Genomic DNA, 288,358 nt, shown 5'->3' on the forward strand with positions numbered 1-288,358 from the left:
GGAAGAAATCCACATTCTCCCCACCCCCCCCCAAAAAAACCTATCAACTTTATCAGAGCACAGTACTGTGCACCTCGTCTCAGAGCTCTGTGGTCACCCAAATCCCCTCCCTCTCCAAAAAATGGAGACAAACACAAATCTTATGATGATAATGTTGATATTGTTGGTGTTGTTGAGTCTGTCCAACTCTTTGTGACCCTAGGGGCCATACTGTCCATGGGGTTTTCTTGGCAAAGATACTGGAGTGATTTGCCATTTTCTCCTCCAGTGGATTGAGGTAAACAAAGGTTAAGTAACTTGCTTAAGGTCACACAGCTAGTGTCTGAGGCTGTATTTGAATTCAGGTCTCCCTGACTCTAGTCCAGTGCTCTATCCATCTATAAAATGAGCTAGAGAAGGAAATGGCAAACCATTCTAGTATGTTTGCCAAGAAAACCTCAAGTAGGGTCATGAAGAGATGGCCAGGACTGAAACAACAAACAACAACGGGAGAGCTGTTTGGAGGTGATAAGAGAGAAGATGACTTGCCAGAGTCACACAGCCAATTTGTGTGTCAGAGCCAGGATTAGAATTCAGTTCTTCCTGATTCTGTCTAGTGCACCATGCCTCATCTTACAGATCATAACTCAATAAAAAAAGATAAGTAATGCAATGTTCAAGCAAAAGAAATAGATTTAAATGAACGCTGAGTAAGTCATTGAACAAATTATAGAAACAACCATTAACTACATAAAAGAATAATAACAGAGATGATAGGGGCCACTAGGTGGCCCAGTGGATGACAGTCAAGATCTTCATTTAAATCTACTTCAGACACTCACTAGGCCCTTGGGCAAGTTGTGTAACCTCCCAGCCTCAATTTCCTCAGTTATATTAAACTTAAAAAAAAAAAGGCTAGGGAGAGGAATGACAACAGCATTTACCTCTCAGGGTTGTTGTGATGATCAAGTGAGATAACATATAAGCAGCTTTTCAAACCTTAAATATTATATTAATGCTGGAGATTATTATGAATTTTGGGCACGCGGCCAAAGTTGTCCTCACAAAAAAAAAGTTGTATCCCTGAAAGTATATCATTAAGAAAATAGAAAAAGTGAGATTTAATGAACCAACCATGCAATTAAAAAAAAACTCAAAATCTAAATTTAAAACAGCACCTATTTAAAAATTAGAAGAGAGAGATGAAATGGAGAGGTTTTAAAAATGACAAAATGAAGAACTGGTTTTTTAAAAGAATTATCTTAAATCATTAAAATCATTAAACCTTCAGTTTACTGAGGGTGGAAGAGGAAAATCAAACCTCCAAAATAAAAAATGAGCAATATAAATTTACAATGAACCACAAAAGTAAAAGAAGAATCAGAAACTACTTTCTTTAAAATGATCAGTTTTTCAAATGATAAAGCACTTATTTTTTCTTTCCCATCTTCCTCCTCTGCCCTCCTCCAAAAGTCCCTATATTACCAAGCACACTCAAGCAAAACATGTTCCCCTATTGTTCACATCCAAAAATGCATTTTTCATTTTACATGTTAGTCTATGATCTCTTTGTCATGAATTGGGCAGCATTCTTCTTTATCAGTTCTTTGAAATTATGACTGATCATTTAGTTGAGGAGAGCCTTAAAGTCTTTCAAAATTGTTCATTTTTGTAATACCATTAGTACAGTCTAAATTGTTCTTGTGATTCTGCTCACTTCACTCTCCACTAGTTTATAGAAGTTTTTCCATGTCTCTTTGAAATATTTTTTTCCATTTATTTCTTGTAGCACAATAGTATTCCATTCCATTCACATGCCACAAGTTGTTCAGACATTCCGCAGTTGGTTAGTTGATTATCTTCTTAGTTTTCAGTTTTCTACCACCACAAAAGAGTTGCTATAAATATTTTTGTACATGTAAGACCTTTTCCTCTTCCTTTGGAGTTGAGGCCTAGCTGGGTCAAAGGGTATGCTCAGCTTATAACTTTTTACACACTAATTTCAAATTGTTATCCAGAATGGCTGAACATCAACAGTTATCGTTGTGCCTGTTTTCTCAAAGTCCCTCCAATATTTGTTGTTTTCTTCATTTTTCTTTTTATCATTTTTGCCAAAATGATGCGCGTGAGATGGAACACCAGAATTGCTTTAATTTGCATTTCTCTAATTATTTGTAATTTGGAGCATTTTTTTTCATATGATTATAGCCTGGGCTTTAGACCTACCTGCCTGTCCATATTCTTCATGAAGAATGGCTCTTATTCCTACAAATCTGAATCAGTTTCTTATATGTCTTGGAAATGGGAACTTTCTGAGAGAAACTTGCTCTAAAGATTTTTTCCCCAGTTAATTGTTTCCTTTTCAATCTTAGCTGTATTAGTTTATACAAAAAAAAGCCCCAAAACTTTATTGTAATCAAAATTATTCATTTTATGTTCTGTGATCCTTTCTATCCAAAAACTGCTATGCGTAATCTATCTTCCCTCAAAACTGAAAATGTTAAGGAAATGGAATGTGATCTACAAAATATAAAATAATTGCAGTTGTATTGAATTAATATTCTATTTAATTATTTTTCTGACCAAACCTGTGATTTAGTTGCTATAACTAGCTTTCAGCAAGAAATTTCTATCAATATAGATCAGAACATTCTCTGCGACTTTAAATAGTCTTAAACAGCTGGCTAGCCCATTAAGTTAAGTCATATGCTTAGGGTCACACCCTTGTGGGTATCATGTTTTATACATACACACACGTGTGTGTGTGTGTGTACATATATATATATATGTATATATATATATATATGTAACACAATTTAGAAAAAAAAAACCTCTGGGATCAATCAATCTGAATGTTCTGCTCACCTTTGATGGTTTCCAGTAGAACTGGTAGATTGGCTCAGAATTGTTCTTAGAATTCTTATCCTTTTTCTGCTGACATTTTTGGAGTGCTGATACTTTCCTCAGGCACACTACTGAGGAGTCTGATAGTACAGCCTAGCTAATTAGGAACACATTCCAAACACAAAAATCCTAGCCAGGTGTACTTATTTATTTTTCACAGGATACTTTTCAGTTACAAAGCACTTTAAATGCATGAGAGAGAGAAAGAGAGAGAGAGAGGGAGAGAGAGAGAGAGAGAGAGAGAGAGAGAGAGAGAGAGGGAGAGAGAGAGAGAGAGAGAGAGAGAGAGAGAGAGAGAGAGAGAGAGAGAGAGAGAGAGAGAGAGAAGGGACCACTTTCTACAGTGCCTAGCATAGTGTTTTATAAAACAACAAAAAAGTGCTTTAAAATCATTTTGGAAAAGAAAGATATTTGATAGTTGATTATTCCCAGTCGCTCCAAACTGCAGCTTAAGATCAACACAAATGGATGGCCTATCAAGAAAGTAAGTGGTGACAAAATGATATATACATTCCTATGGGAAAAGCTATTTAATGGAGAGATGGTCAGGGGATTCCAGCCAGCTGTCTCATCAAAACAATGTTTATCCATATGTTATCACCATGTGTCTTTGTAATGCAGTTCAACTGAATCAGCATTCTTTTATTTATGGAATAAAGTGGCAATTAGAAACATGGTACCTATTTAAAGCATGAAAGTAGTAACTTTACAGCATAAAATCCACTAATAGACATGGTTTTCTGGTTCCTTTTGTCTTTCCCTGGGCCACAGCTGTAACAGGTAACTGCAGAAATGTTCTGTTTTGCAGGCCATGTTCCTCTATTAAGAACTGTTGGGACTGTGAAAGAAAGACTTTGGTTGCGACCAGATTCCTTTAAAAATTGCATTGAATTCTGTTTCTTAAAATTACAGAAGATAGGCCTGTTGTGGGAGTGATAAGAGGATATTTCTGTTGTTTCTGCATGGCATATGAAGCATAAATCGTTTTTTTAAAAGTATTGTCAGTTCTGTTATAATGCCAATTCATTCCCAGAAAGCACTGCACTATGCAAAACCTCACAGTAGACCCACAGGAGCTTATGGAGAAAATGGGATTATGGGCACAATGCTAAAAAAACAAAACCAAACACAAAAACCTCATCAGTGACAAATTTTTAAAATGCAAACCTAATTTTAAAAATGGCAACAGTTTTACACACGTTAAATAAATAGTGGCAGAGTCTGCAACCTCAGGCTGTCCAGGCTGCTGCTCGACCTACTCCCCTCACCAGCACCCCCCCACTTTTCTCACATCTCTTCACCTTGACAAAGATCCAAAGTTCGCCTGTGGAAATGAGCATCAGAAGGTTGCAACTTGTGATTTATTGTGAAGTGGGACAGTTTTCTGCATTCTCTCTGCTTCTCTCAGAAGAAATTACATAGCAATAAATTCAAAGTATGTCATACTCAAAATATTCCCTAATATATCAGTAGCTTTGGAATATATTCTCATTTCCAAAACAAGCCTTATAGTAGAACTGGCTGTATTTAACAAACATCAAGAAAATGACTATTTCTGTATACAAAAACAGAAGTGAAAAATGGGATTTTATATAAAACTGTGACTTTCTATTTTGTACAGTTTGTTTTTCAGTGCATATTAATTTTAACACAAATAGCGACAAATTGCCCTGCTTGTCCTTATCCCCTTCTGAACTTCATTTTGCTTTCTTCTGTGTATTTTACAAATCAACTTTAACAATTTCTTGATGTCTTTTAAGGACGTATTAAATTTGTTCAAGATACGTCAATTCTTCCTAAAGTTGTCAGGGAGTAAATAGATTAAAAATTAATTTCAAGAGCTAAGTTGAAGGAGATACCTTGTTCAGTCAATGATCCAAACAGTTAATTAGTATACTTTATTCCTCTTTTAGAACAAGTTAAGATTGAAGCAGTCCCAATGGCCATCTCCTCAGAGAGCCTAGAATGTGAAGGATTAACCCGGCAAAGCTATACTATCTGAAAAAGGTCATAGTTCTCCACCTGCCATTCTCAGAAGGCTACACGCCTATCTGTTCAGCTTCATTTACAGGAAGCTGAGTCAAAGTCTAAGCCAACATGTGAGTTGAGGGGATGGGTGCCTCAGTACAAATACATGCAGAGGATATACAAGGATAGTATTGACAAACCCAGCAGTCTGACAGGCAAAAGAAATCCACAGAGAACAAGCAGGACAAGAAGGTTACTAAAAGATCTGGAAATCCCATTGCAAAGGGAGGCTTTGAAGAGACTCAGAAGCTTCCAGACCCAAAATGGTTTTCAGCTTCCTTCCCCACTACTGTGTCTTTGAAGATGCTGTCAATGTTGGTGGTAGAAGGGATGGAGGGAAGGGGGAGGGGGAGACAGGGATATCAGAGAGCTATAAGATGGGTTAGTACCTACTCGGGCCAGAATCTTTCACCTGAATTATTTTATAATCACTAATCTTTATTAGTACCTACTCTAAGTACTGGGCTAGAAAGAAGGAAACAAGCATTTATTAAGCACCTATTGTGTCAAATACTGTACTAAGCTCTTTGCAAATATTATCACATTTGATCCTCACAATTCTGGGAAGTAGGTGCTATTATTATCCCCATCTAATAGTTGAGGAAACTGAGGCAGACAAAAGCTAAGTGATTTGCCAAGGTCATATAAGCTACCGTCTGATATTGGATTTGAACTCAAGTGTTTTCCTGACTCCAGGCTCAGCCCTCCATCCACTATGCCACCTAGCTGTCTCCAAACACTAAAGGAGAGTCAAGGAATTTGTAGTTCCACAGAACGGCACACATTCCTGCAGATGGTAACCCATGGTCCAGGGCCGCTGAAGACTAGGGACCCCCACAGTCAGGGTCTAATTTGGGGGGGAACTAACCCTAAAAGGTTTATATCCCTTGTTGCTTCTACTTGGAGTTACTCTAGGAACTCTCTAAATAATGTGCAGGTATAATTCATGACTTGGTTTTCCCTAAATATGAGTAAAAGGGCACCCCTGCAATTTCTAGTTCTCTAGGGCTTGGGGGAGGAAGGAAGAAAAAAAAACAAAAAAAAGTTACTTGATAATTTTGTTGTATGTTTGAAAAGAATAGCGAACTGTGCATAGTAGATTTGCAGTTGCATGTATAATCGTCTTTTTATTGTACTATGTTATAAAAATTTTATTCCCTAAATTAAAACTAAAATTTTAAATATTATATTAATATAACATATTAAATATCATAATATTTTAAAATGGGTAAAAAGCGATCTTCCAATCCAATCCAAGCACCCAAGGTAGCAAATGCAAAGTGGATATGGTAGAGCCTTCTTTTCACACCACAGAAAATTCAAAAGATGAAAAGGAACTCACAGAAGCCAATGAATGGATAAAGAAACCCATAATATACTCAAGTAACCTATAGTTTTCCTCAATGCCTAAACTAGGAACTGCAACTGGAGCAACTCTTTGGCATTCGGTGAAAACCTCATTCTACACAGTCACACACCCACACCTATATTTATAATACTATTGTGTAGTTTAAACTCTCCTAAAAGATAAACATACTTTGAGAGTTCCTAAACAAACAATCCCTTTCCCATCAGACCTATATTGTCCAACTAGCTCATGGTAATGGGAGGGTTTTCCAAGGTCCACAGCTCTTACCCAACCTCCCTTTCAGAGGCATGACATTAGTCTTTTCAATGCAGATACTGAGGTGGTGATCCCCTTTCTTCTCTAAGTAGCATACAGTAAGTAGCATATACCTCTAGAAGGTGGACAGGCCAGACTGTTTGACTTTGACCTTTGAGCATGGTATTAACTACCCATGATTGGCAGCCCAAGAAGTCTCCCTTCATGGGCTAGAAGACTAGTTTTCAAGCATCATTCGGCCTAGAGAATTAAAAATCCCTACTTGCAGGCCTGGTTGGCCTATGTGTTTGTCTCCATCCAGTGCTTTTGTAAGAACTTAATCCTTGCCCCTGAAGTTCTCATGTCTTTGGTGGAGCCGGTTCACTATCATAGGTTCTCCCCTCTCTGACATGGTCAGAAAAAAAGGAAAGGAAAACTAGATGTCTACTAGGAATTCAAAGTTCAAGAATTCATGTCTAACTAATGCATTGTTGGTAGAGTTGTGAATTGATTCAACCATTATGTAGAGAAATTGGGAACTATGCCCAAAGGGCTATAAAAACCATGCATACCCTTTGACCTAACAACACCACTACTAGGTCTGTATCCCAAAAGTGATTTTAAAAAAAGGAAAAGAACTTATATGTACAAAAATATTTATAGTAGCTCTTTTGTGATGGCAAAGAATTGGAAATTGAGGGGATGCACATCAACTAGGGAACGTTTGTGGTTTATGATGGTGATGGAATGCTGTTATGCTATAAGAAATGACGAGCAGGGTGCTTTCAGAGAAAACTGGATTTACATGATGCAAAGTAAAATGAGTAGAACCAGGAGAAAATTGTACACAGTAACAGCAATTTTGTAAGATGATCAACGGTGAATGACTTAGCTCTTCTCAGCAATACAATGATCCAAGACAACTTTGAACGAGTTATGATGAAAAATGCTATGCATTCCCAGAGAAAGAACTGATGGACTCTGAATACAGATGGAAGCATGCTTTTTTTACTTTATTTTTCTTGGGTTTTAAAATTTTGATCTACATTTTCTTTTACAACATTACTAACATAGAAATATATAAAGGTAATCCATTACTGTGGATAAAAATTAATTTTCAAGTGCTAAGTTGAAGGAGATACCTCACATTGTTCAGTTGATGATCCAGACAGTTAATTGGTATACTTTGATTGCCTTTTCAAAGACGGGGATGGGAGAGAGGGAGAGAATTTGGAACTCAGTTTTAAAAGCAAATGTTGAAAATCATTTTTACATGTAATTGAGGAAAAATAATATACTAAAGAAAAAAATAAAAACAAAAAATAAAATTAATAAAAAAATTTTAAAAGGAAAAAAAAGAACTCACATCAATGGGTAAGCATGCCCTGCTCAGTAGGTACTTCTGATACAAATTACCAATAACTGCTCCTGGAAGCATAAGAGAGAAATCCACCCCATCCTATACACCTTGTACTCTGAAAGAAAGTGCAAGGGAAATGGAAAAGAGGGTATCCTAAAGAGAGCAAGAGAGAAATCTGGACTCGGCTCCACTTTTATTGACAATGGAGCCAGAAAGCTTCCGCAGGGAGAGCTATTTGGAACTATACCCAAATGGCTATAAAAATGTGCATACTCTTTGACCCAACAATACCACTTCTAGGGCTGTATCCAGAAGAGATCATAAAAATGGGAAAAGGACTCACATGCACAAAAATATTTATAGCAGCTCTTTTTGTGGTGGCAAAGAATTGGAAATTGAGAGGCTGTCCATCAGTTGCGGAATAGCTGAATAAGTTGTGGTATATGAATGTAATGGAATACTATTGTGCTATAAGAAATGATGAGTAGGAGGACTTCTGAAAAACCTGGAAAGACTTATATCAACTGATGCTGAGTGAGGGGAACAGAATCAGGAGAATATTGTACACAGTTACAGCTATATTGTGTGATGATTAACTTTGATAGACTTGGCTCCTCTCAGCAATGCAAGGTTCTAAGACAACTCCAAAAGGCTCATGATGAAAAATGCTATCCATAACCAGAGAAAGAATTGAGGAGTTTGAATGCAGATGAAAGCATACTATTTGCTCTCCCTCTTTTTGTTTTGTTTTGTTTCTTCTTTTCCATGTTTCTTTCCATTGGTTATAATTCTTCTTTACAACATGACTAATGTGAAAATATGTTTAATACGAATATATATGTAAAGCCTATGTCAGATTGCACACCGTCTTGGGGAGAGGGGAGAGGAAGGAGGGGGAGAAAATTAAAAACTCAAAAGCTTGTGGAACTGAATGTTGTAAACTAAAAATTAATTAATTTTTAAAAATAGGAAGCAGCTAGAGAGAGGGGGAGATGGTTGGGGTCCCTCCCAGCTGGCTCAGTCACCAATTTTAAAGCCTGGTTCCGTGTGTCCTTATCATCACTCATTAATTACTGGCAGGTCTGGTAGGAGCTTTGCTCTGTCCCATGGGACTGGTCCATCTTCCCTCGAACAAACACATAGATACATAGACACAGACACAGACAGACACACACACGCACGCACGCACGCACACACGCACGCACGCACCCTTCCCTCCCTATTCCCTACTCCCACTGTGCTCAGCATCAGGCTTTTCATTTTGCAGCAGAGGTAGAGGTTTGTTTGTTTTTAATTTCTTCAGTTATATTTATGGTTTAAGCAAGTCAAAGTATTACTCAGCTTAGAAACTATGTACAGATGGGCATACATAAACACATATATATCAAAACCTGAATATTCTTTTTTTAAAAGTCTCCAGAATATATGTTATTTAAACCAAAACATAGTCCATAATTTTTACAAAGTGATTAAAATCGCAGACACCAAATTGAGTTGTAAAATAATCTCTCTCCTTCTACACACAACTTTTGTTTCCATTAAAGAATTGGGGGTGGGGGGAAGAATGGTGGGAAAGTTGAAAGCAGAGTATAATAGCTTTTTTCTTCCAGAATGAAGGAGAAAGGCTTCCTGGAAATGGCCTGGCATCAATGTATATATTGATGAAAACAAACCCTTTTACATATGGTCACAACATGCCTGCATGTACATTATTTCATCTGAGTCTCACAATAACCCTGTGGGGAAAGTAGAACTAGAGTTAGTATCTATATTTCACAGATGAAGAAACTGAGGCTCAGAGGGACCTTGACTGGCCCAAGATCACAGAACCACTAAGAGTCTGTGTAGGGATCAATAGGAGGATGGTAGAAGAAGTGAGGTGGGGAGGTTGCTGCTCTAAGGCCTGGGGTGCCTCAGGTAGGATAGACTCTACCACTAGATTATTTACCCCTATAGAGTAATGGGTTTCTCTCCTATCCTATTCCCAGCCATTTTTAAAAATTTTATCATTTTTATTTAATATTTTAGTTTTCAACACTGATTTCCACAAGATTTTAAGTTACAAATTTTCTCCCCATTTCTACCCTCCCCCATTCCAAGATAACATATATTCTGATTGCCTTGTTCCCCAGTCAACCCTCCCTTCTTCTTTCATCCCACTCCCCCCCCATCCCCTTTCCCCTTACTTTCTTGTAGGGCAGGATATATTTCTATGCACCATTTCCTATATGTCTCGTTTCCCAGCTGTATGCAAAAAATAACTTTTTTTAAAGCATCTGCTTTTAAAACTTTGAGTTCCAAACTCTCTCCCCTCTTCCCTTCCCACCCACCCTCCCTAGGAAGGCAAGCAATTCAACATAGATCACACATGTATCATTATGAAAACACTTCTACGATGCTCATGTTGTGAAAAGCTAACTATATTTGCTTCCTTCCTATCCTGTACCCCTTTATTCAATTTTCTCCCTTGACCCTGTCCCTTTTCAAAAGTGTTTGCTTTTGGTTACCTCCTGCCCTGATCTGCCCTCCCTTCTATCATCCCCTCTTTTTTTTATCCCCTTCTCTTTACTTTCCTGTGGAGTAAGATACCCAATTGAGTGTGTATGTTATTCCCTTTTCAAGTTGAATCCGATGAGAGCAAGATTCACTCATTCCCCCTTACCTGCCCCCTCTTCCCTTCCAACAGAACTGCTTTTTCTTGCCACTTTTATGTGAGATAATTTATCCCATTCTATCTCTCACTTTCTCCTTCTTTCAATATATTTCTCTCTCATCCCTTAAATTTATTTCATTTTTTTAGACACCATCCCTTCATATTCAACTCATCCTGTGCCCTCTGTCTATATTCCCTTCAACTCCCCTAATACTGAGAAAAGTCTCATGAATTACACACACCATCTTTCCACGTAAACATAACAGTTCAACTTTAGTAAGTCCCTTATGAATTCTCTTTCTTATTTACTTTTTCATGCTTCTCTTGACTCTTGTATTTGAAAATAAGATTTTCTATTCAGCTCTGGTCTTTTCTTTGAGAAAGCTTGAAAGTCCTCTATTTTATTGAAAATCCATATTTTGCCTTGGAGCCTTATACTCAGTTTTGCTGGGTAGGTGATTCTTGGTTTTAATCCCAGCTCCTTTGACTTCTGGAATATCATATTCCAAGCCCTTCGATCCCTTAATGTAGAAGCTGCTAGATCGTGTGTTATTCTGATTGTGTTTCCACAATACTCAAATTGTTTCTTTCTGGCTGCTTGTATTATTTTCTTCTTGACGTGGAAACTCTGGAATTTGTTGACAATATTCCTAGGAGTTTTCTTTTTGGGATCTTTTTCAAGAGGCAATTAGTGGATTCTTTCAATTTCTATTTTACCCTCTGGTTCCAGAATATCAGGGCAGTTTTCCTTGATAATTTCTTGAAAGATGATGTCTAGGGTCTTTTTTTGATCATGGCTTTCAGGTCCTTCAATAATTTTTAAATTGTCTCTCCTGGATCTATTCTCCAGGTCAGTGGTTTTTCCAATGAGATATTTCACACTGTCTTCCATTTTTTCATTCCTTTGGTTCTGTTTTATGATACCTTGAATTCTCATAAAGTCACTAGCTTCCACTTGCTCCAATCTAATTTTTAAGGTGGCGTTTTCTTCAGTGGTCTTTAGGACCTCCTTTTCCATTTGGCTAATTCTGCTTTCAAGGCATTCTTCTCCTCATTGGCTTTTTGGAATTCTTTTGACATTTGGGTTAGTCTGTTCTTTAATGTTATTTTCTTCAGTATTTTTTTGGGTCTCCTTTAGCAGGTTGTTGATTTGTTTTTCATGATTTTCTTGCATCACTCTCATTTCTCTTCCCAATTTTTCTTCTACTTCTTCTACTTGCTTTTCCAAATCCTTTTTGAGCTTTTCTGTGGCCTACGACCAATTAATATTTGTCTTGGAGGCTTTCGATGTAGGCTCTTTGACTTTGTTGTCTTCTTCTGGCTGTATGTTTAGAACTTCTTTGTCACCAAAAAAGGAATCTAAAGTTTGGGTTTCAGTCTGCGTTTGAGTCTGAGTTCATTTTCGCTGCCTGTTCATGTTCCCAGCCAACTACTTGACCCTTGATTTTTTGTCAGGATATGACAGTACTTTGAGAGAGTACTTTGTCCCAAGCTATAGGGTCCAAGCACTGCTGTTTTCAGAGCTACTTCTACTCCACTGTCACCCCAGGGTCTGTCACCACAGTGCTCCTCCTCCCCCAAGAACCACCAACCAGGACCGCAATACAGATCCAAGCAGGGCACAGCAGAAACTGCCTTTGTGCCCACAAAGCGCTCCTTGCACTCCTGCTCTGATCTGCTGCTAGATTCCTCCCACTGTGTGAGCCAGGGACTCAGGAAGCAGCTGACATTGGAGCTCTGGAAGCAGCCTATGTAGTTTGCTGCTGCTACCACCACCACTGCTGTACCACCTCTGGCACCCCCAGGGCTGGTGATTGGACTGCTCTGAACTCAATCTCGCAGTTTCTCTCTAACCTGCTCTTTGGCGTTGAGAAGTCTGGTAATTGCCACAGCTCACTGATTCATGGCCTGACTCTGGGTCTGGTCTGTCCTGTGGTGGCCCATCCTGGGCTGCACTCCACTCCTAGCATCGTCTGATAGACCCTTCCCAGTGGCTATCCAGGCTCTCCTGGATTGGAGACCTGTTTCCCTCTGCTATTTTGTGGGTTCTGCAGTTCTAGAATTTGTTCAGAGCCATTTTTTACAGGTGTTTGGAGGGATTTGGGGGAGAGCTTAAGCAAGTCCCTGCTTTCCTGCCACCATCTTGGCTCCGCCCCCCACCCCCATCCATTTATTTACCTGTCATTATTTGGCCCTGACCATGACTCTGCTCCCTCTCAGCATGTGACCAGAACTAGGATGGAAATTTTTCACAGAAATTCTCTACTGCAATCCTGCAGGACACCAGATTTCCTTGGAACAGTTTGAGAAACATGTTACAACCTGCCAACTGTAGGTAGAGAGAAAAGGACTTGATACTGGTGACTGGGGTGGGTAGGAGTAGGGGAGCGGGGGAAGAGATCATAGGACCAAAGAACCACAGGGTTTCTTAAGGATTGTCATAAGATCAAATGATTATAGACATAACATATTACAGATGAGGAAACAGGTCAAGTGACTTCTCAAAGCTCCAAGCTGTAAGAAGTATTAAGGATGCATGCATAGATATATGTGCTGGAATTCACTAGGCTGGGAAACAGATTTGAGCAGGGAGCTAGAGCCAAGAGTCTGAAATGTTGTGCACACTGAAATAATAACAATCACATTAGCTAATATTTGTATAGCACTTACCATGTACCAGGCAATTATGCTAAGTACTTGACAAATATTATCTCATTTGGTGATCATAGCAACCCTGGGAGGTAGATCCTGTTATTATGTCCATTTTACAATTGAGAAAATTGAAGTAGACAGGTGAAGTGACTTGCCTAAGATCACGTTGCTGGTAAATATCTGAGGTCAGCTGGTAAATATCTGAGGTCAAATTTGAACTCAGGTCTTCCTTGCTCAAGGCTCAGTGCTCTATCCACTGTGACACCCAGCTGCCCTGCAGAAACAGCTGAGACCCATAGCTGCTTTGGATATTCCCATGGTTTTTTTCCTGTGGTCCCGTACATCCTGGCATTTAAGAGGGCCCTGTGTGAGAAGGTATAGGTTTTTATAGGAAGATTCATGCAAGTAGTCATCTTTCAAACTAATATGTTGCATTCCTTACATGCTTTTTTCAAAAAGGCTGACTGTTGGACATGGACATTTCCAGTTCCATGATGAGGCTTCTTTTTTCTATTCTTCTTTAATGGGTGTTTGTCAAGTATAGATTAACAACAGGGTTCTTTCCCACTGTATAATGATTAGGTGATCTGTTAAAGTACCTGCTAGTTCTGGCTATGATCCAGCGAACTAGCAGAATTGTAGCCTCCTGATGGGTGTGTGTAAGCAGACTGAGGTGGCCTTTTATATCTAGCTGGTCCTGGTCATGGTTCATATTCTATCTGGATCATCTTCTTGACATTGGCCCTCTTGATATTCCCTCTGGACCACCATATCTGCAGAGATCAGCCCCTTGGAACTGTGGGACTCTGCTCTGGGGCCCATGCTCTTGTGATTGGTAGGTCTGTGGGTATATGCTCCGAGCACATGGACTGTCCCACACATGTAACCAGCATAAAAATGATGAACCCAACAAGATGAGCAGCACAAGGAGATCAGTCAATAAACATTCATTAAGAGCCTACTGTGTGCCTGATACAGTGCAAAGAAGAGAAAATAATGCATCCTGCCTCTCTCACCTACCCACCCACTTAGCAGAGAACAATTCAGTGTCATCACTAGAGGATCTGAGCAGATGTGCAGTCCAAGGTGTGAGGTGCAATGGCTATGAATGTTCTCTGGCTCCACAGCTCTCTGATGTGTGCCCCTTCACTCCTGTTCCCCAGCTACGTGTTCCCTATGTGTGTGTTCTCTCTTATTGGTGATGTGGTAACATGTAGGAAAATATTCCCTTATGTGCTTTGAGGGGTCTTTTGTTCTCCCTTTATATGCTATGACATTTGATTAAGTGTCTTTTGTTTGAACTAATGCCCTTTGGCTGGCTTGCAAAAGTAAACAACAAAGTCCATTATACCAAACTCTTTCTCAGGATGCCCTCCAGCTGAAAAGGCTAAAGTCAGGCAAAGGCCTCAGAGAGAGCTGCAGCAGCCCCGACTCTGGCTACGTCCTAGCAGCCAGTCTTAGCTTTCCATCCTTTACCCACAGGCCAATGCTGCCCACACCCCAGAAAGTCACTTCTTCTTTAGTGTTCAGGTGTGTCTAGCAGTAGTGTAAACATCATAAAGAATTACCATATTTTTAAAAGAATGTTCTCCATGTCCTAAAACACACATACACAGCCCTAGATGTACTTAGAGTTTTTTTTTAATTTCCAAAAGGAAAAAAAGAAAAGTTTTCTACAATGATGTTATTTTAAAAATACATTACTTTCATCTTCCTACCATTGTTCAATTCCAACTGGCACATAATGAAAATAGTATTTGTAACCTTTGTCAGCTATAGTAACACCTCTAATTGCATTTGGCACAGTGATCAGACTGAAAAAATCTGCTAAAAAAGCAGGTTGAGCAATTGTAATTGTCCTATTTCCATGGCAGACAATTCATTCAGTTAAATACTGATATACACACAATATGCATACAGTTTTGAAACTGCTCTCAGTAGAAAGTAGCTATTTTAATTAATTTAATTAATTAATTTAAAATGTCCCACTGGGGGAAGGTGGGGCAGAGAATAAGGGAGCTTTATTGGCTTAGTATGTCAACCCCATGCAGAGGATATATGACAATATAGCTTAGAATTCTAGCCTTTGCTGAAATGCTTTTAACAAATGCTTTTTTGCAAAACATTCCAATTTATCTCCTTTGATGAATTTTTTTTGTATTCCTCTCTTCTTTAAATTGGTTGGACATTTTCCCTTATATCAAAGAATATTTCAGCTATAGATATAAGGAAAATCTTCTCAACAAGTAGCAATTTCCAACAATTCCCAAGTCCCAAACCTGAATGGGCTCCCCCATTCATTAAGGTAGGTGTTTGATTTTTTTTTCTTTATTTTTTCTTTCTCTTTTTTCCCGTTGAAGGGGCCATCTCTTGATTAACTTCTTAAAGAGGCCTATTCACTGAATGGGCCTTGCCTCACTCTATGTGAGTACCTGAAAAGGTCTTAGCCTAAAAGGGCCAGGTCTCCCAATGCATCCTGGGCCATCTCCAGTCATCCTGATGAATATCCAGTCATTGGACCCAGATGGCTCTGGAGGAGAAAGTGAGACTGGTGACCTTGCACAGCCTTCCCTCACTCAAATCAAAGTCAACTGCAAGTCATGTCATCATTTTCCTGATGTCATGATTCTCTTTGAAAATGAAGGACGAACACAACAAGGTAGGTGACCAATGAGGTCCCCTCTAACTGATATTCCGTCACTCTTCTTCCCCAGCAAACTAATCAATATGCCATCCTTGTAATTTGGTTCAATTCAACCAACATTTATTCAGCTCTCAGGTGAAAGATACTATTCTAGGAGATGAGGATACCAAGACAAAAGGGAAAAGTCTCTTTCCTCAAAAAGCTTACATTTTTCTGGTTCTTTCTAACCAAATTTGTGTCCATTGTTGATAGTGCCTATCCAGCTGTGCCACTGGTGAAGAGCATTTTTATTGCTAATTAAAATAAAATGATAGAGTTGTTCCTTTTTCCTTTTTCCAAAGAGAGAAAAGTGGGGGAAGAGAGGAAGTAGGTCTTTATGTAGCAATATTTAATATACACCCTAAAATGATAAAACCTATTTTTTAGCTGCACACTTGAGTCTTGCCCACCAGATGTCTCTCACAGATTTTTGCATTCACTTATGTAATATCAGAGACAAATTGTATCAAAACATTTGGGAGCCTATTTTATAATGGATCACATTTAAACTATCTCATAATAATGTGAAGATTTGAAATAGCCCAATATCTGAAAAGATCTTGCATTTTTTTAAGGTTTTTTAAAATGTAAGCTTTATACTTAAGTATAATAATATATTATTCATGTTAATAAGAAGTCTAATGTTTAGGCATCAGTTTCTGCCCCTCAAATTCCCTCACGTAATTCCTATTAGCTCCTTTTTCTCATGATACCAAAACTCTCATCATAATGAGGGTGTGTGTGTGTGTGTGTGTGTGAGAGAGAGAGAGAGAGAGAGAGAGAGAGAGAAACTTTGAAACACAGACTTCCCCTCCACGAACCTCTATAAAATAGGTTGGGGGGAAGGGCAGTGAGTGAATTTCAATTTCTTCCTGATCTCACATTCTCTGATCCTTCTCCCTTATCACAAGGTTAAACGGAAATTTATGGCACAGCCATGACTTGAACCCAGGTCTCCTTGACATTCAAGCTAAACTTTCTGCCACATCACATTACCCCCTGTACCCTCCTGAAAAATGAGCAGCCTTTCCTGAGTATGTGTATTGGGGAACAAAGCATTTGCCTCAACTTTGTAAGATGTAGCAAAGGAAAATAAATTTACAAGATAATTTTATTATATATTTAAATGGAATAGCAAATTGTACATGATACATTTGCAGTTTCATATGCAATCTCTTTTTATTATATTATGTTATGGAAATGCTTATTTTAATCCCATAAATTCAAAATAAATAAACAGAAGATGTGGCGAAGGAAAATAAAGAGAAGATTCCGCCTTTAAAGTTCTTACTTTCATTCCTGTGATCCTCCCATCAGGCACCCTATGTCTGCTACATTTATTTTTCTTTTTTTTGTGGCCTGACAATCACCATGCAATTTATGAAGTATTAACTATTGCGAGGCACTGTGCTAAGGCCTGGAGATACAAAGAATATAACATCTATCCTCCCAAGTAGCTTAAATTCTATCAAAGGAGCCATGTATCCATTTGTAAGTGTAGTATTTGTACCAGTTTGGATGTAAGGTTGGTGAAGAAACTGAAAGGGAAAAAGGACTGTCTCCTTTGTCTCCCAACTTTGGAATGTGGGTTTTACCAGCTAGGCACCTTTCGTGATCCAGCCACATCTCTTCCCTTCCCAGGAGGGGGAGAATTCCCACTAAGAAAGTCTACTCTCTAGACACTACCCTGCAGAGAGCATGCTTGGAGAGAAGGGAGAGAAGTCATTGAAATTTATTTTTGAAATTCACAGAAGAGACGAGGGGGAAGGCCAGAAGAAATCTCAGATAAGCAGGACAGCAAGATTTGGCAATGGACTGGTTGAGGGAGGGTAAGGAATCAATAATGACGTTGAAATTATGAATCTGGGAGACTATAAGGATGATGGGAGAAAGATAATGAGTTTTCTCTTCTGACATCCAGTCTTACATCTTCAACTGCCTATTGGCCAGGTATAAATACAAATACCAACACCAAAAAAAAAATCCTTGCCCTCAAGGAGCTTACATTCTAATGAGGGAAGACAACACAAAAAAAGGAGTAGCATAGTTTTAAAGTCCAAAGGAAGACAGGGAGAGGGCCAAGAGGAGAATGAAGGCAGAGCAGACTCAGGCCCTCCACAAAATCCAAGATTTAGAAGCAGCTCACCAATGGGAGAAGGAAAAGACTGGCCTTATGGAGAGATATTCCAAGGTATAGGCTATTCAAAGACAAAGAGGGCCCGGGTACTAAGTGAATTTCCAGGATGAGATAGCAATGGTGGGGAGGAGGGGAAAGTTTTGAATTGCAGAGGAAGCCAAGGACAAGACCAGAAGAGTGAAGGGCAGCTAGACTGGGCCCCTCAACAAAATGGAGGATACAGGATGGTCAATGGCAGAAGGAGGGTGGGCTTTGCAGAGGGATATTCCACAGCGAGTAGCCTGTACGGGAAAGGAGGGAGTATCTGTTACAGGACAAGGAAAATGTCCAAAGCTGAACTCATTATCTTTCTCCTCCAAAGCCTCTCCTCTTTCAAACTTCCTTATTGTTGTCAAAGACACCACCTCCCTCCCAGTCACCTAGGTTGACAACTGGAGGCTCACTTTTCAACTCTTCATTCTCACCCCGCCCCCCCATATCCATTCTGGTGTTAAGTCCTGTCAATTTTATCTTCACAATACTTCTCATGTATACACCCTGATCTCTCCTCTGACACTGTCACCATCCTGGCAGAGGCCTTTATCATCTCACACCTGGACTGGTGCAATAGCATGTTAGTTGGTCTCCCTGCCATAAGTCTCTCCTCGCTATAGTTCATCCTTGGTTCAGCTGTCAAAACGATATTTCTGAAGTTCAGTTTGGCCGTGTCAGCCTCACCCCTCCATTTTACAATCATCTGACCTCCATTTACGCTAAAGTAGCATCATACCAAGAGAAAAGTATCTGCAAACTATTGGCCATTTTTTGATTCCTGGAAAATTCTAGACCAGCTCATCAATGGTAGGTGAATATCTCAAAAGAGAACTAGTGATTACAAAGAGACAGCATGCCTTTATCAAGAATAGATCATGCCAGGTTAACCTTTCTTTTTCTTTAAGATTTTTAAATTAGTCCCTGAGAGGAAAGCTTTACCTATGGTACACTTAGATTTTAGAAAGGCTTTTTGATAAAGTATCTCATATTCTTCTTGTGGAAAAGATAAACAGATATGGACAAGATGATAGTATAATTAGATGGATTCAGAACTAGGTAGATGGCCAAACTCCAAGGCTAGCCATTAATGGTTCAATGTTAATGTAGTAGGAGGTCCTCCAGGGAAGCATCCCAAGAATCTGTGCTTGCCCCAGTATTAACATTTTTATCCATGAATAGCCTGCTTATTGCACATAACACTAAGATGGAAAGATTAGTAGCTCACATATTGAATTACAGCACCAAGATTCCTCCCCCCCCAAAAATCTTGACAGGCTAGAGCATAGGACTGAGTCTTTCTAATAGGATGAAATTCAATAGAGATAAATGTAGAGTCTTACATTTGAGTGCAAAGTCAACTTTGTAGGTACAAGATGGGTAAGTTGTGGTTGAACAGAAGTTTTTCTGAAAAGATTTGGGATTTTAATGGCCTGAAGGTTAGATATAAGTTAACAGTTTGGTGTGGCAGCCAAAAAGGCAAATTTGATTTTGGGTTATATTGAGAGATGCATAGCTTCCAGGAATAAGGAGATGATATCCCCTCTATATTCTGTCTTTGATGGACCTCTTTAGGAATGTTGTGTTCAGTTCTTGGCTCTACAATTTAAGAAGGACAATAATCAGACAGAGAACACACAGAAGAGAGCATTCAGGATGATGAAGGGCCTTGAGTTCATGTTATATGAAGACTGATTGAAGGAAATTGGGGTGTTTAGTTAGGAGAAAAGAAGACTTAAGGTGTACATGAGAGCCCTGTTTAAGTGTAATAGGGATTTGGTTCACGCACAGACCCTATTTTCTTGCTAGGCTAATGCAAACTGTCCATGTGGAGGTCACTAGACATTTTGTTTTTGGGATAATTGTGATATGAAATGGAAGTGACTCAGAGAGATTGTGGAGCATGTACAGAGGGTCTGTAATTGGTTCCATTCATCGAAACAAGTGTCAAAAGCAATTGGCTTTGATTGCCTGCAGAAACATTAAAAAAGGCCTATCAGCTTCCGTTAATTCCTCTTTGCCTCACTCACCTGTTCATTTCATTCAGAGTCTCCTGTTCTTTGGTGAGAGACCATGCTGAGGCCTTCTAGATCTGAGAAATAAGGAAGTAGTCCTTGGTCTTTTCATTTGTTATTTTCTGTTTCAGGTGAAGGGAATAAAGTAAGTTTGAAGGGTCCTCACTAGTGTACCCTCGCATCCCAGTGTTCCAGAGTTTGGATTCCCAGACCTAGGAATCCAGAAGAGCGAGGACTGGTCTTTGGTAGTGACCTTCAGGACCCCAGCACAAGGACTCATTAGTCATGCCACATTTGGACATGAACTTGGTGGTACAAATGTGAACTGAGCTAAGTTTTTAACCTACTCTTCAAAAGATCAAAGCGGTGTGTGGGAAAGTACATCTTGCTCCCCAAAAGGTTGGGGTGTCATGTCTTCTATATCTTTGAAGTAAATATCATTTTGTAAAAGCTAATTGATATTAAGTAATTTAATGGAACTGGGGTATTAGTCATTGGCCCTCTAATAATGGGAGACCACAGTTGTTGGGGACTCAAGCTGGTGACTCAAACTGATGGTATTTCCCCTAGAATGCAGAAGGACAAATGTGGCAGCCTGGCCCTAAGAAAGTGAGTCAAACAACTTAAGTTCTCCATGTTGAGAGTACTGGTGTGCTACCTCACTTCAGGAGGCACCAGCCATATTGTCGACTGTAAAAATGTCTGTAGGTTGTCTTAGAATGAACATGACTACTCATAATTCTTACTACAGATAACTTTTAAGAGATAAATTCCTAATGTGTATATTGTAATCCAATCTAATCTTTACTGGAACAATTGAATAAATCTTATATTCTCTTTTGTAAGAAATGGGAGGAGGAGTTTTGTTTCCACAGAACTAAAGGTGTGCTTCCCTGCCCTCCCCCACCCCAGCTTTAGCAGAGACCAGGCCTCAAGGTCGGTCAGGTGAGAGGTCAGAGGCTTGTACGCATGTGCATACTTTTTGAAAAGGCAGTCTGGGGAATTAGAGAGGCCAAACCCACTTGAACCTGTTCAAGCTTATCTAGGGTCTGGTCTTGGTCAAGAATCCAGGCCTACTGATTCGCATCATTTGCATATGTTAAAGAGGGAAAGTAGGGGAAGTAAAAGAATATAGTTTAATCCTAAACTAAGACAAGGAAAATCTAATTAACTTCACTTTTGCTTCTGTATCTTATTATCCTATTTATATAAACTGTATAACCTAGGAAAACTATGTAAAAAAACAAAGATTGTAAACTAACCATGACTATAGCAGGAGTGGAGGGAATGGTTACCCCTGCTCCTGCAGCTGTATCAGGGTGAGTGTTCCCTCGAGCACTACACCTGCTCTCTTGCGGAGTATAATAAAATGCCTTCCTCTGCCCACTCTGGTCCTGAGTTCTTTGGGTGTGAATGGGCAAATCACATGGATTTTCCTAGGGTCAAGTGAAGGGAAGCAACAGGCACTCCTGGATCTTGCCTTGGGGTGTCCTGTGATCCCCACTGCGGTGTTAAGAGGGCTACCACTCTGGATTCCCTTGGGGAACCCTGTGGTCTGCATGGCCTTCTTAAGGGGACATCACTTGGGACTTCAGGCCCTGTCTCGGGAGCCTTGTGATCTTATCGCCATCCTAAGGGGCCATCTCTTGGGTCTTCCTTAGGGTCTGGCCCCTAGGAGGCCCTGTGATCCCCATAGATTAAGGGATGGCTACCACCTGGAATTCCTCTGGGAGTCCTGTGGTCTGTACAGCCTTCCCTAGGGTTCACAGGGTTCTTCCTCAGGACTTTGGCCCTGCCTAGGAAGTCCAGTGATCCCCAAAACCACGCTTCTCACAATTTCAAGTTAAAAAAGAAAAGGAAAAAGAAAAAAAAATGGGCCAGAGCAAACTTGCTAGATAAGCATTCAAAGAGCCAATGTGGAAGAAAGTTTAGATTCATTCTGTTTGGCCATGGAGAGGCCAATTTAAGCTTAGTATCAGAAAAACTTCCAAATAATTATAGAGCTGTTCCAAAGTAGAATGGGCTGCCTTAAAGGGTCTTCAAACAGTCTGAATGGTCACTTCTCATGTATATTGGGTTGGAGAATCCTTTTGGGTTTGGGTTCAAACTAGATGGTCACTAAATGTCCTTTTTAACTCTTAAAAATCCTGAAATTTTGTGATTCAAAAGTATACATTTTTTAAAAAGTAAAGCATTTAATCATGATTAAAACAATTAGCAAAGGAATAAACACTCTCGGAACATACATTCGTGGGAATTCTCTTTTCCTAGCAAAAATGGGGAATTGGGGAAGATCCGCTTCTGAGAGCACAATCCCCAGGAAGATTCATGGTCTGGGTGAGGAAACTCTCTCACAGGGTAGGCAGGGTGGAGAAAATGCAACTATGTAGCACATCTCATCTCTTTCTTTGTTCATAGGCCATGGAGTCCCGGTAGACTGACAGGCAAGTTCTGTGTCTCAGCTTCTGCAGTTTACTATTGGATGCCACAAAGTCAGGCTTTTCAGGGGGCTACTTCCCCCATTCTTTACTGGGTACCATCAAGAGCACAGCTCTCCTTCAATCATAGCACAAACTTGACATAATTTCCTTGCATGCAGGTATAAAATGCTCTATGCAAAATGAAGCCTTAGGAGTTTCTCCCAGTGAATGTTTGCTCCCTAGGCTCAGGCATCATTGAGTGACAAAGTTGGACTAACACAGACCTATTACATTTAAAGTGGAAATATGTGCCTTACCTACCTCACAGGATTGTTGTATGGATCAAATGAGATAATGCATTTAAAGTGCTTTGTAACTGAAAAGTAGTTATATGATTGTATGGAAGCCAAAAATGTTAAAGCAATGTTGAACTACAGGGTGTTCCTAAAGTCTGTACACATAGGCAAAAATGCATAATTTCAAGAAATGAAATGAATGAAATGTTCAACAACATTTTATTTAATTGGAATATTAACAAATAACATCTTCGATATGATTTCCATCATTTGTGATGCAAAGGTTGATGCGCTTTGCAAGATTCACATGAACTCGATGCAGTAACTCCACATTGCCATCAATTTTAGCATGTTCACTCTTTATGCGTTCAATCAAATGTGTTGCACCTGTGATTTTTATTGAGTACACCTTCTCCTTTAGCATACCCCAGAAAAAGAAGTCAAGCGAGTTAAGGTCTGTTAGTATTCCAAATATTTCAAAATATGCATTTTTGCCTGTATGTCCACACTTTAGGGACACCCTGTACAGAAACATGGCTTCAAGGAATACAGTATGATTCTTCTTGTGAAGTCTGCCCTGGTGAGTCCAGATCTGTAGAAAAAGATATTGATAAGTTAGAGAGTATCCAGAGGATGGCACCCAGGATGGTGAAGGGCATTGAGTCTGTTTTGCATGTGGATCAGCTGAATGAAATGGGGATATTTAGCCTGCCAAAGAGAAGGCCCCATGGGGACATGATAGCTACTTTTCAAAGGTTTAAAAAGCTGCTTTGTGGAAAAAAGATCTGATTTATTGTGTTTGGACCCAGAAAACAAAATAGGAGTGATTCATGGGACTTATAAAGATGCAAATTGAGGCTTGATATCAGGAAAAACAAACTTTCCTAAAAACTGAGCTACATTGAAGTGGAATGGTCTTTTCCCATAGATAATAGGGTGCCCCTTATTAGAGGTCTAGAGCAGCAGTTACATAGTTTCTGAGTTCCCTTCTAATTCTAAAATCTAAATGTAATGTGATCCATTTGCTATCCACCATCCCTGGCCCACATAATGCATGCTCAAAGCTGACTTTTCTAATTATTGGTCCGTCATAGGGGAATTGTGAGGCTGACTTCTAGTCATACATGACTCAGTGCTGAGGAGTTTTCCCTATAGGACCAAAAGTCTCCTAATTGGCTGCTGATGACTCAGTGTACATACAAAAGGGAGAGAAATGTTCTTCCCTTTTTCTCTTCCTTTTCATCTCTAACTTGTGTGGAAGGTTTCATGCTATCCCCTAAGAGTCTGGTGTGAGAAGTAGCAGTTGCCTCTATTTCCCAACAAGCCTCCATGGAGCCAAGAGCATGAGTCCTAACTAGGAGAGGTTTTGCCTGGGTCCCTGGCTGCTTTTCCCTTTTGTGTGTAGCTTCCCTTCTAACCTTAGGTGAATGAGTATCATAATTAGAAGTGGCCTCATGAGTTCAAGAGATCCAGAGCCTGCGGGTGCCATAGGATTGGAGCTGGCTGGCAAGGTGGAAGCTTCTGTATCAGAGAGGCTGGCTACTGACGGGTCTGCATCCAGCTGAATTCCCAATAGAGTTGTAAGGAAAGTTCCAAGCTGGAACAAAATGTAAGATGCCTAATTAGCAGTCCTACAAACTACTGTATGTTCCGATGAAGTTTAAATATTAGCTTCCTTGTTGATTGGACCAGTAGTTCTCAGTTACTGAAATCTGTTGTTAATGCGCTCTTGGAATTTTCCAAAAAATGTTTAGCCTTTCTTGTATGTGTAGAAATAAGTTACCTGTCCCTTACCCTGCTTAGATTACATATTTTACTCTCTTCACCCTCCCCTTTATAGAACCCCTAGACTCTGGAGTCATAATCTAGTTTACTGTAATTAAAATTATTCTGGGATGGGGAATTTAATTAGCCAGTGAGTATTTGAAAAAAAAGCTCTCTGTTTTTAGAGGCAGACTCTCCATGACTCAGCTTAGTCCAAACCACATTGGGGTGAGTGCCCTAAAGTGATGCCTCACTGCTAGATAAGTGTCAACTAGTGTGCCTAGGGTTACCCTCTGAACTCCACAAAATCCCATATAATCTCTCTCCTAGGAGTTAACCAAGAAGATCAAGTTTTCAGGGTAAAGAAACATGGTGACTGATCCAATCATCCTCTTTGAACTATGCCCAAAAGACCATTAATTGGGCAATAAAACTCTTTGACCCAGAAATATCATACTAGGTCTTTGTCCCAAAGAGATTTTTTTTAAAGTAGAAAAGGACCTATTTGTTCAAAAATATTTATAGAGGCTCTTTTTGTGGTGGCAAAAAATTGGAAATTGAGGGGATGTCCATCAATTGGGGAATGGCTGAACAAGTTGATTGTGATAAAACACTATTTTGCTATATACTATTGTGCTATGAGAATGAGCAAGATGGCTTCAGAAAAACCTGAAAAGACTTTCATGAACTGATGCAAAGTAAAATGATCAGAACCAGAAGAACATTATATATAGTAACAGCAATATTGTATGATGATCAACCGTGAATGACTTAGCTATTCTCAGCAATATAAAAATCAGATTCAGAAAGATTTACGGTGAAAAATGCTATCTATTTCTAGAAAAAGAACTGATGGAATCTGGATGTAGATTGAAGCTTACTTTTTTATTTTCTTTATCTTTTTCATGGTTGCTTTTGCTCTGTTTTCTTTCACAATGTTACTAATATGAAAATGTTTTGCATAACTGCACATATATAATATATCAGATTACTTGCCTTCTCAGTGAAGGGGGAGGAGGAAGAAAAGAGAGAATTTAGAACTCAAACTTTTGGGGCAGCTAGGTGGTATAGTGAGTAGACAACTGGCCCTGGAGTCAGGAGGACCTGAGTTCAAATCCAGTCTCAGACATTTGACACACTTTCTAGCTGTGTGACCTTGGGCAAGTCACTTAACCCCAATTGCCCTGCCTTCCCTGCTGCAAAAAGAAAAAAAAAGAATTTAAACTTTTAAAAAATGAATGTTAAAACTGTTTCTATGTGTAGTTGGACAAAATTAAATTAAATTTTAAAAATATATTGGACTGAGGAAGAACATTGATAAGATGAAAGAAGCTGAAGGTGAGTTTTCATGTAGCAAAACATCTGAAGTGTTCCAAAGGTAGCCCATTGAATGTCAAGATATAGAAAGGGAGGCCCCCAAAGTGTTTAGTGGACCCTCTCTACAGGATTTATGAGACGATATGGACCAGAATCACACAAGACAGTCAATGAAACAATTGATAAGTGTTTATTAACCACCTATCATATGCAGGGGCAAAAGATTAAAAATAAAACCAAACAGTGCTAACATTCTTTTGGGAAGAACAACATGTACACATTTACATATAAAAGTTAAACAAAGTAAGTATGAAGCCAATTGGGGGTGGGCAGCACAGTAGCACATGGAGCCTAAAGACAGAATGTTCTGTATAGGGAACAGCATATATGCCAGTGTAGAGTGTGGGGAGGGAATTAACAATAAACACTTAGCACTCTCAGGCTTGCAAAGCATCTTACAAATTTGATCCTCACAACACACCATGAGAAGGAGGTGCTATTATTATCCCCATTTTATGGAAGAGGAAGCTAGTATATTAAATGACTTGGTCAAGATCACATAGATGGTAAGTAATGTGTTGGAGGCATTTGAACTCCGATTTTCTGGGTTCCAGGTCCACTGTTCCACCTAGATGCCTTCAAATATCAAATAAGGGAGTGTGTGTGTGTGTGTGTGTGTGTGTGTGTGTGTGTTTCCTGGCATCAATAGAGAACCACTGGTACATTTTGAGCAGGAAAGTGACTTAGTCAGACTTGTGTTTTAGGACTACATTAGGCAGCTATATGGAGGATGGATAAGATGCCATGAATTGGTTGTCATACATATGGGGAAGGTATGCACATAGATGAGATTTTTGTTGTTTAGTCATTTTCAGCTGTGTCCAACTCTTTGTGATCTCATTTGGGGTTTTCTTGGTGAAGATAAGATACAAGAGAGGTTGTCATTCCCTTCTCTAGATTATTTTACAGATGAGGAAACTGAGGCAAACAGAGTTAAGTGACTTGCCTAGGGTCACACAGCAAGTATCTATGGGCAGATTTGAACTCAGGAAGATAGTCCTCCTGACTCCAGGTCTGGCACTCCCTCTACTATGCTACCTAGCTGCCCCATAGATAAGATTACAAAGTAAGAAAAAGGTTCTTAGAAATGGATATAATTAAAAGTAGAATAACTCCCTAGAGAGGAAGTGGGTTCTCTCTCAATGAGGATCTTGTTTAGTTTATTGTTGAAAGGATTATTTGTTCACTTAGGAATTGGACCTCTAAGGATACTCACAACTCTGAGATCTTGACTTCAAACCTGTCTCACAAGATGACACAGCCTTTCTTCTTACCTAGGCTGTCCTTTACCTGTTCAAATGATCCCATTTCAGCTCATCTCCTCCAACAGATTGCCCTCTGTCACCCTGCACTATCACTTATTTTCTATCTTTCCCTACTACCTGTAAACATGCCCATGTTTCCTCCATCATGAAAAAAAACTACCTTCACTTGATTCTGCCACTCCCCATATATGTGTGTACGTATATATGTGTGGGTATATACATACATATGTACACACACACACACACACACACACACATATATATATATATAAAACCTGCCCTTTGTATCTACTCAAAAAGGCTATCACAAGTACTCCCACTTTCTCTTTTTTCACTCTCTTCTTAACCCTTTCAATCTAGCTTTCTACCTTCTTGTTCCACCTAAATTGCTCTCTCCAACATTACCAATGATCACTTAATTACCAAATTCAATGGCCTTTTCTCAATCTTCATTCTCCTTGACCTCAGTGGCAGCCTTTGATGCCTCTGATCACCCTTCATCCTTAATACTCTCTTCTTTTTTTGGTTTTTCAGGACACCACTCTCTCCTGATTCTCACCTTACCTATGGGACTGTCTCCTCTGTCTCCTCTGCTGGATCCTCCTACAGATCCACCCTCTAATCCTAGGTGTCCTTAAGGGTTCTGTTTTGTATCCTCTTCTCTTTTTCTCAGCACTAATTCACTTGGTGATCTCATCAACTCCCACAGATTAAATTATCATCTGTATGCTGATGATTCTCAAGTCTATCTCTCCTTCCCCAAGCTCTCTGCTGACCTCCAATCTCCCATCTCTAACTGCCTTTCAGACATTTCTAACTGAATGTTCAGCAGACATCTTAAACAAACAGGTCGAAAACAGAACTAATAATATTTTCCTGTAAACCCTCCTCACCCTTTCCCTATTACAGCAGAGGGCAATACCATCCTCCTAGTTTCTTAGGCTACACACCTAGGAGTTTTCCTTGACTCCTCATTATCTCCCTCATCCCCATATCCAATCTGTTGTCAAAGCCTGTCAATTTCACATTTAAAACATCTCTCCAACAAGCTTCCTTTTCTCCTCTCTCACTGACGCCATTCCAGAGGCCCTTATCACCTCTGCAGTGGACTATTGCTACAGCCTGCTGGTAGGTCTTCCTGCCTCAAGTTGCTCCCCATTCCAATCATCCTTCATTCAGCCACTAAAGTGATTTTCCTATAGCAAAGGTCTGACCATGTCATCTCCTACTCAATAAACTCCAGTGGCTCCCTATTTACCTCTAGGGTCAAATACAAAATGCTCTGCTTGGCATCCTAGTCCTCTCCTACTTTTCCAATCTTCTTTCATCTTACTCTTCAGTCCAGTAACACAGGAATCCTGGCTATTCCACAAATAAGAAATCCTCGTCCCAAACATCTCTCTAGGCATTCTATCTAGCTGTCCCCTAACCCTGGAATACTCTCCCTCCTCAACTTTGCCTACTGAGTTCCCTAGTTTCTGTTAAGTCCCAACTGCCCTCCTTCGGTTATTTCCTATTTATCTAACTTACCTTGTACATATCTGTTTGCATGTTGTCTTCCCCATTAGATTGTAAGCTCCTTGAGGGCAGGGACTAGGGTAAGGATAATGAGGTCAGTTTTGGAAAGGAGTCTACAGTGGAACATGTATGGGTTTAAAATGTCTACTGGACATCTGGTTCGGGAGCTCTGAAAGCCAGTTGCAGACGAAAGATTGGAGGTCAACAGAGATCTCTTTTGCCTTTCTGTATCCCCAGCTCTCAGCACAGTGCTGGGCACATAATAAGTGTTTAATAAATGTTTACTGATTGATGATTGACTTGGAGTCAGAAGACCTGTTACTCATAGCTCTGCTACTTAAAGAAAGCTGTGTAACCTTGGATAAGGCACTTTCCACGTCTAGGCCTCAGTTTCTTCATTTGTAAAACGAGGGAGTTGTAAGGTTGTATGAAGCGTAAGACACCTTCCTTCTCGATCCCCCCTACCACCACCCCTTTCCCTTCTCCAAATGCAGTCCACACCATTTCCATCCACCCACGGCCACTCTGGCCTGCCAGGTCCTCCCAGAGGGAAGGCAGGGGCAGCTCCTTCATTAGGGACGCTCAGCGCTGGGCCATGCGCGGAAGATGGAAAATAACCCCGCCCGTGCCCTGGCCGCCTCCCCGGGAGCCTGACAGAGCGCAAGGGTTCCCGAGGGGCTAGTGCGAAGAAGGGCGGGCGGCAGCATCCGCCCCAGCCGCGCAGCAGCAGCAGCAGCCGCGGGAGGCGGAGCGTTGCACCTGGCGCCGGGTCCTCCTCGCTGAGCTCTGAAACGGGTCCAGCCGGTAGCGTGCGGCTGCCTGCCCGCTCGGGGAGGAGAAGGAGGAGGAAGAGGAGGAGGAGAAAGGGGGAGGTCGCGGCCGGGGTTGGGTGAGCTCACCGCTCGCTCGCTCGCTGCCTCCACCGTCTCTCGGAGCGCCCACCCCCGCCTGCCAGCATCCCTACCTCCCGCTTCCACCTCCCCCCTCCCCCTGGAAGAGACGGCAGAGAGGCCGGGACCCAGAAATGGTGCTAGCTGCCCCGACGGCCCCCGCCGCTCCTCCGCCCCTCCCGGCTTCCTGCAGCGGCTCCGCACCTGCCGACAGCGGCCGCCGCCCTGGGGAAGGAGCTCCGAGCGCCTCCCGGAGCTAAGAGCCGCCGTCTCCAGCCAGGTGAGTTAGCCCAGAATCCAGGGCGGCAGCCCGTCAGTCCAGGGCGACGGATGGGAGCGCTCGCTGGAGCTGCGCGTCGGTGCTCTAGATTGCCATCCCCGGGCCATCCTCTAGCCCCCAACTACGCCCGTCTGCCCAGCGGTACGAGCCGAGGGCGTCCAAGGTGCCAAACACTCCCCCTCACCACCTCCCTCCCCGAACGAGTCGGCCGGCTCCCGACCGGTTCCGAGAGGAGTGGGGGTGGGTCGGGGAGGAGGTGGGGGGTAGAGACTGTGCCGGTATCCTTGGGGGAGGAGGGATGGTTTGCCGGGGGCCCTCTAGGGAGGTTAGTTAATTCTCATGCATCTCGTGTGCGTGTCTACGTCTCCGTCACCCTCGTCGTCGCTGTCTCTGTTGCTTGCTCTCTTCTCCCCTTCCCCCATTCCGTGGTTGTTTGGAGGTGGGTTTGTTGTTTGTTTTTGTGTGCCTTGGCAAGGCTGCCAACCCTACCCAGAGAGGCGCAGGGCAGGACTTCCGCAAACGTAACCTGAGCTTTGAGAAAACAAAGGGGCTGCGGAGTCAGTCTACTGTTGTTTCTCCTGCTGTTTAGGCGGCTGCTGTTTCTGGGGAGGAGAGAGACGAATGTCCTTAGCCTCCTCTTTTCAGAAGGTCCCACCCTCACTCCTGATAACAAATATCCGGCAGGAGATTTAGGTACAGACATCCTCCGTAGGAGACATACAGGAGGAACCTCTTTCCATCTTCCCACCAGACAGGCACAATGACTAAGATATGCCCACTTTCATTGTAGGAGGGAGAAATTGACATCTCATTTTTCATGCACGCAAAGAATTATTCCCGACATTCTCCAAGAGGAACTTTCCATATTCAGTGCAGGCAGCAGACTCGAAAACCTAGGCCAGCCTGACTATACAAAACAGTGCTCGGAGGTAGATGGAAAGCCGTTGTAGTATCTGTGCAGTAAGAAGCAACCGAAATTAATTTATTAATCTTATTAATTAATCTTAATTAATCCATACGTATTAAATTATTGCTCTGTGCTGGGGAACAAAGAAAAAAATGTTACAGCTTGTGCCCTGAAGGAGCTTACTTTCTAAAAAGGTAGAGGAGGATAAGGGAGATAACATATACTCAAATATGTACAGTCATCTAGGTACCGAACAAATACAAAATAAATTCCAAAGTAGTTTGGGGAAGAAGTCGAGGTCTCCATGTAGAATGTGGAATTTGGGCAGAGACTTGAAGGGATTCTACAAGTTGGAAGGAAGGGAGTATATTTCACGAATTGGGATCAGTCAAAGATACTGAGATGGATTGTACTTTGTGAAGAGTAGCAAGAAGGTCTGGTTAAGTGAACCATAGAGTATAGAAAATGGAATAATGTATAGCAACAAGGTAGGGGGGGTGGTGTCTAAGCTCAACAGATTCATTTGGCGTAACTTCTCCCACCAGATCTACTCTCTGGAACAAAAATGAACAATTTACCCTTACATTCAGAACACTGAAGAATTCTTTATTTGCTTTTACTACCTTCCTGACATCCTACTGGTTTTTTCTAGGTTATCATAGAAAATTATCAAGCATCTTCTTCATATAAATACCATTTATGATGGGTGATAGGCAGAACAATTTGGGTAGGTGTGGTCGTTCTCTTTAATCTGTTGCAGTAGAAATGAATATTGGACCTGGAATAATTGAAAGGCCGGGGTTCTCTTCTTGTATTTCTGATGGTAATTAGCCATGTGCCCTTAGGCAAGTCATTTAACTACCTCAGACCTCACTTTCCTCAAATTGAAGGGGATTCATTAAAGGAGATTCATAAAATTAAAGAGTTAGAATGGGCCATCTGGAGCATATATAATCATTTGACCATTTTAAAGATGAATTTGAGGCCTAGAGAGATGTACCGTGACTTGCCCTTGGCAGACCAGGTAGTAACTTATAGGGTAGACATTGGAACCCAGGTCTTTTGTTGACAAATCCAGGGTTCTCTATGATGCCTCTGACAAGATGACCTCAGAGAAGCCTTTAAGATCCAGCTTTGTAGGATTCTGCTGTGAAAATCTGACAGCAGTGATGCAAATGAACATAAAGAGGATATACATACAATTGTATAATAAAGTGACTAGCCAGATACAGGATAAATATTTACATGACAAGGTTGTCTATTCTTATAATACATTTATATGCTTTACGTAGGGCATCCTTGACATTTATGAGCTTAGGATGCTGGTCGCTAGTTGAGATCAAGGACATTTTAAGTCAGCAAATGACATGTGTTTATCAGTAGGTATTAAAAGAACGTATGGAAGAGGAGGAGCATCACTAATGAATGAGATGTAGGAAGCTTTAGGAGAATGAGAGGGGGAAAGTTCATATTCCTATGATGTAGTTAGACCATTGAATATATTTTCAACTATTATTTCTTTTCAAATAGTTCCTATGTGTAAGCTGAAGTATTTACACACAAACACAAAGACAAGAAGGTGAATTCAAAGACAAACACCAACAAGACATCGGCTTATTTATTAAGAGGTTGATCATCTAGTTTCTTTACTGTTCAGGAACTTCCATTCTCCCTTCCTCTACTTTAAAGTCTCCCTCTGTTTCCTGTCTCTTTCTACTAATAGACTTTAACTTCAATGTGCATGTGCTAATTAATGTTATCTATGTGTTGGCTTCACTTTTCATACCTCCTTCGTATTTGTCTGTTTGGTCCCACTGCTTGTTCAAGTACAGTAAAACCTGGAGGGAGCCTATGCTTCCGTGCATAGTTTGGTTTTTACATACCCTTTATATCTGTTTGTAAGTTACATCAGAGGCAGCATGATCTAATGACTTAAGGGCTGACCATGGAGTTCGGAAGCCCTGTGTTCAGTTTCTGCTCTCATTCCTTCTAGCAGAATGTCCAGGAGCAAATCACTTAACCTCTTATTCACCCTCAGGTAACCCTTAGACTATAAGTTACCAAGGAGTTGTTGATCTGTATCAGTGGAAGGAATTTCTGTAGTGGGAGTTCCCTGCACGGATGAAATTACATACATTCAAGGCAGATTACAGTTCTTGTTACTAAATGTATACTCTATATAACATACTTATGCATTTATGTACAGTAAAATTTCCAATTACATGGCATACTGAAACTGCTAGAGGGCTGATCCAAGTTTTGCTTTTTTTCCTCTTTTTCTGGTGGAAGTACCAAGATACAATGAAGTTGCTAGCAACATTTATTCAGAGACTAAAAAGTGCAAAAGCGTATAAACTTAATAATAAGTTTAGTTCGTTGTATGTGTGTATACATAGGCAGTTTGATCTATTTCTATGAATTCACTTTATATTAAACAGTATTTTTCACTTATCTCTTTCCCTGATAATCATGAATATTCAAGGATTTATGGTGCTTAAGCAATCCGGAATATCATTAGGGTGGAAAATAGTAAATCTAGGTGTGGTAGAAACCAAAGAGAGTAGAAGAATAGGTTCTAGGAATTGCAGATATTAAGAAAAAAAAAGATTTGACATTCTTAGGAGGCGTGTGACATAATGAGTAGAATGTTGGATGAGAAGTTAGTAATTTTTGAGTTCAAATCCTTCTCAGGCATTGTGCAGCCCTGGGCAAGTCACTTAGTCACTCAGTTTCCTTATCAGTAAAAGGAGGACAATAATATTTAAACTTCCTATCCATCAGAGTTTTTGAGAGGACCAAATGAGATACTGTATGTAAAGCTCTTTTGCAAATTTTAAAAGTGCTGTGTAAATGTCAGCTACTGTTCTTAGACAGCTGGTTTTTACCTTTTCTGGTAGTTACTTGTAGCTTATGTTTTAGCAGACTGACTCCCGTTTTCACTCAAGATGCTTTTGTGGTGTTTGATAGATAGATGTCAGTGCAGTATATATCAGCACAGAAAGAATTCTTTTGATGTCACTTGATGGTTTTTGTCCTCTGTAGTAGTCTTTAAAAAAAGGGTGAAGCTATTCCCAGTAAAGGTACCATGTTGCTTAAAAAATTGGAGCAATGTTTTTTACTTCAGTTGCTAGTTTGTGTTAGTGATGTAACGGGGAAACAGCAAACTGTGATGCTTACTTGGTGCATGTTATCCACAAGGCCACAGTTATATACTTTATTATGTAAAATATATTAAGAGAAGACACTCTTAAAAGACAAATCATAAAAAAAATTATGCAGAAGTGGCCTGCAAAAAAAAAGACAAATCATACTATTTCCATTTGGCCTTGAGGTGAATGAGCTTTTGCAGAAATTGGGGGAGGGGGAGAGGTAAGGGAAAAGAACCCCGTGTGTGTGTGTGTGTGTGTGTATGTATGTGTGTTGTGTGCATGTGTATGCACATATTATATACACACACACATATAGACTTCTTTTAAGAATTATAAAAATTCAGCTGTGGCGAAACATTTTGAAAGTGATATTATTGTCACATTAAGGGAGAGATGTTCAGAAAACTTTAATCTGCTATCCAGTCTGTCATTCATGTAAAGGTTCTAATTGTATTTCAGGTTATGAAAGTAGGATTCAGGAAGCCCTGTTGCTAGGTAACTGCCCAATAAGCTCAGAGAAATCAACACAGAGTTCTATTTTTGGCCAATTGAGTCATAGAAAACTTAAGATTCTCCTGGAAAAATTAATTTGCCATTACCCATAGCATACATAGTGTTTGGATTATGCGTTAAAGTATTTTCAATCCAGCAGGACTAAAGAGGAGAAGATGCTCTTCATGGGCCAGGAGGCAGGAAGAAGAGAAACTAAATGAAAATAATTCAGAGCTGAATCTAGGGAAGGGAGAAAAGGGAATAAGCATTTATAAAGCACCTACTATGTGTCAGGCACTATATGCTAAATGCTTCTTTACAAATATTGCCTCATTTGATCCTCATACCCACCCTGGAAGGTAGGTGTATTAGTATTCCCATTTTTACAGTTGAAGAAACTGAGGCAGACAGAGACTAAGTGGCTTGCCTAGGACTACTAGTAAGCTATTAGGTGTCTGAGGCTGTATTTGAACTCAGGTCTACCTGACTCCAGGCCCAGTACTCTATACACTGCCCTACTAAGATGACTACTGTATTGAAGGGCACTTTTGAGGAGAGTTGTTAGAATCTGACACCAAAGGATGGTGGATTTAGACCCTAGACAGAGAAAGCGTTGTGTTTCCTTAGTGACTCAAAGAAGTATGATGGGTCTGAGAATATAAGAATAGGGAAATCTATGAGGTAGAACTGAAAAAATTTATAAAAATGAAATTCGCATTTTAAACAAGCAAAAAAAATGAAACCAGTCTTGAAATGACATGCCTGTGTTTAGTTTGAGACCCTCTTTGTAGAAGCTCTTACAGATCTGTTCAGCAACAAAAATGAAAGTCTCTGACCTCAAAGAGCATATATTCTACAAAATAGCTCTGTGTCCTGTCCCAGGTCTGTGATATTGGGAATAGCTCTGTTCTTGGTTTCAATTTCCCCCTGTATAAAAATGGTCTTCAAAATCCCTTCCAACTCTAAAGTCTATGATCTCTTCTACTTTAGAGGATGTTGTAGGGGAGGAAAGAACTTTATAAGAGAAGTGAAATCAGAAGCCATGATCCTGAAGTCAAGGGAAGAGGAAGTATTCTGAAAGAGGAGCTGGTCATCACTATCAAAAGCTGAAACTTTGGAAGAATTAGGAGTGGGAAAACACCACTGAATTTTACAATTAAGAGGTCTTGAAATCAATAAACATTTGTTAAGCAACTACTAATTGCCAGGCACTGTTATAAGCACTGGGGATACAAAAAGAGGCAAAAGACAGTCCCTGCCCTCAAGGAGATTGTACTTTAATAGAAGAGAGCATGCAAATAAATATATAAAAAGCAAGCTTTGTACAGGATGAATAGTAAATAATTAACATAGGAAAGGCGTTAAAATTAAGAAAGGCTGGGAAAGGCTTCCTATAGAAGGTGGGATTTTAGTTGGGACTTGAAGTCAGGAAGGTCAGTAGTCGACAAGGAAGAGGGAGAGTATCCCAGGCTTGAAAGGTAGCCAAAGAGAAAGGTCATAGCTGAGATGGAGTATCTTGATTGAGGAAGATCCCGGAAGCCAGTATCACTGGATCAAAGAGCATGAATTGAAGGAGTAAGGTAGGAGAAGATTGGAAAGGTTGGAGGGGGCTAGGTTGTGAATGGCTTTGACTGCCAAACAGAGGATTTTGTATTTGACTTTGTAGGCAATTGGGAATCATTGGAGTTTATTGAGTAAAGGGGTGACATGATTGGACCTTCACCTTAGGAAAATCCCTTTGATACTTGAATGGGGAGGGAGTTGATTGGAGTGGGAAGAGACTTGAGGCAGGTAGCCCCACCAGCAGGCTATTGCAGTAATCCAGATTTAAGGTGTGATAAGGGCTTGCACTAGAGTGGTAGTAGTGTCAGAAGAGAGAAGAGCTCCCAAGAGATGTTGCAGAAGTGAAATTGACAGGCCTTGGGAAAATATTGGATGGGTTGGGGGGTGGGATCAGGGTGAGAGATAATGAGGAATCCAGGATCACTCCTAGGTTCAATTCTGATACAGTGGGAGGATGTTGATGCCTTCTATTATAATAAGGTAGGTAGGAGGTAGGGAGAGTTTAGGGGAAAAGACAATGAGTACTTTTTTAGACATGCTGAGTTTAAGGTGTCTATTGAATATCTGATTCAAGATGTCTGAAAGGCAGTTGGAGATATGAAATTGGAGGTCAGCAGAGAGGCTGAGGCAGGATAGGTGGATGTGATAATCATTAGTATTAAATCTGTGGGAGCTGATGAGATCACAAAGTGATTTAGTATAGAGGGGGAAGAAGTAGAAAAAAATATGGAACACTTTATCAATTTGCATGTCATCTAGTAGTTCAGAGTAACCTTGAACAGGAAAGTGTCAGTTGAATGGCTGGTTCAGAAGCCAGGTAGCAAGTGACTGAGTAGTGAGTAGGTGCTGAGGAAGTGGAGGCTTAAAAGTACACAATTATTTCTAGGATTTTGGCAATGAAAGGGAGAAGAGATATAGAATAGCTTTGAAGAATGGCAGGATCAAATAAAGGTTTTTTAAGATGAGGTAGACCTGACCATTTTCCTAGGATAGATGAGTAGAGTTGGAGGAAGAGGGAAAAGCCTATCAGAGATTAAAAAAAAAGAGAGAGAAAGAGAGCATGATCAAAGGGGTAGGCTCCCAGAAGGGTGGAGATGGAGTGTAGAAGACAAATTAGAAGAATTGACTTGGCAAGTAGAAGTAATCCTTCCTCTTCAGAGAATAGAGTTAAGGAGGAGAGATAGGGTATAGATAGATCATGAAAGGGAATTAATAGTGTAGGGGGAAAGGGGAAGCTCATGCTGGGTGGCCTCTATTTTCTCATTAAAGTAGGAGATGAAGCATCTGCTGAGGGTAAGTTGGGGAGTGGTGAGGCTTGTAAACAAGAAGATCCTAAAAGGCTTGGGTCAGCAGCTGAGGGCAGTGGGATAGAATCAAGAAAGGAAAACACTTTGCAGTGCATCCAGCTGCATCCATTTGAGGTTGGATAACGTGAATTTGTAGAGGACCCAGTTGTCTTGATGCTGTGCCTTTCTCTGTTGGTATTCAGCAGCTCGATGATGTGAATCCGGAGGGTGGATGGTTTTGTGTGCCTTGTTGACTGTCCTATTTAACAGGTATTTTCTGTAAAAGTATGTTTGAATAATAAACATGCCAGCATGAAGTTCATCTCCCTTTCTTTTGCATTCCCATTCTCAGTTGCTCTCATTAAAGGCCATATGATTGTGCTTTAAACAGGAAAGAAAGCCCCAACTTTTATAGCATGTATTTTTAAATGATCCTTCCATGATAATAACATTTTTCCACTAGAGGGATATAAATTATGCCTTTAAGTTTTTAACCTGGAGGAACAGCTCTGTTATCAAAGTAGATAGCATGTGGTGCTGCTTTAATAAGTTCATTATCATTCCTGTCTAACTGAATAAAAAATAAATCTAACTTCAGAGTATAATGCATTACACATATAATAAATATACACATTACAGTTTGAGAATATAATGCTTTCAAGGGAATAGTTTGAAGCCAACAAACTAATAGAAACACATTGAAGGTAGCCAGATGTGTCTATAGAAAAAAATAAATTTTAAATGATAGTTTCTGATTTAGTAGCACTCAAAAAGAATTAGATTTAAGAAATCAAATCCTAGACATTTTGGTTAGGATTTACCTTTCTCCCCAACTATTAGTAGTTTCTGAAATTTTGGCCAATTGACATAGTCAACAAGACATTATTGAGTAGCAGTAGGTACTCTACTACCTGCTGGCCCCAGGCCCTCTCCTTCAGTTGGCTGTGGTCTAATACAGGATTGGAGTATGGGGAAAGTCTTTTTAATCCTTCCAAGTCATCTTGTGTTGAAGCTTGAAATGTATTTTCCTCCATGTACAATGTTATAAATAGTGGTAACATTGTTTATGCCATTTCCAACAACTAACTTACCATTTTTAAATGGAAATTACCTATAAATACATGCATTTATTTGAATTTCATTGTTCTGGTTAGTTGTGTGGTATGAGATAAATAGGTTTGGGTTCTGTTTCAATTAAGCATGTGTAATTTCACTTTAAAATATACTGCCTCTTGTATTCTTATTAATTTATCTTAAGCATTTTCATTATCCTGTCCTTAAAAATCTATTCCTCTTGGTTGGAGAAGGTAGAACTCAGAAGACAGAAAGCAAAGCTTCATATTCAAGGTTGCTGTAATAAGAATTTGACCTGTCTTATGTCAGAGGCAGGATGAAACTGTATTCTTTGATTTTTCACAAGCCATACCTTTCTGGCACAAGCTTAATCACAGATACTAACACTGACAAATAAGAATTTAGCTCTATAGTGTGGGTAAAAGATCCTAGTTATAATATTGTCTTTGATATTTATACTGTGTTTATTCAGACACAATAGTGGTTGAAATCAGGTTACTTTTTTTTGTTTCTGTACCCATATCTAAGTTCGAAGGCTTGTCTTTCTTCTCCAAGTCTCTTTCCTACCCCAGACTTTAGTAGAAAGAAAACAATTTCTTCCCCTGTAGTTCCTGTCCCTTTAATAAATTGAAGCAGAACATATATATTATAGGATTTAGGCTCTTAGCATTTTAGATTTATTGTTTTGCCAATATGACTTTTTTGCTATAGATTCTGGATGACTCACAGTACTCTTATAACTATTTAAAATAATTAGCTGTTTCTGCCTAGATCTACTTAATTATCATTCAGGACTGTCAGCTGACTATGCTCTGTCAGGAGATAAGTGGGTTTCATCAGTCTCATAAGTTCACAAACATCCATCAATAAGATGAATATCTGAAAGACGGTTTTGATTAAATCCTTTGATGTACTACCATAAAAGAAAATAGGAGGTCATGTCTGAGTTTAAAACTGTATCAGAGCATTCCCAAAGTTCAGAATCATTAAAAATACCTAGTGTTGCTTGAAAGGACTCATGATGGAAAATGCCATCCACATCCAGGGAAAGAACTATGGAGCCGGAATGCAGAGTGAAGCAGACTATTTTCTTTTTTGTTTTGTTTTGTTTTTCTTTCTCATGGTTTCTCCCATTCGTTATAATTCTTCTATGCAACATGACCAATGTGAAAATGCCTTTAATAGGAATGTATGTGTACAACCCATACCAGATTGCTTGCTGTCTTGGGGAGGGAAGGGGAGAAAATTTAAAATTTATGGAAATGAATGTTGAAAACTAAAAATTAATTAATTAATTTAAAAAAAAAGATTCTTAGTATTGCTGATTTTGATACAATGCTTCAGACTAGCATCACAAATAATCAGGGATGCATAGGCCCACCACTCAAAAGAAATATTTTAGCTTAGTGGAGATTCATCTCCTTTGAAATAACACATTTAATAAAATACAACATGCGTTGTACTATCCATTATCATCATTAACAAATTTTAAAAATTGAAATTATTTTAAATTAATATTCATTTTCTTTCCCTCCCCTTTAAGAAAGAAAAAGAAAACCCCTGTAACAAATATGCACAGTCAAGCAAAATAAATCCCTACATTAGCCATATCCAAAATATTTATCTGTTCTCTGTCTTGAGCCCATTACCTTTCATCAGTGCCCATACTTGACCATTGGTCCTCTGCAATCATGATTGGCCATTGCTTTGATTAAAGTTCTTAAGTTGTTCAAAGTTGTTAATGAACATTTATTAAGAGACTGTCTGCTGTGGTGTACCTCAAAAGATATTCCAGGAATCGCATGGAACTTAGACTTGCAAATACATGAGTATGGTTGATTCTCCTGACCTATGGGTTGTCCGTATAGCTTATGGCAAAAAATTACACAGTTCCACTTGCAAAAAGAAATTTGAGGAACACTTACTACTGTGTGCTCTCTTTGTTAGGGTTTTGAGGTCAGACATCATCCCTGCCCTCAAGGAGCTTATGATCTAGTTTGAGAGACAAGGACACACATGTGAAAACAAAAATGAAAGTGTATAAGATGGCAAACACATGCTAAGGAATTCAGAGGAGAAAATGACCTTACCAGGTATGGAGAAGGCACATTAAAGCTGTGTTTTGGAATGCTGATTATTTCTGAGTCAGTGTACAAGGTTACTTTGGGTATAATTTATTCTAAAATTATACTTTTACATGAATATTAACATAATTAATGTCTTGTAGGAAAAAACCCAAATATCGAATTGAAATTCTTGGCATAATGACAATATCCCCATTAATACATTTTGCTTTGCTTTATTGATTTTACAATCCATACCCCAGACTTAAAAATTTTACGTGTTGCTCCCCAGTATGAAACCTTCATTTCAGCCAAACTATCTTCCTTTCTGTCCCCTGAACTCATCATATTCTTTTGAACTGTTAGTATTCATGGACTTCTTATGCTCTCTGCCTCTTCTGGAAACTTTCTCTTCCTCTCCAGCTGCCCATATCCTACCCTTCCTTTAGAACCCTGATTTAGCTCCTAATCATCACCTCCTTCACAGAATTCCTATAACCTTCCTCATCTGTATTGCTCCTATTGACACTTAATCCTATATTAATTTGAATTGTTACTTGTTTCACAAATATATACATATATATGCACAGATCTATCTTTATGTATATAATCTAGTCATCTAATTTTTCCCTTGCACACCCTTTAGTGGCTACCTAACTAAATACTCTGTACTTCTTAGACTCTTAATAGTTAATGAATGAATATATTCCTAAGAAAATTCAATATTTTATCTTCTTTAGAAGTCTAGTTTCTGTCTAACTGAAATTGCACTTAGTCACCCATGAGCCGTTGGGCAGTGAGGTGGCACAGTGGATAGAGCACCAGGTCTAGAGTCAGGAAGACCTGAGTTCAAATTTGGCCTTAGACACTTACTAGCTCTGTGACTCTGGGTAAGTCACTTAACCCCATTTGCCTCAATTTCCTCATCTGTAAAACAAGCTGGAGAAGGAAATGGCAAACCACTCCAGTATCTTTGCCAAGAAAACCCCTAATGAAGTCATGAAGAGTCAGACACAACTAAAACTAATGAACAACAACAAGTCTATGAACTCCTGATTACCCAATCCAGTGTTATGTTGTTATTCCAAATCATTCATGAACTAACTTTTGATTCTGTGAATTATCCTTTCTCCTTGATGTACTTTCCTCCCCTGGTTTCCAGGACCTATATTCTTGTAGTTCTCTTATCTCTCTAACGTCCTTTCTGTCTCCTTTGCTAGCTTCCCCCTCCCCTTACTGTCATCTTAATATAATAATTTTCCAAGGCTTTATTCTTAGCTTTTTTTTATATATATATATACCCTGCCTTACTCAGTGACATGGCTTCAATTATCATTGCTTTGTGAATGAATCTGAATGCTGTATCGCCATCCTCGACTCTTCTAGTCACCAGACTCTCACTTCCAACTACATATTGGACATCATTTAGCTGTATGTTCAACTGATGCTTCAATCTCAAGATGTTTAAAACCAAACTCATCTTTTCTCCTTAAATCTACTCCATCTACTTCACAATCTTTGTCAATGGCAAAACCATTCACAGTTCTTGTAATTTTGAAGTCTTTATTGGTATCTAACTCCTGCTGCATTCCAAATATCCATTTATACCCTATCAATTCTATATAGTATCTCTTGAATCCATACCCTTCTTTCCATTTCCATTCCTCTCTCCCTAATTCAGATCCCTTTTACTTTGTCTACATTTAATGCAGTATCCTTTGATAATGGTCTTTACATCTTCTAGGTTCCCTTCATTCCCTATAAGACTTCCTAATGTATAGATGGGTCTGATCACACCATCCTCTGTTCGAAACCTCCAAGCTCTCACCAATATCTGTCAAATAAAGTCCATATTTCTCACTAGTTATTCAAGGTTCTTCCACAATCTTTTCCAGCTTTCTCTTTTTGCTGCTTCTCCCCACACACTCTGATTTCAGCCAGTCTTTATCCCCTGAACATATCCTATACATCTCTGTCTTTTTTTTTTTTGCTCAAATTGTTCCTTATGAGTCAAGTGTGCCTCCTCTCCTCTCCCTTGCCCTCTCTCGTTCCACCCCAACAATTCTGGAGCTGCTTAGACACAGCTCAAATGCTACCTCTTTGATGAAGTCATTCCTTGATAATTTTAGTTAAAAGTGATTTCTCCACAATCTGATTTCCTAGCACTTTATACTCTAGTTATACCCTTATTGTGTTCCAGTTTACAGTTTATTTTCTTATATACGTGGTCCATCATCCCTATTAGATTCTAAATTCTTCAAGCATGAGAACTGTAACATTTATCAATGTAGCTCCATCACTGCTTATGAGGCACACAGTGGTTGCTTTAATAGATGTTTGGCATTGGGAACTTTACATTTCTATTACTATATTACATACTTTTTTTTACAGCAAGACACCATGGTACAACTGTCTTTTACTTTTTTGTACTAAAGAAGGCTAGACAGAGCATAGATCTTTAAAATATGTGAGTAACATAACAGCTGTATTCATTTAATGTAGTTTTGAATTAACTGATCAATCTTAGCAGTGATTTCTATTATATACCTAGATGTGTCATAAATGTACACATTCAGATCCCTTCTCCCATCATGCTCATAGTTTCTGCTGGCACTTTTGAAAAGCCAGAGATTTGAAAAAAAATTATCAGAATGTCTATATGGATAAAACTAGCCATACTTTCCTAATTAGGCATCAGTTTCTAAGTATTATGTTATATTTAAGGAAAATGTACTCAGGAAAATTGGTAGAATCAGTGATTGTTCCTTCAGCTTCATAGGGTTCTTCCAGCTTGTGAGCTTTGCCTAATACCTGAAATGATCATTTAGCTTAAGCACTCCAAGTTCCATTGAGTCATTGAGAAGGTTAATTTCAATGGGCATTAACTCTGTTATATTATAATAGATAGGTTCATATGAGATGTTGTCCTTCCTGATTCCTTGAAGTGAATTAAAGACGTAGAGACTGTGCCCTAATAAAGGCATAATGTTCTTTGCTGTAATTGTTAAGATTCTTAAAGAATGAATGAAAAGACATTTTTAAAACATTTATTATGTGCCAAGCACTGTGCTAAGTACTATGCAATTGGATGTAAATTTTAAAAAATAGAAAAAATAGTTAGAGAATAGTAAATAGAAATAGAAAATAAAAAAGTGAGGTTGCCTCTGCTCTCAAGGAACAAATTCACATAAGTAACCATCTCTCTCTCTCTTTTGAACTGTTGGCACACTCATTTGGTTATTAATCATGTACCTACTCTCTTTGAGAGTCTCTCTGTTGTCTTAAGTTATTATTTAAATCTGGTACTATTATTTGAATTTTCCTATGTTTATGTTTCGTCTTCTTAAATAGATTACAAGTTACTTGAGGGCAGGCACTGTCTCACAAAATCGATAATTTAAAAATTATTTTAAAAGCTACACAGCCTCAAAACTAACAAAATTTTGACCACTATAATTGTATAAGCAGAACTATTTGTAATTACATATATTTAAAATAAAATATACTTAATTAGCATTTCACAACATGTTCTCTTCAGTTGAACAAACATCTAAATACCTACTATGCACAATATGTAGTACCCAGCACTGGTGACACAGAGCTAAAAATTAAACAGCCCTTGCCTTCAAGAAGCTTAATAGAAGAGGGGATACAGCATATAGACAAGTAAATAAAAACAAGTTATACACAAAATAATACAAATCAATTTCAAGAGAGAGAGAATGTTAATAATAATAATAACCGTTGAAGTTAGTGCCTGAGTTTTAACTTTGAAAGAAGCTAGAAATTGTATGAGGCAGAATTGAGGAAGGAATGCATTCTAGGCATAGGTAGAAGAAATTTTCCATTCATTCTAGTAGCATCTTGGCCTGTCCTTCAAAACTGGTCTTGCCAATAGTCACATTCATTGTTCCAGATAAGGCATGGAAGCAGCTATTAGAATGTCACGTACACATAATAGCTAGCTGGCCAGGCTGGAATGGAGAATGTACACATGGGAGCAATATGAAATAAGACTGGAAAGGTATGTAGGAACCAGATTATAGAGGGCTTTAAATGCTAGGTTAAGGATTCTGTGTTTTACTCTAGAGGAAATGGATGGCCATTAAAGACTTTTGAGTGCGTGTATACGGGGAAGTGGTGACCTGGTCAGATCTGTGTTTTACAGTGATCAATTTGGCATCTGTAGGGAGGAAGACTGCAAAAGGGAGAAACTGGAGACCAATTAGGAGGTTCTTACATTGGCCCAGGCAAGAGGTGATGAAAGTCTGAAGCAGAGGCTATAGGCTCTGGGGAATGCGGGATGGATGCAAGAAATAATGTGAGGGTAGGGTTAGCAAGACTTGGCACCTGATTGAAGATGGAGATTGAAAGAGACAGAAGAGTTCAAAGAGACTTGAGAATGTTGAACTTGGGGGACTGGAAGGATGGTGGTGCCATCAACAGAAATAGGAACATTTGGAGCAGGGAATTTTTTTTAATACAATAAGTTCCATTTTGTATTTGTTGAATTTGAGTTTGGGATTTCCTAGTGGAAGGATCTAGCTGGCAATTGATAACAAAGAGCTGAAGTTAGGAGAGTGATTAAGGCTAGTTCTATATACATTTGCTTGGATGTGATAATTGAACATTAATCAATAAATGTATGTTAAGCACCTACTATGTGCCAGGCACTGTGTCAAGTGCTGGACATATAAAAAAGGCAAAAGACTTAAGGGGCTTACAATTAAACAAGGGACACAACATGTAAACAAATATATACAAAGCAAGCTAAACATAGGATAAATAGGAAATCATTAACAGTGGGAAGGCACCAGAATAAAGAGGAGTTGGGGAAGGTGGGATTTTGGTTGGGACTTAAAGGATGCTGGGGAGGTAAGAGTGGAGAAGGGAGAGTATTTCAGGCACAGAGGATAGCCAGAGAGAATGCCTGGAGCCAAGAGATGGAATGTTTTGTTTGTGGAACAGTCAAGAGGCCACTGACACTGGATCAAAACATACATGTCAGGGATTGAGATGTAAGAAAATTGGAAAGGTAGTAGAGGGCTAGGTTATGATGGATTTTGAATGCCAAACAGAACATTTTGTATTTGCTCCTAAAGGCAATAGGGAGCCACTAGAGTTTATTGAATAGAGGAACAACGTGATCAGATCTGCTTTACAGGAAAATCACTCTAGTAGCTGAATGAAGAGTGGATTGGAGTGGCAGGCAGACCCACCAGCAGCTTTTGTAGTAATTGTGGTATGAGGTGATGAGTGCCTACATGATAGTGAAAGCTGAGAGTCCAGGACAGAACTTACTGGGTAGAAGGATAACGATCAAAGGAAACTGTGAAGCAGTGGTCAGAACTGTCCTGATCCCCTATGTGCTGGTACAAGGATGGGCTGTACAATCCCTCGATAAAGTGTTCATGTCTTTTGTGAGCTCGAAGTAAATGGTCTCAACATATGAATATTAAAAAAAAACATATGAAGTATTCAGAACCATTTCCTCTGTGTTGTTCAGTGTCACAGAATCCAAGGGAAGAGAGAATTGTTCAGGAAGAAGGGGTGACTGACAACAATAGAAGCTGCAGAGAATGAAAGAAGGGTGAGGACTCAGAATAGATCATAGGATTTAATAGTTAAATGATCGTTGATAACCTTGGAGAGAGATGTTTAAATTCATTGGCAGGGTCAGAAGTCAGGCTGCAAGGGATTAAAAAGTGATTAGAAACTGAAGAAATGTAGGTAAGGAGGATAGACTGCCTTTTCCGGGATGTTATCCATGAAAGGGAGAAGAAACACAGGATGAAAGCTTGAGGGAATGGCAGGGTAAAAAGGTGGTTTTTTAAAGAATGAGGAGAGAGGGACGTGAGCATTGTAGATAACATGGAAGGAATCAGTGAATAGAGAGAGACTGAGGAATGGAGAGAGGTAATGATTGAGGGGACCAGCTCCTAGAAGAGACAGAAGGGAATACGATCAAGAACACAGGTAGGTTAGTTCTGTTAAGGAGAAGAGCCACCCCTTTGTCACAGAATAGGGGCATGATGAAGAAGAGGGATTTTGAAGTGTAGAATCAAAGGATCATGTTTTTAGAGCTGGAAGGTACTTTTGAGGTCATCAAATTGAACCTCATTTTTTAGAAGAAAAAAACTTATTTTATGGATGAAGAAACTGAGGGCCAGAGAGGTTAGATAATTTGCCCAGGCAGTCTTGTTGTTGCCGTCGAATCGTTTCATCCATGCCTGTCTCTTTGTGACCCCATTTGGGCTTTTCTTGGCAGAGATACTGGAGTGGCTTGCTGTTTCCTTCTCTAGCTCATATACATGAGGAAACTGAGGCAAACAGGCTTATGTGACTTGCCCAGGGTCACACAGCTAATCTGATGTAGGCATTGAATTCATATTCTCCTGACTCCAGATCTGCTGTTCTATCCACTGTACTGCCTAGCTGCCCCTACACCACACTGTCTCTAAGTAAACAACAGAGCTTTCCAAAATAAAATTGGAGGTTGATGAACAAGAAGGCTAGGATGTAGGAGGGGACGTTCCCCAAGTATGAAGGCAGGAACAGTTTATCTTGTATGTATCTCATTTGTACATAGTTATTTCAGTGTTATCTCCCATATTAGATTGTGAATTCATTGAGGATAGAGGCTGTTTTTGCTTTACTTTGTGTCCCTAATGCTTAGTACAATGCTAATAGGCACTTTTTAAATGCTTATTGACCTGACTTGACTTGAGATAGAGCGTAAATTTGAACTTCATTGAGAAGGAAGGAGAATATTGTCAGGGTTAGTAGATGACAGCTGACTAAGAGTTGGGTGATAAAAATGGATGGAGTGAACCTTTGTGGAAGAGAAATTGATGAGTGAAAGTGACAAAGGGACAGCCTAGAAGTTTGAGACATGAGTAAAAATTATGCTAACTTCCCCTCCTGGCCTAGAGTTTCATGGGGCATGAGAAAAGGAGCACCTGGTTTGGGATGGGCTGCTAGTCATGAAATTTTCCATATACGAAAAATATGGAAAGAGTGTGTAATGACTTAGGGTAAAGGGAAGTTTGTTAAGTTTGTTAACAATAGTTCAAATATTCCAGAGGGCTCAGTGGAATCCCAGGGCAGAGGACACTGCAGTAGATCTTTTTACAGTAGCAGCATGGTGTCCTAGAAAGAGTACTGCTACTGGCAGTCATTAGACATATAACTACCGTAAAATCACCTAACCCTTGAAACTTCAGGTTTCTCATCTATAAAAATTGGAAACATTCTATAAAATTGGGAGAATGTTGTTCATGCTCTCTGGGTTGTTGTGAGGATTGATGAGATAATTTGTATAAAATGCTTTGAAGACTGATAAAGGGCTCTATAAATATCAGCTATTATGAAACTTCCTTCCCATATCTTTTTGGTTTACATTTCATACCATGCCTTGCCTATCATGGGCACTGAAGAAATACTTGGTTTAATTCAAAATGGTCATAGATGCTAGGTCCTTAGCCATAGCACCTAGTGGAGTGATATGAAGAGAGCCTAAAGGTCTGCCTGTCCCTAAGTTGCTTAATGGTCTTTCACGGAGACAGAAAGCCCTGCCCTTAGGTTGTGATGTGATCTGGAAGAATCCTAGAGTTATAATGAAAATGTTACCTGAAATACTAATCTATCAGTTTCTTAGCATGGATTTGTCTGTTAGATTAACTAGTTGTCATCATGCATCATGCATCAGTCTGCGAGCAGAGTTTTGGTGAGAGCCTCAGAAACCACCAGTAGTAGTAGAGTGGGGTGGGGGTGGATCTGGACTTGTATTGCTGCAGTGAGAAACATTATGTAGACAGTACAAGTATCCTCAGCTCCTGTGGTGGTATAATTCTCACCCATGGGGAAACTTGTTGGGCCTACTTGAAAATCTGGTTTAGCACCAGCTCTGAAGGAGCCATGTCAAAATGACCTAGAAGTAATACTGAAGATTCTGTGATATATTTTCCGCATACCCTTCTAGTGGGAGACATCTTGTGCCCTGATCAGTATGTGCTTTAGCCCTCTTGCAGTGTGAGTGTCTGGTATAATTCCAACCTCATCCTTCTTTTTTGTTACATTGGCTCCATGCCTGACAGCCTCTAAAGCTGTCATTACTGCCAGAAAATCTATTAGAACTGACAGCATTAAGATCTGTGTCCCTGAAGAATGCTTTATTTTAGAAAGTTCTGTTGCTTCCTGAGAGGTAGTGTGGTATTAGTGGAAAGAATGCTGGTCTTAAGAGCGAGGACAGCTTGGATTCAAATGTCACCTTTTCATTTAAGTAGCTGTGTGACCTGGGGCAAGTCAATTTATCTCTAAGCTTCGGTTTCTTCATGTATAAAATGGGGAGAAATAATTGCAGTACCTATCTCAAAGGGTTGTCAGAAAGATCCAGTGAGATAATGTGTGCAAAGCACTTTGTAAACTTCAAGAGCTGTATAAATGTCAGCTGGCATGGCTGTTACTGGCACTTGAAAATGCATTTCTGAGAAGGCAGCACGGAATGAACTCAAGGTAACATCTGCAAAGATTTGTGGAGGAGTTTTAATTTATGTCTGCATTTTATAAGAAAGGGTAGCATTAGTAATAATTATGCTTTGTTCTCATAAACTAAAAAAAAAATAACTACAGGGCTTATTCATTCACAATTCAACCATTTATTAAGTACCTAGTGTGTGCCAGGCACAGTATTAGGCGTCATCATCTAGTCCATATCTTCAAGAAGCTTACATTCTGTTGGATGGGAACAACATGTACACACAGAAAAAGCAGGTCTAGATTATATGCCAAATAAGTATGAGGTTATTACAGTGAAGGAAGGGTATTAACAGTTGGAGGAATTATGTAGGATAGGTATGATGTAGGAAGTGAAATTTGTACTGAGCATTGAATGAAACTAGAGATTCTCTGAGGCAGAGGTGAACAGGAAGGGGATTCCAGGTCCGTGGGAGCACAGCATTTGCAAAAGCACAGAGTCCAGCAGGAAATGTGGTGGAGTAGACCAGTTTGGCCAGAACATAAATGTGCATAAAGCAGAGTGATGTGCAGTCAGCCTGCAAAGGTGGAGTGGAGCCAAATTGTGAAGAGCTTTAAATACTTTTCACAGTAGGTTTATATTTTTACTCAAGAGGCAGTACGGGGTTGCTGGAACTTCTTGCTGGAGAGTAACATAGTCAGACCTGTTGACTTCTGTTGGTCTTCTAGACTAGAGATTCTCAAACTCTCATCTTAGGAACCCTTTGTACCATTAAAAATTACCGAGGACTCCAAAGAACTTTTTTCTATCCAAGTTACATCTATTGATATTTATCATATTAAAATTTAAAACTGATAAATTTTTAAAATATCTGCTTATTTAAAATAAAAACCCATTATATATTCAAATATCACTTTAATTTTTAATATTTTTATGAAAAATAACTCTAGTTTTCAAAAAACAAAAAAATAGAGAAAACAGTGATGTTTTATGGATTTTTGCAAATCTCTTTCATATTTTAATAGAAGACAGCTAGCTAGATTCTCATACCTGCTTCTGTATTTAGTCTGCTGCTACATGTTGTTTTGGTTGAAGTATATGTAGAAAATCTGGCATCACACAAATAGGTAACTGGGAAAAAAGAAAAAGAAGGATTGTATTAGGCAAATACTGCCTTAGTGTTGTGATGAAAATAGTTTTGACTTCATGGATTCCTGAAAAGGTCTCAGGGACCCTTAGGGGTCCATAGACCACATTTTGAGAACGGTTGTTTTAAGCCACTTCAAAGAGTTCAGGAAGCACTTTTCTTAGTCTTTTTATCCAAGGGCAGAAGCATGGTGACATAGATAAGTAGGTACTGATAAGCTCTCTTTTCCAGATGGTTGTTTCCCAGCCCTACTTGTCAAAAATAGTTTTTAAAAATACGCTGCAATTAGGCTTGCACAAGATATTATTACATTTGCAAGTGTAGCCTGAGGAAAAGATTAATAAACAATTATACCATAGTTTATTTTTCTTTTGAAGCTATTTTCAAATGCTTTTCATTACCTGCCTCTGAGGGGAAAACAAGGAATGTTAGGGGCAACTTTGATTTTAAATACATAATGAAGAAAGCTATCAATTTTTCCAGTAAACGTTTCATTGCCAACCATTAATAATTCAGAACATACCTGCTGTTTGTGTGACTCATTGTGGGGATTAGTAGCATATATAACCTCTAAATGATGCTGTGTTATGTTTTCTCTGTGATAATGTTGATGATTACTTTGACTTGTAATTTTGTCAGAATGAAAGCCATCTCTGTTGACATAGATTTCATCTCTTACATGCCTGGGTAGATAGAAAGTTTGCATGAATTCCTGAGGATCCCAAAAATTCATTCTTTATCTAGTATCTAGGCACCAAAACAACACATAATCCAGTAGCTGGTCAGAATAATAATAAATGATATTTACATAGTATGCTAAGGTTTACAAAACCCTAAGGTTCTGCTTCAGTTTCTTCATCATGGCTTGGAGATGAAGCAATTGAAGGAGAACCTTAGTGGAAAGGTGTTGATTAACATCTTTATAGAAAATATAGGTGGTAGTGCAGATGTGTCAGACTCTAGACCAACAAAACTTGGGAGTGGGTTCTGACTCAGATTAAAATGTAACAGGGAAATGTTTAACAAAATAAAGAAAATACAGTACAACCCAGATAATGTTAGTTTGTAGTTTTCTAAGTCTATATGCTACCTCAGAGATCCCTTTTTATATAAATTTGACACCACTGCCTTAGGCAATTAACATCAGATATTAGATTATATTCTTGTTGGTAGGTGCTAAAATGGATATTTCTTCCAGCCTTGCAAAACAAACATTTCTATTAGTCTACAAAGATGTTTTAAACCAATTTTTCAACTTGTACCAGTGAAACAGTGATTATGCATTACATGAAGCCAGTGCACTCAGGTGATTAAAATTCATATTTTGTCCATGACTCTAAGTCTAAACCATGGCATTTGCTTCGAAAACTATCTACAAGCTGGTCAGAGTAGAAATTGTTGCAGTCAGATTCATACCAATAATTGGGTGGGGCTTTTTGGGAAAAAATAATTTATACATGAATTTTTTTTCATGTTACTCGATTATTTTCTACATCTGTGGCATTTTTCCTTTTCTGAGTTAGTCTGGTGTTTGATAGGAGTCTTAGTTAATTTATTTCTGTTCTCTAGCTTGAGTCAATAGCTTTGATTAATTTTGTTAATTTCTGCAAGTGTTTTGGGACTTCTTGACAGGGACCTAAATGTGACTTGTATTGAGTCAAAGGCCCTTTGTAGCCAATCAAGTCAAAGTCCTAATTGTTAATAGTAGAGAGAATGACTATGTGAGCTGATAGGAACAATTCTTGAGTATTTGAGGACAGAATTTTAGCTCAATTTTGCTCATTCTGACCACTTGAAATTATGTTGTACTTCATTTTTGCTAAGACAGAAGGAATCTTGTGATGAAGCACATGAATTCATATGATAGAAAGGCAGTTGGCCAGGAAAAAATGATTTTTATCAAAGACTTAAGTCAGCATCCTGTTGAAAGAAACATTCTCCATTTGATAATTAGAGGCACAGCGTACATTTCTTTTAGTGTTTGAGCATCAATTGCTTATTGGCTTGGATCCTTAGGAGATAGGTAGTGTCTATTCCTCTGCCTTCTGCTAAGGCCTCAGTAGTTAATGGGTATGAGCATGTAGAGCTGAGCAAGGCAACTGAAAAGGGGTTAATAATGGCTATATGGTAACCAGGTAGCATCATGACAAGGAGAAAAATAGTTCAAGACAGCATTGAAAAACATCAGAACTCTAATTGCCATGACCAATCTCGACTCCAGACACTGAAACAGAATTCTTCCTTTTAGCCAAAGAGGTGTACTACATGTGCAGAATGAGACATTTGGTGTCAGTGATGGCCAATTTGTTGGTTTGTTTCACTAAAGTATGCTTCTTTGTCACAAGGGGTGGAACAGATGATCATTGGGAAATGACAGGTGGTTTTTTTTAAAAGCATAAATACACATATTTATTAAAAAAATTTTCTATTAGTGAAGGTAGAAAGATATTAGTAGCTAATTTTGATTCTTTAAAGAATGTTTCATATGACTGTGATTTAAAAAAACAAAATAAGGGCAGAGACGTTGAAGCTCAACAGTCGATTAATTCAGTAAGGAGGGTAATCTTTAAGGCAGAAGGGAGACCATTTGTTCTTTCCTCAGGTCAAAATGGAACTGGGGGCATTTTGCACAAGCCTCATTGAGACAGGTGAAAGCAGTTGTTAAGAAGGGAAATTCAAGTGAATCCTGCAGGATTAGTGTTCACAACAGATCTTTTTCACAGTAAGATTCTGGTATTTCCAGATTACCTCTTGCCTGCTTTGGGGTGAAAGCGAAATGCTACATGCAGTTTTTAACATCCTCTGCATAAAATTTTAGCTTAATTTTTGTGGTGATAGTTTATAAATGAATGGAAAACTGATACAAATATATAGTACTCCTACTAGCCAGCGTGAATGTGTACAACGCCTATTCCTCCATACTAGAAATGAAGAAAAAGAGCTGTCATCTAGAACTCACAAAATTGTCTACCTCTCTCTTCTATTCAGAAAGATTTTTAGGATAAAAAGAGTAGTGAGCAAGGTTCCAACAGATTTCAAGAAAAAAAAATTTAACTGATATAAAGCAGCTCGTGGACTATTGCCTAAATTTGGGGGTGGGATGGAGTATGAAGTATCTTAGACTTATTAATGTGTTTCTCTGATAGATACCAATAGCTGTTTCTGATAGTTACTTTGGGAGTTCAGAATAACTAATAATGACTAGCTTTCTATGCTTCCCTCCTTGGTCATGTTTCTTTTACTTGAGCTTAATAATAAGAGCAAACAATTATATGACGCTTTAAGGTTTGCAAAGCACTTTAAATGTTTTCTCATTTGACCTTCATAACAACCCTGTGGGATGGGCACTATATTCTCATTTATAGATGAGGAAAGTAAGCCTGAAGGAGGTTAAGTGACTTACCCAAGGTGACAGAGCTAGTACATGTCTGAGGCCAGATTTGAACTCAGGTTGTCCTGGCCCCAGGTCCAGTGTTCTTAACAGCCTTTCAGTGCTGGAAATCGGTCCATGAACATAGTAAACAGGTTTGACCATTCTGTCATGCATGTAAGGAGAGTGAGGAAAGCTGGTAGCTCGGGCGGTAACTGGCTCCATTGTTTCACCTTCTCAAGAGACCTTTCTAATATTTCTAATCCAGTAACAAAATGAAATATCTTGATTCTAAAAAATGGTTCCCGATACAAATGTAGTCTACAACATATGGTATTTAAAATGAGCTATTATAAATGCAAGATGTGCTGACTTAATATCCCTGATAGCAAGTACTGTATGATGTTTTGTCTCCAGAAAGGGGCTGTATCTTACAGGCAGCTAGGTAGTGAAGAGGATGGAGTACTAAACAGCATCAGGAAGACCTAAGTTTGATCCTGCTTCATAAACTTACTAGCTCTGTGACCCTAGACCAGTCACCAGTCTCAGCCTCAGTTTTCTGATCTGTAAAATGGGGACAATAAAAGCACTTTGTTGGGTTGTGATGAAGATCAAATGAGATAATAGATGTAAAGTGTTTTGCAGACTTTGAAGCACTATATAAACGATAGCTGTAGCTGTTAGTATCCTTGTGTTATGTAATACAAACAGTGCAGCCAGCTCTTCTCATAAGTACTTCTTTGTTAGGAGTACAGTATGGTTTAGGCAGCTTTCTCTTGCCCATTAAGTGGTGGTTTTTGCTTTGTTTATTTGTTGGAAGGCCATGTGATGTTTATTCTTTACTAGGAACTGAATAGATAGCTCTCCTAATCCTTCTTTATAATATCAGCCTTCAGAATCTTACAAGATATCTTTGTGCAAGTCAAGATATCACGCTCATGATGTCATTGGTCCTGTTTGAGAACAAAGGATGAAAAACAACAGCCTTCATAAATGAGAGGCAACCAGAAGTCTGATTTTTAAAAAATTTATATTCCCTCTAGTATGCTTTATTATAGATAAATCCCTAGAAATTCTATATTTTTCCTAGGAATTAATGAAAAGATTGGAGATTAATTAGTTATAAATTTTACATTGGAAAATATCATTTGTCAAAATAATACTGAATTATGGTTAGAGCATTTTCTTTTTTGAAACTATTTTAAATTTCTTCAGTGTTTCTTGTGACATAGCAACATGATTCATATTGGTTAATAAAACATCTCTTCTCCCATAGGTGCTCTTTATTGGATATAACATAAAACTCCTCAGGTGGCTGTAAGCCTAATATAAAGCAGAATCAGTTTTAGTATCAAAACTGTCATTTCTAAATATATGTATTTTTTCCTTTACAGATCAACTAGAAGAATTTTGAAAATTATCAACTTTCTGATGTTCATAGCAAACCATGGCGACTGATGATAAAGTTGCCATTTTGACGGATGACGAAGAGGAGCAGAAGAGAAAGTATGTGCTTGCTGATCCTTTTAATGGTATTTCCAGGGAACCAGACCAGCAACCTGCAAATGAAACCCCCTCGTCAACAGAGACTTCCACTATCCCAGAAGAAGAAATAGATTGGATTGAGAAACACTGTGTTAAAATAAACAATGACCTTCTTATTTCCAAGGTCTTTTATTTTTTCTTTTACTCTGCATATGGCTCTCTTTATCCACTTTTACCTGTGTACTATAAACAGCTGGGCATGTCACCCAGTCAGAGTGGACTATTAGTGGGCATTAGATATTTCATCGAATTCTGCAGTGCCCCCTTTTGGGGTGTAGTTGCTGACCGCTTTAGGAAGGGTAAAATTGTCCTCCTCTTTTCACTTTTATGTTGGGTTTCATTCAATCTTGGCATAGGATTTGTCAAACCAGCTACCTTGAGATGTGTACCAAAGATCCCACCTACTGTGCATCCAACCAACGGGAGCCATCTTTTAACTACAGTTCCACCAAATTCTTCAGTCATCCCTCCCCTTACCGTAGTCCATGCCACACCACCAAAAACTCTGAAGAAAAGGAATTCACTTGCTGATTTGATGTCAGAAAAGGAATTAACCAGCCCTGGACTTGTATCACCTTCCCCAGCTGATGACACAGCAGTTGTTGTATCTACTGTTCAGTCTCCAACAGCTCTAAGTACTAACAGTTCTATGCTCTTAATCCAGAACATAAGCACCACGATGACTCCAAGTGTAGCTGGGAATTTCACCAAAGTGACGGCCGCTCCTTCTCTCACCACCAAAGTATCACCATCGGACCAGCGTACTCTTGTTTACGATCAGCAAGAGGTGGAAGCGATATTTCTGGTGATCCTGTTGGTCGTCATCATAGGAGAGTTTTTCAGTGCATCCTCTGTCACCATTGTGGACACAGTCACACTACAGTACCTGGGAAAACACCGGGATCGATACGGGTTACAACGCATGTGGGGTTCTCTGGGCTGGGGATTGGCCATGCTCTCAGTGGGTATAGGTATCGATTATACTCACATAGACGTTCTCATTGATGGTCAAGGGTGTAAGCCCCCTGAATACAAGAACTACCAGATAGTCTTCATCGTTTTTGGGGTCCTGATGACCATGGCTTTAATAGTGGCCACTCAGTTCCGCTTCCGTTACAGCCATTTCAAAAGCAATAACAACAAAGGGAAAGAGGTGGAAATCCCTCAGGTGGAGAGAAACAATTCCACGGAATCATCTGAAGACACACCAACCAGCTCTAGTCAGTCACAAGCATTCAATTTTTGGGACCTGATTAAGCTGCTTTGCAGTGTTCAGTATGGCTCTGTGTTGTTTGTGGCATGGTTTATGGGTTTTGGCTATGGATTTGTATTCACTTTCCTCTACTGGCATCTGGAAGATCTCAATGGCACAACAACCCTGTTTGGTGTCTGCTCTGTCCTGAGTCATGTTTCTGAATTGACTGCTTATTTCTTTAGTCACAAGCTTATTGAACTCATTGGCCACATCAGGTAAGAAAAATGGTATTTTTCATTGCTATCACCTGGTTGAATTAAGTTCCTATTTTGTTATATCGGGTATAAATTCACCATCTTATTACTTGTGCAATGGGAAAAATTAGAGTATCTCTTGCTCAACTTTGTTTTTCTTGCTTGTTTTTGTTGTTATTTAAAGAAAAAGACCAGTTGTCCATTTAGACTGGAATTCTTTACCTGAGGTCCATGGACATCTTCCTATTGCCTTGGTTAGATTTCAGGGGGAGTCCATGAACTTGGATGAGGAAAAAAAAATCACATCTTTATTTTCACTAACCTTTGGTTTCCTTTGAAATCCTATGTATTTTAAACTTTTAAAAACATTATTCTGAGAAGGATTGGTTCTACAGGCTTCAACAGACTGATAAAGGGGTCTTTGATACCAAGAAAAAAAAGGTTACGAACCTCTTATGTAAACTCTAGATAAAATTTCCCCAAAAGGCCACAAATTCCTTGCCCTTCATTACCTACAAGAATTGGTTTGTCTTATGTAAAATGCTTTAGTTACTATGTCCAGTATATTATAGTGCAAACATGGCAGCTACCTCCTAACAGGTTTACAAGAGTCAGGTCAAGTGAGTCAAATTTCTCATATTTCACTTATGCCTACTGTAAAACTTAGAAGTAGTCTATGACAATGTCAGTTACATTCAACAAGGATTTTGTACTATCTTTCATAGTGCTTACATTAAGAGGAATCTCACAGAATCCTTTTCCTTTTTTAAAAAATAAGTCTGTGAATTGGGGACTGGGAAATGTAGCTTTAGCTGACAGGAAAATAGAGAAAATGTATTCCCTCTTCACCATTAACTCCCTGCCCACTCACCATCTCTCTCTTTCAAGATCCTTAAATGATACAGTATTTACTAGGCTGCCAAAATACCTTGTCTTCTCTAGCCTCTGATGTTTGCGTGAAGCCGAATCAAGTTTACCACCCTTTAAAAATCCCTCTGTCCTCTTGTGCTCCCTGAAAAATGGAGCCTGTATATATTTTCAGATTCTGTACTGCAAAGAGATATCAGTATCTGAAATGAGGAAATGTAACACTCCAGAGAAAGTCACCATAACAGATATATGTAGCCTTCTTATACATACAGTGTATGAGTGTGGGGTGTGTGTGTGTGTTTGTGTGTGTGTGTGTGTGTGTGTGTGTAGTTTGCATGCATCACTTTAAATGTTAGGTTTTTTAGACTGGCAACTCCTTGAGAGCAAGGACTGGTTTTTTGTTTTGTGTTTTTTTCTTTCTTTCTTTTCTTTTCTTTTTTTTTTTTTTTAACAATTTTTTGTATCCCCAGCACTTGGCACAGTGCCAGGCGCATAGTAGACATTGAATAAATGCTTCTTGACTTGGAAAGAGGAAATTTAAAACTGTAAATATGATAGTTTTAGCTCTTTTCCTTTGTCTTAAGAGGGAGAGTATTATCCGTTTTTAAAATGTGAGCCCAGTGATAGTAGGGAAAAGTTATTACTGAATTCTTCTTTTTGCTTGCTGAGTAGATGTTCACCTCATCAGCCCTTCCTGTGGTACCCATACTCTCCTGCCCTTCCAGTTTTTGGTTCATTCACTTTTTCTAAAAGCAGGCCAGGACCAGATTACTTGTCTTTTTCATTGCTATGGTCTACTTTGCTAAGACAGAATTAGGCTGACTGATTCATTGACCTCTACCAATAAGGAAATAGATTGCCTTTTCCTCCACAGCCCTAATCAACATCAAATTTTGTAGTTTTAAACCATTTTTTTTTCAATTTGGTGAATGTAAGGTGGTCTTTTGGAGTTAAAGTCATATAGAACAGAGATATCAAATGTGAGTACTACCTGAACCAGATTAAAATGTACTTGGGAAATGTTTAATAAAGTAAATAAAAGTACAATAAGACATAGATACCATTACATTTTGCCCCCACAGGGATACTTACATGTGTATTAGTGACCCCCATTCCTATTTAAGTTTGACACCCCTGATAGAGTACTGATACTCTGTACAGTTAAGTATAGATACACTCATAGAGTACCAGAGTTGGAATTAGGGAGATCTGAGTTTAAATCCTGACTCTGATGCTTATTAGCTCAGTGACTCAGGACAAGTCACATTAACTTGTCTGGGCCTTGGTTTCTTCATTGTTAAATGAGGTGGTTGTACTTGAAGGACTCTAAGACTCCTCAGGCAAACTCCTTGGGTAGCTAGGTCATAGGTGGATAGAGTGCTAGGCCTGGAGTCAGGAAGACCTGAGTTCAAATGTGTTCTCAGAGAGATGTGTGACTCTCGATAAGTCATTTAGCCCTGTTTGCCTCAGTTTCCTCATCTGTAAAATGAGCTGGAAAAGAAAATTACAAACCACTCCAGTATACTTGCCAAGAGGGCTCACAAAGAGTCAGGCACAACTGAAAACAATTAAACAATAAAGACTCAGCAGGACAGTCCTGTAATCAATCCCTTGCTGAGACTCATGAAAACTACCTTATGATTGAACCTGTCTGGTACTTGCTGCTTCCATTCTTCAAGCCATGGTTACCTGCTCAGAGCTGTATAGATGGCTAGAAAAATGGACCCTTTGGTTCTACTATGATATGGGGAGGCCCAGACCTCATTCCTTTAAGTAGGTGCTCAGGGGTAGACTAAGTGGAATTCCTAAATATTACTTAGTCCAACAGCAACATTTATGGAGTGCACAGAGCACTCTCTATGTGCACTGAAAGTCACATCAGTAAGCATTTATTAAGTATCTACTATGTGCCATGCACTGTGCTAAGCGCTGGAGAAACAAATAAGGGCCCAAAACAGTCTCTGATCTCAAAGAGGAATCAGTCTAATATAGGAGACAACCTGCGAACAACTATGTGCAAAAAATACATATATATACACATATATATATACACACACATATACATATACACACATATAAATATACATATACATACATATATGTATGTGTGTGTACACATACATACACATGATAAATTGGAGATTTCAGAGTGAAGGCGTTAGCATTAAGGGAGGTCAGAAATGCTTTTTGCAGAAGGTGAGATTTTTAGCTGAGGCCTGAAGGAAGGAAGATCGGAGGTGAAGATGAAAGAGGACATTACAGGTATGGTGGACATCCAGTGAAAGTGAATGAAGTGGGGAGACGGAGTATCTTGTGTAAGGAAACAGGGAGGCCAGTGAAAGAAAAATTTAGGTAATCTGCTTCTCATATGCAAACAAAAAAATGGTCTTGTCATCTTTTGTGGAGTGAAAGGAGCTAGGGTGAAAATTTAATTGTAAAATCATCACTGGGCTTACGCTATTTTTAAAAATTTGTATCACTAATAGAACTTAAAACTGTATTTTGATTTCTTTACTAGACTGAAATTATAATACCTTATTCCATTAATCTCAAGAAAAATAAGCACAGTAGAGAATAAATTCCCAACAGTAACTTTAAAATTCAAGCTATTTAAATTTTGGCAAAAGAGAAAATAAACTTTTAAAAAAATGATAATGGTAACTATTTGTTTCATGTCTCCTTCCTACCTTTTTTTCTGTGTGTATATTTAGAAGGTTTTGGCATTGTTACTTTTGGTACATAGTGTCATCAATGTATGTATTACTTTAGAAATTCTGCTTTCTTTGCTTTGTGCCACATTACATAAATCTTTCCATTTTTGTGTGTGTACATATGTGTTTTTTATGGCACAATGATATTTCGTTGTATTAATACTGCAGTTTAGACATTCTCAATTATTGCATATGCTGGCCATTTCCGGTTTTTGATACTATAAATAAAGTAGTTACGCATATTTTATATACATAGCTCTTTTTTTTTAATAACATCCTTTGCACATAGCCCTAGCTGTGGATCTGTGGTTAGAGGTTATAATTTTGTATCTTGCTAGATTTTCCTCCGAAACAATTTTGTTAATTTGACCTCTACCAACAATGAAATAGATTGCCTTTTCCTCCACAGCCCTAATCAACATCAAATTTTGTAATTTTAGACCATTTTTTTTCAATTTGGTGAATGTAAGGTGGTATTTTGGAGTTGCTTTGAAGACCAGTTCTTTGATCGTTACAGTTTGAATAATTTTAAAGTGATCTTTAACAATGTCTTTTAATATTCTGTGACAATTTGACTATAAGGGAATGGATATTATCCTAGCAATTTTATATCAGTTCCTTAAATATTGTCAGGTTTTTATCAGCTGTACTTATCACAAAGTTGTTCCCTGCTTCCCCCATCTATTTCTTTCTTTTTCCTTTGGGGTACATAGCTTTTTGTTGAATAAAATCTTTTTATTTGTTATATAAACAAATCTATAAGTTTTTTCCTAATAATTTCTAGCCTACCCATTAGACTTTGGGTGTTATTGTATGAGCTTTGGAGATATTAACATTTTTGCTATCTACATATTAGCTTAACTTAAGCATGGACTGGAGATATCCCTTTAATTGTTCGGTTCTTCCTTTATTGTTTGAATAATTTTAAATTCTTTATAGAGGTCTGATGTGTACCTTGAGATGCCAATGCCCCAATGTGTGATACCTTTTGTAATTCTGTTGCAATGGGCTCTCAAGTACACAGAGCACACTTTTATGTTTAATATGCATTATTAACATTTTCTGTTTCTTCAGTCACCATCTTAAATCTAGACTATACCCAGAGGACTCAAACTCCCATCACCAGGGAGACAGATTAAAATATAACTGGGAAATGTTTAGCAAAATAAATAAAAATATAAAGCATAGATAATGTTAATTTGTGGTTTTGTAAATCAACATGCAGCCACAGAGGTTCATTTCTATTTGAGTTTCATACTACTGCTCTAGATAATTAACAAGGGAATAAATCAAGTCTTGATTTGTAGCATTTGCTGATTTCTGTGGTGTCAATGATCATGCTGAAAATTTATCAATGAGTTGAGTGAGGGGCCTCTAACACACCCCTCCTAGAATCCATATTTAGTCATGGCCTCTGCCTACCATGTCCTATGTAAAACTATGATTGAGAGGTTGAGGCTTTCAAAAATGTATCAGAAAGTCATTTTGTCTGACGTGCCTCATCTTTGTCATAGGAGTTGGGAGTGTCATATGCTTATAAGGTAAGGTTATAACTCAAGAGTCATACAGTAGTACCTTTTATACATTCATTTCCTTTGACATATGTAAGAATTAGCCTTTTCCACTTTCCAAAGCTTGCTGTCTTTAGATCAGCTACCCTAATATAGGAATAATCTTACTTGTTACACATGTGTGGGAGACAGATGATGTAGCTGGAGGCCTGAACTTTGAGTTAGGAAGACCTGAATTGAAACACTGCCTCAGATACAAGCTGTGTGACCCTGGTCGAGTCACTTAACCTCTATGTGCTTCAGTTTCGTCATCTGTAAAATGGGGATCACAGTACTCATAATAGCACTTACCTCACAGCATTGTGGAGATCAAATGTGATAATACGCGTGAAGCACTTTGCTAGCTTTAAAGTGATATAAAAATATTAGAGAGGGGGAAGGAAAGGGAGGGAGGGATAGAATTTGGAACTCAAAAAAACCCAACAAATGTTAAAAGTTGTTTTTACATATAATTGGAGCAAAATAAAATATTATTTTTAAAAATGTTAGTTATTATCGTTATGGTTCCCTCACATCCCCACAACTTTACTTCCAGCTTTCATATCTTTGTTTACAGTAGCTAAAACTCTTCCTCATCATCTTTTCTTCCTTTGCTTCCTTTGTCCAGTCCACACTCATTTTCAGACAAATATCAAATAAATCAATCTTTAGGATGTTGCTACATTCTCTATCAAGCAAGACTTGGAGGGGAACGAAAAAGTTCCCATGGCTTTCCTTAAGGTGCCATATTATCAGACTTTGCATCCTTGGACCTAAGCCGGTGCTTACCTAGACCTTTTTCCCTTACCCCAGTCCAGTCTGTTCATTTAACCCTTTGGTTACTATAATGCATTTTATCCTTCTTGTAGATAACATTTCTCTCTTTATTCATTTTTGTTGGTAGTTTTTGTTTTCATAAAAATGCACATCTTTTTCTGGGTTTATCTTTATACCCGTTGTGTCTGATTCTTGGTAATATCTTTTGGGGTTTTCTTGGCAAAGATACTGGAGTGGTTTGCCATCTCCTTCTCTAGCTAATTTTCCAGGTGTGGAAACTGAGGCAAACAGGGTGAGGTGACTTGCCCAGGGTCACATAGATAGTAAGTTTCTGAGGCCAGATTTGAACTCAGGAAGATGACTCTTCCTGACTCCAGGTCCAGCACTCATTGTGCTACCTAGCACATTAGAACTTAATTTTCTAGGATTTAATTCAGTAAAGAATTTATTAAGCATCCTATACGTATAGAATACTCTGTTAGGTACCAGGAAAGACACGAAGTTTAGATGAAATATGGTTTTGTGGCTATAATGCAAACTCCTTGCTCCAAGGGAGTCTATAATATAATAGGATGATGTGACACGCACAAAAATAACATGAGAAGTGTTTAATAAATGCAAATAAAATGCTGTGTGAGATCTGAGGGAGGAAAATCATTCCTGGTTCAGGGAATCAGAGTAGGGTTCATGGAGAAAATTCTGGTGGAGCTGAGTCATAAAGGGATTCGGCAGCTAAGTATAGCTTGGTACATCAAGGAAGATGGATCTTGGCATTGGAGCGTCAGGATAGGCTTGTGATGGACGGTTGTCATTAAGTTGTTGGTTGCTTATGTGACTGCTATCTTAGCCATCATCTTTGGGTATGATGAGATCAATATTTGTCATCTCTTTGGAGAGAATTTTGTGAGTCATGTAGTGTTTGCTGTGATTTTCAGGCAGATTGATTTTTAAAGTAAAAAAGTAGTGGTGCTTGTATGATTTAAAGTTGTTATTAAAAGACTGTCATATATTTATTCAACCATCTGTAATGGGAAGGGATATTTTTCTTGCGAATTTTTTTTTATATATTCTTCATCAGATCAAAAAAGAGGGAAAATATCTGACCTGTGTATATGAGGACTATTCAGAAGGATTTTGTATGTGTCCCATAAAAGATCTTCAGTTCCTTTCCACATCAGTTCTGCTCTGGAGACTGTTACTAGCATAGAGAAAACACAGCCATAAGTGGGTATTCAGAAAGTAATCCTAGATTAGCACATGGAATAGTGATGGACAATTTGTACTCCTGATGACAAAATTTTGAATTCATTTCACCTCTAAATCTCTTGACAATTCTGGGCTTTATTTTGCAATTTAGGCAGGGAAAATGAGACAGGAGAGCAATCTACCAGTTTTAGAAGTGGCAACAAAGTCCCAACAATAACAGTTATCAAGGTTTTTTGGAGTGGATGGTTTGTAATTTTGCCCTTGGATCTTGTCTGCCATCCACTGTGAAAGATTTTGAGTGAATGAAAGAGTGGCTGCATTTCACCAGGGGAAGCAAATTTCTGAATAGGTTTAGGGATTTAAAGTAACTGCATTCTCAGGCCAATATTTAGCGGAAATAAGATTAGAGCTAATGAATTAAGTTTGTAAAGTTATCCCAAGTATGTAACTGGCCAGTTCAGTATTTCAGTGCCCAACTAGAGGGTTGGAATCACATGAAAATGTAAGGAATCAGGTTGATACGGTTCAAGTTTGACTCTGGTGAAAACAGCCTTGTATTGTAGGAAGTTACTTGTTTAGTTTGAGAGACGTTAAGATCTCCTTACCCATCAGGCAGCTAACTAGGTGGTAGTGTGAACAGAGAACTGGGCCTAGCGTCAGGAAGATCTGAGTTCAAATCCAGCCTCAGATACTTACTAGCTGTGTGACCCTAGTCAAGTCACTTAACCTCTGACTCCCTCAGGTTTCTCATCTATAAAGTAGGGATAATAACCCCACCTACCTCCCGGGCATAAGGATCAAATGAGATATTTGTAAAGTACTTACCAGAGTGCCTGTCACATAGTAGGTGCTGTATAAATGCTTATCTCCTCCTTTCCCTCAGTGTCTCCATCCCTAGCCCTGCACCAATATCTGAAATTCCAGACTGGGAACTTAACTTTTTAGGCAAAGATAGTACAAGGAGAGGGGGCACATGTAGTAGTGCAAAGAGCAGGTGCCTGGGAGTCTGGAGACTTGGATTCCAATGATAATAATAATAAATACCATGTGTTATTATTGTATTGCATAATATATTATTATGTATGTTGTTATTATATATGTATATACTAATATATACTAATACTATTAATAATAATAAATAATAAAATATGTGCCAGGCACATATGCTTTTTGCAGTATTATCTCACTTGATCCTCAAAACAACCCTATGAGGTAGGTGCTGTTATGATACCATTTTACAATTGAGGAAACTAAGGCAGACAAGTTAAATGACAAGCCCAAAGTCACATAGCAAGGAAGTGTCTTAGGCTGGATTTGAGCTCAGGTCTTTCAGACTCTGGCCCAGGACTCCATCCTCTGAGTCATCAAGCTATCCCTAGTCCCAGCTGTACCATTAACTAGCTAAGTGACGTTGGGCAAGTCATTTCATCACTAGGAGCCCCAATTTTCTACATCTGTAAAATGAGGGAGTTGGATGAAATGATCCTTAAGGTTGCTTCTGGTTGTAAAGTTCTTTGACTTTAAATTCTGATAAAAGTTTTCTCTAATCTGGTGCCAAAGTTTGAAGTAGGTTTTCACTGCCTGGATTTGTGAATCCTTTGCTAAAATGAATGGCACTTATTTCCTTCCTATTCCTTAGGGCAGGTTTCTTTCTATTTCCTTCATTTGTCTCGTGGCTGTGTTCAGCATCATTACAGCCTGTCATGAATGCAAAAATGTTACTAGTACAGTGCGGGCAAAAGAATATAGACTCAAAGAAGCAGGCATGGCATAATTGAGGGTCCAGATGATGTCAAAGGGATTGCAATGTCTATTACAATGTAATCATAATAGTAACTAGCGTTCATATAGACTTCTAAGATTTTAAAAGCACTTTTTGCAAATATCATCTAGTTTATCCTCACAATGATCACGTAAAGTAGGTGCTATTATTATTCTCATTTTAACATATGGGGAAACTGAGGAAGGGAGAGGTTAAGTAACTTGCTTTGGGTCAATACACTCTGAGGTTTGATTGGAACTCACTTCTTTCTGACTACAAGTCAAGTTGTCATTCAGAATACCAACTAGATGCCTCAAAATTTAAAAAAAATTCTCCTCCAAGTGCAGTTTAAATAGTCCTATTCTTTCAGAGCTTTTTAACTGTGTATAGGTTATCAAATGAAATTAGAATTGAGTTTAAAAGCTTATTATCTAGTCCACAAGGAGCAATGGAGAGTCGGAACCTTCATGCTTCTGCAGTAGGTCTTGTGCTTGCAAACTATGTGATCCTCCTCATGGGGACAATAGTAGTCTGTATGCAGCAGCTTCATTTAAGTGAAGAATTAAGTATTTTAACCCTTTTAGGCATCAAAAATTCTTTAGAGAAAGATTATTCTCCTTGACATACTTTTTAGTTAGTTGATGGAAAACATCGTAATTCATGTTTTCATTCAGCGTCAGTGACATGAACCCTGTTCTGTGTATTTTTTGCCAGAGGTCCATATCTTTTTACCTGTTGTCTCAAACATAAAATAGGCACCAAATGTGTCATAGCCAGAGAGTTGTTTTCCACTTGGTGACCGGGAAACTAACATTTAGGCAACATCACTAACATATCACTATCCCCTCTATTAATATCCTCTTTGTATTCATTTTAGCCATAGGATCTGTTTAGCTGCAACAGCAAATATCTATCAAAAAGACCATTGAAATGATCCTACTCATTATCTATTGCCAAGATCAGTCAAGTGACATTTATTAAGCTGCTACTGTATGTCAGGTGCTGTATTAAACTCTGGGGATACCAAGAAATTGAAATACATCCCCTGCTCTCAAGGAGCTCACAGTCTAAATGTAGGTCAAAGAAAGTATAGATATTATCTTTTGTCTCAGACACAGACCAGCTGTGTGACGACAGGCAAGTTGCTTAACCTCTCAGTGCTCTAGGCTACTGCCAAAGACTGGGGTTCCTCAGCCTTTTTTGTGTCATGTACTCCTTTGGGAGCACATTCAGTAGCTAGCTGTATGACTCTTAGCAAGTTACTTAACCTCTGCCTTTCTCAGTTTCCTCATCTGTAAGATGAAAAATAATGTTTTTGTATAATATACTTCTAAACAGCTTTTTAACTACCTCTGTGGCCTCCCCCTCTGATTGGAGTGCTGGAGGATGAAGCAATAAAGTATTCCCAAAACCTTCCTTTAGCAAGGACTTTGAACATCAGTACCTCTTCTTGGTTTTGACTCCACAGAATATCATGCCCCTGACCCAAGTCCCTCCTGGCAGGCCTCCACAGCCTCCCTTTTTCAACTTCTTTTTTTGTGTTATCTTTATAAACTGTTAGATTGTAAGCTCCTTGAGGGAAGGGACTGTCTTTCTTTTTCTTATTTGTATCTCCAGAGCTTAGCACAGCGTGTGGCACATAGCAGGTATATAATAAATGTTTATTGAATTGATTTTTTAAGAAAAAAAAATCATTAGTGGAGGAAATGACCATTTCAGTTAGAAATCATTGAAAATAAAGATGTTATTTCTTTCCCGTCCAAGTTCATGGTCCCCCCTGAAATCTGTCCATGGACAATGTGGACCATTATTCTAAGGCCATAAGTTTCAGAGCAAATGCCAACCTAAACCGCGAGAGGGGCTTTCCTCATCTGAGAGTTCCCAATATCAGTGAAATCATGGGTCCCTTCCCTAACCCTAATCTATATTGCTGTTTTTCCCCCCTGAGGGAGGCTGGATATGATCCATATTTTTGTTTTGTCAGAACAAAAAAGTCCCCAAAACATCATGTATGGGACAGAATTTTTAAAGAATAGGAGAGACATCTTTAAGAGAAACAAAGTAATTTTATTCTACAAACCTTGCAAGATTTGGGCACGCCTCCATAAGGGAGGAGGTGAGGTAAAAGGGAACCTGCCTTAATTTATAGTCTTAATGAAAAAGATTCCCACCCACCTCTATCCCTTCTCACCATTAGTGGGGGGGGGGGTGGTGCGGGGGGCGGTGGGCTTACAGTCTAGGCACGAAAATTACACAGAGGACCAAGATTGATCCGGTTCGTTCAGGTTTTTCCCTATCAGAACTCAACTGCCAGGGTGGCGTCTGAAAGTCTAGGAGGAGAAATGGGATGGGGGAAGGAGAGACCCTTCCCAGAGCGGAGAACAAATAGCTCACAGGAAGTTCATTATCTTCCAACATGAGAGAGAGGGGGGGGAGGGCATGCCTTCCCAAAATTACAAGGCCAAATCCCCAAACCTCGCCATTAGACACACCCTGTGAAGTCTTCACAATTATCCGTCCCATGCAATCACTTCTATTTTCACTTGAAATATTTTAAAATGCACTTAAAACATGATAGGTAGATAAGGGGTTAAGCAGTACTATAAACAATGTAATGAATATAGCCCAAGGGAAAAAAGATTTTCTCCCAAAACTAGTTCTAGAACTTTAGACCCCTTGATTTGAAAACAGCCTTTTAAAAAAAAACAAAAAAAACACCTTTTTGTACGAGGGAGGGTATTACTAGTCAAGAGTTAGCTGTGACCTCACTTCTAACCTCACACTAACTCAACAGGCACAGAAATGTCTTCTCTTCTAATATGCAGATCGGGTGAAATCATATTTTTTTTCTGTGCAAAGTGAGCAGCTGTTAACATTGCTATTATCTGCATCCCTGTCTCTTTACCCAGCTGTTAGAACTCTTGTTTTAAAAAACAACAAACCAACAAATCTTATAATTTCCTATACAAAAAGAATAGTAGAGGATGAAAAGAAAAGTTATTATTTCTAAAAGCTGCATTGTGCCCCTTTTCTGCCTCGACAAATCTAATTAGTTAGCAGTCTCTGTACTGCTGATTATCATAATCTCAATTGTTCAAAAGCAGACTGTAACTAGTACTTTACCACCAATAGTGCCTTTGTTGTCACAACCAGGAAAGTATATGCTTGGATTAATACTAAGATGCAAGCAAATTCTAAGAGTTAATCAGGATTCATTTGTATTAATGCCATTTACTTTAAAACAAAACAAAAAACCCACTGCCTCAAAGGAGCTTTCTTCCCTGTTACTGTATGTTGATCATGATTTATACAAATCTGTTAAATGGGCAGGTGTGGGAAAAAGAAGTGTCCTGTTCCTCCAGGATTCAGTTCATTTGTTCCAGTAGTGTCTGATTCTTAGTGATCCCGTTTGGGGTTTTCTTGGCAGAGATACTGGAGTGGTTTGCCGTTTTCTTCTCCAGCTGATTTTATAGATAAGGATCAATACCATCAAGAAGGTTACACAGCTAGTAAGTGTCTGAGGCTGGAGTTGAACTCAGGAAGATGAATCTTCCTGACTCCAAGCCCGATGCTCAGTCCAGTGTTTTGTAAGTTATCTGCTTTTGATGTTATAGAACCATAGAGTGTCTGAGCTAGAAAAGATGTTTGAGGTCCTTTAGTCCCCTCAATTTGCCAGAGAGGAAATGAAGGCTTTGGTGCATGGTCCAGTTAACTTCATTGGACTCCATGGCCACAGACAAACCTTAATTTGGACCGACACATTTGTTCTTTTGTTCACAAGGATCAGATGAGTGTGTGTGACTGCTTTAGAACAACAGGTTTAGGGCAAGTTATTCATGCGACACTAATCTCACATCCTTTATTGACAGGGCCACTAAACTGGTAGGTCAGGGGAGTGCCATAGACCATTTACAGCAGAACATTTTAAAAATTCTCTTGTGTTATTGTTGTGGGCAAGATAGTAAGATATAGGTTAGCAGATTGTCTACATAGGTCATATTTAGAACTGCTTCAATGATGAAATTTAAAGAAGTCACTAATAGATTGATGTCAGTTTGAAGTAAGATCTTTTATTTGGTGTCTCAAGTGTCTGTCCTTGACTTTATGCTTTTTAACATTTTTATCAGTTTCTTGGTTGAAGTTATAGTATGCCTGTCAAATTTGCGCATCATACAAAACTGATAGAAAGAACATGTCTGACAAAGTTAAGATCCAAAAAGATCCTGACATGACAGAATTTTCCTGATGAAATTTAATAGGAATAAATAGAAAATCCTTTGAGTTAGAAAAATCAACTTTAGAAACACAAGATGTTATACACATAGCTAGGAAATAGTTCATGTGAAAAAAATGTGGTTTTGGTGGGTTTAAAGTTCAATATGAACCAACAATGGGACATCGTAAGTTCACAGAATCTTGGGGTGTTCTGAGAGGCATAGTGTCCAAAACAAGGAGAGTGATGGACCAACTGGACTCTACCCTCAGCAGGCCATACTTGAAGCATGTGTTCAGTTCTGGGTAGCACGTTTTGAGGACAGTAAGATAAATTGGGTGGTGGGCAAAAGGAGATGATCAGGATGGTGATGGGACATAGAGGACTATGATATGCAAAGATTATTTGAAGGAACTGAGATGTTTTACTTGGAAAAGAGAAGTCTTGGGGAGGGGAAAGGGAAGGTGGAGCAGGGATCAGGAGAAAGGGGAACATAATTGGAGGATTAGATGTGAAGGGGGATTAAACATGTTCTATTTGGCTCCAAAAGGCAGGACCAGGGAGGGTGGAAGCTGAAGGGTTGGATTTGGGACAGTTGTTAAAATTGTATTTTGTACCTTGGAAAGCAGCAAATGCTTTTAGGACTTGATTTATTATTTCGTGGTGTGATGGAGAAAAATAATGCAGATTAAATTTAAAAGTGGGTTGTGAGCACATTTATTAGCATTAATTGATGAGTATAACTACTACCTCTGATACATTTTATATAAATCAACTCATCTGTGGTTTTTGCCTGCATATTGATGGAATTTCATTTTCCTGTTCCCTTCTTACTTTGTCATTTGCTCATTCAGCAATTGAATTGTGTACGAGACAGTATGGGGGTTTACAAAGAAGAATGAGATAGAGATAGATATCTTCTGTTCGTGTAGTTTACGATCAATGCCATCAAGAAGTTAAGATCTGCCTTTTTTGAAATATGACTAATATGGAAATATGTTTTGCATAGATTCAAATGTATAACTGATATCATGTTGCTTGCCTTCTCAGTGAGTGGGGAAGGGAGAGGGAGAGAATTTGGAACTTCACATTTTTAAAAAATTAATAAATAAATAATGAACTGAGACTTTTTAAAAAATGAAGTTAAGATCCAATTTGATAGGAAAAATCTATCCTAGTTCTTAAGTACTCAACATTTTACTGTAGCCCGTGAACAAATTTACCATCAAAGGAGGTACAGAGGGCAATCAACTCTTATTCCCTTCTAAAGACCTTAAAAAGAAAAAAAAAATCAGTTCATGGAATAAGAAATCATTACCTCCTATGTAGTATTTTTAGTGTTAATGATTAACAGTTGAATAGAATAAAAGGCCATTATGAAACGAAAGTAATCGACAAACCAATTCCCAAGCAAATGTTAATTATCTGTTACATGCCAGACACTGTGCTAGGTGCTGCGGATATCAATACATACAGCCGCTGCCCCCTCAAGGAACTTGTACATAGACAAGTAAATACAATATATAGTTGGTGTGCTAGAGCTGTTTTAAGACTTAATAGAATTCAAGCTTTAGTAGCTTAAAAATGTGCTAAGACCTTTGTAATATTTTATTTCTCTCCCATTTACATGTAAAGACAATTTTCAACATTCATTTTTAAAAATTTTGAATTCCAAATGCTCTTCCTCTCCTCGCCCGCAAATCCCTCCCTGGGAAGTAAGCAGTTTGACATAGGTTATATATATGCAATCATTGTGCTAATAATTTTGGGATATTGTATGTAAGTATATGTCTCTATATGCATATACAATAAATACAGAATAATTTTAGGTTAGAGGCATGGAGAACTGGGGCTGTCAGGAAAAGTCTCTTGGAGGAAATGACATTTGAGTTGAGCTCTGAAGGGAAGTTGAGGTTTCAGCAGAGGTGAGAAGAGAGGGCACCTCAGTGATGGAGAACGGCCTCTGCTAAGAGGTGGGAGGTGACATGTTGTGTATGGAGGACAGCAAGTAGTCCAGTTTGGCAGAAATGCTGTATTCATTAAGGGGAGCAATACATAATCAGGAAAACAAATCTGGAGCTTGGCTATGAAGGCCTTTAAAATACAGAGGAATTTGCATTTTATTCTCAATTAAAGAGCTGAAGCTTCTTGAGGAGGAGAGTGATATGGGCAGACCTCTGCTTGAGGAATATTGACTTGGCAGCTGTTCAGAAGAGGAAAATTAAATTAATTAGTAAGGTAGAGTGGTTTTTTTTTAATGGCTACTAGTTAAAGAAAATTCTGGGCCATTTTCTGTGCCAGTTAGCTTAATTATCTTTAATGATGCTCACTCTTGTTTCATAAATGAACATCATTCGTCAAAAGGAGGACTGGCCAATAGCTCAATGTAAATTTATCCCCATTGCTGGGAAAATGCATGAATGAATTTATATATATATATATATATATGTGTGTGTGTGTGTGTGTGTGTGTGTGTGTGTGTGTGTGTGTGTGTATCAGAGCCAGTGCTCTATTGATGGGGTGTCCATAAAATCATTTTTCCATATTAAAAAGCCCTTTAAAAACTAAGTATCACAGTGTAGCTATATTAATAATCCACATTTATACAGAACTTGAAGTTTTTGAAAGTGTTTTCATCGCAACTTTGTGAGGCAGGCAGCAAAAATATTATCCTTACTTTCCAGATTAAGAAACTGAGACTCATAGAGCATAAACCCTGTAGTCACATAGGATGCGTTGAGTGAAAGTGAAAAATGCTGAAACCCGGATGTCCAAAGTTCAGTCTCAGAACTCCTTTGGTTATACTATCTGCGTCTTTTGCCAATCATGAGACTATATAGATTGCCTTATACCCAACTACTTAAAATAAACCTAGAGATTTCACACCTCTGGCATAACAACCTTTGGCCCAGTGTTTTTCTCATCAAATAACATAAAATTTCCTACAATTAGAACTGCAGCCCTAGGTTCTCCTTTATTGCCTACTACGAGCGCAGGTGCAAAATCATAGTCCTTGGCTAAGAAATACTCCAGCTAACAATTAGAATAAGTATATAGTTGAGTGCCTTTAAGGTTTGCGAAGCTATACATATGTCATCTCATTCAATCCTCACAACAACCCTGTGCAGTAAATGCTATCATTATCCTCATTTTATGATAAGGAAACAGAGACATACAGAGGTCAAATAGCTAAGTGTTTGAGGCAGGATTTGAACTCAGGTTTTCCTGACTTCAACTGCAATACTCTGTCTGCTGCACTGCTTTGCTGCCCGACAACAACCCAGTTAAGGATAACCATTTTAGCATGCCTTCGTAAAGAGAGTGTATCTGAGGTACACAAAAAAGAAAAGAATCTTACAAAATGCCTGCTTTACAATAACTACACGAAGTTTAGATTATAATTGTTCCCATTTTTTAGATGAAGAAACTGAGACTTGCAAAGCTTAAATGTCTTGCCTCAGGTCCTGCCCCTAATTCATTTCATAGCCGGGATCCTAGAACAAGTTTACAGTCAGCTGAGGACTGAGTTCTGGTGTTTCCAGTGTTCTGAGCCACCCACATTGTCTCTTCCAGGTGTTTATGTTGAGCACTCTAAAGACAGCCATTTTCTGTTATGTGTGCTCAGTGGGCCAACATAATAAATACAGGTCTGTAAAATGCTTGTGCAGATAAGAAAAGAACAGAAAATCCTCTCCACAGTCCCCCTATCCTAACCCTTTCCTATATGTTGACTAGGGAGCGGTTCAGCCTCCCCTCTGCTGTGTGCTGAGGCATCTTCCTTCTCTTCTCCCTCTTAGACATGCCCTTGGAGAAGAGCTCATAAAAAGAGAGATAAGAACATTTTTTTAAAAAAATTGTACTATTTTCACTTTTTTTTTGTTTTTTCTTTCTCATGGTGTTTCCCTTTTGTTCTGATTCTTCTCTCACAACATGACTAATGTGGAAATATGTTTAATCTGATTGTACTTGTGTAACCTATATCAGATTGCTTGCCATCTGGGGGAGGGAAGGAAGGGAGGGAGAAAAAAGTTTAGAACTCAAAATCTTACAAAAGGGAATATTGAAAACTATCTTTACATGTAATTGGAAAAATAAAATACTATTAAGTGGGGAAAAAATAAAAAAAAATTCTTTGCCATTTAAAAATTAGACACATCAGCACAGTCAGTAAAATAAGAATAATCGTCACTTTAAATCTTGTTTAGAAATGGAGTTTCATGTAGACAGTGAACAGGGTCTTTACGGATCCTGGAATCTCTCCGAATACTCTAAATATGCTCACTACACTGGCAATCCTAGCAACGTAAGTGGAGAAGAGAACCAAAAGAGACCTGGAGCAAATGAGTCATTACTCTTATTGTTGCAGTAATGCTTATGTATTTTGTTCTTTTACAAAAATGTAAGTAATTTAGTTTCAGACTTTCTTTGGTAACTATTCCCTGATTTTTAGGTTTTTTTTTCATCTAATTGTCATTATTTGTGACCTAGGAAGTCTGGTGGAGGGGAAGGTGTGCTGGAGTTGGAGACAGGAAAGACCGGGGTTCGGTGATCTGAACCAGGCCTGCACAAGCTGCAGCCCGCCAAAGGATTTCGGGAATCCTTGTGGCACGCCAAAGGATTTCGGGTGGCCTGCAAAAAACGTAAAGGATTTCCCGAAATCCTTTGGTTCAGATCATTTCTTTATCTGAAAAAAAAAACCAAACAAACCAAGGTTCATAGTCTTGCATTCCTATCTGACAGGGTTGTTGTAAGGAAAGTGCTGTGTAAGTCTTCCCAGTACTTTCCCCTCCTTTTATGGACCATTCCTGTGAGTTTTTTGTGGAGAGTATAGAGAACTCCCTGTGAGGAACTCTGTTCTAACAATGCAGTTTCAGCACTTGCTTCCCAATTCATAGTCTAAAAAAGCTGTCTGGGGTCACTGAGAAATTGAATAATGACTCAGGATTTTCACCTAGGGCTTCCTGACTCCAGAGTCTGCTCTCTATCCACTATGCAAAATTACTACTTTGAAAAACTGAATCCACTATATATAAATGTGAGCTCTTGTTAAAATTACCTCTATACTTTTTAGATAATGTGATTATCTATGATAGACATTAGAACAATGGTAGCTTATGAATATTGCAGTCATAACTCTCATTTGATCCTTCCATACATGATTTACTTTATCTCTTCTGCCCTTTGTAGCTAAACTCCTGTGATACAATAGTTACCTCCACTTTCTCTCCTCTCATTCTCTTCTTAACCCCTTACAATCTGACTTCCAGCCTTATATTCCACCAGAGCTGCCCTCCAAAATTCCCAGTGACCTCTTAGTTGCCAAATCCAATGGCCTTTTTTCAGTCCTCATTCTCCTTGACCTCTCTGCAGTCTTTGACACTGTTGATCACCTCCAGTTTGATACTCTCTTTTTCTCTAGATTTTTGGGACACTTCTCTCTCCTGGTTTTCCTCCTGCCTATCCTTCTCAATAACCTTTGCTGAATCCTCATCCACATTATGCCCTCTAACCTTAGGAGTCCCTCAGGATTCTGTCCTTGGCTCTTGTTTTTTCTCCCTCTGTGTTACTTTACTTGGTGATCTCATCAGCTTCCATGGATTTAATTATCATGTCTATGCTGATTAGTCTTTTTTTTAGATTAATTTATTTTTAGTTTACAACATTCAGTTCCATAAGGTTTGAGTTCCAAATTTTTCCCTCTCCTTTTCCTCCCCCCTCCCCCCAAAAACATCATGCAATCTGATATTGGCTCTACATATACCTTCACGTTAAACATATCTTCACATTAGTCATGTTGTGAAGAAGAATTATAACCAATGGAAAGAACGATGAGAAAGAAGAAACAAAACAACAAAGAAAGAGAGCAAATAGTTTGCTTCAGTCTGCATTCAGACTCTATAATTCTTTCTCTGGATTAGGATAGTTTTTTCCAACATGAGTCTTATGGAACTGTCTTAGAACCTGGCATTGCTGAGAGGAGCCGAGTCTATCAAAATTAGTCATCACAGATACAATGTGTCTGTAATTGTGTACAATGTTCTCCTGGTTCTGCCCCCCTCACTCATGTGCTGATTATTCTTCAATCTATTCTACCCCCAACCTCTCTGCTGACCTCCAATCTTGCATCTCTACAAAATTGAAGTGCAGTAGACATGTCTTAAATGGAACTCATTATCTTTCCTCTTGATTTTTTCTTCCTCCTCCCCACCCCCTTCCCTATTACTGTAAAGGGCAATACCATCCTCCCAGTCCCTTGGGCTTAAAACCCTGGAGTAATCCTTGGTTCTTCTCTATCTCCCTCCCTCCTATATCCAGTATGTTGTCAAAGATTTCACTTTGCAATATCACTTGAATATTCCACCTTCTCTCCTCTGACACTTCTACCACCCTGGTTAGGCTCCTTTCACCTCACACCTGTACTACTGCAATAGCCTGCTGGTGGGTCTGTCTTTATCAAGGTTCTCCCTATTTCCAGTCCATCCTCCATTCAGCCACTAGAATGATTTTCCTAAAGTGCAGATCTGACCATGTGCCCCCTCCCAGTAAATTTCAGTAACTCCTTATTACCTCCAGGATCAAATACAAAATCCTTTGTCATTCAAAGCCCTTCATAATCTAGCCTTCTCCTTTTTTATCCCTTTTATGTCTTACTCCCCATCACATACTCTTTCATCCACTGTCAGTGGCCTCCTGGCTGTTCCACAAACAAGATACTCCATCTCTTGGCTCCAGGCATTTTCTCTGTCTCCCTTTCCATGCCTGGAACATTCTCCCTCCTCAGCTCTGCCCACTGACTTGCCCGATGTGCTGTAAGCCCCAAATAAAATCCTATCTTCTATTAGGAAGCCTTTTTTAACCCCTCTTAATTCTTGTGCCTTGCCTCTGTTAATTGTTTCCTATTCATCTCGTATGTAGTTTGTATATATTTGTTTGCATGTTGTCTCCCCCGTGTTGTCTCATCCTTGAGGACAGGGACTGCCTCTTTTTGTACCGCCAGTGCTTAGCATAATGCCTGGCACATCGGCAATATGAAATGTTTACTGATTGACTGTAACCGATTTCTGTAATTTACAGTCTTAGAAAGTTGCCTAGTGAGTAGTAAGAGGTTAAGTGTCTTTCTCAGAGTCATAGCCAGAAAGTATCAGTGGTAAGACTTAAACTTAGCTCTCTCTCTACCATACCCACACTGTGCTCAAAAGCTCCATAGAATATGCCATGAATGCAGGACCATAGCATGGTGCGTTGTGGAAAGATTCCTTCATCAAATGGCTTCAATTAAAAGTTTCTGCACTTAAATAGTTAAGATGCAATTATCTAAAAAATCAAATTATGAGGAGTAATACTTTAGGTATAATCACTTCCCAAAGTGATCTTGAAGAGCACAGATGTGGACAGAGTATATGTGATAATTATAATAATAGCTAGCATTTATATGGCTCTTTAAAGTTTTTGAAACACTTTACCAATATTAGTTCATTCGATCCTTACAGCAACCCTGTGGGGTAGGTGCTATTATTATCATAATTTTACACATGAGGAAACCGAGTCAGAGAGTGGTTGGGGCCATATAGCTGGTAGGGATCTGAGGCAGAATTTGAACTCAGGTCTTTGTAACTCCAGAACTCTTTCCATTTCACCACTTATATTTGCATACTTGTATATTTTATATTGTATTTGCATAATTATGCTGGGGTGATAATGATATTGTGAAAGCTAAAAATGGCATCTTTGATGAATATTCTTTCTTTTTTTTTATTCATCTCTTACCTTGAGTGAATAGCCTTTGACTTTATTAGGGATGGAGGTAAGGGGGTAGATGGCAGAAAGTATCTTTGTGGATCTGGAGAAAGGTTTGTTGTTGAAGAATGGGATGTCGGAGACAGCCTTTATTTTGCATGGCTTATCTAATAAGAGCTACTGTGTATAGACTGAGAAAGGAAACAAACAGACCAGGGATACAGTTGAAACCAGAGGAGTTATTTTTAACAAACAATTGGCTGGGCTGCGTATTTTTTTTTTTTGAAAGAATTGCCTCATTAACACCCAAATGAAAGTTATCCTGCCAAGGGAACTCTTTAGAAAAATCCTTCCTGGTGACCTGCCAATGTTAAATTAAACCCTCTCTAGGGGAAATTTTAGTATTTAGTTCCCCAAATTTGTCGGCTGGATAAGATATATAGATGTTTGAAGCACCACAGTATTGTGGAAAACACTGGATTTGGAATCAGAAGTTCTGCATTCAAATCCTAGCCCAATTGTTACTATGTGGGTGACTCAGGCCAAGTCACTTAACTCTGAGCCTCAGTTTCCTCATCAGTACTATTGCCTTAGGCTAGGTAGTACCTCAGATGCCTTCCGGGGAAAAACCTGTGATCCTATGAAAGTGACACTCCCAGAAAATTCATTCTCTTAGTTTCTAGCTTCACTATTGCTATAGAATCAGAAAGGTAATGAGCTGGTAATATCATATCAACGTGTGAGAATAGTATAGTATTACTGTTATCAAAGGGAGTTTAATCTAACATTCATTTTACATAGCACTTGGTTTGTGTGGGTCCTACTGAAGCAGGATGAACATCCTTGAACTTAGAGTCAGAGATCCTGGCTTAAAATCCTGCTTCTCCTCCCTGCAGCCTCTGAGACCTAAGTCATTTCCCCTATCACTGACTCAGTTTCCCCAAGTGTAAAATGAGGGAGTTGGACCAGATGACCTCCAAGCTCCCAGTCAGTTCTGAATTTCTGTCCTCTTCCTGGCTTAAAGACTCAGCTATTACTTGCCTTAGTCAGCATTCTTTTGGGTTCCTGTGGCTAAAAAATTCACCAGTCTGTGCTCAACCTAGCCATGATATCAGTCTTTTCTGAACTTAAGCTGGGCTGCTAAGAGGCCACTTATTTCATGCCGTGGGCCCCTGACTTTTTAAAGCTAAGGAGATACTGTTTTTTTAAACCACCTTAGAGCCTTGAGATTCCAGAAGGTAGAGGTGAGAACATGTTGACACTCAATGCAGAGTCATACTGGGGGCAAGGATGGGGGGTGGGGGTGGCGCAGACCACTGAAGAGGACCATCTGCATGAGAGGCAGTGTAGTAGAGTAACTACTGTACTAGAGACTGGTGAGTCTATGTATGTGTGAATCATGGAGAGCTACGCTTGCTGGAGGAAAAAAAAAACAATAGGTGATGCAATGATGATGGCCCTAAATAGGCTGCAGCAAGTTACCAACAAAGAATTGTGACCAAGAAGTGGAAGGAAGGAAGGAAGGAAGGAAGGGAGGAAGGGAAAAGAAAGAAAGGAAAGGAAGGAAGGAAGGAGGGAAAGAAGGAAGAAGGAAGGAAAGAAGGAAGGAAGGGAGGAAGGAAAGAAGGAAGAAAGGAAGGGAGGAAGGAAGGAGGGAAAGAAGGAAGAAGGAAGGAAAGAAGGGAGGAAGGGAGGGAGGGAGGGAGGGCATAGAGTCAGTAAGACCTGTGTCCTAGTCTGATACCTACTATCTCTTGATCCAGGGTGAATAACCTCTCAATGCCTCAGTGTGTCTATGATTTAACCATTGTGTTGTAGATAGGTTGTGATGTGTAGCTACAGGGAATTCCCACTTCAACAAAATCCTAGAACGCATATGTGTGAATATTCCTTCTACCAGAGGAAACTGTAAAAATTCTACTCACTAAAACATTTTAACTTCTAGAAATGTCAAATTTGTAACATTTATTATAGTGTAATAAACACCATCCCATTTCATGAGAATCAGAAAACCTGAGTTCTAGTCCTGGCTTCACATCTTACTAGATTGGTTGTTTGAGGCTGTCTGTTAACCTCTTTGAACATCTGTGTCTGTTATTAAAAATATATATATATAATATATGTCAAATGTTGCCTTTCCCACATATTTTACAGAGTTGTTCTTATTATAGAGGATAAAACAAGATTTTTGTGTGTGAAAGCTTTTTGCAAAACTGTAGAGTGCTTTGCTAGGGCAGCCAGGTGGCACAGTAGATCCTGAGTTTGAATGTACCCTCAGACACTTATTAGCTGTGTCACAGTGGGCAAGTCCCTTAACCCTGTTTGCTTCAGTTTCTTCATCAGTCAAATGATCTGGAGAAGGAAATGGCAAATCACTGCAGTATCTTTGTCAAGAAAACCCCAAATGGGGTCATGAAGAGTTGGACACAACTGAACAACAAGAAGAGTGCTATGTAAATACAATGCCTTTTTCTTATCATAGAAAATCCAAATACTTCAGGAGAGTGGTTTGGCCATTTAAAAAGTTGGCACAGATTGATTATGGCACAGAGATAATGAGGCTTTGCAAATGCATGCTGCTGGCTTGGAAGAGGATATGGACAGCCCTGTGCCTTCTTATAACCACCACTAGAAAAACAATTTAAAAAAACCAGGTCCTACTGTTGGGGAGTCCATAGCATCATTTTCCCATGGAAAACACATTTTTCTGAAGTAGAATTTTAGAATATTAGCTAATTAGGACTGTAATTCAAATAGATACCAGTTGGGCTAGCAGTGTGCTAATATTTACATTATAAATGAATCATTAATGAATATTCTATTGTATGTATTATAGGAAGGATAAGAGGGAGTTAGAAGAAGAAGTGTCAAACAATATGTCTTGGGTGTTCAGTGCTTTGAGTTGCAGACAGGCAGCTTGTTGAGAAGCAAGGCTAATCAGGTAAGGGAGAGGGAAGGGCCATTTGTCTTGGGTTGAACTCTCAAAGATGGCCTCAGATTAGGCAAAGAACCACCTCCTGTGGGATAGAAGGGTTTACATAGACTTATTTAACGGTCTTAATATCAACTATGACCTTCATTTGATTATTTTGGGTGTCACAGTTTTCTACCTTATACCTCCTCTAGCCCCATACAGATGACTGCTGTCATTGCCTTCCATCCCCACCACTACCTTTATTCACCAAAGTCTATGTTCTATTTATTCTAAACTAGAGGCACAGTTATAAGGAATGAGTAAAAGTCATGCAGGGGTTTTTACCAAAGAAGATCATTTTTATCTTTAATACTAACCTCATCATGCCAACATAGGTATAAATATGTATATTGTATGTATATAGCTTCCATCTCCACATTTGTATTACTTTGGGAAGTCATGGTACCTATAATAACTTGCTTGTGAAATATTGCAGAAAATTTAAATTCAGACCCAAGTTTCTTATCTAAATAATCAACTGGTCCTAGAATCAAATAGTAGGAAGAAAGCAGACTGGGCTGTTAAGTCATTTTGTAGTCCTTTCCAACTCTTCATGACCCCATTTGAGGTTTTCTTGGCAAAGAAAGTGGAGTGATTTGCCATTTCCTGCTCCAGCTAATTTGACAGATGTAAACAAGGTTAAGTGACTTGCCTAGCATCACATAGTAAGCCGAGGGCAGATCCTAACTCCAGGCCTGACATTCTATCCACTTCAACACCCAGCTGCTGTTGCAAACTGGGCTGTAAATCATGTAGTACTCCAGTAATCCCAAACTGCCCCTTGAACGAAAAACCCATTTTTTTTGAGGCAGTCAGTTAAGTGACCTGCTCAAAGTCACAGCTGTCCTTCATGTCTGAGGCAGGATTTGAACTCAGGTACTCTTGACTCCAGATTCAGTGCTCTATCCACTGTGCAACCTAGCTGCCCCAACCTATCTTTTTTATAATATAAGTGTTCTTCTGATGATTCTATATGTTTATGAATCATAGCTACTGTCTCTGAAGAAGAAAATTGTGGGCACCCCAACAAGGTGTTTCAACAACCTGGCTAGCAGCTTCTGTGGGGGTATAAGATTCACCCACAGCCAGCACCCAGAAAGCTGCCAACAGCACAGGTTCTTTCGATCTGCTTAATTAAGGAAAGCAAGGTGAAGGGGTTGACAAGCTTACTTTTAATTCAAATATCATTCAGTTAGTTCAGGGGAAAAAACCAGCATCCTGAACTTCAAAACAAAATGCAAACAAATTACAGACATCAACAGACTTTGTCTGATTCAAATCCCAACACATAGTTACCAGAGTTCAACAAAGTTTCAGCATCCGGGTTTACAAGCTGGAAGGCTCCTTAGCTACAGCTGCCCAGAGCCTGCTCATCAACACTATCTCGGGAGCCCCGCACAAATGGCTCTGTTCTCCCTTCTTATAGGGCTTCAGACATCAAACTTCATCTGAATCACCAGAGTTCAGGCTTCGGTGATTGATTCTTGAGTTGGCCCCTCCCCTTAGGACCCTGGGAGGTTCACATCCACATGGATTATGTTAACACCTAGTGGGGTTTGGGCCCAGGGTTTAGCACCTAGTAAAGCTCACTGAGATAAATTGAGTCACTCAAAGAAAACAAAGGCCATTCTGGTTACACAAGGACAGACATAAATAGGCTGTTGCAAATTACCAAAAAGGAGTTGTGATGAAGATACCCCTGACTTTAAAATTTCTAGTATCAATCAGGCTATAGGTGTGGCTAGTGGGATGCTAGAAAGACCTCTAGACTTGAATTTGGGAGACATGGCCTAAAATCTGGACTATGACACTTACCAGCTGTGTGATCATGGATGAGCAAGTACTTTAACCTCCCTAGGCCTCCAATCCCTTACCTATAAAGTGGAAATAAAGAGGCAGCATGCTGGAGAGGACAGAGAGATGCCTTCGGTTAGGAAGGTTTGGGTTCAAATCTTTGACACTGTTGGTTGTGTGACAGCGCTTTTAGGCTGAGATTTTAAATTGATGGCTAGTTCCCACTTTGTTTTGGTAGAAGTTTCCTCACTGGGGGAACTGCCTATACAGAAAGATTCATGGGGATTTGGACTAAAAAAATAGAGATAATAAAGTTAATAGGATCATTGCAAGAAAAATAGTTTGTGAATCTTAAAATGTGGATTATGGTTATAGAGTGCAGTTAGGCAGCACAATGGGCAGCTAGGCGGTGCTGTGGATAGAGTGCCAGGCCTGGAGTTCAAATCTGGCCTCAGAAACTTACTGGCTGTGTGACCTTGGGCAAGTCACTTCACCCTGTTTGCCTCATGAGTTCTCCTCATCTGTCAAATGATTTGGAGAAGGAAATGCAAACCACTCCAGTATCTTTTCTAAGAAAACTCCAAATGAGGTCAGGAAGAGTCAGACACAACTGAAAACGACTAAGCAATAGCAACAAATAATTATAGAAGGCTAGTTGTGATTGTCTCCTCCTCCTCCTTCTTCTTCTTTCTTCTTTCTTCTTCTTGTTGACTACCAGATCATCAGTCACTTGTCAGTTTGTAAAGACTTAGAGGGAGAGATCCCAGGACAGTAAAATAATGAATTCATTAAAACCAGCAGTAATGGCTTAGATTTCACTTTAAGCCCTTTTACGGAATAAGCCATTAAAGTAAAAATGGTTATTAAAACACAAATGGGTAAATTAAAAAAGCCAGTTTTCTATATTCACTGATTGTCCCTTGCAACGTACCCACAGAAATGATGTGTAGCATAATAAAGTTCTCCCAACATGTTGCACAAACATGTGCCAATGGCCAGTTGAATATGCTTTTTTCAGGAGTCATTCTTGTTGTTGATCTCTCTAGTTTTGCTGGGTTGAGAAATAATGTAAATGCCACTTTTGATTAGAACTCCATCACTCTCACATTTCTGGCAAAGAAAGGTACCAAAAAGTAATAACATCTGGTTAAATTCAATTCCATTTCCTTCTCCTACCCTTCCCATTCAACATTGTGTTAAGGCGTTGTTTCACACAGTGGTTGATGCTCTGTCTCTCTTTGACTAGAATCCTCCCAGAGAAGCAGAAATGTACCTGGTAGTTCCTTCAAGTGTTAACCTCCATACCACAAGTGCCTTATCTCTAACCTCACAGTAAGGATATCAGTCACCAGTTGCTGAAGACGTGCATTCATCCTTTTTACCATCCTGTGATGTTTCTGGGTCTCTTTCTGTTTGTTAATACATATAATTCACATATAATTACCCCTTATTTCCTTAACAATAGTCTTCTACCTATTCAAACTATATGATTTTCAACATAGCCAAATTTTCTGCTAAGCCAAAATCCAGAAGTTCCCTTAGGATTAGAAAAGCACTAATGAGCAAAAAAAAAAATCTTTAAAGACCCTTGGCATAGTTCTTAAAGCTACATTTTTAGACTGCTGTTTTCCCCCTTTGGTTAGAATATATGACAATCCTTTTGGTGTTAATGGCAAAAAACCATTCTTTCATGTAACTCCCTTAGCAACTTGAACTTTTAAATGGTTCATTGCATTTAAGCAGCTAAGCATTCTCTCCTAATATATAGTTAACATTAATTGCTAATTCCAAAAATGTGGACAATACCAAACATAAACTAGAATAGATTTCCTTAAAAAAAAGTTGGTAACAAAAAAGAGAGTGTGGTATAATGGAATGCCCACTAGCTTTAGAGGTTGGAAGTCTTGGGTTTGGGCCTCTGCTCCTGCTCACTGGCCGTGTGATCATGGGCCTGTCAGTTAATCACTCTGAGCTTTAGTTTTTTCATCTGTAAAATGGGGTGATATTGCTAACACTACTGACTCCACTGGCTGTTGTGGAGAAGGTGCCTTATAAAGTGTAAGTAGTGACTTGTAAATGAGAGCTGTTAGTAGCTCAACTGCCCACTAGGATCCTGTTGTGATCCTTCATGGTATGGAGGTGATGACCCTGATGCTTCAAAGTTCTTGCTGATGCTGTGTAAGCTTTCATACTGGAAAGGCTTAATTGTGATGCTTCTTTGCTGGAGTGTCAGCTTAGTTTAGGGTAAAGTTCATCACCAAAGAGTTGGCAACTAAATGATAGTTATGTTTTTTGGCCATAACAACGCATAAAACCTACTTGTTTTTTTGTTTGTTTGTTTGTTCTTTTAAAGATAGCCCCCTGGTTGCTGGAATGTTTCTCGGTCATTGCACAGTGGATCTTTATGCTCATCTTGTGCCTTGTCATGCATCAATGCAGTTGCTTTGCTTCTTCTCTAATGCTTCAAACAAGCCATTATCTATCTCAGAAGCACAATTCTTAGCATGGAGCAGGGGCCATATTCCACCCCAACCCCTACCCCACATCAGTTACATAATTTCATTTTCTCTCAAAACCTGTTATAATCCTGGTCAGAAAATACAGAGTACCTGGATACTTCTTCCTTCCCTAGGACAGTAAGTCGGTGCTTGAAGGTCACTTCTACAATATTGTCAATCAGAAGAGAAGAAATGGGGAAAGAGGACAGAGAATGATATGCTGGGCCCCAAGTCATCTGGTGTATTGATCATAAATGCTTAGAGATAAGATAGTCCAAGATGTCAGTGCCTATGTGTTATGGACTGAAGGTATAGATTGAGCTATGTCATAAACTGAATCAGGTTAACTTAGGTCAAGGGTTTTGGACTATAGCCTGGGTTGAAATACCATAGTAATGATAACCATGAGTCTGGGGTAGGCTCATAAAAAAAGATTTAGGATGGGCATAGTGAAAAAAGGGGGAGGAGAGAGTGGGGGAAGGTTGCAAAACCAGTTTTGCTAATAGCCTGAGAGAAAACTACTGCCAGGGAGCAGCTAGTTTTGAACTGGACAGATTAGGGGTCAGAGCCAATGAAATGTGTGTGCCCTGAGTGTTAATTGATATCTTTTAGGTTTTTGTTCTCCTGGCAAAGGAGAGTTTACGGGTTAGGTGTTCTGGTGTGCTAGCACATGTTGGCTCATTGAACATTTTGTTAAGCAGGGCTGAGGTATATTCTGCCCAGACCATAAAAGTACAAAGAACCAGATATGATATTTATTTTGGGATACCCACGTTGTATAGGTCTTGTGACCCATCACAAAGGATGCCTACCTCCTCTGAAACAGCTATTTCCTTATGTAACAGCCCTTCTCGTGTACCTCATTTTCTCTTTTTTTCTCTCTTCTTGCATTTACTTAAATATCTGCTAGCCAAGAGCCTCTTTTTGAATCCTTGCCTTGGCCCAGTGCTGAGAAGGGAAGACTATGTTTAGAGCTATGATTTTCCCATACGATTCCCAGTTGAACAAAAAACAATAATCACCTCTATAAACCACGGCTTTCCCCACAGGCCTACTAGCTTCTTTCTCCAGGCTCAGAAACAGGAAAACAATAGGTGTTAGAAAAATCAGCAGAAATTAGAGACAAACTAAGAAGAGAAACTTGCTCACTAGGACTGAGTTTTAACTACTAGAGTTTTGTTTTTTTTTCCTGAAATTAAATCTCACCTTCCAGCTATTACCTGTTTCCAAACCAGTCTGGTCTGGTTGAAAACCGGATAGGTAGTAACTCTATGCTTTTGTATAACTCTCTAGGGGGAGTGAAGGGTTGGAGAAAAATTCAAGTACCTTTTCTTAAGCAATTTTGTAAGTTGATGGCAATTAGGATAAGGCTGTGTGTGTGTGTGTGTGTGTGACTTCCTGAACATTTGATTATAGAAATGAGAGCAAGTTTGTCATTTCCAGATGAAATTTTTGCTCACTAGACAACAAAAATTCACTGAGAAGTTTTTTTTTAATTTAATTTTTTTGGTGAGTGGTTTTATTATGTTCATCGGTTTAGGGCTGGAAGGGAGACCTTAGTGGTCTTCTCCTTTAACCTCCTGATTTTGCTGGTGAGGAAACTGGGGTTTAGACCAGCTAAGTGTTTGACTGCTCACCTTGTCAGAGCTGGGATTTGAACCCAAATCCTTTCACTTTAAATCAAATATTCTTTCTACTGTACTGTGTCATGACTGTTTTAGGTATTGTATGCAAGCGCATAATATATATATATACTCGTTTTAATAATGCCCTTCTAGCTGTCTAGTGAATTGGCTACAGTTCTATGCATATTTACCCTACAACCAATTGGATGAAAGCCAATCATGTCATTACTGATGGCAGAATGCCCAGACTGCCTTAAAAAAAGCATCGTCCTAGCTGCTAATTAAGTTTCAGGAAAGAAGATGTTCCCCTTTATATTAACAAGCATGTTGAAAAGGCTGAGGGCAGATATGTTAGAGGCAATGTTCTTCCCCTTGGGACTTCATGATTAAATCCAGGAGTTTCTAGCTCCTAAGCTTAGAATGGATGTAAGTTTGTCAGCGGTGAGTTTTTGGAGTAAAGAAAATCAATGATTCTTGCACATGTTGTGCCTCATACCCTGATCTTAGTTTATATTGCCTCTTCTTATTCCTTTTTAATTTTTTTTTATTTTAGGGTTCTGTATATTGGCCTGGCCTGCAATACAGCTCGTTATATTTATATCTCCTATTTGGAAAATGCTTGGACTGTTCTCCCAATGGAAGTCCTTCAAGGTAAGAGACATTTAGAATTAGGAATCTTCTGCAAAAAGCCAAGCCCCTAAATTATTTATCTGCCTTCCCTGAGCCTTGATCGTTAAAAAGTTCAGTAGCTCTGTGTATCTGACTAGACAAAGGCAGGAAGAACCCACTGTTTTATATGATTTTACGGTGGTTGCCATGGAAAAGGTTGACGTCAGGGGGCTGGTTCAGCAGTTGCCCTGAATACTGTTCTGTTTGTTGATCTAAACAAAGCTAAATGTGATCCACACCCTTGTGATTAAACAAAGACTGGGGAGCTCTGGACAGTAGACAAAGTCTATAGGTGTAGCTGTTGTGTACGCCCCCATCTGAAGCAGCTGACCAGTAGTTTTACTATTCAGAGTGGATTGAACTGGCATTATTTTAAAGGGTTAAATGTACTTAGAGGAAAAAGTTTCTCCTTCCTCCCCCCACCCCATAATTATTCACTTTATGCACACAAGTATTATTCAGTTCCACCTGGTGATTTATAACTAAAATTTTAAACAGAAAATTAATCACATTTCAGTTTCAGCCTTTTATTTCCCTTACCTTAAAAGAAGTTCTAGCCCAAATTATCTTCTTTGATTCAGTACACTGTTTTTTCTCAAGAGATTTGACATGAATAGCTTCCAACTGGAATCTAGGAGAAACTGGCTTATTAACTCCTGAAAACAGGAAGGGAGGATGGATGGATGGATGGATGAGTGGATGGGTGGGTGGAAGGAAAGAAGGAAGGAAGGGGAGGAAGGAAGGGAAGGAAGGAGGGAGGGAGGGAGGAAGGAAGGGAGGGAAAGAAGGAAAGTGGTTTACATGTCATTTAAGGCTGAACAAAGCACTCAGTAACGTGCTATTGAAAATATTCATTCAAAGGGGTCATATGGCATGATTCCACAGGACGCTTCTATCTTTCTCCTCCATAACAGTAAAATTTCAGGGAGCTTTTCACATGTTTAAACATCATAGTATCATAGATCTTGAGATGGAAGGGATCTCAGAGGCCATTAGATACAACCATCTCATTTTGAAAATGAAGAAACTGATGTCCATAGAGGTTAAAGTGACTTGCCCAATGTAACAAAGGCACTGAATGTCTCATAGATGCCACCTTCTCTTTTCTGACACTGCTACCACCCTAGTGCAGACCCTTGTCACCTCACTCAGGTTATTGAAATAACCTAGTCGTTGTTCTACCTGCTACAAGTCTCTCCCTATTCCAGTCCATCAGCTATCACAGTGATTTTCCTAAAACAGATCTGACCATATTTACACCACCACCCTCTCAATAGACTCCATTGGCTTCCTATCACCTCCAGGATCGAATCCTCTGTTTGGCATTCAATGCCCTTCATAACCTCCCCCTTCCACCTGTCCAGTCTTCTTGCACCTTATATCCTGTCTTGTACTCTGTGACCCATTGATTCTGGTGTTCTTGGTGTTCCTGGAACAATATATTCCTTCTCCTAACTCTGTGAATTTTCACTGGCTGCCTTCAATGCCAGCAGTTCTCTCCCTCCTCATCTCTCCCTCTTAGCTTCCCTGGCTTCCTTTAAGTCCCATCTAAGATGAATGGGTGTTCAGGGAGGACTAGCCCTGCTGGTCTGAAGACTTGCTGAGCCCTTTCCAGGGCTGCTCATCTACCTTTGATGTCTGCCTGTTACCCAACTCTCACCTGTGGCTCCAAGAAGCTGTAGCATGTGCAGCAGCCACACCCTGGTAAAATGTCTCAGCAGATGAGCTAAACCAGGTTGAGGCTGACCTAACAAAGTTGTGCTAAACCAAGTGGCAGGCCTCACACCTGTCGTCCAAGTGAAGTGAAATCCATGTGAAGACTCCACCCAGTGGAATAGACAGATGAGAACAGTTTGTTCCAACAGCCATGAAGGTGGCTGAAACAGGCACTGTGGATTTCTTAGAGCGTGGTCAGACATCAAAGATGCCAGGGTCATCTACTGCATCCTAGATCATCACATGTCATCTTAACTTTTGTTTTGCCACTGGATTTCGATTGACGCTGGAACAGAGAGAGAGTAAGGCTGATGACTTTGTACGACCCTGCCTCACTTGAATCCAGTTCACAGATGAGTCAAGTCATAACCCCATAATGTCACTGGTCATCTTCAGAAATGAAGGACGAACAAGATCCCTCCTACTGCAGGAAGTTTTTCCCCTTCCCCTGAATTCTAGTGCCTTCCCTCTGTTGACTATAGCTTGTTTTTACATAATTGTTTGCATGTTTTCTTCCTCATTAGACTGTGAGCCCTTGGAGATCAGGGACTCCCTTTTGCCTTTCTTTGTATCTCTTGACACTTAGCACAGTGCCTGGAACATAGTAGATGCTTAAATCAGTGTTGATCAACTCACTATCAACTGATTTATTTCTTGGTCTTCTGACTCTAAAGCAGTCCTGCACTCTTTTCACTGTGCTACAGGGAAGTAGGCCCAATATTGTTAGCTGGCTTGCCATTTGTATATTGATTGACTGACTTGCCATAGTACATTAAAACCTATATCGTGCCTGCAAGGACTCCTAGAAGGCAGAGACCATACTTTTTAAGGCTTTCTTCCCTAAAAAAAATTAACATGAACCACGTGAGAAGGGATAACTTGATTATATTAGTCATGAAAGGTAGATAGCCTCTTCCAATTTTGCTCAACTGATGTAGGCAGGGAATAAGGAGGGGGAAAGAAATATGCTATGGTCTCGTGGTTAGTTTCTCACTTGGATTTTTTATTGGGGATTTCAGACTGCTCACAGATAATGTTTTCTAATAGTGGGATACTCAAGGCCCAAATATAAGTTTTTTGTTCAGTAATGAATCAGGGGGAAAAAACTTTAAAAAGGAATTCTATTTCCTACAGGAAGTTAAATTTTTTTCTGGATTTTAGTTTATAAATAGTGGCTTTTTGGTGGGGTCATTGCCATGTTCATCTAGTGCCAGTAGAACCCCACTTAATGACTCATGGCAATTAAAAGGAGGTTCTGTGAATATGTAGAGTCAGGCCTTAGTGCCTGCTGATTCAAACAGAAAGCTCCATGTGACGGCTTTCAACAAAGCCACTTGTGTCTCAGACTGGACAAAATGGTTCCATTCCCTGAAGGACTGAGGGTGGACCCACTTGGCTGAACCAAACCCAAACCCTCAGACTTCTTTTGATCTGCTGATGACACCATGGAAAGTTGTAGGTCATTTATCCACAGCATGAGTTGTGGGACTACAGTAGACCTTTTATAAAGAGATTAGCTGAATTGGTCTGAATTATCCCTTCATGACAACTACTACATAACTTTCAAGTCCCTTCCAGACCTATTATTGTTTTTTTTTTTTTGTTATTGTTGATCCATAATAAATTTCTGCATTACAGAGAGGCAGATGCCATGTAGTAGATTAAGAACTTGCCCCACAGCCAGGAAGGTACTGGTTCCAGCCGTGCTGCTGATACACAAAGGCTGTGTGACCCTGGCCGAATCACTTAACCCCTCGATGCCCCAGTTGGTTTTTCTAAGCCTGAAAGTTGCTGAGCAGATTTAGCTTTGAATTGGTAGAGGAACTTTCCTTTTCCATGAGTTTTCTAGACCAATGAACTCATAAGTCATATTTTTAAAAAATAGTTTTAATTAAGATTCAGAAGAGACAATAGAATACGAACAAATCCTAGAGGTGTTTCAGCTTTGAACAGCTCTTCACAACATTCATGGGGGGGGAAGGGGTGCCCCTTGCATCTTGGCTTACAATATGATAAAGGTTATCTAACCAAAAGTCATCAAGTATCAAGAACAAAAGACCAGGTCTGTTTTCCCCTGGCCTTCATTCCCATATATCCATACATATTTGAAGCTCTAAAAATGATTAGCTAGTGTTACTCATATTCCTCATTTCATCATCACCCCTCACCCCCATGCAAATCCTACAGTAATTGCAGTGAGAGCATACTGGTTCAGAGTCATAGAACCTGAGTTTGATTCTCAGCTCTTCCACTTACTGCTTATAGATAGCAAAGACCTCAGTTTCTTAATCTCTAAAAGGAAGGAGTTTGACTAAATAGCTTCTAGGGCTCTTCCTCCTCAAGATATATGACCCTATGATGTGATGAACTAATGTACCAGGACTTAGCATTTGGAAATGGTGAAAACGAAAGATCTATTATAGCTATCAGTCAGTAAGCATTTATTAAGCACCTACTGTGTGCCAGATTCTGTGCTAAATGCTGGTGATACAAAAAGAGGCAAAAGGCGGTCAGTCCCTGCCCTCAAGGAACACAGTCTAATGGGTGAGACAAAAAACAAAACCAAACCAGGTATGTACTGACAAGCTATGTACAGAATAGATAGAAAATAATGAGAAGGAAGGCCTCATAATTAAGGGAGGTTCAAAAAGGCTTCCTGTAGATATGAATAGGCAGTTTTCAGATGAAGAATTAAAGCTATCTATAGTCATATGAAAAAATGCTCTAAATCACTATTGATTAGAGAAATGCAAATCAGAACAACTCTGAGGTACCACATCACACCTTTCAGATCGGCTAACATGACAAAACGGGAAAATGATAAATCTTGGAGAAGATATGGGAAAATTAGAACACTAATGCATTGTTGGTGGAGTTTTGAACTGATCCAACCAATCTGGAGAGCAATTTGGACTATGCCCAAAGGGCTATAAAACTTCATAACCTTTGATCCAGGAATACCACTTCTAGGGCTGTATCCCAAAGAGATTATAAAAATCGGAAAAGGATCCACATGATCAAAAATATTTATAGCAGCAGCTCTTTTTGTGGTGGTCAAGAATTGTAAGTTGAGGGAATGCCCATCAATTGGGGAATGGCTGAACAAGTAGTGGTATATGAATGTGATGGAATGGTATGTTCCACAAGAAATGATGAGCAGTGGACTTTGGAAAAAACTAGAAAGACTTTACATGAACTGATGCTGAGTGAAGTGAGCAAAACCAGGAGAACATTGTATAAATAACAGAAACATTGTTTGATGACTAACTTTGATAGACTTAGCTTTTCTCTGCAATGCAAGAATCTAAGACAACTCCAAAAGACTCATGATGGAAAATGCTATACACATCTAGAGAAAGAACTATGGAGTCTGAATGCAGATCAAAGCAGACTGTTTGCTCTCTTTTTTGTTGTAGTTTCTTCTTTTTTGTGGTTTCTCCCATTGGTTTTAATTCTTCTTTACAACATGACTAACATGAAAATATGTTTAATGTGAATGTATATGTAAAGCCTATATCAGATTGCGTGCCATTTTGGGGAGGGGAGAGAGGGGGAGAAAATTTAGAACTCAAAATCTTATGGAAGTGAATGTCGAAAACTTTAAGTAATTAATAAAAATTTTTTAAAAGTTTAAAGGCTTCCCGTAGAAGACAGGATTTTAGTTCAGACTTAAAGGAAGCCAGGAGGTAGAGGTGAAGAGGGAGAGCATTCCAGGCATGAGAGACAGCCAGAAAAAATGGCTAGAGCTAAGAGATTGGAGTGTCTTGTTTGTGGAACAGCAAGGTGGCCATTGACAGTGGAGCAAAGAGTATGTGAGGTGTAAGAAGACTGGAGATGTAGAAGAGGGCTAGGTTATGAAGGGCTTTGAATGTTGTTATGGCTGTTCTACATCCCCAGTTGCCACTTGTTTACATTTAGTGTTGCAAGGTGACAGTAATGGTAGCATTCCTGATTACCCTCTCTTTCTGGTACCTTTTGTCAGCTTTTCATAAGATTATATACTTAGTGTCAGATGTAAGTTTTGAGATTATCTGGTCCAATCCTCTTGCTTTTCAGATGAGGAAATTGAAGCCCAGAGTTTTTAAGTGACTTGCTATGAGATCTTATAGATAGCAGACCTAATATCTGAACCCCCTCTTCAGTGTCTAAATCCAGCCCACATTCTACTATGTCACTCTTTCAGGACAGTGATTCTTCTCAAATGGTTTGTGTAATACTTGGCAGGTGAGGATGGAGAGAAAATAGAATTTCCTGCTGCCTTGGACTCTGCTTTTGATAGGTGGCTACCTAGGGGATACATTAAGGGGAATCTATGGGGACCCTGAAAATAATCTTTCATAGTTCCTGATATCTTACTGGCAAAGTCTCATTTTTCAAATGAAATTTATCATTATCCTTATGTTATACATTTATTGTTGCATAAAAAATATTACATAATAACTAACATTGGTTATGAGGGACTAAGGCTTCACTCATTGTCTTCCCACAGCCAATGACTCATATCACCATCTTGCTATATTCTAGAAGACAGTTAAAATTTAGGTGCCTAGGGTATACTCAACTATGTACTGGAAACATCCAGTAAACACTATTAAAGGAATGAGCTAATGGAGGAGAGGTGGACACCAGAGACAAGAAAAACTTAAATACCTTTAGCTGGAGTCAGGAATTTAAAGTTTGATTTGATTTGATTACTCAAGCCCCTTTTGGCCACCTACTTTAAAAGCAATGATGATTCACTACAGGATCCTGCTAGCAGGAATGACCCAATCAAAAGAGCATCGAAGGAAAATGATTCTTGCCACTTAAAATGGATTCAGGATGAGGGAGGCTTGAGTCAGACCCCCTTCCAGCAGGGAGGTTACTGCAACTGAGGGGTTGTTGCAAGCTACTTAAATTAGTGCTTTGGGCAGTGATAAGTGAAAACAAGCTCAGCCCCCAATTCTTATTACCATCCACTAAGGACAGTTTCTCTGTAGGACACTGGTGTCATTACTGATATAGGTTTCAGGATCAGTGGGAGCAGGGTTAAGATTTTGATGAAATATGTTTTTTTAATGTTAGCAGTAGGAGGACTCCAAGTGACATTTACAAAGCATTAGATCTATCATATTTAGCATGCTTATTCAGGCCAAGAAGAATCGTGTTTTCTTTGCTATGCCATATTGCAGGGCAAAGAGAGCTCTTAGGAGGATTGCTGTTCAACCCACCATCCCTGACAATTGAAATTCTAGCCATGATCCATGTCTGTTACAATCCATATTGCAAAGTGCCCAAATGCTGCTGTTGTTGCTAAAGGTCTGTCTCAAGCTTTTGTTGGCAGGCAGCCTGCATTTTAATACATAAATGGGCACATGCTCTAAATGGAGCTCTCCAATTAATAACTGAAAGAAAGGACTTGCCCTTAAGAGCTACTCTTAAGAGTTATTTTCTTAGTATTGTCACTGTAATGCAGTATCAATATGTATGACAAATAATACAGGCTAACCCTAATCAGCAGATATTCTTTTTAGCTAATGAAAGTCATGATGTAGTTTTTAATTTTAAAAATGAATCATTATCTATTAGGACCCATCTCAAGCCTCACTTCTTCTATGAGTCCTCTTCTAGTTTATTCCATACAATGCTAATCTCTCTCTTCTCTGAACCCCATCTGGCATTTACAATCAGGACCACAATGTTCTCTCATTATTTTATGGATCTTAGTTTTTTCCCCACTTGGTTCTAAGCTTCTTGAGAGCAGTGATTCCTGCCTATACTTATGTGTCCCCCAGAATGCTGGGCATACAGCAGCTGTTCAGTAAGTACCTATTGATTGACTTAATAGCTGTTTAAACTCATCAGCATAACTGATTTAAAAAAATTATCATAAAAGATCCTTTGCAGATGCCCAAAAAAACACACAAGTTCATTTCCTGAAAACAGTTCATCGATTGTGTGTGTGAAAGAGCGTGTGCTTTCCCTTCAACACTACGGCACTGTACTTCCATTAAGATGAGGACTACCACTACTTCCATTCAGTCTTCTAGGTCCTTGGGGTTTAGAAGTGCTTTTCATAGATTATCTCACTTAATTTTCACAGCCACCCTATGAGGTAGGAGTCATTATTATTTCTGTTTCATAGCTGAGAAAACTGAGTATCTGAGAGGTTGAAGTATTTGCCCAGAACCTACACCTCAAAAGTGGTTGGGATTGCAGACTGTTAAGTGGGTCGTTCTCTCTTATGACATGTTGCACCATTGGTTATAGTATTTCATTAGAGTTTTGGTGTCTCTTGCTGTTGTTCATATGGTTCTAGTAACTGTGTATAATGTTCTTTTGGCTCGGATTTTTCTTCATCCTGAATCACTTTATGGAAGTGTTCCTATGTTTCTGTGAGTTTTTCATATTTGTAATTCCTTACAGTGATGTAGTTTTTTCATTACATTCACATGCCACCATTTGGTCAATCATCCCTCAATTATCAGTCATACATTTTATTTTTGGCTTTTTGCAAACATGAAATAATACTGTTTTCTGTATGTTTTGGCACACATGACTCTTTTCTTGCCATCAGAAACCTTCTTGGGTCAGAGTTTCAGGAATAGCATCTCTTCAAAAGTATAGTAATTATACAATTCAAAATTATTTATTAGGATGGCTGAAGCAGTTCATAGATCTAGAAGTATGGAATTTGAATTCCTGTCATTCCACAAGGCCTTCCAATGTTGAGTTTCTCATCTTTTGCCATATTTTTGCTTATTGGGCTGAGGTGAGATAATACATCATAGTTGTTTTTACTTTCTGTGAACATTTTTCAGAGGATTACTGATGATTTCCATTTCATATTTTGAAAACTTTATATCCTTTGTCCTCTTGTCTATTTGAAGAATGGCTTTTAATTTTTTAGATCTGTGCCACTTCCCTATATATTTTTGGGTATTTAACTTTTATTAGAGATTGAATGTAAAGATTTTTCCTAATCCATATCTTTCTTCTGGTTCTAGCTGCATTGATTTTATTTATACAAAGACTTTTAAATTTTATGTCATTATACTATATCTGATTATTATTTTTCCCTGATCTGTAGTTAGGGCAGATATAACCTTCCCTGCTTTTCTTATTTTTTGGTATGATTTTTTTATGTCTAGATTATTTGTGCATTTGGAGTTTATTGTGGTATATGGTGTAAGATGCTGTTCTCAAACTATTTTTAGCCAAGTTGCTTTCCAGTTCTCCCAGAAGTTCTTATTGAATAAAGTTTCTTACCATTAGTAGTTTGTGTTCTTCGTTTTGTCAGCTGCTGTGCACATTTGTTTCTAGATCTCGCTTGGCTAGGCTATTTTAGCAGCATACTTTTCTACTTCTTATCTAGTGCCGGCTAGTTTTAATATTTGCTGCTTAAAATCTGGCCATGGACAAGCCCTCACTCCTTTCTCCTTTAGTAAAAATTATATCCCTTGATATTTTTGACCTTTTGTTCTGAAAAATAATTTTTTAGTGTTTTGTTTAATTCAATAAAATACCTTTGATTATTTGAGATAGCACTCAATCTGTAGAAGGACTTAAATAGCATTGTAATTTTTACGATATTGACGTGGACATAGTTGTTTTTTACTTTAAAAATTTTTTTAAAAAACAAAATAAGTATCTTTACTTTAAAAAAAATCAATCTATGCCACAAACTTGAAAAATAAATCTAGAAATAGAATCCTGGGCTAGAACCAACTCTAGGCAAAGTTTTTAAATTGCTTTGCCTCCACAGTGAAATTCTTAACACAATCTCATCTCAAAAGAGTAGCTTATTTCAGTTTGGAGGTGGAGTACTAGAACAAAATATTTGCTTATTTTCAGGTACAGTTATGAATTTATGAGGAATGGCAATACAATTCTTGCTTTAACATCTGCAAAGTCACTGAATATATAAAAAATAATATTAAAAATGTATCTTGCTGCACACTCTGCATATTATCTCCTAGATCAGGAATTCTTAACCTGGAATCCATGGATAGATTTCATGGGGTAGGTAAACTTGAATGGGAAAAAAAAAAAACTACATCTTATTTTCTTTTTTTTTACCTTTTTTTTTTTTTGAGGGGAGAAGGCAAGGCAGGGCAATTGGGGTTAAGTGACTTGCCCAAGGTCACACAGCTAGTAAATGTGTCAAGTGTCTGAGGATAGATTTGAACTCAGGTCCTCCTGACTCCAGGGCCAGTGCTGTACTCACTGTGCCACCTAGCTGCCCCAACATCTTATTTTCAATAGCTTCTAATTGAAATTTAGTATTTCCTTCAATTATTTAAAAACATTATTTGGAGAAAGGGTCTGTGACACAAAAAAGATTAAGATCCCCTCCCTAGACTATTGCTGACCTTGTCTGCCCTAAGTCCTTTTATGCAGTATAGATGCTACCTTGCTGTTCCATTCTAAGTCTGAATATCAGTTATAGAGGAAATATCTATTGGGCATTTTTTGCTGATAATGGTCTCTCTGAAAGAGTCATTTCATTATGATTCTCCTGGGCCTTCCCCTCCCTCCTCTTCCTCCCCTTTTTTCTACTCTCTCCTCCTTCCATCTTTTTTCCTCTTCCCATCCCCTTTTCTTTCCTTCTCTCCTTTATTTCTCTGTCTTCCCCTTCCTTTTCCTCTCTTCCCCTCTCCTCCTCTGTCTCTCCTCTGTCTCTTCCCCACCTCGCCTCCTCCCTTTCTCTCCTCTCTGTATGCTCATATGTTTACATGTGTTTGTGTATATCTTTCCATGTGAGTTGAAATTTGTAGAACTGATTCAGAAATTCCCATTCCCACCCTCTCACCTCCCCTTTCCCCAGCTCTCTCCCTGTCCCTCTTATGTGTTTATTTCACAGAATCTAGCAGTTGGAAGGTACTTTTGAGGCCGTTATTAAATGGCTATCCACCCTTACTGGAATAAGTATCTCTGTACACCATAGCTGAGAAGTGGCCACCCACCTTTTTCTGCAGGCCTCATGAGGAGTAATCCACCATCTCTTGAAGCAGATTAGGCCACTTTGAGGTAGCTCTAATTGTTATAAAAGGTTTTCTTATAACAAACTTAAATTTGCCTCTCTTCAGCCTCTACCCACTGCTTCTGGTTGTGCCCTCTGGGGCCAAGCGGAACACATTTAATTTCTCTTCTAGTGGTGGCACTTAATACTTGAAGATAATTATCAGTTCTCCCATAAGTCTTTTTATCTATAAGTCAAACATCCACAGTTCCTTTAATTCATACGTTCATATGGCATGATCTTGAGACCCTTCATCATCCCAGTTGCCCTCCCCTCATCTCTTTCAACTTATCAATGTTCTTAAAAATGAGGCATCCAGAACTGAATACAGTGTTCCATAAATAGTCTGACCAGGACAGAGAATGGCAGAGCTATCACCTTCCTAGGCCTGAGTGCTATCTAGCCTCTTTTCAGGTAGCCCAAGATCATATTAGCTTTTCTTGTTGCTGCTCCACACAATTGATTCTTAATGAACTTGTATTCCATGAGAACCCCAAATTAGTCTTGAGTGAACTACAATATAACCATGTGTCTCTCATAGTATACTTGCAAGGTTGATTTCTTTTAACCTAAATGCAAGATTTTATCATTCTTATTCAGGTTTACCTTTTTGATTTGGCGCAACATTTTAGCCTGGCTAGATTTTTGGATCTTGACTCAGTTAAGACCATTTGGCATCATCTGCAAATTCAGTAAGCATACTATGTCTTTATTTAAAATATTGATAGGAATGTTAACCATCATAGGGCCAGTCATGGATTCCTGGGGCATGCCATTAGAGCCCTCTTTCTAAGTCGACATTGAATCATTTATTAATAACTTTGGGATTGGCTATTCAGCCACTTTGAGATTGGCTGTTCAGCCACTTTTGAATTCACCTAACTGAAAAAAAAAACAACCAAAAAACAAAACCAACAACAACAACAAAAACCCCAACTATTTTAAAAAATCTTTTGACATATCTAGTCTCTATAAAATCTCACCTTGTCTGTAAGAAAAACATGTGACTTTGTCAAACGCTTTGTTGAAATCAAAGTAAACTAGATTTCCAGTATTCCCGGTTTAGTGTGGCTTGTTGATGAAGCCATGCTGGTTCTCTCTGATCACCATTTTCTTTTCTAGATAATCATCATTCCTTTCACAATTCATTGTACAATTTTTGTCCTCAATAGAAGTCAAGCTCAAGGACTTTGTTTTCAGACTTCATCTTCTAACCTTTTTTTGAAATCAGGAAGAAAATTGCCCTTCTCCAATCCTGCAATACTCTCTCTCTACCTCCCTGCTTCTCTTGGAATTTAAATCTCTATTTATCCATTTTTATTCTCTAGTCTCCAGTCTAAAGACCATTCTCCTTGGTAAAAGAAACAAGTAAAATAAGAAGTGATCAATTCTCCTTTCTCCCCTTTGTCCATTTTTATCATCTCATCCACCCTGATCGCAGATCCTAAGCCTTCTTCCTCTTCCCCGCTATAAGACATCCTTTAAAAAAGCAACACAATAACTCTTTATATCTCTTCTTTTACTTTTGCTTAGGTTGTAATATCTGTAGATCTTCCAACCTCAAACCACACCAAGTAGATGGTTGCCAAGTCTAATCCATTTCTTTAATCAAAGGATTAGACTTAATTTGCTTGGTCACAGGAGAGAGAACAGAAAATAAAGTGTAGGTGTGGCAGAGGGCAGATTTGGGCTTGATGCAAAAACAAAAACCAAAAAACAACCAACTTCTGCAAATTATGTCTCCTGATTTGGTAGTGGGGCAGCGTGGTGGCATAGTAGAGTGCCAGGCCTGGAGTCAGGAAGACTCATCTTCTTGAGTTCAAATCTAGCCTTAGACACCTACTAGCTGTGTGACCCTGGCCAAGTCACTTAACCCCATTTGCCTCAGTTTCCTCATCTGTAAAATGAGCTAGAGAAGGCGATAACACACCACTCCAGTGTCTTTGCAAAGAAAACCCCAAAACAGGGTCACGAAGAGTCATATGCAACTTAAACAATTGAACGAAAATAAATTTGCTGCCATAGATGGTATTCTTGGCCATATATGAGTTGGATTAGATGGCCTCCGAGGTACTCTGAGATTCTCTGAATTCCATCTTCCAAGATTATTTATGCTTTAGGATACAGGTGGTGCACCTTGCTGAGAGCGGTCCCTCTCAGTGTGCATAGAGGTATTGCTGTATGTAAAGTGACCAGCTTATAATCAGCAGTCACTTTCATGTGTTATATGTCCACCAAGAAAACTTCTGTTGCTGTTTCTCTGGCTGTTATCTGAAGGGCCTGTAGCTGTTTGGGACTTGGACATTTGGTCTCATAATCTGTTCTTTGTCTCATGATCTGCCTTTGTAAGCAAAAGCTTGGTAAAAACCAGCCTGTGACAGCTTGCTGCACACTGGGTGGGTCTGGCAGGGGCTTCTATTCCCTGACATTCTGTAGAAACCCTGCATGGCTTGAAATTATTGTTCATTGGGTCAGTGGTTTCTCTTAGAATACAAGTTGTTACAACTAACTCTGAAATCACTGCATGAGGGACTGAGTAATTACATACCTTATGTTCACCAGGCTCAAAAGACAGCTTGTTACAGTGGTAGAAAGGTCACTGGACCTGACTCTGACACATACTATACTGACTGTGTGATTCTTGGAAATCCCGCTAATGTCCCTGTGCACCAAGGCAACTCCCTAAGATTATAAATTGCAGAGAAGGTAAATTCCTCATCAGCAGTTCCCTACTCTGATGTTCTGCATTCAAGGCTCAGCCTTGCCGCTAATTTTCTCTCTACTCTTGACTAAGTCACTTGAGTGCCCTGTGTCTTAGTTTCCTCATTTATAAAACAAGGGATTAGACATACTCTAGACATATTCCAGTATATTTTGAGGATTGATTCTAAATCAGCAGTAGAATTGGGGTGGGGGGGAACTGTCGCCCAATCCACCAGGCCACAACCCTCCCATCGTGATGTGATTGCCAAAAGAGCCATTGTCCCGGCATGAAATTGACATACCTGCGCAGGAGTACAGGTTTCGTCTTGCTAATATGAAGTATTTATTGCATTAGCACACTCTTTATAGGCCCAAATTGTGCAGTTGTGAGATGGTTGCTGTTTGAATCAGGAACTAATATTGGCATGGAAGTTAAAGGAATTATTTTCCCAGCATATTAAAAAACTTAATAAATCCCACTTATTATTTTAACAGCTAGGAGAGGAAGGGGAAGCTACATAGAGAATGAAGTGAGTGTGTTGTTGACAGATGATGGGAAGATGAATATTATTTCTGCCTTCGTTGGGCCAGACAGATTCTTGCTCATAATTTTTAGATTTCAAGAAATTGGTGCCGTCGAGATTAGCCATCAAGCCAAGCTATCTCTTTTTGTGGAAAACAAAACAAACAAGTATTTAGTATTTCACGTAGGGTGAATTTTTATTGGTCATGGTATGTTTTGTTTTCAGGCAGAATCAGAAACTAGAGTTGTTCACACACCAAATGGTTAGGCTCTTGACAGTGGTAGTCTGCATATGTGTCCGTTTTCTTCCCATTATGTCTCTAAGCTAATCTTCAGGAACCAGCACTTGGGACTTGGGTTCTCAGTTTCCCTGGTTCATTTATTCTTTAAATTGTTATCTGAGGATTGGTGATGAAACATGTTATTTGCTTCCTGACAGAGAAGTGATGAACTCAAAAATGCAAAATAAGACTTTTTTTAAATGGCCAATGTTAGAATTTGTTTCTCTAGAAATTTTATTTTTCTTTCAGTTTGTGGAGGGAGCTTAGGGGAGGAATTAACAATGGGATTTATAGAATTTTTTAAAGGTAAGAAAAAAGGGTCATTAAGGCATTGTTTAAAATGTGTGGAAGAAAACAGAAAGAAGGTCTGAAGGAAACAGACAAATGAAACAACTTTGAAAATAACTGTTGACTATCTTGAATTCCTTTCCCTCTCAATGAAGCAGGGTGGAGAAGGAGGAAGGGAGAGAATTTGGAACTCAAAGTTTAAAAAAAAAATTTGGAAATTGTCTTTGCATGAAACTGGCAAAAAATAAAATATTAAATAAATCAATTTAAGAAAAAGAAAATAATTGTCAAGTTTGTTGTATACTTGAGTAGAAAGAACAGTATAGATTCATAGCTGCATGGCCAATCTTTTTTTTCTGTTCTGCTGTGTATTTTATATAAATGTTCATCTTATTTGTTATTCATTAAGTTCAGAATTTTAAAAGGAAATTATATTAAAATAAACTATTGTATTTTTAATGTAGAATTATCCAACTAACGATTTGTTTGGGAGATTAGCCTAATCTGGAACAGTGCTTCTCAATCTGTTGGCCTGCAGACCTCTTAGAACTTTCCAGGCTATGTCTAGTGATTTATGAATCTGTGTGGGCACCAAGCATAATCGTTTTGAACTTTTATTTGGCTGTGACAAACTATGCATCATGGCTCAGTATAATAAATAAGTATACATTCTGTAGGCAGAATAATATCTTGCACATACATGTATTTTCAAATATATATGGATGTTTCTGATTAATAAAATAAAAATTCAAATATGTGTTGCTGAAATACTGGGAAAAAAAAAGCCATTTGATATTACCAGCCAAGATAGTTAAATGTTTTTTATTTTTATTTATTTATTTATTGGTGACCCAATGAAAGGAAACTGTTCTGACCTAGTCCTTAACGCAAAGAGTCAATTGGTGGTTGTATATTAGTACTGATAGCTGAGGGTTACAACGTTCTTAGCCTCTTTAGTCCCTCAAGACTTTTAGTCTGTCCCTCTGAGAAATTTAAAAATCACATTTTACTCCTGTCACTGAGTAAATTAACATCCTTATTTAAACACATTCATTATAATCATCGGCTACTTTCTCCCACTACTGTAATGAGAAAGAAAATGCCCTCTACTTTCCTTCCTGTTGTATATGGTGTCTTTTGCCACTCATATTCTGAATTGAAGTTGTTTTCAGGTAGCAGCATTAAGGCAATTGTTTTTCTTCATAATGCAGAATCACTTCCAATGAAGTTCTATTTCTTTGTCTTATTGTGGCATGAAAGCAAAGCTGAGTTCTCAAAGGTTGTGCCCATAGAAGGGTTTTACAGTCCTTCTGGACATTTTGTGTAGTGGAAAGACCTCTGACCTGGAGTTAACAAGGCCTGGATTTGAGACTTGGCTCTGCTGCTAATTTTCTAAGTACCCTTGGGCCTCAGTTTCCTTACATATAAAATTAGATATAGGATTTATTAAAGCACTTGCTGTGTGCCAGCCATATAAATGAAAGCAAAAGAGACTGTCTCTGCCCTCAAGGACCTTATGTTATAATGGGTGAAGGTAACACATAAGAAAGAGTTGGAAAAGGTAAGGAAGGTAGGATGTGGGGCCTGCAAGAAGTGGCCATGGCATGGAGGTTTGGTTCACCACAAGACAGGGCATAAAGCTCACTTGTTGGAGACCAGAGGGTGCCAAGTATGGTACCAGTAGGGGGTAGATGGTCAGACAGGGAGGCTCTGTTTTGGTGATATGATTCCATATATTCCTAAGCTTGAGGAGGTTTTTTATATGGTCTTGGCTAAAAGGCTTGTGTCCAAGAACCAAGCTAGCAAAATTCAGAAAGGCTTCTTACAAGAACATTGGCCACCAGGTAGTGAATTTTATTGTCCAAAGAAACTTAGTCTCCTAGGGCATGAAATGATAATGATCTGTGTGAATGGAAGGGCTGTTCTTTCCATTAGAGTCCCAGTTATTTGAAATAAAATTGAAGTATTCTGGAACTGGAGGAGACCTAAGAGATCTAATTTAGCCCTTCACTTCATATGTGAGAAAACTGATACCCAGAAGGGAAATGACTTGTCCGGTATAACACATTGCTTTTTCTCCCTTTCCTGTGGTTCAGATGTCATTTATTTTGCCCTTGTAGATATTAAAAGAATGAATGAGAATGCATTTGTTGAATGTTTACCATGTGCAAAGAACTGAAGAATGGGGTTAGGTGATGAGGGTCTGAACTAGGTGGTGGGCATGTGAGTAGAGTGAAGGGGATGAATATGAGCTATGTTGTGGCAATAAAATCAGTAAGAGTCAGCAACTGATTGGCTGTGGGGGATGAGGGAGAGTGAGGAATTGAAGATAAATCTAAGGTTACAAACCTGGGGGAGTGGAGGGAGGGTAGGTACTCTTTACAGAAACAGGTAAGGTTCAGAAGGGGATTAAGTTTTTTGAGGGGAAATAATTATTTCTGTTTTGGGCATATTGAGTTTGAGATGCCTTTTGGGTCAACTAGTTTGTAATGTCCTTTAGGCAGTTGGTGATATAGAACTGAGCTGAGGAAGATGAGTTGGGTTGTCTCTTTATGTAGAGTCATATATATATATATATATATATATATATATATATATATACACATACACACACACGCACACATATATATACATATATTTGTATATACATATTTGTATATATGTATATATAGAGAGATGTCAGTATAACACATGAGAGCTCATGAGGTCTCCAAGAAAGTGTTGAGAATGGGAAAAAGGGGGCTCAGGACAGAGCCTTGGGGTATACTGACAGTTAGAGGTTGTGATGTGAATGTTAACCCAGCAAAGGAAACTGAGATAAAGTGGTCAGTCTGGTAGGAGAAGTACCAAGAAAATAGTTCCATGCAAATTCAGAGAGGAAAGAGGGTGGTTACCAGTGTCACATGATGCAGAGAAGTCAGGGAAGTTGAGAATTGCAAAAAGGCAATCAGATTTGACAATTTAAAAATCATTGGTAAGTTCAGAGAGAGACAGATATGTTTATGTTGAATGATTAGGTTGGAAGCCAGATTGCAGAGGATTGAGAAGTGTAAGAAGTGGAGGCAACAAGAATAGAAACTTAATTTTTTTATTTGAAGTTGGGCTGTGAGTGGGATGAAAGATGCGGAAGAACTGGGGGTGGCAGGATCAAGTGGGAGCTTTTTTAAAATGAGGAAACTTGGGCATGTTTATAGTCAGCAGGGAAGGAACTAATAGAGGATGAAGATTATTGAGGGGGAGGTAATTATGGGGGCAAAGTGTTGAAGGAGCTTTAAGGTGACAGGATCAAGGATAAAGTAGAAATCGGTGTCTCAAATATGACTACATAAGAAGAAAGATGAAGAATGAATGAAGACTCCTAATGGGGATTTAGGGAATGACTAAAAATTATGATACCTTGCATTGAAGTTTTTTGGTTTGGGTTTTTTTGGGGGGGAGGGGTTGGACCAAACTTATGATTCTCCTTTTCTCTTAAAGACCAGCCTTGACCCCAAATCACCCTGGCTATTATTGGTTGGCCAAAAAAAGGTACCAAGCCAAGCCCTACTTGGTCATTGCTTGGGCCCTGATTGGCTCATAATGAACGTAAATAGCAATGGTTTCTGTTTTGGCCAGAAACCTTGAGGTTCTTCCCCACCCAGATCTATTTTTTTTTTTTTAAAAAAAAAGAGGCCATTCTTTGCTTCATTTCTTATTAAGCCTTAATCACTGAATAGGCTTTGCCTCAATCAAGCTGAATCCTCAGCTTAAAAAGGCCAAAGAGCCTCACTGCATCCTGGGCCATGTCCAGTTGTTCTGATCTATATCTGGCCACTGGACCCAGATGGTTCCAGAGGAAGAAGTGAGACTGGTGACTTTGCACAGCCCTCCCTGACTGTAATCCAATTCACTTCCTGATATCATGGTCCTCTTCAAAATGAGGGACAAATAAGCAAGCAGCAGCAGCAGCAGCAATGATTTCATTAAGGGCCTCCAGGTGAAGCCGTTCCCTCCATCAATGCAGATGAGGGCTGTTGAGCTGCTCCGAAACCAATCATATTAGAGAATTGCCTGGGGCATTGAGAGGCTGTGACTTGCCTAGGTGTAAGGGCAAGCAAAGTGGGACTTTTTACTGTTTTTTCTTTTGGAGTGCTTCTCAGCACTAAGGCAATCAAGTGCCTTTGATTGAGTCTTGCCTTTGTTTGAATCAAGATTCCTTGATTGGAAACAGTGCTTATACTCTGAGGTTAGCATTTTGCTTTGGGGGCTTGCTCACTGGAAGAGAGTTCATGTGATCTCGCCAGATGAGACTCTGGGTAGCCATTAAGGAGCCCCCCACTTTGAAAACCCAGATGTTGGTGCTGTTCTCTCTCTTGTAACCATATGTATTGCTATAGTCAGACAATTAGAAGCCTGTTTGTTGATTTGTGTTATTTTTTCTGTTTGTAATTTCTGTTTGTATTTGCTCTGAAGTTCAGGGTGCTGACTTTTTCCCCTGCACTAAGTGAATAATGTATGTATGTTTAATCAAAGTAAGATTGTTCACCCCTGAAATAGCTATCTTTCCTTAGTAAAGCAGATCTAAGAACCTGCACTAGCAGCCATCCTGGGTATGCTAGTGTGGTTACCCTTATACTAGGGTCACACAGCTAGTATATATCAGTGATGGAAGTTGAACCCATATCTTCCTGATCTCAAGACCAGGATCTCTGTTGAGGTCTGGGGGTGCTGGGACCCTGAAATTCAAGGGCAAGCAACGCAGGTCCTGCCTTGAATGAATTTGACCCAACCCTTCTTTCAGCCAAAGACAAGGTTTATTAGGACACAGGTTGGGTGGGTGAGATTTTAAGAATCCGCCCTATTGTGACACTTGTATTGACAAGCCAGCCAGATTGAATTTGAGCATATTTGTGACCACAAAAGGGCCAGACTCTTAAGGAATCTGAGCAGTTCAATTGGGAAGAAAGGAGCAAAGATGGACCTTTTATATACAGGAAGACTCTGGGAAGGATCTAAGAAGTAGCCTAGTAGTCCGGGGTGACTGGGAGGTAACCAAGAAGGAATGGGTGCCCTAGGCAAAAGCCAGGGACATGGGTGACATGGGAAATTCCAGGAACTTTTCCTTTTGGGGGTTCAGATCCCATCCCCCTCATCTCTATACACTATACCATGCTGCAAGCTATTGAAATTAATTTGTTAATAGTTAATTGTTAGTAAATTTAGTTAATTAGTTAAATTAGTTAATTGTTAAACAGTTACTAAGCAAGTTTAGTGGGTCATATATTCAATGTTAATTTTCTGATGAATTACATTTTTAAAAAATCAATGTGTCTTCTCAATATCTGCAGCATAAAAAGGCTTCTGGATGCTGTACAAGATTTCTCTCATTTTCTTGCACAGTTAGGCAACTGGGTCTACTCACTGCCAGAGAAAAATAACTTACTTCATAATTGGCTATTTTTCTTTTCAAAAGCTTTAGTCTTTCTCCCTTCTCTTTGCATTATCCATGCTTATAAATCACAATCCTGGAAGAGAAATAATTTAGCCATTGCATCCAAGGCTGCCATGTCAGGGTGCCTTTCAAGTGATAGAGTTCTCAGTTACCTAACCAAGACAGTGATTTGATCATTAAGTGTTGGAAATCAACTGCAAACAATCTTTTCTAATGGCCAGTTAATATCAGTCATCCATTAAGAGTAAATTCTGTCTTCAATTGCTGATAAATTTTAAGTGCATTTGAAATTCGCACTGAGTTATATCACCCACAGGGTGTTTTACTGTTTCTCTTAAAGGAAACCAACTTCTAAAATTGTTTTATTATCTTTAGTGAGAAAAATTGTATATATCCAACATTCCACATTTAGACAGAGAGCTTTATTTCATCCTGGTTTATACCAGTAGCATAGATTTTAACTTCCCCTTCTATATCATCACCCACGGGCATGAATTTATCACTCTCAAGAACTTTCCGTGATTCTACATTATTGCCTGCTGAGGAAAAGGCAAAACTACTTAGGAATGGTGTTTTAGGCCATCCACATTCTGACTTCTTATTTTATGATGCTTCCATTCACATATTCTACAGTCCAGCCACAACATGGAATGATTCGCCGTTCCCCGTTCTCATCTTACCTACTTGTGCCTTGATGGCTTTGTGGATTCCATCTTCTAGGCCTGGATTGTACCCCCTCCCCCAAAACTCTACCTCCTGAAGCCCTTTCCCATCCATCAAGGCCCAGCTCCAGTACAATCTTCTCCTGGAAGTCTCTCCTGCTTAACCCAGCTACATCGCTCCTCCCCTCTTTGAATCTCTTAGGCTACTTTGTTTGACTTCACCTATGTACTTAATCATATTCTAACCCAAGGGTGTGGGGAACCTGTGGCCTGGAGACTACATGTGGCCCTCTAGGTCCTCAAGTGCAGCCCTTTTACGGAATCCAAACTTTATAGAACAAATCTCCTTAATAAGAAGATCTGTTCTATAAAACTTGAACACAGTCAAAAGGCCACATCCAAAGACCTAGAAGGCTACATGTGGCCTTGAGGCCACAGGTTCCCTAACCCTGTCCCCAAATGAGGTCACAAAGAGTCAGACACAACTGAAAGGACTCAACTTCAAATTTGTATCATTTGATTATTTGTATACACGTCTCATTCCCCCCTTATGGATTTATAAGCTCCTTGTGGAAAAGGACTGTGCCATTTTTCAGTCCCTAGGGGTAGCACAGTGAAAGGGATTCGTGAAAATGTCTGTTGAGTTCACACTTACTTTTCATATAGATCCATGCTTTTTTTAGGTTCTTGCTTTGTGTAGTCCTCCAGCCTGCAGTTAATCAAACAGATGAATTGTACTGATTTCCATTTATGAAGTATGCCAAAGAGCAACTTAGACATTTTTGGTTTAGAAGTAATTTATTTCTTTGGAGACATTTTCAAAGTCAACCAAAGCATTTGGTCTGGTTCTTAGCCTAATGTGACTCATCTCAGTGTAGTACAGTGGGAAGAACACTGAATTTGAAGGACTGAAATTGGGAGTCATAAGACTCAAATTGGATTCCTGGCTCTGATGCTTTAATGCATCTGTGACCTTGGCAAAATATCTAACCTCTCTTCACTTCAGTTTCCTTGTCTGTAAAATGAAGACTTTGAATTAGATGACCCTTAAGGGCCTGTTAGCCCCAGATCTATAATTCTAGGACGTGTTAGTTTTTCCAAATTGATTTCCAGTGTATTGACTTTGAAATCTCGATCAATTACTTGATTTAAGAAAGCATTAGGATTGGTAAAATGGTGTTAATAAAACCTCTTCACCTTTCCTACAGAGATAATGTGGAGAGAGAATTATTTTGTCTTTTAAAGCTTTGTGCTCCCTAGGTCTTGAACAATATTTGCCATGGAGAATTTGTCATTCTCCATGCTATGGAGAATACTTACTTGCTGATTATTCTTCATTCTCTTATTGAAAATAATGAAGAGTTGTTCCCACCTTTGCTAAGTTATGACTAAAAGCATTGGGGACATGTTGTAGCATATCCATTTTACTCCTGAAACTTAACAACCCTTAAAATAAAAATTTAAAGGTACGTGTTTTGCCCACGGATGGAAGGAGGGTATGGTTAATTTATTTGATGATTTTCTGAAAAGTGAATCATATATGAATCATTTTTGCCTAGGTATTGGACACCTAGTACACAATTTTTGTACCTTTCAACCTTTGACAAAAGCAGTAGTATATTTAGTATAAGTTCAGTTTAAAAGAAAAGATTATAATTATTGCAAAATCAGTAAGCCCTTGGCAGCATTTTCTGCCAAGAAATATTAGGTTTGTACAGGCTGACCAGCAAAGGATAACTGCTTAGCACCGATACAGTAAATCCATTTTCTATGGTTGGTGCTGAAGGCTGCTGCTCATTTTTTTCCCAAAATTTTATTGATATCTTTTTATTTTTAAATCACTTACTTTTCCTTATATATGCCTCCTTCTCTCAAGAGAGACATCTCATACAACAAAGAAGCACGTAACAAAGAAATTTTTTTAAAAAGGGAAAAAGTTCAGAAAAAGTAACCAATATATTAGCCAAGTCTGATACACAGTGTTACATAATCCCAGTCTTCTGCTTCTCCAGAAAAAGGAGGATGGTGCCATCTTGTATCTCTTTTCTGGCACCAAGCTTGGGTTTTATAATTTCACAGCATTCAGATTTATTTATTTTGTTGCTGCTGTTCTTTTCATTTGGATTGTTGGAGTCCTGGTATATTTTGTTTTCCTGATTTTGTTTGCTTCACTTAACGTCAGTATATGCAAATCTTCCCGTGTTTTTCTGTATTCTTCATATTCATCTTTTCTTACGTCACAATAAAATTACACAACGCAGTATTCTTGTACCACAATTTGTTTAAATATTCCCCCCAATGACAGGCATCTCCATTGCTTCCTGTTCTTTGCAATGACAAAAATGTGGTGCTTTAAATGTTGGTATGCATAGGAACTTTCTTTTGGTCATTTACCCCCTTGGGGTATTAGCCTAGAAATGGGATGTTTTAGTCCAAGTGACATTTTAGTCACTTTTTTTTAAAAAGCATAATTCCATTTTGCTTTCTATGTAGAATTGGATTGCTCAGGGTCACACAACTAATAAGTGTTAGAGATGAGATTCAAACTTTTAAGTAGGTCAGACCAAATCTAGTGTAAGAAGATGCCTACACAAAGAACAACAACGGGGAATAAAAGGGTTGCTTTCCAAATTACTTAGAAAAGAAATGCAAAAATATTAAACAGTGTAGATTTCTTCAATGTGAACATCAAAATGGATTCTTCATGATAATCATTAAATAGTATTAAGTAAGTACTTCTTAGTGCACATCTCTGTCATGGTCATTGTATAAATCAAGTTTGTTGTTCCTCCTTCATTTTCAAAGAGGACCAATGACATCAGGAGGGTGATGTCTTGACTTGCAAGTGAATTGGACTTAAATGAGACAGAACTGTACAAAGAATTAAAGTTTATAGATCATCGGTGCTAGAAGGAACCTTCCTGATAATTAGTCCAACTTCCTTCATTTTATGGATGAGAAGCAGAGGCTTCTGGAGGTTGTGACTTGCCCCAGGTTATAGTCAATTAATAGCAGAACTGAAACTAAAAACCTTGGTCTCCTGACTTCTTCTCCAGTGCCCTTTCCCTTTTGCTACCCCAAGCATAGATTTTTGGAGGGCATATTAGTGGTTAACCAGTCATTTGATCTCAGACTTGAAACGACATGTTTTAATTTTAGGTTTATAGCATGCATCTGTTTGCCACTACAATTTTTTCTCTTAGCAAAGACTTATAAATCTGATTACATATTTTGCTGGAATTAAAAGGGGGGTGGGGTCAGAGGGCTTCATAAGATGACTGAGACTACTATACCAAGTCCCTCTTTATTTTAAGACTCCTGATCTAGCCCTGTCCCCTCACTTTATATATGAGCATATCAGAGCCCATAGAGCACAGATTTAGAAACTTAGTTCCAATCCTTTAGGAGATTAATGTGTTCTAACACTATTATAGGCATTCATAAAAATGCACAGAGCACATTATAGCGCTACAAGTAATCTATTAGATTCAACAATCTACATTATTGAAAATTTTGAATTACTGGAATTCATCCACATTAATGAAGTTTTACACTTATTTTTATTATTTAGCTTTGTTTATTATTATATTTGTTGTATTTTATTATTTTTATTGTGCTTTAGTGGATTTGTTCAGGATGCAGTTATCTGTGGCCTGTCTCTGTGAGTGACAGCATTATTTCTCAGCCTCTACTCATACAGCCATTAACATTTGGCAAAGTAATACAGGCTTTCTGTTGGTGGTGATGCATATGCAGGTGTGCGTGTAACCGGTTAGACTTTGGAAGGAATGAAATATGCGAAAATCTTTTGAGGATCCCTTGGACAGTAAGGAGATCAAATCAGTCAATACATAAAGAAATTAATTCAGACTATTCTTGGAAGGACAAATACTGGAGCTGAAGCTTAAATTATTTGGCCCCATAATGAAAAGACAGGACTCATTGGAAAAGACTGATGTTGAGAAAGATTGAAGGCAAAAGGGGAAGGGAATGGCAGAGGATGAGATGGATAGATGGTGTCATGGAAGCAATGAACATGAGCTTGGACAGATTTTGGGAGGTAGTAGAGAATAGAAGGGCCTCGTGTGCTATGGTCCACAGAGTCACAAAGAGTCGAATATGACTGAACGACCCAACAACAACAACATGCAGGAATCAAGCAAGCATCTTAACAGTTTATCAAGACTCTTTAAAATTCCCAACACTTGAAGACATAAAGAGTTAAAACTGTTTCTTTTTCACCTTTCTGTCTCTAGTACCTAGTTCAATGCCTTTCACAGAACAGATATGTAATACATATGGATTAGACAGCCAGGAGGGCTGGTCTGACAGTATAGTTATTATCCCTTCCACATCACGACTTTCCCTATAGAGGCTGATGTATCTGAGGTTGGCATAAGAAATGAAATGGGAAATTTGGGGGAACTTTGCCGAAGCCACAGATGACATGCGAAGGCCAGCAGACTATACAGAAAAAGTTTAGAAACCAGAAATGCATAAAATATGTGTATTGTATTGTATATCAACCCAAATTTTCCAATAAGGTACTGTAAACACTCCATAAAAGAAAGAGAAAAAAAAAATCAAACTTCTCTGATATGAACGGAGGGCCAAAAAATTTTACTAGGATTTTCCAGACCGGGGTGTGGTAGTTACTATGCCCCTAACTCAGCAACGTGAAAGGGATAACTGTACCTCATTTCTTTTCTCACCCTAGGGGTGACCCATGCAGCCATCTGGGCTGCTTGCATTTCCTATCTCAGTGCAGCTGTGCCTCCAGAATTGAGAACATCAGCACAGGGAATCCTCCAGGGACTTCATCTGGGTTTGGGAAGAGGATGTGGAGCTATGATTGGTGGAGTTTTAGTCAATTACTTTGGTAAGTAGTGAGCTTTCTACTTTTTAGAGACATTCCCAAAGGACTTCATGAATTATTAGAGAGTTGAGTTTTTTTTTCATTTGTTTTCCAGACCAGAAAACTTGTCTTCATGGCCTTTTGACATATTTTGTGCTGATGTAATTTTAGGGATTTTGCTAATGTTGTGAGTGTGCACAGTGCTAAATTTTATTAGTTGCTGCTCACTGCTCCAGCATATTGAGGATGAATCATGTGATATCAAGCTGCTTGCTGAATTGTATACTTCCCTGATACAAGGAGGTCCCTGCAGAAAAAATACATTTGTTTGGTTTGATTTAGGTGGCCTTGCATGCTGTTCAAAGCATATAAGGGAAAAAAAAAAGACATTGCAATTCAGTTAGAGTTTAAATCAAAAAAACCTACATAAACCCCAATTTCTGCTGACACCACAGTCCTGTTGTCATGTTCGATCTGTCAGGCAGGACTTTGGGGATCTGTCAGCTCTACTTCATCAGGCAACTTCTAGTAGCAGCTAGATGGGGAAAGTGATGGAGAACTGGGCCAGAAGTCAGTAAGACCTGAGTTGAAATCCAGCCTGACACTAGCTGAGTCATTTAATCTCTGTCTACCTCAGTTTCTTCATATGCAAAATGAGGATAATCGTACTGCTCACAGAGTTGTTGTGAGATAAAATGAGTTAATATTTGTAAAGCACTTTGTAAACCTTAAAGTGCTATATTATTTTGTTTATACTTATGAGTACAGCAGTACAGGGAACTCCAAGTATGGAGACTCCTCTACTAATGCAAATAGCAACTTCTGCAATTATAGCCTTAAAGCATGTGTCTGGGACACAGAATAGTTAAGTAATTAGTCTGGGTCATTCTACTGGTATTTGACCAGTGGGGTTTCAGCTCAGGTCTTCCTGACTCAGATTTCTGTCTTTCTAACTACTATGCCTGACTGTGAGCCTCTCATATGTGCAACGGTATAGAATGAAAATTGCTGTTTCAGGAATCTTGATTATTAAGTTATTTAATGGAAGGTGAAGTTCGTCAACCTTGGGCATCTCAATCCTATAATCTGTGAGCATATTCCTTGCCATCTCAAGTAGATAATAGGGCCACCTTGAGGATCTGTCAGAGGAGCCCTCTTATAAATTAAGAGAATCATAGAAATTGTCAGGTGTGACTCTTTACAAATGAGGAAACGCATTTCAGTAGAGGGAAAGTAGCTGCTTCAAATCACAAAGCTCTATGGTACACTCAGAAGTAGGGCCCTGACTCCTTATCTGATCCATTTTCTGCTCCGTCATTCTGAAGCATTTTCCTCTTTGAATTTGTCCTCACTCTGTGTGATCAGTGGATACCAGGTACTGGAAGGAATAGTCATCCCTGCTCTGTACCTCAAATAGTTCTGTTGACTAATTTTTACAGGTGCTGCTGCCACTTTCAGGAGGGATTGGAATGGCCTGCCTAGTGATCCTCTTGCTCTTCGCCCTAATACAGTGGCTTGCAGTCCCAGATGAGGAAGAAGGTAGGTGTTCTGTCCTTGCTGCTACTCCTCAGTGCTTGGACCTTGTGAATGACAGGCTAACGCTAATACATCATCTAGCAGAATTTTGTATCCGTGATTCCTCCCAAATCTAGTGTCTTTATTGGTGTGTGACATTTCCTTGGATTGTTCGCGAATATATCCACTAGCCAGGGTTAGGGAACCTGTGGCCTTGAGGCCACATGTGGCCTTCTAGGTCCTTGGGTGCAACCTTTTAACTAAGTCCAGGTTTTTACAGAACAAATCCTTTTATTAAGGAGATTTGTTGTATAAAGTGTGGCCTCAGTCAAAAGGCCACACTTGAGGACCTAGAGAACTACATGTGGCCTTGAGGCTGCAGGTTCCCCATCCCTGCACTAGACCATATCATCCATAGCATTTTGGACTGGAAAGGACCTTAAGTGTCAACTAATCAATTGGTCTCAGATTAAGTTGTTTTGTATTAAGTGACTCTTGGTTCAAAAGAATATTTTTGTTTTGGATTTGGATAGGATTGGGCAGCTAGGTGGCACAGTGGATAGAGTGCCAGTCCTGGTCAGGAAGACTTATTTCCTGAGTTCTAATCTGGCCTTAGACACTAGATGTGTGACTCTGGGCAAGTCACTTAACCCTCTTTGCCTCAGTTTCTTCATCTGTAAAATGAACTGGAGAAGTAAATGGCAAGCCACTCCAGTATCTCTGCCAAGAATACCCCAGCGGGGTCACGGAGAGTCTGACATGACTGAAACGTCTGAGCTACAGCAACGACAGGACTGGGAGAGATCTTAAATTTCTTGGATGCATCGAAGCGAGTACAGAATCAAGGTGATGTGTGTATAAGGTTGTAAAATATTTGGAGGCCATTCACTAGGGTCGAGAGGGGAATAGCTGTGTTCTCACTGTCATTCGTATGGCACGGCCTTAGCAACAGAATGAAATACTGTTGTAAAAGGGGGTTAGTTTCAGAGAAGCTCAGGAAGACTTAGATGAGCTAATTCAGAGTAAAGGGAAGAGAACCAAGGGAACGATGCATACCATGACAACAACACTATAAAAACAAAGCACTTTGAAAGCTACAGTGGGATGGCCATCATAATTGTAGAGAATCCGTGATGAAGCATGCTATCCACCTCCTGGCAAAAATGTATTAGACTCAGGGTGCAGAATGAGTGTGTGTTTTTTGAGCAAGGCCAGTGTGGGTTTATTTAGTCTGACCGTGCAATGTTGTTACCAGAGGCCTCCCCCAACCCACCCCCAATGAGGGGGTTGGGAGGGAGAGAAAACATTTTTATCATTGAAAAAAAAAATATAACTAAGAATCATTCATACAGCACTTTGTAATTTACAAAGTGCTTTTATGATGATATTACCTTACTTGATCATCAGAATAACCCCATGAAGTTGGCAGGACAAGAATTTATCATCATCATAGAATGTTAGAAGTGAGAGGGGACCCTTAGAAATAATTTCATTTTACAGTTGAGAAAACTGATGCCTAGGCAGAAGTTAATGACTTCTTCAAGGTCACCCTGAGAGTTAGTAGCAGATGAGACTAGAACCCTGGTCTCTTATGCTCATTTTACAGATGAGGAAAAATGAGGGCTCCTAGGGATGAAATGACTTTTCCAGAGTTTTTAGGCTCATGAGCGGTTGAGCCACACATAAATGCCAGGCCTTTTGAATTCCAGTTATTGTTTGTGGTTGTTCTTCATGTCCAACTCTTTGTGACACCATTTGGGGGTTTCTTGGCAAAGACACTGGAGTGGTTTGCCATTTTCTTCTCCAGCTCATTTTCCAGGTGAGGAAACTGAGGTTAACAGGGTTAGTGACTTGCCCAGGGTCACACAGCTAGGAAGTGTCTGAGGCCAGATTTGAACTTGGGAATGAATCTTCCTGACTCCAAGCCTAGCACTCTATTCATTGTGCCACCCAGCTGCCCCACTGACTCCCAGGTTTAGGCCTTTTCCCACTGTATTACACACTGCCTTTCAACCTGGTTTAATAGTTATGAACTTTTGGTCGAGGTGTAACCCTGTCCTGAAACCAGTCTTAAATAAAAGTTTTAAACAGGATGAAGCCTCTATAAAAAGCAATTTGGAGGCTTGATTAAGGTGTGTCATGCTTTTCATTGATTTCCTATCCACCTTATAAACATGAGTCAGGCCATGGGATAAAACTGCTTGTTTCCTGGATCTTAGGACAGAACTCACTTCTTTTTGGCCATCTTTTTTAACCATCTTTATCGAATGTATTGAAGCATTTTTCTTCGGAGAACCAGAAATGTTGCTAAAACCCCGGGGGCTGAGTTTAACAGAGTTTAATTCAGCAAAAGAGACAAAACCCTATTTTTTTCAGATATCTGACTTGGGTCACCTAGTTCTCCCACAGCCTTGGTTCAGGCTAATGAGGATTTCTCTTCCCCTTCCCCTCCTGTGTATCAAGTTACCCAGTTCAGCGCATCAGTCTCACAAGTCACATGGGAACAATATCATTCCCTGAAACTGCCTTTCAGATGTCCTCTTGAAATCAAGTCAAATGGAGATCAGACTTCCATATGTTCATTGAGCTTCCACAGAAAAAGTCCCAACTTGCAACCTCAGCAATGCATGCTTGACAAATGAGTTACTCGGTGAAACATATTGCATGTTGCAAATCAGATTAACCTGGGAGTGTGCTTGTAGAAGTTACACTAATTCTCTCCTTCCTCCTCTTTCCCTCCTGGCTTCCCTGGCTTCCTTCAGGTCTGAGATAAGAAAAGACTTCCCAAGAAGGCTTTCCCAAACCCATTCAACAATATTGCTTTTCCTTGTTCATTATCTCCAATTCATCTTTCATATTTTGTTTGTGCATGCTTTTTATAGGTTGACTCCCCATTGGTTTGTAAGCATCTTGAGAATAGAACCTTTTGGGGGAGGTTGCCTTTCTTTATATCTTCAGTGCCTGGCACACTTAATGAAGGCTTGTTGACTTGACTTAACTTACGCTATAAAGAAAACTCTTCAGAGTTGTTTTAACTTCACTCTCATTTCAGATAAGACTATGCTGGCGGAAAGGATTCCTGTTCCTTCCAGCCCTGTCCCCATAGCAACTATTGACTTGGTGCAGCAGCAGACAGAAGATATCATGCCTCGCCTTGAACCCAGACTTCCTCCCAAGAAAACCAAACACCAAGAAGAACAGGAAGATGTGAACAAGCCTGCATGGGGGGTCAGCTCTTCTCCGTGGGTTACTTTTGTCTATGCGCTTTATCAAATTAAAGAGATGATGCAACTAACCAAAACTGGCCGGGCTTCTGAGATTCAGCCCCTGCAGGTATGATTGCCCTCTTTTTTTAATATATATTTTATTTTTCCAATTACATGTTAAAACGATTGCTCTCTTCTTAACACTAACTTTGAAACTTAGTTCTGCACCATCTTCATTCATTTTGGCAAGGGAGTGGGGGCATGGAGAGAGCTGGTTATAGGCCTAAAATTTCATCCATGTAGGGAATTCCTGTTATGGGAAATGTGCATTGGTAATTCATCTGTAACATATGAGAAGATTATGTGACTTACCACGGTCACACAGCTACTAGGTGTCAAAAATAGGACTTGAACCTTGATCGTCCCGATTCTAGGGCTAGCCTTTTATCCGCTATACTGCTTCATCTCATCTTCTTTAAAAAACTTAAAGAAGTCTCCAAAAGTTCTGTGTTCTTTCCACTGCTGGAGTGTTTCATTGCAGGAATAGGATAGATTTTTTTATGGTCCCTGCTCAAAGGGTACAACACAAGAACCCATGCATGGGTCTTGCTCAAGGAACCTCAGCTGACTTGGTGTAAGTGATACTTTGCCAACCTCCAAACATAGGGGAAAGGATCAAAGGAGCCCAGATTATGAATTTTCTTTGACTCTGAAACTATGTTCTTTCCAAGTGAAGATAAGGCATGCTGGCAGGGTACTTATTTGATGACTGGATAGCTGTCTCTGTATCTGTATTTGTAGATAAATTAAAAGAAAACCTTAAAGCCCTGCAATTGCCAAAAGACTTCCCACTCTCTCCTTCCTCTACCAATAATCCCCCTTTAACTTTCCTCCTTGTAAATGCCCTAATGCTGGACCGACCTTCAGAGTGACTTCAGAGTACTTGGAGAAGGCAGGGGAAAAGAGAAATGAAGAGGAAAAGGGGCATTTCATCTTGTAGGAGATATGTTAAATACTCTTCACACAGTTGTCCTGGTCATTAATTTTCATTTATGCCTTTCCCATTTCATCAAAACGCTCTTTTCATCCCCCAAAACTGTGATACTGTAGGTCTCACACCTACAAAGACAATAACACAAGGATATCATTTGCTCCTTTTTTAAAAAGAAAAGTCAGTCTTTACATTAAATTAGGGGCTCGTGTTCATCTTTGTGTGAGACTGGGAGAATTAATTGACATTCCTTCAAGCTATTAGCTCTTTACCCAGAGCAATCAGCCACAGAACTCTTAATTCTTTTGAATAGACCATTCTACCATATTGCCACACTTACAGCCCCATTGAATTATGACACCTTCAATGGCAGATTCAAATCTTCTTGTCTTGATCTTGAACTTGCCCCTTTAAACTCACAGGCACTGAATCAGAGGGCAGTTTGATGTTTTGTATATGTCTTATTGCTCATAAATACAAATCTGGCCTCTGGTGGAAATTTCTACCAGTAGATGCTCCCATTTTCCCAAGTGCTAATTTGTACTTCTCTTATAAAATATGTACTCTGAAGTCCTGAGACAGGTTTCAACTCCCAGAGACATGTTTCTGCCCCTGATGTCACAGAGATGGAGAAATGACTAGCTCTGTGGCCTTGGGCAAGTCCTGCCATTTCTCTGGGCCTCAGTTTCGTCATCCGTAAAAGGGGGCGTGGTGGGGATTGGACTAGATAACATCCTAGGTTTCTTCCAGCTCCAGTGCTGCTCCATGGTTATATACTATAGTACAGTGTTATCGGGCATTTCATTAGTAATGAACAGCCTGGTCTGTATACAAGAATAAATCTACTTACAGTGTTTATGTTTTTCATGCGGCTTCTCGGCAGATAGGAAAAGAAATGAAAGGTAAGACGTTTTACCTTATTTCTTCAGTACTCATAGTCACCCACCACTTTGGGGCTGCCACCCATTTTCATATACCCCATTGAAAAGGATCATACAATCATGGTTCCTGGGGCTGCCCGGATATACTTGCCATCAGTTCGTGAGATGTTGGGCAGCCGTCCTCTTATGTGGGCTGTTTTCTACAATGTGTTGTTTTCTCTTCTGTAGGAGACCAGTGAGAACCAGGAAACTTCACCATCCTACACAGCGAGGCATTCCCCAAGTGTGACTAACTCCAACCTGTCGGGAGATGGACCAACCCCTGAAGCGGCATCCCAGACCAACCCTGCTTCCCCTATTGCAGATGACTTTCCCAAGGATGGTTATGTTCATCCTGCTGCATCCTCTGTAGTGGAACACCTTTCCAAGGATAGTCACCCTCAGCCCACTACTAGCACACACTGAGACAAAGCCCTCTCATTTTACATGTTACATGGAAGACTTGGGGTCTCTGTTAAGAAGCCCTGGAAGGGGCCCAGTACCTGAGCCTCTGTTCATCTTAAAGATTATAATACATGCAACACATGCTTTAAATGTTTAAAATCATTAACATGAAAATGCATATTAACTACAGTACATATTCGGAAAAGAAATTTAATCTCTTTGGGAGATTATGGATAGAAAGGAAGTTACAGAGAGAACTCTCAGCTCCTTTGCTAAAGTTTGGTTTTTGTCATAAGATTTCTTTGCCAAGTTGAGAAGAGTTGAAACCAGCAGTTACGTTAAGAGGAGGGAAAGTGTTTCAAGTTCTTTGCTGTTATAATTTACCCCCTTCTGTGATCGATTATTTGAATTTTTGAATATTGAATTCATCCTTACTGGAAAAAAAATTGAAATAGGATAAGATGCAGTTAATTTATTTTTCTCTTGAGGAGAAACATCATGACAGAAAATGATGTGAAATACTAAAGAAGGAACCAGATGAAAATTAGTAACAGAAATTCTTTTGTAAAAAAGAAAACAGGAAAGAAAAAAAAAGTTTCACCAGACACTTTGAATATCTTTAGCTAATATATTTTTCTAGGTGGATGGTGTATAAGGTAATAGTCAGATTTTTGAGAAGTAAAGCTGCCATTGGCTGCTGCAAGCTAAATTAAGCTTTAAAAAGAGTTTTTTATTTTATTTTATTTTTTAGAAATGGGCTTTGAGAAAGGCCAGAAATGAGGGATTATTTAAAATAAACCAATTCAGTATGCTGTAGCTTATTAGACAAGGATTACTAGGTATGTTTGTAATATAAACTAGCCTTTCTTACTGTTTACAGAGGCCCTAATTAACTGATGCAATTTCAAAAAATTCATCTAGTTTCCTAAGGGTTTCTTTAAGCAGTACTGTGGAGGCAATTTATAAAGGACAGTAGGAAATTAAGTGCCTGGGGTGAGGTTAAAATTAATAAGAAATTATTACATCATGGTTTTTTGGGTGTTTGTGGATTCCTTCCCTACTCCCTTTAGTGCGGAAGGTAATAGGGAATGAGGAGCAAAAAAGAAGGAAATGAAAATAACACATTTACTAGGGAAACAAAGTCACAGTACATTTTTATAGTCTAGACATAGTCAGACACTGGAAGGTTCAGATAGCGGTATTTGCGTCTTCAGACATTACCACTTCTGCTGCCAGAACTCTAGCTGAAGGGGTACCCCACACCAAGACTGTTGCTAGAATAACAGGCTAAAGTTAGCGTCCAGCCTTGGTGGGGAGGAGGTGGAAGACACTGCTGTAAATAAAAGTCAGCTACTTTTTAAGTTGGGATTTTCTCACAGACAAGTCAGCTGTGAGTTCCGCACGGGTAAACAGAGAGAATGAACAGACTTAAAAATGACACATTCCACCCTCTGGTCCTCTGGTGTAACTGTTTAGTCTGGGTTCTTCCCTAACCTGCTGCCCAGGACTGCATGGGTGGAGGGGTGGGGGGTCATGCCCTTGAATGTCTGACTTCACAGTGAAACACAGCATTAAAAGTTAAAGAAAGGTGAGAAATTGAACTAGCCACTAGTTATTTTTGCACTTGAAAAAACTACTGTACTGTAAATGATCATGACTCATTTTAAGTGACCTTTAAAATCAGATGTATTTATTGTGTTTATATAATTATGGAAATGAAGAAATAGGTGATGGGCTTCACCTCACCTCTGAATGTACAGTATGTGGACTGTCACACTGTAGGAAGTCTGTAGCTTATACTGTATTCTGTGTTTACACTTCTGATTTTCCTTTGAAACGCCTGCTGTTTTGGAAATGCACCGTTGACATGTTGGAAAAATAAAAATAAATGCACATTTTTAAAATACCTGTTAAATGGTTCAATGTGGCCAAATACATAAAAGAATCTCCATTGACTAAACAAACATCTACTCCAAGTGAACTTTTTAAGGGATTGTTGATGCCAGTACTTGCTCAGCTGCAACAACTGCCTTTTAGGCATTAATACCCAAACTTTTTACTTGATTTTGTGACAGGATGTTTCCCTCCCATTCACCCCACCCCTCAGGATCATACTTTTAACATTCAAGTGAATTCAAGTAATTTCTGAGCATTTTGTGACATAGGTCTTTAAATCACTGGAAACGCAGATGTTACAAAATAAGGGTTTCTGAATCACTGCCTTAATGACTTGTTTCATAGTTTCACGATATGGGAGAATTACCCCTAAGTTAATGGCCTTGTGTTGTTCAGTTTCAGTCATGTCCGACTCTCTGTGACCCCTTGAACAACAAGAGGAAACCAGCCCAGAGCTGTGAGGGTGAGATGCCTGGGCAGGAAGAAGGGAGGAATATGGATGAGTTGTAGGGCAGGGGATCTGTTTCGCTGTTTTCTTTGGCAAGGACTAATTGTATTCTGTTTTTATGAAGCCTTTGCTATTTGCTTTAGTTGTTAAGTCATTTTTCAGAGTCAGGCTCTTTGTCACGGCTCTCAGGGTTTCCTTGGCAAAGATGCTGGTATGGTTGTACCATTCCCTTCTCCAGCTCATTGGCAGATGAGGAAACTGAGGCAAACGGGGCTAAGTGACTTGCCTAGGGTCATACAGCTAGGAGGTGTCTGAGCAGCTTTTTGAACTCAGGAAGATGAGTCTTCCTGACTCCGGGCCCAACGCTGCTTATCTGCTGTACCACCTAGCTGCCTTGCTATTTGCATACTTAAATTTCTAAGGAAGAAGAGGATCATTTTACTTCTATGAAAATAAGTATGTTGGGGGACAGATCTAAGAAGAGAGATATGTAATTCGATACAGTGTGTCCACAACTGATAGGTGAGGCCCGGGAGTTAAGTGACAGACAGCTTGTGTCAGGCAGCTTTGCCATTTTTCCATAGCTCTCAGGACCTGGTAATAAGGCTACAAACCTATCCTTTGATTTCTCTCCTATCCTGAGAGTAAATAATAACAGTAGCTAGCATTTACATGGAGCTTTAAGGTTTAGAAGTCACTGTACATGGTATTTCATTTGATCTTCAACAACTTTGCAAGGTAGGTGCTATTATTGTGAAATAGAGTCTGTGAAGTGGTTCACCCAGGGCCACATAGCTATCGCATGTCTGGTCCTCCTGACTTCAAGTCCAGTGTACTCACCCGCTGTGCCACCTAGATTAAACTTCAAGACGTGCTAAATAATTCTTTCATTAGAAACTCTAGGAAAATGTCGTTAAACAGTGAAAGCAACGACTGAAGAAATGAATCAGGTAGAAACGGGGTCCCAGGAGAAGAAAGATCATGAGGAAGGATGGTGGGTATTTAGAAAGCAAAACTGGTTAAGGTGGGGAAAGAAAACAGAGACTTGATTCCAGAGTATTCATGGGTGGTTTGAGATACAGAAAGGATTCCTGGGCATTAAACCCTGCAACTTCAATTTATTTTTACCTCCAAGTTTTACTAAAACATTTGGAATCAACTTACAACCATTGATTTCTTTTAAAAATGCCTTTCATTTCTTAGGGTGAGCTGGGTGGCACAGTGGATAAAGCACTGGGCCTGGAGCCAGAAGACCTGAATTCAAATCCAACTTGAGACACTTACTAGCTGTGTGATCCTGGATAGGTCATTTAACTTCTGCCTAACTCAGTTTCTTCAGCTGTAAAGTGGGGACAAAAATAGCACCTGCCTCGCTGGGTTCTTGTGAGGATCAAATGAAATGTCTGTAAAGGGCTTAGTACTGGGCCTGGCATAGTAGGCACTAAATAAATGTTTCATTGATTGATTGATAAAGTGAAGGGGTGGACTAAATTATCTGTAAGGTCCCTTCCTGTTATAAATTCTGTGATCCCAAACACATGATCTACATGCACAGAACAGCCACAAATAGCTCTTCCTCATCCTTGGATAGATTATTCACCCACCTTAGGCCAATTCTGGCAGCTAGGTGGTGCAGTGGATAGAGTACCAGGCCTAGAGTCAGGAAGACCGAAGTTCAAATCTGACCTTGGAGACTTCCTAGCTTCACAACCCTGGGCAAGTTACTTAACTCAGTTTGCCTCAGTTCCTCATCTGAAATGAGCTGGAGAAGGAAATGGTAAAGGATCACAAAGGGGATCCCATCTGGGATTTTCTTGGTAAAGATACAGGAGTGGTTTGCCATTCTTGCACTAGAAGACTGAGTGACTCTCTGGAGCCACATAGGCAGTGCTAGAAGAGATATGAACTCGGTTCTCCCAAGCTCTGTGGCCAGCACACCAGCCCACTATATCCAATGGCCTGTGGCTTTTCTTCTTTCTTTTCTGAGCACTAGTTAAGAGCTTTATGCCCACTGCATTCTTGATCACTGTTGGAAAGACCGGAAGGTACAACAGGAGCAAAACCTCAGGGAGGGAATGTCCTTGAAATCATGGAACTTTAGAGCTGAAAGGAACCTTAGTTTAACTCCTCACTTTAAAATAGAGAAACTGAGGCCCAAAGTCTCACAGCTAATAAGCAGCAGAGCTGGCACCTGAATTCAGATCTTCTCGCCGCAAGTCCACTGTTCTTTCTACTACTTTGACCACGTGGCCACGGTAAAATATTTGAAATCTATCCTAATGGCCACCGACTCCAGGGAGCTATAATAGCAAAGCCCTGCCTGGTTACCAAAGGTTAAGCAGCACCTTACCTTATTCCTGCTGATGGTCCCTCTCCATCAGTTTGGACAATGAAAAGCCTATTTTAAAAAGTAATTTCTCTAGAATCGATCTCTGAGCAGTCTCCATCTGGTTGTTTGTTTGCTGTATCCCCTAGAAGATCGTAAGCTCCTTGAGGAGGGGAACTGTCTTTTGCCTCTCTCTGTATCCCTAGCATTTAGCACAGTGCCTGGCACATAGTAAGCATTTTGTTGTTCAGTCATGTCTGACTTTTCCTGACCCTGTGGACCACAGCACACCAATGCTGTCCATGAGGTAAAGACAGTGGAGTGGTTTGTCAACTGACTGTGCCAAGTGTTACAGTGCTGTAAGTTCAGAGACCTAGATTTGGAAGGTACCCAAAAGAAGTGGTTTGTTGGAGTTAGCTCCTACTAGCTTCTAAAAGCAAATTGTTAAATTTTCAGCACGAGCACTTATACCTCACAAATTGGTGAATGCTACAAATCCAGGCTTAATTTATTGTTTTGTTGATTGTCTAGACTTTTATTAAAAAGTGATGGAGAAAATGTTAAAAATGCAAATTCAACTTAATTTTTTTTTTTGCTTTAGAGCAAGTTGTAAACCTTTACCAACACAAACCTGCCCAAGAGCCTATCTAGTCCAACACCCTCACTTTACAGATGAGGAAAACTGAGGCCCAGAGATGTTAAGGAAGTCGTTCGAGGTCACACAGGGAGTGTCTGAGGTAGGATTTGAAGCTCTCTCTCTCCACTGTACCACATTGCCTCATTACTGCACCTTTCTCTTATCTTCCTTCTCAATTACAACTTCTCCACAGCCTCAGGTATATTACATTTCAACATTTACTCCCTAGTTTCTAAAAACTGTAAACATATCAAACATCTGGATGATTCTAAACCCAAGGTCTGTGGATTTAAAAAAAATCTTTGATAGCAATTTGCATATAACTGGTTTCCTTTGTAATCTTACATATTTACTTTATTATTTTAAAAACATCATTATGAGAATTTGCCAAAATGCCACACAATTAAAGAGTCCCTGCTCTACACAAATGAAAGATGATAAAGACACTACCCAGTGTCAAAGGAATACAGTCTTTGAGAATTAGTCCTAAATACCATTGGCAAACTAGACAACAGTTTCACAAAACAGTTTGGTGACATGTAAAATAGATTTGAAGAACTTTTAAAAATAATGTTTGAATGACCTAATTGTTTAAACACAGCCACCTATGCAACAGCCTGCCTATGCATTTTGTGTTAAACAGTCCAGCTCATTAACTACAGTAAGCCTTTGTGAGGCACTTTGTGTGAGCAATGTCATGTGATTAAGGGTTCAATTCTGCTGGATAATTGCACACCTCGGTGGTGGTGTGAGGAACGAGACCAAGAGCTTCAACCACCTGTGAAGGGTGGAGGTGGAGATCTTTATTTATTTAAGCCCTCCACTAATATCAAAAAGGTCCCTTATAACTTTCTGTAGAGGTGTGGGGGAGACCTGTAATGAGTCACATTGGGAGAATAAAAATAATGGCCCCTACCTCCAGCACAAGCAAACACACAATACATCAACACACATACAAAATCACATTTTAATTATCCAACTTTTCACTGTAATCAAGTAAATTTGTTCAAGTAAAGGTAACAACAAAAAATGTTCTCTGAAAAAATGTTAAAAAAATTTTTTTGTTATTTCAGAGCTTCAAAAGTGTAAACCCTGTCATACTAGTTATCCATTTAACTAGCCCCCCAGAAACCAAAGGGCTTTCTCTCTACCCTCTCAAACCCATTTCTCTATCCTCCTCCCCTTTCCCAAAGGCTCAGATGAGGTTATGGGAATAAATGGATTGAGGGGAGGTGAGATGAGGAGGGTCCCTATGTGGTACTACTCCAAATATTACCAATTACTATAATAGAGTCCAATTACTTAGACTGGTCACATTACCCTGAACATTCTGAACTCCCACCAAGGTGTTTGTCCATGATCGTTGGAGGCACAGGAAAGATTTACAACACACTACCAGAAAATATATTTGTAAAAAAGATTACCTGGTCTCATCTTGTGTCTAAAACTAAGATGATGACTCCAATGGTTCTGTGCCTGTGCACACTCACAAATGGTCATTTGAAATAGATTGTTGATTATGTCAGAAGAGAAAATACTTGCTTTAGTTTACTGATAAATGGCTACCACAAGAAAGAGTGGACTGAGTGTGCTTGACGTAAGTTAATTACCTAATTACAAGTTGCCTGATGATTTACACAAACTGATACAAAGTGAAATGACGAAAACCAGAAGAACATTGTACACAATAACTGCAATATTGTATGATGATCTGCTATGAATAACTTAGCTATTCTCAGCAATACAATGATCCAAGATAATTCTGAAGGACTTAGGATAAAAAGTGTTATCCACCTCCAAGGAAGAACTGATGAAGTCTGAATGCAGATTGAAGCACACTTTTTCTTTACTTTGTTTTCTTGTCCTTTTTTGGTATGTTTTCTTTTACAACATGACTAACATGGAGATATGTTTTGCATGAATGTACATGTGTAACCTATATCAAATTGCTTGCCTTCTCAATAAGAGGAGGGAGGGGAAAGAGAGAAGGAGAAAATTTGGAATTCAATATTTTAAAAAACAAACATTAGGGGCAGCTAGGTGGCACAGTGAGTACAGCACCGGCCCTGGAGTCAGGAGGACTGAGTTCAAATATGGCCTCAGACACTTGACACACTTACTAGCTGTGTGACCTTGGGCAAGTCACTTAACCCCAACTGCCCTGCCTTCTCCCCTCCAAAAAAAAAAAACCCAAACATTAAAAATTGTTTTTACAATGTCATTGAGGGAAAATAAAATATTAAATCATCAAAAAATAACAGGGTTTGTAGAAGGAAACATTCCATTTTGCCAAAGAAGTGCCATTTAAAAATTCATTTCTGCATTAGTTCCCAGTTCTGGGTCCTATGCCATTAGCCACTGAGAGTAAAACTACCCCTGGCTTGGTTCAGTGATGCAACACAGCTTTATTTGTTCCCATCCCAGTCCTGCCTTTGTCCTTCCTTCCAGAGAGAGGATTCCTTAAGAATGCTTAAGAAAGTATTTGTGAATTTTAGAACATAAAATGTCTAGGACAAATACTAAAGAGAATTGATGCTACGACATATGAGGTTATTGGACCATTAGCCTGTGGACAACTGTTTTCAGTTCCAGGCTTCTTCTCCTTCACATTATTTCCCTTCCTCTCTGGCTTAAGATCATAAAATCAAAAGCAAAGGTCTTTTTCCATGGATCCATGAGGTATTGCTACAAAAATAGGATGTGGTAAGGAACAGACAGACCTCTGATTTCACTGGCACAGGGAACTCCCATGAGAGGAAGCTTCCTCTTATCAAGGCAGATTGACACCTTCAGTCTTAGTGAGTTCCCTGGGACCCTGAGGTTAAGTCACATGTCAATGGTCACACAGCCAGCATGTGCAACAGGTAGAACTGACCCCAGATCTTCTTGGTTTCAAGGCTAGCTCTCTACCCACTCTGCCATTCTTCTCAAAAAACAAAAAAAAAATGATTTGAATATTAGAAGGTAAACATGCTCAAACATTACTTGAACATGACCATTCAAATAAAATATGAAAAGAAACGCTGATGTCATGAAATTACATTCCATGAAAACACCATAAAAACCTTTAAAAAATAAAAGGAAAATAGGTTTACCTTTTTCAAAATTATCAATCTTTATCCAATACACCTAAAACAAACCAAAAAAAATCAAATGAGGAATGGTGTATAAAGTCATCTGTCACATTACCAATGGCTTCTTCCTCTAGTTGAGAACTGAGATTCCTTGGAAGAAGACGACAACCTCTTTCACTGTGAAGAGCGAGAGGAAGATTTAATGCAACAATTGATAAGGCACCTCTTCATGGAATAGAAAGAAAGCCTCCCATTGTCCAGGAAGACTTTCCATTCTAGGAAACTCAGAAGGAATCTTCAAGAATCTTGGTTGCCACCTACAGCACAATAGGCAGCAGAACTTGCCAGCAAGGATGACTTCCAGGCACAAAGATATTTATAATGTCTAGTTTCCCTTTCCCTTGGGACCCATCTGTGTTCCAGGGAAATTGCTGTGGCCCTGGTTTCCCTATGATAGTTCCTCCTCCCTTTGACACCCACCTGCATTTCAACAACTTCCTCTTCCTGAGGTCTTGTGAATTGGGCTCTGGGGAACCTCTAGAGCTAAAGAGCTGCTCTTTCCAAGAACCAGCCTCCGATGCCATACCTGCTCTTCATGGGCTCTGATTTCTTCTGGTGACAGGTGACTCGCTCCCAAAACAAATTCTGCAAACCTACCAAAAAACATTTTTTAAAAAAGAGGTTTAACATTTGCACAAAAAAAGTTTTACTCAGAAGACAATGCGTTTTTCTGCATATTCTGACAATCCTTTAATTAAATTTATCTCTGTGTCAGTCTAGATTGGCATTTAAAGAACATCACAGTGGGAGCAAAAAAGTATAGATGTTTATATGACTGCTGGAGAAACGTAATCTGGGAAGCATCAGAAAACATATTAATATGCAAGATGGTCAAATGTATTCGCTTCATTCTATTTCCTTTTCTTTTTGTTATTTTTAAAGAAATAAAAAATAAACTCTAACAAACACACAGTGGATAGAGAGATGGCCTTGAAATCACAATAACCAGGGTTCAAGCCTGTCCTCTGACATATATTAGCCTTGTGAACTTGGGCAAGTGATTTGATTTCAGTGACCCCAGGAAAATCTCCAAGAGCAGGTGCCAGTCTACACTAGGACTGTTTCTGATGGGAAAGTTCCTATACCAATGAAATCTCAGTCCATATTTTTCTTTAATTTTAATGTTTGACATTTCAGTGTGAGCCAAAGAAGTAAGGAAAGTTAGGGGAAGGGGAAGGGAGGGGAAAGAATAATTCCCTGTGAATTCAGAGATAATTTCAATGTTTCAGGAAGTAGCAGTCTTATATCCCATCACTTTACTTCTTCCCATCTGAAGGTCATTTTTTAAAATCTTGCCTATAAGCAGACCAAAGTAATATTTAACCTGCTGGGGCAATTGTGTCAAGTCAGTCAAGAGTATAAGGAAAAATGGATTGAAGAATGCATCTGCTCTCTTCTCCTTTGAATGGAAAGCAAAATACTGCGGATACTAATAGTCTAATCTATATTTTCCATCTTGAAACGGCTATACTCCACAACCAGAATGTTCACAGAAGGTCTAACCAATCCAATGAAAATCATAGGCTCAAGAGCCAGAAGGGAACAATCCTAGCGCCTATGCAACAAAGAAAGCTTTTAAGAGGGATGGAATGTTCTTTTACTTTTTCGGGGACTGGAGTCTGGATACAGTTAACCACGATGGGAAGTCTGTGCTCTGGCAAAACTCACGCAACCTCTGCAACGCTTTGGTCGTCTCGATTTCTGCTTGCTCCCTATATTCTTCTTCAGTAATGTGCTTAATCACCAGCTTTTTTGATTCATAATATTCCTTGATTTTTCTACAATGACCAAAAACAAGCCACATATTCAAAATGTAAAGTGCAAATGACATATAAATTATTCTACTATTTTTAATGACTCACATGAATGGCATTTTTGGTATAATACAAGAATTGGAGTCAGAAAAACCTAGGTCTGAATCTTGACCTAGCTCTGAGTTAGTTGATTAGTTATTTCTCTGAGTTTCCTAGTTTTACTAGCTATGTGACTCTGGGCAAGTCATGTAACTTTCTTTGCCTCAGTTTCCTCAACTATAAATGAGCTGGAGAAGGAAATGGCAAACCACCCCCAGTATCCTTGCCAAGAAAACCCCAAATGAGGGTAGGAAGAGTCAGACATGACTGAAAAAGATTAAAAAACTGAGAATAATACCTGTTGTACCTTCCTCACAGAAGCTCAAACACCATGGAAGACTTGGTAAACTTTACAATGCTATATCAATAAAGCTCAGCTCTTACTCCAAATACTTTCTTGAATAGTTAGGACCAGTCTTCCGAAGTTCAAGAAAATGCATTTGTCAGTTTTGCCAACTCTGCCTTTAACTACCTTTTACAATCTTTTTTTGTGTGTCATTGGCTCCTTTGGCTGTCCAGTGAAACCTATGAACTTTTTTTCACAATATTTTTAAATGCACAGGGAGTTCCAAAAATCTTCATGCTTAAAACTTCAATGAGACTTTTGGGACACCCTGTGAAATAAAAACACACAGTAGATTACAAAGGAAATCAGTTATATTGAAATACAGTTGTCAAACTATTTTTAAAAAGTTCACAGACTGAAGGTTAAGAACCCCTGCTTTCCTCTATCTATAGTTTCCCTATTTTTTTTTGTATCATCTTAAAATTTTCAGGGTCTCAGACCAGATACAGAGTTTGGGTCCTACTTACATTTTTGTCACCACCACCACCACCACCACCACCACAGTAGCTATTCTGTAAACAAATGAGGTCTTGAGGGCTTTCATTTTTGTCCTTTAAGCACAGATTCTGAAAATATATAATTTCTTTCCTCTAGGATTTTCTCATCATCATGACTTTAAAGTAATGGTTTTTCTACATCTGATCTGATTCTTTCCTGGAGTATTAAAGAAACAGGCCAGCAGCACTAGGGAAGTGGGACACTCAGGAAATCTTTATTCAGGAAACAAGTAGGTAGTAGAAAAAAATTTCACCATAAGTTCCTTAGCACCAGCCTAGAAGATGTTGTGAGGTACAGCCTCCACCTAGTGGTAGTGAGTCTGTGTAATCCCAGTGGAGGGGAGAAGGGGGCTAGATGCTTGTGTGGTCTGCACATCCAGGTGGCATAAGGCCACAATCTAGTTTGCTTGAAGGGGACACTCTGAAAATTAGCAATGATCGGGTTTTAGAAAGTTATCGATTACATTAGTCAATGAGTTTTTAAAAAACATTCACATTGTTTCCTTCAAACTTGACAAAAACTAATTTATCTTTTCTCTTCTTCCTTTTATAAACACATTAAAAAATAGCCCACGGTTGGTAGGGGAAGTAGGAAGGAGAAAAAATTGCTTGATAATGCTCATAATATATATAACTTTTAAAAAAACCCTCTATTTCAAAACAACCATTAAATCGAACATGGCAAACCACAGGATTGATCCTATAGGTTCTCATGTTTTCTCCTGGGCTTTCCAGGAGTGGTACATATTATGTTGTTGTTCACTTGTTTCAGTTGTGTCTAACTCTTCGCACCCCATGTGGGGTTTTCTTGGCAGAGATACGGAGTGGTCTGCCATTTTCTTCTCCAGTGCATTTTACAGATGAGGAAACTGAGGCAAACAGGGTTAAGTGACTTGCCCAGGGTAACACAGCTAGTAAGTATCTGGGGCTGCATTTGAATTTGGGTCTTCCCAACTCCAGGCCCAACACTCTATACACCATGCCACCTAGTTGCTCACTTAAAATTAGCTAAATGAAAAACCAAATAAACGTAATGATCAAAACCATACCTAAATAATTAATAGGAGGGTCAGGTAAGCTACTGTAATGCCAAAGGGACAAACAGTCCTATATTTAATATTACACATTTCACATATTGTAATAATCCTAGTGAGGAAAAATTTGTCAGGTCAGCATTTTCATATCTATATAAGATATCGTAACAATATATTTACTCAGGGTTACATTTTTATTGGGGCTAACTGGCTTGAAGTTCCTATAAAAGAGATACACAGATATATGTGTGTGTTTATAGAATAGAGAATGGAGCTGTGATGTCAATGACATAGGAATTCTTAGATGAAGGAAACACCCTCCAACAACGTGGGCCAGGACCATCTCTACAACCTACAGTCTTAAGAGAATTGTGTGTATGTGTGTGTGTGTGTGCGCGTACGTATTATTACCCATCAGTAGCTATACATCTACCTACCTACCTATCATATCTATCTATCAACTCTATTTACTTATCTACCTACCTGGAGGGAGAGAAAGAAGAAAAGAGAGAGAAAAAGGAGAGAAGAGAGAAAGCAGAAAAGGGAAGTAGTGTAGTATAATGGATGGAGATGGCTTTGGAACCCAGAAGACCTGGGGGTTCAATTCCTGCCTATGATATATCCTGGCTGCATGACCCCAGGCAAATCCCTTGTCCTCTCCAAACCTCTAGCAACTCTCTGAGCCTGTAAGTTACAGAACAGGTGCTGATCTGCAATCATAGAGGGAGTTTTCTTACTGAGAGTCCCTCATACCAATGAAATCCCAAGTCAGGCCTAGCGCGCACAGACACACACACACAGCCTTTCACTGTCTCCCTGCATCTATCTTCCCCCTACATGCCTCAGCCCAGTGGTTCTCAAATTTTTTGGTCTCAGGACCCCTTCACACTCTTAAAAACTATTGAAGGCCTCCCAAAGAGCTTTTGTATATGTGCGTTATATCTACTACAAGGTAAGACATCTTAGTCTTATTATGAAAATAGTTTTGACCTTGAAGACCCCCTAAAAGGGATCTTGGGGACCCACAGGGGCCCTTGGATCATACTTTGAGAACTGCTGTCCTAGATTAAGGATACAGCTGTTGGTGTCCTTTTGTTCCTGTGAGAACATGGAAGCTATTGGCAGGGGATGCACCAGCCCCCTTGTCTTTCTTTGCCTGAACCACTGATTCATTTAATTTTAGAACTGAAAGGGACCATTGCTGTGTTGTTCAGTTGTGTCTGATTCTTCGTGTCCCCATTTGGAGTCTTCTAGGCAAAGATACTAGAGTGGTTTGCCATTTCCTTCTCCAGCTCACTTGACAGATGAGGAAACTGAGGCAAACAGGGTGAAGTGACTTGTCTAGGGTCACACAGCTAGGAAGTGTATGAAGCCGAATTTAAACTCAGGAAAATGAATCTTCCTGATTCCAAGCCCAGGGCTCTATCCACTGCGCCACCTAGCTGCCATAAAGAACATCTAATCCGATTTCATTTTATAAATGAGCAGATGCTTCAGACAAATCCACAGATTTGTCTAAGGTCACAAGTCAGAATGGCAGAGTCAGCACTGGAACCTATTTCTTCTCAGTGCACATCCTAAATTCTTGTAATCACAACCAAGTGATTAAAGGTCAAATCTAAAATTCAAAGGGAAGGAATTATTAAATGTTCAATTGTAAGATGTGTTTGTCCTTCATTCTCGAAGAGGGCCGTGACATCAGGGAAATGATGACATGACTTGCAGCTGACTTTGATCTGAGTGAGGGAGGGCTGGGTAAGGTCACCAGCCTCACTTTCTCCTGCAGAGCCATCTGGGTCCAGTGGTCTGATTTTCACTGGAGAGGGCCCAGGATGCATTGTGAGACCCTGGCCCTTTAGGGCTAAGGTCTTTTCAGGTTCTCACTTTGAGTGAGGTAACACCCATTCAATGAATAGGCCTCTTTAAGAAGTTGATCAAGGGACAGCTCCTTTAATGAAGAACTAAAAAAAAAAAAAAGTAATGAACTAGGAGGGGAAGATCCTCAGGGTTCCTGCCCAAAAGAGAAACAGTCACTATTCAGCATGTACATTCACTCTGTGCTAGGAGGGCAGGGACCTATTGTCCAATCTACGAGCTCCAGAGGGAGGTGGGTTTAAGGCTTGGTTTTTGAGAAAGAAATCCAGCCAGTAAAACCAAAGTTAAGGAGGCAGCCTTTGGCCATCGAAATGTACCTTCCTTTGGGAAAAGCAAATGAATCTCCTGTGAGTTTCTCCTTCAGAAAGATACATGTTGATCTTAAAGCAGCCAAGAGTTTTAAGCACTAAGGAACTGCTGAAGGAAAGATTTCAAATAACTCTTATCACAGCATTCTGGATGAGACATGATTCCTTAGTAAACAGAGAAATACACTAAATAAAAGGTGAGCAATGGACAGAACCAAATTCCTGCATTTCCTCCCCCACTTCCTGCTATTTTAGAGTAAAAATATCAAGGAAAGGGAAGGGGAGTGAGGATAATTATGCTGATGAATAGGTTCTTTGCCACACACACACACACACACACACACACACACACACACACACACGAGTACAAATATGTAGGTGTGTATATGGTGGCACAGCGGGTAGAACTCTGGGCTTAGTCAGGAAGACTCATCTTCCTGAGTTCAAATGCCTTAGACATTAGCAGTGTGACCCTGGGCAAGTCACTTAACCCTGTCCGCCTCAGTTTCCTCACCTGTCAAGTGAGTAGAAGAAAATACCAAACCACTTCAGTATCTTTGCCAGGAAAATCCCATGAAGAGTCAGATACGACTGAAAAACAAATATGTATGTATACGTGTGTGCTTACACACATACACATATATGACATAGCAATATATGTTATGTTACACTTCTATATATTTTCAAACCCTTTATGGTTTACAATGTCAAATTCACTGGAGTGACAAACTAACCTGCCCACACAGCTGAAAGCTCTGAATGGATATTGCAGACCCTGAGAAGAAATCAGGAGAACTATCACTGCGTAGGCAACCTGGGCTGTGGTGACACCAAAGTAAATCATGACCAGGGATAAAAGCCGCAATGTCCACATCAAGAGATTTATGCTCCCTTCGTTGACGAGAGGCCCGTGTCTGTAACAGGCACCAAAGCTGATGGATCCCGTGGTCAGAATGTAGCCTGGGAAAGGATAAGAGGGTAGAAAAATCAGCACATGTACAGAAGCCTGGAGAATGGCAGGAAAAACCTGACCCCAGGTATTACATATAAAGAACGCAGGTTGGAGACAGTACCACATACATTAGTGTAACGTTAGGAAATCCGTGTTTTCGCTTCCTTTGTCAGTGCCAGATGAAACCAATCAGGAAGGTGGAAAGTGCATCTCTGGATAGCTGTTCTAAGATGCACGGCTGAATTTTATAATCATCGGAGAAGTTTTCCAGGCCAGAAGACATCTTAACTTATTTCTCAGGCCAAGCAACTTGTTATTTTGAAGGTTCTGGGGGACAACTCCTTGTGATCCCCAAGGATTTTTTTTTATTTACTACGTAGGTAAAACTGCTCTTCAGAGTTGTGGGTAAGAGAACCAGGTGCATCAAGTGACATGAAAATATTATTAAGATTTTACTTTGAAACAAAAAATTTCATCCTCTCTCTTATTTTCTGTGCTTTATGGATAAAAAAAAATTCACCATATCAACTGATGCAGCTTGGTCCTTTTGAGGTATTCTTAAATTCTCGTATAAGAAGTTAAGTGCTTAAAGTGTACAAAAGTTTAAAAACTGAACCCAACAAATTAACCTTCTTTGTGTATGAATGCCCAAGACTATTCCCCATTCTGCACTGTGCCCCAAGTCACTTATGTCAGTAGTTTGGATTTCATTAGTGCAGGCAAATTCTCCCACTCCCTGTGAAAACTGCAATCTATGCCCTTGGGGGAACTGTCTTCTTGAGTTGCTTTGGTCAAAAAATGTCATTACTTGGTGACCAACCTCATGGTGAGGAGCTTCTCTAAACAGTTAGGATGGTCCTTAGACAACAGATATACACTTGGGAGGAAGTGTAGTGTCATGGAAGGAACATTGGCTATAGAATCAAAGTATCTGGGTTCAAATCTCAGCTCTGCCACCGTGGGCAAGTCATTTACCTTCTCTGGTCTTCACTTTCCTCAACTGTAAAACAAGTGAGATGACCTCAAAGGTCCTCTTTCATTTCTAAATCCACGAGCCCATGACACGGCCTGTCCCTTGGGTCATATCTGAAGTCTTTCTAGATTGATAAAAATTTCCAGAACTTGTGTCAGCTGGCAAAGGCTGCCATTCTATTAGAAGGTAAGCTCTTTGAGGGAAGGACCTATTTTTGCTTTTTTTTCCTTTGCACTTCTTGTACTTGGTACATCATAAGTGCTTAATAAATGCTTGCTAATTGACAGCCTGAAAGAGCTCAGGACCACCAACACAACAGGTAAGGTACTTAGTAGATTCCTTTAGTAAAGACTTTGAACAAGGTGTTTCACTTGGAACATTTCTCAGGGAGCCAGATAAGAGACAGGTATCTAAGCGGCTTCTCATTCTTCTAAGAAGTAAAATTTAATTTAATTTTCCTTATCAGACCAGGATGTCAACAGATGACTGCATAAGTTGTGAACTATGATTTCATACTAAGTCAATGGAAAAAAAGGACATACAGTTACACTAAAAGAAGCATTTTTGAACTACAACAAGGATTTAGGTTGGAGCTCAATTCTGATATAGCAGGTGGAAAGTATATTAGATCATTTGATATATTAGATCGTATATGAAATCATTTTTTAGTTAATTGTTCTCAAAATATTTTTAAAAAAGCCTGCTTTAAAGTAGAAGATGTGTATAGGAAAATAGCCTCTGACTTTGAGAACACATTCATACAAATCTGGCAGGACTCTTAAAAACCCTGCCACTCCAATGCATCAACGTGAAAGTAAGCCTAGATTCTCAAAGGTTATGCCAAGTCCTGGCAAGTCCTACCCACCTCGAAGAGGAAACGTTTCTTGCATTGGCTTGTTAATGGACTGTGTGTGTGTGTGACATCTGAAAACCAGACTAAGTTCTAGGAGAGGTTCATCCCCAGGCTGACTGCAGGGCCAGAGCAACTCTTGGAGACAACTTCCTAAATTTTAGAAAGGTTGCGACTTGTGTACCAAAGAGAGCTTCTCCCCCTCCATGAGAGCTGAGCTCCCTGAAGTATCAAAGACGCTCAAAAACTCACCTCCTAATGTTCAAAACTGTCACTAGGATGATCCCTCTGCATACTCTTCAGTCTCATAAATACAAGAGTCTACATATTTCTTTCAATTTACCTACCTAATATATACGTTTTGTTTTCATACCAGAGCCACTTTATTTCTTCCATTAACTGGCATACGAAGTAAAACGAAGCAAACCAACAACCAACCATGAGGGCCCCAAAGGTGCTATACTGTGTGTGGAAAGAAAGAGATAAAGAATGTTCCAATTTATTCATCCTTAAATGAAAACCACTGTTCCATTAGATTTCATTATCAATTGATGGAAAGGCAGAAAGACTATAAAGATCACTATGTACCCATTGTATACTGAGGATAAAAATGTATTTTGATAGAACAAAGCCTTGAAGACTCTCCTCCCAAAAAATGTCCTCTAGGTGTACATCAGACTAATACAATATTCTATGAAGAATGTAACTAAAGAGCTCTTTGGATGACAGCCCTCTAATAATTCATATTAAAAGGGGCACTAAAAATAAAAACATGTTTGCAAAAGGTATTTGTTATCATCATGGAAGATGTCCAAGATGGAGTCTAAATGGAAGAGGGATTCCCTTCAGAATAAGTTCCTCAAGGGGCTACTTTTTGATTATATTGTGTGGACTGTATCAAGCCCCAGATCCCTGCAAGGCATCCTGTATGATATCCCTAATCACTCAAAAAGGTTTGGCCTTACTATCCAGAGTTTTCTATAGATGAGGAATATCTATTCTCCAGGATATGATACATAAAACTGGTTAGGGTTAGTGAATCACCAATGTATAATGCTGATCCCATGACTAGCTCCACTTTTGTGACTTTGCACCAGCTACCTCCCAGGCCTGGAATGCTCTGTCCCCACATCTCTTCTTCTTACGTTTTCCCTTGTTTCCTTCATGTCTCAGTTCAAATTCCACCTCCTACATGAAGCCTTTACCAGTATCCCCAGATGCTAGGTTTTCTTCCTTTCAGAATTCTTTCAAGTAATCTGTATCTATCTTGCATGTACCTAGATGATAACATGTTGTCTCTGCCATTAGAATGTGAGCTCCTTGAGAGATAGGAACCGAATTTTTTTTTTTTACTTTCCTCATATCCTCAGCATTTAGCACAGGGCATGGCATATAGTTTAATAAATGTTTGTTGACTGAATCACTGACTAGTTCAACAGTGATATCTTGGGGAGACAATGCAGACGGACAATGAAATGGGCCCAGACGAGAAGAAGCATGGCCTAGATTGCTCCTGTCCAATTACACAGGGATTTTAATGACTTCAAGCTTCTTTTTGAAACAAAGGTTTAACTTTTTTAAACAACATTATTCAGGTGGTACTATATGGTTGTGAGTCATGGAATATTACAGTCTCGAAAACCAAAGGTCAACAGATGGCACCCAGTGTGCACAAGCAGGCTATGTAACACATGAACCATGAAGAATTAAATGGGAGAAATGGCATAAAAGATGTCATCAGAGAAATGTATGTAATCATATAGGAACAACAAAGGATTACGCAGAGGAATACCACCAGCACGTTGGGAGAATGACCTGTGTTGCAGGATTTATGGATGAAATTAGCCCTGGATGAGAAAGCAAAGATGGCTTGTGGTCTGCATTGCTGGGGAAGTTGCCCACGATAATGAGTTTACGGATCCCCTCATGTCTCAACCTAAACTAGTATAGAGGCAAAGTCTTATCAGCTTTGATGAGACTGCTGCTGTCTCATAGGGCCTTGACTGAACTAACTGCAACATGGCCACAGAAGCTCAGACTTAGATTGGCCTCAGATCTAGGAAATTGCCTTGTCCCTGGATACTTCACCTGGGATCTGGGAACTTGGTTCTTTTTTTCTTTAAATATTTGGATAATTGTATTTCAATATAATTGTAATCTTAAGTAATTTATCTTATGCAATTAAAACATTATCCTGAGAAGGAATCCAAAGATTTCATCAGACTGCCAAAAGGATCTGTGACACAAAAAAAGTTAACACCCCCTGATCTCATCCAATCCCTCATTATACAGATGAGGACTGTGTGGCCCTCACAAGTGGAGTGACTCACCCAATGTTGAACAGGGATTTAGTGGAGGAGCCTGGATTTGAACTCAGATTCTTTGATATCAAATCCTTCCTCCCCTCCCCTGCTACCCCCCCCATAACAAAGAAGACATGTTGAGTGCTAAATAAACACATACCAAAATGGTATGAAAATATGCTGTGAGGAAAACATAGCTTGGTGTGGGAAAATTGTAATTTAAAGCCTTACAGTGATGATGCTGTGTTATGCCCCATACTTTTCAATATGGGAAATTATTTTAGTATATAACTTAATTTTTACCTGAAGGGAAAAAAAAAGGATTACCTGAAGGACAGAGCATCAAAAGAAATACCAAAACTATAAACTTATTTCAGCTGCTAAAAAATAATGAGATAGATGTTGAAAATCCATACATTTTAAAGAGCTTCTAGAATGAGGCAACACAGTATGGATTTAGGAACTGGTAGGATCAAATAAATGAAATAACCTTTCCCCACCCAGGTCCTGATGCTCAGCACGTCAAGGTTTCTATTTTTAGTTTTATAAATAGCACACCTACCTTGGGAATGTATCTTCTCATGAACAGCAGGAAAAAGACTAAGGTCATAAGAATGCCCAGCACGGTTCCAGCAGAATAATAGAAAACAGTGCTCCTGTCAAGGACAAACAGTCGGATACTATTTACCTGATAACTGTTATTTTCAAGTGTAAAACACAGACATTTGAACCATACTCAGGTAGTCAAAAAGAAAATCCTAAAAGAAAAACTACACACTTGAGTGGTAGATCATACTAAATATGCCCCTCTTTGTTTACCAGTGACTGAAATTTATTATTATTTGCTTGCCTTTGCAGAAGCCCTGTAATTTTATATGTTCAACAGACATATATTGTTGATGCATATTTAAAATGAAACATGAGACAGAGTTAAAGTTCATAACTGGTTAACATGTTAAACAGGATGGGCATCTAAGAACTAAAATATTAGCAGGGAAAGTTCTCTCACTAGAAGAAGCAGCTGAGGATTGGGGTCCTAATGTAATTACATCCAATTATTTAGAGCTCAGGTTTCTGGCAAACTCAGTCATCTATTACATACCCCCAAGCCCAAAGGCAAAAAGATCTTTTAGTAGCGAGGGGGAAAAAAATGGTAATTATCACACAGTTTATGTTCTTATTCCATAGGATAGATGGGCATGGAATCCATCTCAATTTACTGATTCAAGACCTATGAACTCTATGTGAAATAGGCATCAGTTAGAAGCCATAAGGACACGCTGACAAGAAGTGATACCCAACTATGGAGGGAGAAGATAGAATAATTATAAAAAGTGCACAGTGAAAATCAATGCTGAAAACTAAATATATTAAATAAATTAAATTTTAAAAAAAGTACACAAAATAATTATGAAAGCATAGCACTGTGGAACCATTTTTGAAAGGATCCAAAAACCCTAAAAGAACAAATAGATTGTGAAAATATACTGTACGATAATTGATGTTCATTGTGATGACCTTGAGTCAGTAGGAAAATGTTAAACTACGTACAATATGCTGTTTGATAAAACAGGAAAATAAGCGATCGTTTGACAGACTTACCTCCAAAATGGTTAAATTTTTGCAAACTAGTCTTTTAAGAGATACACTTCAATTATTTATACAATTTATTTAAGTGGAACAGCTCAATTCCTGATAGGCGAGATAAAAAGAATGAAGGCATAGGAGTGGTAAAGAAATTTTCATCCTTTACCCAAATAAGTGTTGGCTGCACTATGTTGTCACAAAAAAAGCTTTGAATTTGGATTCAGAAAGAACTGAGTTCAAGTCACCACTCTGACATTGACAGCATTATGATCACGGGCAAGAAATTTTATCTTTCTGGAACTGAATGGATGAGTACTAAGGAAGATTTGCAAATGAGCAAAAATAGGAAATGCGGCTCTCTAAAGTACACAGAATCAACCTCAAAGTCATTGTGAGGCTCTGGATGTGATATAATACATCCATAACTAGCACAGTGACTTATATAGAGTTGACAATAAAAATCTGCTGAATTTAAATGAATTTTGAAAATACGAAACTGATGAAATAAAGACAACTGAAATTGTTAAAATGCTCCAAGTATGCTCATTGACAAAATTAGTAAAGAAACCTGACTTACCTACTCAAGGTCTTTGCTTTAAAGAACAGGACTATCCCTGTCACAAATATAAGAAAGAGTTTTGTATCCACAACTAAAAAAAAGAAAAACAAGAAAACATTAAGACTTGAAGCAAAATGTATTCAAATGTTACCTCATAAGTGTTTAATCTAGACAGTTAATTAGGATAAAATGGTGGACTAAATATTACCATTATGTTAATTTTTTAAAAACTCAACTTACTATTTCGATTCACCCTCAATGTATAGGCAAATGTCTTTTTGGTGGACTTCACATAGAAACACACGGACTTCTCATATGGATTAACATTAATGGTTATATCATTAGATTCCTTTGGTTTCCAAAATGTATGAATTGTACACTTGATAAAAGTGAGGATAGTTTCTGGATACTGACAATCACGTTCTTCCATGGGAAAGACAATGCTGAGCATGTCTGAGCTGGTAATTTTCACCTATCAAGAGAGAGAGAGAGAGATAGAGAGACAGCTGTCAGTGTTTTTTAAAACAAAAGTCAATAAAGGTGGAGCTAATGGAGAGTTACAAAGAGAACCCAGGATCAACTGATTAAGAAGAAAATATATACAGTAACAAAACACTGAAATCTCGGGAATTTTTCATGGGCATGTGCCTAATAAGAGGATACAGACTGCATATAATGCAGGCAAGCATTCCCTTTTCTGATATTTAGCTAATCAATATAGCACCAGGTAATACAAGATGGGAAAAACTGTTAGGTCTATAAGAGAGCAGGATTCATGCTTTTTTTAATAGTGTAAAAAGCAGAGATTGGGCCATTTTTTTAAGTGAAGAAAAAATACCAGTTCTCCCTTCTTCCCCATGCCTACTAGAAAGGGACCAGTATCAGATCTCAGATCCTTTCTGACTCATCTGCTATAGAGCAAAGCAGATGGTGATGGACAGCTCCATAAGAATAAACTCATGATAATTCTGCTGCTGCCAATGTGTGCTGTGTTCTCTGTTTGCTATTCTTTAGCACTGGGAGTAAGACAGACCAAATGATGAGAAGAAGGGAACAAAATACTAAAGCTTGCTTGCTAACTTGGCAATACATCTTCCACACCAAAAAGCAGTCCTATTACAAAATCTGTTTTCCAGTGGGTTTTTTTTATTTCGTCTCTCTGCATTTATGATTTAAAGGTAGAGCCTTACCAGGATGGTTGACCAAATGTATTTCCATTCCATTTGGGCATGTCGGTTGTAGCAGTAACAGACTGATTGAGAACTCTTAATTATATCCATTTCCTTCAGAACTTTACATGGTGCTGGGGGGAGGAAGAGAGAGAAAGCAGGAACTGAAACAAAATCAAATTCAAATGTTTAAGAAATATTCCTTTTTATTCCCTTGGCTTTGGGAACCATAACATTTCAGACCTTTCAACCTGTTTCATCTCATTCTTCATTCTCACCTCTCTGGGTTTTCGTGACCCTCCCACCTTGCCTAACTGCTCCTCCTCAGTTCCTTTGTTGGTTCATCACTCAGGTCATGCCCCATAACTGTGGGTATTATTCAAAGCTCTTTCTTAGGCCCCCAACTCTTTCTTCTCTACACTCTCAATGACTTCATTAGCTCCCATGGGTAAAACGACCATTTCCATGCTGATGACTCCCAGTTTTTTTAACATATGCAGACCTAGTCTCTCCCTTGAGCTTCAATTCTTCATCCTGTTTCTTGCACAAGGCACTCCATCACCTGGCTCACTGTCTTTGCATTAGCTGTTCTCCATACCTGGAATGTACTTCCCTCCTCATCTAAAACCCATAGAATTCTTCTTTTCCTTAAAAATGCAAGTCAGGCATCATCTTCTATGTGAAACTTTTCCTAAATCTCTGAACTCAAGTTACCTTGTATTTAAGTACTTTATATTAATTTGCTTTATATTTGTCCTATTTATATTTACATATTTCCTATTTTCTTTCCCCATTCAGATGTAAGGTCCTTGACAGTAGAGATGGTCTCATTTATTGTATTTGAATCCTCAGCAACTAGCCAGGGTTTAATAACTGACCAGATAATTAATAACTGACTGACCACAAATTCTTGTGCTCGTTAAGTACATCAATCTTTCCTATGCACACCATGTTTTTCCATTTTGTTGTAAAAAATGATGCTTAAGATTAATGCCAGGGAAAAAAAATCTTTTTGGTTCATAGGGATTACACATGCATTTGTCTACTATTAATATTCATTCATGCTAATAGAGCCTTATTATTCACATGACTCAATTTATTGTCGTAATAACAACACCATGTTTTTCTAATATGAAAATCTGTACTAGGTCACAGGCACAGCTAATCACTAAAATTGCTATTATAATGATTAGCCAACTAGATTTACTTTCCATTTCTTCTTTCTAGGAGTCTGTGGTAATATGGCATCTTATCTTTGAAATTGTATCAAAATTGATGTTTCCTTTCTAGATCAAGAGATTTCCTTAACTGGGCAGTACTATTCAGAAGTATGTGACTATTAATTCTATTCGGTTATCTACATGGCTGAAACTTGGTGAGCAGACTCTCTATAGAGGCTTATGGAAAGCCACCAATAAGAACTGCACAGGGGAGATCTGTGGATGTGCTGTAGACTCTACTCACAAAAAGTGTCTTAACTCATAGATCAAACCCATATCTTCCTGACTCCAAGTCGGGAAGATACTTTCCCTGGAAATGATAACAGGTCCACAGAAAGCTTGGTGTGTAACTCACATGAACCACATCATCACTAAAGCATTCATAAGTGAAACTCCTGGTCAAAGGATGACAAATAGAAAATGGAACTAATTTATCTGTATTTCTACACCAATTTATTTTAATCATCGGTAATAGGATTTGCCAAATTTGGATTCAAATTAGACCCTGAAGTGCTATTTAAAGAATCAGAAGTGGCTGGAAGACAGTTACTCAATAAACTCCTACTATGTGCTAGTACTGGTCTAAGTAGTTGGGATAAAAAAGAGGCAAAAGACAGTTGATACCCTCAAGAACCCGAAATCTAACAGGGGAGATAAACAAACAAATACATGCAAATAAGCTATATACAGGAAAAATAAAAAAATAATTAACAGAGGGAAGGCAACTGAATTAGAGAGACTGGGAAAGGCTTCATGTAAAAGATGGGATTTTATTTGGGATTTAAATGAGACTAGGAGACACAGATGAGGAAAGAGAATATTCCAGGCAGGGGCAACAGTCAGAGAAAGTATCAGAGCCAAGAGATGGAATATTTTGTTCCTAGAACAGTAAGGAGACAGTATCACCGAGTCAAAGAGTACATGGTGGGGAATATGACTGGAATCGTAGAAGGGGCCTAGGTTATGAAAGGCTTTGAATGCATTTTGTATTTGATCCTGGAGGTAATGTGGAGTTTCTTAAGTAAGGGAGCGACACGGTCAGACCTATACTTCAGAAAAACCACTTTGATGGTTGAATGGAGAATGGATTGGAGTGGGGAGAGACTTTAGGCAGACCCACCAGCAGCCTATCCCAATGAGGTGATGAGGGCCTGCACCAGAGTAGAATCAGTATCAGAGGAGAAAAAAGAGGCTTATTGGAGAGATGGTTTAAAGGTGAAACTAACAAGCCTTGGCAACAGATTGGATAGGAGGAATGATAGATAAGGAGCAGTCGAGGATAACACCTAGGTTTTGAGCCTAAGAGATTGGGATGATGGTATTGCCCTCAACCATAATGATCGGGGAGGGGTGGAGGGTTTGGGGGAAAATCTGTGAGTTCTGTTTTGGATCTGTTTAGTTGAAGATGTCTGTTGAGCATCCAGTTTGAGATGTCTGAAAGGCAATTGGAAATGGGAGATTGGAGATCAGCACAGAGCCTGGGGCAAGATAGCAGACTTGAGAATCTTCAGTATAGAGATGGTAATTAAGTCCATAGCAACTAATGAGATCACCAAGTGAAGTAGTACAGAGGAAGAAGACGACCCAGGACAGAGCCCTGTGGGACAACCTAAAGCTAGAGGGCATGAACGGGAAGAAGATCCAGCAAAGGAGATTGAGGAGGTGTCAGATAGGTTTGGTGTCCCAAAAACCCAGAAAGAAGGAAATATCAAGGAGGTAAGAGTGATCAACAACATCAAAGACTGCAGAGAGGTCAAGGAGAAGGAGGAATGAGAAAAAGCCATAGGATAGGATCTGGCAATTTAACTTTGGAGACAGCAGTTTAGGTGGAATGATGAGGTCAGAAGCCGATTGTAAGAGAGTGGGAGGACAGAAAGTGGAAGCACCTATAGGAGCAGGCCTTTTTGAAGAGTTTAGCCATAAAGGGTAGAAAAGATATAAAACAATAGTGGATGTGGAAAGATCAAGTCAGGATTTCTTCAGGATCGGGGAGACATGGGTATGTTTGTAGGCAGGGGAGAAGGAGCCACAGGAAGAGACTGAAATTAGGTGGCAGAGTAGGATAACAGAGAGGGCAATCTGTTGGAGGAGATGGGATGGGACAGGATCACTTGAGCAGGTAAAGGGATTAGCCTTGGTAAGGAATTAGGCCATGTTATCTTGTGAGACAAGGATAAAGGAGAAAGAAGGTAAAAGAAGGGAGGAAGCTCACAGTGAAGAGCCTCCATTTTTTCTGTAAAATATGAAGCAAGGTTCTCAGCTGAGAACCATTATATTGGGAAGGGAAGGAAAATAATTGTGAAGAGAAGGATGTCAGGTCCTAGGAAATGCAGAGCTGAGTGGCTTATGGGCTCTAGTGGCATAGGTTAGAGGTCAGGATAACAAAAAATAGTAAGATCCCACTGTGTTTATTGTTTCTTCCTGATCTTCCAAAAGGTATTGATTCACAGAGTAAAACACAGCCTTAAAGACTTTCCCTCTCTCCTAAGGAATCTTTCATGCATGTCATACAACATTCTTTATTATGTGAAACCAGAGATAACTGCTCCATTACCCTCTGATTACTGTCAAGTGAGATAGTGTAATATATACAGGCCAAAAACATTTGTTCACCATTGTTTGTGGAAGGCATCTCCTTCAAGGTCTCGAATGAAAAAGGGATTCCCTACAGATGAGAAGGAATTAAAGATGCTCCTGTTTGCAGATGAAACTGAGTTAATTATACCAAGCCTCAGAATATTATAACACCTCCTCAAAGAGATCCGTACTTATTCAAAAGAGACTGACCTAAAATTCATACAGGAAAAATCAAATGGATGAAAAATGTCTACTGTCCAGATTGCAAAATGCAGTTGAATGGTCAGTCTGTTGAATTAGTGTACCAGTACACACACACACACACACCCCAATACGTATAGTAGTATGACAATACATACATATTTTCTAAAGGCAGATGATTTGGAGCTTGGAATTGTGATATAAGAATGAGGGTGGGGTGGACTGTATTTGAGAAATCACATAGTGCTTTTAACCCTCCAAAGGTGTTCTCTCAAGCAAAGATTCTCACTTTTTAATATCAATGTTTTCCCAATAATGCTCTATGATTCTAAGTCTTAGAACACAAGTCTTGGAGAAAATAATAAGCCCTACTCTTGGGAGCTGACCTACATGTATAATAGATATCCTATTGCTTGCTTTCTCAATGAATGGAGGAGAGGCTGCAGGGAAGCAGATTTGGAACTGAAATATAAAAGTGAAAGAAAAAAAAGAAGTGTCTGACTGGAAAAGGAATTAGGCCAGTTGTATGTACAAGTGAGGGATAAAAGGTAAGACAGTCCAGTTGCTCCCTTAGTACTTACAAAATGTCCAAAGACCTATAGGAATGTCAACAATATATTGGGTGGATTTTTTTTTGGTAGAAAAACATGCAGAAGAATTACAAAGGTGAGAAAATGAAATTAATTCTGTATTATTTTATAATTGATTCTATTGTGTAATTAATCCTATTCTGTAATGCTTTACCATTTTGTGTGATTTCTCAAAGCCACATTTCTTTGTCTCTTTGCTTATGAGCTAAGTTTAGAAGTTCAGTTCTCTGGATAATCACTATTCCATTCTTGCCTCAAGGAAATTGCTGTCCCTGAGGGATGCAAATGGACTTTTGGGAGTCTTGGTTCCCTATCTTGAACCTTTCAAGTGGACTTAAACAATGAACATTTCTTAGTCAAAGGAGTTCAGCTACTTCTGAGTTAGTTAAAAGAAAACTTGTTATCCCTCAAAATATGAGCTGCTCAAAAACTCCATGACATCTGTTTGCTATCTTTGAAGGCCTACAAGCTGAGCTGGTATATTCCTACAACATATATTGTCCATCCTTATCTATACTAACCCAATTAAAGAGAGCCTTATCTTCCTCCCAGGAGCCAGGGAGTCTGCTGTCTTTGGTCCACTATCAATGGTCTCAGGATGCAGATGGGTCCCATCAAGCAATAAAGCATCACTCTAAGAAAGTGCAGGGGGTTGCTAGCCCCATGTGAGTGTTGGCCCATTCTTCTTAACGTAACCAATCATGTTGTCCTCAACCCCATGACGCTTCCAACCCTATAACCAATTGTATTATTTTCCTCAACTACCCTATTCTGTTCTTTGTTCTATGCTTGTAACAAGAAGCTGTGTCTCCTTCTCTGAATCTTTTGGCCTGGGGTAGCTACCTGACCCACTTTATTAACAGGTTTGTACCCTACTAAAAAATGGGTGAAAGTTGGAACTCTGCATCTCGGTTTACCTATTTTATTGAGGTAATTGGTGGCAGCAGGGGGATCAGAGGAAAGAGGCTAATCCCCCTTAAGTCCTCCGGGGAGCCCTCCCCTCACCCTTTTATTTTAACACTCCCTGTGAAATTTTTGTACCTGGAAGGGAGGCTTCTCCTGGAGAAATGTAAATGGAGGTCTGGCTCTCCCCTCAAACTGAAATTCTACAGTTTTGACTCTGAGCTTAAGGTAGACACTCTGTTGGGAAATGTTGCAGCTTTCTGTCTTGGGGTGCTATTTGTGTCCTTTTTTGAAAGTAACTGGCAATTTGGAAGTAACTGGCAATATAAAGACCTGAAAAAAAACCTTTAGGTACTTCCTTGGAGAACTTTTTTTTTGGTTCCTCATGGAGATCCCCTAGGTCTAACTACAAGAAGTTCTAAGTCCTTGGTTTTTCAAGGCTTAAAGAATTCACAGCTTTGTTTTAAAGTTTTGGAGAAGTCTTTTTGTTCGCAAAGAGAGCCCTTAGAGGAAGGCCTAAATCTTTGGAGATTTCAAGCCTGGGAGAATTTTCATTCTCCTAGAAGAGTCCCTGGATACCCAGGGAAAGGTTTTCTTTCTTCAAAGGAGGGCCCTCAGCTTACATCAGTGGAAACTGGGGGCAAAGGGCAATCAAAATATACAGAGAAAAATTCCAGAACCATCCTGACAAGAGACCTTTTATGCACATTAATCTCTTTGGAGCTCCATGTTTTTCTATCTGTGTGTTTCTCCGCCATCTACAGCATGCTATCTGGAGACATCTAGTAAACCAACTGAGAACAGAAACCTGCTTGATGTTAGCCCTCTATTTGTTAGTATGTGCTTCTGTGCGGCTTTCAAATATGTGTTTTGACATAGAGACAGAAGGATAGTGTTTTAAAATGGCTTACCAGCTACCAGAGACTTAACCCTCATAAATCTCTACTGAAGGATAAGTAGCAAGACTGTACCAGTTGGCACTTCTATATCTCTTTTGATGTATTATCTATGTATAAAAGTCAAACTAGTCTTTTTCCTGAAAAGCAAGAGTAAAGCAAAAACTTTTCTTGGGGAAAAAAAATCTCTATCTTTTAACTCTGGCCAAGTTAGAAAGCATACAAGAAACACAGATAAGGAAAGCAGGATCTTTCCCCCAATTTATAGGAATGATATCATAAACTAATTAGAAACTGAGTTTGTGACTAAAATTTAAGTTCTCTACTGTGAATTTCCAAAATGTTGTTTGAATGTTTTTATTAATGCTAAAATATTCTAGCAAGTTTAGGGTTAACATTTTGCTTTAAGAAAATTAAGAACTTAACTGTGAATATTAAATGGACGTTTTATCACTCTTCCCCTGAAGAGTGTCAGATTTATTGTCTTACAGCTAAGAGAGGTCATTTTGCTGGTTAAAAAGATGCAGGTTTGAAAACAATATTGATGAAGTTTAAAAGTGAAAAAAAATAGGTTACAGCTTACATTTTAAATAGACATGGCACTCAAAAACTACCTTTTAACTCTTTCCTGGTTCTGCCCTAGGTAGCATAAGAAGGGTAGACGAACTTAAGAAGATCACCATAGATGTATGTGAGAGCTACTCAACATCACATGGCTGTAGGTCAAAGAAGTGGAAGTCAGTTTGGCCTAAATTTCAAAGCAAGTTTACAATTTGAATTTTTAAGAACTATCTTGTTTCTTGCCCACAAAAAAAAGAGAAGCTCATTTAAAGAAGCAACTCGGATGAAAGTGAAATTTAATTTAGAAAAACACTTTGTGTTACTTTTGTGGATAATATAACAGAACTTAATTGTAACTTGGATAGACCAGGCTTTTTTACAATTTATTAAAGGTTCTTATAATTGTAAAAACATCTTTTTTTCTTTTCTTTTTTTTGTGCTAAGAACATCTTAATGAAAGTTTGCAGCAAGGATTAAGACTAGGATTGTGCAATATATGCATCTTTCCCCTTCTGAGAGAAAGATGAGGTGTTTTCATCTCCTAGAAAATAACAGAATTGCAAGTAATTAGGAATAACTCAGTAGAGTTTAATTGTTATAGGTAAACTAATGGCAAAGTCATCTAAGTTGAAATAAACCATGAAACTTAGGAAATAAAAGTTTTAGTAAGTCATTGGTTTTGTTTAACAATGTGTGCTAAAATTATAAAGGAGAAATTCTGTGGCATGAAGATTGGGACACAATTAAAATATGGAGAATTTAGGAATTGAGCAAATAAAAAAACAGTTTAGGAGAAGCGTATGAAGGAAATAAAAAGAAATGTGTGGTTTTCAAAACCACAGGAGGGGTATGTAAGGAAAAGAAGGAAGAAAGTTTAAGCATGTTGGAAAGACAAGTTTGAGGGAGTTTCTGGTTTTGTTTTTTTTTTAATAAAAAGATGAGAAACTTTATGTGTTTATTCCTTATGAAATGAAACTATAGCAATATATTTGCAACATGAATTATTTGAAGATAGCATATTAAAATCCTGGCCTTGAAAGAACATTAGAAGGGTGTATTTAGTTGTTATGAGAAGGATTAAAATCCTCATGGACCTGAAAACAGGGAGATTAGAATACAAAACTACCACTTTTAAATCTTTGAGAATAGTCTACCTCAAAGTAGTAGAACTTATAATGCTTAGTACTGGGAGTACCTGTTTTTGGGATATAGAGCCAGCAGTTGTATTGCTGGATCAAAGGGTACACACAGCTTGGTTGCTCTTGGGGCATAGTTCCAAATCACTCTCCTGAATGGTTGGATCAGTTCACAACTCCACAACAGTGCATCAGTGTCCCAATTTTCCCACATCCTCTCCAACATTTATCATTTTCCTTTTTTGTCATATTGGCCAATCTGATAAGTGTGAGGTAGTACCTCAGAGTTGTTTTAATTTCATTTCTCTAATCAAAAGTGATTTAGAGCACTTCTTCATATGGCTATACATAGCTTTCATTTCTTCATCTGAAAACTGCCTGTTCGTATCCTTTGACCATTTGTCAATTGGAGAATGGCTTATAAATTTGATTCAGTTCTCTATATATTTGAGAAATGAGGCCTTTATCAGAGACACTTGCTATATTGTTTCCCAGCTTTCTGCCTTCCTTCTAGCTTTGGTTGCATTGGTTTTGTTTGTGCAAAGCTTTCTGATTTAATCAAAATTATCTATTTTACCTATAATGTTCTCTATCTCTTGTTTGGTCATGAACCAATAACTACTTAACTTCTTTAAAAATTTGGATGCCATACCATTTGGTGCATGTGTTTAGTATTGATACTTCTTCATTGTCTATCGTATCTTTTAGCAAGTTGTAATTTCCTTCCTTATCTCTTTTAATTAGGTCTATTTTTGCTTTTACTTTGTCTAAGATTAGGATTGCTACCTCTGCTTTTTTTTTTCTTTTACTTCAGCTGAAGCATGATAGATTCTGCTCCAGACCCTACCTTTACTCTGTGTGTGTGTCTCTCTCTGCTTCAGGTGTGTTTCTTGTAAAAACATACTATAGGATTCTGGTGTTTGATCTACTCTGCTATCTGCTTCCATTTGCTGGGTGAGTTCATCCCATTCACATACACAGTTATGAATACTAACAGTATTTCCCTCCATCCTATTTTTCCTCCTGTTTGTCCTCTTTCTCCTTTCACCCTTTTCCTTCCTGCCAGTGTTTTGCTTCTGTCTACTGCCTCTCTGGGTTTGCCCTCTCTCCTGTCAGTTCCCCACATCCCTTTAATCTCCTCCCCTCCTACTTTTCTGTTGGGTAAGACAGATTTCTATATTCAGTTGATTGTGTGTATTATTACCTCTTTGAACCAATACTGATGAGAGTAAGATTCAAGCAATGCCCATCACCCACCCTCCCATCTTTCCCTCCACTGTAATAGGTTTTTCATGATTCTTCAGGTGAAATAATTTACTCCATTCTACCTCTCCCTTCCTTCTCAATATACTCCTTTTTCTCAGTTCTTATTTTTATTTCATTCCCTTAAATTCACCTCACACCCATGCCTTCTATGTATATTCCTTCTAGCTGCACTAATAGTGGTACAATTTTTAAGAATTACAAGTATCATCTTCCTATAAAGGCCCGGAAACAGTTCAGGTTCACTGAATCTCTTGTTTTCTTTTCCCTTTTTAGGCTTCTCTTGGGTCTTGATATTGGAGATCAAATTTTTCATTCAGTTCAGGTCTTCTTCTTATCAAAGTCTGAAATCCTATTTCATTGAATGACCATTTTTTTTCCTTTGAAGTATTATGCTTAATTTTGTTGGGTAGGTGATTCTTGGTTGTAGTCCAAGCTCCTGTGCCTTCTGGAATATCATGTTCCATGCCCTCCAGTCCTTTAATGTTGCATCTGCTAAGTCCTGTGTAATCCTGATTGTGGCTCCCTGATATTTGAATTGTTTCTTTCTAGCTACCTGCAGTATTTTTTTCCTTGACCTGGTAGTTCTTTAATTAGGCTATAATGTTCCTTGGAGTTTTTATTTTGGGATCTCTTTCCTGAGGTGATCAGTGGATTCTTTCAATGCCCTCTAGTTCTAGGATATTGGGGCAGTTTTCCTTGATAATTTCTTGAAAGATGCTGTCCAGGTCCTCCTTTTGATTATAGCTTTCTGGTAGTCCAATGATTCTGACACTGTCTCTCTTGGGTCTATTTTCTAGGTTAGTTGTTTTTCCAATAAGAGATTTTATATTTTCTTCTACTTTTTCATTCTTTCGAATTTGTTTGATTGATTCTTGATGCCTCATAGAGTCATTAGCTTCCATTTGCACAATTTTGACTTTTAAAGAGTTGTTTTCCTCAGTTAACTTTTGCACCTCCTTTTCCATTTGGCCAATTCTACTTTTTAAGGAGTTGTTTTCTTCAGTGGATTTTTGTATCTCCTTTTCCATTTGGCCAATTCTATTTTTTAAGCAGTTGTTTTCTTTTTCCAAGCTGCTGATTCTTTTTTTTCATAATGCTCTTGCATCACTCTCATTTCTTTTCCCAATTTTTCTTCTACCTCTCTTATATGATGTTTAAGCTCCTTTTTGAGCTCTTCTATGAATTCTTTCTGGGCTTGAGACCACTTCCTGTTTTTCTTTGTAGTTTTGCCCATAGCTATTTTGACATAACAATATCCTCTTCTGAATTTGTGTCTTGATCTTTCCTGTCACTATAAGAACTTTCTATGGTCAGATTCTTTTTGTTTGGTTGGTTTTTGCTCATCTTTTTTGGCCTTTTTCCTTTCTTTTAAATTTGAGCTCTGCTCCTGGGGTGGAAGGGGCACTATCTCAGGCTGCTTGTGCCAGGGGCTACAGGCCTTAGCTGTTCACCTGGTGCTGCACTGATATTTCCCTGAGGCCCACGGGGAGCCTCATGTCTAGTTCTGTGCTAAAGACGTGGGGTGGAGGGTGGCTGGTACTGCTGGAGACAGTAGGGGATCTGGCAGCTTACCTGGTGCTAAGCTGGGGTCTTAGTGCTGGTACAGGAGTCTGGCATCTCCTGAGACTGGTGGGGTGCTTCTGCATTTCCCCAGGGCTACACTGAAGCACATGGAAATCTGCCTGCTGGAGGCTGCCTGTTTGCCCAGGGCTATGCTGAAGAATGTGGTGGTTCTCAAGCTAGAATTTCCCCATTCCCTTGGCTATGCTGAGGCATGTTGGGGAGTCCTGGTGTTGGCGTTTCCCTGCTCCACCACACTGGGGCTCAGGATCTCCTGGTGGTTTGCTGAGGTGGGGCTTGCTGCTGGCTTCCTGGGACACTCCCGGTCTTGGACTACACTCCCATTTTACCTGAGACTGACCTTTCCTGCCAATCTTCCAAGTTTCTTGGGCTCAAAGATTGTTTCACCCTATCTTTTTGCTAAATCTGCTTTCCAGGATTTGTTTTGAGGCACTATTTTATGGTTGTTTGGAGGTGAATATGGGAAAGTTACACAAATTTACTGCTTCCTCTGCCATCTTGGCTTCCAGAAATCTCTCTAAGATTTTATAAACAAATTTATATTATTTGTTTGGCTAGCATTTATATAGCACTTTAAGGTTTGCAAAGCACTTTATAAGTATTACCTATGTCAAGCCTGAACAACATTGGGCCTGCATGCCATGCTGCTTGGGGCCCACCAAAGGATTTCAGGCGGTCCATAAAAAATACAGAGAATGTAAAACAGGCCTCCACAATATACCATCCAGCCCGCAGGTCATATGATGTGCAGGCCTGACCTGTTAATATTTGTAATATTTATTGTTCAGTTTTTTTCAGTTGTGTCTGACTCTTCATGACTCCCTTTGAAATTTTCTTGGCAAAGACACTGTAGTAGTTTGCAATTTCCTTCTCCAGCTCACTTGACAGCTGAGGAAACTGAGGCAAACAGGGTTAAGTGACTTGCCCAGGGTCACACATAGGTAATAAGTGTCTGAGACTGAATTTTAATTCAGGAAGATGAGCATTCCTAATTCTCAGCCCAGCACTCTATCTACTGTGCCACCTAGCTGCCTATTTTTAATATTACCAACATTACAAAATATTTGTAATATTACTGCAAAACATTATAAATATTTTATCCTCATGATAACCCCTGAGTGGTAGGTGTTTTTATTATATCCATTTTACAGATGAAGAAACTGAAGCCAAGAGAGGATGAGGGACTTCTTCAGAGTCACACAGTTAAATAAGAGTGTTTATGAAGCTGGATTTGAACTCAGATCTTCCTGACTCTAGATCCAGCACTATACTGACTGCAACATCTAGCAGCATCACCCACAAGCCCTTGTATTTCTTCAAAAGTATATCTTCTAAGTATACTAAGTATACTATGCCACTACTTCTTTTATCTATTCAATTCCCCCCTGGGGGAGGGAGGGAGGGGGAGAGGGAGAGAGAGAGAGAGAAAGAGAGAGAGAGAGAGTGTGTGAGTGAGTGAGTGTGTGTGTGTGTGTGTGTGTGTGTGTGTTCCAAGCCTCTGTAGCCCTTGCCTGCCTAATCCATCTACCTAGGAGGGAAGTCAGATGTTTGCCCACTGAAGGACTTTCTAGGTTCTTTTCCAAGGAAAGCAGAAGCAAAATATGTGCTCAGTAGGCCTGCATTCTCTATTATCTATTGTCAACATCCCATCTACCTCAGTTTTTCTAATTCTCCATTAGCTTCTTGCATTCAACATGGCTAAAAAAAAAAAAAGCCCTTGATATTATCTGTACCATTTATAACCTCAGTACTCCTGACTGCTCTTAAATGATGCTAACTGATGGTATCTATCCTCCATTGCCTGTTTTTGTTTTTACCTTCTATATACATTTTTTTAAAAATTTAAGTTGGTCAATAAATTCCCTATATACGCTCATCAATTTACTGAGATATCTCTCCACTTCCTTCTTAACTGGAATAATTTGTGTCATCAGAATTTCATTCTAAATGGCTTCCATTCCTTTCGGATAATTTAGTATTAATTTTAAGCCATATTCTTCTTTGAACTCTTTTCAATTTAGAAAGCTTTTCAGACTATGGCCAGATTGTCTTTGCTCCTCAACCACAAACTCTAAGATGGAATAGTCGCTCCTCCCAAGGTTCCTACCATTTTGACATTATCATTTCTCCGCTAACCTTCACTTAACAAAATCTTCAGGATGATTTATCCCTCTAATTTTTGTACTGCCTCAAAAGAATATCTTACTACATAATACTATGCCACTGCTTCTTTGATCAGTTTTGTTTCTTTAGAATAATCTTTCCTATAGTGATATTTCAGTCATGACTCTCGTGCTAGAGACAGCAGCAGAGTGAATAGTGCTAGATTTGGAATCAGGAAGACTTGGGATCAAAAACTGCTTCCTCTGGCACTTACCAGCTATGTGACTCTGGCACGTTATTTAAACTAAATCTCAGTTCCTCAACTGTAAAATGAGGGAGCAGGACTAGACAGCCTTTATGGTTCCAGCTCTAAATCTATGATCCTATCGAGTGTCTAACTATGATGTAAAATTTGTCTCCTTTCAGTAAGATGTCTGGTTCACTTCTCTTATAAATTACTGATCCTCCCTACTCATTTTCTCCTATGCTCTAATTTTTACTCTGTGTAGCATCTGGTGGGTGGATACATATACACACATACATGTACAGACAGTTTTCTCTCTCTTCTTCCCCTTTATAATCCAAATCTATTTTGATTAGTTTGACATATTTTAACATTCAAACATATTTTTATTTGTCTTCATTTGATATATTCCATTCTTACATAAGAGCTAATCATTTCTTCTATCTAGTCCAAAAATCCCATTCTCTGGTTCCATTTTCTTTTTTTTCTGGGGGGGGGAAGGCAGGGCAATTGGGGTTCAGTGCCTTGCCCAAGGTCACACAGCTAATAAGTATGTCAAGTGTTCAAGGCTGCATTTGAACTCAGGTCCTCCTGACTCCAGGGCTGGAACTCTACTCACTGTGCCACCTAGCTGCCCCATATTCTTCATGTGCTACTGATATGTCAAATGCACTCTTCGTTTCTGAAGCCTGGTCTTTTAATGAGATGCAATGATGACAATGCCATCTATATTCTTAAGGTCTGCAACTTCTTGCCTAGGACTTTACAGATCCCTAGCACTGATTTTGAGATCACTTCTGGTGATATCATTTGTTCCTGCAGGAATCATCAGAAGTGGGTACTAATTGTAATATATACCCAGACTTGGGAAGCTTTCCCTCAAAAGCTCTCTAAGTCTCAGTTTCTCCATCTGTACGAGGAGAGATTTAGACTAAATGGCCTCTTTTGGCTCTAAATCTATGCTTCTATATTCCAAATGAATGGTCTGGGAAGACTGCATACCTGCCTGTAGGTTTAGATTGCAGCTGTTGTAACAGCCTTCTGCAGAAAGTTGCCAAATACCCTGCCTTATCTCTCTTTCTTCAGACTAATATTGGCTGACTTCTCTCCTCTCTTCCAAGCATCTGAATCTACATCATTAGAGAAGACGCTGCTTCCTCTTCAGATGGTCCATCTATAACCTATGTGAGAAGAACCTCATACCTATAGCTCTTCAAAGGTCCTCCTTCTGTCATGTTCTCCTCCCCACCCTGCCACAAAAAGAGATAAGGATTCCCTTTTACCTCTTCAGATGTTTTACTTTGAAATGATTGTTCCATTATTTTAAAAAGCACCGCATTTAACCTAAATTCCTCACCCTTACTCAATAATATTTTTCATACCACTTCTCCCAAGAAGTCATTGTTAGTAACATGCTGCAGCCTTCTCACTCCCACTATGTATATTTCTATTGACCTTTGGGTTAATTATAATTTCAGTTCTTCTGAGAACTTAGTGTTCCATGATTCGGAGCTATATGGTATCACTGGGGGAAGGCTGGTGCTAACGAGATGGGCTTTTGCAGCAGCCAGTGGTCGGAGCTCACTGATGGCATCACACAAATTCCCAAATGAGTTTTAAACTGATCTCTTCCTCCTACTCATTTCTCAGCCCAGCTTATTGCTTATTTCAAGCGCCAAGCCAAAGACAGACATTTTTATCCATTATTAACTTTTATTTATCTGCCTTTAAAAAATATTAAAATTATTTCCCAATATGCTTCCCTATTACTGAAGCCTCCAAAACCTAATCAACAAAATCATCACACCTGGAAGTATATGCATCATTGTGTAACCAAAATCCATCTACTCCATAGGGATCATAAGATTATAGATTCAAAGCTGGAAGAGACCTTAGAAGCCTGAGTCTGACACCTTCATTTTACAGATGGGGAAGCTAAGGCTCGGAAAGCTAACTGACTTGCCCAAGATCAAACAGCTAGTAAGTGTCTGAGGCAGTATATGACCTTGTGGTTTCCTGACTCCAAGCCCATGCTTCATCAATTAAGTCTCATTTCCTCCTTACACTGGGACCAAGACACATCATTGCAGTTAATCCATAGCATTGTGTCATTTTCACTTACTGTTCACTTGGTATAAACACATACAAGTCTCTCTGATTTCCTCATATTTGTCATTCCTGACAGCACAATAATATTCCATTTCATTTAAATACAATTTGTCTAGTCGTTCTCTTGTTGGTAAGGCAGCTAGGAGGTGCCGTGGATAGAGTGCCAGGCCTGGAGTCAGCAAGACTCACCTTCCTGAGTTCATATCTGGCCTCTGATACTTATTAGCTGTGTGCTCCTGGTAGAAGAGTCATGTAACACTGTTTGCCTCAGTTTCCTCCTCTGTACAATGAGTGGGAGAAAGAAATGCAAACAATGCCAGTATCTTTGCCAAGAAAACCCCAAATGGGGTCACAGTCAGAAACAACTGAAAAATGACTGAATGATAAAGTTAACAGGCTCCCTCTGCCTGTGATTAATAAGTCCTTAATGAATGCTTGTTAATTGACTGGTTTCCAGTTTTTGACTATCACAAAGATGATATTTTGTTATTTACAGAGTTAGAACTGACCTCCCTGCCCAGGAGTTGGTCAAAGGATGTGGACAGTTTAGTTACTTCTAAAACATACATAACCGGTTGACTAATTCAGAGAGCTGCTGGCTCAAATGGATAAATATCAGCGCCTGGGCAATCCGAGTTTTTTCCATTTGCTTTTTTATTCTACGTTACATGCACAGATCAATCTTGCGCTGCTAGAGATTTCACTGAGAAAACTTTGTGGCTTTACAGAGTTCAATGTGCAATGACATCTACAAATACGAGTATTTGGAGAACCTCGCAGTTAATAAATGGGGAATCCTGGTGACACAACCCGCAAGTTTTCAGAGAAGTCCATTTCTCTAAGCCCTGTTCTTCCCCTCTTTCTCTCACTACCAAGAATAATGAGGATAACAATGATGATGTTAATAATAGCTAGCATTCCTACAGCACTTTAAGGTTGTTTTACCAATATTATCTCATTTGATCCTGACAACAATCTTGGAGTTTATGTGCTATTATTATCCTCATTTTAGTTAAGAAAACTGAGGCAATTAGAAGTTAAGTGACCTGTCCAGCATCACACAGTAGTAAGTGTCTGGTCAAATTTGAACTCAGGTCTTTCTGACACCAGTAATGTCGCTCTATACAGGAATCTTATGCTGACCTTGCAGACAGGCAGAGACAAGTTAAGAATCACAATCTGGAGTCAGAGGACTTGGGTTCAATTCATGTTTCTGATGCTTTTGACCCATATGAACACAGGCAAGGCATTTAACTTCCTCAGTTCCCTCAACTACAAAATGAGATTGCTGGACTAGATAGTGTCTAAGGTCTCTGCCAACTCTAGATCTAAGGTCCTATGATAAACTAAAAACAAAAACAAAATCAAATACCACACTGCAAGAAAAACATATAAGGAAACCATCCAGAGCTTATGAATATGGATAACAAAGCATGAAATGAGAAAATTTATAGTGAGCTGCCATAAAAAACAAAAACAAAACAAAATCACACTTTAAACACCTCAATATTTCGTGGTTAACAATTTCAATGATTAACAACAAATTTTGCAAGTGGCCAGGAGAAAGATCTTCAATTACAAAGGGGGAAAAACCCCCTCAAATAACACAAGATTATTCTGCCTTCACGAGAAATCTCAGAAAGGAATAGATGTGTTGGCAACCAAAAATGGGCTCCTTAGCACTTAGTCAACAAGTGCCCTTGACTAGTTTGGCTTTTTCCCCTGAACTGAATACTGTTTGTATGTTGGACTGGAGTAAGCTTGTCGGCCCCTTCACCTTGCTTCCCTTGTTTAAGCTGATGGAAAGAACCTGTGCTTTCCCGGTCAACCCCTTCACCTTGCTTAAGCAGATTGAAAGAACCTGTGCTTTCCCCGGCGTACCTTATACCCCCGCAGAAGCCGGATGGTTAAAAGCAGCTCCTGTTGGAGCCAGAGGCTGCTATAGCCATAGCCATAGCCACAGCCACAGCCACAGCCACAGCCACAGCCACAGCCACAGCCACAGCCACAGCCACAGCCACAGCCACAGCCACAGCCGAAGCAGGAGCTGCCAGTGGCAGAGCTGACCTACGGGAGGAAGCTGAACAAGGACTTCAGGCCAGTGGGTAATCTTTTTACCATAGAGGGGGAAGCATGATTTTGCTTTACGCAATCATGCTTCTCTGTAGCCTCCTGGTTACTCTTTCAAGGCGTACTTATTGGGCCTGGAAGCTTTTGATCAATATATCAAAATGGGGTTGCTGGTTCATGGGTTGGTTACTGTGGAGCCTAAATATATGTTTTGATTCTTCTGCCTTCTACTTTGAGAGTTTCTTATATCCGGCGGTTCTGAACCTTTCAGACATGTTTATGATCCTCTTTGAGATTATAAACTCTGCCCTCCTAATACAATAGAATAGTATATACTGAAAGGCAAAGGAACTTAAGACACAACCCAAAATGACATTCCCTGTAAACCTGAACCTAATAAATAATGAAAAAAAATGGAAATTCAACAAAAGGGAAGCATTTCAGGTATTCCTGTAAATAAAAAAAAAAATAAGCAAAGGGATATAACCAAAGTATTTCACTTACAAACACTCCAAACAAGAACAACAGAAGGAAGGTAAACAAGTACAACTATCATGGAAAGACTTAGTAATGAAATGAATAATTTCATGGTCAGAGGTCATTGTTTTAAAAAGCACTATGATAAAAGAACGAGAAAGGGATGATCACAAGAAAGAACATAAGGGATAAAGATTTAAGTGGAACTAAAAGAATTAGAAGAAATGCAGGTAGAAGGATTGATGCATCATGGACTAAAACCCCTGAAAGATATTAAATAAATCCAAGAACAGAAATTACTTGAGGAAGTATTCTCTATTTAACAAGAATTTATCAAACTGGAAAGCAGTTTGGCAGAGCTTTGGTCCAGAGTTCAAAATGGATACATGACCAGGATATCAAATGTCAGATGATAAAAAAGCAGATCAGGTGGCTTACACAGCTGTGGCCAGAGAGAGAATTTTTAACCAAATAGTGGGTAGAAGTCATGGCTAAAAGTCAGTGATGCTATTTGCACGAAGCTGAAAAGCTTTTGCACAAACAAAATTTATGAAACTAGGATAAGAAGGGAAGGGGACAACTGGGAAAACATCTCAGCATCAAATAAATCTTATGGGGGTCTAACACCCAAGAAATACAGGGAATTAAAACAAATATATAGAGGGGGTGGAGCCAAGATGGCAGCTGGAAAGCAGGGACTTGCTTAAGCTCTCCCCAAATCCCTCCAAACACCTGTAAAAAATGGCTCTGAACAAATTCTAGAGCTGCAGAACCCATGAAATAGCACAGGGAAACAGGTCTCCAGCCCAGGAGAGCCTCATGGTCACTGGGTAGGGTCTATCGCACGGTGCTGGGAGTAGACCGCATCCCAGTAGGAGCCTTGCCAGGACAAACCAGACGAGAGTCAGCTGGCCAGAACAGGCCCTAGGGCCATGAATCATTGAGCTGTGGCAGTTATCAGACTTCTCAACCCACAAACATCAAAGAGCAGGTTAGTGGGGAACTGCCGGATGGAGGTGAGAGTGGTCTGGCCCCATCCCTGGGGGTAGCAGAGGTGGTGCAGCTGTGGTGGCGGTGGCAGCAGCAGGAAATTCCTGAGGCTTCTTCCAGAGCTCCACCATCAGCTGCTTCCCGCGTCCCTGGCTCACATGGTGGGAGGAATCTAGCAGTGGATCAGAGCAGGAGTGCAAGGAGCACTTTGTGGGCACAAAGGAAGGTTCTCTTGCTGTGCCCTGCTTGGATCAGGATTGCAGTCATGGTTGGCGGTTCTTGGGGGAGGAGGGGGAGGAGGAACACTGGTGTGACAGAACCTGAGGTGATGGTGGAGTAGAAGCAGCTCTGAAAACAGCAGTACTTGGACCCTAAAGCTTGGGACAAAGTACTCTACTCTACAAGCAGTCGTACCCTGACAAAAAGCTCAAGGGTCAAGTAGCTGGCTGGGAACATGGCCAGACAGTAAAAACAGACTCAGACTCAGACTCCAACTCAAACTCTAGATTCCTTTTTTGGTGACAAAGAAGATCAAAACATACAGCCAGAAGAAGACAACAAAGTCAAAGAGCCTACATCGAAAGCCTCCAAGAAAAATATGAATTGGTCTCAGACAATGGAAGAGCTCAAAAAGGATTTGAAAAAGCAAGAGAAGCAGAGGAAAAACTGGGAAGTGAAATGAGAGTGATGCAAGAAAACCATGAAAAACAAGTCAATGACTTGCTAAAGGAGACCCAAAAAAATACTGAAGAAAATAACACCTTAAAGAAGAGACTAACCCAAATGTCAAAAGAGCTCCAAAAAAACAATGACGAGAAGAATGCCTTGAAAGGCAGAATTAGCCAAATGGAAAAGGAGGTCCAAAAGACCACTGAAGAAAATACCACCTTAAAAATTAGACTGGAGCAAGTGCAAGCTAGTGACTTGATGAGAAATCAAGATATTATAAAACAGAACCAAAGGAATGAAAAAAAGGAAGACAATGTGAAATACCTCCTTGGAAAAACCACGGACCTGGAGAATAGATCCAGGAGAGATAATTTAAAAATTAGTGGACTACCTGAAAGCCATGATCAAAAAAAGAGCCTAGACATCATCTTTCAAGAAATTATCAAGGAAAACTGCCCTGATATTCTAGAACCAGAGGGTAAAATAGAAATTGAAAGAATCCACCAATTGCCTCTTGAAAAAGATCCCAAAAAGAAAACTCCTAGGAATGTTGTCAACAAATTCCAGAGTTCCCAGGTCAGGGAGCAAATACTGCAAGCAGCCAGAAAGAAACAATTTGAATATTAAGGAAACACAATCAGGATAACACAAGATCTAGCAGCTTCCACATTAAGGGATGAAAGGGCTTGGAATATGATATTCCAGAAGTCAAAGGAACTAGGATTAAAACCAAGAATCACCTACCCAGCAAAACTGAGTATAAGGCTCCAAGGCAAAATACGGACTTCCAATAAAATAGAGGACTTTCAAGCTTTCTCAATGAAAAGAGAGCTGAACAGAAAATTTGACTTTCAAATACAAGAATCAAGAGAAGCATGAGAAAGTAAACAAGAAAGAGAAATCATAAGGGACTTATGAAGTTGAACTGTTTTGTTTACATTACTACATGGAAAGATGATGTAATTCATGAGACCTTTCTCAGTATTAGGGTAGCTGAAGGGAATGTACATATATATAGACAGAGGGCACAGGGTAAGTTGAATATGAAGGGATGATATCTAAAAAAATAAAATTAAATTAAAGGGTGAAAGAGGAATATGTTGAAAGGGAGAGATAGAATGGGGTGAATTATCTCACACAAAAGTGGCAAGAAAAAGCAGTTCTGTTGGAAGAGAAGAGGGGGCAGGTGAGGGGTATTGAGTGAATCTTGCTCTCATGGATTTGACTTGAGGAGGGAATAACATACACACTCAACTGGGTATCTTACTCCACAGGAAAGTAAGGGGAAGGGGATGAAAAAGGGGGGACAATAGAAGGGAGGGCAGATAGGGGGAGGAGGTAATCAAAAGCAAACACTTTCGAAAAGGGGCAGGGCCAAGAGAGAAAATTGAATAAAGGGAAACAGGATAGGATGGAAGGAAATATAGTTAGTTTTTCACAACATGAGTAGTGTGGAAGTGTTTTACATAATGACACATGTGTGACCTATGTTGAATTGCTTGCCTTCCAAGGGAGAGTGGGTGGGAAGGGACGAGGGAAGAGAATTTGGAACTCAAAGTTTTAAAAGCAGATGCCCAAAAAAAAGAATTGTTTTTGCATGCAGCTGGGAAACAAGATATATAAGGAATGGGGTATAGAAATCTATCTTGCCCTACAAGAAAGTAAGGGGAAAGGGATGGGGGGGGGAGTGGGGTGACAGAGGGGAAGGCTGACTGGGGAATAAGGCAATCAGAATATATGCCATCTTGGAATGGGGGGGGAGGGTAGAAGAAAATTTGTAAACCAAAATCTTGTGGAAATCAATGTTGAAAACTAAAATATTAAATAAAAAAAGAAAAAAACCCAAATATATAAGGCCAAAAAAAACCATTCCCAAGTCAATGCATGGTCAAAAGATCTGAATAAACAGTTCTCAAAATAACTGCACATCAAAACAACTCTAAGGTGTCACTTCACCCTTAGCAAACTGGCAAAGACAACAATATCTGGGAATAATCATTGTTGGAAGAATAGTGGAAAGACAGGTCCAATAATACACACCCTGTTGATGCAACTATGAATTGGTCTAATCTTTCTGGAAAACAATATGGAACTATGTTAAGAATGCTCATGCCCCTTGGCTCAGAGATACTACTGTTCAAAGAAATCAATGAGAAAAAAAAGGTTTCACACACAACAAAATAGTCATAGAAGCAATTTTTGTCATAACAAAGAAATGGAAACAGAGTAGATGCCTCTGAGATCTGAGGAATAACTAAACAAACTGGAGAATAACTAAATAATTGTGGCATATGGAAGTAATGGGATATTACTTTGCTGATAGAAATGAATACAGAGAAGTATGGGAAGGGCAGCTAGCTAGGGAGCACAGTGGATAGAGTGCTGGGCCTGAAGACAGGAAGACTCATCTTCCTGAGTTCAACTCTGGCCTCAAACACTTAGTAGCTGTGTGACCCTAGGCCAATCACTTCACCCTGTGTGCCTCAGTTTCCTATCTGTAAAATGAGCTGGAGAAGAAAATAGCAAACCACTCAAGTATCTTTGCCAAGAAAACCCCCCAAATAGGAGCACGATGAGTCAGACAGAAGTGAACAACAACATGGGAAGGCTTATGTGAATTAATGCCAAGTGAAATAAGCAGGGCGGGAAAACAATATTTGCAATAATTACAACAAAGTAAATGGAAAAAGCAACAAAATAGTTGAAACTGAATATTGGGAAATTTTAATGATCAAGACTGGCTCCAAAGGAGAAATACGAAAATGTACCTTCTTTTTGGAAGTGGTGAGGACCACGAATATAGAACACAGCATATAATGTCAGACTTAATGTGCTAGTTTTTCTGAAATTTTTTTATTTTCTCTTCTTAAAATACTCTTTAATAAAGGATGGTTCGCTGGGAAGAGGAAGAGGGAGAAATATATTGGAGAATGTAGGTAATATAAAACCAAGATACATACGTCCATTAAAAGTTTAAAAAGAAAAGTAAGAAACTAGGAGATCATTTTATTTGGCCTTCAGGCTGGACATTTTCCATGTCAGTGGTGGACTCCTTAGGGTAAAATACAGTATAATGACCTTATCACCTCGTTTGACGTCAGTACTGAATGGATCACTGAACAAGGTTATCTCCATAGGTACATCTGTCATAGTCTCATAGGATCTTAATGTATGAATGGAAGTCGTGTCTGAGGGCAGTTTTTAAAACTGCTTTGTATTCTAATGAGTCAAATACTTCTAGGCTATAAAATGACCACTCAGAGATGAAAAAGCATCTTTCTCTTCTCTGCAGAGAGCTGGGGGACACTAGGAAGCACGAAAGGGAACAAGCATTCCTTAAGCATCTACTATTGTCCCAAGCCTTGTGCTAAGCACTTTATAAATATTATCTCACTTGCTCCTCACAATAACCCTCGTAGGGTTAGAATGCTATTAAGGTGCTTAATATTAAGATCCCTGTTTTACAGATAAGGAAACTGAGGCTAAGAGAGGTCAAGTGAGTTGCCTAGAGTCCCACAGCTACTAAGTATCTACAGCCACATTTGAGTTTGAGTCTTCCTGACTCCAGACCCAGCACACTATCTACTATATACCACCCAGCTGCCTCTGTAGGTTTGGAATGTTGCAAACACAATCAGTAACTTGTTTTTCTTGGTTAAATGGGAAAGCTCACGTAATATGTTTGAGGAGCAAAGCATAAATAACACAAATTTTAAAAATAAAATAGAGGAAAAACAACTTAAAAAAGAAAATGGCCATTCAATTAGGAGCATGTCAGGTCTGATGAAAATCAGCACAACTTCCCTTTGGTATTGAGACTAGTGACCCATACCCTTTATTTTCTACCCAACTAAGACCTCTATCTGTGTTGCTCTTACAACCTGATCCTTCCAAAAGAGCTGGGGAAATCTTGTCTCTGCCTTATCTCTAGGATCCAGGAATGGCATTTTTTCACCTCAAAGTGGTTATGATATTCCTATGTGGAACAGCCCCAGCTGTTTGTTCTTATGATGTTTCGTCCTAGCAAGTCCGCAGCAGAGATCAGATAATTTAGACGTGGAAGGGACCTGAGGAAACCGAGACACAAAAACGGCTAATGACCTTGTCAGAGGCCACACAGGTCGTAGGACTAAGTAGCAGAGATGGGGTACAACCCCAAGTCCTCCATGTCCAAATCCAGACACCATGCTTGGATGTCTGATCAGCCATGGAACAATTCACATCTCATCCTCTGCCTTAGTTCTTTGGCTATCTTTTCATTAAATCTAACTCAAGATTTATATTGTCTACTTAAGAGTTGATTCTTTGTTTGTATAGAGCAGGGCTGTCCAACCTTAGGTTTTTATTGAAACAATAGACAACACATTTTGATTTGCCATTTGGCAAAAAATGAAGCTCTGCGGCTTCATTTACTAAAGCATTTATGTAAATTTCTACGCTTGTAGGTGGGCTGCATAAATCACACTGGGCAGCATGCTTTGGACAGCCTTGGCATAGATGTACCTCAGTTTAAGCACATCCCACATAAATCCAAACTTCCAAACTAGATATAATTAATTTCATTATTATTTATTTCAGGTCTTCTTCAAACATGAAGGCCCTCCCTAAGTCATTTCTGTACAATTCATATAATTTTTTTCAGAAATAGATCTCATCAACCAATTAATAAGTGATTATTCCTCCCCCATAAGCACTTTCCTCATTATAAGGCAGTAATAGCTCTGAAATTGGAGTCAGAAAGACCTGAGTTCAAGCTGTGTGACCCTTAGGAGTCACTTAACCTTCTAATCACCCAGGCTCAAAACTTCCACTCTTCACACTCTCATCACCCATAGCTAATCAGTCATCAAGCCCAGTTGATTTTATCTTCCCATCTCTTACATATACCCCCTTCTTTCCATTGACACTGCCATCGTCCTGGTGCAGGCCCCATTACCTCAAACCTAGCCTATTGAAATACCCTTCTGGTCTGTCTCTCCGATTCCAGTCTATCCTCCACTCGGCTGCCAAACTGATCTTCCTAAAATAAAGGTCAAGTATAGTGACTCCCTATTACCTCCAGGATCAAATATAAAATCCTCTCTTTGGTTTTTAAAGCCCTCCATAACTTGTCCCCTTCTTACATTTCCAGCCTTCTTATACCTTATTCCCCTCTAAACACTCTGAGATCCAGTGACACTGGCCTCCTGGCTTACTGGTCCTCCCACGCTACTCTCCATCTCAGGACTCCTTGCCTTCTCAGTGGTTGCACTCTATACCTGGAATACTCTACCTCCCTATCTCCATCTCCTGGCTTCTCTCAAGTCTCAGATAAAATTCAAATTTTTACAAGAAGCCTTTCCTCATCTACCTTAATGCTAATATTGTTCCACAGAGATTATCCCCAATAATAATCTCTCTCTATCCTGTCTATATTGTATATATGTATGTTTGTCTCCTCTGTTAGACTGTGAGCTCCTTGGGAGCTGGGACTGGTTTTTGTCTTTCTTTGTAGCCCTACCTTTTAGCACAGTGCCTGGCTCACAGTCGGAGCTCATAGGAGTAGGTCAACAAACATAAATACTCATTGATGTCTTGACTTAACCTCCCTGTGCCTCAGTTTCCTCATGCATAAAATGAGGAAGGTTGGTTTCAATGGACTCTAAGGTTCCTTCCAGCTCTAAACATATGATTTTATTTATCACTATTTCATTTCTTATATTCAAAACAACAAAGCTTCGGTCAACACTCCAGGTAATACATAGTTTTGGTTAGCTTTTTTAAAAAAAGATAATGCCTTCCAAGTCTTAGACAATCTTAAAACTACTCCCCCAAAAAATTTCAGTCAGTTTTTTGGTGCAGAAACCATGATTTTATGGGTGTAGAGAATAACAGTTGGAAACTCGCTCCACTGAATCAGCAACTCAGCACCTCATATGGAATTTGTTATTGTGGTTCATCCTTCCTTCTCAGAGGACCAATGACATCATGAAGGTGATGTCTTGACTTGCACATGAATTGGATATGAGTGGGGCAGAGCTTCCCAAAGTCCTCAGCCTCACTCTCTTCTCCAGAGTCACTGTCTTAACCAAGTTTAAGCGATTTGCCCATCATCCCACAGCTAATGTGTCAAAGACAGGTCCTGAATTCAGGTCTTTGTTGACCCCAAGATCAGTCCTGGAGCCTGCTTCTTCTGATGATTTAGTAAAGTACTTCCATAAAATTTAAGTTTCTTTTATGTGTGAAATAGATATTTCAAAATATGACCGAGTCAAAAACATGAATCTAATGACTGTCAAACTGTACTTTAACTGTTTTGGTTTCTTCACTGGTTGGGAGAGGGGGTAGTGAAAGTTTCACTCTGGGACAAGAACTTGCTTGTCTTTTGTCCCTATTAAGGAGGGATGGAATGGGTTCAAGCCGCGAGAGGGCAAATGGGATCAATTTACACTAAATTATATTTCGCAATCTCTATGACTTCTCTCTGACCTGCTTAAACAGATGTCTTTAAACATTTTTATTTCTCCAGAGGACTTATTATAGGAAGTATGAAATTGGGACTGTAATTATCATATGCACTGAAGTGCCCAGAGATCTGCTTTTAATTTCAAGAACAGACTTCCTCAGTTCAGAGAAGACAATGAAAAAAGTTTGCATGGTTTAAGAAATGGAAACTGACTTACAGTCAATTTCACAGACTGGATATTCAGGACATCTCAACTACGTACTTCAAAGTTTTAGGGGTTCCACCTATTGGCCGAAAATCATGGGTGGTTCTCCACCATCTGAAGCTTCTATTCTCTACTGCCAGCCAACCACTAGCTCCTCCCCTTTAACTGACTGGCTTCCCTCCAAACGGGGTAATAACGTAGCTTTGTGGAGGCCTCCAAGCTCCCCGTTTCTTAGGATAAGGGTTTCTGAGGAAATGGGAGTGTACAATAAATCACCAAAAAAAGGCTTTAGAGCTGGCAATGATATTAATAATCATTTAATTCAACCCCTTATTTTAGAGATGAAGAAAGAAGGGCCTAAGGATGCTCATGTGATTTGCTAAAGATCACAAGGTTAATTTAGTGGCACAGCCTGGACTGTGAACCTGGGTGATCAAAAGCGGTAATGCTGAAGCTTACACAATGAAAACACTGATTCTCCGGGATGATAACAAACTGAATCTTGTGAGCACTGCCCCCAGTTGAAAGTTAAGAGGAAAAAAATAAGGTTTCCAGGACTTGGGTAGGAAAAACTAAATGGAGTAGAAGCCTGCAAGCCCCAACTACAGATCTGGGGTCCAGAAGATAGATATTTACTCAGTTCTGCACATCTTGGCCACAGGCCAAAGAAAGCTCTTGGGAGGCGTAAGAGGGAAGCAGAAGGGAGCCTTCATTCCATGCTTCACTGAGACAAAGTCCCTGGAACCCAGGCCTCCAAAGTTCAGATACACCCATACAGTGAAACTATTACTAAAGGAGACACCATATTTGGCAAGAGGAGTCTAGACTTTTGAGATAGAAGGGAAACAAACAAAAAACTGGCTCGTGAAAAATGCAACACACAGGAAAAGGGCTGAGAGGCTGCGTAAGAGCTGGAAGGTATAGGGGTGAGGAGAGGGAGAGGAGAGGAAAAAAAAAGAGAGCTGCACCCCGCCTTCTACCCGCGTCAGGTGTTCCAACACATCTGGCTGGGGTCACTTACATAAGGGAAACTGACGCGGTGGGGGGGAAGGGAAAGAACTAGACCAGACCGGCCCGCCTCCAGAAGCCTTGGTGCCAGGGGCTGGGCTTCCACTGGGAGAGCAAATTCCCCTCCCACGGATGGGGCAGGCGCACAACTGCTAAAACCTCCTTGCGCGGAAGGGAAAAAAAAAGGAAGCAAGGTCAGAAAAGAGCGGGAGAAAGCGCAAGGGTGCACGGTTACCTGACAACGCCGGCACCTCCTCCCCTTGCACCAGGCCCACGGGGAGGAAGGCCAGCGGCGGCAGCCACAGCACCCACAGCCACTGGCCTAGGGACGACTGCAGCTGCGGCTTGGAGCGCCGCCGCATCCTGCGCCCGGGCGCCGCGGGGCCGCCGCCTCCTCCTCTACTCAGCCCCAGGCTCGCATTTTGCTTCCGTCCCCGCAGAGCAGCTACCCCGGTCTGGTGCAGCGGAAGTGGAGAGAAAAAGAGGGGAAGGGACTCGCTGAGGAGGGGGCTACCGGTGGAGCCCCGCCGGGCGACTGCAGCGCCAGGTCCGCCCCGCCCCGGCCGCGCCCATCCACAGCTGCCGCTGTTGCTGCTGCGGTCGCGCCTTTTTTACCTCCCCTCGGGGGTATCTGCGCCGCCCTCCCCCCCCCCGCCCCCGGCTCCAGGCTCTTCTGGCCGCTCTGGCTCGGTGGCACCCTCCTGGAGGTCCCCCACTCTCTACCAAGGTCAAGACCGCAGGCTCAGGCTGGACTGGAGCTGGTCCCACAGTTTGCACCGCTGCGCCCGCTGAGGTCCTGGGCTGCAGACTGCTTGCGTTCCCGGGCTTGTCCTGGCCGAAGCGGTATATGGAGATGGCCCAGAGAGCCTCAACCTCTTGTAGTCTCCACGTGAGAGCCCTTAGTGACTCCACCAGGCCGGTTCTCCACCAGGGGCTCCCCCTGCCCCCAACATTGACCCTCAAAGGTGGAATGTGCTGATAGGACTGTGAGCAGCCTGGCACCTTGTGGAAACCCATTTCCACCCTTTAGGATATGCGGCTTGTATGTTATGTTCTTTCATTCTTGTTCCTCAATAAAACCACCTTATCGTCTTTTTTATATCTTTTATACCTCAACATACGATCATATATTTAGACTGCAATAGGAACTTAAACTCATAAACAAATAAACATTTATTAAGTTCCAGATAAGCTTAATAGTAATCAAGGACCGGAGCTTACTAGACATTGGTCGATTTATTACCGTGTGCCAAGGTAAGCGTTGGAGGATAAAAAAAGAGGTAAAAGACAATCCCTGCCCTCAAGGAATTTACGGTGTGATGGGGAAAACAACATTCAAACTTCTATTCAAAGCAAACTATATACAGGTTAAATAGGAAACAATCTTATAAGGGAAAACACTGAATTCTAAGGGCTTGGGACTTGAAGCCAGGGAGGTCAGCAGAGAGTGTTCCAGGCATGGGGGAGCAGCCAGAGAGAATTGAGATATGGAAAGGTCCTATTCATGGAACAGCCAGGAGACTAGTATCAGTGGATAGAAGAGTACATGGTGGGCAGTAAAGTGTAAGAAGACTGGTATTTAATTCCCTCATTGGGGAATTAGAGGTGAAGTGACTTACCCAGGGTCACACATGTATAGTATAATGGTAGTGCCAGGGTTTGGACCTAGGTCCCTGGTTGCATATTCTGTGCTCTTTCTATTGTAACATAACAAGCTGGCTTCAGAGCAGCAGAGCTTTCTTATGCAATGTCTACTCTCCTGTGTTTATAACATCTTGGGGTGGTTACCTTTTTAGTCTAGCCATATTTACTTACATAATTTTTAGAATTAGGATATCACAGTGGAGAGTAGCAAAAAGAAACAGGTGATATATTGAAAAACAAAGTCATTTTCATGGAGGTGTGCCTAGAATGGCAGTAGAGTGGGAGGCGGCAAGGCAGTGTACCAAAAAATAAGGAAAGGATATTTAAAGGGCTTGATAGAGTGCCATTCATTTAGTGGATGCTTGCCTAGTAAATATTTGTCAAAGATTATGAATAGAGTAGAATGAATAGAATCATCCCACTACTCCATAGGTTGTTAATAAAAAAAAACCATGTATTTCAAAAAAGTGTTTAAGTGTACAATTTTTATTATTGCATCATCTTGAATAAGGCTAAATGCCAAAAGTTTAAAAACTAGGTTTTGAGCAGCGAACCCAGGTTTCTATAACGCAGATAAACTTTTAGAAGTCGTTATGTGGTGGGGTTTTTTTTTTCCCCTTCTCAGAACAGATTTATTCAACAAGTATTTACTAAATATTTACAGTATTTAAGCATCATTGGTAATACAAAGAGAAGTAAGACCTGGTCCCCCTCCTCAAATCACTTAAAATCTAGTATAGTGTTTCTCAATTGGAAATCTTGAGCATATTTTTTAGTTGTTTTCCAGTCATGTCAGGCTCTTCGTGACCCCATTTGGAGTTTTCTTGGCAAAAATACTGGAGTGGTTTACCATTTCCTCCTCCAGATCATTTTGTAGTTGAGGAACCTGAGGCAAACAGGGTTCAGTGACTTGTCCAGGGTCACGCAGCTAGTAAGTGTCTGAGGCCAGAATTGAACTCAGGGCTTCCTGGCTCCAGGCCCAGAATTCCATCCACTGAGCCACCTAACTGCCAGGCTGGTCAGCAAAACTTCCAATGTCAAAGGTCCTTAAAATTACTTTAATTTTAAAACCCAATTACTTAAGAAGTAATTCTTTTTTTCCTCTGTTGCTTGTTTGTTGATAACATATAACTTTCCCCCAGCTTCCTTATACATCATCCCTCTTCCTGTAAGCTACAGTCCTACCCAGCTGCCCTCTCTTCCTCACTCTTAGGCCTCCGTTTCCTGTCTTAATGCTTTTGTACTAGCTGTTCCTCCTATCAGGAATGCCCTTCCTCCTCCTTTCCTCACAGAATCCCTCCTCACTTCAACACTGAACTCAAGCATCACTGTAACAAAACTTTTCCTGATGCACTGATAGAAATATTTCCCACCATCCTGCCAGCCCCAGCTAGTACCCTGCCTTACTACCTTGTGTTTATTTTGTATTTATATGCACATGCATGTTGTCTCCCCTAATAGAACATGCACTACTTGAGGTCAGAATCTTCCAGGACTTTTGTCTTTGCATTCTCCAGGGCCTGGTACACAGCAGGTGCATAATAACTGTGGTTGATTGATTAATTGTGCCACTCACCACGAATCCTCTTTCCCCCAAGTTCCTAGCCAAGAGCAATGAAATCTGCTCTAGACAACATGTTTATCACCAAGCATTTGTTAAGCATTTACTATGTTATATGAATTCAAACAAAATTGGTAGCTAAGTGGTGAAGTAGATAAGCGTTGGGTCTGACTTCAAAAGGATCTGAGTTTGAATGCAGCCTCGGATATTAGACAGCTAGTTATCTGTATGAAACTTATCTTAAATGGTAAGCCTCTTTTTGTATGCTCTGCACTCAACACAATTCTTGGCATATAGTAGGCACTCAATAGATGTTTACTGATTGATACTGGGCAATCACTTCACCTCTGTTTGCCTCAGTTTCCTGAACTGCAAAATGGAGATAATCATAGCACCTACCTCCCAGGGTTATTGAGAAGACCAGCTGTGTTTATTGGGGAAGCTAGGTGGCACAGTGGATAGAGTGCTAGGCCTGGAGTCAGGAAGACTCATCTTCCTGAGTTCGAATTTGGCCTCAGATACTTATTAGCTTTGTGACTCTGGGCAAGTCACTTAACCCTGTTTGTCTCAGTTTCCTCATCCATAAAATGAGGTGGAGAAGGAAATGGCAAACCACTCCAGAATCTTTGCCAAGAAAATCCCAAATGGGGTCACACAGAGTCAGACACGACTGAAAAATAGACCAAAAAAGCCCTTAGCACAATGCTTGGCACATAGTAAGTGCCACATAAATGCCAGCTATTATTATTAAATGAAATAGTCTCTGCCCTCAAGGAGTTCATAGTATCCAGACATTTTACTTGTCCAAAAACGCTGCTCTAGTAGACAAATTTCTTTCATAATATCCAGAGTAATCCACAACCTCACATGACCCTTTCCAGCCTTTTGTGTATCCCTGCCTAAATATCACTCCCTTCCACATTCTCCGCGTTGTAGCCTGAACTGCACTAATCTCCCTCTGGCATATACTCTGTGCTGTCACACTTCTGCCTTTGTTGGGCTGTTCCTTAACTACCTTCTCTGAACCTCTCTGATTGCTGAATTCCTTCCAACCCTTTAAAGGCCAATTAAAATGTTACATCTTCCCAGAAGCCTAATCTCCATTCCCAGTTGACTTAAATGTGGTTATTATGTAATGTGTATTCTCATCTTTTATGTTTGTGTTTCAGTCTACTACTACCCTGTAAATGTAGGGACTGGGTGCTGGCTAAACTTTGAATCTCCTGTAGGGCATAGCACAGCACTCTGCAGGTTGCCAGTGCCTGAGAAATATTTGTTGTCATATTTATAATCTTGTGAAAAAGGCTTGATACTATCAATGAGTAAAAGGAAATAAATTGATCCTTTAACTTAATAGTCTTAAATTATCTGTATAATTATATTGTGTAATAACCAGGTCGCCCATTTATGTTGGGGCCCCCAAGCATCTACTCCAGGTTTGAGGTGCTTTGTGGTATGGAGGAAATGGGTAAAACCTGTGTTGTGGTTTTGGGAGAAACATCTCTCCAGAAGAAGTAGTGTTAAAGGTCAAAGAAAGAGAGTTACAGACTTGCGTAAATAGACCCTCAGTCTGTATTTTATTCAACAACAGGATAGACCCGCCCTTCGAACTTGAAGGAAGCCTCTACTATCTTGGAGACCTTCAGCCTCACCTTGATATTCTGTTGTTGAAATTAACTAAAGAGGGGCAGCTGGATGGCACAGTGAATAGAGCACCCAGCACAGGCCCTGGAGTCAGGAGGACCTGAGTTCAAATCAGATCTCAGACACTTGACCGCTTACTAGCTATGGGACCTTCGGCAAGTCACTTAACCCCAATTGCCTTGCCTTCCCTGCCCCCCCCCCCCAAAGAAAAGAAATTAACTAAAGACTTCCAGTCCCACCGTGATAGTCCGTGGGTTTTAACGAGAGAGAATCATCCCTACCAAAATAAACTTCTCTTTGTTGACTCTTAGGTCACCAAGGTTAACAATTTATCACCCCAAGGTTAAGACGTTCTCCCCTCAAATCACCTAATATTCTGTCCCTATAACTCAACATAATGCTAATTAAACTTTTTATCTTACAGCCTTGCTTCTTGATCTATTGACCTCTAGTCACATGGACCAAGGTGGGAGAAATTACTTTCCAGGAGGATCTTAGGATTTCTAGGTTGAGGAATTCCCCAACAGTGGCTTACCATCCAGTCAAATGAGGTGCTATTGACGCCTGCTCACCATGATGGGGCTTCTTCACTGAGCTGTTACTGCCATTGCTTCTGCCAACACTAGCTGATTTTTAGCTGTGGTGCCGATAGTTAGGAATCTCCTAGTTTGATAACAAAGTCTGCTCTTTTGCCAAACCAACCCCAGCCAGCTGGACCCATCCAGCCAGATAGCTGGAGAAGTCCTTAGGTATTTCAAAGCCTGACTTTAAAGCCCCCTTTTTCCTGCTTCTTCTCAGGACCTCTCAATCCAAAATCTTATCTGAGTTATGGCATAAAATTTCCTGTAACTCCTAGCATATCCCTGGATTGCTACCCTACAACCCCTTTAGATCATCCCAGGGACTCCACTTAGCAAAACTAAAAGGAGCTAGGGTAAGGAGTTTCCTTTCAACACTCCCCACCCCTTTCACCCCCACCAGGGGACCATTGCCAGTCATCCTGACCTATGCCTTGCCACTAGACCCAGATGACTCTGGAGGAGAAAGAGAGGTTGATGACTTTGCACAGCTCTGCCTCACTTAAATCCAATTCACTTGCAAGTCAAGACATCACCCTCCTGATGTCATTGGTCCTCTTCCAGAACAAAGGCGTGTTCCCTGTAACATTTGTTATCAGTTTCTGTCACTGATCTTTGTTCATTAGTAGTCTATCAATCTTAGTTTCTCCCCACAAAGACAAACTCAAGTAGTCAGGTTAACAAACACTTACTTAGACCTTAATAAGTACTAGGAAATATAAATACAGGTGGAAAGTCCCTGCCCTGAAAGAGATTACATTCTAGGAGGGGAAAATAACAAAATAAAGGTGTAAAGGGACAAGAGTGTGGGATCATGATAAAGAAAGCCTATAAAGATGAGTCTGGAATGTAATCTGGACAGGAATGAAGACTTGGTTGAACTGGGCCTCCTCCTTAAATTGGAAGTTTTGGGAGGAACCAACTAATCAGAGGGAGAGTCCATAGCATGTGTATGTGTGTGTGTGTCTGTGTGTGTGTGTGTGTGTGTGTGTGTGTCTGTGTGTCTGTGTGTGTATGTGTGTGTATCTATGTGTGTGCTTCCAAGGTGAAGGAAGTTTTCCTGTGATGTGGTAGAGAAAGTCCTAACATGAGTCAGTAGGCAGCTTAGAAGGAAGTACATATTTATCAGGACACTAAGCAGTGCATAGCCAAGACTGAGATCCCTTGCCAAGTCCATTTATGTGTTGTGTTATTTTTCCAAAGACCAGACCATATTTTCTGTATAAATTTACCTCTGTGATATGAGTAGAAATCAGGTTTGTAAACTCGACAAAGATAAAGACTGAGCCTTGCCTAAATTCTGTATCTCCCCCAGTGTTTTGGACCATGCTCTGCATATAGCAGGCTCTTAGTAAATGTCGAATTGAGTTAACCATTTTGTATATTTTGTCTAAACTGGGTTACCTTACACAAGACTTGATTTTCAGCATTTAGAAACAAACTGAAAACCTATACCATTCACAGAACTGAGCTAGACCAAATCAAGCCTGAAGTTGCCAAGACAGTCCCAGCGGATGGGGCATAAGATATCTGCTAAGTCTCAGAGGCCACTGGGAACAATTGGCTTTTGCATTCATTGTGGGTAGGTGGTAGACTAGACTATAATCTAGAGCAGGGCTTCTTAAACTTTTTCCACTTGGACCCCATTCCTTGGCCTTGTGTGGCCTGAGGGCATTCACAGGGCAAAGTGCACATGCTTTGTGTTCAGAACCAAGGATGCAGTGAAGTTGCCCCATGAAACACGTGCAAGCGGAGAAGATTCTGGGAAGATGGCAGAGAAAATTCCAAGCTCTCAAGATTTTCCCCCACAAAAGACTTAAAAGACCACCTTAGGGTGAACAAAGTGTGGTGGAGATAAAGAAGAATAGGGTCACAACCAGGATCTTCCAGGGACAGTCTGAGAAGATCTGAAGAAGAACCCCAGAACTGGGTTTGGTCCAGGTGAGGAGTAAACACCTCCAGGCTAGGTTCTGTTTTAACAACAAGCAGCAAGCCCCGGGGTTAGTTAGTTTGAGAGGCTGCCTCAGCCTCTACTGGAACTTTTCACCCCAGGAGAGTGAGGGGAGTTGTGCCTTTGAGCCCAGGAAGATTTAGGGAACCTCTCCTGATGAGGAACACCAGACCCAGCTGTGCTGTGAAGAGCAGTGGGGGCAAGAAGGAACCAACACATGCTGGGTGAGTGCAGAAGCAGTGGGGCAGAAAGCTCCTGGCTGTGGGCACTTACAGGAAGTTGGAGGTTTGGCTTTGGTTCCAGACTAGAGGGAACTGAAGATCTGGGGCAAGAGGCACCATTTCCCATACTCCAGGGCTAGAGGTGATTATAAAAATCAAGTTACTACCACAAAAAAAAAATACATAGGCAAAAGAGAAAGAATCCAACCATAGAAACCTATTATGGGAATAGTGATGACTGGGGTTCATCTTCAGAGGAGGACACTGAAGTAAAGAAATCCCCAAAGAGTCATGTTAAATGGTCACTTGCCCAAAAAGAGTTTATAGAAGATCTTAAAAAAGACTTTAAAAATCAAATGACAGAGATGGAGGAAAAATTAAAAAAAAAAAAATAATCCAAGAAAAACAAGACGGTTGTAAAAGTCAACCAATTAGAAAAGGAGATCCAGAATCTCAAGGAGGAAAATGACGCCTTGAAAATTAGAATTGGGCAAAGTGAAGTCAGTGAAATTATAAGAGATCAAGAAATAATTAAACAAAATATGAATAATGAAAAAAATAGAAGAGAAAGTGAAACATCTTATAAGAAAAACAACAGATTTGGAGAATAGATCAAGAAGAGAAAATATAAAAATAATTGGAGTAACTGAAAGTTATGATCAAAAAAAGAATCTTGATACAATAATACAAGAAATAATTAAAGAAAATTGTTCTGAAGCATTAGAACAAGGAGGGGAAGTAGAAATAGAAAAAATCCATCAAACACTACTTAAAAGAAATCCTATGAGGAAAACTCATGGGAATATCATAGTCAAATTCCAAAACCCCCAGCTCAAGGATAAAATAATGAAAGCATCAAGATTAAAACAATTTAAATATGATGGTGCCACAATTAGAATTACACAAGACCTAGCAGCAGAGACATTAAAGGACCACAGGTCTTGGAACACAATATATCAAAGAGCAAAAGACCTGGGGCTCTGGCTGAAAATATCATACCCTTCAAATTTCAGTATTATCTTGAGTGAAAAAAAAATGGACATTTGACAAACCCCCAGACTTTCAAGACTTTGTTAAAAAAAATCTTCAACTTAATAGAAGATTCGACATGCAAGAACTAAGAGACACATAAGGTGCATACCAAAGACTGACTATAAGGGATTTACAAGATCAGACTGCTTACCTTTTATATAACATAAAATGTAAAATGTATGTCTAACATTCTTATTAATAACTGTTGAGCTTATAAGAAAGAGGGGGATAAACCTGACTATGATATGAATTTAAAAAGTAAAACCATTTAGAAACAGCTAAAAAGAGTAACTATTTTATACAAGAGAGGTATAAAAAGAAGAAAGGACACAGAGGATTAAGATGGGGGAGGAGGCCTGGTAGTTCTGGTGACCTACTTTCATCAGGAATGGGTTTAAGAGGGAACAATACATATATATCTATATCTATATCTCTCTATATATATATACGTATGTATATTTAGAAAAGTATAAAAGTCTTCTAAATTTAGAAGAAATAAAATGGTAGGCGTTTAGTGAGGGGGGAAAGGACAAGGGAGGGATTAGGACAAGGGAGGGATTTTTGGAGGGGAGAATGAGGGAATAAGTAAAGGGAGTTTAGATTAATGGGAATGGGGGGATGGGGAGGGATCCTTAGAGGAGGGAAGGCAAGTAATAAGAGGGCAGGGTGGTTGCTGGAGGAGGAGGGGGTTAGGCAAGTAATAGGAAGGTGATGTAGTGGGTAGAAGTAAAGTAGAGGAGGCAGGAAGGATAGGAAACAAAAGATATGTACAAACATAAAAAACAAAGATCAGGAGTAGGTTATGTTTGTGAAAGTATGTGTCTATATACGCATGTATATATGTATAAGTGTATGTATATATCTGTATGTATATTGATGAACATTTTATATCAGATTTGTAATTTCAATAAGACTCAGAGTCCGAACTGATTAACCAGAAGAAAATCCTGATCCTAATAGTCTCTTTGTTCTCTGAGTAAACTCAGAATACATCTATCTTATGTCAACAAGCCCAGGTGGAGCATTCTTTCCTCTGTCCATGGCCATAAGGATGAGACCTTTAGCCCCGAAGAATTACCTTGAATTATGTGACTTTTTCTTATCCTAATATTTTATGGGCATATACTACATAATGGAATGTTAATGATAAATTAAACACAGAGATCCTGGGTTGTAATTTCAATTGACACTTTGTCAACTATCCTGACTTATTGTATTTACAACCTATTCCATTAAGAAAAATCCTCTTGTACCATAGTTAAACATACATGGGGGTCATAAAAGTGATGTAATACAGGCATGCTGAGTCGGGACAAGGAAAAACATATATAAGTTTTCTCATTTCTTTGTTCAGGCAGTCAGAACTTATGTTCTGGCTCCTTGTACGTACAAGTAAGCTAGCTCTGCTAGCTTAAGGGAATAAACAATATGGATTTTTCTTTCACCTAGCTTGTTTGCCTCCTTTAACCAAACTTACAGGTTTACTATATATATATATATATATGTATATATCAAGAAATATCTAAATTATATTGTAGCCTTCAGGGGATGGAAGGAGGGGGGAAAAAAGAACAAAGTTAAAAAGTGCACAGCAGAGAACAAAAGAAAACACAAGGAAGCAAAGAAAAGATGGACAATTCTCAACACAAGGTGTATTATTTATCATACAGGCTTTCTTGAAATAAAATTTATTGTTACATATTTTGAATCCTCTCCTATGTTCTGCTATGCACATGACACGCTTTTTTCCCTTTCTTTATATTTTAGTTTCAATATTTAAGTTTATGATACGTTTTTGTTTCTTTTCTCTATTTTGTATTTGTGTTCTGGTAAAATAAAATTTAATGAAAATAAATTTAAAAAAAGAAAAAAGAAAGAAACACATGCAAGTGCTGACAGAAACACCTCAGACTCATTACACCTTTGATTTTTAATTAATTTTTGGCTGTTGCACATTCAGAAACCTTTTACTGTTGCAAATTTTTCAAGGGTTGCAACCCACAATTTAAGAAGCTCTGGTCTAGAGCAGTGAAATGAATGAATGAAAGAAAAAGTAGATATTAAGTGCTTACTTTGTGCCAGGCACTGCACTACATGCTAGGGATGAGGCAACACATATAAGGGAGTGATTGCCAGGAAAGGAAGTTTTGGTCTGGGGTGTAATAGTAATTAAGGTGGGACTTTTTGCTGTTGACCTTTAATGATTCTGGCCTTTGTTTGAATGGGGCAGATAAAGAGGGATGTTTTTGTATTTCTCAGCACTGAGACAATTGGGAGCCATTGATTTGTATCTGATGTGATATTGGGAGTGGGGAACTTCTCCACACCCAGTCTGGATGAGGTCAGGGCCCTCTGGCCCTGAACAGGATATATAAGGGCAAAGGTTAGTGTTCTCAGGTGAAGCTCTGTGCCACAGCAGGAGTGGCACTGGTATAATGAGCTCCCGGCTATACACCCAGATGTTGAATTGTATTTGGTCTGTAATTCAGGGTGCTGCTTTTTTCCCCTGAGCTAAGCAAATGATATTTGTATGCTGGATTAAAGTAAGATTGTTAATCCCTTAAGGTTGCTTTCCTTAGGTAAAGCAGATCAAAAGGACCTGTGTTGGCAGCTTTCTCGGTGCTGGTTGTTGGTGGATCTTACACCCCCACAGAAGCTGGATTGTTGAAACAGGGAGACACAGGGGTAGTTAGCTGATTCATAGAGCAGTCAGTTGACACCATTTCAGTAGAAATTAGAGGATTGAATTGATTACTGTTTCCAGAATAAGAAGTTGAAGTTCTTGAGGTAAGCCTGAATGTAGTAGCATATGTTGAGATAGTTTGAATGAATGGTCAGATTTGAAGTATAGTCTGGTCTGAGGCTATCTATAGTGATCTATATTATCTGCACTAATTTGCCAATCAAGATAATTCAACTCCAGGGTGGGAGTTCCAAAGTTAAAAGATTGTAAGTGGAGTACCCGCCCTGAAGTCAAGAAGACCTGAGTTCAAATGTGGCCTCAGGACCCTTGACACACTTACTAGCTGTGTGACCTTGGGCAAGTCACTTAACCCCAATTGCCTTGCCTTCCCCCCCTCCAAAAAAAAAAACAAAGTTGAAAAGATTAACTTCTCTTTTAAGATGCTAGGCTCATTTTTATGGTAATTGAGCAGAGGGCAGAGGGATTGTCTTCCTGATGGTATTAATGAAGTGGCCATTGCAAAAAGAGGATTATGGAAAGTGTCTTGGGAAGGTGGTAATAGATGAGCAGTGGAGATTTAAACTAGGCTTCTGGGTATCCCAGGGGTAGGCAATCTGCAGCCTTGAGGCCACACGTGGCCCTCTAGGCCCTCAAGTATGGCCCTTTACTATGAAGTTTGGAATCAGTCAAAGGGTCACACTTGAAGACCTAGAGGGCCATATGTGGCCTTCAGACAGCAGGTTCCCTACCCTTGCCCTAGACCATGTCTTTGAACCTCATCATGCCCTTCAAGAAGGCTAGGACTTCTCCAGAATAGTTCTAGCTCATCACTGTCATGGCATTCAAGCAGAGGATTCTAAGTCTTCCCTACCAATCAAATGTGGAAATGCCTAGAATTAATCCCTTTTTGGGTTCCCCCAACAGAATAGAATTCTTATACTCTCTGCTAACATCATGCTTCCCCAGCTTTCCAATTCCTATTTCTGCCCTTCAGAGTCCATTCTGGGAGCCCTGAAACCTGTCAATGTTGGGGTATAGGCCCAAAGATGTCTACAGATTTCTATTGTAAATTGGCCGGTATCCAGCCAGGAGTAGTAACAAAAATCACTGAATCAGTCCTCTCTTACCAAAGCCCCTCTGGCATCCTCCTGTTTCAGGCTCCTTAGGAGAAGTAGAATGGGTCAATCCAGAACACTGCATGGTGGCACCCTTGTATCGATTACATACACAACTATTAATTTAGGGAGGATGTTTTCCTCATCTTGATTTCCTAAAGAACTGGAGCTTTCTCTATGTTATCATTTAAAAATCATTCTTTAGGGTTTGCCCACGGTTTTTATTCCTCTTCAGTTTTCCACGTTCATAAAAAGGGTTTTCTCTTTCATTCATTCGCATGAGAAGATGGTAAGGTATGGTGGCAAGAACATGTGATTTAAAGTCAGGGTTCTGAATTCTGAATCTTGGGTTTGACATTGATTGTGTGACTGGGTAAATTATTTAATCTCAGAGCCTCAGTTTGCATAATTAGATAGATAATACTCAACAGTACCTATCTCAGTCCTGTGTGCAAATTATTTTGTAATCCTCAAAACACTATACAAGTTATTATTCATGCTATTTATTTTAATAATAATTTTTTTACTTCTTTTACCATATCACATTGATTTTAGGAAGTTACTGTCAGGCGTGAAGTTTTTTTTCTTAGAGCTCATCAAGACTTTATACTGTTAGGTGAGGTAGCTTGCTCTGGCAGAGGAAAAAAACAACAACCCCCCCCCCCTCCCCCAAGTGAACAGGGAATCCGGAGATCTAAGGTCTATTCTTCGCTCTGTCACTAACTAGCTATGAGCCCGGGCAACTTATAAAGTCTCTGTGGGCCTCTTTTTCCCGGGACATAAAATGAAAAGTTGGACTAGACAATTTCTACAATCCCTTGCAGTGCTATGTCTGGAATAACCAGGATGATTTCTTTGGAAAAACTGTTTTGCTGTCTCCTCTCTTTCTTAGGGATATTTTCACTTCCAGATCTTTGTTAGTTTCATATTTGTATAGTGGGTGTCAGTTTTGACAAATCTCTAAACAAAATGAAAACATCGTATTGTTTACAAATTATTAAGTAATTTATATTTATGCCATATGACAATATGCTTATTAACCGAAATGTGTGTATGTGTCTGTGTCTGTGTGTAAAGTAACCTTTTCAGAATTATTTTGACTGAATGTTTTAGTTCTTCTGTTCAGCTTTTCACTTTTAGTGAAAGAAATCCCAATTTGACTTCCAGCCTCTGCCTTCTTATTCCTAGAGCTCTTTGCACTTCAGAGCTAATTAATTTTCACTAACTGTCACAGCGTTACAATCAGACAGGATGAATCAGACGTAAAGTCTGACTCCCAGGTGCCACAGTAGGTATTAGACATCCGTCTACTACTGTATGCTCTTTGATAAAAGATTGGGCCTGTTATTTTGGTACAACCTGCAAGTCCTATTAAAATAACAGAGATTATATGTCACCATTTCCCCCTCTTTAGAAAGCTATTTTCAGAACTTATGCATTAAGTAGAAAAAAAAAATGTCAAGGACTAAACTTGGATGCACGCTCTCATCTCTACCTCCTGGGATTCTTCAAGTCCCAGCTAAAATCTTACTTTCTACAGGAAACCTTTGCTGATCTCCCATGATTCTACTGCCTTTCCTCTGTTGATTATTTCCAATTTGTCCTGTATATAGCCAGTTTCTACATAGTTGTTTGCATGTTGTCTCCTCTGTTAGACTGCGGGCCCCTCAAGATCTTTTTTGTATCCTTAGAGCTTAACATGATGCCTGGCACATGGTAGATGCTTAATAAATGTTTATTGACCGACTAGATAGTTCTGTAAGGGATAGGATGCAAAAACACAAGTGGACTGGGGAGGGAGAGGGAATAAATATATAGCACCTACTTTGTGGTAGACGCTGTGCTAAGCACTTCACAAATATTATCCGATTTGATCTACACAACAAACCTGGGGAGGTAGATACTATTAACATCTTTATTTTACAGCTGAGATTACTAAAACGGAGGTTAAGTGACTTGCCCAAAGTCTTCAATCTCCAATGGGGTTAAGTGACTTGCTCAGGGTTACACAGCCAATAAGTGTTTGAGAGAGGATTTGAACTCAGGTCCTCCTGACTCCATGGCCAGTGGTTTATCCACTGAGCTCCCTAATGGTCCTCACACATCCAAATTTGAATTCAAGTCTTCCTGACTCCAGGCCCAACTCTCTATGCACTATGGCGCCACCTGGCTACAAGAAGGGTTTAGACACTAGGCATAAGAAAAAGTTTTTAAAATGGGTATTGTGGCTCTGATGAATTCATCATAACTATTGCACTGCATGAATTCTATCACTCATTTTCATTTTCTTTTTAAACTTTTCTGTGTAGATAGCTTCCACACATCCTCTCCATCACCATTCTCTTAGAGAACTTTGTAATCTGCTGCTTTGTACATCGAGATTTTCCCATAGAATGGAGTTTCTGCTACTGTGGTCTTGGGTGTTGCTGTGTGAAGTTAGTCTAAGACTTTTTTTCTGTCAGAGAAAAACCAGGTTCCACTAGATTCCTGCTTTCCCCTGCTTTATCATAGGATTTAGAGGTGAAAGAGACCTTAGAGACCATGCAGTCTATTCCCTCCCCTCAGAGACAAGTGATTTATCCAAGGTCACATAAAATAAGCATTTGAGCTGGGAGTTACTTTTAACTAGTCATTGCTCTTTAATTGGTAATAACAAAAAATTTAGAACTAAGAAGTGTCTTAGAGACTGTCAAGTCCAACACCCCCCCCCCCCCCACCGCCCATTTTATAGATGGAAACTAAGACTCTGAAAGAAAGGTTAATTGACTTTTCCAAGGACACACACATAGCATGGTTGGGATCTGGACTCCTCTTGAGTCCAACCCTTTCCCTCTTTTAATCATTTCCTATTTATATTGTCTATAGCTTGCTTTGTATTTATCTGTTTGCATGTTATCTCCCTCATTAGATTATAAGCTCCTTGAGGACAGGGACTGTCTTTTGCCTCTTTTCTGTATCTCCAATGCTTAACACTGTGCCTGGCACATAGTAGGTGCTTAATAAATGTTTATGGAACATTTGAACATTGAATTTATTCTAAGTTAGGTCTTTTTCCCAATCTGCCTTTCTCAGGAGAATTTTAATTAATTTCAAACATGGGATTTCTCTTTTAGCTTCCATTCACAGTTCCTAGGATGAAGTACTTAAACTCTCATTATCTCAATACTTGAGTTTTAGAACCATGTAATTTTAGAGATTGAAAGGAACTTTTCTTTAGCTAATTCTCCTCTTTTCATTTCTCTAAAAAATAAGTCATGATCAATTAAAAAGGCAGCATAAGGTCTAGCTGGAAAGGAAGAGCTCAAGGAAGAGCAATTCTGCAGTCTCAGAGATTGTTGCTTTGTTCTAGTTTGTCTGCGTGTCCTCTATTCATGTTTACCATTGTTCAGTTGTTTCAGTCATGTCTGACTCTTCATGACCCTATTTGGGGTTTTCTTGGCAAAAATAGTGGAGTGGTTTGCCATTTCCTTCTCCAGCTCATTTTACAGATGAGGAAACTGAGGCAAACAGGGTTAAGTGACTTGCCCAGGTTCACACAGCTAGGAAGTATCTGAATCCAGATTTGAACTCAAGAGGATGTCATCCTGACTCCAGACCTGGCACTCTATCCATTGAGCCACCTAGCTTCCTCCCTTTGTCTAGATTTGTTACATAATTAGGAACAATATCATATATTTTGGCTGGGCATCATAAATGTTGAATTTGTGGGTCATTTGTGGGAGGGGAATATCAGAGGAAGTGGGAGCAGCTACCAGGAGATTTGCAACCCAAGTATCTATCCTTTTATGAAAAAAAATGACAAAAATTCTACCTGCTTTATTTTTTTTTCATCAACCTGCTTCAGTAGCAAAACCAGATTAATTTTGTGGATAAGTTAAACTATTCAATTTAGAACACTGTGGGTTCTTTATTGGCTTGTGAGTGAACAGTAAAGTGGCATAAAGGAATCTTTCTAGTTGGCCTAGAACAAGCTTCATTCATGCTGGACATCTCAGGACCTCTTGCCTCGTACTTTGTAGACACTCACATTCCCCCCAACTTTTCCACCTTTTGCTCTAGGAACAGTAATCAAACCAGCATCAGCACTACTTCTGGCAGGGGCATGGCAATGAGCTGACTTATTGCTTCATTCATCATTCTTGTGATTCACCAAGCAAAAACTCCACTCCCTGGCTGCTATACCTTTTTATGCGTTGTCTCCCTCTATTATGTGATATAAGCTCCTTGAGGGCAGGGATTGTCTCATTTCTGTTTTTTAATCTCCTGCCTACACGGTGCCAGGAACTTAGTAAGCAACTAATGCATTTTCATTTATTCATTCATCTCTACATTAGTTAAGTGTTGTTAGAAGAATATTTTGGGAATGGGGAAATATAAATACTTTAGCCTACTGCATTTGCCAATTTTGAGTAATACTGTTGAGCATATTTTGTATATTGGCTTACCTGAAATTACTTATATTTTTACATCTGATTCATGTAGGGTCTTTGTGGTTAAGGGAAGAAAAAGTGGGTTTGATGGAAGAAGGGAATAAGCATTTATCTACTGCGTGCCAGGCACTGTGCTAAGCATTTTACAAATATTATCTCATTGGATCCTCACAACAACCTATGGAGATAGGTACTATTATGGCTTCAATTTTACAGTTGAGAAAACTGAAGCAAACAGGAGTTAAGCGACTGAGCCAAGGTCACATAGCTAGTGTCTAAGGCTTGATTTAAATTTCAGGTCTTTCTGGCTGCAGGCCTAGCACTCTATTTACTGAGCCACCCAGCTGCTTATGCAGATTAGTTTGAAATATTCCATGTTTTTTTGACCAGTACATTTGTTTGATAGACTTTTTTTTTTGTCAATTCTAACTGTGTGAAAGAGACTAAGGAAGCTGCCAAGAAGATAATCAACATAGTAATTTTATGGTTATCATATTTAAAATAGAATATTTGGAGCTGGAAGAAACTTTTGCAATCATCCTGTGCAACCCACTCTTTTTATATATAAGAATGCTGTCTTTCTTAATACTGATCTCTTTGTCACCTACCTAAAACCTTTACTGAGTATAAAGCTAGAAATGAAAAATAGCAGCCGGAAATGTTTTTATAAATGAATTTTCTTCTTTGCAGAGCTATGATAAATCTATTTATTCTCTCAGGTATTTGCATATTGAATCAGAAGGTTGAATATTCCTAGCTTAATTATTTGCTTTTTCTCCCTTCTATTTACCATATTTCCCCATGTATAAGATCCACCCTTTTTTGAAAATTTGGGGTCTAAAAACTGGGTGCATCTTATACACTGGTGGTAGATTTTTTTACTTGCATTTCCTGCTTTTTTGTGCTTGTCTTTGCGCTCATTGTTTCGCATTTGTTACCAGTATATTACATTACGTTTTGCCATGTTCTGCCCAGAAATGGCTCAGAAAAGATTTTCATACAGTCCTGACTTCAAGTTAAAAGTGATCCAGTTTGCAAAAGTGAATGGAAATTGTGCTGCTGAATGCAAGTTTGGTCCTCCTCCAACTGAGAAAACAATCTGAGACTGGCTACAGGAAGAAGAAACCCAACTGAAAATGCCGAGGCAGAAGGCCATGAGAGGCAAGTCCGCAAAATGGCCTGATTTAGAGAGAGAATTGAAGATAAGGATTGAAGAACAAAGGGCAATTGGAATTCCTGTGTCCACAAAGATGGTTCAGCATAAGGCAAGAAGAATTGCTGATGAAAAAGAAGTTACTGATTTCAAAGGAGGACACGATTGGTGCTTCAGGTTCATGAAACGGAATGGACTAAGCATGAGTACACACACCAGACTTGCCCAAAAGATGCCTGAAAGCTACGAGCAGATGAATAAAACTTGAGTTCAATAACTTTATGTAATACATTTTTTTTCAAATTTTGGGCCCCAAAATTAAGGTGTGTGTTTCCATTCACTGAGATGACTTCTTTTGTTTAGGAGACTTTTTTGTAAGCTCTTTCATCAAAATATTTCAAAGGACATTTTAATCGACCAACTTTCATAAATGACGAACATTTTATATGACAAAGGGTTAGAAAGAAAATGTAGTTGAGGGGCCCCACCCTGGTAAGTAATTAAGAGAAATAAAAAAGTGGAAGAAGGGACAGAAAAAAAAGAGAAGGTGGAGCTGAATGAGTCATGACAGCTCTCAATGGCCATAAGTTGTCAGAGAGTTAAGTTAAATGGGTTTACTCCCTTCTAACCTCCCCAGGGTGCCTCCTGGAATGGTTAGACAGGGTAGGCTATTCTACTTTCAGGGAGCAGCAAAAAGGAAAGGAGGAAGCAGAATCCTATTTCTGGCCTCAGAGCTGCAGGTTAGAATTTGCCCACTCTTACCACAGGACAGGTGTGTCAGTGGAAAACACCCATGTCAACAGTGTTCTGCTGACTTTCCTTTTTTTTTCTGCTTAGTGATAATTAACCAACTTAGTTAAAATAGTTCCTCTAAATCTTGAATGATTTTTCTTCTTTCCTTCCTTCCTCCCTTCCTTTTCTTTCTTTCCTTCTTCCTTTCTTTTTTCCTTCCTTTCTCCTTTCTTTCCCTTCCTTCCTTCCTTCCTTTCTTTCTTCCTTCCTTCCTCTTTCTTTCTTTCTTTCTTTCCCTTCCTTCCAAATAAGGCAAAAAATGACCGTCTAAAGCAGAGTTAATGTATAGAACAGTGAAAAGAGCAAGAGATTTGGAATCAGACAGCTTGGGTTCAAATTTTGGATGTTGCATTTACCAGCTCAGAATCATAGAATTTGAAAGTTTGGAGGGAACTCAGGCAACCACCTAGCCCAACCCACATGAAGGCTCTCTACTGTAACATACCTGACAGGCCTCTGCTTGAAGACCTCCAAGCACAGTGAACTCATCACCTCTCTAAGAAGTCCATTCCACTTTCTGGAGAGCTCTAATCGTTAGAATGTTTATCCTGCCATTAAGATTAAATTTGTTACTCAGCTACTTCCACACTTTGCACCTGGTCCTGCCCTCTGGGGCCAAACAGAAGAAATCTAATGCTTTTGCGGTGACAGCCCTTCTAATACTTGAATACGCTTAAAATGTTACCTCTTCCCTCCTTCCCATACCTATCCTCTCCAGGCTAAACAGCGAGTTCCTTGAACCTATCTTTCTAGGTCATAAACTTGAAGCCCTTTTTCATCCTGGTTGTCCCCTTTTGGATTACTTAAGACTTCTTGGCACATAGTAGGGCAATTAATAAATGTTTATTGACTATTTGTTTTTGTTAGCATAATTATTTTATATTTTGAAGGTATTCTTTCATTTATTTTATGTTAGCATACAGTTGTACATAATAATTCATTTTCTATCTTCTGGTTTTGTTGATTTCTTTGTGTTCATTTACTCTTATTGATTTGATTTTCTGCCTCCTTTTTTAAAGGTTTATCAATTTTGTTAGATTTTTTTTTCAAAGAATTGGCTTTGTCATTGTGAGAAATATGCTCACTCTAAACAACAAAAAAAGATTGTGAAACCAGGAAAGTTTTCATTTTATTCTAGCCAATTATTCTACATTCCTGGTGAACGGGTCCCTTGTATGGAGAGGACATTTGCTCAGACAAATGCAACGCTTTTTATAGTGTTCACAATTCGAATTTCCCTCCTTCCTCCCATTGGCTAGGTACTTCAGGGTTCACCAAACCCCACCCCTTTGATTAAACCTCGTTTCCACATTTCAATTCCCCCCTCCCTTCTCGTCTTCATTTTTCCTTATGCTTAAATAAAGGAAAGGCCAAAAATGCTTCTAGTTTCCTAACCTTTTGTCTGCATCAGATAACATGAGAAAGGATCCTTCTCATTTGCTAAGAGAATTGACAAAAGTTTGAGTTTGGAGATTGGAACCCAGGAATGTCAGTGATTATGGACTTCCTCCTCATCCTCTGTGAGAGGGGCCTGGCCTGGCAGTTCTTTTGAGATACAGGAAAAGGCCTTTCAGAACAAAGAAAGGTAGTAGATATGCTGATTTTCAGAAGGCCGACATCCTCCACTGCCTCTAAAAAGACAGTGTTATCTCCTACAATTAGTATGGCTTCAAATCATATTTTCATATAATTTCTGTGGAAACAAAATTCAATCATACCTTACAATCATTTCCACAGTTTTTTGATTTCCAGTCTTCTAATTTTTAATATATATTCCTTTGTGCTTATTTTAGGTTTGTTGTTACTTATTGTTACTTAATGCTCTCCATTTCTATTTTGTTAATGCATATTTATAGGGATATAATTTTCCCGGTGAGGACTGCTTTAGCTTCATTCTAGAAATGTTGGTATGTTGTTTCATCATTATCATTTTCTTTCACATAATTACTGATTACATTTATTATGTATTCTTTGACCCAATCATTATTTAGGATTTCATTGTTAAAGCTGCCATTTGGGTGGGTTCCCCACCATCACCACCACCCCATCCCTCTGGAACCTGTCCAGCTTATGAATTCCCTTCCTAAACCATGGGGCACTGAACACAATACAACAGATGAAGTCTGACAAAACCAGAGAACACTGGGATTATCACCTTCCTAGTCCTGGAAACTCAGATGCAGCCCAACATGCATTAACTTTTTGGCTTACATATTTGTTATTGTTCAGTTTTTTAGTTGTTTTTCAGTTGTGTCCAACTCTTTGTGACCCCATTTGGGTTTTCTTGGCAAAGATACTAAAGTGGTTTGCCATTTCCTTCTCCAGCTTATTTTACCATTGAGGAAACTGAGGCAAACAAGGTTAAGCGACTTGCCCAGGGTCACACAGCTAGTAAGTATCTACCGCCACATTTGAGCTCAGGAAGAGGAGTCCTCTTGACTCCAGGCCCAGTGCTCTATCTGTTGCATGGATCCCTGTCCTATTCATTGTGCTTTCCCTTGAGCTTTCCAACATAGTTTAGACCTGCAGGGAACCTGTAGACAGTCCAGATGTGACACTATCATGAGTAACATTATCATGCTTTTAATTTTTTAAATTTTCTGTAGCATTGTAAGGGATGTCAAGAAGCTGCTACTCTAGTTGTTCTGGGCCCTCTCTCCCAGAAAAAAGCTTCTAGGTGTCCCCTAGGGGGCATCCAATGGTTGTTCTAGGTTTACTGAAGCTGTACTAGGTATCTGTAATACATCTGTTAAGGAAAAAAACTTTTTTTTTTTTTTTTTTTTTGCAGACATTTAATAGCCAGACAAAGAAATAATGTACGAGGCATAGCATCAGATTAAATACCATGGAAAATAACACCAAATTCCCCACAAAATTCACAGGGTACAAGAGAGCACCTGCTATGTATTGGTCTGACCAAAGAGCATCCCCAAAGGGATGGGTGAAATAGTGATGGAACTGTTGAGAAGGGACTGCCCAGAGCTGGTGGTCATTTAGGGGATGTGGAATGAGCCCTATTGTGGGGCTGGCAGAGAAACTCAAGGTATGGCAGGACTTCTCCAGGAGGAAGCACACTCAGGGGGTGTTAGGTACCCTGAAGTAAAGCCCTGGTCACTTTACCCTAGCTACGTCTTGGGACTTCTCATGCTGTAGAAATAATTTTCATTTTCTATGTTGGGGGAGATGTTATATTTTCCTCACTCTGGCTTAAGTCTGTCTATATTACTAGTTTATCCATTTCCAGGGGAAGGGGGAGGGTGGAGCGAGAGAGGGAAAGACAGAAGGAGGAAGGAAGGAAGGGAGGAAAGAAGGAAGGAAGGGAGGAAAGAAGGAAGGAAGGGAGAAAGGAAGAATGGAAGGAAGGAAGGAAAGGAGGGAAGAAGGAGGAAGGGAGAGAGGGAGGAAGGGAGAGAGGAAGGAAAGAAGGAAGGAAAAAATGATTCTCATACTACTTAAGTGATATCTAGTTTTCGCTGGAATTCAAGAAAAAAAGTAAGGCCTACCAACCTGCTCTCTACTCCTACAAAATTTGGACCTTTCCCCAGTCCTGTTTCCCAGTTTCCACTCCAGACTTTCAGTTGTGCCTCTAGTAAGCTTACTGTCTTTTTAGTCTCATCTCGTTTCTGGGCTCTCTTCTGTCTAAAGCTACCTCAAATCAGGGCCAAGAGCCTCTGAATGATGACTGGTGTACAGAATATACAATGTCAGTAGTGAGAAGTCCAGGTTTTATGCTATCTGGCACCATGTTTTCTTTAATTCTGCTATCCCGTGTTTCTTCTTGGGATATCTGACCAGACACTGAAAGAACCCTGACTAAAAACCTAATTTTTAAAAAATACTTTTTAAAAATCACATTTGGCCTATTTTTCCAAATGTAATAAAAATTGGAGTAAATATGATGATTATTTTACATATCTGTTAGAATTCCTTTCTATTTTTGGTTTCAGGAAGCCTGATTGAATTTTAAAATCTTGTTTCTGGGCAAAACCTGCTCTGATTTTAAGTGAAATCTGCATGTTAAAAAGGCAAAAAAAAGCAAGATCATCATCTCTTTGTAATACTTAACAATAGCAGCAAGCACAAGTACTTATTAAGCTCCTATACCGAGTACTATACTAGGGACTGGAGGAAATTCAAAGTTTAGATGAGACACAATTACTTGACTTCTAGGAGCTCACAGTTTAGGGTAGATGACACACTGCACAGATAACAACTGCATGATTTTATGTGATGAATGCTTTAGAAAGGTACAAAGCAATGTGATAGTGGGGAGGGAGAGGAGTTGTTACCACCTGGAAGGTGGGTGGTTCCAGGAAGGATTCCTGAAAGAGGTGGAACTGGGAGTTGGGCTTTAAAGGATGGGTAGGAAGAAGTCCAACAGACAAAGAGAAATGAGAGTTGATATATTTGATTTCTAGATTGATTCAATCCATGTGTTGGTTGGTTGTTATCCTGCGTGCTCAAAGAGGACCAAAATGATACCACTATGTTGAGGTCAGAGTACAGTGTGTGTTTCCCGTGGCTCTGCCAGAGGTCAGGCACAAATAGTTTATAAGAACATTTAGAGTGCAGATGTCTCTACATTTGTGTATCTCACATTTCTTTTGAGCTATTGCAACTTTTTGCTTATAGAGCACAGCGCCTTCTTTGATATGGGCACTCCATACTGGGCAGTCCCGTGCCAGCGTCTCCTGTGTCTCACAATCAATGCCAAAGTTCTTCAGTCCTTACGTATACTTTCCAAGGTGGACCAGAAGTTAAATAACTGCAATACCTTACATTTGCCTGTGTTTTACAGACTACAAAGTGTTTGGGTTTTTTTTAAAATGCTATCTCATTTGATCTTCCATATAATCCTATGAGGTAGGAGGGAAACTGAGGCTGAAAGAGTTTCAAAGACTTGCCTAAAACTTCTTTTATATAGGCTAATATATACTATACTATACATACATACACACATGCATACATACATGGAGGGGCAGAGAGATAGGATTCCAATCCAAATCTTTTGACTCAAATTCCAGTTGTCTTCCCACTATACAGTGCTTGCTGCATTGACAAAAAAAAAAAAAAGCCCAGTGTACTTTAGAGGGTTAAATTTAGAATAGAATACAAAGTCCATTTTCATAATATAATGAGTTCAAATACTATATGACCTTGGGGCAAGCAGATTTCACATTTTATTATCTCCTGAAAGAAACCTCAAAATCTCCATGTTTTAAGGAAACATTCAGTGGGAAGAATCCCTTAAGAGCTTCAAATTACTTTTGAGAAAGGTAGCCTTTGTTCCAGTTTACTCTTTTTCTCCCACTCATCCACCTACTCACTCATCACCCTCTCTCAGAGCTCTCCTACACCTGGTCTTACATACCTGTCAGGCCCTCTCCAAAGGCCTGGCTCTCCCCAGCTTACCATCCCACACACCCACCTTCTCATTTATTCTCCCACCTGTCCACCTACTCACTTGTTAGCTCATTCACTTGCCAGGACCTGTTCTCACTCCCACACTTAGTGGGACAAGTGAAAGAATGGCCTAGAGAAAGAGAGGAAAGAAAAAAAAAGCTGTTATGTGTCTGATGACCATTATGTTCTTTGTTAAGAAGCTTCATCCACAAATAGATTGTGGGTGAAGAAATATTTTTGTTGTTTTCCCCACCCCACCATCCAAACTCATGTATAATAATTAGTTTTTCCTTTCCTCCTGGAATAGAATGGGAGTTTGGGGGAAGATTTTTGGTGATAAGAAGAGTGTTTCTCTCTACTCTACCCCCATCTCACTCCTTACCTCAAAATCTCCCCTCTTTTTAAATGGAAATGGTGCACTGATGAGATGGTGGGACTCTGGTTGTTTTTATTGATAACCCTTATTTAAATGTAAACGATAAATACCAAAATGACCACTGAAAAGACCAGGGTGATAAGATGCCTAACTAAGCATATCAGAACACTTCACCAAAACAGGATCTACAGCTCAAAGATACTCACCGTTTCTGGGAAGCACTGCCAGCTGCTTCCTTACCATTTAGGAGGCTCCTAATGAGAAGTTTAGGTGTGATTTGAAAAGCCCTAGGATGGTGCTGAGCTTTAAAAATAAAATGTCCCCAACCCTATTGTGACAGTGCTTGAAATTCCTTCCTTAGAGAGTCACCAACCTGAGACAAGGGCTCGTATCCTAATTAAGGGGAGCCTAATTAGATGTCCAGATGTCACTTTCACAGACTAGAACTCTTTTATTCCTTCTCGCATTACAGTGTGTCAAGAATATTGTTGAGTGATATGGTAATTTTGAGTTTGGGGAAGGGCCGGTGGGATAAAGGGACCCTGGATGGTCCTTCAAATCTCTCAGTCAGTATTTAAGGCTGGCCTTGAATGAATGAATGAATGAATGAGCAAGCTTTATTAAATGCCCACTATGTTTCAGGCACTCATGTAGGGGCTGGAGAATCAAATACAAAAGTGAGGTTTTGCCCTCCAGGAACTTACAGAAAAGGGAAGACAGCACACATAAGGGAATAGAGGCCTGGGAAGTGAGTTTTTATTTGGAGAAGTCATAAGGATTGTGATAAAAGAAAAAGGCATAAGCATTTATATAGTGCCTGCTATGTGCCAGGCACCGTGCTAAGTGTTTATTTGATCCTCACAGCGTCCCTGTGACATTTGGTGATGTTATCCCCATTTTACAGATGAGGAAACTGAGGCAAACAGAGAGACTTGCCCTGGGTCACACAGCTAGTAAGTATCTAAGACTGGATTTGAATGCAGGTCTTCCTGACTCCAGGCCCAGTGTTCTATCCACTGGGCTGCCTAGAGTGAGGCCATAATCAATCAATAAACATTATTTTGTTGCTTTTAGTCATGTCCAACTCTCTGTGACCCCATTTGGGGTTTTCTTGGCAAAGACACTGGAGTGGCTTGCCATTTCCTTCTCCAGCTTGTTTTACAGATGAGGAAACTGAGGCAAACAGGATTAAGTAACTAGCCCAGGGTCACATAAATAGGAGGTGCCTAGGGTCAGATTTGAACTCAGGAAGATGTATGTTGCAACAATTCGGCTAGCAGCTGCTGCGGGGGTGAAAGACCAACACAAGTCCAACAACAAGAACGCTGCCAACACAGATTCTTTTGATCTGCTTTACTAAGGAAAGTAACGTTAAGGGGTTAACAATCTTACTTTAATACAGCGTATACATATATCATTCACTTAGTTCAGAAGAAAAAGCCAGTACCCTGAACTTCAGAGCAAATACAAACAAATTACAAACATACATTATAAACAGACCAAATACAATTCGTAGTTACCAAGAAACCATCAACATCTGGGTGAGCCAGGAGGCTCTTACAGCAGCTGCCCAGAGTCCCATGACAACACCCCTCCAGGAGTGAGAGCCCCTGCAAATAGCTTTGTTCTCTCTTTTTATACACTCTTTAGCCATCATCAAACAGTCATCTGGGCAACCAGAACTTAGGGTCCTACTATTGGCTCTGGTCTTAGCAACTCCCCTTAGGACCCTGAGGGCTTCATGCCCACATAGGCTTAGCACCTAGTAGACAGGGTTTTGGGCCTGGGGCTTTGCACCTAGTAAGGCTCAATCAAAGACACTTAATTAATTTATCATTCTAAAACAGTCAAAAAGTCCCAACTGAATTGATGCTACAATGTATCTTCCTGATTCCAAGCCCAGTGCCCTATTCATTGAGTCATCTCTCCACCCAAACATTTATTAAACACCTGCTATGTACCAAAACTGCCCCCTGCCTTTGTAACCCAGACAGATGAGATGTTGGTGTTTCTCTGGTAACTATGAATTGTGATTTGAATCAGACAAGGTCTGTCTGTTGATGTTTGTAATTTGTTTGTATCTGCCTTGAAGTTCAGGGAGCGGATCTTTTCCCCTTGAATTAAGTGATTGATATATGTATGTTGGACTAAAGTGAGATTGTGAACCCCTTAAAGTTACTTTCCTTAGTAAAGCAGATCAAAGAACCTGTGTTAGCAGCCTTCTGTGTGCTGGTTGTTGTTGGTTTTACACAGCTACAGTAGCTGCTAGCCGAATTGTTGTTACACACATTTATGTATGTAGGGATTCTTGGAGTCTGGTACAGGATAGGATATACACACATGTGTATAGTATATCTTTGTATGTAGACCCATTGGGTGGTAAACGCACACATATGTATGTATAGGCTCACATATAAATTGCACATGTGTACACACAGCCATAGCAGAAGAGATCTTCCTACTTCCCAGCTTCACAAAGTTAAAACAAGATAACTGAAAATGTACTGAAACATGGAGGGTTGGGAGTTTTTGTCAAGTCGTGATGCTTTTCTGTTTTAATACTTCCCCTCTCGATGATCTCATTGAGTTGGTTATTTCTTCCAGTGGTCAAGATCTCACCCACTCTCAGCACTCTCATCTTGTGGGTCGATTGTCTGTGTATTCCTATGACTCTACAGGGCATTCACGCAACAAGCTGGCAGCCTTGCTCCAGCTCTTTTAACATTACGGGGCTTCCAGTTCATCACTCAGGCGGTCCATCTGTTGTCCTTCCCTCTCTCAGTAACCAGCCCACTTCTTTTATTTTTGATCATACATAAATTAATGCCATTTCTTGCATACAAATGTTCATCGGTAATACACTATAACCTACTTAACACCTGCCATGTGTCTGTCAATTTCCTTTTGGGTCAACAGCAATTTTGATTCTTTGGAAATCATGGTGTCCCAGGGCTTGTTTATTCTTTTTAAGTTCTAATGCTCACTCATGACCCTTGTGTTGGTTTTTTCTATCTATTGCTAGATTTATTAAATTTGAGCAATCCTTTCCCTCATCTCAACATAAGAATATAAAATAGCATGAATTCAGTTGTGTCTTCAGTGATTAGGCAAATCTAATGGCCTTTTGGATACAATTTCTACTTATAAATGTAAGTTAGGGGAAGAGAGAAAGGACAAATATCTACCTTCCTTCCTCTTAAGGACAAGGTGAGAATTAGCCAATAATGTGTCTACGTGAGGCATCATCTTCTCACATGTGGAGCACCCAGATTGTCTACCTCAAATACAAGAAATTCTATGACCTTCCTTCCATTCAAAAACATAGATCATAAGCACCATAAATTTGTTTATATTTTTTCCTAGTCATCCAGAGGGTGCAGTAGTTCAAAGTAAAGGCACTTAATGGAATAAAATGAGAAAAATCTCAATAGAATATTTTCCCCCACAAACCTAGGGTTCTCTATCCAACAAATATACACACCACCAAGGAGATTAGTGGATATCTATAAGAAGCACAGAATGAAAGAATGTTTGTGGCCAGAGCACAAACATAGCAGAACAATTTATACTTCTGATGGTCAAGAATGCTGATGTCTTCTGGTGGTGTCACTGCTCTGCTGTCACTGGGTCTGTTCCCTCCTTGGAGCATGTCCATGTCTATGTCCACTGGGCATGTTGGACTACTGATTCCTTCTGCTCTCCTGGTGACTGCTGGACATGTAGTCTTGGCTGGCCACTGTTCTGCTGATCTCACTGTGGTTGCTGGGTACATAATATCAGATAGGCATTGCTCTCTGCTATCAGCATCTGGAATTCATCTCTTCAGGGCCACCTGAAAGCCATTCTGGGAAGCTAGGGAAAAGTGACTAGAGCTTCTTCATAATAAGGGAAATCAGATAGCCCTCTAGTCATAACTTTGACAGCTGACAAAAGTCAAGTGGAGTGTCCCTAAGCTTTGATTAATTCTATTCTTGTTATCTTTTATGTCTGGGCAGAGACCACAACGAGAACAAGAAGTCCAGACATCTATCTTACTTAAGATTAGACATTCTCTAGCAAATGAATTTGACTCCCCTCCACCCCAAAAAAAAGGTGAGTTAAGCATGAAAGTTCATTGCTGTCCACTCACCTAACCAGCATTCTTGCCTTTGTTATGAATGTGGCCAGTAGCAAAATCCAGTCGGTGTTCCATTTTGGGGGTGGGGAGGGGAAGAGGGGGAGGAAGGGAAATGGCCAACCACTCCAATATCTTTGCCCCCCTGGAGAGTATGGTCTAAGGGGTCAGGAGGAGTCAGACATGAATGAATGACTGAATCACAGCAACAAAGGAGGAGAATCATGCTGTCTCATTAGGAATGTTAATAAGGTGTTTAGAAATTATGACAAAATTTTATAATGCTAAAGTAATATGTATGGAGGCAGCTAGGTGGTTCAGTGGATGGAGCGCTGGGCCTGGAATCAAGTCACTTTCAGTCATGCTCACAGGAAGTACTCAATATACTATGGCTACATGATTTACTGATCAAAGCAAAAATGGGAGGAAAAAATTTATTTGATCCTATATGGAGCCACCTGCCTTCAGCCAACTCCCCCAAACCTCCTTCCATTTGTCATTGGAGAAAACTGGCAAACTAACTGCACTTACAGACGGAACAGTAACAAGATATGTTTCTGCGAACTCCAGTCTTGGACTATACCAAGAGAAATCAAGAAAAGAGAGGTAAGAGAAAATATTCTTTTCTGCATTGATTAGTGATCAGTCTTCAATAACTCTGAGCTTTGCAATTGAGGATCCCCTCTCCTTTTTGATCTGGGTTGCCCTTGCAGGCTGATCCAACAGTGTCAGACGGCAGCACCTCCTTGATCTGTTTCTCACATGGCAGCACAGAAGTCCCACTTTAATAATCAGCTGTTCCTCAGTCAAGTGGTGATCACAAGTCTACTTCCAATCAGGCCACTGATGACTGCATTTCTTCCCATAGCAAGCAGGAAATCTGAATCGAAAGCCTTGCATTGAGCTTGGGTATAACAGTACACCTCGGGGGATTGTTTCTTTCCCTGAGGGACTGTGCTCTATGCTCTATGCATACCTATGTCAGATTCTCAAGGGCAACCAAGGAAGAAGTTTCCAAACCCATATGCCAACACACGGATCTTGTGGCTTTACCTCTCTTTATCTTGCATGTAGCTTCTTGCCCCGTTGTGAGAGCACACACCCAAGACTCCTAGTAAGGGGATGTATCCAAATTCAGTACTCTCTTTTCCCCCAAATTATCATCATCTTTGAGTCCAGTGGCAAATAATAATTCTTAAGGAAGAGGGCTAGGCAAGGACATAGGTTACAAAGGGTTTGGGGTACAAAACTTCTTTAGGCTTCCTTGTCCCTTACAAAGAGAAGGAAGTTTCTGTTTCCAGGGACAAAACTTGAAATCATAAATCTTCCATGGAAATTTGTGAGATTTTTCTGTATTTTTCTCATTTGTTTCATTTTGTAAAGTTTGTTCATGTCACTTTATAGACTTCATGTTTACCTCTTCCATGTTCAGGAACTTAATCTCATTACAGGAAATAGAATTAAATTTAGTTTGAGGCATAGTAATAGACAAGAATGTTTGCCATTCAACCTGACCTGCATGTTTCCCCAGGGAAAAAGCTTTTGAACCCAATTATCCTTTTATTTTTTAAGCTGGAGTTGATAAGCACATTTTTAAGCACACTTGAGAGTAATTCAGACAGATGTACTTATGAAAGGAAAATTGGGTTGAATTGGGTTGGAAGGAGCATTAGTGCTAGAATTCAGGCTGCAAAGTGTCAATGTGAGATTTGTATCGCCACACACACAAACACACACACACACATACACACACACACACACACACACACACACACACACACACACACACACCCCTTCTATTTAACTCAAAGATTTTCCCAGGTGTTTATCACTCAAAGGTTATGCATAAGACACAAAGATACTGGCATGATAAATTATAGCCATTTTCTCCCCATCATTTTTTCTATTTTACTAAGCTTGGGATATCCTTTTAATATCATTCATTTTGTTTTTCTTTTGCTATCTCTCTAATATACTATTTTATTGTTCACTATGACCTTTCAACAGAGGAGGGCAGAAGGGATAGGAAAGGAGATTAAGCACAAACTGTTACTAGTGAGTAACAAATAAAAAGGTGTGGAGGGGTAAGTAGGATGAAATCAGTATTTTAAATGAGGTTAAAGCATCTCCTGAGCAGCTAGGTGGTGCAATGGTGGTGAAAGCCTAGAGTCAAGAAGACTCATGTTCCTGAGTTCAAATCTGGCCTCAGATACTCACTAGCTGTGTGACCCTGGGCAAGTCACTTCATCCTGTTTGCCTCAGTTTCCTCATCTGTCAAATGAGCTGGAGGAGGAAATGGCAAACCACTCCAGGATCTTTGCCAAGAAAATCCCGAAATGGAGTCATGAAGAGTCAGACCCAACTGAACAACAACAGGGCATCTTCTGTGGATTTCAATTATCCATAATCCCAGTTAACATGAATTATTTCTTTTAATACTGTTTAATACTATTCTTCATTCCCATTGCCAAAGGAAATGATTGATGAGGACTGATGAGGAATTGGGAGCTGGCTATGTGTTAATAACAGCTAACGTTTATACAGTACATTTAGCTGACATTTATATAGTACTTGCTATGTGCCAGGCACTGTGCTTAATGCTTTACAATTATTATCTCATTTGGTCATTACAACAATCCCCACGAGGAATTAGGATTAGGATTAGGAAACTGAAGTAAGCAAATGTTAAGTGACTTGCCCAGGGTCACAAAGCTAATAAGCATCTGAGGTCAGATTTGAACTCAGGTCTTCCTGACTTCAGGTCTGGATCTCTAACCTTTGGTCTACCTAGTTAATATGGTAGGAAGCTACTATGTTAACATTTTATTACAACCAATCAGGTATCAGGTACAGTCTCTAAAGATACCTTTCATATGAGTTTAGTGGTGAAAAGGACAGAAAGGGAAAAAGTTGAATCAATTAATAAAGATTAAAAATTGCCATGGTCATAGATAAACATTTTAATGTCTGGAAAAAGAACTTTTGTTTAATAAAAACTTCCAAAATGTGTTTACAAAGAGAAATAGCTTTCATATGGGATTGGAGCAGTTTGGGACAGAAAGTGGACTATGAAGTAAACATAAACATTTAAATCATCTTATAAAAGATGTAGGAGGACACCTCAATTATATATGAACTGTTTCATGGTTTGAAGAGACATAAAGAATTGGCTATTTTGTTAAAAACTAGAAAAATAGTATAAAGAAAATGGTTTCGCAAATATAAAATGGAAGGTTGGAACATGGGAAATTAATAGGTTCAGGGCATCATGGTTCTTCAGCATTTGTATATAGTCGGTTCAAGACTTAAGGGGGGGAGAGAGGCAGAGAGACAGAGACAGAGAGACAAAGACAGAGGGGGTGGGAGAGAGAGGTATTATTTTTAAAAGGATTTTTGATATCATAAGGAGAAATTTGGTGAGTTGACAGGAAGCTTTCATTTAAGTCATTGAGAGGCATAAGAGGTCTAAGAGAGAGGAGGCTGAGGTGGAAGCAAGTAAAGATTGAAGAGATAGCAGGGAATGAGAAAAAACAGCTTTAACTGCTTTGTGATTTGTATTCAGTTGAATAAAGATTGGGATACCACCAGGTTGACCTTTCATGCCCCCTAGAGTTTTAGAAAGGTACTCTCTGTAAGTACTGTCATTTATTGCCCCCTCTGGTTTGAGAGGGAAAGGCAAAAAGAAGAAAGAGATCCTACAGCCTCTTTGCTGTGTAAAAAGAGCTGGCTGGGCTGGTTTGTCTTGCCTGGAGAGTCAATCTCTCTGAGCTGTTTGTGGTGAGCTCTGTAACATTTTGGTAAATTAATTTTTGACTGGTCTGGTCTTTATAACCCAGTGATAGCCAGTCTGATGAACTTTTCGGTTATTTGACTTAAGGGAACTGCTATCCAAATGAAGAGGTAACACTTTCTAAATACCCTTTTAAGGGTGATTGTCAATTAAAAGATCTTGTAAATGCTACTTGGTTGGATTTGTGAACAGAAGGGCAGCTGCCCCACTGAAGAGAAGTAAAGGTCAGCAGGTAAGTTGTTGGCAGCAAAGTAGCTTCATGTGGTGCAGGGGGTCCTCATTGGACTGATCACATCAAAGCCTATAATCCAGAGTTATGAGTTACCTTGAGCACTTCCGTTTTCTTTTGTTATATTCTTCCCTTCCAGGTTCATATAAGTGGATACTTACTCTTTCCCACAGATCCCGAGTACATTGGTAGAGGAGTAAGGCCCAGATTTACATATGGTTTGTGACATATTTAATGATTTAGGCACTGATTAGTATATATCATCTGTGATATATTTTTTTTTGCCTTATTGCTAACTAAATATGGTCTGCTAAGTAAATAGGTTATGTTTAAGCTCTAAAAGTATCATAGTGAATAGCTGGTTTGTGTAAATAGAAGTGCATTGGTAGGGGCTTAAGAGCTAAGGTTTTGAGTAAAAAGGAGTATAATTTTCCTCTCAATTTAGTTGCCCCTAAAACTCTGAGAAAATTTGAATATAGCCATATGATGGTGAATCTAGAATTGCCAGTATGAGATCAGGTTTGCACGAGTAAATCGACCCAAAGAATAAGTATGTGTCCACATGCCCAGGTAAGAGCTATAAGGCACTATAGTGGAAGTAGAGACACCCCACCACTTTGCTTGTGTCACCGTAGAAAGTTCTTGGTATAGATGAATATATATTTATATTTAAGAATGATTTAAGTATAGGAGAGATCAGTTGATTTACAGAGAGGAAGAAATTGAGACAGGAATATCAAATAGGAGGCATTTTTATAATGCCTTGAGTTGAAGGTGAAGTAGCTAAATTGCTGGGGGGCCTAGTACAGGTCTCTACTTGTAGCATGTTGACTTGGTTTTTGTTTGTTTTGAATACTCATGGTGATAGCAACCTGCTTGTCTCTTGACAAAGCCTAATTCATAGATGATTGTTTTGAAAAAGAATGGCACAGAATATCATTGAGAGATATACCTGAGAGAAGAGTTGTGACAAGACAAGTTAAGAATCCCAGTAAGAAATTAAATCTGTCATCTGAGGAGCAAATACTGTCTGATGTCAACATGGCAGTAAACTAAAAGTCTATGGATTGATGGTACTATCCTATCTATTACTGACGTGCAAAGACCTGCTTGCATAGTAAAAATTCGGGGTCTAGATTAGGGGTTCTTAACTTAGGTTCTATTAATTTTTTCTTTTAATATTTTGATAACTCTATTTCAATATACTTGGCTTTCTTTGTAATTCTATGTATTTCATTTTATGCATTTAAATTATTCAAAGACATTACTTAAAGAAAGAGTCCATAGATTTCACTTGATTGCCAAAGGGATCCATGACGCAAAAAAAGGCTAAAAACCCCTGATCTAGACCAACTTTTCTCATGACCTTTTCATGTTCTTTTTCTTCAAATGGCAAAACAAGCTCACTAAGAGTGTTCTAGTGCATCAATCAATCAACAAGTATTTCCTATTGATACCCACTATATTTCAGTCATTGACTAAGACAAAAAAGAAGAAGAAAGAGGAGGAGGAGGAGGAGGAGAAGGCAAAGAAGTAGCAATATGTGCCCTCAAAGAGCTTACATTCTTGAGGGGAGACATATCTATATAAGCACACATAAAATGGGTTGTATGGGGTGTTCAAGGTGGAGTGACATGTCTGGTGTGAGGTCTTGTTGAGCCCTTCTCAGGGCTGCTTGTCTACCTTTGGAGTCCACCTCCCACCTAACTCTCATTTGTGGCTCCAAGAAGCTGTAGCATGCACAGAAGCCATACCCCAGTAAATCATCTTGGGCAGATGGACTAAACCAGATTGAGGGTAACCAAGGAGCCACAAACCCCATCGGTGTGTTGGGAGGGGATGGGTGTCTACCATAAGCAACAACTTCCCCTGTTGGGATGAGTGGATGAGAACAATTTGTTCCAATGGTCATGAAGGTAGGTGAAGCAGGCTCTGTGGAGTATTTGGAGCTTGATCAGACATCACAGATGCCAGTCATCCACTGCTTCCCGGGCCATCACAAGATGTCCTGAATTTTGTCTTGCCATTGGACCTTGATGACTTTGGAAGAGAGAGTGAGGCTAATGACTTTGTTCAACTGAACTTAAATCCAATTCACCCAAGAGTCAAGAGATCATTCTCTGATGTCATTGGTCCACTTTGAAAATGAAGGACAAACAAAAACATACAAAATAAATATGAATGTAACAGAGCCCTTGAGAGAAGCTGGCTCTTCTGTAGATAGAAAGGAAGGTGTTCAGGGGCTAGCTAGGAATCTAGGGATTTGTGGTTCAGAGTAGAGCAGCATTCTCTCCTTCCCTGAGAGAGGCTGGAGATCCATGTGGAGTTTCTGCTAGAGCAGGAGATTTTAAAACTCTAGATAATGATATGATTGCTCTTAATTGTTCCTGATTCATGCATGTCTTTTATTACAGAGAATGCAAATGAAAGGATGCCATTGGCTAGATTGAATAGATAGGATTTAGGCAGTTTGGAAATCTATATTTCTGTCCAAACTGGTGCTTCCCAAACTGGGAACTTGAGTGACATGGGTGAGAAAGAATCTTGTGGTGATCATATTTATTAATAATGTATACCTTTAAGTTTCCATATATAGCACTTAAAAGGGTTAACATAGCCTCATGACATTACCCGTGGGCTGGAGGTATGTGTGTTCTTTGTAATCAGGACCAGATTGGTTCAAATATAAGAGTCTCTGGCAAATCTTTAGCTTCTGAAGACAGGAGGAGGGAAGAGAGAGCAAAGATCAAGTAGAGCCATCTCATTGGAAGAAAAGGCATGGACTCTAGAACACACTCACTTTTCCTTTTTCTTTGATAGAGGAGGGGATAAAAAGAAGAGAAAAAAAGAGCATAAGTGCCCAGCACTTTGCTCCACCACAACACTGGCTGGCTATACATAGAGACAAGATTATTGGGGGAATGGGAGTGAGGGTGGTAAGGCTCTAGCAGTTGGGAGGATCACGAAAGGACTCCAGTAGAAGGTAATGCTTAAACTGAACTGTGAAGAAAATGAGAGATTCTAAGAGGTGCAAATGAGGAGGGAGTACATTCCAGCTATCAGGGCCAGCCTGTGCAAAGGCACAAACACCACAGATATACTGTATTACCCCATGTGTAAGACACACCTTAATTTTGGGGCCCGAAATTTGAAAAAAAATGTATTACATAAAGTTATTGAACTCACGTTTTATTCATCATAAAATTCATACAATAATAAGATGAAATACAAGGACCTTCTGCTCATAGCTTTCAGGATTCTTTTGGGCAAGTGTGGTGCGTGTACTCATGCTTAGTCCATCCCGTTTCATGAACCTGAAGCACCACTTGTGTCCTCCTTTGAAATCAGTAACTTCTTTTTTTCATCAGCAATTCTTGCCTCATGCTGAGCCACCTTTTTGGACCCAGTTATTCCAATTGCCCTTTGCTCTTCAATCCATATCTTCAATTCCCTCTCTAAATCAGGCCATTTTGTGGACTTGCTTCTCATGGCCTTCTGCCTCGGTGTTTTCAGTAGGGTTTCTTCTTCCTGTAGCCAGTCTCAGATTGTCTTCTCAGTTGGAGGAGGACCAAACTTGCATTCAGCAGCACAATTTCCATTCACTTTTGCAAACTAGATCACTTTTAACTTGAAGTCAGGACTGTATGAAAATCTTTTCTGAGCCATTTCTGGGCAGAACGTGGCAAAGTGTAACCTAATATACTGGTAACAAATGCGAAATAATGAGCACAAAGACAACAAATGCGAAAAAGTGGGAAATGCAAGTAAAAAAATCTACAACCACTGTATAAGACGCACCCAGTTTTTAGACTCCAAATTTTTCTTATACTTGCATCTTATACATGGGGAAATACGGTAGTGTCGTTATTTACGAAGAACAGCAGGAAAACCTATTGATCGTCAATCAGCTAAAAACACGAGGGAATGAATAAACGCTACCTAGAGCCATCAGACTTATTTATTGTTGCTGGCCAGCGACTACCACCACGACTACAACACAAATTTAATGAGCAAGATTCCAAGAGGGTATTGCTATTTAAGCAAAAGCACTGGACAGTTCACAAGATAAAGATACAATTCTGTCCATTCAACATCCTTTAAAAGCTCAGCTCACCCTGAAATTTTTCCCAGGATTAATATTTATTCTCCAGCTAGTCTCCTATTTATTCCTCAACTCTCCTCCTTTTTATCCCTTGACACAGCAACCACAAAATGAAATATTTCCATCTTTGCTAATTCATTAAGAAGCCTTTCTGCCCAATGGCAGCTTGTGTGTAGTTCATTATTGAGGATAAGCTGTTGGATTGCTTGCCAGGGACATTGTAGGTATTCCAATTTATATCTGCTGTCCTGCCTGGTTTCAACTCTATGGAACAAGATGTCCCTCCCAGGTTAAGCTCATTACTTCTTTTTTTTCCTCCCTTTGGGGAGGGGGGGAGGTGAGACAATTGGGGTTAAGTGACTTGCCCAAAGTCACCCAGTTAGTAAGTGTCAAGGGTCTGAGGCTGAATTTGAACTCAGGTCCTCCTGACTCCAGGGCCAGTGCTCTATTCACTGTGCTACCTAGCTGTCCCGTTCTTAACTGAACATTGTGCTGCCAGCTCAAGCATTGATTGATACCACCTCCCTTATCCTCTGTTCTCTGATTGGAGGGCTGGAGGGCAGAGTACTAAACTCCTCCCGATGCCTTCCATTGTAGAAGGCAGAAACTGGACCCTCAGCTCAATCCACTTTGAATCTGTTGCCCTGCCTGGTTTCAACTATATGGAACAAGATGCCCTCTGGTGTCCCATTCCCTCCCCCCTTTCCTGACTCCTTTTGCTTGTTGTCTCCCCCTTTAGATTGATTGTAAGCAACTAGAGGGCAAGACAATGTTCCTTTTTATTAATTTGTATCCTCAACACTTAGCACAATGCTTGGTACATAGTAGGCACTTAATTCATGTTTTTTGGATTATTGGATTACTAGTCAAATACTAGTTAGAGTAGATGACCTCTGAGATCACTTCCAACTATGAGAATCTTTGATTTTATGAGATACACCACCAGAAAAGGAGGTGGGTTGGTTACATAGAAAGGTTAAGGAACAAAAGATGGACAGGCCAAGTAATAATACTGGTACACTCAAGATAGGAAGAGAACAAGTTCTATGGAAAATTTTAAGAAAACATGAACAAAGAGGGGAAGGATGATTTTTATCTGCATTACCAGAGGGAGTACCCGCATTGATGAAGCTACAAATCCACCAAAGTCTATTATCTCTACTACAATGCTGCTGGCTGTGTTTAGTGTTTAGCTTGAAAAACATCACTTAATGAAAATAATAATTGTCCTTTTAAAAGTTGGAGCATCCACTCACCAGAAGTGAATGTCCTTCAGCGAAATTACAAATGACATTAATGTGAAAGGAAGAGAGGAGACACATTTGTCTTTATAATTACGTTCTCCTATGCCTCTAATTACGCTCCCAGCAGTCTCAACAAGAAAAAGGAAAAACAGCAAGATAGTGGTGGGAAATTATATGGCCAAAGAGATTAAAGTCCTAGTGGGTCACTCAGATACTATGGCAGGTGAAGAATTGGTAAACAGTAGTGTTCTGTCCACTTTGTGTGGCTTGTCCACTTTTAGGCCTTAATCGGTTTCACCATGTTGCCCAATAAGTATTATGAGAATAATTCATTTCAAAATTAGTTTTTGTGAATTTTTCATTGAATCTAATCACATTCCCATCCCCCTTTCCTTCCTCTTTTATACTATTCAGAATTGAGTGACATCATGATCATTTGGAAAGGCTATAAGCCCTTTAGACAGTTGGTCCTGCAGACCTCATACTGAGTCTGAGAAATATCTAGGAGAATTATCGGCAGGGCTGGAAAAGGGGACTGAGGTTGGCTGCCGCCACCGTAGACCCTGGCATGGTTCCTACAGGAAGCTAGAGAGGGAGAAAAGGAGGAGGTTTTCTAGTTCAGAGAAATATGGCTGAATGCCAACTTCTTTCCAGGCTACCTCCTCATCTAGCAGAAGGAGAGAAGCAGGCAGGCACATGTATGTTGGCTCTTTTCCTGCTTATGACAGCTCCAGATTTGGGATATTCAGGGTATGAATCCTTAAATCAGCATCACAGTCTCAGGAGTCCCAGGCCTAAGGAGGAAATTAAATGTGGGTATCAGTCTGGTGGGATAAAGAGGAGATTGTGAGCTGAAGGAGGCTCTGGGTAAGATCAAGGGTTATGGGAAAGTTGAGAGATGGAAAGTATGAGAGCATGAGAAAGATAACTGTATGTGTGATATGGGGTAGAGGAAAGATGGATTAAGTATTTGAGAAAGAGAGTATGTGGGTGTGTGCAGAGGTGGAGGAGGGGTAGGGGCTGTGTGTAAAATATGTATGAGGGAGCGGTGAATGTAGTTGTGTTTGTGCAGAAGTGGGAGGGTGTGTGCAGTAGGGTGTGGAGTGCGCGGGAGGAGAGGAAAAAAAAAGTAGAGTGGGAGGGAAGACTTTTATGAGGAGTTAGAACACCCACTTTACAAAAGAAAATTGGCAGCTGCCAAAATCTCATAGTAACCTTTGTGAGAACTGATGAGCTCTACACAGTGGATCCTGGCTCGAGAACCTATTTGTAGGATGTTGCCAGATGCTTGACCCACAAAGGGAGGGACATAATTTCTGGATTTTTACCACACCCTGATCTGTGATCTTTCCCAGGGACTGCTGTTTCTACTTACATGTTATTATCGCAGCAATGTTCACAGAGCAGCGTTTCTTGGTCTGGTCAATAAAGCACCAAACCAGGACTAAAGAGATGACATGTTCTATAGGAAGTGTTTAATAAATGCTCATTGATTGACTGATCCGTTTATTAGCTTGATTCTGGCCTTTGGAAATATTTCATTATTGGAATCAGTGCCCTAGTATCTCAACAACATAAGGGGTAGAAAAATATAATGGTTGTTTGACATAGTGGCTGAGGCACTGCATTTGAAGTTAAGGAGACCTGGATTCAAATCCTGCTCCAGATGCTTTCTAACTGTGCGGCCCAGGGCAAGACATTTGAATTCTTTTGTACCTTAGTTTCCTCATCTATAGAATGAGTGGATTCTAAGATCTTTTCTAGCTGGAAATGTATGGCCCTATAATCACCTAAGAAAGAAAGAATACGGTGCAGTAATACAGAGTTAGCAACTATAAAATTATTCAAATGCCTGAAAAGGCAAAAAATGCCTTAAAAATTTTAAGAGAATCAATCAGTTTACTGCCAAGGTGTCTTGCATATGGCTGTATCAACGTACATTTACAACGTAATATTTACTTATTATTTACTATGTGCCTCACACTATGCTAAGACAGAGCCAGTACATCCTCAATGTTCAAATGCTATTACCTATTACCTTTAAGATTAAATACAAATTTCTGTAATGCTCATTGAAAACCCTCTCACAGTCGGGGACCAATCTATATTTCCAGACTTAAACATGACTTCCCTTCATGTACTCTGTAGTCCAATCAGACTGGCTTCTTCCTGGTAGTCACAGACAGTATTCCATCTCCTACTTCCATGCTTTTGTACATGATTAGAATTCACTCCCTGCTTGCCTCTGCCTCTGAGAAGCTGTAGTTTCCTTCAAAGCACAGCTCAAGTCCCGTGACTCTCCCCCAATTGCTAGTGTCTCCCCTGCAAATTACATTGAGTTTATTGTGTATATAGTACTTCTTGTATATGTAGATGTCTCTCTCTATAGAATGTAAGCTCCTTGAGGGCACGGATTGTTTCAGTTTTGTCTTAGTATCTCTAGCACCTAGCACAGTACCTGGCATATATTATTATCTTACTAATTTTATCTTATTAATCTCTGTCTTTTGGCTTCCCTGGATTCCCTCAAGTCCTAGATAAAATCTTCCTTTCTACAAGAAGCCTTGACCCATCCACCTTAATGCTAGTGCCTTCCTTCTGGTGATTTTCTCCAAATTATCCTCTCTCTGCATTGTTTGTATATGCCTGTTTGTATTAGACTGAGCTCCTTGAGAGCTGGGACTGGTTGTTGCCTGTCTTTTTATTTCCTTTGCTTGGCACAGTGCTTGACACATAGTAGCTGCTTAATAAACACTTGTTGACTTGACTAACATTTTTATAACACTTTGTAGTTGAAAAAAGGCTTTATTCACAACATCCCTATAAGTTTGATAGTATATTTTTCCTAGCACATAGTAGGCACTTAATAAATGTTTATTGATTTTTTTTTAACCAATCCTGTGATTCCAATGACACAAGGCACTTCTGGTGAGGAAATTCTACAAAGCCCTTGTCCTACAATTTCTGATCTTAAGAGTTGTTTGTGGGGGGAGGGAGAGCAGAGACAAGATGGCAGCTGGAAAGCAGGGACCTGCTTTAGCTCCCCCCCACGTCCCACCACACACCTATAAAAAATGGCTCTGAACAAATTCTAGAGCTGCGGAACCCACGAAATAGCAAAGGGAAGCAGGGCTCCAGCCCAGGACAGCTTGGATGGTCGCTGGGAAGGGTCTACCACATGGAGCTGGGAGAAGAATGGAGCACAGCCCAGCGTGGGCCACGCCAGGACCAACCAGACTTGGGAGCTGGGCCGAATAGGCGTAGCACCCTGAATGAGTGAGCTGTGGCAGTTACCAGACTCCTCCACCCACAAATGCCAAAGACAACAGACAAGGTTAGTGGGAAAAGCTGCTGGGACGGAGTGAAAAGAGTTAGCTGTTGGCCACCACCCTGGGCACGCAGGTGGTGCAGCTCTGAGCCTGCTTCCAGAGCTACAGCTGCGGTTGCTTCTGGCCCCAGGCCCATGTAGTGGGAGGAATTAAGTGGCAGATCAGAGCAGGAGTGCAAAGCCTGCTTTTCCCTGCCTGGATATGGGCCGCAATCCTGGTTGGCGGTTCCTGAGGGAGAAGGAGCGCTGGTGTGGCAGAGCTTGCTGTGTAGAAGTAGCTCTGAAAATAGCAGCACAGCCCCTCGAGCTTGGGACAAAATACTCTCTACTCTAGAAGCAGTCATACCTCAACAAAAAACTCAAGGGTCAAGTAGTTGGCTGGAAACATGAACAGGCAGTGAAAATGACCTCAGATTCAGACTCAGACTTTGGAATCTTTTTTTGGTAACGAAGAAGACCAAAACATACAGCCAGAAGAAGTCAGCAAAGTCAAAGAACCTACATCAAAAGCCTCCAAGAAAAAATATGAACTGGTCTCAGGCCATGGAAGACTTCAAAAAGGATTTGGAAAAGTCAAGTAAGAAAAATAGAGGAAAAATTGGGAAGAGAAATAAGAAGGATGCGAGAAAACCATGAAAAACAAGTCAACGACTTGCTAAAGGAGACCCAAAAAAATACTGAAGAAAAAAGAGTTGTTTGGGAGCACCAAGAAGTCCAGTGACTTCTCTAAGGTCATATAATCAGTACATACCAATAGTGGGACTTGAACCCAGGTCTTCTTAAACTCTAAGGTTGACTCCCTATCCACTAAGCTACTTCTTTTTTATTTTATTTTATTATTTTTTATTAGTTTATTTATTTTTGATTTTCAACATTCACTTCCATGGATTTTAAATTTTCTCCTCCTCCTTTCCCCTTCCCTCCCCAAGACAGCCTGCAATCTGATATAGGCTCTGCACATGCATTCCTATTAAACATTTTCACATTAGTCATGTTGTATAGAAGAATTATAACGAATGAGAGAACACTTCTCACACTGCTTATCTACTACCTCTCACATTAGAGCTACCATTTTATAGATGAGAGATGTAAAGGTTGTCATAGAGGCGATATGAAGTGCTCACCTTTACCATCTATTCAATTGCAAAACTGGCAGCTGAAATCAGGTTTTCTGACTCCAAGTTCAAGGCTCTTTCTATTAGACAAGCCCAGATCAGTAACTGCTAGATGTCTTATGGTCTCTTTGTAAACATTTGGTCAAGCTCGCTTTAGTCCAGCATTTTATAGCAAAGGAAAAACGTGAATAATAACTATATAGTTAGAAATATTTTTCATTCATTGGCCGCCTACTCCAATCGGTGACATAATAGAGGAGTCTGAAAATACAGGAGTTCTTAGCTTTTTAAATAGAAGAAAATAGTTGGGAAGTTTGGGGTGGGGGTGGGCGTGGGTAGGGATTGATGAGGTAGGCCACCAGGTAGAACAGTGGATAGAGATTAGGACTTGGAGGCAGGACCGCCTGAGTTTAAATTTGGGGTCAACTGTGTGACCCTGGGCAAGTCAGCTCTTGTTTGCCTCAGTTTTCTCATGTGTAAAATGGAGGTAATAATAGCCTACCTCCCAGGGTCGTTGTAAGGATCAGATGAGATAGTAACTGTAAAACACTTAACACAGTGCCTACACATAGTAAGCTATAAATTTGAGCTCATTATTATTGTTATCACATAGCCATTTGCCTCTGCAGATACATATGTAAGGGAGGACTGGTCTATGAGGGCCTGGAGAGTATATGCAGGGAACCCATGTGGATATTTGGTGAATCTGATCCTGAAAGTACGGGATGATGTGGAATGGAGGTGCCTGGCTATCCCCTTCAGAACGTGCTCGGGTATTCTGTGACTGTGTTCTGTCCACCTACTGAGGTGAAGAAAAGAAAGACCTTTTGGTTGACTGCTGAGTTAAAACTGAAGAGTATATACAAAAGGCCCCAGTAGAGAAAATCCCCCTTTCCTGGTGGCCATAAGAAGCCCACACTCCTTTAAGCTTCCAGGTGGGGAGAGAGAGGTAGTGCCAGCAGCCTGTTCTCCTCACCCAGGGTGACACGTGGCTCATGAACACATGGCCCTGCTGTTGCCTCAGCCCTTGTTGTGTTTATTCTTTCCTGTTTTTAGGTGAATGATTAGAGAGGGAATGACCTTGTGAGCTTTTAAAGGTCAGAAAAGCTAACATAGTTTGACAATACTCACAGCTGCCTCAGCCCTGAGGAGCTAGACCCAGCCCAGCCCCACCCCAATCAACCAAGCAGCTGAGACACCGAGACCTGTAAGCAAAGGAGTGCCTGCATCTGCAGGCCACACCTGGAAGAGAACTCAGTGTTGGGAGAAATGTCTGTAGCAGAAACATTACGCTCGAGCTCCTTCCCCGCAGGGACTAAGGTATAGAGGAGAGAGTGAGCTCCAGATTTGTGAGGAAGAGATGTAATTGCTCTCTGGGGATCCAATTTGTCGATGTGAGTGGGAGTTGGGGTGGGGACCCCCAAAAGATCATGTAGGCTACACCCAGAATGTGTCAGGAGGGAACGTAACCACCAATTCAGTGGGGACAAACTCAAAATTTTATGTGTACTATACTTAAAATCATGGAATCTTTGGCCATAATAACGCCTTGAGAAATTATCTCATTAATTTTACTGTTCTCAAGAAGGTAATGGGACAGGGAGTAGGTTGAGAGGACAGCTGGAAATTCTTGGAGGCTAGATGTAAGAATCTTAGATGCTGAGAGAATGTTGTTTGTTAGAACAGGCATCAGGGAGCTCTCGGGGTTTCCTGAAACGACAAAGTGACAGTGCAAAAGCATAGAGGTGGGAGTGTGTGGAACAGTAGCTCAGCTAGTATGACTGGATTGTAGAAGGCATGGAGGGCAGTAATGCGTGAGAAGGCTAGAAAAGTAGTATGGTATCACATTGTAAATAAAGACTTTTAAATGCCAAACAGAGGCGTTTATATTTGATCCCAGAGATAACAGTCAGGATATTTCTATTTGATCCCAGAGGGTAATAGGTTGTGTTTGTCCTTCGTTTTCAAAGAGGACCATGGCATCAGGGAAATGATGACATGACTTGCAGTTGACTTTGATTTGAGTGAAGGAGGACTGTGCAAGGTCACCAACCTCACTTTCTCCTTCAGGGCCATCTGGATTCAGTGACCAGATATTCATCAGGATGACTGGAGATGGCCCAGTATGCAATGGAAATTTGTGGAGCTTGGGCTGGGACCTATTCATGAGCTTCAGAGTGAACTGGGTTTAAGGTTTTGTGGAAGGAAGGAAGGAAGGAAGAAAAGAAAGAAGGAAGGAAGGAAGGAAGGGAGGGAGGAAAGAATCTATCCAATAAACCCCAATAGGTAATAGGAGGCTTTTGACAATGGTACAGGTAAGGTGGTGAGGACCTAAATTGGGCCTATGGCTGTGTGAATGGAGAAACATGATAACTGTGGCCCTTTATAGTTTGTGATTATGATAGGGCTGTGTCCTGTTGATTTAGGTGGGATAGAAGAGCAAACAGTAAGATTTGGTGACTAATTTGATATGTAGGGTGAATGAAAGTGAGGGAAAGAACCTCATTGGATGAATAAACTTATTGTTATTGCATCCTGAGTTTACCCCCTGATAACTCACCAGGGCCTATTTTCCACTGGGAACACTTCTGTACTTATTTTCGAGTAGCAGTAGAGAATCATCTATGGTAAACAGGAACAGAAAAGGGGAAAGACTCACTATTGGAAATAGCCCCAAGAAACAGAAGAGAACTCAGATCTGTCCAGAGCCTGAGGAGTTTGCAGGGTAAAAGTCAAGATTTAGAGGGAACAATTTCAGGAAATGAAATTGCTGAAAAAAGTATTCCTCCTGGAGAAACAGTATTAATTAATGAAATTACTGGTGAAGGTATCAATCTATGATAAGCTAGAGGCTATAGAGTGACAACATTGACTGATATTTTCTGTCCTTGGAGTGGGGCAGCCAATGAAGAGACTTACTCAAGAAATAGGAGTCTGCTGTTCAATGACAGTGTTCCATACCTTGTGACAGGGCATTTCTGGGCAGGTAAGGAGGTAAGACGGCAACATTGACTACTCTAAGAGTTGTTCTAGTTTGTCCTTCATTTGGAAGAAGACCAATAACATCACAGGATGATGTCTTGACTTGGGAGTGAATTAGATTTCAGTGAGTCAGAGTTGCACAAAGTCATTAGCATCAGTCTCTTTTTCTAGCATCATCAAAGTTCCAGTGGCAAGACAAAAATCAGGATGACTGGCGATGGCCTGGGATACAGTGGATGACCTTGGTGTCTTCTGTGTCTGACCAAGCTCTAAGCACTCTACAGAGCCTGCTTCAGCCTTCTTAATGGCTGTTGGAATAAACTGTTCTCATGCACCTATCCCGCCAGGGAAAGTTTTCACATGCTTTGTTCAGCTGTCTGTGAGACTGTTTTATTGGGGTGTGACTTTTTTGCATGCTACAGCTTCTTAGAGCCACAATAGTTGAGAGTTGGGTGACAAGTGGACACCAAACATGGATGAGCAGCCCTGAAAAGGCCTTAGCAATAGGTACTAGTCCTTCCTGAACATGTTTCACTTATGTAACAACGTATTCTTCTGTGTGTTTATTGAATCTGGAAATGTTTGTGTCATTAAAAATTACTCAAAATGGTTACTATTGTTTATTTTATTCCATAAGATGAGAAATAATTGGACTTTACCATTTGCCTGACCCCCCAAAGTAGACAGTAACTACTATTGTATCACATATTTTAAACCAGTACAATTCAATGATGTTAAGATATAAGAAACGCTCTACAGGGTCAGACCAATGATCCAGCTAGCTTAGGAATTCTTACCCTGGGGATTCAGGGATAGATTACAGGGGGTGTGTAAACTCAAATCAGAAAAAAAAAATGACACCTTTATTTTCATTAACCTCTAACTGAAATTTAGCATTTCCTTCAATTATTTAAACCATTATTCTGGTAAGGCACAAAAAAGGCTAAGAACCCCTGATCTAGCCTAATATGGTGGTACCTCACCCATCTAGACATTAACTCCTTAGTAAGCTAATCCATCCATAACACCACACAGAAAGAGAAAATTAGTAAAATGCCACAAAGTCCGTATTCTAAAAGCATATTGAGTTTACTCGTTGGGAAGCCCTTCAGAGCCTTACTTTTTCATTTTATACATAGTTCTAATAAGCTGAGTTTCCTGGTCTCTCAGCGCACAGCAGTTTAGAAGGGTAGCGAATGAACATATACCAACAGCAATGAGAGCTAAGAGGCTAATTTCAGAGTGAATAGAAAGCTGACCTTGGAGCCTGGAAGACTCAGGTTCAAGTCCATACCAGCTATGTGTGCCTGGACAAGTCATTTAAACCTTCCAGAGCTCCAGTTAATCCTTTAATACCAAAAATGGCAGAGAAGTTGCCTATCTGTACTGTAGATTGTGTTTTCTCACCTGGAAGTTCTCTATATCAGGGAAGTCACAAGTATAATTTCTAACCTCTTCCTTATAAAGACAAGGAAGACAGGAAAAATTGTAAAAAGCAGATCCAAGAATTCAGAATTTACAGCAATATGAGGCCATTAGGTGCAGGATCAGAATTCTGTATATAATTCAGTAAATCCTGAAAGTATCACTACATTATAGTACCATACAACAAGATGTTCATAATGATTATTCTGAGTAATCAAGAAATTAAATGTAATTAAATTACATTCAACAATCTACTTGAGTAGGCAGGGAAATAGACAATGTAATTTTAGAACTTTTCCATACAAATGTATAAATGTGTGGAACAGACCTGCACAACTTAGCAGTAGGTTTGGGCTGCAGATAGGTTAGATTAGAGACAGACTGACAATGGTTGGTTGCAGTGGGTCATGTGACAAACGGAAGAGTGCGCGGTGGCAACCCTACATTTTTTGCAGGCTGCCAGAAATCCTTCAGCAGGCTACAAGCTGCCCTAGGGCCTATGTTGTGCAGGCCTGGTGTAGAATAACAGTGTTCATTAAGGGTTCCAGATAGCTGAAGGCTTCTAGCTTCTGATACTGATTTAGCTAATGGCATTTGGTAGAACATTGTATATTTACCCTCAAAAGTTCTGGCGTGTTACCTGACTGTTTTAGTATCTCCTTGCTTTCATAGTGACCAAGGAGGGAGCAAAATAGGCCTGAGTAAGAACTGTGTCATATCCAACAATAGCCCGATAAGATACATGTTGGCTTTTGAAAAGCTATTATAACTGTTCTTCAATTCTTCTAACTTTTGTTTGGCTACCTTCTAAAGAATTTATTTGGACCAGAGAAGAAACAAAGAAAAAGGGATGAGAATGACGATCAATTGTATCTACTACCAAGAGATAAAGGGGAGTATGACCTAGATATGAACCCTAGGAGAAACAGCATCTTTGTGAAGGCCAAGGGTTATGATGGGGAAGACAGTAAATAAAAATTAAGGTAACACTGGACCCTGATATTTAGGAAGAGTAGAGGAGTGGCATTGCTTATGAGCATTGTGGTAATGAGTGGAAGTAGAGTGTCTTAATTAGTATAATGTCCTATGTCCAGATGCTAAATATCTGGGTTTAGAGTAGGGAGGAGATGATTGTTTCAGCTATATGTGTACAGTAAGCCCATTCTCCATAGCTTTTAAATGGATCTACGGCAATTTAGCACTAATGTAACCAGGGGGTGGCACGGAGCTTCCCAGCCAACGTCTTGGCTTGTCTGCTAGTTCAATAACTGGGTGTTTTGGGTATGATGAAGCCGTTGTCTACCTCAATCCGGCCATATGTACTCAGTACTAAAAGGGGCTTTGAGGATGAGGAAGCAATCGCCTTATTGGTCACTGAGCAGGAAGGGCTGACGACTCAGTAAACCTTTTAAAAGGAAGTGACTCCACTCCTGGCACTCTCTTCCTTCTGTCCTCTCAGTGTTATCATGTCACTCTGAGACTTTTAAAAACTTTTCAATTTATGGAATAAAGGAAGCATTTCCATAACAGTACAATAAAAAAGATGATTGCGTATGAAACTGCAAATCTACTATGCACAACTTGCTGTTCCTTTCAAATACACAACAAAATTATCATGAAAATTTCTTTTTTTCCCTTTTTTTCCTCCTTCCCACCCTCCTTCCATCCCTGCCCTAGAGATGGCTACCATTAGACACAAATAGGTATATATACATACATATATATGTGTGTGAATATATATATATATATATATATATATATATATATAGTTCTACACATACTTCTACTTATTAGTTCTTTCTCTGAATGCAGAAGATAGCATCTTCATATGTCCTTTATAGTTAATTTGGGTATTTATAATAGTCGAAATAATTTGCTCAAAGTCTTCCTTAAAACAATATTGCTGTTACTATAGACAATGTTCTCTTGTTTCTGCTCATTTCACTCTTCCTTATTTTGTGCAAGTCTTTCCATGTTTTTCTAAAATCTTTGAGCTCATCCTTTCTTATAGCATAGTAGTATTCCATCACAACCATGTACCACAACTTGTTTGGCCGTTACACAATTGATGGGCATCCCTGCAATTTCTAGTTCTTTGCCACCACAAAGAGAGCTGCTATAAACATTTTGGTATCTACAAGTTCTTTTCCTTTTTCCCTAATCATCTTTGCAAATAGACCAAGTAGCGGTATTGGCAGTTTAATAGCTCTTTGGGCATAATTCCAGATTGCTCTCCAAAATGATTGGATCTGTTCACAATTCCACCAATAATGAATTAGTGTCCCAATTTTTCCACATCCTCTCCAATATTTGTCACTTTCCTTTTCTATAATTTTAGCCAATATAACATGATGATATATAAAATATATATAATGATATCTCAAGGTTGTTTTAATTTGCATTTCTCTAATCAATGACAATTTAGAGCATTTTTATATGACTATAGATTGTTTTGATTTCTTCATTGGAAAACCACTTATTCATATCCTATGACCATGACACTTCTCTTGGGCAATGAAGAAAGGGAAGCTCAACCTTTTTCCCCACTAGTCATAGAGTGGCCATGAACACTGTAACAACAATGTGGCTAGCAGCTGCTGTAGGGGTATAAGACCCAACAAGACCAGCAACAAGATTCTTCGATCTGCTTTACTAAGGAAAGTAACTTTAAGGGGTTAACAATCTCACTTTAATCAAACATACATAGATACACACACACATGCATATATACATATACATATATATATATATACATGTATATGTATATGTATATAAAACTCAGTTCAGGAGGAAAAGCCAGCACCCTGAACTTCAGAGTAAATACAAATAGAAATTACAAATATCAACAGACATACCTTGCTTGATTCAAATCATAATTCATAGTTACCAGTTACCATAGTTACAAGCCAGGGGGCTCTTAACAGTGGCTGCCCAGAGTCTCTTCAAGTCACATGCCACTCTTCCAGTGAGTGAGAGCCCCAAAGGAAAAACGCCAACCTCTGAGTTTATATACCCTGTTCAGGGTCAAAGGATGTCACAACACGCGACTCAAACCCACGTGACCTAGAAGTGTCGCAAGCATGGGACTCAAACCCATGTAAACTAGGCTTTCCCTTGAGGTAAGCAGGTCCTCAAAGCCTCCTAATTTAATCCAAGAAACAAAGGCTGGACTCATTAAGGGCACTTGATTAAATAAATGCTCCAAAAGAGAAAACAGCAAAAAAGTCCCACCTAAGTTACTGATACAAACACACAAAAGCAAAAATGCATGTCATGCCTAGGAGAGCCTGAGACTGGGTTTCAGAGTCCTAGGCACTTGTTCTGTTTTGTGTTACTTTTCTGAGTAGAGGTGACCAAATATTAGTTTCAAAATGAATATATCTGGGCCTGGAGGTGGATGTGAGTTCAAGAGGCCTAGAGATACCAGGTCCACAGAGCGGAACTAACTGATGAGGTATACCCAGAGCTGAGATGGGATAGAGCAGCGGTTTACTAAAGCTATGGTTTACTAATTGTTGAATTGTATCATGCTCTTTGGAACCCTATGAACCATACTGTCTATGAGTTTTTCTCAGCAAAGATACCAGGGTGGTTTGTCATTTCCTTCACCAGTGGATTAAGGCAGACGGAGGTTAAGTGACTTATTCAGGATCACACAGCTAGTAAGTATCTGAAGCTGAATTTGAATTCAGATCTTTCTGACTCTAGGCCCAACATTTTATCTACTGAGCCACCTAGCTGCTTCCTACTAAGATAAATCCAGGTTACTTCCAAGTTACTTCATGACTTTGGAAGGCCGTAGCGAGGGGAATGTTGGGAGGTAACATCCTTTAGTAGCTCATATGGGATCTATTAACCCTGAATTTAGCTAAATGATCCATTAACCTCTCTATACTTTTGATCAATACAACTTCTTGGGGGTGACAGATTTCATTTGTTTCCTACTTACTTTTACTATCTTTTATTTGTCTTAAAAAGCTCTACATCCTCTGATCTTTTAGGGAAAGCTTGTTCTCTCTAGCATTCTGGTTTGTGGGGGATGTCTATGTTTATCTCTTCATAGTTCAATAACTGTCCATTCTCAGATTTCATATTTTCAGGTAAGGGTCTGAATTTTTGTTTTCTGCTTCTTCATGTCCAAAACAGAACTCATCTTTCTTATTCAAACCCAACCCTCTTCCAAACTTCCCTATTTCTTTTTTTAAAAAATTTATTTATTTTTAGTTTTTGACATTCACTTTTATAAGATTTTGAATTCTAAATTTTCCCCCTCTCCCCTCCCCTCCCCAAGATGGCATGCAATCTGACATAGGTTATACATGTACAATCATATTAACTATATTTCCACATTAGTTGTGAAAAAAGCATCAGAACAAAAGGGAAAAACCATGAGAAAAAAAAAAACAAAAAAAGAAAAGAGCATGCTTCCATCCGCATTCAGACCCCATAGTTCTTTCTCTGGATATGGATAGCATTTTCCATCATAAGTCCTTTGGAATTGTCTCAGATCGTTGCGTTGCTGAGAGGAGCTAAGTCTATCAGTCAGTCATTGCACACAAACTTCCCTATTTCTATTGAGGAAACCACCATACTTCCAGTTACTCAAATTCACATAGTGCCCAGCACATAATAAGTATTTAATAAATGTTGTTGAAGGATATCAATAATAAAAAGAAAAGTCTCATGCAACCAAAATATTTAGAGCAGCATGTTTTTGTCGTAGAAAAGAACTAGAGGGGCAGCTAGGTGGTGCAGTGAATAGAGCACCGGCCCTGGAGTCAGGAGGACCTGAGTTCAAATTCGGCCTCAGATACTTGACACATGCACTAGCTGTGTGACCTTGGGCAAGTCATTAAACCCCAATTGCCCTGCCTTACCCCCTCCAAAAAAAAAAGAAAAGAACTAGAAACAAAGTAGATGTCTATCAATGGGATGGCTAAACAAATTATGGCATATGAATGTATGGAATAACCCTGGGCTGGAAGAAACAGTGAACATAATGAACACAGAGAATCATGGAAAGATACATGAACTGATGCAAAACGAAGCAAGCAAAACTGAGGAAAAAATATGCAATGCTTACAAGAAAGTAAATGGAAAGAACAACAAAATAATAAAAATTGAAATTATAATGATCATAAAATTATAATAGCCAAACAAGAGCTAACAATAATAGTAGCATTTAAATACTCTTTAGGGTTTTGAAAGGATTTTACATATGCTATCTTATTTAGTCTATGGGAAGACAACTCCCCCCCTTACAAGGGATGAGACCAGGGATGTGGAATATTGTATACAATACTGGACTTGTATATTGCTTAGTTGTGCATAATTTTTTCTTTCTTCCTCTTTTAAAATCCTTTATTATCTTTGGGAGGAGTGGAAGGGTGATATAGTGAAATGTAGAGGATATTTTAAAAGGATATGGATAAAAATATACTTTTAAAAATGCTTGTTGATCAATTTTTAATTTTAAGTTGATAAATTTGTTCTCAATTATCCTGGATACTTTCTGTTTCTTTTCTTCAAGATCTATTTTGGTAACGTTGGAATATTGCTGACCTTTTTGACTATCACAGTTCATTGGGTTGATATATTGAGGAAATAACCCACAGGCTATCTGGATTCCTTTTCCAGGCTTGAACAATAGTTACTATTAGTACCAATCTTATGAGCATAGTTAATTTTTTTTTTTGCTAGCTACAGTGCCTTATTAGTCGAGACTGAAGTCCATTTGCCACCTTTTTACCTATATTTGATGAAGCCTTCCTGACATCTATTTCTAGTCATTAAAAAATTCACTTACTGCATCTGCACACTTGGGGAATGTATTCTGCATTGATATGTGAACTTTTATATTTTTTTATCTTCCAGAAATTTTACAAGAATCTGAAATAAATATGACCTTAGCACTGATCCCTAGATAATTTCACTAACCTACTATTAACATTTCTCTATTCAGAAAAATATCTCTTGATATTTATGTGTTGTTTTCTGTCTTTGAACCATTTCTGTTTAAGTGAAAGAATGTTCCCTCAAATCTTAGTTTTGCTTTTTACTTATTATTCAAAAAAAATAGTCTTTGCAATGAACGTTTAAAAAGAACTTGGGTTCCTCATTTTCAATGTTTGCTGATCTCACGTAGGAACTCTGGCATATCAGTGAGCCAGTCTACTCTTAAAGAAGTCAAGTTGCCTCTCCTGAGCACATTATTTTTACGTGTTGCATCCTTCTATCTTACCAGGGATAGAAAAGAACTCTTTGGTGAATTATAATTTGAATTTTAAAGCTACAAAGTATTTCTAGAATTCTGATTTCAGACACAACTGTTTCTGGGAGTATGATGCTTGTATTTTTGTTTGCTCAAATATACTAGATCGTAGGTTAAGAGGTAGAAAGGGCCCTTGGTAGACACCTTGGACAATGGTTAAGGCACTGAACTTAAGAATCAGGCAGATCTTGCTTAAAATCTCAGACACTTACTATATATATATCTCAGACTCTTGCTAGCTGTGTGACCTGGAGAAATCATTTCATCTCTGTGTGCTTCAGTTCCCTCATCTATAAAATAAAGATTGGAATTGGTGGCTTCTAAGATTCCTCCAGATATGAAATCTATGTTCCTATGATCTATTTGATAAAAAAAAAATTAGTCCGTACCCTTTATTTTGTGGGTGAGGAAACTGAGACCCAGAGACAAAAAGTCATTTGCCAGAGGTCATACACGTAATAAGTTCTTCCATTGTAGCTGGTAGTTTTTTCTTTTTCTAAAATTATGAACTAAAAAAAAATCAACAAACATATTTTAATATACAAAGGACTGGAAAATGGGATTGTGTAGGAAACTGGCAACTATTATGCACAATCTAAAAAAATTATCAAGTTAAACATGATAGTCAAAAAACAGCTCAGCTTGTCCATGCCCTATCTCCTCCAGAATTTCTTCCTTTTCTTTTCTGTGTGGTGTTAATGTTTAACTGACTTTTCTTTCTTCTTCTTCTTTTTTGTACCACTATTACTACCCACCTACAACTCTTCTCTGTCCCTAAGATAAAAGCCCTCCTTTGTAACAAATAAATGTAGTTGAGCAAAACAAGTTCACATATCATATCTGAAAATGCATATATCAGAAAATGTATGCCTCATCATGTACCTCAAGTCCATTACCTCTCTGGAGAGAAGTGGTTGACATGTTTCATTATCGGTCTTCTGGAGTCATGACTGGTCATTGCATTGATCAGGGTTCTTAATTCTTTGAAAGTTGTTTTCCTTTACATTATTAGAGTCATTAGATACCTTGTTCTTCTGCTGCTGCTAACTCCCTTCTATATCTGTTCATATAGGTCTTCCAAAATTTCTATAAACTTGTCTCTTTCAACATTTCTGAAAGAATAGTAATATGCTATTACATCCATATACTGTAATGTATTTAGTCATTCTTTAATTGAAGGACACCCATTTGTTTCCAATTCTTTGTTACAAGAAAATGTACTCCTCTGAATATTCTTGTACATTTGAGCCCTTTGTATCTGTCTTTGACCTTTTTTTGTTATATACCTAATAAATAGTAAAAGTCAAAGTCATAATTTAAAGATGTTTTGGTATACATTCAAATCACTTTCCAGAATAGTTGGACCAATTCACAGGAGTGCACTTCTATGCCCATCTTCTTATATACCCATCAGCAAATTTTTGAAATTAATTTTACCAATTTGGTGCACATCAAGTAGAACCTCAGAGTTGTTTTAATTTGCTTTTCTCTTATCATTAATAATATGAAACTTTTTTGATATGGCTTTTGATAGTTTATATTTCTTCTTTTGGAAACTGCTTGTTAATGTCTTTGGCCATTGGTCTACTGGGGGAATGGATCTTGTTCTTCTCTACCTCACTGTAAAGATAAATTGGCAGGGCAGTGTTGGGTCCTGGAAAGCATGTTTTACCTGAAAACAGCATACTAGCTGTGTGCCTTGGAGCAAGTTATTTAAACTCTCTGAACCTCAGTTTTCTCACGCACGAAATGGATTATTAATATCTCACTTTCCTACCTCCCAGGATTTTTGGCAAGAATAAATGGCATAACGTATGAAAAGTGCTTTGTAGCCATGAAACACTAAGTAAACACGAATCGTTATCATCATCCCTTGGTATTCTACATAATGACACTCTACTGAGATTTGGATTGGTTTCATTTTAGAGCCACATGTGATTTTTTAAAATTTCTTTAATTTCTTTAATATATTTAGTTTTCAGCATTGATTTTCAAAAGAGTTGAATTACAAATTTTCTACCCATTTCCACCCTCCCGCCCACTCCAAGATGGCATATATTCTGGTTGCCCTTTTCCCTAGCCCCATGTGATTTATTCAGTATCTCTACAGCAGGTTGATGGGTAGATGTACCATATATGCTCTGCTCCTTCACCACAGTTCTTTCCTTAAGTCTTGTCTTATGGACCTCAACATTCATCCATTGGATTCTAAGCTTCTTGAAGTCAGGGACTGTCTTTGCCTCTTTTTGTATCCCCAACACTTAGTATAGTCCCTGGCATATAGTAGGTGCTTAATACACGATTACTGACTGCCTGATTCATGCAGAATCAGAATTCTGTCTTTTGTACATCAAGGTGCATAAGAGAGGCAAGGGAGCTCATTCTTTGAAATCTATTTAGGTAAACCGATTTAAAAAAAATTATTGTAGACATCAGGAAAAGTTACAGCTTTATTTATATATTGGAAAAGGCTTTACATAGCACTTTCTATCCTAACCATGAGTTCCTGCCACCTTCATATATATTACACAGAAAAACCACATGTGGTTCTGGCTTTGCTCTTAGTTATTTTCATCAGATTTGCATTCTTTTTTGTTGCATCCCGTTCTTCTGGTTATTGTCACATTTCCAGGGGTCCCATTGGTCAGGTAAGCACCATCACACAGGCAGGAACAATGCTTCTTATTCTTTGCCTTTCTGTTCTACTGTCTCCAGGAGGAGAGAAGCATCTCTCTAAATTGCTTTCATGAAACGAATAAAATTACTCGGACAACAAACAAAGCATGGAAAGACTGAATTTCTTTTGAAATGAAGAGTGGGTGGAAAACTAGTATTAATAAGGGTTCAGGCACAGTCTGTTCCACTGTCTTTGCCTATGCAGCAAGAGAAACTTTGCATTTTCTTTTTCAGTTGCTGTCCAACTTCCAGGGTCCAGGGTATGATTACTTCTACCGGAACATGCCCCTTTAATGACCATTCCTTGGGTCTGACATAACATGTACAACAAAGGGAAAGTTAATTACAGAAGCAGCTGTATGTAGTCCCAATCAGGGTCTTCTGATTGAATGTAATATTGCTGTGGATAGTATGAATGTACTACAGAATTTGTTGTGAAAGCTTCTCTTACGTTTACTATTGAGATACAACTTCCATGTGGCGAGATTGTGGTTCGGGGGATTGGCAGAACCATGGAGATAATCGTAGCCTGCAATGTGCATGTGCTGGATTGTCCTTTGTAACCTTTTCATATAAATGAAACCCAGTTAGAAAGTGGAAGTGCTATTTTCTTATTGATTAAGAAAGGTTTTTGTGATTAACATAAAAGACAAATCCAAGAGGGATTGTTCTCATTAGTACAAAACATGGCATGCATTTCATTGTGGCTCATGGTGGGCATGTGCATGGCTACAGCTCATGCAGTCTCTTTCAAGGTTGGGGGGTGGCAGGCTGGAAGGACTCTGGAAGGCAGATCTAGAAGTTGTATATTATCATGACCCAAGCCATTGGCCTATAACATGTTAGCTGCGTTCTCACTCTTAGGAAATATGTAGTTAGGAAAGAAAGGTGGGGATGGGATGGTGTAAGAGAACCCCCACCTGGATTCTCTAGCTGCCTGTACAATTTTCACATCCCCGTGTGAGATACCATTTACTGTATGATGGTATAAACTGTCTCATTTCTCCAGAAATCTGACTCCACCCTGCTACATGCTGTCTGTAACGAGCTAGACCTAGCAAAAACCTCTGCCTTTGTCTCTCAGACAGATGGATGGAGACCAGAGGAGTGAAGCATAATTGAGAAGTGATGCTACTGCTTAGGCTGATTATTTGGCACTTTCTATATGGATTTAGGGCACTTCTGAAATTCCTCCAAGATAAATGAGTGAGTTTGTTTCCATTGTATTCTAGGCTAAAGTAAATAAATCAATGAAAATATGATGTTAAGTGGGAGTTTCAGACCTCAGACATGCAGATAGTCCACTCTCCCTTTATTCATGAGGAACTCTCTTGGCTGCTCCCTAAAATGGCTGCAATCATGTGGTAATTGCTCACGGACTCAGAGAGAGGCTTGCACAGCCTTCAGGAAGGGGAAGAGCTGGCACCATATGGAGACACTGAATTGGTAATAGAGTCACAATAGGCAGAAGTAAACCTAGTATGGGAAATATTGGTACAGCAGAGAAACATGGGCACCAAGGAGTAACTAAGGCATAGATCCACAGTGAGGATAAACAAACCCTATGACCTTGTTCTTGATATTATAAGAAAATAATAGTGCAGAACCTCCAAGAAACAGTAATTTCACTGGATTTCTACATTATTGGGACAGAAGGGAAGACTATGTGATATACTCCAGAGAGGGGAGTGGAGTTTTTACATAGTCAAAGGTCACAGGTACGATCTTGTTCTGTGTTTTTGCTGGGCTAAATACAAGTAGTCCTATGTTTTATTTCTCTTTAGCCTGAGCACTTGCAGAGACCTGAAATCCCCTTTGGGGAGAACAAAATGAGCCAAATACTGATATTGCTAGGGTTTCTCTGGGTTTGTACAAGCAAGAGGGCTTGTATGTGTGAAAAGTCCTCCAAAACTATAACCCACGAGGGTGCCCTGACACCAGAGTTTCATAAGCATTACAGAGAAAAAGGCAGAATAATATAGTGGAAACCAGATTGGATCCGGAGTAAAAATTGCTGGCTCTGCTACTTACTGCCTGTGTGGACAAGTCAGTTTTATATCTCTGGACCTGTTTCCTTCAATGTATAGTGAAGGGGTAGAAATAAATGAATGAATGAAAAACATCTATCAAATGCTTGTTATGATTCAAGCACTGGAGATACAAATGGGGAAAAATATATACATATAGTTTTTAATCTCAATACACACACACATTTCTTAATCTCAAAGAACCAACTCTCTAATTGGGGGAGATGATGCATATAAAATAATTCAGCTGCAGGGTAGATGGAGAGGTTTAAAGTTCTAAGGCTGAAGCAGCAGGGCAGATAGGAAGGCCCAGAGCATCCTGGGGGTCCAGAAGCAGGATAAATTACAGTGCCCAGGGCTCTAGAGGGCTTAATAGAAACGAAGATGGCAAAGCCTGGAAGTCTTCCAGGTACTCCCTAGAAGGCTTGTAGTCAGTGTTCTTGTTATCCATGTCATCCATGCTCTTCCCAGTTGCATGGACAGTCAAGTCACTCTTCCTGTTTGGCTGGCCTGAAGGAATCTAGGCAGCCATGGTTGGAGAGAGGGGGGACAAAGAGAAGGCAAGGGAAAAAGTGCCTTTCCATCTTGAATCCAACAATCCTATGTACATTCGCCAGACTGTAATTTGAATATACATAATAGAGAATATTAATCATGATCACCAACTCTGGCAATACAATGGTATGAACGAAGAAGACACAAGGGAGCCTAGATTAGATTGAGACATCTGTGAAGATTATAGCAGAAATGCCCGATTTCACAGAACTAGGTGTGAAGTTCTTTATGGCAGAATGCTGGTTCCAATAAAGGGCAAAGAGCAGAAACTTATGTTCATCCTGCACGACCGATTGATAAACGAATCTGCAAAATAGTGCTAGCACTGCCTACTTCCTAGGTTTGTTATCAGAAAGAGCTTTGCAAACCTTAAAGTTCTAAGGAAACAAGAGCTGTTCATTTTATGAAGAGCTCTGCAGAAGGTGAGGGAGGTTTTAGTGGTTGGAGCAAAGCTGTTCTGGAGACTATTTACCTCATGAGAAGATGCTGGTCAGATTGCAAAGCAGAAATGACAAATAGGTGGATTGTTTAGATTAAAGACCGGATCCCCCAGAATCAGAAATTGTTGATGAAGAGGACTACTACTCAATAGAATGACCCAAATGACTCAATTTTGGAGGGGGGGGGTGGGATGTGTGCTTGTTTCTACAGAAAACAAAGGACGATATTTAGCTATCTTTACTTATTGTCTGTTTTCTCACCTCCTACTCACTTCTCAACCCTTTACAAAGCAGAATTATGACCCCACCTGCTCAACTGAAACCACTCTCTGGGATTATCAATGATCTCTTAATGGGTAAATCTAATTTTTCAAATCCTCATCCTTCTTGATCTCTTTACAACTTTTGACCCCAGTGACCTCTCCCTCCTCCTGAATACTCTCTTCCTCTTCAAGTTTTGTAATACTTCTTTCTTTTCGTTCTCCTCCTACCAGTCTGATGAATTCTCAGTCTCCTTAAGGAGTAGCCTTATCATCCATCTTTTCCCCCCAGCTGTGGATGTACTACAGGGTTCTTTTCTGTGTTCTCTTCTCTTCTTTACTTTCCATGATTTCATCGGTTCCCATGACTTTAATTATCATCTCTATACTTATGTTTAAGATTCTGCAGTCTGGACTTCAGCAATATGTGAACTGAGAATTACCAGAAGAGCAGGCTGGTTTTTGAAGAAACATAGGAACCAGAGATCCAACATTTGGATTACGGAGAAAGCAAGGGAGTTCCAGAAAAAAAAACTTCTGTTTCTGCTTCAGTGACTACATTAAAGCCTTTGACTGTGTGCATCAGCACAAAACATGGCAAATCATTAAAGAGATGGGAATACCAGATCATCTTACTTGTCTCCTGAGGAACCTGTATACTGGCTAAGAAACAACAGTTAGAATAAAACATGGAACCACTTAAGACTGCTTAAGACTGAAAGAGGAATGTGACAAAGATGTATATTGTGACCTTATTTATTTAACATCTGTGCAGAGCACATCATGTAAAATGCCAGGCTGGATGAATCAAAAGCTGGAATTAAGGTTGTTGAGAGAAATATCAAGAATCTCACATATGCAAATGATACCACTGTGATAGCAGAAAGTGAAGAGGAATTAAGAGGTCTCTTGATGAGAAGATGTAAAGAAAGAGGAGTATAAACTGGCTTGAAGCTTGACATAAAAAACAAAACAAAACAAAACCCTAAGACCTTGGTGACTGGTCCTATCACTTCCTGGCAAAGAGAGGGAGAAGAAATGTAAGCCGTGTCAGATTTTATATTCTTTTGTATTCTTGAGCTCAAAGATCGCTGCAGATGGCACCTGCAGCCATGAAATTAAAAGATGCTTGCTCCTTAGGAGGAAAGCTATGGCAAAACTGGAAAGCATACTAAAAAAAGCAGAGATATCACCTTGCTGACAAAGGTCCATACAGTCAAAGCTATGGTTTTTCCAATAGCAATGTATGGCTGTGACAGTTGGATTGTAAGGAATGCTGAGTGCCAAAGAATCAATGCCTTCAAATTGCCATGCTGGAGAAGACTTTTGAGAGTCCCTTGGACAGCAAGGAGGTCAAATCAGTCATACTTAAAGAGGTTATTCACTGGAAGGTCAAATACTTAAGGTGAAGCATAAATACTTTAGCCATATAATGAAAAGATGAGACTCATTGGAAAAGACCCTAATGTTGGGAAAGATTGAAGGCAAAAGGAAAAGGGGATGAGAGGGATAGATAGATGGTGTCATGGAAACAACAAACATGATCTTGGGCATACTTGGAGAGACAGAGGAGAATAGCAGGGCCTGGCATGCTATGCTCCACGGGATCGCAAAGAGTCAGACATGACTGAACAACTGAAAAACAAATACAAATAACTCCTAAATTTCCATTATAACACCCTGCTGAACTCTAGTCTAACTGCCCGCTGGATATCTTTACTTGTATGTCTCATAGAATTTCAAGTTCAAGCACGTGGTGCAGTAGATAGAGAATGGGACTTGGAAACTAGTTGACCTGGGTTCTAATCTCACCTCTGATACTTGTAAGATCTTGGTTAAGTCATGTAACCTCTCTAGGCCTCAGTTTCCCCATCTGTAAAATGAGAGAGATTGTATTAGGTGGCCTCTGAGGTTACTCCCAGCTCTAAAACTAAGATCTTGTCCAAAACAGAACTCATTATCTTCCCCTACTAAACCTGCCCTTTTCCTACCCTTCTATTTCTTTCTTACTTTCTTTTTTAAAATTTTTAAAAATTTATTTTAAACTTAAATACCTAAAAACATAAAAAAGAGCATTTCCGCATACACAGCACAACCTAAAAAGAAGATTCACCATAAAACCATGAATTTACATTTCACCCTATTTACTTTTTTTTTTGAAAAACCATATCATAAATACTACTTGTTTTCAAAGCTACTCTGCTTTCTATACTTCCTTCTACATTTTCTTTTATTCTCTGCTGTGTACTTTTTATACTTTCCCTCTCCCTTCCCTCCCCCCTCCCTAGAGATGGCTACCATTAGACACAAATATGCATATGTATGTAAAACCGTACTATACATACTTCTATTTATCATTCTTTCCAAGACGGTGCCCTTCTTCTAGTCACCCAGACCCACAGTCTTGGAGACCTGTTCACTCCACCCTCTTTTTTAGCCCCTTCTATCAAATTAGTTTCCAAGTCTTGTTGAATACCTCTCCCATCCATCCTTTTCTCACCATTCCTGTGGGGCTACCCTAGTTCTGACCCTTGCTACCTTCCATCTGGATAATTGCAATAGCCTCCTATAGGTGTCCCTGCATAGTCTCTCCGTAATGTGTCATTCACACAGCTGCCAAAATATTCTACCCAAATCACAGGCCTGCTTACGGTATTCTCCTGCTGAAGAAGTTCCAAGGGCTCGCTATTTCTTCTAGGACAAAATAGAAACTCCCTAGCTTGCATTTAAACCCCCGGGAGCTGAAGCTCCAACTCCTCTCTCTTGATGTGTTTCCCATTATTCTCCCTCACGAAATCTCCAGCCAGCCAAACTGTGTTCCTTGCTGTTTCTATCCATGCCAAATCTCTACACTTTTCACACCCAGGGTCAGTCATGTTGCCTAAAATATGAGAACAAACAATTGGGAATAATCCAGAAGTAAATGCTTCTAACTTTGAGTTATGAAAGAAACTGTGAGAGAAAGGAGGGAGATGATTTGCCTAAAGGTAGTTTTTATATTTATTATATATTTATATATAGATAGATACATATAAATTATAATATATATTTTTATATTTAATATTTTTTTAAGGTTCCAGGTATGAAGTTTAAGCATTTTTCACTTGGGGAAGGAGTCAGCTCTTATAAACCTAGTCAGGGGTGGGGAACCTGTGGCCTCAAAGCCACATGTGGTTCTCTAGGTCATCATTTGTGGCCCTTTGACTGAATCCAAACTTCACAGAACAAATCCCCTTAATAAAAGGATTTGTTCCATAAAACTTGGACTCAGTTAAAAGGCTGCACCCAAGGACCTAGAAGGCCACATGTGGCCTCAAAGCCGCAGGTTTCCCACGCCTGGAGCTTGCGAGGGAGGGGGGGGGTAGGGTGGGGGGGTGGAGGGTGGGGGGTGGGGGTTGTGCTTTTGACAGTGAAAATAACCATTTATCTTCAGTCCCAGGAAAGTAGGGAAAAGGGAGGAAAATGGGAATAAAGGTAGTTGGGCTAAATAAAGATGAAGGAGGAGTAGGTGCTGATTGACTATCTTTTCTCACTGCCTAAACAATAATAATATTTTTAAAAGACTGTTTTTGTTATTGGTTGGTCATGTCCAAACCTTCATGACCCCATTTAGGGTTCTCTTGGCAAGATACAGGTGTGGTTTGCCACTTCCTTCTCTAGCTCATTTGACAGATGAGGAAACTGAGGCAAACAGGGCTAAATGACTTGTCCAGGGTCAGGCAGCTAGTAAGAGTCTGAGGCCAGATTTGAAATCGGGAAACTGAGTCTTCCTGACTCCAGGCCCTGTGCTCTGTCACTTTGTCACCTAGCTGCCCCCAAAACAACAGCAACAAACACAATAATCATTAACCTGTTGCTCCTTTAATTTAACCTGTTAACTACCCTAACTAGTCCAAAGTGTCTTCAGGTTAGAAAAGCTTCTGCTCACCTTCATAATTGCTTTTTCAAAGCATAAAGAAATGAAGAAATTAAATAAATATTTTCTTGTCCTTCTTAAATGTGGGAGGAAAGGAGGATATCTATGCAAAAAATAATACATAAGTAAATATGCCATATAAAGTTTTGCTGGGGAAGCAGCTCTGAATTTTTATAATGCATTTGTTTTTCTTTAAAACTGTATCTCTCTAAAGCAAAGCTTCCACAGAGATATTTCATAGGGGTCCATGAACTTGGATGGAAAAATATTACATCTTTATTTCAATATTATTAATTCCTTTTGTAATCCTCTGTATTTTATTTTATGCATTTAAAAACATTATTCTGAGCAGGGGTACATAGCCTGCCCAAGGTTAAGAATCTCTGCTTTAAGGCAGCTTAGACTTGAAGTTGCAAAATACATACCAACCCAAATTGGTAGAAATAGTTTCCTCAAGGATAATTCCCCAAGGCAATAAAATCTTAGGCCCAGTAAAAAATAAATATATCTACAGCATAGTCTTCTGAAACAAAGAAAAATCCTCCTTCAGTGTACTCAAAAGCATATTTTCTAACAGAGTATTATATCACTGCTCTATTCAGAAACCTCGAGGAATTCCTCTTCCATTGCCCACTAAGCAAGGCAAAAACTAGTCCTGCCATTTAAAGCCCACTACAACCCAGCTACAATCTACCTTTCCAGCTTTATCTCATACTGATCCCCTGTGTGAACTCTATTCTAGTTAAATTAGAGAATTCTTTTTAAAAATATTTGTTTATTTTTAGTTTTCAACGTTTACTTCTATAAGTGTTAAATTTTCTCCACCTCCCTTTTCCCCCTCCCCAAGATGGCGTGCAATCTGATATAGGCTCTACATATAATTTCTTATTAAATGTATTTTCACATTAGTAGCGTTGAGTAGAGGAACTAGGATGAATGGGAGGAACCATGAGAAAGAAAAAAACAAAGCAAAACAAAAAAAAGAGCACATAGTATTCTTTAATCTGCATTCAGACTCCATATTTCTTTAATTTAAACAATTCTCTAGGCCCCATTCTTGTCCATCTCTGTGTTTTTTGCTTGTCTTTCTGGCTTCGAATGGATTCTTCCCATCTCTACCACCCAACTGAAGTCCCTTTATTTAAAGTCAGGTGTCCTACTTCCTTTATAAAGCCAAGCAAGATCTTTCTCTCTCTCTCTCTCTCTCTCTCTCTCTCTCTCTCTCTCTCTCTCTCTCTCTCTCTCCCCCCCTCTTTCTCCCCTCCTTCTCCTCTTCTTCTCTCTTCTTTCCCTTCTCTCTCCTTTTCTTCTCCTTCTCCTTCTTCTCCTTCTCCTTCTCCTCCTTCTCCTTCTCCTTCTCCTTCTCCTTCTCCTTCTCCTTCTCCTTCTCCTTCTCCTTCTCCTTCTCCTTCTCCTTCTTCTTCTCCTTCTTCTTCTCCTTCTTCTTCTTCTTCTTCTTCTTCTTCTTCTTCTTCTTCTTCTTCTTCTTCTTCTTCTTCTTCTTCTTCTTCTTCTTCTTCTTCTTCTCCTCCTCCTCCTCCTCCTCCTCCTCTTCCTCTCTGTCTCTTTCTATCTCTTTTTGTCTCTCTGTCTTTCTCTGTCTCTCTGCCTCTATCTTTGTGTCTGTCTCTCTCTCCCTCCCTTCCTCTGTCTTCCCTCAAATATCTCATTATACTTTGCTTATACCTCTCATATGCACTTGTGGTACTGTATCATATAATTGTGGGTCTTTTTAAGTTCCTTGAGATCAAAGTAATGTTGTGTGTATATGTATATGTATGTGTATATGTATATGTACATGTACATGTGTATATCATATCTATATTACATTATATTATATTATATTACATTACTTTATGTTATGATATGTTATATTGTTTTTGTTGTATTTTGTTATATTATATATATAATATATACCTATTTCTGCCTCCTAATAGTAGTTAGCATTTACATAGCATTTTACAAATATTTTCTCTCCTCCCAACAACCCCAGGACATAAGTGCTGTTATTATCTCTATTTTATAAATGACTAAACTGAGGCAGTCAGAGGTTAAATAACTTGCCCACAGAAACTAAGGTGGAATTTGAAATCATATTTTCCTTGGGACAGCTAGGTGGCACAGTGGATAAAACACTGGCTCTAGAGTCAGGAGGATCTGAGTTCAAACACAGCCTCAGACACGTGACACCAACTAGCTGTGTGACCTTGGGCAAGGCACTTAACTCCAGTTGCTTTGAAAAATGTGATCAGGTTTTCCTGACTCCAGGACTAGTTCTCTATCCAGTACCATAGTGCCTTGCACATAGTGAGTGCTTGAAAATATTTGTTAATTGAATTTAATTCAGTAACAGTAATACTCTATCTGTTTTCTTTCTCTTAGCACAGAACATCGTGCTCAGGCAGACCTCCCTCTAGGGATCTTTTTTTTCTTCTTTTAAGGAAATTTTATTAATGCCACATTTTCCTGAATGGGATGATGCAAGGTAGCTTAGTCATAAAGGTTTCTCATTTTTCTCCTAATAATTTCCTCTGGAGCCAGCAAATAAAGACTGTCAGTTTGAGCGGTTAATCGTCAGTGTGTGACATGAAGCTTGGATTGAGGATATGATGAAGCATATGGTGTTTTTTTTTTTAAAGACAGGTGATTCTTTTTTGTTTTCTTATTATGTTCTTGAGATTTTCTTGAAACTCCTGAGACAAGGTGGGCTCGCAGTGTGAGAAGTGATAACAGGAAAACAAAAATAAGTATTTCATAGGCATCTATGTTCTCTGTTTAGGGACTAAAATTGAGAGAAATACCTTTTTTTTTTTACCTGAATGACAGAAAATTGATCAGGTTAGAATTCAATAAGCCTTTAAGTACCTACTGTGTGTGGGGAGAATCAAAGATGGCGTCCTAGACAAGGCTTGGGCAACTTTTCAAAACTGGCTTGCTAGATCTAGGGCTGCTTTTTTTTTCTTTTTCTTTTTTGCTTCCTGGTCCTGTGGCCCTTTGTAACATAAGTTGTCATTGTTTATTTCCTCCTGGAAAATGAATTGTCCAGAAAAAAAAGTATATTAAGCTTGAGTTGCTGCTTGTCTTTCTCCAGATCCCCAAAGCTCCTTCCTCCCCTTTGGGTAAACAGGCCATTGTCTTTGAGTCCTTTCCATGGAAGTGTTGTTGAGTACTGTGGCACAGTCATGTAGCCACGAATTAGTTTATTATGCAAACCATCCTAATAAAACTTATGTTTTTATGACAACACTGTCCAATATGTTGGAGAATGTTGTACACCATTTGGGGTGGGGGTAGAGGAAATGACTAGATTTGGGAACCTGATATCTAAATATATGAAAACACATACAAATAAGTACACATATAAATATGTGTATATCTGCACATACCCACCCACTCACCCATAGAGCTAGTTGGCAACAAATCACAAAACACGGCAGAAGTATTAAAAATGTTGGTGGGTGTTTATATCCTTTGAAAAGGCAATATTTGTATTTTTGTAATATTATATGCTCTAATTTCTAGAATAGCCTGTCAAAAGTAAATGGATTTGAGAATTTGAGGGTAAGAGGTAGGAGGTAAGCAACTACTAAAAAAAATTTAAAAGGTGTGTATGTAACTACATATTTTAGTGTTTCCATCATATAAGCTTTTATTTCATCTAACTTCTTACTTAGAGAGAAATAGATGTATACTATGTTTATATTTTAAACTACCCAAAATATGAAGAAATATTTTATTTTTGTACTAGTTAATAATATAGACTTACTATTTTCTCTTTTTCTTTCTCTGTTTCCTTTCATCCTCCCTCTCTTTCTTTTCCTTTTTCTTTCCCTCCTCCTTCTCTCCTTCCCCTTCCCCGTTCCTTCCCGTTTCCCCTCCCTTCTTCCTCTCCTTTTTTCCATTCTCTTCTTTCTTGAATGATGATTTTCTTTGGGTTCTGCTACTTTGGTGTTTTTTATATTGATATATTATATTATATTTTATATTATATTCTAGTTCTTGTATATACAAATATGACTTTTTTTTATACCGTGCTCTGGCAGCTATGCTAAGTGCCAATTATATTTTGAAATGTTCTGTGATTAAGGTTTTAGCTGAGCCCAAGACCCATATCAAATGGGTTTCTTGTGGGTGGAAAATCATTGTAAAGGGAGGATGTGACCTGGCTTGAAGACAGCTACATGGTAAATAGCACAGTCATTTCGCAGCTCTGTCAGTCAATATGGGAACTCAGATAGAGGCTCATAAGATGGAAATACAATTCTGCAGAGAGAAAAGGGACTTGCCAGGTTTGATGATTGGTGTTAGAAAAACAAATTCTGCTGATACATTTTAAAAGCCTGTAAATTCTAAAGACAGTAGATATGTCCACATCTCTCTAATGGTGCTAAGAAGTATGCTATTCTGCTTATCTTGTCAGCTATTTCAGAGTCACTGAAAAGTACACACCATTGTGTTACAAGGACTCTAATGAAAGGAGAAAAATAGAAAAGGTCCCCCTAGCAGTCATTTATGAAAAGAAAACACTTAGGTAGCAGGGAAACCTCTCAGATATGCCTAGTTCAATAGTGAAAACCTGAGGCTGAGGTACTAGCAATTGAAAGCTGTGAATAAAAGAAAAATCTCTTTGCACCCAGCAATGTACCCCCCACCCCCAGCCATGTGGAAGAATGAAGGGGAGGGGAGTAAAACTCTCCTTTCCTGACAGCCCTTCCCCCTGTTGCTAGGAGTAAAGCTAGAAAAAACCTAGAGAGGATTTCTAGTCTAATCCTCTAATTTTACAGATAAGGAAATTGAGGAACGGGAGCTGAAGTGATTTGCCCCAAGTTGTAGGGGGAGCAGAGCGAAGACTTGGACCCATGTGCTCTGATTCCAGATCCAATATCCTTTATACCTTAATGTCTGTTCAAAATGTACATATTTTAAGTTTATGTAGAAAATTTCTTAAGTGATGCTTCTGACATCTGCAGATCCTGGCTTATGTGAATCTCTAAGAGCTTTTGAGGGAATGTTTGTGTAAATTGCCCCAGAAAGTCCTCTAAATGGGGACCAAATAGGGTTGTGAAGGAAGGTGAGGCAACCTCAGGTACATGGAAGTCTGTTCAACAAACTGCAGGTTAGAGAAGCAGATTCCAGATGGAAGGATTGTTCAGAAGCTGTTTTTAAGAAAATGATTATAGTTAAATATAAATTATGTTCTAAAATATAGATATAGATTATAATAAAATAAGTATCGAGGTAATATTTTATTACGGGTTATTTAAATGTTAAGTAAAGGAAAATTTGTTGCTGCTTTTCTGTATAGTCTAACAGAGCATGCGAAGGATCAGTCCTTGATCCTGTGCCATTTAACATTTTTGTCAATGGTTGGTTGAAAGGATAGACTCGACAGAGAATGCACTCTTTAAATTTGCAGATTTCACAAATTTGGGAGGGACAGTCAACATACTAAATGACAGAATTAGGATCCAAAAGTACAGACTGGACTATGGAGCTGAATTTAATTCGATGACATTCAGTAGGGATAAAGGTAAAGTCTTATGGTTCAGTCGTTTTCAGCTCTTCTTGACCCCTTCTGGGGTTTTCTTGGCAAAGATATTGGAGTGGTTTGACCATTTCCTTCTCCAGCTTGTTTTTGCAGATGAGGAAATGAAACAAACAGGGTGACTTACCCAGGATTACACATCTAGTAAGTGCCTAAGGCTGAATTTGAACTCATGAAGAGGAGGCTTCCTGACACCAAGCCCAGTGCTATCCACTGAGCCACCTAGCTGCACTACAGGCTAGATTATCACATGTTAAATTTATTAGAATGAGAATGTTACAGTGAAACTAGGGATCTGCTGAAGTCCCTTCCAAGTTTTAAATTTGAAGAATTTGTGATTCAAACATTGGTCTCATATTTAGGTATCCCTGAATTGTTTAGTGTCTTTTGGTACTATTTTGGAACTGAAATCGCATGTATTTAAAAAGCAAAGTTTAAAAAATTCAGACTTTCATCTCACTTTTTTGAATCAGTGAGATGAAAATGTAAACAAAATTACTCCAATGTGGGCTATCTTCATTGTGTCAGTATCAGAATGAAAATAAAGTCAAAGTTCTAGAGATTTAAAAACCCTGAATATTTAGAATCAAGAGACAAAAAATGCAAATTATTTTGGAATTTTTTAAAGGTTTTTCTCTGGATGTGAATTTTACCCAGTAGAATGTGAAGGTAAGAATGATTTTTTAATTTTGTCTTGCCTTCCTAGCATCAATACCTTGCAGGAAATACATGCTTGCCAGTGTTGCTTTTTTTTAACAACTCCAAATACATTTCCCTTCAGGGGAGTCTCCCTTTAGAGGATTCTAAACTAAAGCATGACATCCCATGACTGGATCCCTATAGAAGTGTCTGGGGGTAAAGAGGAACTCCAAATGTGATGGGGTCACTCCCTCACAACCCAAGGTTTGTTTCTCTTCCAAAAGGAGTCTGAACTAGAAGGTGGAGCTATGAGTTCGGTGGACTTTAGAACCCTAGGGAAGATGGGGGAATCATCTGAGAGGAAAGAAAACTATTGATTATGGACTACTGTGAGTCCTATATGTGTTTTCTTCATTTTCTGTGGAGGGGAATAAAGGCTAAACTATATTGAATAGAAGCACTTATTACCTTGAGGGCTCATGTCTAACTCTTTTACTTACTTGGTAGTAGATATCAACTCCATTTGGCTTTCTTCTGAGATTTTGCAGAGGCAACTCTGGGAGTGGATAATAGGAGAGAATGATTTGGGATGCCACCCCCAATTATCGAATCAGGCCCATATAATCTAAGCTTGGGGTTCTGGGCCACAGTTTGTTCTTTGAATGATGTTTTACCTGTTTGGATAATAGAAATATGCAAATGCTATAGATACATATTGTATCCTTCCATAAAACATAAGCTGTTAGAATGCAGAGACTGCTTTTTCATTTTGTCTGTATCCTCAGTAGGGGCGGCTAGGTGGCACAGTGGATAGAGCACTGGATTTGGAATCAGAAAGACTCATCTTCCTGAGTTCAAATCCAGCCTCAGCTACTTACTAGCTGTGTGACCCTGGGCAAGTCACTTAACCCTGTTTGCCTCAGCTTCTTCATCTGTAAAATGAGCTGGAGAAGGAAATGGTAAACCACTCCAATACCTCTGCCAAGAAAACCCCAAATGGGGCACAAAGAGTCAGACAAAACTGAAATGACAGAACAACAAGCCTCAATACATAGCAGAGTGCCTCAAACATAGTAGCTGTGGAATAAAATTGAGTTGAGTTAATAAATACTTATTGAATGCCTCCAACACTGAAAACATTTCCATGGGTCTTCTTGATCTCTGTGACTTTCCCAGTTAATAAGGATATATTTATTGGTCTCTAAAATTTTCTCCAAAACTTCTCATATTTGCCAGTCATATATTTTGAACTTCTATTAATGTACTTACTTCTGCATCCTGATTATTTTTTTAAACCTAGTATCGTTTATTTTAGGCTTTGGGCTCATAATCCCATGCTAATTTTCATGGCTGTGTAGGAGTTATGTAAAATTTTCCAACTGATATAAACCAGGTGTTCAGTTTCTTAAGCACCCAGAACTACATTGGATGTTTTTCAGGAGTTGGCAAGAGCTGTTAAATTCTAACAGCAGGAGATTAAAGCACCCAGGTCAATGAAGGCATACGGCCTGATTTTCAGATTACTTTCAAGCTGGCTACCACAGCCAGAGCTGTCCTCTTCTCCTTGAGTGAGGGATCTCCCACTAGCCACCCTAATTGAAGAGGAGGCATTCTTTTTCCTACAGAGAAGGTTTGCAGTAGACTTGATAAAATTCAATCCAATATTCATTTAAAAGATTATTTCAAAGAAATATGTACCCAGGGAAAGAAAAAGGTGGGTCAATCATGTAGCAAGACTTAAAGATTAACTGATGAAGACCCTGCATGGCTGAATGGATCTGGTAGGTTTTATGGAGGAGGCAGCATTTGAGTTGTGCTTTAAAGGAAGTGTTGGAATTTAGAAGCTGGTATGAGCTCCTTCCTTCATTCCCCACTCAGGACACAAGAATTCAGGTGAGGGGATGGAATTTTGCCATAGTAACAAAGAGCCATATAATTACCATTTTTATTTTTTTTAATTATTTTTTTCAATTATAACTTGTTTATATATATGTATATATACATATATATATACATATATATATATATAATTTTTATTTTTAGTTTACAACACATGGTTCTACATAATTTTGAGTTCCAGATTTTCTCCCCTCCTTCCCCCCTCCCTCCCCAAGACGGCATGGAATCTCATATAACCGCTATGTATAACTTCGCATTGAATTAATTTATACACTAGTCAAGTTGTGGAGAAGAATTATGACCAATGGAATGAATCATGAGAAAAAAGAAACAGAACCAAAAAAAAAAAAAAACAACCCAAAAACAAAAAGAGAAGGGAAAAAAGGGGGAAAAAAAGGCGAGCATGGAGTATGCCTCAATCTGCTTTCATACTTCATAGTTCTTTCCCTGGATATAGATAGCATTCTCCATCGTGAGTCCTTTGGAGTTATCTTTGTACCTTGTGTTGCTGAGAAGAGCAAAGTCTGTCAGGGTTGGTCCTCACAAAATCCATATATCTGTGGTTGTGTATGATGTTCTCCTGGCTCTGCTCCACTCACTCAGCATTATGTCGTGTAGGTTTTTCCAGGTTGTTATGAAGTCCATATCATCCCCGTTTCTTATGCCACAATAGTATTCCATCACCTTCATATACCACAGCTTGTTCAGCCATTCCCCAACTGATGGGCATCCCTTTGATTTCCAATTCTTAGCTACCACACAAAGAGCTGCTATAAATATTTTTGTACATATGGGTCCTTTTCCCACTTGTGTGATTTCTTTGGGACACAACCCTAGAGGTGGTATTGCTGGGTCAAAGGGTATGAACATTTTTATAGCCCTTTGGGCATAGTTCCAAATTACTCTCCAAAATTGCTGGATCATCTCACAACTCCACCAGCAATGTAACAATGTTCCAATTTTCCCACATCCTCTCCAGCATTTATCATTTTCCTGTTTTGTTATTTTAGCCAATCTGACAGAAGAGATGTGGTATCTAAGAGTTGTTTTGATTTGCATTTCTCTAATCAGTAGTGATTTAGAGCATTTTTTCATATGCCTATAGATAGCTTTAATTTCTTCCTCTGAAAACTGCCTGTTCATATCCTTTGACCATTTCTCAATTGGGGAATGGCTTGTATTCCTATATATTTGGCTCAGTTCCCTGTATATTTTAGAAATGAGGTCTTTATCAGAGATACTAGTTGTAAAGATTTTCTCCCACTTTTCTGCTTCCCTCCTAATTTTTGTTGCATTAGCTTTTTTTGTGCAAAACATTTCAATTTAACATAATCAAAATTATCCATTTTGCATTTTGTAATGCTCTCTATCTCTTGTTGGGTCATGAATTCTTTTCTTTTCCATAAATCTGATAAGTCAACTATTCCTTGCTCTCCCAAATTACTTATAGTATCAGCCTTTACTCCTAAATCATGAACCCATTTTGACTTTATTTTGGTGTATGGTGTAAGATATTGGTCTATGCCCAGTTTTTGCCCTACCATTTTCCAATTTTCCCAACAGTTTTTGTGAAATAGTGAATTATTAGCCCAGAAGCTGGCCTGTTTGGGTTTATCAAAGAGTAGATTGCTATAGTTGTTGACTTCTCCATCTTGTGTTCCTATCCTATTCCACTGATCCACACCTCTGTTTCTTAGCCAGTACCAGGTAGTTTTGATGACTGCTGCTCTATAGTACAGTTTAATATCTGGTATGGCTAGGCCACCTTCTCCAGCATTTCTTTTCATTAATACCCTAGATATTCTAGACCTCTTGTTTTTCCAGATGAATTTTGTTATTATTTTGTCCAGCTCAGTAAAATAATTTTTTGGTAGTTCAATTGGTATGGCACTGAATAGATAGATTAATTTAGGTAAAATTGTCATTTTTATTATATTAGCTCAGCCTAGCCGTTAATTACCATTTTTAAAACAATTTTGTTTCTTGATCTTTCTCTGTCATTTAATTTCTTTTAATCCCTCCAGCCAAAGATTATAGCATCTTAAAAGTCAAAATGGGAGCAGGGCCTTATGGAGGAGAAGGACATTCTGTGAATCACTGACACCCATCTGGACTTCTGTCTTCTCATCTATAGAATGACAAGGGTTGATTTAGATGCCCTCAGTGGTTCCTTTCAGTGCTAAATCCAATGATTCTGCTTTTCTGGGATTTAATCCTAGGCTCAGTCCTTCTTATACCACCTTCTTTTGTGCCTTGCTATTCCCTCCCCCTGACGTTGTTTCACTATGAATAGTCAGTGGATGTAGGGAAAACTCCATCGAGTCACACCCAATTGCCAAATTTGTCTGGAGGATGGAAAGGGGGCAGCGCACAGTGGTGGTGATTTACCGTCATATAACTATTGTAGCAATATTTTCTTAGAGCTGCTTAGATCTTTGAACATCTAAAGGAAATGAAAAAAAGGGGAAGTGAGGGAGAGACCAAGTGAGAAGAGGGGGAGAAATGGATTACTATATCACCATTATCCACACAGAGCAGGAATATGTTCTCTGCTCCTACCATTAGAGGTTGGCAGTGACTGCCAAGAGTTCTTTAGAAGGGCACATGTGACCAGTGGGCTGTGCATTGTTTAGGCCTGATCTGAAATGTCTTTTATTTTCATGAGATTTTTCCCTAGAGGCAAAAAAAATAAGATTAATTTTGCTTTCTTCATTGTTTAAAGATAAAATTTTCCATTCTTCTGGGCATAGAGTTGTTCTGAACTACAAATCAATTATATTTAATATTATTTAATTACACTGTCTCTTAAATGTGGGAGAGAATGGATTTTGTTTCAATAAACTAAAACTGTTAGAAAAAATATTTTTATTTATTCATTGTCCCAAATGTCACTCCTCTCAAGAACTGTTTCATTAGAGTAGAGAGAGCTGAAGGCTAAGAGCCAAAAGCCTTGGGTCTGGTTCCAGCTGTGCCTAAACTATCTGTGACTTTGGAGGAGTTGCTTGACTTTCTCAGCTTTAGTTTCTTAATCTGTTTAAATCAGGGATTCTTAACCATGTGTGTGTGTGTGTGTGTGTGTGTGTGTGTGTGATGAACCACTTTGGCATCCTAGTAAAAACTTTGGACTCCTCATGATAATATTTTTAGATACATAAAACAAAATACAAAGGGTTACAAAAGGAGCCAATTGTGTCAAAATAAAGATTTGGTTTTTTTTTCCCACCAAAATTTGTGAATCCACCAAAATCTATCCACAGACCCGTTAGGAGTCTATGGACCCCAGGTTCATAAGTTTGTAAATGAAATGATAATACTAGCCCACCTGCCTCATAGGGTTGCTGTGAGGATAAAATGAGACAATGAATTTCTTTTGAAAACTGCAAAGTTCTGTGCAAACCCAAGTTATTTTAGTTACCATGAGTTGGCTTTTGAGGTTTTCTGTGTTCATTCATATAGGTTTCAAAGAGGCTCCTCAGTCATTGGGTAGCAGCTGCAAATTGCTCAGGTAAAAAATGCCCCATTATATTAGAGACATACCATGTAGATTTGGATAAGCTGATGCATTTCTAAACTCCATAACTCCTTTAAAAGAAGTTGACTACTTAAAAACACACAACAGCTTGATAAGTCATTCAAAGCAGAATTGCCAATGTTAACAGCCAGTCATTAATAACATGAAGGGCAAAAGGAGGAAGGCAATAGGTGTGGTGAAGGACCTCCAGAGATCTTATAATTTACGAATTAGTTGAAGGAATTGGGAATGTGTAACCTGGAGAAGAGAACTACTCTGTAGAAGAGGAGAGAAGACTTAGCTTGTCTTCAAGTATATGGAGGGGTATCATTGAGAAAGGAAGAAGATTAGACTTCTTTTGCTTGGGCCCAGATGGAAGCAGTAGGAATATTAGGCATAAATAACAGAAAGGCAGATGTAGCCTTGATTTATGGAAGGATTACCTAATGATTAGATATGCACAAGTAGAATGGGCTGATACAGAAAGCAACCGGCTCCCCTGGCGCTGGAGGTCTTCAAGGAAAGGCTGAATGACGTGCAGTGTACTTTTATTTTCTTATTGTACTAGATTTGTCCCTTTCAACCCTTAGATTGTCTGAAATACTCTGTATACAACTTCTATTTTTTCCCTGACCCCTCAAAGGGTACATGGCAAAGACTGGACAAAATTGTGGTATCTGTGAAAGTTTGTTCTCTTCATCTGTTGCCTAGCCTCAGAAGAGTATATACCCTTACTCCCATTTCAGGTGTTCATAGTCTTCTTTTCTATTCCCTTGTATTAAAAAGTGTTGCCTACCTTTGGCCAAACCCATAAAGGACAGAGAGACTTGAGGAAAGGGATTGACCTGTTGGACAAATTCCCAAGTGCCTGATCTGCTCTGACTTGGATTTTGCCTGGGCTTAAGGGTAGGGGAAGGAACAAGTCACAGTGAGCAGGGGAGTAGATAGATAGGAGAGAGGTGCCATGGGGCAAAGATGCTAGAGCAGAGCTTTAGGAAATGCTGCTGAAAGGAGCCACAGAGGAGTTGATATCCTAGAGATCCCGGTGAAAAGATAAAGGGGATTCCTAGAGCAAAAACTCTAGGCTTGATGAACTCTGCTTTGCTGATCAAGAATGAGCCCCAAAAGAAAGGCAATGACATCTTTTCTTCCACAGCTTTTCCACTCCAGGGAACAGTGAGTTTCCTTGGCACTAGTAAATTCCTTAGCTCTCTGCTCTCCATTAGCTTATGGGGATGTTTTGGGGGAAAAAAGGCAGCTGAAGATTTGGGAACTTTAATCATCTTCACTACTGAGCCTTTAAAAATCTTATCAAATCAAACCAGAAGCCATTTATTATTACTTTTTTAAATGTATGGATATAAGGGTAAAGTGAGGCAGAAGTGGAGTTTCCCTTTTGGAGACAAGAAATATTTTATTCAAATGGACTTGACTTTTGGGCTTGAGGTAATAGAAGCAAAGTGGAGGGAGCAGTCTATCACAAGTTTCACAGACTCATCAGGGACCATATTCAGTGGAGATACCTAGACCTGTTTTCTGTTCCTTTTGTGAAACAAATCGAGGCTCAGTTCAAGTCCTTAGGTTGGGAGTGAATGGTCACTTTTATTTGGAATGGCTTATTCTGAGGGGCTTGGATGATTTTTAATTTCCACAGCTTTTCTAGATATTTCAAAAAACAAAAACAAAAACCTGACTTAGGAAGCTGGAGAGGATAGTGAGGACTCCACCCATGGGGAATAGCCTAGTAGAGAGGACTTCCACTGAGTGTGACACTCTGTGTGGTCGTCAAGGCAGTGCTCACCAAGGACCCCCATGAATCGATCTGCTGATGCTTAAACTCATTCTGCAGCTCCCCAGATGGTCAGAGCAGTAAGGGTGTACTGATAGCCCTTTATTCTTGTTGATAGATTCTTTATTCTTTAGTGGGAATGAATTTCAATGTATTACTTCAACCAGCATTTGCTTTTCTCTCAAACTGTGGTTTGACAGACTTTGTCCCCTAGTAAAGGACTTTTCTTTCAGTCATCACCAAAAGGATAAGGATGTTTAAGATTGAGGGATGGGTAATGGAATACCTAAAAAATACAAGAAGCCCACTTATAAAATATAAGTTATATATCATAAATAATATAATTATATGTAATTATATTATGTTATAGTATATTATTTTATGTAAGTATATTTATATTTATTATATATTATATTATATAAGAAATATAAAATATAAGCCCACTTATAAAATAAACCTGATTTAGTGGCTATTTTAGGGTGATGAAGGCAGAACAGAAAGTTCTTCCTCCTCTACTCTCTCCCCTCAGACACCAACTATGTGACCCTAGCAAGTCACTTAATTTCTGTCTGTCTCAGTTTCCTCAACTTTAAAATGAGTTTAATAATAGCACCTACCTGTCAGGTATTCATTATTTCATTAGCCTCTGCCTGGGCATAATTCATGCCTTTTGCCCCACTTTAACCAAACCCTTTCTTCTTTCTGCCCTCCAGTGTGACATTTTCATTTCTATCCAGTGATATTTTGAATCCTAAGCTCCTAGATATTTTGGACTTAGGAGCTGCCTTAAGTTCTAGTTAACTAGTGGGTAGCTAAGATACCTTGTAACTCTAAATTTGGCTTCTGTGTCCTCCATTTCTGTCTGTAGTAAATGAAGTTTTAGAGAAAGAAATGTGTTTCTGGTTTTTAAACTTTTTGGTCTCAGATTCTTTTGTACTCTTAAAAATCATTGATTTTATGTGGATTATAGCCATCAAAATTTGGTGTATTAGAAATTTAAATGAATGGATTTTTAAAATATGAATTAATGTATTTAAAGGTAACGAATCCATCACAGGCTAGCATAAATAACTTTTTTTTATGAAAAAAAATCATCCAAAATAAAAAAAATCAAGGGAGAAGAGTGGCATTATTTTTCATATTTTTGCAAATCTCTTTATGTCTAGCTTAATAAAAAACAGCTGGATTTCCATATCTGCTTCCGCATTTAATCTGCTGCAATCTGTTGTTTTGAAGTGTATGAAGAAAATTTACTCTCAGAGATAGGTAGTTGGAAAAAGGTATTTTAATTTTAACATAATTTAATTTAAAAGTATTTAACAGGCAAACACTGTGTTAATGTTGTTAGGAAAAAAGTTTTGACCTCAGAGACCCCCTGAAGGGGTCTTGGGGATACGCAAGGATCCACCACACTTTGAGAACCCCTATGCTATGGCATATGTTCTCTTTACCTTATAGATGCAAATGAGCTGAGGCATCAGGATAAAGCATTTCGAAATCTTCCAAGTTGATCTTCTCAAAGTCTCCAGCTTATTATTTTTTTGCAGAATGCTAGTGTTTCCTCTCTAACCTTCCCCTCTCAAGCATGATAATCAAAACAGGAAAGATCAGATTATCTGCACTTACACTTTGACCTAAACTCGCTGAGCACCAATATCATAACTAAGCCAAAGAATTTGCATTTTAAGTCTTATCTCAGATTGCGTAATGAAAGCAAATGAAAGCAGATGGGAGCAGAAATAGATGATTGAGTGTTTTTCTTCTAGCCTTTAAGCCGGGCCTGAAGGGTTTAGTAATTTGGGGGTTCCTGAAGGTGTTTGTGTATACCTGCGGCGGGGAATGGAGGTTCAGCAAAGACAATAAAGTTCCTGGGTTGGGGGGCATCTCCAGTGGTCCTGACCCATCTCTGGCCACTAGACTCAGATGGCTCCAGAGGAGAAAGTGAGGCTGGTGACTTTGCACAGTCCTCCCTCACTTAAATCCAATTCACTTGCAAGCCATTGCATCACTTTCCTGATGTCATGGTCCTTTTCCAGAACAAAGGACCAATAACAACAAACAAGGTTCCTGGACAAGCCAGACCCCTATCTTTCCCTCCCTCCCACCAGAACCCTTATCCTTCTGTGCACATTTCTCTTCAACAGTCTAAGATTTATGGTTAGAGTTGTTTTTGTTGTGTTCTCTTTCCTCTCCTCCTGTGTCACCATCCCAAACTTGAGTCTTCTCCCTATGGTAACAAGGTCATTATGAAGTACCGTAACCCCTTTTTGCCTTTCCTCGCTCTTTCTCCCCCAGTCTGAAATCTTAAGGTCTGGAATTTCTGTTTCCTAGAGTTCTTTAACACATCTGAAATTCCTGGTGGGGGTGCATTCTATGTCTCTCTCCCTTATTTCTGCCTCTAGCAATAAAGTTTCAGATAGAGAAATGAGTAAAAGCTATCTAAAACCAAGACCAAACATTATATGTAATGGAGAAAAAAGTCTGAGGCCTTTCCAATATGCTAAAGGGAGGCAACTAGGTGACTCAATGAATAGAGCTGAGGGTCTGGAGTCAGGAAGATATGAGTTCAAATCTGACCATCAATCAAAGTAATGCATTCATCTATTTATCCAACCACTTATTTATTTGCTTGCTGGTCTACTTATTATTGTTCAGTTAAGGAGGGCCAGTGAGAGGGAGAGATAGTAAGTTCTTGTAAAAATAAATAAAGTGTTTAAAAGTGAAAATTTTTTTTAAAATTAAAGTTTTTGTTTAAAGCGAGGAGGTTTAATTAGAGTTACTCTCTTTCGTAGTGGATTATCTTTACGATATTGCTGTTACTGTGTAGATTATTCTCCTGGTTCTACTCACTTCACTTTACATCAGTTCATTTAAATCTTCTCAGGTTTTTTCTGAAACCATCCTCTTCATCATTTCTTACAGCACAATAGTATTACATCACATTCATGCATAACTTGTTCCATACAATTCCAAAACACTCATGCTGTACAATGCTATTCATCTCCAGATAGAGAACTGATGGTCTCAGAATATAGATTGAAGCTTTCCTCCACCTTTATTGTCTTTGCGTCCCACCCCCCCCACCCCAACCCAGAGCATGGCTAATGCACAAATATGATCTTTACAACTTCATATGTATAAAGGGTATCATATTTTTTGCCTTCTCCATGAGTGAGGGAAGTGTGGAGGGGGGGAGAGAACTTGGAACTAAAAATACAAATAAGACAAATTTAAAAAAATAAAGTGAGGAGGTTTAAGTAGATGGATTTCTATTTCCCTTCCAACTTTAGATCTATGGTCCTTTTTTCATATTATTATAAATTGTTATTCAGCATGGTAACTTGTATATACTTTAACAAGTCAGATTAACTTTTTTCTTTTATTATCATCACCATCATCATTATCATAATTCCCCCCAAATCCTACCCACTTCTGAACTTCCCTGTTATTGCTGACAGCACCATTATCCTCCCAGTCACCTGGTCGCACAACTTGCATTATCATCCTCAATTCTTTCCTATCTAATCACCATTCATTTCCAATGTTTCCAAGTCCTGTCAATTTTACCTCCACAACACTTCTTATATATGCCTCTCCCCTGACCCTGCTCCAATCCTAATGCAGACCCTCCTCATCCCACACCTGGACTATTGCCACAGCCTGTTGGCCGGTCTCCCTATCTCAAGTATCTCCCCCATTTCAGTCCACCCTCTATTCAGATGTCAAATTAATCTTCCTAAGTGCAGATATGACCATGTGGCCCCCTTCCTCTTGCATTCAATAAATCCCAATGTCTCCCTATCACCTCCATGATCAAATATAAAATCATCTCTTTGTAGGTCTAGAGTATCTAGGGTATTAATGAAAAGACATGCTAGAGAAGGCGGCTTAGCCACACCAGATATTAAACTGTACTACACAGCAGCAGTCATCAAAACTGCCTGGTACTGGTTAAGAAACAGGGGTGTGGATCAGTGGAAGAGAATAGGTACACAAGTAGGAGAAATCAACAAGTTTAGCAATCTACTCTTTGATAAACCCAAACAGGCCAGCTTCTGGCTAATAATTCACTATTTCATAAAAACTGTTGGGAAAATTGGAAAATGGTAGGGCAAAAACTGGGCATAGACCAATATCTTACACCATACACCAAAATAAAGTCAAAATGTGTTCATGATTTAGGAGTAAAAGCTGATACTTTAAGTAATTTGGGAAAGCAAGGAATAGTTTACTTATCAGATTTATGGAAAAGTAAAGAATTCATGACCCAACAAGAGATAGAGAGCATTACAAAATGCAAAATGGATAATTTTGATTATGTCAAATTGAAATGTTTTTGTACAAAAAAAGCCAATGCAACAAGAATTAGGAGGGAAGCAGAAAATTGGGAGAAAATATTTGCAACTAGTATCTCTGATAAAGGCCTCATTTCTAAAATATACAGGGTACTGAGCCAAATATATAGGAATACAAGCCATTCCCCAATTGAGAAATGGTCAAAGGATATGAACAGGCAGTTTTCAGAGGAAGAAATTAAAGCTATCTATAGGCATATGAAAAAATGCTCTAAATCACTACTGATTAGAGAAATGCAAATCAAAACAACTCTTAGATACCACATCTCTTCTGTCAGATTGACCAAAATAACAAAACAGGAAAATGATAAATGCTGGAAAGGATGTGGGGAAATTGGAACATTGTTACATTGCTGGTGGAGTTGTGAGCTGATCCAGCCATTTTGGAGAGCAGTTTGGAACTATGCCCAAAGGGCTATAGATATGTTCGTACCCTTTGACCCAGCAATACCACTTCTAGGCTTGTATCCCAAAGAAATCACACAAGTGGGAAAAGGACCCATATGTACAAGGATATTTATAGCAGCTCTTTTTGTGGTAGCCAAGAATTGGAAATCAAAGGGATGCCCATCAATTGGGGAATGGCTGAACAAGCTGTGGTATATGAAGGTGATGGAATACTATTGTGGCATAAGAAACGGGGATGATGCAGACTTCGTAACAACCTGGAAAAACCTACACGACATAATGCTGAGTGAGTGGAGCAGAGCCAGGAGAACGTTGTGCACAGCCACAGATATATGGATTCCGTGAGGACCAACCCCGACATACTGCGCTCTTCTCAGCAACCTAAGGTGCAAGGACAACTCCAGGGGATTCACGATGGAGAATGCTATCTTCATCCAGAGAAAGAACTGTGAAGTTTGAATACAGATCGAGGTGCACTACATGCTCGCCTTTTTTGCTTCTCTTTTGTTTTTGTTTTTGGGTTGTTTCTTTTTTTTTTTTTTGGTTCTGTTTCTTCTTTCTCATGATTCATTCCATTGATCATAATTCTTCTCCACAACTTTCATAAATTAATCCAATACGAAGTTATACATGATAGTTATATGAGATTCCATGCCATCTTGGGGAGGGAGGAGGGAGGGAGGGGAGAAAATCTGGAACTCAAACTATGCAGAACCGTGTGTGGTAAACTAAAAATAAATAAATAAATTTTAAAAAAATCATCTCTTTGTTATTTAAAGTACTTCAAACCTGGTCCCCTCCTCCCTTTCTATTTTCTTAGACCCTACTTCCTGACAGATATTCTGCAAAGGATTCTTGCTGTTTGTCTCACAAAACACTCCATCTCCTGACTTTGGGCATTTTCACCTGTTGTCCCCCATGCCTGAACTTTTCTCCCTCCTCATCTCTGCCCCATAGTTGCCTGGGCTTTCTTTCTTTTTTTTTTAAAAAAAATTATTTTATTTTAAATCTATGGAATACAACATAGTTTATGTTTCCATAACATAGTATCATAAAAAAGGATTGCACATGAAATAGGTTCCTACCTTCTCTAAGAATTCTTTCCTGGTCCCCCCTTAAGGCTAGTGACTTCCTTGTGTTGATTATCTCCACCTTATCCTATGCTGTATATAGTGTGTTTGTATATAGTTTTCATGTTGTGTTTCCCATTAGATTGAGAGCTTCTTGAGAGCACCAATTGTCTTTTGCCTTTCTTTGTATCCCCAGCACTTAGCACAGAGCCTGGGTCAGAATAGACCCTTAATAGCTTATTGACAGACAGATTTTGTTTTTTACATTAGCCTTACTTTCAGAACTTTTTTTGGTGTTAATTTTCATTGTTTTGAGTAAATTTCATACGAGTATTCTCGGTCTTCATAGTTTGTCACTTATATAGCATGGAGATCTGCTTACTAATTAAAAAGTTAGAGTGACTATTGATTGAAATTCATCCTCTTCTTAATAGTGGTATTATTATATAGTTAGATTTTTCCCCCTGTAAATCTTGAAGATTCAAAGCTATTTGCTTTTTTGTAGACCTACCACATTCCAGCCAAACTGGCCTCTATGTAGGACATCACATCTCACTGTCTTTGCACACACTTGAAAATCTCACCTCAACTCTGCCTCTTGAAATCCCTAGCTCTATTCCAGGCCAAGAAAGGCTTTCTTGACCTCGTCATTTATTAGGACTTTCCCTCCACATGTTATCACTCAACCAATTAATCAACATTTTTTATTACTAAATGCCAGGCACTAGGTTAAGTACAAAGAACAAATGATTGCATTACATCTTAACAGGGGAGAAACAACTACATCTAAAAATATACACAGCATTATATAAGGTTAAAAAATACAAATATATGTACTTATACATATATATCTATAATACACCCATATATAAATATAAAGTCTTGTACATGTGTCACTTCTCTCCAAAGTAGAATGTAAGCTCCTTAAGGATAGAGACTGTTTAATTTTCACTTAGCTCTGCATTCCTGGAACCACACTCTCCCTTGCCACTGTTGCAGATGAGCTTTACTTCACCCTCTTCACTTGCCCACCAGAGGCCAGGCTGGGGAGGAACTAAGCCCCATGTTTCCCGGAACTGGACATCCTCATCGTCAGCCCTAATAACTTGGGTACCATACCCCACTCCTTCCCCAACACTTTCCATCTCTTGCTCAGAGAACTGTAATCAAATCAGCATGACTTCAGAAAGGACATCACCACACAATGTTTGTGACTTCTCAAAACAAAACACCCTTTCCAGGCTACCACTTTCTTCTATGTGTTATCAAATCCGTTCAGATATAGGCTCCTTGAGCATAGGGACTGTTTCTTTTGCATCCGTATGCTTAGCAATTAGCACAGTGTTTGGCACATAGTCAGCATGTAGTAATTGCTTCTCATTCATTTTTGGCTTCGTATTTTTAGCACCTAGCACTTTTAGCACCTGACACATAACGGTTGTTTAATTAATGCTCTCTCTTGAAATGAATTTGTTTTCTTTTCCATAAAAGTTAGTATTTTATGCATTCAAATGTTTAATTTTGTGACATTTTCTTTAGCGTATATAAAATAACAATTGGAACATATGTGGTGCTTTAAAATTTGCAAAGGGCTTTACAGAAATGATCTCATTTGATCCTAATAATAATGTTGGAAAAGCAGGTTCTATGGGAATTATTATCCCCATTTTACAGATGAGGAAACTAAGGCTTTGAAAGGTTAAATGACTTACTCCTAGTCATGTTGTTAGCAGGTGTCAGAAGTGGGACACAAATGCAGGTATTTTGAATCTATTTTAAATACTCTGTCCACTACATAGGACTGACCCCATATATTTATACGTGTGTGTGTGTGTGTGTGTGTGTGTGTGTGTGTGTGTAGGAGAAGATGCTATCCTGTATTGGTTGAAGGGGTTTCCTCCCTTGGGAGTTCCCTAAACCAGTGAAATCACAAGTCTAGTCCCAATCCTTATCACTACCTTTATATTTGTTGAAATGTTTGAGTAGCTTATGGATCTTCTGACTATAATAAAGTATCTACTATAATTTTCTGCACTTATTTGAAAAATAAATATTACTGACATCTTTTGCTTTTACATCATCTATATTCTTCCCTCATTCCCTCCCGGAGGACCATCACTACAATAAAGTAAGAAGAATGGAAGAAAGAAAAGAAAAAAGATTCCACAACGTGAAACAAGCCAGCCATTATATGCCGTATCCCACATCCAAGCGACTCTGTTCCTACAGGAGAGTGGAGGCTGGAGGGAGGGGAAGAACAGGGGTATTTTCTCACATCTCTTCTTTGGGGCCAACCTTGGTCATTATAATTTCACAGAATTCAGTTAGTTTCCATTGTTTTGTTGCTGGTGCTGCTGCTGCTTCTATTTCCATTTACAATGTTAGGGTCATTGGGTATATTGTTTTCTTGATTCTGCTGACTTTTCATCACTTCATGTAAGCCTTTTCAAGCTTCTTGTATTAATCAAGTTATTGTTGTGGGGTTTTTTTACAGTATCATAATATTCCATTATATTCATATATCACAACTTATTTAGCCATTCTCCAATTGGTGGGCATCTACTTCGCTTCTAAGTCTTTGCTGCCACGGAAAAGAGTTTCTATAAATGATTTTATGTATATGGGGGGTTGTCTTTTTTTGTCATTGACTTCTTTGGGATATATGCCTGTGTGCACTTATTATTCATTTTAATTGACCTCTTGGTGTCCACTAGGTACTGACTGTCCCACTGAAGTCAAGGTTTTGTAGGTATGGGAACTTATATTTAAATAAGTCTGAGAGAGTTGCCTTTGCCTCATGCTGTTTCTCACTAGTAACTAGAAATCAGGCCATGTTTGGCAGAGGGAAGCTAAGAGACAATCCTATAATTTTATGATGAGTGCAGGCCAACCTCTCACGTCTCACCCCTTTTCAGTACTCATAAAGCTACTCTGTTAGTTTGGACCCTTAATCATTTCCCACCTGGACTCTCAATAGCCTGTTAATTGGTCTCCCTCCTTCACCTCAAGTTATTCTCCCCTCTGCTCCATCCCACACATACCTGAAGAAGTAACTTCCCTTAAGCTCTGGTTTGACCATGTTTCTCCCCTACATAAACTCCTGTGGTTCCCTATTGCCTCTATGGGAAAATATAAACGCCTCTGTATGACATTTACACCCCTTCATAACATGGCATCAACCTACTTTCCAGCTTTATTATACCTTTCATTTGTTCCCTCATTCTAGGGTTCAGCCTTTTCCTCTCATAAGACACTCCATCTTCCACCTCCATGACTTTGTATAGGTTGTCCTCCATGCTTAAAATGCCATCCCTTCTCACCTCAGCTTCTGAGACACACTTGTTTCCTTCAAGACTCAGCCCAAGCACCACCTTCCACCATATTAAGCCTTTTCTGGTACCTCTCTCTCCCAACTCCTTCTCAAAACTCCCTTTAATTTATTTTAAATATAATTTATATATACTTACATGTGTGCACATAGTCTCCTCCAATAGGATGGGAGCTCTTTGGGTGCAGGAATTGTTTTTTTTGCTTGTTTTTGTATTCCCAGTGTTTGCACACTGCCTAGCACATAGAATGCTCTTCATAAATGCTTATGGATTGATTAATTGGTTGGTACAGGGTTGGAACTAAAAAAATTACAACTATCATAACAAACTATGGAGAGGTATTATGGTAGACGAGACAGAGAGCCAACTATGGAGTCAGGAACACTTGGGTTCAAGTCCTCTCTCTGGCCTATACTAGCTGGATGACCGTGAACATGTCACTTAATCTCTCAGTGGCCATAGGCAACTCCATGCCTTTAAATTACAGAAGAATTGTACGTCTGCTATAACCATAGAAGTTGTTTCCATGTGGGGTGTTCCTTATATGAATTAAATCAACCAGTCGAGACTTCCCCTCCTTGTGAAGAATAAAGAAAATATAAGGGCCACTATGCCAGATTGAAAAGTGTTTCGTCTAGTAAAGCTCACATACATATTGAGCTTTATAGTTTGCAGAGCCTTTTAAATATATTATTAAATGTGATCCTCATGACAATCCTGTGAGGTAGTTGCTATTATCATCCCCATTTTAGGGATGACGAAACTGAGGGTGAGAGGCTAAGTGATTTGCCTAGAGTCTCACAGCTAGTAAGTAACTAAGGCAAGATATGAAACTAGGTCTTCCTGGGTTCAGGTTGTGGGCTCTATTCCCCTAAGCTGCTTACCTTCTCTTGGGTGGGTGGATGGGGGAGGGGAACAAGCATTTATTAAGTGCTGACTATATGCCAAGTATGGTGTCAAGACTTTAGAAGTATTATCTGAAGCATCTCTCCAAATCAGAACTCATTTTCTTTCCCACTAAACCTTCCCCACCTCCTACCTTCCCTACCTCCTACCTTCCCTGTTATTGTAGAGGGCAAATCCATCCTTCCAATTTGTCAGGTTCACAACCTAGGGAGTCGTCCCTGGATTCCTCACAATCTCTCATCCCTCACATCCAGTCTGTTACCAAGGCCTATGGATTTCATATTTACAACATCTCCTGAATACGCCCCCTTCTCTCCTCTGACACTGCCACCACCTTGGTGCAAGTTCTCATCACTTAAGGCCTGGATTATGGCAGTGGCTGCTGATGGTTCTCCTGCCTTAAGTCTCTCCCCATTCCAACTGATCCTTTATTCAGCCACCAAACTGATTTTCTAAATTGCAGATCTGGCCATGTCACTCTCCTATTCAATAAATGCCAGTGGTTCCCTATTGCCTCCAGGATCAAATACAAAAGGCTCTGTTTGACATTCAAAGTCCTTCATAACCTTGCCCCCTCCTACCTTTCCACTCTTCTTACCCCTAACTCCCCAACATGCACTCTTTGATCCAATGACACTGGCCTCTTGGCTGTTCCAGGAAGAAGACACTCCATGTCTTGGCTCCAGGCTTTCTCTCTCTGGCTGTGCCCCATGCCTGGGATGCCCTTCTTCCTCAATTTCACCTACTGACCTCCCTGGCTTCCTTTAAATAGAGGCCAAAATCTCATCTTTTCTGGGAAGCCTTTCCCAACCCTCCTTAACTCTAGTGCCTTCCTTCTGTTATTTATTTCCTATTTTGTAAGTACTTTGCCTTGTATATATTTGTTTTGCATGTTGTCATCTCCATTAGATTGTAAGCTTCTTGAGGGCAGGGTCCTCTTTTTGTTACTCCCAGCATTTAGCACAGTTCCTGGCACATAGTAGGTGCTTAATTAATGTTGATTGATAATTAATTAACTGAAGGTGAAAGACTATGGAGATAAAAAAAATGTGACTTAAGTTGCCAGATATGACCAATGTATCAATGAATTTTGCTTAAATGTGTGTGCGTTTGCTCGCTGTTCTCGAAAAGGACCATGACACCAGGGAAATGATGACATGACTTGCAGTTGACTTTGATTTGAGTGAGGACTGTGCAAGGTCATCAGCCTCACTTTCTCCTCCAGAGCCATCTGGGTCCAGTGGCCAGATATTCATCAGGATGACTAGAGATGGCCCAGGATGCAATGGGAGACCCTGGCCCTTCCAGGCTAACATCTTTTTCAGGTTCTCACTTTGAGTGAGGTAACACCCATTCAGTGAATAGGCCTCTTTAAAAAGTGAATTTTGGGGAGGCAGTAGGGGTTAAATGACTTGCCAAGAGTCACACAGCTAGGAAGTATCAAGTATCTGAGGCTGGATTTGAACTCAGATCCTCCTGACTCCAGGGCTAGTGCTTTATCCACTGTGCCACCTAACAACCAGGTGGTAGATAGAGCACTAGGCCTGAAGTCAAGAAGACTCATCTTCCTGTGGTTAAATATGGCCTCAGACACTAACTGTGTGACCCTGGGCAAGTCACTTAACTCTGTTTGCCTCAGTTTCCTCATCTGTAAAATGAACTAAATAGCAAATGACTTTGCCAGGAAAACCCCAAATAGGGTCATGAAGCATCGGACACAACTGAAGAATGACTGAACAACAACGAACTTTGTTATAGGAGAGGGTTCTATTGGGTGTGGGCAATTAATTGGAAAGTAACGTAAAAGGAAAAATAAAAAAGCACCAATGAAATATTTATTTAAAAAAAAAAGGTTTTTGCTTTACATAAAAATTAATTTTATCCTACCCCCTTTTACAATCATACTTTTATTCATCTCCACATCAACAGGTCAAAAGAATACATCTTTGTCTGGGAAACTCTGTCAGAGTGTCCCCACAAATGCAAATCCTTGAACTATATAATAAAATTGTAACTGAAAAGAAAGAAGACACTCTCAGTATTTCCTTTGTGTCATCTCTCGGTTCTTTTATGCCTTGTATGTGGAAATGTGGTGGTTTGCACAGCTGTGATACGATAGTTTAAATTTTCATCAGCATGATTCTTGCTGTTAAGCATTTAACCTATATTTTCTGATTTGATTTTCAAATAGTTTTCAGCATTAAGATAATTTCCTTAATTGTGTCAAGTTTGACCTGCTTTGTATGGCCACTTCAGCTACTGCCCTTTTCCTTTATATTACCCGAGGAATCTCAACATTAATTTTCTTATCAAGCATTTAAATGCAATAGGACTGTGCCTTACATGATGGTGTGACGTCCTTCTGTAGATGCGCTGTCACGCTCCACATCCAGGTCACTTGGCTGAAATAGGGGAACATTCTTCTGACTTTGCTCAAAACTTTCTCATGTTAAAGATCTTAATCGAATCTAGGTCAATTACGGTCCTTTGCATCCCTCTCTTTATCTCCTTGCTCATCTCTTCTTCAGAGTTCTCATGTGGCTCAGGGTTAATTTATTTACCTTTGTAGGATTTACAGCTGAAATTGACTTTAGAGGTCATCAGGCTGAATCCACTCATTTCATACGTACAGAACCTGAGATCCAGAGATGATAAATGACTTTCCCAAGGTCATAAACAAGCAGTTAATAGCAGAGCCAGGTGTTTCAGGCCATTTGTTCCCAACGGTTCTTTAACCCCAATGCTAATTACAGATACTGGAGCGCTGATAAAGTGAAAAGGGGGAAAAAATTGATTTTGTCCATGTGAAAGAAATGAAAAGTACAGCCATTTAAGTGACACGCTTTCCATTTATTCTCACAGAATCACCGGGTTCAAGGGACCTCAGAGCAATCCGACTCTTATCTGAAAAAAGAATCCCTTCTAATCCACCTAACAAGTTGTCCTCCAGCCTCTGCTCACAGATCTCCAGCGTGGAGCAACTTGCTCACCTCCTGAAGAGGAAGCCATTCTACTTTTGGGTGGCTCTAATGCTTTTTCTTTTTTAAATATTAATTAATTAATTTTTAATTTTCAACATTCACTTCCATAGGATTTTGAGTTCCAAATTTCCTCTCCCTCCCTCCCCTCTCCCCACCCCAAGATGGTGTTGCAATCCGATACTGGATTTAATTCTTAACAAGTTTTTTCCTTAGATCAAGCCGAAATTTGTTTCTTTGCAACCACCCTCCCATTGCTTCCAGTTCTGCCCTCTGCGTCCAAGCAGAGCAAATTTACTCTCTCTCCCATGAGACAGGTCTTCAAATGTTGCCTTTCTCCTATAGCCTAACTTTCTCTTCTCTAGGCAAAAACATCCTATTTCTTTCAACTAAATCATTTTTTCAGAATTCCAGGTAGATATCTTGTTACTCCAATGCAGATAGGTGGTGCACTGGGTAGAGAGGCGGGTCTGGAGTCTGGAAGACCTGAATTCAAATTTGGCTACAGACCTGTGACCCTGGACAAGTCACCTAGCCTTGGTTTCCTCAACTATAAAATGGATGTCATAATAGCACCTACCTCACAAAGTTTGACAGAAATTATCATTTCTCTCCTATTAATTATCAGTTATTGAATTAGGACTAAGGTTTTTCCCTTTCCCACTCCTTCATTCAGAAATGAGCCCCTGTAGGTTATTCAGGTACCTTGAAGTGTAGGGCTGATAATGAGAGGGAAAACTCAGATGTGTTCAAAAGGTAAAGAAATTTTAGTTTAGGTGAACTGATGGATTCCAGCCCATCGTGTTCTACTCAGGCAGGTCCGGGAAGGTGTTTCTTGTACCCATGACATCTAAAACCAAAATTACGTTGGTGATGAAATTGTATGACAGTCAAATTCACAAAGACAGGATGGTGGATTTTGTCAATTAGGGAGACCAGCGATATTTAGAGGACGGTGAAATGACAATGGCTATGCAACACATTTAATAATGACGCAGACATTGAGGCTTTGTGGTAAAGAGCACTGGATATAGAATTAGATGTCCTGGATTCCAATCCTGATCCTTCCTTTTTTTGTGTAAATTATTTTGCTTCTCTAGACCTTAGCTTCCTCATCCAGAGAATGAGATTAGACCAGATAACCTCAAAAATTCCTTTCAATTCAAAACCCCACAGAGATTGGCAAAAATACTAGAGAAGTTTGCTATTTCCTTTGCTAATTCATTTTACAGATGAGGAAAGTGAGGCCAACAGGGTTAAGTGACTTGTCTAGGGTCATAAAGCTAGTAAAAGCATCTGAGGCCAGATTTGAACTCACCAAGGCCAATCTTCTGACTGTAGGGACAACGCTCTATCCCCTGTACTACCTAGCTGCCCTTCCTCATAGTGTTTGCAAATTTCCAAGGTATAAATACTCACACTGAAAATTTAACAATCAACTCTCAAGAAGAGGTACCAGCTGACTCAAGGAAGTCCCTTGTTGTATCTTGGATTAGGGAAACCAGGGGGTACTTAAAGTATTCTTCTTAACAATGTTGTTGTTATGAAGGAGATGTGGTATACTTGAGGATATCTTCATCTCCAAGCAGAGTGCCTGGCACAGAGCAGGCACCTAACACAAACTTGCTGGTTAGTTGGGTGAGCTGTCAGAATTAACCAAAGTTGCATAGAAAGTAGGTAGCAGGGCTAGGGTTCAAATCTCTCCCATTAACAAGGAAAAAGCCAGAGGATCAGCTCTGTGGCACTTTGGATCGAGCCCCAGGCTTGGAGTCAGGAAGACCTGAGTTCAAATCTGGAAAAGGAAAAAAAGTGAGTGAATGATGAGTCTGAACCAGGATGGTGGTACTGTGAATGGAGAGGAGAGAGATGTGAGTGATGTTGAGGAAACAGTATCAACAAGACAAGAGGGGAAAGAGCTAGCTGGCACACCTTGGTGGCTTGGGCAACAACAGGTGGCACCTTGGTGAAACAGGTGATGGGGACACAGAGGTGACATACCTTTCGCACTCCTCACTCCCCAAACCACTTTCCTCCATTTGTCTTCACTCTGCTTCCACCTTGCCTGGAAGCAGCTCTTGGTCTACAGTTATTGTTGCTGGCTCTTTACGCCTAACTGCTAATGGCATCTTTGTCAAATGTCTGCAATGTCTTTTATTTCATCTAACTGTCAGTCACCTCTGTCATCTATCCGCCAATTCCACTTTGGTCACCTATGTGTCATGTCTATGTGTCATCTCTCTGACTTATGTCACCAAGGTGCCACTGTCACTTGTTACCTATGTGCCAATGTCACTTATCTCTAAATGCCACCTGTCACTCAATGCTACCCGTGACAGCAATCTCCACATGCCAACTATGTAATATTACTGCAAATGCCTCCTGTGTCACATGTGTAAAGGGCATCTATGTCCCCTAAATGTAAATGTTACTTTTATCACCCATTTGTGCATGTCACTTATTTGCAAATGTCACCAATGTGCTAATGTCACCCATGTCACCTGTGAGCCAATGTCACCTTGTCACCAAGGTGCCCGTGTCACCTATGTCACCTATCTGCAAATGCCAACTATGTCATCTAAATGCTTACATCAATTATATGTACATGTCACCTAACATGTCACACTACTGACAAATATTTTAACCAATTTTAACCAATTTAACCAATGTGTCAATGTAACCCATGTCACCTATGAGCCAATGATACCAATATGCCAATGTCACTTATGTCACCTATAGCCAAATAACACCTATGTATCCTCAACTATTGTCACCTATTGGCCAATGTCACCTGTGACACTGATCTCCAAATGAAAGAAGGAGGAGATTTAGGATAAGTACCTCTGGCAGAGAACCAAACTATAGAGAACCAAAAAGGTATTTTCTCTGGATGATCTTGAAATTTCAGAAGGAAATCTAAGAACTGGATCCATTGTCCCCTCCTGATGTTCTGCTTGTTCCAAGTGGGGCACAGTGAATAAGGTCGGGGAGTCTGGGATAGGGAAGCCAGGAACTAGCCAAGGAGGAGCTGGGCAAAAAAAGACCTTCCTGGGGAAAAAATGACTGAAGAGTTCTTAGGGAAGAGCTTGTCTGTTTGTCCTCCCAGGTCCCATCCTTGCATTTCTAGTGAGGGCAATAGAGACAGGGGAGAGTGGGGAATCAGCCTAAAGAGAGCTGCACAAAAGGAGGTCTTCTTCAGGTTGAAGGTCACAGCAGAAAGCTAGGTCAAGGACTCCTATTTCCTGACATTCTAAGCTGATCATATCAGACAGGGAAACAAACCCCAGAGTCTAAAGGAGGAAAAGCATGAGAGGAAACACACTGGAAGTTCCAGGGAAGGAACATAACCCCATGGAAATCATGGAGCCAGTTAGGCTGGTGCCTTTGGATGTCTGAGCCCTGAGTCTGGGTCTCTGACTCTGATTAGTTCCAAAAATGCTCCTTGAAGTTCCTCTGCTGGACTCATTCAAGGCAACAGTGGAAGTCACCCTGACCAAAAGAAGTTGTGCACAGCCCCTCCCCATCTCAGGCCTATTACCCACCTAGTTCTGGGCTCCTTCCTCCCCTAGGTTCTGGCCAGAACAGAAGAGATTGCAGCACTCCAGAAGAATTTCTGTTTCTATATTTCCATTTTAAATACAGGTAATACTTTATCTGGTCCTTGGTGCTGCCTATTGGGATGGGTTACTACTTTATACCTCTTGTTTTTTATTGTGAAAGATTTTTCTTACAAAAGCACAAAACATTTTTAAGCAAATAATGATGGTGATGGTATGGGATGCCAAGATATGGATGGATAGTATATTTCAGTATGGATAGTATGCTTCGTCATGAGTCTTTTGGGATTGTCTTGGATCATAGTATTGCTGAAAATAGCTAAGTCACTCACAGTTCTTCATCATACAATATTGCTGTTACTGGGTACAACGTTCTCCTGGTTCTGCTCACCTCACTATGCATCAGTTCATACAAGTCTTTCCAGGTTTTTCTGAAATCATCCTGCTTGTCATTTCTTTTAGCACAGCAATATTCCATCACAATTATATACTACAGCTTTTTTAGCCTTTCCCTAATTGAGGGACATCCCTTCAATTTCCAATTCTTAGCCACCGCAAAAAGAGCTGTATCTCATTGTCAAGTCTTGACATTTCTACCTCCGCATTTCTGGTATCCAACCCCTTCTCTTTACTCATAAAACCATCATTTTAGTTCAGGCCATTATTACTTCTCCCCTAGACTATTGCAAGGCCTCCTCATTGATCTCCATGGCCTATCTCTTTCCTACATATTGTTGTCAAAGTGATTTTCCTGAAGTGTAGCTCTGACCATATAATCTTCATTCAATCAACTCCAGCAGCTCTCCATTGCTTCCAGGATAAAAGAAAAACTCATCTCTTTGGCTTTGGAAATGCTTCACAGGATTTCCCAACTTTCCCACTTCATTATATATTATTATCCTTCACATATTCTCCTATTCTATTAAATAGATCATTTCTTTGTTCTTCACCAATGAAGAACTCCATCTTCTGTCTCCATCCCTCGTGTCTGTAATGCACTCTCTCCTTACTGCTATTTCATAGAATTCTTTTCTTCCTTAAAAATGGGCCTTTTCCACGAAGATTTTTCTGATCACAACTGCTAGTGCCCTCCTTCCCTATCTTGTACTTAGCTATGCTGTATTTACTTTATATTTACATATGTGCTTGTATATGTACACACGTGTGTATATGTATATATGTGTATGTGCACATATATGCATATGTACATACACATACATGTGTATACATGTGTCTTGTTTCCCAGGATATAATATCAACTCCTTTGAGAGTACAGATTATTTCATTTTTTTGTACGTACTTGCATCCCTAGCACCTATAGGACACAGTGCCTGTATCATAATAGGTGTTTGATAAATCATTGTTAGCATTGAAAAAAGTGCAATAAAAGCACAGATACTTAAATGCAACCCAAGGAATGACCTTTTACATTACTATATTAAGAGCACTCAGAAATACATACCTGTGGGTGTACAATGCTTTGGGGCAGTGAGATAGCACCCTTTCATCTTTGCTATGTTCAGTATGTATTATATCTGTTGCCTCAACAATTCTCACAAAAAACTTGTGGGTGGTAGGCATTATCTTAACTATACTTTAAAATGATGGGTCGGACAAAGCCAAGTGGTGCGTTATTATCACACAGACAGTCTGTGATATGGGTAGGCGTGGAACCCAGATGGTCCCTCTAAGGAAGACAACCAAGCCAAAGTAGTGTCTTCTTGGACTGATGGTGTCTCTCTAACCAATGATAGTTCTGAATTCCCATCATTGTGGATTTCCCAAGTGTGTCTGCAATACTTCAAACAGATGGTCAGCATCACACTATGTGACTGGTACTGATAGCAATGGGAATTACATAGCTAACACTTCTTGGAGAGAAAAAAATTGGTAGAATATTAAAATATGCACCTTAATCTTTCTTGATTGTTTTCTTGTTTGCCAGGAAAGCAATGAAATAACAAAAAGCTCTAAAGACTGGATGTTCAAAATGTCACATACCATATAGTATGAAAATTATTGAAGGCTAAAAACAATCCTGATGAGTAAGATTCTATTGCCTTGTTTTACTGAAGCAGGGTCAACTAACTATTCCTATGCCTACATTGTTTTTGTATTAGCCTATAAAACAAGGTTATTGCATTGTAGGAAAAATTTTTAATTTTAATTTAATTTTAATAACCTTGTTTTATAGGCTAATCCTTAATTGAATGTATTTTTATTTTGTAAGCTGAGGTTCTTATTGTAGTCACAAATCCTTTAGAAAATTCATCCTAAGTAATGTAAGCACAGAAAAGCCATGCTTCTCCATTGAATCAATCAAAAGTATCAGCTAAGCACAAAAAAAAAGTCTTTAATCAATTTGAGAGGAGTGAAGTGTTTTGATCATTGGATAAAGACAAATGATTCCACAAAGGAAAAATCTCGTGACTGACTGAAAAAAAAATCAGACACACCTTCAGGCCTGTGTACAGAGCGAGTCAATTCAGCATCACAAATTCTAACAGCAGGATTATGGCGGTGGAGCTCCAGCCAAGCTGATGAGAGGGAATCAGTTGGAGAAAGATTATCTTATACTCCAACTCTAAATGACCATTTGAGTTCAGGAGATCCACCAGAGCCATCAGAGGTCCCACTAGTGACTAGAAATCCATAGCAGTGTCCAACAGAAGCAGTAGAGGTATTCCTAGAAGAACAGAGACTGATAGCAGCTCTTGTATCATAAGCTCAGAGACACACAAAGGACAAACTAGACACATTGAAGAAAGGCAGTTTCAGGACTCTACAAAGGCATTGGCCTTAGGAAATCATCACAGAGCTATGTGTAAGAGGAAATTCATAAGGCCTCCATGAAGGTAGAAAAAGATTTTTAATAACTAGGAGATATGACTTTACCTTCCAGGCATACATCATCTTTAAGTCTGAGCCCACTCTACCCAGGCACAGTGTACGGTCAAGAGAAAAGTGCTCCTCTAGTCTGGGGAGACATTTCTGTAACAACAGTTGTTACAGAATTTGATTTACAATCAGTTCTGCTACAACATGACATATTCATCCTCAAAAAGCACAGAGCTATGCAAAACCAAGCAATAGAAACAACAGACCTTATGGGGAAAATAAGGTTGGGGTACATCATTGAAAAACTTTGTCAGTGACATGTCAACAAGGTAGGAACCTAATTTTTAAAAAGTACTTTATACATAATAAATAACTAAGAAATACATAAATACAATAAACAGTGGCATCCACAGCCTCAGACTACCCATGGCTTCAGGCTGCTGGTCAGTCTATGCTCAGGTTCTCAGTGAGGTGAATTGACAAAGTCTCATGCAAGTTGGGCAGGCCACAATTTCAAGCCCTGGAGCCTGAAGGTCATGCCAGAAGGTGTGTGTGTGTGTGTGTGTGTGTGTGTGTGAGAGAGAGAAGGAGAGGGAGAGAGAGAGAGAGAGAGAGAGAGAGAGAGAGAGAGAGAGAGAGAAAGAGAGAAAGAGAGAGAGAGAGAGAGATGAGGACCAGCCTTCCTCCACTTATAATTCCTATTATATCAGAAGATACACAGTAAATATGGCACTTTACCTTCACAAAGACCAGGCTTTGCTTGTTGATATGGTTGTAGCTTGTAAGTTATTGTGAAGTGGTGAAATTTTCTGTGTTCTTGCTGTTTCTTGAGGAAGAAGTCATGAATAAGCCAACTCAAATTTCACATTATGCTCAAAATGTTCCCTAATATATCAATCACGTTGGGACAAATTTGCATTTTTGAAACAAACCTTATAGCAGCACTGACTATATGTACTTGATGAATAAATCCATTTTTGAAAAACTAATTCATTTGGACTGGTAATTAATGAAGAGTACACCCCATGTGGGCTCCTGTACAAAAGTACTAGAAATTCCAGTCTGTCCCTCAGGGTTATTAACCCTGAGGTGAGAAATAGTTACCTACTCCTGTTGCAACAATTCGGCTAGTAGCTGCTGTGGGGGGTGAAAGACCAACACAAGTCCAACAACAAGGATGCTGCCAGCACAAGTTCTTTTGATCTGCTTTACTAAGGAAAGTAGCATTAGGAGATTAACAATCTTATTTCAATCCAACATACAAATATCATTCACTTAGTTCAGGGGAAAAAGCCAGCACCCTGAACTTCAGAGCAAATACAAACAAATTACAAACAAACATTATAAACAGACCAAATACAAATCATAGTTACCAAGAAACCATCAACATCTGGGTTGACAAGCTGGAAGGAACAGTTCTCCAGAAGTGAGAGCCTCAAGCAAATAGCTCTGTTTTCTCTTTTTATACAGTCTTTGGATGTCATCAAACATCATGTGAGCAACCAGAACTTAGGCTCCTATTATTGGCTCTGATCTTAGCAACTCCCCTTAGGACCCTGAGGGCTTCACACCCACATAAGCTTAGCACCTAGTAATTAGTGTTTTGGGCCTGGGGCTTTGCACCTAGTAGTAAAAGGGTGTGGGCCTGGGGTTTATCACCTAGTAAGACTCAATCAAAGAGACTTAATTTATCATTCTAAAACAGTAAGAAAGTCCCACCTTAGTTACCAATGCAACTCCCTGAGCATTAGCCAAGCGATACAAATGGGAAATGAAGAACATTGTTCAGAATGGGGTCTATACTTTTAAAGAATCACTTACAATTTGATTGGTATAGCCACTTTGTTTGGTAAAGAATGAAGAACTGAAATACTCAGATATGTCTGTGATCCATGGGTATTGCCTCCAAAAATGGAGATTGTGACCCAATCTTCCTTGCCTGTTAGATGGGACTCTTGCCCATATTCTCCCATATGTATAGTCTGGCCAGCATTATGGAGGTCTTTCATGCTTCAGAAAGTGTAGGATCATTTGAGAATGCAAAGATCCAATCCAAAAGAAAGTTAGCTTCTTTCCAGTTATGATAGAAATTCCTTAAACATAATGCAAATAATTTTTCCTCATCCTTACCTTTTTCATTATTCTATAGAACTGTTTGAAAAGCAAGCATATTTTTCAAGTATGATTTGTCTTTTGTAAGTCAATTGCTCTCTGATCTCATTTCCTTCTGAATATTTTGCTTTCTCATTTTCCATGATTGTCCAATATTAAGTTTGAAGTTCAATTTATTGGATAACCACTTGCAGGAATGGATTGGTTATGCTATCATTTTGGTATGGCATTTACATTTTTCCAGTTTTCTCATTTCTACTTTGTTCATTTTGACTCTTCATTAAATGATGTAAGTGACTTTAAAACTCCTCAACACCTTAGAAAAATTACTATCTGTATATGTTCATCTGTTTGAAACTAATTTTGTAAGGTTATTCACATCAACTGAATTTTTGGCATCCAATAGATGTTAAATAAGAACATATTTATCATATCAACACTTTTGATTTTTCCCCTATAAATGAGAATGTTTATTTTATGTAAATCTCAACTTCTTCACTACTTTAATTTCACTTAACTTCTTTCCTTTACTACCAAAGCAGCCTAGTCATTACTGTCACCATGATTTTCCCATCAAAAAGCTTAGTGGGTGTTGACATATCTTTCTTCATTTTCCTTCCAAAGATCCAGAACCAAAGAGTAGGAATTCTCATAAAATGCATACGCTTCAAGGCATCTGTCCCTGTTTTCAACTTAACCCAAAAAAAAAAAGTTATGTGTTTCTTTCACACAAGTTTAAGCCAGAAATAGGTTTAGACGTACATTTTTATATCCAAGTGCCAACCTAATCAGTGGAGAGAAACAGACGGTAGTGAGAAGGTCCACTGCCATGTCCTCCCTCATATTGGGCTCTTCCTCCTCCTCCTCCTCTTCCTCCTCCCCTGTCGCAGTCAGAGGAGCCAAACTGTGAAAGACAGTCAGCCAGCAGCATCTCAGGGAGCTCCACCAGCTGCTCTGCTGGCAGCTTCAGAATCGCCTCTGGGTCTGTCATCCTTCCTCCCATTCCTGAATATCATTAGAATCATAGAATCACAGCATTTGGGAGCTGGCTTATTTACTTTATACTTAGCCACTCCTTTGATTCCAGGGAATCTCTGCAGCTATTTACCTAGCACTCACTGTATTTGAAATTATTCCCCATGCACTAGCTTGAAGAATTTGGAGGAATGGATAGAAAGGAAAAAATAAAGACAATGTTTATTATGAGACTATTTGTAGGCAGCTAGGTGGCACAGTGTGTAGAGCATTGAACCTTCAGTCAGGAGGACCTGGGTTCAAATGTAGCCTTGGATACTTGCTGGTTGTATGGTTGTAGCAAATCGCTTAAATTGTCTGCTTCATTTTCCACATCTATAAAATGAGGATAAAAATAGCACCTACCTCTCAGAGTTGTTGCAAGGATAAAATGCGATACTTATAAAGCACTTTGCAAACCTAAAATTGCTATATAAATGCTATAAATCGTTGTTATCCTTGGGGCAGTTAGGTGGCTCAGTTCGTAGAATGCTAGACTGGGGCAGCCACATGGGTCAGAGGATAGAAGGCCGGGCATAGAGTCAAATCTGGCCTCAGACACTTATTAGCTGTGTGACCCTGGGCAAGTCACTTACCCTTTTTGCCTCAATTTCCTTATCTGTCCAATGAGCTGGAGAAAATCCCAAATAGGGTCATGAACAACAATTATTATTCTTATTTTTCTCCTTGGGGGAAACAGTGTAGTGGTTTAGGGGATCCTAAGAGACCATGCTGCTTCTGGTTAATCAGTTCGGACTCTGAGTCTTACTGAAATTACAAATCTGATATAAAATGTTCATCAATACACATACAGATATATACATACACTTATACATATATACATGCATATATAGACATATACTTTCCCAAACATGATCTACTCCTGATCTTTGTTTTTTATGTTTGTACATATCTTTTGTTTCCTATCCTTCCTGCCTCCTGTACTTTACTTCTACCTGCTACATCAACCTTCCTATTACTTGCCTACCCCCCTCTTCCAGCAACCACCCTGCCCTCCTGTTACTTGCCTTCCCCCCTCTAAGGATTCCTCTCCTATCCCCCCCCCCCCCCGTTCCCATTAATCTAAACTCCCTTTACCTATTCCCTCATTCTCCCCTCTAAAAATTCCTCCCTTGTCCTACTCCCTACATTGTCCTCTCCCCCCTCACTAAATGCCTACCATTTTATTTCTTCTAAATTTAGAAGACTTTTATACTCTTCTAAATATATATATGTAATGTTCTCTCTTAAACCCATTCCTGATGAAAGTAGGTCACCAGAACTACCAGCCCTCCTCCCCCATCTTAATCCTCTGTGTCCTTTCTTCTTCTTACACCTCTCTTGTAAAAAATAGTTACTCTTTTTAGCTGTTTCTAAATGGTTTTACTTTTTAAATTCTTATCATAGTCAGGTTTATCCCCCTCTTTCTTATAAGCTCAACAATTATTAATAAGAATGTTAGACATACATTTTACATTTTTTGTTATATAAAAGGTCAATCCCTTAGAGTCAGTCTTTGTCATGTACCTTATGTGTGTCTTAGTTCTTGTATGTCAAATCTTCTATTAAGTTGAAGATTTTTTTAACAAAGTCTTGAAAGTCTGGGGGGTTTGTCAAATGTACATTTTTTTTTCATTCAAAATAATGCTTAACTTTGCAGGGTGTGATATTTTCAGCCGGAGCCCCAGGTCTTTTGCTCTTTGATATATTGGGTTCCAAGACCTGCAATGTCTCTGCTGCTAGGTCTTGTGTAATTCTAATTGTGGCACCATCATATTTAAATTGTTTTAATCTTGATGCTTTTAATATTTTATCCTTGATCTGGGGATTTCAGAATTTGACTATGATATCCCTATGAGTTTTCCTCATAGGATCTCTTTTAAGTGGTATTTGATGGATTTTTTTTTCTATTTCTACTTCCCTGCCTTGTTCTAATGCTTCAGGACAATTTTCTTTAATTATTTCTTGTATTATTGTGTCAAGATTCTTTTTTTGATCATGACTTTCAGTTACTCTGATTATTTTTATATTTTCTCTTCTTGATCTATTCTCCAAATTTGTTGTTTTTCTTATAAGATGTTTAACTTTCTCTTCTATTTTGTCATCATTCATATTTTGTTTAATTATTTCTTGATCTCTTATAATTTCACTGGCTTCACTTTTCCCAATTCTAATTTTCAAGGTGTCATTTTCCTCCTTGAGATTCTGGATCTCCTTTTCTAATTGATTGACCTTCCTTTCATAACTTTCTTGTTTTTCTTGGATTATTTTTATTTTTTTTTTAGTTTTTCCTCCATCTCTGTCATTTGATTTTTAAAGTCTTTTTAAAGATCTTCTATAAATTCTTTTTGGGCAAGTGACCATTTAACATGACTCTTTGGGGATTTCTTTACTTCAATGTCCTCCTCTGAAGATGAACCCCAGTCATCTCTATTCCCATAATAGGTTTCTATGGTTGGATTCTTTCTCCTTTGCCTATGTATTTTTTTGTGGTAATAACTTGATTTTTTATAATCACCTCTAGCCCTGGGGTATGGGAAATGGTGCCTCTTGCCCCAGATCTTCAGTTCCCTCTAGCCTGGAAAAAAGCCAAACCTCCAACCTCCTGTAAGTGCCCACAGCTGGGGCTTTCTGCCCCACTGCTTCTGCACTCACTGGGCATGTGTTGGTTCCTTCTTGCTCCCACTGCTCTTCACAGCACAGCTGGGTCTGGTGTTCCTTGTCAGGAGAGGTTCCCTAAATCTTCCTGGGCACAAAGGCACAACTCCTCTCACTATCCTGGGGTAAAAAGTTCCAGTGGCTGGGGCTGAGGCAGCCTCTCAAACCAACTAACCCTAGGGCTTGCCACTCGTTGTTAAAACAGAACCTAGCCTGGAGGTGTTTTCCTGGAGGGGACCAAACCCAGTCCTGCGGTTCTTCAGATCTTCTCAGACTGTCCCTGGAAGATCCTGGTTGTGCCCCTATTCTTCTTTGTCTTCACCCCACTTTGTTCACTCTAAGGTGCTCTTTTAACTCTTTTGTGGGGGAAAATCTTGAGAGCTTGAAATTTTCTGACCTACTCCGCCATCTTTCCAGAATCCTCTCTAAGAGGAATACTCTTGAACCTGTAGAGTACACTGGAGACCAGAACATGCCACAATATGAAACTCTGATATGAAATGAAATATCCTCTTCTCAGAAAGAAGGAAAGCAGAGTATCAATTCTGCTTTGCTTTTCTAGCATCTAGTTCAGGAGTATCTGCTAGTAAAATATTGAGTACAGATTCCTGAGGCTTTCAGACTGCAGTACCAATGGCCCCACTTACTACAATGGAAAGAACATTGGGTTTGAAGTCAGAGGCTGTTGTTGTTTGGCTGTTTTCAGTCATGTTCAGTTCTTTGTGACCCCATTTGGGGTTTTCTTGGCAAAGATACTTGAGTTGTGTGCCATTTCCTTCTCTAGCTCATTTTACAGATGAGGAAACTGAGGCACAGAGGGTTAAGTGACTTTCCCAGGGTCACACAGCTAATAAGTGTCTGAGGCCAGATTTGAACTCAAGAAAAGAAATCTTTCTGATTCCTGACCCCATACTCTAATCCCCTTCGCCACTTGGCTGCCCACTAGAGGACCTGGGTTTGACAAATCACTTGTCCCTGGGCTCCAGTTTTCTCATTTGTAAAATGAAGAGTTGGCCTAAATGCCCTCCCATGGACCTTTTAGCCCTAAATATAGGATCTAATCATGTATCACAACAGTTCTTATCCATGAATCATTTATCCATCAATTCAACTATCTAGAACACAACCAGGAACCTGGAAATAAACAAATGCAAACTCTGGACCACTATATTAAATATAACAAAGTCCCTCTGCTAAAGCCCAGGAGAACTGACTTAGAGGAGAGTGTACTCCTGAGGTCCCTTTTCAGGAGTAGGAGCAGAAAAATTGAAAGGACCTTTGGAGGCAGGTTTATTGATAATAGCTAGAGATGACAGCTCTACAGGAGAGGACAGTGCAACTGTAGAAAACAGACACAGGAAATAAAAAAGGACTGTAACCTGGGGCCAGTTAGTATAGGGGCCAATTGCCTTATATATTTCAATAGTCTGAAGACATCACTGACTCCCCTCAGAGTGTAACAATGTATATTCATAGTGGTTACCTTGAGTCATGAAGAGGAGTTTGAATTATACCCAGAATGTTGTATTTAAGAGGGAAGTATGGACTAGTTAATAATAATAATAATGATATATTTATAAAGTCCTTGAAGTGCTTTCATACCCATTAGCACCCTTGGTTCTGACAACAAGGTGAAGTACCCAGTGCAGCTATTCTTTTCCTCATTTTACAGATGAAGATACTGAGGCTCAGAAAGTTTAGGTGATTTGTCTAAGGTCATAGATCGAAAATAGGATTGAAATCAAGTCTTCTAACTCCAATTTCAATAGTATTTCTACTAGATTTCTTGCAAAAACGCTTATTTTTTTTAAAAAATTAGTTTGATATTTATAGAAGTAAGCTTTATTCATCTGGAAAACTCATCTATCATGGAACAGCAGATAGGGTCATAATGTACCAGTTCTTGGAATCTTTTTCCAATGGTGTCTTCAGGTCAATCTCATTTTGTCTGGTAAATGTTATTAATAGTAGGTCCTCAATACGTTCTTGTTGACTCGCCCAATTGATCAGTGGTCCCAAAACGAACCTAAGATTTATTCCTAAAAAACGCAGACGAGTAGCATAATAGGATTCTTTGTGAGACACAGTAAAAAGCACATAAAATGCTGATCACAGAATTACTGGATTGGAAGGGATTCTAGTGGCTATCTGATCTTAGTTGTTGTTCTGTTCTTTTCAGTCAGATCTGAATCTTTGTGACCCTATTTGGGGTTTTCTTGGCAAAGAAACTGGGGCAGTTTGCCTTTTCCTTCTCCAACTCATTTGACAGATGAGGAAACTGAGGCAAACAATGTGAAGTGACTTGCCCAGGGTCACATGGTTAGTAAGTGGCTGAGGCCCCATTTGAACCCAGGTCTTCTTGACTCCAGGGCTGGCACTCTATTCACTGTGCCACTTAGCTGTCCTAGCCATGTGATCCTAGCCATACCCTCAAAAACGATCCCTCCAAAAACCACGATCCCTCCAACAACACACCCAGTTAGTCATCCATCTTTTGCCTGAAAATGTCCAGTGAGAGGAGGGGATAGATACTCTTGAGGTGTCTTATTCCACTTTAAGGTTGTTTAAATTTGCCTCTTTTTGACTTCTGCCTCTTGCTCCTATTTCTGCTCTCTGGGCCCAAGAAGAGCAAGACTAACACCTTTTGAATACTTGAAGATGAGAATCATGACCAATCTCCCTTCCCACCCACCCCCATCCAGTCCCCCACAGTTTCTTCTGCTGATCTTCATATGCAGGTGACCTGAGGTCCTTTGACACTTTTATTGCTTTCCTCTGGACTTTTTTCTACTGTATCCGTGTCCTTTCCAGGTAGTGGTACCCAGAACTTAACCCAATATTCCAGATGTGGTCTGACAGGATGGTATACAGAGGTCTATTACCGTCTTATTCCGGGAAGTTATACTTCTCTGGATGTAGTCCAAAATTCTATTAGCTTTTTAGCCACTATATCACACTGCTGTTTCTCATTAAACTTCTAATTTACTAAAACCCTAGATCCATTTCTGGCAAACTGCTGTCTTACCATGCCTTCTCCATCTTGTACTGCTAAGACCTGATGTGTATAACATTTCATCTTATTTGATTCAGCCTGATAGTCTGGCCTGTCAAGATTTGGGGCAAGGGGATGGGGTTTGGGAAGAGGTCCTGACCCTGTCTTCTAGTAGGCTAGCTTTCCCTCCCAGCTTTGTGCCCCCCTGCAAATTGCTCAAGGTACCATCTATGCCTTTATTGATAAAAATATCAAAGGCTGCAGATTCAAGCATAGATTCCCTGGGACACTCCATCGGACACCTCGTTCCAAGAGGACATCAAAATAATAAAGACTTTGAATCCAATTATTCAAACTTCTGAATCCATCTAACTGTCCTATCATGTAGTCTACTTCTCTCCATCTTTTTTTTTACAAGAACAGAATGGGATAATTTATTGAATTATTTACGACCATCTAGACAAATTATATCTATAGCATTCCCCTCATGTATTCTTATCAAAAGAAAAAACTAAATAATATTAGCCTCTCGTGACCTGTTCTTACTAAAATCATACTGGTTCTTTGTGATCACAAAATGTAGATAGGTTGCTTTGTTGTTTTTCTGTTGTTTCAGACTCTTTGGGACTCCATTTGGAGTTTTCTTGGCAAAGATTCTGTTTCCTTCTGCAGCTCATTACATAGATGAGGAAGGTGAGGCAAATAAGGTTAAGTGACTTGCCCAGGGTCATACAGCTACTAAGTGTCTGAGGCCAGATTTGAACTTAAGTCTTCCTGACTCTAAGCCTGGCACTCTATCCACTGTACCACCTAACTGCCCTATAAGTTGTCTTACTAAGTTTGTAAGACCTTGATGCTACTACCAAGTCCTTATAATCACTGATTCTGGATAAAAAAGAACCCCTCAGTTTTTCCCTCCTGGTCAGCTTGGATGCAATGCAATTTGGTCTTCATAAGGTTCTTAGGATCATAGATATAGAGCTAGAAGGGACCTTAGATGTTAAGGGTAACTTTCTTGTTTTACAGATGAGAAAACTAAAGTTAGAGAGATTAAATGACTTACCCAGGGTCACACAACCAGTAAATGTCTGAGGCAAAATTTCTATTGAAGTCTTGAACTGAATTTGAACCGAATTGAATTGGAACCAAAGCCCAACTCTTTATCCACTATGCCACTCTGCTAGCTTTCATGGAGAATATTGGTTAACTAAGTCAAAGTTTTTTAAATCCAAAAATGTATATAATATGTGTATATATATATATATATATATATATATATATATATATATATATATGTGTGTGTGTGTGTGTGTGTGTGTGTGTGTGTGTGTGTGTGTGTATGTGTGTGCATATATATATATATATATATATATATATACATATATGTATCTATCTGTGTATATGTGTGTATGTCTATCTCAATTGTTTGTGGCTAGCATGGCTTTTCTACAAAAGAGGCTTCCTGAACAACATTGCCCTTAAAAATTCTTCCCAAAGAGAGGAAAAATAAAGTGTATGTAGTTAATGGATGAAAATAATTTCCACTCTTAGGATTACAAAGATGGTTTCTATTTCATCTAAATTTACCATGCCTGTTTTATCTATTTAAGCATAGTTAATAGATACTATTTTAAAAATAATCATAAAAGTCATCATTGATGCAAAAAGCTGATATTGCTAGACCCACAGCTATCTTGATTTGTGTTTGGAGTTGGGTTTTTTTAATCCCATTTTTTTCTTAATTCTGATCTATCGGATCACAGAATTTTAGAGTTGGACAGGACCTCAGCAGCCAGCTAAGCCAAATCAGATCTCAAAAAGGAATCCCCCTAAAACGTATCAGACAATCCTATTCTTGAAGATCTCCATGGAAGGAGAACCCACCACCTCTTCAGGAAGCTTCTTGCACTTTTGGCTACCTCTAATTGTTAGAAAGTTTTTTCCTGAGATTGAGCCTAAATTTGTCCCTTTGGAACATTCATTCATTGCCCCTGGTTTTGCCCTCTGGGTTCAAAGAGAACAAGTCTAATAACTTGTTCATATGATGGCTCTTCAGACACTTGAGGTGTGTTATCATCTCCTCTTTTCATCCTCTTAGTTACATCTGCCACAGTGATCCATATTCTTCTCAAAGCAATTTCTTTCTTTAGATTCCATTATATTGTATTCTCCTGGTTTTCTTATTTTTATCTCTCACACTTTCTCTGGCTTCTTGCTTCCACCTTTTAACAACCTCCTCCAAAATTCACTCCTTTTTTTGTTCTTTCTCTATTGTCTCACACGAATGAGTTTGATCCTCCAATTTTTATCTCTAGATGTGATCTTTGGTGTTTTCTCTCCCAGCACAATGCTTGGCACATCTTAAGTGCTTATAAATTCTTGTTGATGTGCTCAGTTTGATTTGACTTGTCATTTTCTCTTCATTTGAATTTTTTATGACATCTAATGTTGAAGATCAGACTCACCAATGGAGAGAAGTGAAGAACAATTTCATAGTAGAATGGATTCAAATACAAACTTCCCTGATATTTTGTCACTCAAAGGTGTAGCTATCCAGAAAGATGGAAAATATACAGGTTCTTCATAACCAATGCAGAAAATCCTTTTCCAGAGGATATTGACCACTGACTGTAGAGGGGAGGAGAGGACAGCTTCCCTGAGATAGCTCTGAGTAGCAGGTGTGGTCAATAAGCAGGTGGTCCCAGGATTCTTCTTCCCTGGAGTCTGGTCTTCAGCTCTACAGACAATGGCAGTGGATATGTGTGTCAACTTCAATTCACTGTCAAATTCTGGGTAAATGTTGACTGAAAAATGTTGATCGCTTGTTTTCAACAAATTACCCATAGGAGCGCAACACCTTTCTGTGAAGCGAATTTCTGATTTCTTCATTTTGTTTCCTAAAACTTCTTTCTCTGGATTATTTCAAGTAACTAAAATCTCCTCACTATCCTTTAACAGGGAAGGGATTTCCCCAAGCTATATTCAAAGATTTAACTCCCTTTTGCCAAATGCCAATTACACAAAGGCCGTCACATATAGTGAATAAGAAATTAACTTATCCAAGACAATAGCAAACAGAAATAAGAGAAGTTATACAGATGAAAATAGACCAGACAATAAACGGAGTGAATGAGTTTTCCCCTGGGAGAAAGATATCTCAGCTCAATCATAAAAAGAAGGAATCCCAATCTCACCCAAGGGGAAATTCCTTGAAGTCACTAGTGTGGTAAACTGGGAGCAAGGAGATGACTGAGGCACTGGCTCCTCTATGTCTTGGATTCTTCATAAAGTCTTTTTCTCCCTCCAAAAAGCTCTTCCTAACAGGAAGTCTTGAACCACATGTGTCCTTTCTTAAAGTAAGAAGCCAGAAAAAAGAGGTTTTTCTCACCAACTCTGCCCCTCCCAAAGCCACTGAGCATCTAGGAATCACATCAAGTAATAGTTTCTGGCACCAATGAGGGTAGTTCTGTACAAATGTCAGTTTCGAGCCTAGGGTTATATTCCTGCATCCTTATCACTTAGTATGGTGACTTGTATATAGCAGGAGCTTACCAAATATAGTAAGGCTGAATTGAATTGATTTGCAAATGTGAAGGGGACGTTTCAGATCAATAAGATTATCCCTTAATTGAGATTCTAAAATCCCAAGAAGAAGTACCCAGACTTGTAAGATGTGAAACGGAGCATGCCAGGATCCCTCAAAACTTCAGGTAGGGTACTGTACCTATTAATGTCATTTTTTACATCCTAGTTTCCCAAGGGAAACACCAGTTTCCTTGATTTTGTTTCCTATTTCTTTATCAATCAGTATACTTCCTACCTACTAAAATTCTTTTTAAGAAAAGTTATTTATTTTAAAATTTATTTAAATTTATGTTTCCTTTTAACTATTTATTTATAGCCATTCATTCATTTGTTTGTTTATTTATTTTAAAATATGCTTTTCTGATGAAAGTTCTTTGCTGTGTCTAGAATTTTTTTAAGAAAGGCTGGACCATAAACTCAGTCAGTTATTCTCCATCTACATGACTCTATTTCTTCAATATTTCAGGGATCCATCATTTTATTCATGGGATTTCTTTCTCTATTGGTACAGATAAATCCCCTCTCTATGCATGTTCCCCCCTTAAGTATATGGCTTAATGAGTCATTATGGCCAAAAAAAAAATCAGTACTGAAGACCAGCCTCCTGGGAATGAGTCCCTTTATATTTAGCTGAGTGTATCATCAAACACCTTAGCATACCCAGGATAGCCTGCTAGCACAGGTTCTTGGATCTGCTTTACTAGGAAAGATAGCTTTTTAAAAGGTCAACAATCTTATTTAATTACGTTTACTAGTTCAGGGTAAAAATCAGCACCCTGAACATCAGAGAAAATACAAGCAGAGAAATTAGCAAAGACCAACAAACAGGGCTCTGATTGCCTAAATCAAAGTAATATTGCTATACACTTTACATGTACCACTGGTTCGAGAGAGCCTTTTATGTCTGGTCAGTAGGGGGTCTGAACATATGGCTACTCAGAGTCTGGACCAGGGAATCACAAAGTCCTTCTCATAAGTGACCCCCTAAAGCAAAATACCAAGTCAGAGTATATATACACTTCTCAGAGCCAGAAGGCATTGCAACCCTTGTGACTCAGTGCCTAATCAACTTAGCACCAAAAGGTGTGAAAGCCTTCCTACAAGCAAGCCTCCCCTAAAGCAAGCTTCCCTTAATGGGCTCCTTGTAAGGTTTATTAAGATCTTCCTATTCCATTAACATTATACTGGGCCAATCCTTGGACAAAAGACACAGAGACTTTTGTTTAACCTGCTCTTGAAGTCTTTCCAATTTAGAAACATCTGCTGTGATTATCCTCCTCCTACAGCTCTCAACAGAGCTCAGGGCCACCCCATTTCATGATGGAATAACAGAATAGGACTTTAGTAGTGTTACCATCTCTGAATCTCCAATTTTTTAGTGACGAGTAGCATATCTCAAGTCTTCTTTCTTTAGAGCCAGGGATGTTTTAGCCTTAGAGGTAGCTAAGTGGCGCAGTGGAGAGAGTGAGGGAACTGGAGTCATGAAGCCTTGCGTTCAAATCTAGCTTTAGACACTTACTAGATGGGCAAGTCACTCAACCTACTTGCCTCAGTTTCCTCAATTGTAAAATGGGAATAGTAATGGCACCTACTTCACAAGGTTGTTGTGAGGATCAAGTGAAATGATATTTGTAAAACATAGTAGGCCCTTATAAATGCTTATTCCTTTCTCTTTTCTTGCCAACACTCTGATATTTCATTCTCTCTTTGGGTTCCCAGTTTGATGCTTATAACAAATGGAGCCCAAAGATGCGAAAGGCGGGACTGCGCTCTGATGGTTTTGAAAGGGAAAAGGAATGCAGCGATCTAGAGAGGGCCCAAGACTTGGACCATTTGTCTGTGCAATGACCTTAGTAGTTGACATGGTCTTTAGCCTTTGGGACATTTTTATTCCCCTCTTCTTCCATCTTTCATCCATCCCTCCTACCTTCCCTGACTCCTGCCATTGTAGTTCTGATATGACTCGTGAGCAACTTCATAGCATCAGAACTCACTGAGGCCCTCAAAAGAGACTGTGTATTCACTCACAACTATGCTTCAAGAGACCCTTTTCATCATCTTGGAAATGTGGTGTCATAATCCCCATAAAATAAAGCATCAGATACCATTGGTAACAGGTTTTCGTTTTGTTTTTTTTTAACCTAGCCCTACCTCCCTTCCACCTAGGAGAAAGTTATTGCAATTGTATCTCTGAGTGATAAATCACTAGAGAAGTTTATATTTGAACTAATTCATTGCCCCATCCCAAATTTATTGGAGACTGGGCCCAATTTTCTCTTATGCTGTAAATTGATGTCAGTGGGTCAAGGGTCCTTAGTAGAATAGAGCTTCTTTGTATGTTGTTGATTGCTGCATGTATTTATGTGAAGCTGGATGAAACCAAAAATGAGTCCTGAGTCAGACGATGTACCAGGAGTTGGTGACTGCTGTGAGAGACCCTACCTTAGTATGTAGACTTGTGCCTAAAAATAGGTTTGGAGCCTCCCTTTGTAAAGACAAAACAAAACAAAAAGTGTTGAACACAGTTACTAGATGACACAGAAGAATCCTTGGAGGAGGCACCATTTTTGACTTGGGCTTTGAAGGAAGGAAAGGATTTGAACAGATAGATCTGGGGGAAAGGAAGTCCACTCTCAGCATAAGGTATAGCATGCACAAAGGCAAAGAGTTAGAAAAGGGCAGGACAAGAACAGGGAACAGTTTGGCTGGAACAAGGATTTGGAGTCAGATTGCAATGGGTCTTAATGGTCAAGCTGAGGAATTTATGCTTTAGTTGGTAGATAATAAGGAACTATGGAAGACTTTTGAGTAGAGAAATGACATAATCATAGTGTAAGTTAGGAAGATCACCCTGGCAGCAATGTGACAGATAGCTTGGAGAGGGGATCTAATGGAGACAGGAACACCAATTAGGAAACTGTAACAACAATGAGATGAGATGATGAGAAGAAATGAGAGGCTGAACTATGGCTAATGACGTATTAGAGAACTTCTCAAAGCAGCCCAACTTGCTTGGCAATTGGTAATTGGCAGAGACTAGTTCTACTTAAGAGTTTAAGAGGCTTTTTATGAGGTCAATAAAAAATAGAATTCTGGGTGCTGCTTCCTTCACTCATTCTGTATTGATTGGGCAAAATCGTGCCTGTATTATGGCCTAAAGCTTGGGCATTTCTAGTCCAGAAGGACTCTAGCTGACATTTCCTTTTGTTTTTTTCAGCCTGGATCTCCCTATCTGGCAGGAGAAGAGGAAATGATTAGTACAGAAACTTTAACCTGCTCTGTTTTTCCAAACTGGGTCCATTTGTCTATCCCTAGGCAGCCTTCTGGCCCTCAGTTTCCCAGGGCCCACTTTATTGGTTGCTGGACTTCCACTTGACTTTAGCCCTGAAGCAATGAAGAATTCCAGACCTCCAGCCATCTACCAGCCTCAGCCTCCTACAGGAGCAAGGGTTGCAACTATATAGCTCAGTGGATAGTAGTGCTGGGCCTGAAATCAGGAATTACTCATCTCCCTGAGTTCAAATCTGGCTGCAGACACTTACTAGTTGTGTGACCCTGGGCAGGTCATCTTGCTTTGTTTGCCTCAGTTTCCTCATCTGAAAAATGAGCTGGAGAAGGAAATGGCAAACCACTCCAGTATCTGCCAAGAAAACTCTGAATGGAGTCACAAAGAGTTGGACACAATTAAAATGACTCAACAACAGTACTACTACCACCATGCCAGCTTCTTGCTAACAACTTACCAGCCACGGGTTGCTGAAGTGAAGTTCCCTATTCATTGTTGCTCAGTCATTTCAGTCATGTCCAATTCTTTGGGAGCCTACTTCGGTTTTTCTTGGCAGAGATACCAGAGTGGTTGACCATTTCCTTCTCCAGCTCATTTTATAGATAAGGAAACTGAGGCAAGCAGAATTAAGTGACCTGCCTAGGGTCACACAGCCAGTAAGTGTCTGAAGTCACATTTGAACTCAGGAAGATGAGTCTTCCTGACTCTGGGCCATTGTTCTACCCACTGTGCCACCTAGCTGCTCCACCACCACCTCACCATAGGGCAACAACAACATGCTTCCCATTACCAATCAATGAAAGACACTAAGACACTACTATACTACTGGAGTGACAACAATCATTTCTTCTTTTTAGTTTAAATTAAATTAACAAATATTTTAAGTGCCTACTATGTCCAGGGCATTAGGCATTTTATTCTTAAAGAACATAATTTCTTCATCATTCCAAATATGAAGAAAAAATGCTTTTTTGAAGCTCTTCCACTCCTGCTTAAAAATATCCGTGACTATTAGGTTCAACGAATGCACATAGTAGATGCTTAATAAATGCTTCTTGACATCAGGGTCTTTCTAGTTGTTCTTTTCAAGCCAAGTAGAGCATACTTTCTTCTTGTCCCCAAACAACCTGTGTCAAAGGAGCCAAACCAGTTTTATAATCTGATTTGTCATTATATTTTCCTTTATAAGACTACAAGTATGGATGAACACCATAATGGTTGTTTCATGTTTCAAAACTGTGACATTGATCATAGAGGGGACTGGGAAGAAAAAGAATATGGTTGTATCCATTCAACTATTACCAACTCCTATATGTCTTCTTGATGTTGGGTTATAACAAACTGATTAGGCTTATACAAAGCCAAAATTATTAAATTAAAGATTCATTTCTCTGGGTTACCTGCATCTCTAAGAAACCTTGTCCAACTCCTAACATTTGTGACATATAAAAAGTTTGAGAGACATAGTTTCTGGGTAATTAATCACTGTATTAATTATTGCTAGAGGATGATTAATAAAAGGGGTTGGTGACACTCTCAAATGCCAAAGATGGAGGCTTATTGACACTTATATGCCCTCTGAAATGTGAATGTCCCAGACAGTTGAAAAATCAACTGCAATTGGTCAACAATTAATGAGAAGAATGCATATTATAAAGAGAGGTGGACCTATTCTAATGAAGGACTGGGGGATGTGACTTTGATTATTCTTGCTCCCAGATCACCCCCAGCCTCTGGCAATCTAGACAAAGAATCCAACTCTCCCTGCTTCCCCCCAACCCCGAACCTGCCTGAGTGGAACACAATGGGCCAGAATTCACCTTAGATTAAATTCTTTGTAAGTGTAAGGTTTTCTACTCAGGACAGAAAAGCATGTGTAGGTGGGGTGGGACAGACTTGGGCAGTTTCTGAATGAGGACATAAGAAGGAAAAACCATAATCCTAATTTAATATTTTATTATTAATATAAAAGAGAAATAATTATTCCACGTTTCTGAAGAGATAACTTTATTATTAGTTTCAGGTTCTCACTTAAAGTGAGGTAATGCCCATTCAGTGAACAGGCCTCTTTAGGAAGTTAATCAAGGGATGGCCCCTTTAATCAAAACTCAACCAGTGTCTCTGATAAAAGCCTCATTTCTAAAATATACAAAGAACTGAGTCAAATTTATAGGAATACAAATCATTCCCCAATTGATAAATGGTCAAAGGATATGAACAGGTAGTTTTCAGAGGAAGAAATTAAAGATATCTACAGGCATATGAAAAAATGCTCTAAATCACTATTGATTAAAGAAATGCAAATCAAAACAACTCTTAGGTGCCACATCTCATTTGTCAGATTGGCTAACATGACGAAACAGGAAAATCATAAAAGCTGGAGAGTATGTGGGAAAATTGGAACACTAATGCATTATTGGTGGAGTTGTGAACTGATTCAACTTTTCTGGAGAACAATTTGGAATTTTGCCCAAAGGGCTATAAAAATGTACATACCCTTTGACCCAGCAATACCATTTCTAGGGCTGTATCCCAAAGAAATCATACAAGTGGGAAAAGGACCCATATGTCCAAAAATATAACAGCTCTTTGTGATGGCAAAGAATTGGAAAACAAGGGGATGGTCATTGTGAGAAACATGGTTGTGGGGATCACAAGACTCCCTAGGCAGGGTTAGACCCTGAGGAAGGCCCAAGTGATGGTCCCTTAGGATGGTTGTAAAGATCACAGGGCTCAGAAGCCCCAAGTGATGGCCCCTTAAGAAGGCTGTGCAGACCACACAACTCCCCGAGGAAGACTCAAGTGGTATCCCCCTTAACACTGCTGTGGAGATCACAGGACTCCCCAAATCAGGATCAGGAAATAAGCCAAAGACATAGTAGTTTCACAGCTCATTGCTTTCCTGGCTGCATAACCTAAGGAAAATCCATATGATTTGCCTATTCTCACCCAAAGAACTCAAGATCAGAGTGGGCAGAGAAACATGTTTATTATATTCCTTGAGAGAGAAAGAGCATGGGTACAGTGCTCACTAGGAACACTCAGACCAACATAGAGGCAGGAGTGAGGGTAACTAGTTCCTCCATCCTTGTTTGACTTAGGATTAGTTTACACTCTTTACTTTTCTACATACTTTTCTTAACTTACACAGTTTACGTAGGTAGGATAGTAAGAATACAGAAGCAAAAGCAAAAGTTCTATCTTCCTTTTCTGAGTTACATTCTTTATTTCCCTACCTTCCCTATTTAACATATGCAAATTATGCAGATTAATAGACCTGGACACTTGACCAAGACCTGATCCTTGAACTCACATGATAAGCTTGAACTGTTTCAACCAGTTTAGCCTCTCTAGCCTCCCTGACACCAGGATGATCATTGTCTTGGTAGGTAAACTTTAGCCCATCTATATGGATAGCTTCTGTGTGAGCAAAACCAGATATCATACATCTTTTCTTACACCATCAATTGGGGGACTGGCTAAACAAGTTGTGGTATATGAATGTAATGTAATACTGTTGTGCTATAAGAAATGAGGAGCAGACAGACTTCGTAATAACCTGAAAAGACATATATGATCTGATGCTGAGTGAGGGGAGCAGAACCAGGAGAACATCATACTCAATTACAGACACACGGTATTTTCTGATGACCAACTTTGATAGACTTGGCTCTTCTCAGCAATGTAAGAATCTAAGACAACTCCAAAAGATTCACATCCAGAGAAAGAATCTGAATGTAGACTGAAGTAAACTATTTGCTCTCTTTTTTCTGTTTGTTTTTTGTTTTTGTTTCTGTTTTGTTTCTTCTTTCTAGTGGTTCATTCCATTGGTTATAGTTCTTTACAACTTGACTATTGTGAAAATATGTTTAGTGTGAAGGTATATGTAGAACCTACATCGTATTGCATGCAATCTTGGGTGGGGAGAGAGGAAGAGAGGGAGGGGGAGAAAATTTGAAACTCAAAAACCTGAGGAACTGAATGTGGTAAACTAAAACAAAAAATTAATTGATTAATTAATTTCTAAAAGCTCAAAAAAAATAATAAAACTGGGAGGGGAAGACCTTCAGGGTTCCTGGCCAAAAAAGAAACAGTTACCATTTGGTATTTACATTCAGCAGGATGAATGGGATGGATAATTGTGAAGACTTCACAGGATATGTCTAAGGGAGTAGGAGAGGTTTTGGGATTTGGCTTTGTGATTTTGGAAGGTCAGGGCCTGGAACTGTGGGCACCCCTTCCCCCTCTCTCTCAGATGTTAGAAGATGATGAACTTCCTGTGAGCTATCTGTTCTCTGCTCCAGGAAGGTCTCTCCTCCCCCCCACCCCATTTCTTCTGCTAGACTTTCAGACGCCACCCTGGCGGTTGAGTTCTAATAGGGAAAAACCTGAATGGACCGGATCAACCTTGGTCCTCTGTGTAGTTTTCATGCCTAGACTGTAAGCCCACCTCCCAGCCAATGGTGAGAAGGGATAGAGGTGGGTGGGAATCTTTTCATTGAGTATGAATTAAGGCAGGTTCCCTTTTACCTCGCCTCCTCCGTTTTGGAGGTGTGCCCAAATCTTGCAAGGTTTGTAAAATAAATTTACTTTGTTTCTCCTAAGGATGTCTCATCTATTATTTGAAAATCCTGTCCCATACAAGGATGACTAGAGATGGCCTACGATGCCATGGGAGACCCTGGCCCCTTTGGGCTAAGGCCTCTTTAGGTACTCAGAGTGAGATAAGGCCCGTTTAGTGAATAGGCCTCTTTAAGAAGTTAATCAAATGATGGCCCCTTTAATCAAAACTCAAAAAAAAAAAATCAAACTAGAAGGGGAAGGCCCTCAGGGTTCCTAGCCAAAAGAGAAACAGTTACTATTTAGTATTTACATTCGCTCTCAAAGTACAGAGCGGGGACCTATTGTCCAATCTATGAGCTCCAAAGTGAATTGGGTTTTTGAGAAAGAAATCTAGCCAGTAAACTCTAAGTTAAGGAGTCAGCATTCAGCTATCAAAATGGAGCAGGCAGAGGAGGCAGAGGCAGTGACAGGGGCAGGGGCAAGGGCAGATAAGAGAGGTTTAGCCTCTCTTGTTTGACAGTCCTTCCTCGTACAAAATCAGTTCCTTCAAGAGGTATCCTGCATCTAGATGTTTCAGTCATCACTCAAATTGTTACACCCCCAGACTCCTTTTGGGGAATCTCATGCTGAGTGGCTGGGACAAAGGATAGGAATACAGCCCATGCCCCGGAGGCAAATTCAGGTTGTTGGGTTTTTGTGGGGTTTTTTTTAACCTTTTCATATGTAATTGAGCTTATTCAAGTCTCAGACCCTTCTTAAGGTTTAGCATGTTTATTTTGCACCTGAAGATCTTGTCCTCTCCATCACAATGTCTTGTTCTTTTCTGTAGTTCCAGGCCTTTCAGCTTTACAGAAGCCTCACAACTAGTAAAATTGATTTTCATTATCTTGATATTGGGGTATAGGCTCTGGGAACCCCCTTGAACTTTTCTTGAAACTTCCCACTTGATCTGGTGTTACCCTGAGACCACAAGCTTTCCTTATCGCTATGCTCAAATCTGTAACCCTTATCCTAGCCTAGTCCTCCATTGTCTGTTATCTACCGGTAGCCTTCAGCTACTTCCCACCCTTAGTCCTATTCTGTTGGTTCTGGGAGTCTGACCTCTAGTCACTCCACTTCAAGACCCTCCCTGGACCCCTCTTCCCATCACCCCAGACTGCTTGGGCACTCCTAGATCCCTCCCACAATCTTTCTGTATATAACATCCATCTTGCCTCCATGAAGGTACTCAGATTCAATCTAGCTCAGATTCTATCTGGCCAGCTTGTCAATACAAGTGACAAAAATGCTCATATTCCTTAAGAGTCGGATGGCGGATTTTTAGTAGACTGTTTTACTTTGATTGAAAGAAGGCTTGGGTTGAATTCGTTTGGGCAAGACTCAGCATGTCGCTATTTTGGGGTCCCAGCAGCCCTAAACCTCAACATTAAGAGTCCCTCACCTTCTATCTCACAGAGGGTTATCTTAGGCAAAATTGTGAAGTTTGTCTGAATACCTCCCTTTGTCTTTCCTTATCAGAAGGATGTCTTTCCTACTCCCACTTACTATTGCATATTATCTAATCTATGTCTACTTCCCCAGGCGCCCTTCCAGTGACTAGGAGCTACTATCTTGAATTGTGTCCAATAGCTTACTGCAATGGATCCATGATTTTACATGAATATTGTCATGCATATCACAACCCATCCTTGCCTTCTCTTTGAGTTTTGTATTTTTTTTTCTTTTTGAATCTATGATTTTTTAAGAGATTCCCCAGGGAGGAATTTTCTCTTTCAATACTAATCAGCATCTGCTGTGGAATTTATAATCTTAGAGAATTACCTAGGGGAGTGAAAGTTTACATTAATTGCCCAGAGTCATATAGTAATTTTTTGTGGCAGGTAAGACTTGAACCCAGGTCTTTCTGGATCAAGGCTAGCTCTTCATTTACTACACTGCGCGGCTTCTCTCCTGTTTGCCATATCCTTCCGCAAACTTTCCTTAGACAGCCCACTCAACCTGTTGTGAGACTTTCTCTAAACCTCTGAACATTGTCTGGATACCAGAAGGGTAGGTAGAACCCCAATTATTCATCCTTCACTCTCATTTTAGGTTAGCCCCTCCCTCAACACCCCCTCCCCCCTACATAGCCTTCTCTCTCATGGCATTTTTAACTCTACTTCTACTCAATTCTTCATTAGTGATGTGAGGTTGTGCGAGGTAAATAAAAAGTGATGACTTCACAGGGAAGATATGTATAAATATATATCTATATCTGCACTAAGAAATGTTTAAAGATCAAGAAATAGGGAAATAGGGAAGTGGAAAAATTCTGAGGCCATGAGAGTCTGATGGCTCAGACTCTGGGAAAGTTTACCCTGAAACTTTTTGTTCTTTCTTATGGTTCTGGTTTAAAGATTTGCTCAGTAAGAATAGGGTCACTGTGACCTGATTTCCTTTACTATAAAAGTACTGTAAAAGAATGGAGAGGGTCTCCCCCTCCCCTTATCCTATTCTCCTTCTTTAGATGTATAGATGTCACCTCAGTTGTAATCACTAACTAAGGGAATGGAAATTGGAGTTTCTGTACCTCAATTGCCTGGTTCTTTGTCTAGCTTTTGTGCTCAGATTGTAAGCCTGCCTCCCAGCCAATGGTGAGAAGGGTTGGAGGTGGGCGGGACTTCTCTTGTGTTAGGTATAATTATTGGTGCTTTGCTTCTTGTACTTTGCCTCCTTTGCTGGTTCTGCTCTGTGCTAGCAGAGGACGCCCTATTCTCGAGAATGGAATAAAATTTATTTCTGTTCCCACCCTGAGATGGCTCCTTATTATAAATTAACTTTTAATTGGTGAGGGTCTTTCATCCCACACACTATGTACTTCTTTCTTTTTTATTTTTTTGGGGGGGGAGGTAGGGCAATTGGGGTTAAGTGACTTGCCCAAGGTCACACAGCTAGTAAGTATGTCAAGTGTCTGAGGCCAGATTTGAACTCAGGTCCTCCTGACTCCAGGGCTGGTGCTCCACTTACTGCACCAC

The 288,358-nt window shown here is 39.4% G+C and overlaps 2 protein-coding genes across 2 annotated transcripts; one reads left to right on the top strand and one right to left on the bottom strand.

Annotated features, from left to right (window-relative positions):
* The first annotated feature begins 29,714 nt into the window (after positions 1–29,714).
* Positions 29,715–120,912, top strand: MFSD6 (major facilitator superfamily domain containing 6). The gene is given in 8 exon segments (XM_036745556.1): positions 29,715–29,854; positions 54,776–56,396; positions 86,646–86,743; positions 112,084–112,245; positions 113,661–113,680; positions 113,682–113,760; positions 116,789–117,069; positions 119,043–120,912. Coding segments are annotated over 7 exon segments (2,445 nt in total). The 5' UTR covers positions 29,715–29,854; positions 54,776–54,828; the 3' UTR covers positions 119,280–120,912.
* Positions 120,913–121,050: 138 nt separating this feature from the next.
* On the bottom strand, positions 121,051–170,051 carry NEMP2 (nuclear envelope integral membrane protein 2). The gene is made up of 12 exons (XM_036745557.1): positions 169,980–170,051; positions 169,492–169,711; positions 142,027–142,139; positions 141,077–141,308; positions 140,855–140,927; positions 139,253–139,346; positions 136,735–136,849; positions 134,347–134,572; positions 129,301–129,477; positions 128,120–128,292; positions 127,661–127,694; positions 121,051–121,101 (listed from the first exon to the last, which is right to left on the bottom strand). Exons 2-10 carry the CDS (start codon positions 169,616–169,618, stop codon positions 128,127–128,129), a joined length of 1,323 nt encoding a protein of 440 aa, XP_036601452.1. The 5' UTR covers positions 169,619–169,711; positions 169,980–170,051; the 3' UTR covers positions 121,051–121,101; positions 127,661–127,694; positions 128,120–128,126.
* Between the last annotated feature and the right edge of the window lie 118,307 nt (positions 170,052–288,358).

Source organism: Trichosurus vulpecula, chromosome 2, assembly GCF_011100635.1.
Source record: "Trichosurus vulpecula isolate mTriVul1 chromosome 2, mTriVul1.pri, whole genome shotgun sequence".
Classification (NCBI taxonomy): domain Eukaryota; kingdom Metazoa; phylum Chordata; class Mammalia; order Diprotodontia; family Phalangeridae; genus Trichosurus; species Trichosurus vulpecula.

Coding starts and splice junctions, on each gene's coding strand:
- NEMP2 (XM_036745557.1), bottom strand. CDS start 169,618: ATGCGGCGGCGCTCCAAGCCGCAGCTGCAGTCGTCCCTAGGCCAGTGG. Junction 140,928..141,076: donor ATTGAGGGTGAATCGAAATA/GTAAGTTGAGTT, acceptor TCTTTTTTTTAG/TTGTGGATACAAAACTCTTT. Junction 134,573..136,734: donor AAACAAAACGTATATATTAG/GTAGGTAAATTG, acceptor ATCCTTTCCCAG/GCTACATTCTGACCACGGGA.